At 40.2% G+C, this 270,903-nt stretch overlaps 4 protein-coding genes and 2 long non-coding RNA genes across 8 annotated transcripts; 3 read left to right on the forward strand and 3 right to left on the reverse strand.

Annotated features, from left to right (window-relative positions):
• Positions 1-6,521: 6,521 nt before the first annotated feature.
• On the reverse strand, positions 6,522-10,435 carry LOC121633695. Its single transcript, XR_006009105.1, has 4 exons — positions 10,400-10,435; positions 9,744-9,853; positions 6,733-6,903; positions 6,522-6,622 (listed from the first exon to the last, which is right to left on the reverse strand). It is a non-coding gene; the product is annotated as an uncharacterized LOC121633695 (long non-coding RNA).
• Positions 10,436-16,941: 6,506 nt separating this feature from the next.
• On the forward strand, positions 16,942-32,929 carry LOC121634194 (ankyrin repeat and EF-hand domain-containing protein 1-like; the record flags this gene model as incomplete). Its single annotated transcript, XM_041976707.1, is given in 9 exon segments — positions 16,942-16,952; positions 22,039-22,202; positions 27,605-27,804; positions 27,887-28,036; positions 28,267-28,390; positions 28,602-28,641; positions 28,643-29,407; positions 31,748-31,977; positions 32,772-32,929. Coding segments are annotated over 9 exon segments (1,842 nt in total), but the record flags the coding sequence as incomplete, so codon positions are not given.
• Positions 32,930-39,865: 6,936 nt separating this feature from the next.
• cnih3 (cornichon family AMPA receptor auxiliary protein 3) lies at positions 39,866-156,643 on the forward strand. 3 transcript variants are annotated; one of them, XM_041975882.1, is made up of 7 exons: positions 39,866-40,154; positions 64,676-64,744; positions 89,675-89,722; positions 130,493-130,605; positions 148,122-148,268; positions 148,887-148,942; positions 156,591-156,643. In XM_041975882.1, exons 1-6 carry the CDS (start codon positions 40,077-40,079, stop codon positions 148,912-148,914), a joined length of 483 nt encoding a protein of 160 aa, XP_041831816.1. In that variant the 5' UTR covers positions 39,866-40,076; the 3' UTR covers positions 148,915-148,942; positions 156,591-156,643. The 3 variants fall into 3 exon arrangements, with proteins under 3 accessions (XP_041831816.1, XP_041831817.1, XP_041831819.1); XM_041975883.1 differs by lacking the exon at positions 148,887-148,942; XM_041975885.1 differs by lacking the exon at positions 148,887-148,942 and having other exon boundaries at positions 148,125-148,268.
• A 12,620-nt stretch (positions 156,644-169,263) lies between these two features.
• Positions 169,264-171,499, reverse strand: LOC121633698. The gene is made up of 2 exons (XR_006009108.1): positions 171,422-171,499; positions 169,264-169,635 (listed from the first exon to the last, which is right to left on the reverse strand). It is a non-coding gene; the product is annotated as an uncharacterized LOC121633698 (long non-coding RNA).
• A 55,719-nt stretch (positions 171,500-227,218) lies between these two features.
• On the reverse strand, positions 227,219-234,281 carry si:dkey-1j5.4 (leucine-rich repeat-containing protein 15). Its single transcript, XM_041975871.1, has 6 exons — positions 234,133-234,281; positions 233,805-233,989; positions 233,462-233,718; positions 230,748-230,868; positions 228,081-228,216; positions 227,219-227,991 (listed from the first exon to the last, which is right to left on the reverse strand). The coding sequence occupies exons 1-6, from the start codon at positions 234,275-234,277 to the stop codon at positions 227,801-227,803; spliced, it is 1,035 nt and encodes a 344-aa protein (XP_041831805.1). The 5' UTR covers positions 234,278-234,281; the 3' UTR covers positions 227,219-227,800.
• Positions 234,282-257,381: 23,100 nt separating this feature from the next.
• Positions 257,382-268,120, forward strand: rpl7l1 (ribosomal protein L7-like 1). Its single transcript, XM_041975878.1, has 6 exons — positions 257,382-257,471; positions 257,936-258,044; positions 258,321-258,484; positions 261,537-261,674; positions 261,753-261,862; positions 267,419-268,120. Exons 1-6 carry the CDS (start codon positions 257,458-257,460, stop codon positions 267,625-267,627), a joined length of 744 nt encoding a protein of 247 aa, XP_041831812.1. The 5' UTR covers positions 257,382-257,457; the 3' UTR covers positions 267,628-268,120.
• Positions 268,121-270,903: the final 2,783 nt, after the last annotated feature.

Raw genomic sequence — 270,903 nt, forward strand, 5'->3', positions numbered from 1 at the left:
GTTCAAGAGGGGTGTAAACTTACATGGAAAAAGTGAGGATTTGGTTATTTTTAGAAAATCCCACCAAGCCACTAAAGAGGAACTGATATTAATGCTTTTAAAACACTTATGTGTTTTGATGGTTGAGCTGATGAATGACAGGTCAGAGATAACCAGATCCTCACACAATGCTTGCTCTACATCTAACCATGATTCATCCAGACTGCTAGGTTTAAGCCATTTGGAGATATACTGCAGCTTGTTAGCTAAGAAAACATGATTAAAGTTGAGTAGCTGCAATCCACCTCTGTCTTTAGTCTGTTGTAAAGTTTTTAGACTGATACGTGATGGCTTGTTTTTTCATAAAAATTTTGATATATGTGAGTCCAGTGATTTAAACCAACTGGAGGATGGTTTAGTGGGTATCATTAAAAACAGGTAGTTTACTTTAGATAGAACCATCATTTTAACTGTGGCAACCCTCCCCATGAGTGATATGGGTAAGCGCCTCCACCGTGAGAGATCATCCTCTATTGCTTTAAGAAGCTGGACATAATTTAGCTTTGTTAGTTCTGATAACCTGGAGGAAATGTTTATGCCTAGATATCTAATGTTTCCAGACTGTATTGTAGTATTGGGTGTGTTTTGTAGGTCACAGTTGATGGGCATAATAATAGTCTTAGACCAGTTAATAGAGTATTCAGATATTGATGAGAATGTGTTAATAAGTGTGATTGTCTGGGGAGAGATGTCGGTGGGTTCTGGAGGAAAAGTAATACATCATCAGCATAAAGACTTATCTTATGTTCTATATTTTTGGCATGGATTCCTTTAATCTCTTTATTTTGTCTTATGGCAGCAGCTACACACTAAAAAATGTTGGGTTAAAAACAACCCAAAATGGGTTATTTTTTAACCCAACACTGGTTAAATATTGGACAGAACACATGCTGGGTTATTTTGACCCAACAAGTTGGGTTGGTTCCCTAACCAACCAGTTGGGTTGTTCTATTAACCCAACCATAGGGTCAATTTGACTTTACTGCTGGGTTCTTTCTACCCAATCATTTGGGTTGCCAATTTCTAATCAATATAATTAAATATTATGGTCATTATATATTGATTAAATATATTGACACAAAAATTTCATTTTTTTTTTTTTTATTAAACTTTAGAGTCCACAAAATATTTTAAGCAACAAAATTTTCTATTAAAATAGAGAACAGTGAATACTTAACACAATAAATACAAACTTATTAACATTAAATATTTTAAAACGGATATTTTCTTATAAATATCTTAAATTGTAATACACATATATCTTATCATAACACTAAGTAATTTCTATCTAAAAACAGGGGAACAGGTACTTAATCTTTTCAGAACAAAAAAAGCTATACTATCTAAACACAATATCTCCAGAAAAAAAGGGGTGTTTTGTCCTAAGTGGAGGCCAGTGTTTGCAGCTGGCTCCTGAGAAAGCCTACTGCTGGCGAAACAGTTCCCTCCATTTCAAAAATCTCCATTTGGAGGAACTGCCATGTTGGCGTGCACTCTTTTGGGTAGTGCAAGTCCAGTACATAAAAACTTTTGAAACAGGTATCGACTGCTGCAAGAGCTGTTTCTGCCTCAATTGTCCTCCCCGAGATAACAGAGAACGCTTTGGGAATACTGCGTCCCGCTGTCCAGCAGGAGGACATAGGGGCAGGATCTTGTTTTTTGCCTGGTCCAAGTATTCAACCATGTGATTCCGACCTATGATGAGAAATGAAAGTAGGTAAATATCTCTACAGGGACAAAGCAACAAACAACTCAAGCTCTTTCAACCCATTCCTTCACAAACTTTGATGAAACCCCTTCCACTGAAGTTACATCACAAGTATTCTGGGGCATCTCCAGCTTTGTAAATCTATACACTGCATTTTTGTCTGTTCACAAACTAAAATATTTTTTTATTGGGGTTGTCAGTGATCAACAAACACAAGGTAACATGGAGAGAAAATGGTCTCATTTGAATTGTGTGTGTGTAATACATGAGTTGTAATCCGTGTAAATTAATTTGAGTATAACTTTGGGTAGTTGTGTGTGCAATACATGATTTGTAAACTGTGTAAACCATTTTGTGTGTAAATTTAAGTACTTGCAAATGCGTGTTCAAATGCATTCACAAATACTAACAAATTATACACACAAAATATATTTACACATTCACAAATTACAAAAATGCACACAGATTAATATTTTACACACAAATATTTTACCTTCCACCTCTCAAACCCAGTGGCTGTGTGTTCAAAAAGGCTCTTACGCATTTTCAAATCCTTAAATACGTGTGCATGAATCCCCTGATGCACATAAACAAACCTCTATTTACACACAAACTGGTTTAAATGCGCTTGAGTGGTAGTGAGACTCTTTTCACATGTCTGCAAGCTAGAAAGATTTCTGCGTAGATGGTGCGTTTAAGTGCTGTGGAAAGCTGGGTCATCTGGATTTTCTTCAGTTATTTCAAAGTGTGAAATATGCTTTCTGTAAAAGTTCAACCTTCATTTTATTTTGGTAAGTACATTTAATTCATATACATAATCGTGGCTGGCTTTCAACATGGATGAATAGATGGATGCTTAGATAAATACGATCCAGCTTGATCAGCTGCGTGTTTTAGCTAGCGGTCACAGCCTCAGCACCATAGTGGCCGCGCCGCAGATGTAAACAAAACTGAGCTGGAGGATTGATTAGTTAGTGAGTTTTTTAACCGTTTTAACTGTACTCAGCTGCCAATCTGCAGAGGAAAGGAAGGATGGGAGGATACTGTACAGGGACAAACTTATCAGAGAGGCCAGGGATCGGGATTCGGCTAAACTGCAGTCAGTCAGAAACACAGAGAGGTCGGACTGAGACTGCAGCTCGGACTCCACATGACTGCCTCCACCTCATGGCTGGACAGAACAAACTGTGTATGGAACCAGCGCTTTACACATGTGGAGAGTTCAGAAACTATAAATGTGTAAAGCTCATGGACACTTGATGAAGGCTGGATGCAGATCTGTCCACATGTCCACCGCGGGACGGGACAACACGTAGTCACTGCAAAGGTAAGCTCACCTGGCTGGAATCAGCTCAACATGATGGTGTTCAGGTTAGTTAGCTTGTTTAGCTTTACTTATTTTAACTGGGAGTATGAAGGAGTTGTGTTTTATATTATTGTGGAAAAAAACGATCTCATGTTTATATATAAAAGAAGCAAGAAAGAAGGGAAAACGATCTGATGATCCCACTCCTTTTAACATAATTACTCTAGCATCAAGCAGTTAGTACGTATTTGGTTTAAGTGACTGTTCATCTCCTCTAAACTCTGAAATAAACTTGACAGACTTGGCAGACATCCTGACATGAAGCGCGAATAAAACAAAATACAGGAAACTTGGGTGTAACGTGACAAGGGGCGGATAAGTTCAAGGGGTATCAATACTTTCACAAGGCACTTTGATAAGTGTGGATAACAGAGACTCATCCACACGACTTATTTAATAAGCAAAAATATGTTTGTCGTAGTGTCTTTAATAATGAAATCATCTGGCATGTGCAGTCTTCTGTGAGTTTAACTTTTAAGAATTGTGCTTTGTGAAATTAGGTAACATTTTCTAATGTTGCACTGAGACTCATTCCAAGGATGTAACATTTTCACCGGGCCTTTGCTATATAAAACTGAATGTTTCTCTTCAATTTTTTAAACAACGGTGGTTGTTTTTAAATGTATTTATGTTTTGATTTATGCTCAAAGGTGATTTACTTACAGGCTGCACATCCATGAATGCTCTCCTCGATTCTTCAATGCTGGCCCGGACCAGTCGTCTGCCTTTTTTGTACACTGGTGGAGGGAGCAATGTTGGCAGCAGTGCCAGGGCTGCGACCTCTATAGGAGAACAAAATACAATTAAAAATAAAGTCAAAATGCCTCCAAATTGGCAGCAATTGCCATTCATATCCATCTATAAATAAAATAAAATCCCATCAAGCTAACTTGCAACAATCATCTGAGCATCCCCCTCTCTTTTTCCTTTCTTCTGCAGTTTACACGGGCAACTTTCACACACACACACACACACACACACACACACACACACACCCACACACACAGTACAGTACAATGAATACAGCCAATGGGATCAGTTCAGCTGATTCCAATGGCTACTTCTTTGTACACATACATTAAAATTAAAAATGGAAGAAAATACAAAAGCAGAGAAATGAAAAAATAAATAACTACGTACAAGTTATTTAAATATGATAAAACAGGGAAGTGTCATCATGACAATCAACTGAAGGGAGTAAAAATTATGTCTACTTTTGATTCAGTATAGGTGGCACCTCACTCCGACGCACCCGTGAAACAAGGTATGCTGAAGTAATTTCTGTTCTTTAAGTATCATTAGGTTACAAGAAAATCATGGTATGAAATCTGATATTTGCACAACATATAAAATTACCCTGAGTTCTCCGTTCATCCACGTCGGTGAATTTCCCTTCGCGTTTGGCAAGATTTATTATTTTGTCGGCATAAAGAGGAACCCACTTCTCAAAGAACTTTGGGGCAGCCCTCACCATGAAGGATCGCAAAGTCTCTGCGCAATCTACAAGATGGTGACATTGAAAAACAAAGTCATTTAAACAATATGTCAGTATACCCACATTTCTTGTCCAAACAAAAAAGAAAATTTTTCCTGACCAAAAATGAAACAACTGTTAAAGAGGACAAAAAAATAGACTCATTTTGGCTGATTTAAAAAAAACAAGAACAATAACAACAAAAACTACAATGGCTGTGCTTTAAAATTTAAAAAAATGCTTAGTTAATGAAAGTAAAATTTAGGCAATGCCAAGCTATAGGCATTTTTGAATTCATAACTTTACTCTTGTGACAATACATTAGAAATTGTTCACAGGAATAAATTGAGACTAGCTCGTCTACTTCAGAGAAGTGGTAGCTGCTTCGTACATACTTTAAATGAATAAATGGCAGTTTGAATACAAACAAAAAAAAACACGTGAGGAGAGATGAAATGATATAAGGTGTTTACAAGATTTTATAAATACTGTTGAAAGCTTAGTGGCACAAGTGTCGCTCCCTCTGAGTTTTGACATACCATGCCTGGGGTCAGAAGTCTGGGGAACTGAGCCAGAACCTCATCGACAGTCTTTGAATGGTCGGCCCTTATCCAGGCTGCCCTGAAGCTGCAAGTATCTCTCATGTACTCATTCACCTGGGTGATTGGCTGGGGTGTTATTTTTAGCCACTCCGCACACTGCACCGCCCGCTCCTCCGGAATGGCGGGGGCTGTAAAACATAAAATTCACACTGTTAACATTTATGTTTAATTATACAATGCATCCCCGGTGATGTTAAGCATTTCCCCTAAATAGACTTAACTTGGGTGGCCTGCACAAGAAGATTTAAAACATGTCCAATAAGATGGTTTCACAGAAAATACAACTATCAGAATATTATCTCTAAAGCAGCTGAATCCTGCACAGACAGGACGATGCAGCACTACAAGCTGCATCATCAATGTGATGTCACAGACAATACCTTCACACTTCAACACACATCTTACGATGAAAAATCAGGCAAAGACATTGTATTACCTGGTATTACTGTTGTCCTTGGCACAGAGGGAGGCAGAGACATCTGTGGCCTGGGCCCGCCCGAGCTCCGCAGTCGCTTTCTTATGTTCCTGAGCCTCTCCTCCAGAAACCCAGTGGCTGGGTACTTAGAGCGCCCCTGGGTGTACCACGTATCCTTACAAGATAAAAATAAACATTTAAGTCCGTAAGCCTAAACATCTTCTTGACTCTGACATTTAATTTAAATTACAAAAATCTTAATCTTTTAGGATGCATTTGTTTAACGCCACACAAAATACTTACCAAAACCACTGGTACTTGCATCTTTTAAGGCAGGGGAAGGAATTGATCAAAGCTGAACTCATGGCAGTTTTTGTCACAGCTGATGGTCTGAAAATGGCAAACATATACAAATAATATAAGTTGTCACACTGTGAAAAACTAAAATTATTTGCTTTTTGTCACTTATAAATGTAGTGAAATTCCATTTACAGTGATAAGACACTAGCATTATCTAAAATGGTTAATGATTTATCATAATGAGCTTCACTTTTTATACTCAACTTTCTGAAAAAAATAATTTCATTGGTATAGTGGTTTACCATTTTCTCAAACTATACCTACAGCATTGCATTCACAAGATTCTCTTCCTCAATCACGATCAAATATTGCGATCTTTGGCCAGGGGCTGATTTCCTCTGTATGTACTTTATCTAAAAATCCTGCCATTTATTCTGAACAAGAGCAGGGACATATCAGGTACCCTTTTTAAAAGAGTCTATGGTATTATTTGGTCAGGAATCAAACATATGACGTCTCAAGGTCCAGGATAGAAACATAAAAACCCACAACAACTTTCATCAGATTTTACTCACGTTTTCTCCACACTTTTCAATAAGGTGGGACACCAAAATTCGACCATGGCACGCCTCTGTTTAATTGTTATCAACTGGTCCGTGTCCAGGCTTTGAACAATGGCCCTGCCCTCAACAACGTCTGAAAGGATAGTGCGGATATCCTGAAAGAATACGGACAAAGTAGGCAAATATACTAAATGCATCGCTATTGTCCAGCTTCAGTGCTAAAGAGGACACCAACACAAAGGTAATTTATTTAGAGATTACTTACAAATGTTGGAACTGTCTGAAGCACAATTGTGCTTGGAGGTGCAATCATCTCAGGGGTTGAATTTGCAGTCATCTCTGTGGGTGCAGGTGCAGTCATTTCTTGGAGGTCATTGGATGAAGGTGGCAATTGGGGTCCTGGGGGTGTGGCTTGTGAGCACACCATTTGCCCAACCTGTACAGGGCAATTCTTCGTGCTTTAAGCTGAACTTATTAGTTGATAAAGCTTGAACATTTTAACTTCTATGCAGCCTACCACATCCCTAATCAAATCTAGTAAAATGATTCTGCAGTAATAAGCAAATTGTGTGGTCCTGCAGGGTATCAAAATAAGTGGAAAAAAACTGGAAGATGGCCCAGAGTTAAATATTACTAGCATTAAAGCATCAGGGCAGATATGAAACACCCCCACTGACTCCACCCCCTAGAATACTCTGTAGCGAAGAGAAATGTATAAATAGTCAGGAATGTTCTTTGTATGGTTTTACAGCATGTAATGATGATGGTCAACCAGTTTGCTTGGATCAACAGCTGCCAAAGTTTGCGTCTGGATTCACAACTGTAGGCATGAAAATGTCTTTCAAACCCTTGTGTTTCCCAACTCTGTACAACAAACTTGATTGTTGGAGTGTTTGTCATCAGATCAAGAAGTATGATGGACTTAATGAGGCCAAACTGGGGTTCACCATCAGGGTCATAAGAGAGGAACAACGTCATCCTGGTCTGTATTTTGTGCCCTTGAAGGTGACCCAAGATGGAACAAGAATCTCACTGAAGGCAGGGAAATCTGAAAGATCTTTTTGGTATTCTTTATATCCATCAATGGTTGAAAGAAAGAAGCTTTGCCCTGGGCCAACCTCTGTATTCTGACTGAACACAGTGCCAGAGCGCAAGTTGTAACAAAGTTGCATCTGATGGCGAAAGCCATTGTCTTACAATATTGCGAAAATTGCATGTGATTGTGACTGACATTTTTAAAGAAGTTGTGTTTTGCTTCACACCGCATTGACCAAAACCTGCACCAAGGGTCCCTAGTTTTCTGATAGCTCTTGGATAATGAACCATGAAGTGGTGCTTGGGACGCAAGTGTAAAGTTGGAAAAAGTTCAAGGAAGAGGGAGTGATGCTCCTCAATGATCTTGGCCAAAAACAGTGTTCCAGCGACAGTAATAGAGGGAGAGAAAATGAACTCCATGCACAGCAGCAACAAGAGGAGAAGTTCCCATTCTTTGTTTCCCTCAGGGAATCAGGTCACTATCATGGTTGGGAGTAGCCTAATAAGGCACCACATTTGAGCTGCTGACTGTCGCATAGATGTTTCAGGGTTTCTCAAGTCATTTTTGGTAATGACAGAGGGCTTTGTTAGCCTTGTCACAAAAGCCGTAATCCGAAGCTTGTGATCCTGTAGTTTATCTGGTCAAGTGTGACATGTTTTTGCTCAATCAGAGAGCTCAAAACAAGTTTATCTCGTAAGGACAACTCCTTCTAAAATGTCGTGCATAATGTCTGGTGCCACATTGTCCAGTGATATGATAGAAAGAGAGGTTATTTAACTCACTGTTTCTCTTTCAACCCTGGTGTCTGAAATGCTTGCAAGTTGCAGATCTGCCTGATGGGTGTGAGCATTACGCAGTTGTGCTGGATCTTCCAATGTTTGCTGCGCCGAGACTCGTTTATGCACTTTGCACCACCGGCACATATGGTTAGCTGCGAAACTTTCAGAGTAACCAAGGATTGCATTTAAGCCCAAATGAGTCCCCAACTACTTGCAGAACAGAGAACTTCCACAACACCTTGAAATGTAGGGATCTGAAGAGGGAGGCCTTCTTTCTCTAGCAACTGCAGCTCTTCAACAATGGGGCGCAGAACAACATCAAGGCCATATGTTTTGGCATCATCTGACTTGTACACTGCAAGCAGGAAGTGTGACCTTAAAACTGGAGAGCAGATCTGGTGGTAGGCTCTTGATTTGAAGGTAAATAAACCCTAGCTTGGTGTGTTCCAGTCTTCGATCCAAGGGGGTTGACGTGTTCACAGTCATCATTGTAAAGAAGAAGTGGGATAGAAGTCTCTTTCAGGAAGAGCGGATGTGTTTTGCAGTACTCCCCATCAAAGACATCCTTAAGAACTCCACCATCTGTTCTTTGCTGCCAATCAATGATTTTCTGTAAGACGCCAGGCATTTGAAGGACCTTTTCAAAAGAAATTTAAGAGGAATACGTTGAAAAGAGTCGAGAACTGCGACTTGTTTGACAGTGCCAGTGGCAGAGTCCCCTCTGCTGGACATAAGAATCCCCCAGAAAAAGTTTCCTCTACAGGTTCAATGAACCCTCCAGATTTCACAAATATTGCTTTTGTTTATATTCAGTTTCCAAATCTCGGAAGGGCTCAGCACAGCTTTGGAACTCCACCATGAGTTGTTGTACCTCTAGTCTTTGATCATGTCCTAAACGACTGAAAATTGCCCATGGTCTTTGATTGTAAGCCCTCCCACAATGTCAGAAACTAAACTAGAGGTCTGTTCAACAAAGAAACCGAATGCCGGGACCAGGTTTGTGAAGGAACAGACTTCAATGAGCAGGAATGTGGCTACTTCGATTTGTAATATCCTCTGGCTCAATCTCATCCCACTCTTCAACTTCCTCTGCCGACTGGTCTTCAGCATTAATGAATTCTGGCTGGACAGGATCTTGAGCAAGTACAGGAGGCACATCCTCAACATTTTCATGCTGCTGTAAGTGTCTTCTAAATGATCGTATGTAGCTAAATGTTCTTCCACAGGCCATGTTCACAACACTGAAAGTAGTTTGCAGCATGACAACATGATGCACGGCACGTAAATGAATAAAAAGACTTCTCACATCCCCAGGAATTCGAGCTTTACATCTAAAGCAATTGAATCCCATGGTTTGTATATACTCTAAAAGAAAAGCGGTCGAAAGAGTAAAGTTTTGTGTGATCACTTTGTCTTGATTTAGGATGTGGTGACTATGTTCCTTTCAACTGCATAACTTACAAATTCATTATGTTTTTTAATGAACTTGAGCCTGTCGCCTATTCTGGGAATTAAGGTGGCGATGGTTGGAAGATCAAGGTAGCCAAAGCTCTCTTCATCAATTGCCTCTTCTGAAACACAGAAAAAAACAAAATCAACACACCATAATATTTTTAATGCTTCTGTGTTCCTTGCTATTCATGCCTTGCACCTGGTTCATTATCTAATATGGACCTGTTATGATATGGCCATGGCACCTGCAGGTGTTACAGACATTCTGTTTTATTGTACACATTTCACTGCAGTAGAAATATTGTAAAATGTTCAAATTTAAGGGACAAAATTGTTGTAAACATCCCAGATTTAGCTTCAAGGTATTTTTCCATCAGTAGTTATAATTTTGAAATTTAACCAACCATAAAAAACAGGACATTATGCACACAGAGGCAAAGAAAAAAATGAGGAGCTGACAACTTAATTTTCACTGAGGTTTGATAGCGTATCTATCGGGTACAACAATCAAAATATTTTCTTCCTTAAAATTAATATGGGAAAAAAGTGGTCCTTTAGCAGATAAGGCTCAGTAAATAATTATCCCCAATTTATTTATAATAGTAGTAGCTACCACGTTACTAATAATAAAATAATGGACATGGAAACAACTAACATTGACTTACCACTAAACCTGTCAATAAGATGTGGAAGCTGCCACTCAACTAAACTTGGACTTGACAAAGTCATCCATGAGAATCAAGCGCAAAACACACACAAAGAATTAAAATAAACAAACGTATCATAAATTACTCATTCAGTAACGTTAACCAAAAGGTATTTTCAATGTTGTAAAATGTTGAAACTACTTACTGAACTTAAGGTAGCTCCCTTGTTTCCCGTCTTTCATTACAGTCAACCTGATTAATCCAGGTGTGACTGGCCGTTGCCATTGCCGTTACTGACGATGGGCACACTTGGATTGATCAGTTCGTCCAGTAATTAAAGACGGAACACAAAGAGGCTGCTATGAGTTCAGGAAGTAGCAGAGCTGTGCATAAAACCAATTAAAGCAGAATCTCGCTTTTTTTTTAACCTGGGGGTCTGTTGTCAGCTGTCATTTCATAAATGTGAACGTGATGAGGTAAGGAATGTTCAAGATCGCTCCACTGTTTAGCTGGGCACGCAGCTAGCAGGCCAGCTTATGATAAGTATTGGGCAACTCATTCATTTCCCCTCTCTAGTACGTTGTCGGACACTCGTTGAGACCATCAGAGCACTTTCAGTGTGGAAAACAAGCATGTTTTTAGGGCGAACTGAGATGCAGAGCGAGTTTCCCAATACTTGAGCTAGGCTGCTCATCACGTTCACATGTATGAAAGGAAGGATGACAACAGGACCCCAGGTTAAAAAAAAAAAGAAATTATCATTTAACTTCTCTACGGTCTTTAACTTCGACTTGAGCAAATTAGAAAGTTTCCGTTTGCCTCTGGCAAACTCAAGCTAGCTAATGCGGCGCGTGCTAACCGTTAAAAAACGTTCTCACAAGCCATCGCTAACTACAAATGACCGAGAGCTAACAATCACTGCTACAGACGTTCATTATTACAAATATACACGGTTACTAAAATAAACTTTATACATATGATTAATATACATGAAACAATAGTGAAAATGTAACAAACCTCGGCCTGTGTAAAGTAGTGTCGCTCGGTAAGATATTCTCGGGCTTCTCCTTCCCTTCAACCCAGGACTCTGGCCAAACGGCTGCAACCGGTGGGGGTAACGGTACTGTTTGTCGCGCATGCGCGAACATCGACCCAACATGTTGGGTAGTCCCAAATGACCAACACAGTATAATGGGAAATTCAACCCAACAGCTAATAACTCAACTACCACACAACAATAACCCGGCAAGTTGGGTTCTTAGATTACCCAAACTTAATGAAAACAACCCAATTAAACTACCTAACAGGTCTCAACCCAGCTGTTGGGTTAAAAAAATAACCCAACAGTTTTTAGTGTGTAGGGGTTCAATAAAAGTAGCAAAGAGAGATGGAGAAAGTGGGCAGCCCTGTGTGACAACCCCAGAGCGGGCTGTATTTTGTCCGTCTCTGGGGACTTTACTTTTTGCTTCCCCGCTCTCTCTTGTTCTGCCTCCTCCTCCTTCTCTCCGCCTCTTGTCGTCCGTTTCTCAGGTGGCCAGTATGCTGCTCCGGTTTCTCCCGCGGTACCTGGCGGGGGCGTGGCCCGTTTGGGCTTAAAATACCAGGCCTTCTCCACCTGCGGGGCTCTGCTCGCGCCGGCCTGCTCACTTGCAGCACTCTGTGTCCTTTGTTTGTGCACTCATTAGTTCTTCCACTTTAGCTTTCCCACTCAACACCTCTCTACAACCAACACTTCCACGCACGACTGATGCTACAGATTGTACACATAGGTTACACTGTTAAGTTACTTTAGGCACCTTTTCTAAATAAATCTCTGTAATTGGCATCCCTCGTTGTTCCGCGTCTTGTTTGTCAAGTCTCTCACGAGCCGGGCTTGACAAAATGGGGGCTCGTCCATCGCTGCATGTTTTCTGTCACCCTGCCGCGTTGAGGTAAGTGCTGTTTTGACACGTTTGGCTGGGAGTTCCCTGGTAGGCTAAGGGCACTTTCCCTTTTGGGCTTGTGTCGGGTTTTGTTTGTTAGTGTTGCGGGAGCTGGTTTTGTGTTGGTTGTGTCAGCAACCTTCTCGGGGGCAGTCCGTGGGGTCGCGTGCGGCAGTCTGTTACAGGGTGCCGTGCGTCCCGCTGTTTTTCGTGCTTAATCATCCCGCCACAGAACTGCATGAAGACTAGGGTCCAGTTTGGTAGTTTGATTAGCAGTTAGAGGGAACTTTCCAGTGGTGGTGTGCGCTGGTGTTTGTCTCAGCGGTGCGTAGCTTGCTCGGGGTGTGATTGTTCGTTGGTGATGGATTTGGCTGCGTTTTATTTGGCGCCGTCGGCGGCGTTTTTGGATACCTGTACAAAGGATCGGTTGGTTGACATAGCCGGGCATTATGCTATTGATTTGCGGGATGGGATGCTTAGGGACGAGTTGAAGACGTTTATTTTGTTGTCCTTGTTTGAAACGGGGGTGCTGCCGAAAGAGCCGGGCGGGGCGGCGGCTGTGAAGCCGGCGCCGTCGGGGTTGTCGGTGACGCGCGGGAATGCGCTCACGTTTGAGCAGCAGGAGCGGTTGCTGCTGTTGCAGTTGGAGGTGGAGCGGACGAAGCTTAGAGTTTTGGATCGGAAGTCGAGGGCGTCCGCGGCGGATGTGCCTGGGTCTGCGCGCGCACGGGATGGCGCGGATATGGCTGCTAATCTTCGTCTGGTCCCTAAGTTTAATGACCGGGACCCTGATACGTTTTTCACTTTGTTTGAGCGGGTGTCTGAGGCCAGGCAGTGGCCTGACGCGGAGAAAGTTCTTTTGCTTCAGTGTGTGCTTACGGGGAAGGCGCAGGAGGCCTATTCTGCTGTGTGCGCGCAGGAACGTTTGTCCTATGAGATGGTGAAGAGTACTGTGTTGAAAGCGTATCAGCTGACGGCGGAGGCTTATCGGCAGAGGTTTCGGCAGTGGGTTAAAGCCGAGAAGCAGACGCATGTGGAGTTTGTTCGCGACTTGTCGTCTCATTTTCAGCGTTGGTGTTCAGCGGTGAAAGTCGACACCTTTGAGGGTCTTGGTGAGCTCATTATTTTGGAGCAGTTTAGGAATGCTTTACCTGGCCGTGTGGTTACGTACTTGAACGAGCGTGAACCCGACTTTGCGCTCAGAGCGGCTCAGTTGGCTGATGATTTTGTGCTGACGCACCGGGGCTGTGGGTCTGGGGTACATTCGGGGCCTGTCAGTAAACCTGATGACTTTGTTGATTTGCGTACGCCGCTTGTTAAACAGGGCTTCTCTCGAAAACACGTTCATGCTGTGCGTCCGGGGCGATCTGGTGGGGCGAGTGTGTGTCATTATTGTCGGGAGGAGGGCCACTGGAAAGACCGGTGTCCTCTGTTGCAGAGGGGCGGAGCGCCTTCCCCAGCTCCGGCTATGCTGTGCGCTACGGCGTGCGGGGGAAAGGCGGTGACGTCAGAGTCGAGTGACAGCTCAGGCTTTGAGCCTTTTATTGCGGACGCGCGGGTATCCCTGGTAGGCAGTGATGAGGGTGTGAACATTAAGGTGCTTCGGGATACGGGTGCTAAGCATTCGTTTATTGTTGACTCTGTGTTGCCATTCTCTGATGGCACGCTTACGGGCGATTCTGTTGTGATGCGTGGCATGGAGCTTGGTTTTGTCCCTGTGCCCCGGCATCGCGTGGTTTTGGACAGTGATTTGGTGAAAGGGGTGTTCTCTGTGGGCGTGCGGCCTGCTTTGCCTTTAGAGGGCGTGGCTATGATTTTGGGGAATGACATCTGTGGGAGCGCCGTGTGGGCGGACGGTCCTCCGCCGGCCCTGGTTGTATCAAAGCCTTTACCCTCTGATGTGGTGTGTGACAGCGAGGTTTTTCCAGTCTGTGTGGTGACGCGCGCACAGAGTAAGACGGGGTGTGATGCTGACGTGACCTTGGCTGATGTTAGATCTTCAGTTGAGCCTGTTGTATGGTCTAGTTTGCCTTTGTCCTTGTCCAGGGCTGAGTGGGTCGAGGCGCTAAGGGTGGACAATAGTTTGTCGGCAGTGTGGGATCAGGTTTTGCCATCTGATCAAATTGGGGATGTTGCGCAGGGTTACTTTGTGCAGGACGACCTGTTGGTGCGTAAATGGTCTCCATGTGACCATGTGGGGTTAGGTGAGCCTGTGTTTCAGCTAGTGGTCCCTTATGCGTTTAGGAATGATGTCGTGAAATCTGCGCATGATCATAGTGGTCATTTTGGGGTGCGTAAAACGTACTTGCATCTCCTAAAGCATTTTTTCTGGCCTCGTGTCAAGAAGGACGTGGCGGCGTACATTAAATCTTGTCACGTGTGTCAGCTGACTGGCAAGCCTAACCAAAAAATTAAACCTGCAACCGTTGCAGCCGAATTCCGGCAGTAAATGAGCCGTTCGAGTATCTTATCATTGACTGTGTGGGGCCGTTGCCTGTTTCGAAATCTGGTTGTAAATATTTATTGACAGTTATGTGCCAAAGCACACGTTATCCTGCCGCGTACCCTCTTCGTTCCATTACCACCAGAGCTGTTGTGAAGGCTCTTTCACAGTTCATTTCCATCTTTGGCATTCCAGTGATTGTACAGAGTGACCGCGGGTCGAATTTTTCTTCACATATGTTTGCTCAGGTTTTGAAAGCCCTTGGTGTTAAGCACAACCAGTCTACTGCATATCACGCGCAGAGCCAGGGAGCGCTAGAACGCTTCCACCAGTCTTTAAAATCCCTTTTACGTGCGTATTGTACAGAGCTGGAGAGGGACTGGGAGGAGGGGCTGCCGTGGCTTGTGTTGGCGGCTCGTGAGGCTGTGCAGGATAGTACGGGTTTCAGCCCGAACGAGCTCGTCTTTGGACACGCTGTGTGTGTTCCGTTGGTGGCTTTGAAATGTAGTCTGGTGTCCACCGAGGCTCCTAAGAATTTGATTGACTTCGTCAATGGTTTTCGTCATCGCTTGTATATGGCGGGGTGTATGGCGGAAGAGTTGGTCAGGTGGTCTCTGTTCCTGCAGGGCTGCGATTTGGACATCCGCAATTTCAAGGGGCGGGATAACATCCTGGCGGATGTCCTGTCGCGCGCTCCATTGTCGTCTCCAGGTTGAGGTTAAGGAATGGTGATAATCATTAAGGGTACTGTTTATATCTGCTGCTGTGGACTCTGGGTCTGTTGCTGCCCACTAGCTTGCTCTCTGTGTCTCAGCCTTTCTTAAATATGCTCCACGGCGCCTGGTTGCGGAGGGGCGAGTGGTACTGGGGGGTAGTTTGTTGGTGGTGGTGGCTGTGCCATGGGTCCTGTGCGGTATCGTTGTACCCTGGTGGTTTGTCTCATCCTAATTGGGTGTTTTGGTGATATCTGGGGTTGTTTTTGTGTCCTTGTCTGTGAACCTTTGTTTCACAGCTTAAGGGGGAGGGTGTGACAACCCCAGAGCGGGCTGTATTTTGTCCGTCTCTGGGGACTTTACTTTTTGCTTCCCGCTCTCTCTTGTTCTGCCTCCTCCTCCTTCTCTCCGCCTCTGTCGTCCGTTTCTCAGGTGGCCAGTATGCTGCTCCGGTTCTCCCGCGGTACCTGGCGGGGGCGTGGCCCGTTTGGGCTTAAATACCAGGCCTTCTCCACCTGCGGGGCTCTGCTCGCGCCGGCCTGCTCACTTGCAGCACTCTGTGTCCTTTGTTTGTGCACTCATTAGTTCTTCCACTTTAGCTTTCCCACTCAACACCTCTCTACAACCAACACTTCCACGCACGACTGATGCTACAGATTGTACACATAGGTTACACTGTTAAGTTACTTTAGGCACCTTTTCTAAATAAATCTCTGTAATTGGCATCCCTCGTTGTTCCGCGTCTTGTTTGTCAAGTCTCTCACGAGCCTGGCTTGACACCTGTCTGGTGCCTCTCTGCAAACAGAAGCTTGGAGAGGTTTGATCATTGGTCTTCACACATGCATTTCGGTTGTTATATAATATTTTTATCCAATCTATGAAAGATGACCTGGAGCTTTATTGCTGGGCATATGCTGGAGAGCTTCATGGAGTTCGCTGACTGAAAGAGGTGAAGCCAAGACCATTTTATTTTCATGTTTTAATTTTGGATGATTGATATTATGTTTTATAGAATTCTTTGAAAGTGTTATTTATCTTGTCAGGGTCGTGGCTGATGTTTCCTTCTGGATCTCTGACAGAGGAGATGGTTGTTTTCTCCTTGTTTGTTTTTAACTGATTAGCCAGGAACCTTCCAGATTTGTTGCCATGTTCAAAATTCTCCAAGCGAAGTCTTTGCACCAAGAATTGCATCTTTTTATCTATTATTTCATTAAGTTCAAGTTTAGCTTTCCTTATAGCATTTAGTGTGTGTTCTTCTGGGGAGACATGGTAAGCTCCTCTAAGGATTTAATTCTGAGTTCTAACTCTGAAATTCTCAAAGTTTCCTTCTTTTTCTTATGAGAAGAAAAGGAAATTATTTTCCCTCTCATTACTGCTTTTCCTGCTTCCCAAAGAACACTTGCTGAAGTTTCTGGCAAGTCGTTATTTTCTAGATATAAGGACCATTCTCTTTTGAAGTAGCTGATAAACTCAGGATCTTTAAGTAATGACGTATTAAATCTCCAGTTTCTAGTTGCTGGTTTATTGCTCTTACTTCTCAGAGTGAATGATACTGGTGCGTGATCACTAATGCTAATAGGATGGATTCTGATTTCTGACATGTCATTCATCAGCGAGCAGCTAGTTAAGAAATAATCTAATCTAGAATAGGAATGGTGGACTGAAGAGAAGAAGGTGTATTCTTTTAGTGTGGGATGGTGAGAGCGCCAAGCATCACAGAGACCAAAATCCTTCATGTCCTGTTTTACAGTTTCTGAGGATTTCCAGACTCGATGAGCTCCTATGGTACTATGTTTGTCCAGTATAATGTTAAAATCACCTCCTATAATTAGTGTGTTATCTGAGTGACCATAGAGACGAAGAGGGAGTGAAAGAAGGAGGATCATCTACATTTGGACCATATATATTTGCGATACATAACTTAACATTTTTAATAGATAATGTAATTATTATAAATCTGCCTTCTGGATCTATGATTGTATTATCTATGTCAAAATTTAACCTTCTATTAATAAGAGTTGCTGCTCCTCTCTGCTTAGAATTATAACAAGCTGAATACACGTGTGGAAACTGGGTTGTTGAGAGAAGATCTATTGTTGTGTTTGATAAATGAGTCTCTTGGAGTAATATTATATCTGCTTTCATTTCTTGCAAACGACTAAAAATTTTTAACTTCTTTTCCCTTGTGCCAGCTCCACGCACATTCGTGAGTTCGTTCATGAACCAACCACAGAAATGAGGCTATATGCATATTACTGAAGCGTGTGTGCGTGCATCCCACTGCTTCTCCACGTGCATGTGTATCTGCCAGCTGGTTTGACAGGGATGTATGTGCGCTTGTGCTGTTCTGTGTGTGTTCCTGTGAATCATGAAAAGTACTGATGTGTATATAATATAATGACAAGTGTTACCGTTAACCGTTAAAGGATCGGAGAGAAGAAGTGTAAAGAGTGAAAAGAGCGACAGTACCAAATGAAAAAAGTAATTTAAAAAACGCATCTGTGCTGAGAGCAGTGTAGTGGAGACGGGCAGTGGATTTACTGTTAACTAAATTATCTTTTATGGCAGTTTTATGGATATAACATGATCTAGTGAGAAAACAGGAAAATTAAAGCACATACCAAGTCAGTAGATCCACGGAGTGATGTTCAGGTCGCGGTACAGCTGTCCATTAATAAATAATTTATCCACCGCGATGACAGTGCGAGCGCCTTGCGTGATGGATTTCCTCCTGATGGGAAACAGGACTCTCCGTCGGTCCAGGATCTCTCTCAGATATTGGTCGTTTACTCCAAAGTTGGTTCCCTTCAGTTCGCGGCCCTGGTTCTTCACCTGCTCCTTCTGTTTGAAGCTGACGAACTTCGCTACAATGGGTCTTGGTCTGCTGGACCCGGGTTTCCTCCCGCCGAGCCGATGGACTCTGTGAAAGGAGATGTTTTTCACGTTTTCCTCCGGGAGCTTCAGGTGGGTTTTGATGGAGTTTTTCACTGTGGTCTCAGGGTCCTCCTCCGTCTGCTCTGGAATCCCTGCAAATACCGGGTTCTCTCTCATGCTCCGCGCCTGTAGATCGATCACCGTTTCCTTCATCTTCTTATTTTCCTCCGAGAGACGGGTCAAGCCCTCGGTGAGGGATTTTACCGACTCTCTGAGACCAGCATTTTCTACAGCCAGAGTTTCCACCTGCTTCTGGATGAATTCTAATGATTCACGTAGCGCCTGGAACTCCTTGTGGAGAATTTCTACCAGGCTCAAACACGCATCAAAACTACTGAGTTTTTCATCTATAGAGATCAGAACATCCGTTGAGTCGTTCCCCGTTGGTGAAATAGCTCCAGGTGAATCCTCATTTCGCTGTCTCTTGGACTTGGATGAGGTGGAGGGGTGGACGTGTTGTTTGGTTTCCCATGACGATTCTGTCGTAACAACGATCTATAAAATCTGTCAGGCTGCCAAATCCTCCTCGCTGTGCTCCAGAGTTTACCTTTTAAAGACACTATTTTCCTACTTTAAAGAATAGTTTGATTAGGCTGGCACAAAATACAATTGAATGAAAGCATAAATGTTTGGGCGCGCCTAGTTTGCATCTGCCATCTCCCCGGAAACTACGTCACCTACAGCATTAGCGTCACTTACCTGCCACCAGCGTCACCTACCTGTCACCAGCCTCTCCTCTCTCACCAGCCTCTCCTCTCTCTTACGCTAATTTTTCAATAACTGCTTAGACATTAAAAGAAATGATTGCCTGTAGGAGTGTGCCATTTTAATTTGATCACGATTCAGGGTGCTTCAATTAGATTATTAAACAATTATCAGAAAATTTAGTGCATCTTTGCTTTTTTTCCTCACTCCATGTGTTCTTCATACTTTTAAAACCAATTAATATCCATGAATTCAAGTAACCAAACATATCTTCACTCCCTTTTATTTATGTCAAATTATAAATAAATCCACTTCTTGTGTGTTTCGTTAGCGTTGCTTCTAGACCTCCAGCCTCCAGTCTGTCCCGCTCTGCTGAATGACTTTCTGACATGCTGACAGCAGACTGTCCACCTTATTTAGCTGAATGTATTTTATAACATGTAAGTTTTGTTTCACAATGACAGAAAATATTGTAGTGGTTGAGTTTCTTATTAATATCATCTCCCTTTTTCCTGAATACCCCCCCCAACCCGAGTGTGCACTCTTAGGAGAATTAAATAATGCGTCTTTATTCATTTCTGCAAACAGCTTTAATATCTAACATGTGGGGTGAAAGGTAATATAGCTAATCGATTTTGAACATTTACGAAGCATAATTGAATCGGCACGTGTTGCATCGCAGTTAATTGATTAAATAGTGAATCAGCCCACCCCTAGCGGCCTGGAGGTGAAAGTGATGCTGCTGTGGCTAAAAGAAGAAAAAAATAGAGAAGAAAATAGAAAACTTCCCATTTATTTGTGTATCATAAATCAGAGTTCCCACACTATCCATCCTGTAACTTAAACCTTACAGTATGATCCCCTCTAATTTATCTCGTACCTATTTGTTTATCTTAAGCTCCAGGGTTAATAAGACAGTTATAAAGATAACTTTTCTTTTTGTGATGCTAAAATGTCATTATTCATCGTCTTGGCAACAAAGTTTTAAACTTTTTTAAATGTTTAAGTATGTTAGAAAAGAGATTTTTACACAGATGTGACTGGGATGAGAGGAGAAACTTGTTAAAATACTCCCACTAACTAGTTTATATATTGTCTTCAAGGTGGGCGATTTGCAAAACAAGTTGACGGAGCATGAAGATGAGTCAAAGGTTCGATTCGGCAGTCTGGGCAAAGAGATCCAAATCATCAGGAGCAACTATGTAACCGAGGTGGGGGAGTGTCGACGGTCCAGCGACAGCCTGGAGCGAAGGCTTTCCAAGCTGGAGGGAGTCTGTGGCCGCTTTGACTCTTTCTCACACAGCCTGGAGAGGATCAAGGAGGGCCTGAACAGACACGTATCCGGCCTGTGGAGCTGCGTTAATGGACTCAATGTCACGGTGACGTCTCAAGGAGATCTCATTGACAATATCCAGAACGTCCAGCTGGAGACCGTCCACTCCAAGATACACATGCTGAACTCTTCAGTGCTGGACTTGGGCAGGCAGTTCCATGTTTTCAGAGAACATGATTTTATTGGTGAGTTATAGAGGATGGTGGGAGGTGGGAGGGGGCATGGGATTTAACTTTTGGACCAAGAATAAAAACACTCGCTTGAAGGCATGCTCTGGCTGAGGTTAAAATAGACCAAAGATAGAATTCACTTAAGAGCCTATAAAGTCTGCTAACAGTTTGAAGGATAAGTTTTTGTAAACATGAGCGTGAAAGGCGCATCTTGAGCCCCAGCAGGTTAAATGTCTTGGCTTTCTTGGCTTGCTGGACTTGTTTTTGGAATCTGCCTGAGAGATATTATCAGATGGTAAATAAGGTTTTTCAGTGGGGTGTTTCTTCACTGTGTTGTCTCACCAAACATTTTCCTTCAGGTCCACCAGGTTTACCAGGGCTCCGTGGAGAGAGAGGCGAGCGTGGACCCCAGGGTCCTGTTGGACCCCAAGGGAGGGTGGGACCTCCAGGTAGAGATGGCAGACAAGGAGCAGTTGGACCCCCAGGTACAAACAAACTGAGCTGAGGACAGTAGCATTTTACCGATTTGCATCTTTCTTTAAATCCTGCATAAATAAAATATGACAATGAAAACAATGTTACTGGATGATCAACTCTGCTTTTTATCTTTCATCTTACATGTCAGGTCTCAGAGGCAAACAGGGTATGTGTTGTTCTCACTACACAAGAGATGAAAGCCCTTATGAGTCTTTGATCCTTAATTCGCACTAACCCCATCTCCGTGTACCTGCTCTGTCATCAGGTCGTGCAGGTTCTGATGCCCACGTGCCACGCCTTTCTTTCTCCGCTGCACTAACTCGCCCCATGAGAGACTTGGGAACCATAATGTTCAACGAAGTCTTTGTAAATGAAAGAAATGCCTACAATCCCAAAACAGGTGGGTGTAACTGCACCTGAAGTCAGTCACTCTCTCAAATATTGTCACGTGCAGCGGGCGGAGGTGAGGACCCAAATGCAGGCAGTCAGGCAGGAGGCAGAATTGGTGCAGGTGACAGGTTTATTTTCCAGAACTTGAGACAAGGAACCACACACGACAGGGATAACTCCAGTGAACAAAAACTACACATGACCAAATAAGGATCTGACAATGAATGACTGAAAACCAGGAGTACTTATACACAGAGGGAGTAACAAGACACAGGTGAAGTGGATGACTAATCAGGCCAGGTGATCTAATGAGGCAGAACAGAAATCACAGGAAAACAAGAGGGAAAAAACCAAACATGACAAAACTGAAAGCTAAAGCATGAACATAACTGTAAACCAAGAACACCGAACTAAACATGACAAAAACCAAAATCCAAAGCATGATCAAAACACCCACCAAAACCCAGAAGCCGTGACACATTTAGGCTGTGTCAGCCTGTGTTTGGCCTGTGTCATATGTTCAGTCATGTCATCTTCCTTGTTAAGTGTCTTTCTATTCTGTCGCTTCACAGACATTGTCAGTGTTCTTCTCTCCCTCGGAGCAGTCCCCAATATACAAAACAAACAGGGCCAAACACCAGTTATGTTAGCTGCTGAGTTAGGCAATAACGCCATTGTGGCTCTGCTGGCCCAGAACAAAGCTAACATGAGGATCTTGGATGCTGAGGGTAAAGGTAGGCTGTCAAAGACGTCACTTACCACATCTGTAACAAATCTAGATGGTTGTGGTTTTAGTGGAGAAGTTTATATGAAGAATTCAGTTTCAGTTTCTTCACACACACTCCCATATTTACCTTTACATAGAAATTTAGCTATGAGTATGTGTGAATCAAATTTCCCTGAGTAGCTAACACAAGATTTTTGAGGGGAGTCTGAGTACATACATACAAAAAGACTGAAACAAATAAGTAATAATAATAAAAAAAAAAGATAAGCATGACATATTACAACCTCCTCATACAACATCGACATACCAACTTACAACATATATTAAACACAAAAACACAAAACTTTCTGATATCAGGTGAATCTAGGACCATAAGTATATATGAACTGATCAGTTTAGCCTTTAACATTTTTTTAAAGGTGGAGATGGATTTCAACACATATAAATTCTCATACTAGGGCTCCTACTACATACATTACTCAGATTAGTTCTTATGTGCCATCTTCTTTTACCACTAATAAAATATTTCTTCCTAGTGTCATGAGTGTGGCAATGTTGTTATGACAGTGAAACGGATTTGTGCCTCACGGATAAGATGTTTTTAGAGGGACTGCATGATGGGCCCTCCCATACTCTCTTTTCTACTGTTTCTTATAAATATTTTACACATAAAGCACACAATATTTTATTTATTTGCAGGCATTGTCAGTGTTGCTCTGTCAAGTGAAGTTGGCTATCAGAAATTGTGACCTACCCTACCTACATCACTCTTCTTATAGTCTGGACTCTTCTAACATAATATCCGATATTGTGGACAGCTGTGAGAGAATCTGGGGGCTTTATAACAGGAGCAGGACAAGCCCAAAAACCCACATGTTTCTGTCTTATTATCTTGTTATTGTTTACATTGCTGGTGTGGGGCTCTGTCGTTTGCACCTTCTCTCTTCAACCAGTGGAGGCCGTGACGCGGGTCACACCCACTGCGTACTGCGCAGGGCAAAGCAGGTAGAGGCGGTGGTACACAGATGTTAATCTGATGTCCAGCGGGCAACCAGACGGTCGCTGTATGAGGCCCAGAGCCACTGGGAGGCGCGTTGATTGGAGCTGGAGCACAGGGACACGATCTGTCTAAAGCTGGAGCTCTGGAAGACAGGCACAATTTATTAAATCCGGCGGGAGACCGGGAGGTTGCACAGACAGGAGCAGAGTCTCTGGCGGGGGACCGGGAGGTCGCACAGACAGGAGCAGAGTTTCTGGCAGGCAGCTGGGCGGCTGTACCGACGGGAGCTCTGGGAAGCTCAGCAACGTCCACCTCGTAGTGAGCTCAGGTGCCAGAGGCTGAAGAGAAGCCTTCTTCTCGGCAGGTCGATCAGACCACAGTGGAGGAGCGTCTCTCGCAGAGACCCCCTCGGGCCGGAATCCAAAGGACAGGGCTGGAGAGGCGGAGTCAGCGGCTGGAGAGGAAACAGGAACCGACAGACAGGGAGGAACCAGAGGCTGGACAGGAGTGTCCCTTTCGGAGACCCCCTCGGAAACTGGACCATTACCATTGACTTCTGCGGACACAGGAACCACCAGAGGCTGCGTGGACCTGGAAGCTGGCATCGAACACTGAAGCGCTGAGCAGTGTTACGACCCCACTCAGGGGTATGGAAGGGCGTAACAAAGAACACGGGACAGGTGGTAAATTATAATGAAAGCACATTTATTTACAATTCCCGTGAAAGTGATGGACAACCTGTAAAACAAAATAAAGATGAGTTGGGGTTAGCGGACCTGCAGAAAGAAACAAACCAAAACCTATACCAAACACTCACCGAGTCCACACAAAGACACGACCGCAACTCGGTGAGGAAACTATAACCAAACAAAGGCAGCAGGCCCATAAACTAAAGTGACCGTCGTCACAACACAATAAAACGCTAACCTAGCCCAGCACTAAAACAATCACCACAAAGTAAACTTAACACAACTAAACACTTAAAGCACCCATTGTGAAAAGGAGGTGGTCACGACACACACACACCCGGTGCACAACATGAGGGGGAGAGCAGCCGAAGCCATTCTGGCTTCTCCCCCTCCAGACCTGCCTCGGCTGCAGCCTTTTCAGCCTGAGCTTCCCCGTAGGCTGCAGCCTGACTGGTCCAGAGGGGTGCCAGTCACACAGGGGCGGGGACAAAGGCGCTGGCCTTAGCCACTCCGGGCAGTGCTCTGCCGCCCCTAATCAATATACAAACGGCCACAGCTGCCTGACAAGCAGGGGCCATAACACACCCCCCCTAAAGTGTCAAAATCCTCCCTCAAGGATCTTGGCACACTACAAAAACACAAAAAAAACCAAAACACAAACACAATTGGCAGTGTTGCTCCAAACCCAGCCCGTGCCCCAAAATGTTCTCCACAGAACAAGGTGGTACACCTAACCTTCTGGGACTATTCTACCATCCCCGACTAGGGACATCAATCCGGCAGGACTCATCCTGCTACTTACACTCGAATAATCCAGCCCACACAAAAGGATACCACCTAGCACAGCTGGTACACAAAACACAACACCACCACCACAAATGAGGGGAGACAAGACACCCAGTCTTGCCTCGTCCTCCGAAGGTGAGGGAAAACAGACTGCAGGCCAATCACACTTAAGTTTCAACAATCACTCACTGATTCCGAAACTCTCACACACACAACCTGACCAAATCAGTCCCTCACTCCAAACACGAGCGAACCCTTTCGGCCACCACAACCGAAAGGGGGCCAACGGCGAGTTCACCCCCGCCATGCTTCAAATGACAGGCTCACAATTCACCACGGAGCAGCAAAAGACATAAATAAAGGAGAGCGCCTGAACACGAGCAGCCTTCACACGAGCAGCCTTCACACGTCCGCACCGTCTACACCCCCACCAGGGTGTCAGAACCAGTGGCGGCGTCTCAGGGGAGGACTACAGGCACTCAACCTGCGTCACCCTCTCAACCTTTGAGAGGTACGTCCTCCGCCTCACGAAGGGTCGCCCCTAGGCCAGAGCGCCCTATACAGCTGCGGCCTAAAGTTCAGGTCACCATCACCTTTACACACACACACACGCTCCCACTGGAGTCATGGCCACAGCAGCTCCGAATGCCCGTCATCAGCATGGACTGAACTCACCCATCGGCACCACGCTCCACCGGAAGCTGCCAACCGGAAGCCCCTTCAAAATAACAGTGCCCAATCACGCACACAAGAAAAAAAAAACAAATGGCTAAATTCGCCACACCGCGCAAAACCCCAGGAGATCCTTCAAGATGACCAGAGAAGAAAATTTCCCGGACGAGCCCCCACTTGTTACGACCCGACTCAGGGGTATGGAAGGGCGTAACAAAGAACACGGCGTGGACAGGTGGTAAATTATAATGAAAGCACATTTATTTACAATTCCCGTGAAAGTGATGGACAACCTGTAAAACAAAATAAAGATGAGCTGGGGTTAGCGGACCTGCAGAAAGAAACAAACCAAAACCTATACCAAACACTCACCGAGTGCACACACAGACACAACCGCAACTCGGTGAGGAAACTATAACCAAACAAAAGCAGCAGGCCCATAAACTAAAGTGACCGTCGTCACAACACAATAAAACGCTAACCTAGCCCAGCTCTAACACAAACACAAAGTAAACTTAACTCAACTAAACACTTAAAGCACCCATTGTGAAAAGGAGGTGGTCGCGACACACACACACCCGGTGCACAACATGAGGGGGAGAGCAGCCGGAGCCATTCTGGCTTCTCCTCCTCCAGACCTGCCTCGGCTGCAGCCTTTTCAGCCTGAGCTTCCCCGTAGGCTGCAGCCTGGCTGGCCCAGAGGAGTGCCAGTCACACAGGGGCGGGGACAAAGGCGCTGGCCTTAGCCACTCCGGGCAGCGGTCTGCCGCCCCTAATCAATATACAAACGGCCACAGCTGTCTGACAAGCAGGGCCGTAACAAGCAGGACCGGGGCGCAGGCGTCGGAGGCAGAGCCGGAACAGACCATGGAGCAGGTGTCGGAGGCTGGACTTCCGCAGATCTGACAAGGCAAAACTGGAAATCATCGGGATTTATAGACAGAGGAAGTAATTAGGCACAGGTGACGTGAATGAGGAATCAAACCAGGTGGAGTAAAGAGCTAGGAACAGAAACCAGAGCACATGAGGGAAAACAGGACAACAGAACTGGACATGACAAAAACCCAGAAACCCAAACCATAATCAGATTCTAATAAATCAAGAAACACAAAAACCCAGGAACCATAATAGAATCCTAACAATTGTATGAATTAATTATTGAATTTGAAATTAGATTCAGCCATCTATATTTCTATTTAACTATTTATTGCTTCTTATGAAAATGCTGTACTGCTTTTCCAAAGATCCTCCTATTATCCCAGCTTGTACCTTTTACGAAATATAAATTTAACCTTTTAAGAAAACACACAGCTGCCAACATCAACTTTGAATAAAGAAAAAGAGCATTTTTGTCATCCTTTCATCAGCATTCATCAATAACATTTTTTGAATATTGCATTTAGAACAAACAAGTGTCAAACAATAACTCCAATTATGCTATCTCTGAATTGTATAACAACTTAGTAAAGTTTTTAAAAGTAAGCTAGTGAACAATCTGGTCAGCACTTAACAGTGTAGCACATCATTGGTATCATCAAAACAGGCTACTTCAGCAAATTATTTTTTAGGACCTGAACCCTGTCTGAGCAGTGGGTGCCCAGGTTCATGAACACCGCTTGCGGCTTTAATTAGCAGTTGTGGTTTTAACAGTGTAGCTACCCCTGTTAAAAGACAGGGATGGCTGTGGGATTGAATGGAGTCAGAGCTCCATCTAGTGGACAAGCGCTGCAAGGACATCATTCTGCGTGACTGACACAGCATTTATTGTTTTATGAGAAATTAAGAATAAATCATTGTTTAATCGGCAAAACAACAGCCGATATTGGCCATTTTGAAAAGGGCTAATATCGGCAAATTTAATTGCCGATAAGCTGTTAAATCGGTCCGGCCCTAGTGAGCATGAATCAAAGTTGTAGGCTTATTATGGATGAATGGACCTGTGTGGATGGATAAACAATAGAAGGAGAACAATAGATGGGAGGATGAAAGAGGATAGGAAAGGTGGGGTTGAGAGAATAAGATGAACAGAACTGATTGGGTGAAGCAAGTATAAGAAGCCTCACCAGGTGATCAGAGTTGAGTAGGAGGTGTGGCCTCACTCCCAGACCTAAGTTAACGTGTTAACTTCATTTGATTTTTTAACAAGCAGGAAACAAGAAAGGATTAATGATTGGGATGTTGTTTCAGTCTCACTTCATAAATACTCTCTCTCACTTTTCAGTTGAATTGTAAACTATTGTCTCTCCCTCAACTGTAACTCAGGTGTGCTCTTCTACTGCATCTACCCCACCGAGTGCCACACCAAGTGCCTGGAGATAGCACTGAAGAACCAGGCAGATGTCAACAACGTCTCGCTAAATGGGATTCACATCTTCCACCTGATGTGTGAAAAAGTCTCAGAGGTCCCCTTAATGTGTATCATGATGTTAGATACTGGTGCAGACCCCAATGCAACAAGTCAGGTAGAAAACATTAAATAATAGAAAACCTGAGGACTTCTAGGAAGAGTGTTGTTGACGTGAGGTATCTTCTTCTCTCCCTGAGGAAACTGGTGTGACACCGTTGATGATGACTGCCAAAGCAGGCTCTCTAGAGGTTGCTAGAGCCATTCTTAGGAAAGGGGGAAACGTGAACGCCTTGGACCATAAACGCCTTACAGCAGTACACTATGCAGCCATGGGCAGCTTCTTTAAGGTGATAGCTCTCACACACAGGTGTCCTTCAGCAGGATATCAGAAGATGAATCTAGATTATTTTTTAGATATAAAGTTATGACAGTTAATTGCATATTTTTGTAGGGTGTCATTTGAGTGTCAAGCTGGGATATTTTAACCATTTCATTTTTAAATGCATGCTCTAAATTTTATTACAGTGTTGTGATAAACACATTTTATTTTAGATTTTCTAACTTTTGTATCTTGCAGGTGATTCAGCTGCTGTCTGCATACTCAGCAGACATGAATGTGATGGACCGTGAATGCTGCACACCTTTACATCACGCTGCTGCTTCAGGCAATGCTAAGTGCTGCAAGTTCCTTGCACAGAGAGGTAATGTAAAAGGAACTGACAGCTTAATATCAATACTGTAATTTAAAGCATGTTTGGTAGATAAGAAAAAGGTAGGTCTGAATATTTCTCCTCAGGGGTTTAAGAATGACCGTAATTATATACCGCATGCTTTGATGCATGTTGAGCCAGAAGCCAGATTGCTCCACATGTAATTTTACCATGTGTTGAAATTTCTCTGCTCTGTGTTCAGGTTGTAACCCTAAAGGGAAAAATCAGGCAGGTTTGATGCCATCAGATTGCCAGGAGGTTCGGTCACAAAGCAGCAGCTCAGGAGTTGAAAAATGCAGAGAAGATAAGAAGGAAATCCACTGGTCCTGTCATGTCAATTTTCTGGGCCCTGACCCTCCACGACTGGTCCCACGAGTATGAGACTGAATTACGGCAAGCCTGTGTGGACAAACCAGACATCATTAATACGGAGACATACATTTCTGTGTTAGAGAAGCTAGATGTTCCGGTTGACCGAGACCAGCTCCAGAAAGTCATATCAGCTCATGATGAGAAAGGAGAAGGATGCATCAACATGGCTGACTTTATCCAAGGAGTGAAGTATGTTGACAAATCCTTTCTCCTCTCCTCATATGTGCCTAAAAAGAAAAATGAGGGAAAGGCAAAAGAAAGAGGCAAGGGAAAAGGTGAAATTGATTCTCCCCTCATTTATGTCATGCCACAAAAAGACATGCCCCGAAGACCGAATGGAGGCCCTCCCCTATACATGATTGAGAAGTACCAGAAGTTCTCAGGCATGTGTACCTTTGCTACCCATTGCCCACCATCACATCCCTTAATGGACGATTCAAGATGGTACATGGACCTGCCAGAAAAGGAGTACATCAATATCACTTACTGTGTGACGAATGAAGATTTTGCATCTTTGCAACTCGCTTTCAGCCAGGGGATACCTGTGGATATTTTTGATCCTTATTACACCACACCGCTGATGACGGCCTGCTCCGATGGCCTCTACGAGATGGCTAAGTATCTAATCCAGCAGGGGTGAGAAAACTCATGTTGTCTTTAGATTTCAGTCCAGGTTTATTTGTGTTTCCATTAAACAGCCAGTTCATATGATGGACCTGAAATGTCACAGCAATACAAAAGCCAGCTGCAATTAGTTGCAACAGGGATACAACAGCCACAACACACTTTCTTTTTTTCTGGAAGGGTTAGACACTTAATGGATGAGAGGTGAGAACTTTTTTGAAAAACTGAGAAGTGAGTAAAATTCTAATGGTAAATAATGTTTATTAATTCCAGTAATTGCTATTATAAATCTTGTTCATTGGGATGTGTAAATAAAGAGTTATTGCCCTTTACAGGTAGTAATTTCCATCGCCGCTCACTTCCTGTGGTGTAACTTTTGCTGTTGCCTACTCATGGAGGTATAAATAAAAAAAAAATAAATAAAAGGCCACAACTTCTGTTTGAGCTTTTGTGTTGTGTTGTGGCTAATTGTGGAGTGTTGTGTCTTTTGTATTGCAGTGACACTTCAGGGCCACCGTAAATTCATCTTTTCAGCTTATTCAAAAAGGAAGATGTAGCTTACAACTTGGACTGAATGAGGTTTATGAGATAAGCTAACAAACTGTAACTCAATTATAGGATGCACTGTTTCTTTTGAATCCCATGAACAGTCATTGATGGGAACAGCCATGGGAAAAAAACTCAACTTAAATGCATTTAATGACTTCTGCAGAACAAGCAATTACTAACTCTTCCTGACTGTAACATTTAGTTTAAGCTCAAAAGGAAGAATTTCAAATGTTCCTAAACTTTGGTCTGCAGTACGTCTCAAAAAAGTCAGGACACAGGTAACAAAAGGTTGGACAAGCAAGTGGTCTCAAGCTTGAGCAAGAGGGACAAGTTGCAATCAGTTATGTTGACTGGCAACAGGTGAGTAACATGATTTATTATAAAAACAGCACCTTAGAAGAAGAAGTGTCTCTCATAAGTGAAGATGAGGAGAAGTTCAGTAATCTCCGAAAGCCTTTGTGTATAAACTGGGCCATAACTTGTTCTTAGTCCTAATTTTATCAAGATAGTTGCATTCACAAATGAGAACTCTTATGCACAATTAAATGCTGGCATCTTTGAACAAAATTTGCTAAATTATTAACCTTTGGAAATTCACAAGGCATTTCAAAGTCATTACGTTCACACACTGAGGAAGATGAAGAAACAGAGAGGGGATGGTGCTGATTGGGTGTTTTGTCCACCAGTCATCAGAAGCCCGAGTTGGTTCAGCAATTTCATCAAACACTCATCTATTGGCACATATTTCCCACAACACCCCTTCTACTTCATGTTCACTGTTTTGTTTACACCCTACAAATTCAGTAACTGTTGAGTTCTCTGATGCGCGCCCTAGTGGAAATCTCCAGTGTAGTACACAAGCAAGAATATGAACAATTCTTGACTCGCGACAGAGTCGGTCGCTGATATGCAAAGACAAGGCTAAAAAGCAAGAATATTCTCAGCCTAAGACCACGTTCATGAATCTGATGTATACTTTTCATAAGTGGTTTCTTTTAATGTTCACACTAAGATAAAAACAAGAGAAAAATGTTTTTTTTTTCCCCTTGTACAATAATAAGAAAAATAATGTAACATCAGTGACATGGTCAAAACTGAAAACAGTAATTGGATAAAAAACAGGACTTCTGGCATTACATACCCAAACCAAGTGGTAGAGATGGTTTAGGCAAGTTTATTGCAATGAATTCTTGATGAATTTCATTATAGTCACTGAAAAATTTGCTCTTACAAACAGTAGAGCAGGTTGTTAAAGAGTTATGAACAACTTAAGGAATTTAAGAAAACGTTTATGAAGATATTGATGATTGAGGCCAAATATTCCTTAATGTGAAATAGCAACCATGCTACACTTGGTTAACATGGCACTCTCTGATAATGTTACCATTATCATGTTACGGTAAAACTATTATTTTTTTTAATTAATGCAACACTGTCAACATTTGGTAGTTTTTGTTAACAGAACACAGATCACTTGAGATTTCTTAATAACTTCATTCTGTCTTTATTGAGATTTTAAAAAGAATCTCTACTTTTTTGGAACTGAGGTTTTATGTTACCATTTACAGTTTGTTGCTTTCCAGGATCTATTTTCATTGCATGATTCAAGCAGGTACAAATTACAGTCCTTGTTGTCTATTTATGAAAATGTATACAATGCTCATCAAAAAAGCAAACTAGAAACACAAATAATATGTCTTAGGTGTTAAATTGATACTTTAATTGGACAAAGTTCTCTCTTGATCTTGTTAATTTATTTGTGCTGAAGCATCTCTAAACTAAGCATAAACCTGTTTCTGGCAGGGCTGATATAAATATGAAAGACCCTGCGAAACGCTGGACGCCCCTCCACTATGCAGTCTTCGGAGGTGATGCACGGCTTATTGAACTTCTGTTAGAGTCCGGGGCGTCTGTAGATGCCACGAACCGTGGCAATATAACGCCCCTCATGTTTGCCATCCGGCTGGGTAAACTTGAATGTGCGGAGGTCCTCATCAAGGCAGATGCCTGTGTTTATGCAGTAAGCAAGAGAGGTAAACTTCAAAATACTTGTTTTTCTACAAGAGACAGGTTGTCATGTGCATTACAGTAGTAATACACATTAATATGCATCTCATTAATCCACAATCTATCTTGTTTCCTGTCTGTCTTTACAATATATGGCTTTATTTGAGCCCTATGCCTATGTCTTTTATGCATACACATGATGACATGAGTATCTCTTCAACCACAAGGTATGTTTGAATACTTTCGGAGTCAGTAAAAGAATATGAGTTAAGATGCATAGTTATAAGTAAATGTGTTACTGGTGAAGATTTAATGTGCACAAATTGAAAAAGTTTCAGACCTGGCTGAAAAAAAGACTTTCAGGATGAATATAAACATGCTTTTGGAGTGATGCAACTGTAGCTCTAAACCTTCAGATTATAGGACAACATGCAAACATTTTCTCTGCAAAGGCCGACTCTGATAAAGCGAAGCAGAACAAATTAAAAGAGGTTTCCAGTTCAGACACTTCACCATGAAATGAAAGACCTCTCCATGAAATGCCCATTTTGGCATAATTTGGGAATCTCTGCTCTCAGTGTCCTCCAGACAGGGGACTTCAGGGTTTGGAACATTACAGCAAAATGTGAAATGCTAATTTAATGAATAATACATAAAAGCAAATAGTTATTGTATGAATTCATGCCAGTAATTCATTATAAAACAACAAACTGTTCACAAAGCCAATGGAGGCTGTATATGTAGAAAGCAGTCAGCCTTTCCTGATTAATAAACATAATTTCAGTTATTATTTATCTGATTGTAGTTTATTTCCTTTTAGGACAAAACTGCATGGATGTTGCACTAGAAGAAGGAGATGAACGTGTAATTAGATATGTCCAAGACAAGATGGATTCACTGCCGAAGCCAACGGCCACGCCAGACGAAACCGTGACCACAAAGCCAACGGCCACACCACAGCAACAAAAACGGATATAAATAAACAAGGACAGTGGAATCAATTGACAGCTGTGATGTGAAGTCAGGAGAAGCAGCATGATAAAAAATAAAAAAAAAATAAAAAAGATTCAAGTTGTTAATGTGACCATTGTGAGTTTTTCTTTCATTAACCGAAGGGTACCAACAATTTTGTCCACGACTGTACATTGGCACTGACAGATCTACTGATTATTCAAGATGGTCAAAGTAGTGATATGAGAAGTGTTTTCTTTTTTGTTACTTTTATCCCAGAATGAGAGGCGGGAGCGCAGCATTCCAGGTGGAACTTTCTTTTGGGAGTCTGTAGGGTGTGTCCCAATTCAGGGTCTGCACACTTCGAAGTGCGGATTCGTAGGCCACATACGTCATCGCGGTGCACGAAGTACTGTCCCAATTCACAGAATTTGAAGGACCCTCCGAATCCACCCTTCGAATCCGCACTTCATTTGGCCTCAAACGAAGGATGCTGGTGATGCATCCTTCACGGCCTCTTTTCTCCCACAATTCATTGCGCACAGGACGGTGGTGAATCAGTAACCTCAGAAGAGTCGTATTAAGTTTAAATCAAGTTTTATTTAAAAAAAAGTATGTTTTTTTAACTACACTTTAGTATAAACGTTACAAAATCAAATACATTTAAAGCATGTTTGTTAAATGGTGACATTAAAATTCGGTAATATTTGATATTCAATTACTTTTAAGGGGTTAATGAAGTGTGTACCGGCTGGAAAACAACAGAGCCTCAAACCGTGTTTTTCTTTCTTTTTTTTTTCTTTTTTTTTTTTTTTTACTGTCGGTGTTGCCGCTCCGTGTTCAGCGTCTACTGACGTTTCCTACGAGTAATTTCAGAGGTTTAAGTGATTAAACGTCCTGTGTTGTTGCTATGGGAAATTCTTCTAGACTAGGTAGGCTGTCCCATTTCACGAACGTTAAGCAGACTTCGAAGTGTGTAGACTACGGAGGACACTCTGTAGCCTACGTAGTCTGCGCACTTTGAAGTGTGCAGACCCTGAATTGGGACACAGCTTGTGTCAGACCTTTGAGACACAGCTAAGCTAAGCTTGAACGTTAGCCTGCCCCCAAGCAGGCTAGTTCTGGTGCATAAGTTACCATGGTTACTCAGTCAGCTGTCTTTCAAGTAAGCCACGTTGATGGAACGGAACTCTGGCTTAAGTGGGCCAGATTTATCAAGATAATCCAGACTTTTCCTTAATCCAGCTTCGTGGAAAACCCCCATGAACTGAAATATCCTAAACAACATCTAAATGCATCAGAGATGGTTTCTTGTTTGGCCATTAGATGGATGGATGGATGGATGGATGGATAGATAGATAGATAGATAGATAGATAGATAGATAGATAGATAGATAGATAGATAGATAGATAGATAGATAGAGAGATAGATAGATAGATAGATAGATAGATAGATAGATAGATAGATAGATACTTTATTGATCCCGAGGGAAATTCAAGCATCCAGTAGCATATACATACATCAAAGGTTAGTACTTCACATTAGGGGTTAGTACCTAAGCATACCTAGACTAATTTAAAATTAAATAGAGGCAACGGTAGATAAAGAAGATTATTATGGTCTATGTACATATATACTGTACAGGTGATCAAGTATGTACATATGTTGACGGTGGTAGCCAAACAAGGTGCATGAGTGAAAAAGTGCAGGATGTGCAAAAACTGCTGAGACAGTGTTTACAGAATGGGATAAGAGCAAATGTGCTTCCAAATGAGAAAAAGGCACATGTCCATGAAAACTATTCAGACTATGGTAGTGGTTGTGACCCCTGTGCCCTCAGCGAGATGTTGTACAGCCGGATGGCCCGGGGTACGAAAGAGTTGATTAACATAGTTGTATGAGTTTCCAGCTGAGACGGTTCAGTTTTAGGGAACTTGCCTTGACTCAGCTGTTGCTAAGGCTAACTCTTAGAGAGATGTGGTAGCCTAGACATTTTCTGTTAAAACATGCTGAATAACTCAAATCTCAAGCTTCTTATATCCCAGAAACTCAACTAGCAGGAATTTCTTATGGCATCGTGAAGTTGTAGATTTACAGTAAAAGGCAACATGATCAAACATAGCTAAAGAGCGCGTGTACATATGTACATAGCACATAGGTTTGGTTATTCATTTTAAATGAAAAACTTGTGAATTCATTCATTAATAATACAGATTGCAACATTTCCTCACTTTGGTTTCAATATAAGAAAAGTTATAAGTTATAAGAATTATTTTATGTTTACATCAAGTTGTACACAACGATGGGTTGGTGACTGCAGGGTGTACCCTGCCTTGCACCTGCTAAAATGCTGGGCAAGGTTATAATAGTTTTGGATGTTTTATTAGTTTTAGTTTTTATTTCATTTTGACTTTTTGTTTTCAAATTCAGTTAGTTTCAAATAGTTTTTAGAGCAAATTTTCTAGTTTTTATTAGTTTTTGTTTTTTAAAAGTGCTTAGTTTTAGTTGAGTTTTTATTAGTTTTAGTGTTAGTTTTAGTTTTTAGTTTGTTTTTTCTGAATTAGAGTATTTGTCAGGTGCAAAATTCAAAATAATCAGAATAAGCACTGTATGATAAAAACTCAAAAAGATACCATTTTTAAAAACTGTATCAGGAGGAAACATGAACAGCCATCGACAAATCAAATACAACAGCCCAGAAGACAGCAGCCTTAAGTAAAAAAATGTGTGCAATACTGCTTCTGAGATAGTGTGCTAGGTAAAAATCAATATAACCAACATACTGAAGACACATCAACACAACATGAATCCGTTCAAGAGACAGTTCACAGTCCTTGGCAGCCAGAAGTCTAAAGGAGCTCAATCTAACTAATCATGAACAACCTTAACAACCCAACAAACTCTGGACGAGAGGTTTAATTCATCCAAACCAGAGTCCAGACTAAACATGGAGAAGCAGCATTTAGCTGTTATGCTACAACCAAGTGGAACAAACTACCAGTGGAGATGAAACTTTCACCAGATGTAGACATTTTTAAATCCAGGTTAAAAACATTTCTTCTGTCATGCGCCTATGCATGAAATCTGCACGGTAACTTTTTAACTTATCTTGCTTTTAATCAGTTTAATGTAATTTATGATTTTGTTGTGATTCTTGCTGTGTGTTGCTGCCTTCTACTAATTCTTAATATCTGTAATGTCTTTGTTTTATGCTAAGCACTTTGAATTGTCCTGTACATGAAATGTGCTTCATAAACTGCCTTACCTTCTATGCTAAACATACATAACCTGCTGTCCAACATTGTAAACAAAAATTAATCTAAGCCTCTCAAATTCAGCTTTTCAAGATTTTCTGTGTGACTGTGTGTGTAGGTCTGTTTGTGTGTGTGTGAAATTGTGTGTGTGTGCAACTGACAGTGTGTCTGTGACTCACGTTCCCTCCCCATGCTGCTGGGTGAAGCTTATCTTTCCGGGGAGGGGGGCAGAGTGTCACGATCATGGGCTGTGTGGGGGTTATGTTCCTCTTTTTCTGGTTGTAGTTTTGGGTTGTGGTTCTAGTTTTTGTCATTTGTTCCTGTTTTGAGATCATGGTTTGGGTTTTTGGTTTTTGTTATTTTTTTCCTTGTGTGCTCTGTGGTTTCTGTTTCTGCCTCGTTAGAACACCTGGTCTGATTACTCATCCATTTCACCTGTTCCCCATTACTCCTTACGTGTATATATGTCCCTGGTTTTCAGTCATTCCTTGTCAGATCCTCATTTGGTCATGTATGGTTTTTGTTGTTTGGATTTTCCCTGTCTTGTGTGGTTCTTTGTCTTGAGCCTTGGAAAATAAACCTTCATCCGCACCGATTCTGCCTCCTGTTCTGACTGCCTGCACTTGGGTCCTCACCCCCACCGCAAACCGTGACAGTAGGATCTGACCAGAAATGGACCCAGCAGGCAGAAGAAACTGGCTCAGCACTGACCGAGCGGTCCCTCCCTACATTCCATCTGCATTACTGGAGAGATGGCTATGGGGAAGTGATCCTTGGATGGGTGATTCCCCTGACATGGACTGGTCTCATTCAGATGAGGCAGATGAAATGGTGAGCTGGCTTGAGCAGCGGACTTCTCAGAAGGAGGAATCACCTGAGAGATCCCCATTCTGGGGGTCCAGACTGGCGATCTGGACATTGCCAGGCAGACCCACACCACATGGGTTTTCCAGAAAGATTATTGCAGATTATTGCACTCTCCTCTCCTCCTGCCCCTCCCCTCAGTCCACTTTGGTCAACTTCTTCTTCCCTACTACCATTACATCCTCTCAAAAACCTTCACTTTACAATGTGTTTGAGTCCATTTTACAGCATTTTCTGATTAACAACCTCAGTCGCCTTCGAAATCCACATCTGTTATATTGTCCATGTAAATCCACATCTGTAGATGATGTAACAAGTCCTCAGCTGGCGTGGTCACATGACGTTTGTCATGCTGAAGCAATATATCGGAGCAATGCTTGTGACACTTCCATGTCTTATGGCCAACACAGACTCAAGCAGACATGATCGAGCTTAACATCTCAATATTTTTTTTTTTTTTTAGCTTTCTTTTTAATCTCTTCTTGAAGAGACCCCCTGTACAGGTGGCAGCATGAGATACATGCAGTACAGAAAGCCTTTCTAAATACTAGGAAGCAGCAATCCTAACATGTAGCATGTCAAAATGAAAGCAGAGACTCTGTTGGTTACACAGATGCCTGTCTCATCATCGTGGGAAAAAACTCTGGGAGCTAGAAGCCAGAATCATAAATCATGGCTTACTTTGTCTGTTTTGTGGTGAAATATTTTACAGGTATTCCAGCTCTAAAATCCTATTCTAATGTGTTCTCCTATGACTCTGCCTTTGTTTGAAATTAATCATGAAGATCCTGCTAGTTTCAATTGAGATGAAGGAGGTTTTATAGTGAAGTATTTACCCTTCCTATCATAGACTATCTTGGGCTTCAGTTTTTTCTGGATCCTCATGGTGTTTCTAAGGTGAACCTAGGGTCTATACCACTATTCTGACCATTGATAGTGGTGTCCATCATCAACATCAGCTGATGGCTTCCTGAGATATTTACCTGTGCAACACCTCTATTAAAACACAGAAAACTGCTCATGTTCACTATTTTTGGTACGTAGTAATCTCACTTCTCTGCTTTCTTTTGAGAGCAAGATTATACATAAAGCCCTTGTAGTTGTGAAGATATCCTTAATTTAGTTTGGGAATGTCACTTCAGACAAGAGGCAGAAAAAGTAGGCCTCATCAAGAAGAGGTTAAATGTGCAACAGCCATCCTGGAGGACCCCTTACATCCAGAATGTTTTAGTGCTTCAAGCTCTCCATAATATTCTCTACCTCTTCTAGTCATATAGTTCTTAAAACTTTCCATTATAATATTTCCATTTAGTACAACCCCGTAAAAGGACCTAGTTAAATTAGACTTTGGTCTGTAGAGGTGACAACTGTGTACACGCAGCACACACCACAGCTGTGACAATTTAAGAATATTCTCCTCAAACTTAAACTATAACCTAAATACAGTATAAACCAGGCTTTTAAAACAAGTCTTAACCCTCAAAAATTATTTTGTACTCATGTGCATAAAATGTTATTCTTCATATTGACAAGAAGTTGACACAAGTTAGCATCCACACACACACATATGTCATATACACACTGAAGTTGCTTCTGTTTTAAATAATTGCTCCCATTGTAATTAAATTTTGGTCTTCATTTTGGCCTCTACTTCATAACCGATGTGCTGGGGGATAATAGGTGGACAACTCAAAATTTCTAAAACTCTGGCTATGGCTTTTTGGTAGTTGAATTAAGAATGTCCTGAAGGAAAATAGGTTGGAAATGACTGAAGTATAGCTTAATGACGTGTGTAATATTTAAAAAGGCCACATGGTGGCGCCACCTTCACAGTGAGGCCACTGCCAATGCAATATTCTAAGTGGAGAGTTGGTTCATTTGAACGCATCCATGGAACAGACTTTACTGAGTTCAAAGATAATTCCCTGCAGGAGGAAAGCACATTAGAATTTTTTTTTAATCATCATTGATATTTCTTTATTTTTTCTTTGTGTTTTCATTTCCTCTGTTAAGCACCTTGATCTGCAAACTGCTTGAAAAAGTGTGGTAAGACTGATTGATGGAAAAATATTAATTTTATTTCATTTCCATTTACCTTTTTTTAAGGGGCACTTGGTTTATTTATAAAAAAGATAACCTTTGTCTTAAGAGTATTATCAAGATACAAAATCTTTTTTCTGTCATTTTTCTTTTATTTTTCTAATATGAAAAACAAAAAAAGTTTTTGTTTTTGAAATTAATTCAAAGCCGGTTGTTTAATTTATTTAATTATTTAGTCAGTTATTTTTTTTAGGTACCAACTTGTTTTATGACTTCGTTTTCCTGTAGCCTCCAGAGCAACCAGAGCTAACTCCGATGTGAAATAAGATTTATTCACCAAAAAGGCGCACAACTCCTTAATTGCAGGTTTTTACTGGAAACCTAACACACACGCGCGCGCGCGCTAGTCGCCGCGCGTGCACGCAGACGGGGTGCTGCTCTTGTAAATGCAGCTGTTCGCACCTCTCCCCGCACGCTCCGCTCCGCTCGCTGCCGCCCGCTTTGACCGTGACAGAAAACAGCTTTCACCAAGTGGCGGGGAGCTCCACACATGAAAGGATCTCCGCTCGGCTCCGGCAGGACTCCTTCAGCCGCCGCTGCAGAATGAAACACCTCCTCATTCAGCTCTCGCAGATGGTTTTTGCGCATGCAGAAAAACAGAAAGCAACCCGCTGCGTGTCTTTGATCACTACATGATCACCTTCCAAAGACTGTGGACATCACCAGCATTGCCAAATGTACTGATCTGAGACCAGCTCGGAATTCCGCGTCACATCTCTGCTGCTGGGGGTGCGGGGGGAGGGGGGCACGCGGAGCTAGTCATCTGGGGAAGCTTCAGCAACAAATTGTGGCAAACGGACCAAGTCATGGTGACAGAACGACCTCGGCTTTCCATGGCGACGTGAGAACTTTATTCCTCACTCCCCCCTTTCCCCCCACTCCTCTTTTTATTTTAGATGTTTTTCAGCGGGATCGTGCTTCCTTGGGAAATTATCCACCGTTTCCCTTTTCAATTATGTTCACTTTTGCTGCCTTCTGCTACATGCTGTCTCTGGTCCTCTGTGTATCTCTCATCTTCTTCGCAATATGGCACGTAAGTACCTTAGATTTAATGCATATTTTGAGTTTTGACTCTTTTTGGTCTTGGTTTTCTGACATTAAGCGAATGGTGTCATCTTCAGGGATGTGTGCTAACTAGGCGCGCAGGTGTGCGTAGGGTTGCCACACAACCAACAGCCCCATCCCTCAGTCACTTCAAATGCAAAATTTATGTTGCATTTAAATTAAAAACAGCTGAATTCTGTGTTTTTTTTTATTTAATTGCTCCTCCCTCTTTTTTGCCAGTTAAGCCATGCAGGTGCGCACCTAGGTGTCTGCTCTAACATCACACACTGATGCATTCAGCATTTTCATCGCTCCACAGTTTTTCTTCTGCTTGGTGACTTTACACTGACCCAGTTTGAAATGCGGAGATGCCTGCAACGCTGTGCAGCATCCTCCAGATCAATTACAAAGCCTTCCTTTCAGATCAATTTGGAAATCTTGCAGGGTGTTATCGCCCTCCCTCATCTTCCTGCACTGCTCCCTCTGCCTTTAATCAAGCCTCAGCTCGGATACACCAGTGCCAGTATGACTGACTGCATTATGATATTTGAATAATCTAATTATTTGCTCTCTGAGCAACATTTCCATCATGCAGAGACTTATGTAAAGACAGATTTGGGTCATGTCTTCCAGCCTTTTGCCTTGGGTCTGTTTTTTGCATGGAAGCAACACCAAACCTGATGCACATGTTAACTGATCTTATAGCAGTTACACCTACAGTCGGTCTGCATGTCTAACAGTGGCCAGTGTCTCTACTTACTAGGGGTGGGAATGCTTAGATTTGGTTTGATTATAATTTAGATGGTTGTGATGTTTTTACAAACGGATTATTGATACATCATGTTTGACTGTGTGACGACTACAGGTTCCGAGTGGAAATGTGTAACATGGTTTCTCATATTTGTTGTAATAAACAACAAAGAAGAAAGGTGGTTTAAGTTTTGTTTCCACCACATCAGAGCAAAACATGGAGCTGCATTAGATCCTAGCGGTTTTGGGTTGATCATATTTCTGCCAGAGCAACTTATCTTCCCATGTTTGTGTATGTTTTTCTTGTGTTTACCCACAATGCCCTTTGCATTGTAATCAACTTCCTGCATTTGGTTCACTTGAAGCAAACCTACATTTGTAGGAGGACCAAAGTCCACTTCTTTGATCCACATCAAAGTTTGTTTACACATTCACACCTCCCCAAATGAACCAAACTGTCATAACCCTTGGTCCTCCTGATTCGACCTGCCACTCTTTCAATCTCTCTTTATTTTTCTTCCTTTCTCTCTCTTGCTGTCTCCTGCTGGTTGGTGTGGATGTGGTTGCACATTTAAGGATACTGAGGAGTCATGCTACCACTTTCTAACTGCCAAGTCTTCTGATGGATTTAGGCTGGAGCGTTGCAGGACAACGCCATATCGTTGCACCACTTGTGATGCTTCTTGCAGGGGCGAAGCTAGAGGGGTGGCCAGGGTGGCACTAGTCACCTCTGAAAACTGATTGGACACCCCAGGTGCCACCTCAGGTGATTGGAAAGTCACTAAAGGAGGAGGACAGAAATGTCTTTCAAGACACAAATGGATCACCAGTATTACTACACTAGTTTAAAGTCTATTGTAGTTTCCTTTTTAGGCACCTTTTAGAAATATTGACATTTGGCTGCACATTTCAAGAAGAGATTTAGTCCCTGTGCAAGTACAACTACTAACATAATTAGTAGCCATTAGTATGGCTGATGTTAGCATGAAGCTACGTAACAGAGCTAATCTATTAGTGAATGTATTTAGGAACTAAACAGCAACTCAATCTAGATTTTTACATAGGAGCTGAAAATAAACTATAAAGGTTTTTAAGAGTACCTCAATAGCCACGTTACTAACCTAGTGCTACATGATCCAGCTTTATTTAAAGAGGTGGCTAGCAAGACTGCTAGTTGATTTTTAAGTAGCTACATTATGAAATTGTGGAGAAACTCAATCCAGCTCAAAACACCAGCTTTGAACACTTTTCAGTTGGACTTAATAGGAAAGTAATCCCAAACTTTAAGCAGTCAGTCAGATTTTTATGGGAAGATAGAAGGAAAAGAAAGAGAGACATTTCTGATTTTTTAAATGAGGAAGAACACAGATCAGGCCGAGGCAGACCTGTCCTAGTATCAGCAGCCAGACAGCTCCCAATGTGGACCTGGGGGGTATTCCACAAAGCTGGATTAAGGGAAAGCCTGGCTTATTTGAAGGACCGCTGGCTGAGTAACCATGGTAACTTATGCACCAGAACTAGCCTACTCGGGGGCAGGCTAACATTCAAGCTTAGCTTAGCTGTGTCTCAAAGGTCTGATACAGACTCCCAAAAGAAAGTTCCACCTGGTAGGATGCTGCGCTCCCGCCACTCATTCTTGTATAAAAGTAAAACAAAAAAAAAAAAGAAAACACTTATCATATCACTACTTTGACTGTCTTGAATAATCAATAGATCTGTCAGTGCTTATGTAACTAAAGAGACACAGCTATACAAGTACTGAACATGAAATTAAATGCAAAACAACAAGGTATTTATTAATACTAATTAATAACTTATTAAACCCCCTCCCCAGTTTCACAAACACCCGACCTCCATTGCCTCTGGCTGGCTAACAGTAAAACTGGGATCAGCTGATCCATACAGGCCGAGGGTATTTAAAGAGGTTGAAGGAACGGCCCAAGGAGCTCAGAGACAGAATTGTGGCAAAGCACAGATCTGGCCAAGGTTACAAAAGAATTCCTGCAGCACTCAATGTTCCTAAAAGCACAGTGGCCTCCATAATCCTTAAATGGAAGAAGTTTGGGATGACCAGAACTCTTCATAGACCTGGCCATCCAGCAATCATGGGAGAAGAGCCATGGTGAGAGAGGTAAAGAAGAACCAAAAGATCACTGCGGCTGAGCTCCAGAGATGCAGTGGGGAGGTGGGAGAATGCTCCACAAAGTCACTGCAGCCCTCCACCAGTCGGGGCTTTATGGCAGAGTGCCCCCACGGAAGCCTCTTCTCAGTGCAAGACATATGAAAGCCAGCATAGAGTTTGCCTAAAACACATGAAGGACTCTTAGACTATGAGAAAAAAGATTCTGTGGTCTGATGAGATCAAGAGTGAACTTTTTGGCATTAATTCTAATTAATTTTTATGTGTGGAGAAACCAGGCACTGCTCATCACCTGCCCAACACAATCCCAACAGTGAAACATGGTGGTGGCAGCATCATGCTATTGGGGTGTTTTTCCAGCTACAGGGACAGGCCGACTGGTTGCAATTGACGGAACGATGAATGCGGCCAAGTGCTGAGATATCCTGGAAGAAAACCTCCAGTGCTCAGGACCTCATGACTAGGCAGAAAGTTCACCTTCCAACAAGACAATGACCCTGAGCACACAGCTAAAATAACAAAGGAGTAGCTTTGGAACAACTCTGTGACCATCCTTGACTGGCCCAGCCAGAGTCCCGACCTAAACCCAATTGAGCATCTATGGAGAGATCTGAAAATGGCTGTTCACCAACGTTCACCATCCAACCTGACAGAACTGGAGAGGATCTGCAAGGAAGAATGGTAGAGGATCCCCAAATCCAGGTGTGAAGAACTTGTTGCATCATTCCCAAGAAGACTCATGGCTGTACTAGCTCAAAAGGGTGCTTTACTCAGTACTGAGCAAAGGGTCTGAATACTTATGGCCATGTGATATTTCCATTTTTCTTTTAGAATAAATTTGCAAAAATTTCTACTTTTCTTTTTTTTTGTCAAGATGGGGTGCTGAGTGTACGTTAATGAGAAATAAAATGAACTTTTTCGATTTTAGCAAATGGCTCCAATAAAACAAAGAGTAAAAAATTTAAAGGGGACTGAATACTTTCCGTACCCACGGTACCATGGTTACTCAGCGGGCATTGCAATAAGCCACGTTGATGGAACAGAACTCTCTCTTAAATGAGCCAGACTTATCAAGATAAGCCCGGCTTTCCTGTAATCCAGCTTAATGGAATACCCCCCAGGCTACATCTAAAAATAAATAAATAAAATACAATAAAAACGAGCAATTCAGCTATGCTTTCTCCACTCCCTTGAGAATAACTTTAAATTTCCCTAATGGGATCAAGGTGGAACTTTAGATCCGGCTAAAGCAGAGCAAGAGAATGCCCTTTTACCAAGCTCTGCACAATAATTTCTTATTATATGACCCCCCTGATAAAGTCTGGCCCACCCTCCAGCCCTCTCCATGTATAAAGTCTAGCTCCAGCAGTAATGATCTATTTTTACCAAATATACTATACAGAATTATAATACTTGATAATGTAAAATAAGCACCAAAACGCACCACATCCAGTGGTTAAATCTGCATAAATTCATAAGCGGTGGAGGGATCACAATGGAAACAGAAATCCACTTCATTTTGCATTCTGCTTGAGATGACAGAAACGCAGGGGTTGTCTCCTCCCCATGTTCTCCTTCATGGCAACACACACAGGCAGCATAATAAACTGGAGCTCCATACTAAGAGGAAGCATAATTAGGAAGAGGCTGTGTGGTGTGGGGAGCCACAGACCCAAGGCTGCACGTTACCATCAGCCACTTGCCACAATGCTTTCTCAGTTTTATCCGTTACTTTGAATCTCTCCATCAGTCATTTTTCGTTTATTTCAAGACGCAAATGGCTTTAAAGATGTGCATTGAAGGAAACAAAGGAAGCGGCTCCAGTTAGGCCTCTTGGCCAGCAGGTTGGTTTTTAGTGCATTACTAAAAAGAGCAAGTTAGATTAACCAAACTACCCAAGGTGAAACCAAGCTATAAATAAAATGGGATGGTGTAAATAAACACAGAGGTTAAGACAACAGCTACAGAAAAAGATAACAGAAATACGTAACCAGCTCTGTCAGGATGTAACATGACTGAGGTCAGAGATGACAAATGGCTTCACACAGAAGGTTCATACATCAGTCCTAATCAATCACTGACGATTAATCAACAGTTTGCTCCCTTCTAGTTGCAGGTGCTCTCATCCCACCTGACTCGTCTTCCTTCCCAACTTTTTTCACCTTTCATGTTCTCTAAAATCTGTGTAAAGATGTTCAAGGACAATGTTGGCTATCTTTAGAAGGTCTGCTATTACTGAAAATCACCTGCTCTTCCCATCCCTGAACACACCTCAGGCTGAGACGATGAAAAAAGCAGGCCCTCTAAAATCCCATAAAATCAGCATTTGGCAGGTGACAGTTTAGGTTGTGAGTCAACAGTGATCAGCATGTATGGTACACACAGTACACCACTTTAGACTAAACTATTTGTATTTACTGTTATTTTCTAAACATATGACAAATTTAGCAATAGTTATTTGCAGAGGAATAACACTATATAATTTGAAATCAGATAATTTATACATATTTCATACTGAAATATTAGAATATTAGATGAGAGGACATGTGGGGTTTAAATTGCTAGATATAGAAACGGCCACTGAATATTTCATTTGTAATTTCAGCCATTGTGAAAGAGAAATATAAGATCTGTTGTTTTTATACTTCATCTTCAGTTTCCTCCATCTGTTTTTGTTTTTGTTTTTTTTCCTGTGGCACTGAACCTAAATAAAACTTTTTTTATTTTATCCACCAATATTTGAACCCACAAGCTACAGTTTTTACAGCTTGTAGTTTCCTTTCAAGTCTATTTGGCTTTATTTATGGTTTCCTTGTGTTAGCTTCTTGCCTTTTGTCATGTTATTCATTTTAAAGTCTTTTTCACTTATTTCTTTTATAAGTACATATAATAACAAATTTATTTGTCATTTAACAAATAAATAAATGTAAGTATATATAATACTAATGAAAAAATTAAAAACAAAAATATAAATATGTTAAAATATTTTTGATAAATCAGTGATGATAAATAAAAAAACGTATATATTTTTTCATTTTTCATTTTTAACTCAATTATATTTTCCATTGGGAACTATTATATCTTTTTTTTATCAAGTCAAATCAAGTCACAAGTCACTTTGACTGCTGTCTGGTTTGTCTAGAACACCACACTGTAAAATCCAAGGAATTTAAAATCCTCCGTCCTTCTCCACTAGACAATTTCTTTGCTTTACTGAATTTGGAAAACATAAAGATGATCCTAAAAATTTGTTCAGATTACTAAATATGCTCCAAGCATGTAAAATAACTAAGAGTTTTTAATGTGTACAAAAATGGGTTGTCTGTACCACAGAGAACTTTTCAAAACTAATACTGCAGTTTATAGCTTTTTTCCCCCTAAATGTAAAAAAAAAAGAGAAAATAGTCGCCTCCAAAATAGCCAATTTCTATGCATCTAAAAAAGCTGTTTGAAACTAGAACAGCACAAACCATTACAAAAATGTGCACCATAAGAACACCAACCAGTTTAGGTGATAAGGATTAATAAATTTGTCTTACCATGACAACACATTTATCGATAACAACAACTCGCTGCTATTTACACTAAAAACTTAATGGATACAAATTATATTATAAAGAAATTTAATAAAGTCAACAACGGACTAATGGTGGCACTGGGTGCTGCCATCTTTACATTTAGAATCTCAGGATCTTCTGCAACTTACGTGTTTCCTGTTTATAAAGACAAGATCACTTCATCATTTCATCATTGGAAAACAAGTTTCATGGACAACTCTCCAGTTGTGTTTAAAGGTGGATGAAGGTGGAGGTGATGGGTGCAGCATCCTGGATTTTTATGTCATAGACATTGTAGTTTGCAGCTCTTATATTTGTCCCTTTATGAAGTTTTTGAAAGGTGTTGCAGCAACAGGTGTGCACACGGGGCTGGTATTGCTTTTATTGATTGTGCGTGCGGACGTTTTTTTGTGAGTCTTATGTCACATCCAGCAGACAGGAGATCAGACAGAGAGTAGGTCATGAAGAAACATTAAAAGTTTAGGATTGTTCACGAGTCTCAAGTCTGAAGTCACTGTAAATGTGACTTCATTGTGACTCGAGTCCGAGTGCCAGGCAAGAGACTAAAGTGGAAATGTGTAGTGATAAACAGAGCCCTACCAAAACGGATTTTTCGAGGCTGATTCCGATATTTGACATAATGACAATTGCTGAAGACAGAGTAATGTTCATTCTTTTAACTTTTCCACTTCCTCTCTGTTCACATTGCTCCTCATTAAATACATCTCAACACCACTGTTGCAAACTCCTCAGTAAGAAAAGTTGGCTATCCTAAAAGTTGCTAGAACTGGTTAAATGACATCATCTAATTTGCATAACCAGCCTGGTACATATCATTTTAATGGATGCTACTGTGGAAAGGAATGGCGTGGGAAAGGCAAAATTGATGAAAAGACAACCTAAAAATGTTTAGAACAGCAAAAATAACAAAATGAAATAAAAAATATTCTGTCAATATTTTCTTTTGTTTTTTGATTTAATTTTATTAAGAGTAGTTTGTTTTTTTTTTTAAAAAGGAGTCTGCAACATGTCACACTTTTAACGTCTTAAATGTATTCCTCCACACTACTATCTGACGGTTAGCCAGCGCGGGATCGTCCAGCAGCAGCTTTGTACGTTTCATTTTCAGCCTGGTCATGAAACAGAGGTGAACGTCGTCTGCTCTGATTGAAGCTGGAAGCTGCAGCTGGGAGCTGCTGCTGCTGTGTGAGGACCAGGCGTTCTGAGTGCTGAAAGGGCCTGCGTCACACCCACTCCTTGTTGAGAAGAATAAACTACTTTCATTCACGTCAGTCTCCAAAATTACCAGAAAAAGTTGCTACATTTATCGCTAGTCACATTTTTGAAAAAAAAGATGCTTTATGGATTCCGAAAACTCACTAAATGTAGCAACAAAGTTGCTCAGTTGGCAACACTGCTCAACATGCAGATGATGGTTAGCACAACTTTAGCTATGCAACGTAAATGAAAAGCATGACCGACGCAGCGCAGCAGGGGTCACTATCTTGACACATGGCAAGCAGAGTTGAACTGAAACTGGAGACTTGCTGAGTCATTCTTAATTTGACAACATGTACCCATTGTAAGCTCCGTTATGCCAACCCCTAGTGTTGCCTGGCTGTGGCTACTGCTGTAGATACTGACACTTACTGAATTAGAGCTCCATCTAGTGGACAAACAGCGCAGCAACATCATTCTGCACGACTCTGACACTTGACGTTTACCTTTATATGAGAAATTAAGAATATATCAGCGTTAAATCAGCAAAACACCAGCTGATTTTGATAGTTTTGAAAAGGGCTATAAGTGACCGATTTAATCAGCCAGCCAATCAATTGCTCGGGCTCTAGTGATAAATTACAGCTCTACATTTGGTGAAAAGTGGTGGGGGTGGAGGACTGATAATGTGGGCTTTTTCTGCAGCTGCAGGACCAGAACACCTTGCAGAACTCCACTGGATACCAAAGTATGTAGAATCAAATGTGAATCCATCAGTCTGATGAATAAATCTTGGCTAAAACTGGGTTGTACAACAGGACAATGATTTCAAACACAGCAGAAGATTTACAACATAATGGCGGAAAAGAAAATTAAAGTGTTAACATGATCCAGTAAAAGTCCAGACAGCATGACTGAAATGCTGTGGTACCTAAAGAGATCTCTGCATAAATAAATAAATAAATAAATACTGGTAAACCTCAATGAAGTGAAACAACATTTGTAACTAGGATTGAGACGTTACTTTGATAGATAGATTGAATCCCGGCCACATCAACGCAATGAGCAGCACAGAGGAATGTCAAAAGTAATATATTAATTTCTAAAAGAAAAAGGACAGTTAAAAATGTGAGTCGTTTAGAAACCTAAAAATGAAAAAAGCAGTCAAACGTAGTAGCTACTGTGCACGTCCCAGTCCAGCAGTTACTTCAAGAACTGCCTCATGATAGTCCAGATAGATAGATAGTCCAGTCCAATATGACGCTCCGGGCTTTCCTTGGCCCGTTGTCAACCGGGAGGTGCTCCTGCAGGACTCTTCGCGCCCAGGCCGGATACCAGGGCAGCGAGGGCAGCAGTGACCCTCTCACGCCGCCCGAGCATCTGTCCGTCCTCCGTCTGTGTCTTTTATTGCCTCCTGCTTGGTATCTGATGTTTTAGTTATCGGGAGTGGGACAGACAATCGGTGATTACAATCACAGATGCAATTAGGCTCAGGTGCTTCCATCTGCAGTGTGTGCCTTTGTTCAGGTAACCATTCAAGTCCAACAACACACAATAAAAACGCACAGCAATACAATGATATATGGGGTTACTAGATTATACTGAAAATACTCTAGGCCATGTTTTGCATCCTTTGACACATTGTGGAATAAAGTAAGACAATCTCCCTCTGATAATGCCATACTGAAGATAACTACTTACAGAACTTGCTGATAAAGGTGGATCTAGAAGCTACTGAATAAGGGGTTGTGCTTAGTTTTCTGCTTTTTGGCTCAGTTTTTCTTACATCACTAATTGTGATATTCACAGAGGATGGTTTAGGTGCTGATAAGGTTTGATGTTCACCCTGGGGTGTTGGTAAGAGCACAAATGGCTCAACAGCACAGTAATGCAACCATACGATTACAGAGGCAGGATTGGCTTAGGTGCCTGAATCTGTGTGGGTGTGGTCTATAAACAAAGAGAGACTAAACTAGAATCAAGGAACATTCATTCTAGCAATAACCACATTCCAATTATGGAATATCGCTAATTTTCCACTAATTTGTTCAACCTATACCAACTTATGAAAGGCTAACAGTTACTCATTATATAACGGGTCAGCTAGCATAACATCATGCACAAGCCTCGTGGTGAAGGGATGAACATTTAACATGTGCAAATGAACTAAATAACAATAGAAAGAATAGAAACATGCTGTTTAGGCGGAAATATAACTCTTGACTTATAGTTCTTCACAGACGCATACCTCACATTAGCTTGCAGTCCAACTTAAGGGTCTGTTTTCTGGGTGCTTAATGCTTCTCATTAGTTTCATTTTCCACATTTTTCGTCCATGTGCCCAATAGTGCAGTTGCACTCACTCGCCAACAGAGGGCACACATGCCTCATAAACAGCCTTTCCAACACTAATAACACTGTATGATATGTATAATTTTCATCTAACCTGCACTGACCTCAAAGCATTTCTCCTTTTAATCTAAATATCAGTATTTCTTTATTTAATTTTCTGAATTTGACACATTTGTCCGTTAGGAATAGTAAATGTATAATAGATGATTAGCACGCGCTAGCACCCAGCCTGCTGGACCAAATGATTCTTTGAGTGGTTCACATTGAATACTCACAGGAACTCTCATAAGTGATTACAAAACCATTTCAATTAACATGCAAGGTGAACTGCGACCATCCCCGAGCTCGACGGCTGAGTGCCTCGACAGTCCTACTCTGCTCCAGTGATTCTTCCTTCCAGTAAAAACTGTCCCTGATGTACTTTAAGTGTCATTAAATCTGCGAGGGAGTCAGGCGCTCCCTGGTGCACCCTGTAATGATGGAGAAAGTCCCATGATTCAGATATGATGCCGACCTTGGCTTTGCAGCGTTGCAGAGCCCAGGAAGACAAACCGGCATCATTTACCCTCCCGTTTGGGGTTTCTATATAGTGAGAGGCTGGGTACAATTTTGTGCATAGGTTACCACCACAAAAATGGCTCAGCCACAAGATGGCAAAGATGGCAGATTTGTCTATAGCTGCATAACTAAAGTGTGTGTGTGTGTGTGTGTGTGTGGGGGGGGGGGGGGGGGTGCTAAGGGTCATTAAGTGAATCTGGGAGCTGGTTACTTGGAGAGAAATCCTGAAAGCTTAAGGTTCTGCCTCCTATGTATATATTCATTGCATAAATAAATAGAGTTGCAATATGTGGTCTTAACTTTGCACTTGGAAGTGGGTGGTTAGCGGATATTAGTTGGTCATTGCTGGCCCATGTCCCTCTTCTAAGTTTAAAATCCCTGCTAGCGACAGAGAAACCTGTTTTCTCTTCAGCGTTTCCTTTCCACAATTCATCCATTTATTCACCTCAGCTGAAACACTGCACATCAGGATTTCACATTGTCCAGTATGGAAATGGAGGAAAACAGAGCATCACACATTACATGCTTGCTGTCGCCTTCTGGACGAGATCTGACTTTTCATCACACTGAGATTTTGACAAGTACAGGGCATTCACAGCTTTGACAGAGGTGTTGTGTGAATAATCGTTCACTGTTAAACGACAACGAATCCTGATCTGTTCATGACTTTGTGGTGTCCTTATGATGAAGAAACACATTTTTTGAGGGGTGTGTGATGCAGTGAGTGACTAAGGGTGTGGAACAGAGAAAAGAATCCTAATGCACCGACTGGAGGGAATACATATGTTATTTTCCATTAGCTTTACTTTGCCATAAAAAGACCCGGGTGAAATGCTTAATAGCTAAGAGGAACTAAGGTGTTAAGATTAAGATTGTCCAATGCAGCTTTCTTCGTTCTACTTTTTTATGCATATTTCTCTTTGGTGATTGGTTGAATGCTAGCATTCAGCTTAACATAATCTCCAAGAGCTACATGTTGTTAGTTTTGGAAGAGCTGCATTGGTTGATTACCTCAAATCCTTCATTCTGCAAAGGATGAGACAGGTACTTCTGTCGTACCATGAATGAATCCTCAGACATCTGACAGGTCTGACTCCAGAGAAAAGTACAAAGTCACAGAGAGAGAAATAAAACAAGGGTGAGTCAGAGTCTGACATGCAGAGTGATGGAGAGAGGGGAAAGGCCAAAAGAAGGCCACGTTTTTCACTGGTACTGATTGGACAAGAGACTTGCGTAGAATAAAAAATGATAGGCAGATAAAAGATGCATCATTATATATGTGATAAGTCATAGATGTAGATCAAAGTAAGAAACTTCTGATTATTCACAAAATGTGACAAGAAAAATTCCTGATATCAAAGATTTAATATTGATTTTCTTAGAGATGAGTGTGACTGCAGAATAACTGGAAAAATATTACAAGGAGATGAAGAAAAAAATTAGTTTTTGAAGAAGGAAATCAACATTTGGACTTTTTTCAGCTGGATTATTCATGTTTCAATAATAGCAGGGAATCATAATGAAGTTATTTTAACCAAGATTCCTGACTCCATCTGAAATCAATCACTTACTCAATATTTACCAATAATTTATATATATAAAAAAAAAAACAAGTGTTGTAATTGATGGCAAAATCAATCAAATCAAATAAAGATAAGTTGACTGTGTAAATGTTAGAAGTTACAGCAGTATGTGTTTGTTTCAAATCAAACAATTAAATTGATTAAATTGATTAAAGATAGGGAAATACCCCCATAAGTAACATTGTAACTCATTGGGCCTCTGGTAAATCTATTTGATCAACTACTGCCTGCTACTGGTGGTGTTTACTGTTAAAAGAACAGTGTGGCCCCTTTAAGAGCAGGAGAGAAGCGAGAGATGCACAGAGCAGGAGTCAGAGTGAGAAACTTCCTGCTTAGTAGTGAATGTTTTGCTACCATCGTTATGCAGTTAACACCACACAGCTCTTTTAGTTCCAGCAGAGTCCCGCGTCCGCTTCTCCACTGCTGGGTAAAGGGAAGGGAGTTAACCCTGAAGCTAGCTGCTGCTTCACCCAGGAGGATTCACCTGTCCTTCGGTTTTCTGGAAAAAAAAACCGCCTCATAAGCGCAGACAGACAAGATTCAATCCTTTATAAATGCAGCTTTAATTTATGTAAGACAGCAACGGTAAAACATGCTTTCTGACTTTTACAAACATGCAGCATAAATCGGGTCTTCTTCTGCCTCTGGTTCGGTGGATCTTGTTCATATTAAGATGAAACTTCCAGCTGTGGAATCTGTGAGATGTGAGCTTTCAGTAGAGGAGCCGTTTGTTCGTGTTCATGGGGAAACATCTGTGTTTACATGTGTGTTCGGACTTTGTGTACCTTTTAATTATTGTTGTCTTAACTGTGTTTGGTGGTGATAGAAATGGTTTTACTGAGCTGGTAGCTGAGATTCTGGACTTTCTGTGGATACCACACATGTTTATAGTTACATCTACAGACCTGACGCTACACCTGGAAACGAGATGTTAACCCTTAACTCCCGGTAGCGGAGGCTGCAGGTGCAGAGGTGAAGCTAAACAGTCAAACTAAGAATGAAAGTTTAGAGAAATCATATCCAGAAATCTGGATAATGAAGCAGTGAAGGTGCATGGATGGAAGTTATTGTGCATATTGTGAATATTTCTCTCTCCTCACCATGTTCTGTATTTCATGCAGAATTTATTAGTACAGCCATTGTGGCTTTTGACTCTGCTCCAGTGAACTATACAAATTAGAAAGCTAGTGCTCAAGGCACCATAGTAAGACATTAGGGAGAAGGAAAATCCATAGCATGATTGTAATCTCAACGAAGCAAGCAGTCAACATGGCTTTCTGGCACCAAGTACCAAAGGCTAATGGAGGTAGTTTTCAGTATATGGCTGGTTTGGCTCTCCATCGATTCATGTGTTAATTAACCCCTGCTGGCTCCTCATCCATCATTCTGACTCCATTGTTTCTATACTGCACAGTGACTACACTGGAGGATTATACCACTGAGCCTCATCTCCTGTCTTTTCCTTTTCTTTCTAGTCATATCTACCTCTCTCCTCCATGTTTTATCTTCCATGTTCCCAACTCCTCAATTTTGAGCTTTTTATAATTGATATTGAATTAAAAATTGTGCAGTTTTGGTTGCTTTTCATCCGAACTCATTAGCTGCGTGAAATGATGTTGGAACGGGCTAGTGGTAATTTCAGTGAATCCACTGAATAGGTTTTTATCATGCTCTGAATATCTAAAGACCAAGTTTAATTAAAATGATCAGGTTTCTCACCTCTAAACAGTAACTCAAGTATGGTAAAATAATAGGGCTGGGTATCGTAACTAATTTCCTGAATCAATTCAATTTGATTCACAACAGCTTATTTTGCTACTGATTCATTTACAGGTAATTCTGTAACACCACCTGTTTTTCTTGAATATCAAAGACATTCTCAGGTGACTATTTTTATAAAACTCTGAGTGCATTTACTTGACAATCACCTGGGAGTAATCAGATTACTGTATTCTGATCTGACACATCTACATGCATTTCTGAAATAACATAACAGTTCAGTGTTTCCTCAGATTCACAGCCAGAAATTATGTGATGAAAGGACAGAACAAAAAAGTAGGACTGTCAAAAATGACTCATTAATGGTGTTAATTAATTCAAGTAATTAACGGCATTAGGGCGGCAGTGGCTCAGGCGGTAGAGCAGGTCGTCCAATGACCAGAAGGTTGGCTGTTCGATTCCCACTCCTGCAGTCAACTGTCATTGTGTCCTTGGGCAAGACACTTAACCCTCATTGCCTCCAGTGTTGGCATCACTGGTGAATGAATGTGGATGAATGTTCGGTGATGGTTGGAGAGGCCGTAGGCACGGACTGGCAGCCACGTCTCTGTCAGCCTGCCCCAGGGCAGCTGTGGCTCCACTCATAGCTTACCATCACCGGGTATGAGTGAGGAGTGGATGAATAGTGGATTCACAATGTAAAGCACTTTAGGTGCCTTGAAAAGTGCTATATAAATCTAATCCATTATTATTAAAATTTTTAATGCAATTAACACACTCATTTCCTGGTGAGAGGGTTCCACACACACACAACATGTCTGCTCCAGAGGATCTTCCTCTCTTCTTCTGCTTCCTCCCTCTCCTCTCAGGTTGTCCCATGAATCATGACAGCTGTTGGTGATCAGCTGATCGGCTTTTCTCTTTTGTTGCGTTTGTTTATCGTCGAGCTAAGAAGAAGGAAAGCGGTTCATGATTCACACCGTCATATATTTACCTCAAAGTATTGTTTTTGGTAGGACTTTCTCTAACACAGTAGCTGGTGGTAGACAGGATTTATACTTCAGCTATGCAGGGGCAGGTCTAGAAAAGTTCTGATGGGGGGCCAGGAGCACTGACCAAGAAAAGGAGGACACAAATGAGATCTTTTTAGGTCTAGATTTGATTAAACATTTAGATTATTACAACTAAAGTGATCATCTAATGTGAAAAAGATAAACATGTAAAACAAGCAGCCAGTGATGTATTTTATCAGCAGGTCTTACTTTGGGTGATGCTGCTGTAGGACTTTTATCACTGCGTTTCTTCATCAACGTTGGCTGTTTAACTTCAGTCGTCACATCTGCTGGTTTTATGACAGAAATTATCACCATGGAGACGGCTGGTGAGATGATATATGAATTATGATGTAGAACATGGTAGAGATTATTTAGAAGTACATTACATGCTGCATTGGAACAAGAAGCTTCCATCTTCACCTGCCTGAAAGAATTTAGAAAACTGTCAAATTTTTGTCTGATTTTCAGCTGGTTGACGTGTTTTCTGACACACGCACTATGTCCTTTGACGGAAACCTGTGTGTGTGCGCACGTCTTATGTGTGTGTGCTCACTGCCGTGGACACAGAGAGCAGGTGCTGCTATGACATGCCTTCATGTAAATGAGATGAAAAGCATCTGACTGTTTGATATAAGCCCGAAATGTAAACCTGTTCTTGAGGAAATGTGACTTTAAATGATCATGTAGGATTTATTTCAAAGTACATATGTGCATGGTGACATCACTTCCTGTTGTGGAACATGGCAGTGCCCGTTAGCATTAGCTTCTAATATGAGTGCCCGCGGTCTTAGCGTTAGCTGCTAATGTGAGCAGCAATACAGTGTAAAATACTTTATAGGTGAATGTAATCCTCACTGGTTAATGAAAACATCTGAATGTGACGGCATCTCAGCAAGAGAAGCTTATTTTCGATGGAGGAAACACAGGAAACCAGTTGTGTTTATAAATGCTGAGAGTTTTCTGGCCCCTCTGGTCAGGTCCTGCAAAATTACATAAATTCCATGATTCCAAATAAATAAAATAAAACAATTTATTCAAATAAATACAGAAATAAAAAATTAGATTAACAAAAGGAGCCTTATAAATCGACATTGGATTTATTTATTGGAATCGATTTAAATCGAAAAATCTATTTTTTAAACCCAGCCCTATAAAATAAACATACAATATAAAGTATATAGGCAGAATGCAGAGATTCACCGATTTGAATCGGTGGTCCAAGAACGACATTTGCAATGCGGCTGCACCGGTAGCTTCAGTGTACCTCGGACACCGCTGTATTTTTCTTACTGTGTCTACATCAGTAAAACCCATGGTTCAATAGATTATTTCATAGTTTATCTCTTCATTTTTGAGGTGCCATGAACGCATCATCACTTTCTTTTGACATTTTGTTATTAAGACAGATGGGAGCCATGTGGCGTAGCTGCAGTTAGTAAATAGCAAACATGGAGGAAGGTAAGAACACAGGTGAAAAGGAGACATTAAGCATCTGTAAGTTTTCTAAATGGTTTGTAAAACATTGTAAATTACAGACAGAGATGCTATTAGTAAAAAGGCCTTACAAATGTGAATGTTATATTACCGCCGCCATGGCAGAGGTCATGTTTTGGTGGCGTTGGCTTGTCTGTCTGTCAGCAACATAACTCAAAAAGTTATGGACGGATTTTGGTTAAATTTTCAGGAAATGTCAGAAATGGAATAAGGAACAAACGCTTAGACGTTTGTGGTCCAGCTCACAGCCTGGATCCAGGAATTTTTTAAAAAGATGCTTTACCATGCAGAGATAAAGATCATTTTTACATTAGAGTTTCTAGCTTAAAGAAATAATGCTGACAATAAATCATCATCAAAAAAAGAAAAGAAAGGCAATGGTTTGGTGGAGGGCTGTGCTTCTAGTTTCCCCTTTAAATAAGAGGATAAATGTATTGTGTAAGCAGAGAATGAGAATGAGGTAAGAAACAAATGTAATGAAAGAAATGTTAGTTCATGAGGAATGATTCAATCCTCTGTCTTCACAGAGAGAGAGACAAAATAATTGTGATGTTATTTAGAAACCAGGCCTTGCAAATTCTTTGTATTGTGTTGAAAAGTTTTGAATCGCATCATGAATCTTATCGAACCGAATCACATTGTTTGAAGTCAACTAATTTATCAATGTCAAACCATTAATGAATCACATCGTCAAGCGGGGTGAATTATACCGTGTCGAATTGGCAGGGGGCTTCACCGTATCGTTACAGTATCCTATCGCTGGCAGCGTATCAAGCGCTCAAGGATGGGTACATAGTATATAGTGCTTTCAGGTCTAGAATGTGCTTTGTTTTCCCCAGGACAGTATTATATAGTATTATATATATATATATATATATATATAGTTTTGGGTTCAACACCCAAACGTTTCCTGCTTAAAAAAAAAGAGTAAAAAAAATCATGTAGTTTGCACAAACATCACTCCTCAGGTCGTCAGCACGGCATCCTCCTCCTCGCCCTCCCTCTCCTGTTGTGATTCATGACAGCTGTTGGTGATCAGCTGATTGGCTTTTCTGGCACTTGCACCATCTCTCTTGTTGCATTTGTTTGTCATTTAGCTAAGGAGGAAACTAGCAATTCATGGTTCACACTGGCACATATTTACCCAAAAGAATTGTTCTTGTTTTTTTTTCGTTTGTTTGTTTTTTAGTGCTAGCTGAAGTAAGCAACATTTATTAGTCTCATGTCAATCAGATCCACATCACTGTCACAGAAACAAGGGGGACGTCTTCACTAAATCATTGGTGCTGTGCAGATGTTGGAGAGACAGTTCTGATCATTTAGGGGTCATGAATGCAGTGAGACACAGTTCTGAGATACAAATCAGGGGAGCTTTCCTCGCTAATAAAGTAGTTGACAAATGGCAGAAAGGATTTGTTCTTCAGATATGCAGGGGCGGGTCTAGAAAAGTTTAGATGGGGGCCAGGCAGGGGCACTGAGCAGGAAAAGTTTGGCATAAATGAGAATTTAAGGCTGTACGGTGCTGTGGTGGTTGGCGCTGCTGGTGTGAGGCAGTGACTCCAACCACCACACCACCGTACAGCCCTCATTTTGTTTTCATATTACTGTAAATAAATTAAGCCTTAACAACTATATATCTTTTATGCTTTCATCCTGTGATGTTTAGAGACACAGCAGGAGGGTGTTTCTTTTTCATGGGTTCTTGACATTGGTTTGGACCATAAGATTGCTCCCAAAAAGCATTAATACTGATACTTCACCTAGAGGTAGTAATGTATTTAATAATTCTTAGTATTGTGCATGACTGTGTTTATGAGGGGTAGCCATTTTTATAAACAAAGCTGCTTTTAACTGGAAAAAGGTGCAGCAGATGCTGCATTTTCTTTTTGAAAGTTTACAGTGAAAGGTGTGTGATGTCTGCACACACTCCACAGAAGAAGAGCATGGTGGAAGCCAGAAGACCTCGGGATGATTTCTGTACTAGAGAAAGGCTTAACTACTGCATATGCAATGAATTGGGACCTGTACGGCAAGATCATCACTAACCTCAATAATAAGTGTGTTTTTATTGCTACACTGTGCCTCATGTTATCTTTTCCCTTTGCAAACAAAGAACATAACCTGCTTCAGAACAAATAGGGTGAGCAGAGAAAATTACCATATCAATGTGCTCCAGCACAAAGGGGACGATTGTTGTGAAATGTTAAACCTTGAGTTAACTCACTAATTCTGAATCTTTTTGTGCAATACAGACCTGGTAATATGAGCAAGCAGAAAATATTATACCAACATTAAAATTCAACTACTGCTGTGAAACAAGAGGCACAGTTAAATTTAGACATCGTTTGTGTAAAAGCACATTCACACACTTAAACACATAACCAGAAATACTACATTCAGAATACTCTGAATATTCTTGACAACATACTAAGTGCAAAATTTATGATGAAGCTACCATGACCTGATAAATCCTTTATATGCAGGAAATATTAGCATGATAAAGTTAGTCAAAAAAAAAAAAGTAAAAAGAAAAGCAAGTAAATTAGCGTTTGTTGGACTATTTTTTGTCGTAAAAATGCTTCTTGGTAATACATCTTTTAGTATTAGAAAGCCTGTGGATTTCCCTTTTAAATGATTTGATCATTCCTCTTTTTAAGCTGTCTATGGTCCCAAAAAGGAACTCGGCCTGGATAAAATCACTATTGCATTCGAAGGAAGGTCAAGCTTGAAACTGTACAACCCCAAAAACCTGGCAAATACAGCTACAAAGCATTTGTCTTGAGTGAAAGCAGCTCAGAGTGGCAGTGGTCAGTCCTCAAGGGACACACTGAGAATGGGGCTTATAATTTGGACACAGATCATCTTATTGTTCGTCAGCTGACGGTCGTTGTAAAGGGAAAGGACATGAGGAGTACATGGATAGCTGCTATACATCACCAGCTATAGACAATGAATTAGCAGCTATTGGAAATTGGATGTTCAAGACTGTGAACTGCAGCAGGAAAGGGATGCCAAAGGGTCGGAAACCAGCCCAGCTGCCTCTGAGATGACCCAGCGTTCATGCAAAACAATAAACTGCTGGCTTGTGCACGTTATGCCACAAAGTGTCTTACTATGCTGAGATCTAATTATGTCAACACATGTTCAGAAATATATTTATCCAGTGGAAAGTGTGTATGTTGACATAAAGAAACCAGTGTGCGTTGACATTTACAACACCTTTAGGGGTGGAGTAGATACAGCCGATCAGTAAACAAAAACAAACCTTTTTCCACACATATCAAGGAAATGGTACAAACACAATTTCATTGTGGTTCTTAGCATCAGTGTGGTCAATGCCCATATAATTTACAACGGGTGCAGTCCTGGTGCACATTTACTACTGAAGGCCTTCTCTCAGGATATAATAACTAGTTTGCTTGAGGGCCACTCTAAGAAGGAGGGCAGAAAAAGAGAAAGGTCTTCATTGTAAAGGGGAAATGTGCCACAGGGCTCACTAAACAACACTGGCTTCGTAGTGCTAATGATCCTCCAGATTGTGAAGCGTGTTCAGACTCCACCTGTCCAAAAGGTTGCTGTCAGACACAGTTGGGTGCTGGTGGAGTGAGTGTGGAGTTGGATTGTGTGCTGTGCCTTACAATACAAGATACCACACTCTCGGATACCACCATACCAAGCTACTAAACTACCGCAATTTACCTGTTAGTTTACACCCTACTAGTCTATAAAAAAACATTATTTAGTATTCATGTTGCAAGTTACGTTATCTAAAAGGGCTGCTGCGCCGTGATACCACTATGCAAATTAGATGAGTAAATTTACTCCCATCATACACTTTGGCTCATATTTAAGATTTTTCTCTCAAACAGTACTCCTTTATCTCTAACCACTTTCAAGCCACAGCCATTTAAATACTTGACTTATCAAAATATTTTTTTATATTTTATAAGTGTCTAAAGGGTAAACTTCTAATAAATCTTGTTTCTTCAGCCTTCAATCTTCCAAACCTATAAAAATCCCTAAACTGCAAAGATTTGGCAGGTTTTTCATGCAACCGAAATGCTCACCTCTCCTGTTCATGCATTTTCCCTATAAATGTTGCATAGAAGCATTGTTACAAGAAATAAATTATCCACTAAACTCTGATTTATTACCGATGGTTGTGCTAATTTTTTACAGATACTTTACATAGCAAGTTATTTCTAACTAACTAAATAACTAAATAAATAAATAAAATTATTGTAAATGTTTATTACAAAGACCATTAATGCTGAATCTACAAAAATCAACATGATTTATTTCTGCTTTTCTTTCCCCAAAATGTCTTTAATATACTTTCATCATACATCAGCTTTATTTCCACTGATGCCAGATTCAGCAATGGTACATAAACCTTACCCCACTTCTCTGATTATTTCTGATCTGCTTTCAGGAGGTTTTCTTACAGGACTTAGAAGGAAGATTAATTACTTTTTATTCTTTAATCATTGTGAGCCTTCCCAACATTGGAACTGATTTTAGATTACATGGATGTGACACTAATATTAAAAAAATACAATTTGTTGAAGTAATCATCAGCACATAGTAGAGGCAACAATTTTACCTTGGTGACAAGTCGAGCCATAGTTACAGACATGGATGAAAGCGAACGAGGCAACACTGCACACAAAGCACATTTAACTGAACTGCCTAAAGGTGCCGACTGGAAGAAACCTTCTCAGCAAGTGTACTGTAAGTGTAGAACATTTGACTCTGGCTAGCTCTGAGCAAAAAGAGGAGAGAGGAACGTTTGATGTTTACTAAGTTCATTTATACATAAAATCTACAGCTGCAGAGGAAGAAAAGCACACGCTTTCAGTCCATTCAGCCTTTCATATGGATTCGTTTACAAGGCATCTGAACAGTTTTTGACACTGACAGCCATTTTGAATTTTTCAACTTTGCATCATGCTTCACTGAATTCTGTAAGACAAGCAACTTGAATGAATTCACTCCAGCATCAGTGTAAAGATTAGTGTTTTGATTTCGCTTCACTTGACTCAAAATGTCAGAAATAGTTGCAAAATTTTGAAAATTAGCAAATTAATCCACAAATTTATATCAATATTTAAAGGGACGACAAATTAAGCATCATCTTTTTTTCTTTTTTTTTTTTGTAAGTTGGAAATACACACTGTTTATACAGGATTGGACATGCTAAGAAAGGAGCTGTGTGCCAGTTTGTTAATTGTTTCTGCCAACCTTGACTTCAAAGCTGTCTGTTAAATTTATCCTCATTAAAAACGCGCTGCATGTGGAAAAGCAGAACCCACAGATGTGTCACAGATCTGAGGTTTGGTCCTCTGTTATGAAGCTCATGGGCAACTCTTGCAACCCAAGACCACACGGCTGAGGTTTTGTTTTAGAGAATATATTGTGCAAATGTATTAAAAAAGATGTCTTCCTAGTTATATTCCTTAGCCTTGTTGCAAATTAAAGCAAAACATACAAAAAAAACCAAAAACAAACACTGTACTTGCTGATGTAAAGGTCTAAATTTGAAAATGCTACTTGACCGTGGACAGCTCATCCTTTTAAGAAGATGAAGCAGCTCTTTTTAAAAAGGAAGAACAAACTCTCACACAGGGATTTATACCAGTAATTCTTAACCATGTAGAAATATTAATATTATAATATAAAACAAAGCCCCCCAAAAGGGAAAAATTAAATTAATTAAGTACCAGTTTGTAAACAGAGGTCATGAGGCTGAGCCGAGAGCCCAGAATGTGGAGTGTTAGCTAACGCTGTCCAGCAACGCTATCATCATTAAAGCCTTTAACACTCAGACAGCATCTATAACCAAACATGCAACCCTTGTTGGAAAAGCAATAGAATTTTTACAAAAAATGTAAAGATAAAGAAGAAAACTATATTTATACAGAATAGAATTTAATATTTAAAAAGTCAAAGAAGATTAAAAATAAAGAAAAGCATCACTGTGCATGTCTGTAGAAGTAAAATACTGCAGGAGAAAAAAGTGTCTGTTTTTTTTTTTTTATTGTTTTTGTTTTTTTTATTTTTTTATTCAAGCATCAGAAGGTTAAAAAAATAAATCGAAAGTAAACAAACAAGCAAAAAAAAATTCATTGTTAAGTTTGTAAAGATTACCTTAAAATTAATCCTGGATATGAAAATATTTGTCCATAATAGCTGTTCGTGACCGAGGCTCAGCGCTGTCATTGCATTCGCTCATTACATTTAGTATATGGTGTCCAGCTCATGTGCTATAGATTAGAACATATAGGCCAGTTTATTTTACTGTTTTATGTGTCCCTGTGGGAATGTCTGTCCCTGTGCACAAATATATACCCTGTGTATTTGGAGTTATAAACACATCATACATGTGTGTGTGTGTGTGTGTGTGTGTGTGTGTGTGTGCGTGTGCGTGTCTGTCGTCCGCGAGGAGCAGCCTGGGGGAAGCTAACACTCTGTAACAGAGCAAGGCAATGAGCCAGGATCACTATTAGGATCCACTGGGAAATAACATGTAAAGAGTTGCCTTTCATTGTGGGGGCGAGCCCAGGGAAATAACTCTCAGTCAGTTCCCTGATGTCAGTTCCCTCCGCAAACACATTCACATACAAAACATGTCACTGTTTCCTTTTTTTCATGCTTATAACAAACAGTGCACGGATAACTTTATTGTACCACACAACCAGTAATCCAGTTTCACTTTATCTGTGTGCACATGTACACACACACACATGCATACACAAGCATGGTGAAATAATTGTGATGTGCTTGCATCTTACAGCTCTCCCATAGTGCACCCATATTGGAAATATAGAGTTATCTCCATTGCAGAAATACTGAGTTTCACACTTTTTCAGCAGTATCTCTGCTGTTTTCTCACACACACACAAGCAACCCCTCCTAAGGCACGGTTAGTCAAGCAATGACATCTGCTTTTACAGTATAATTGCCTCTGCTGCAGCACATGCAACTTCAGTGGATCTGTTGCTCAGTTTCTCATTACTTGACATTGCTATCACTAAGCTGTGAGCATAATGCAGCAGTGGGTGGGACGATGGATCTAACAAGACCAAAGCAAGAGGATCTTATTTCTAAGTCTGTTGCACATGCAGATGCTGTGCCTCATAGGCAGATATTATTCAACATTTTAATTGTAGCTTCTTTTTTTTTTAAAAAAAAAAAGAAGTTGAAAAGGTGACCCCCAAAATGTGCCTCTGAGTAAGGTTATTTAAAAATAAAAAAGCTCCAGTTACATGTAATATCCCTGCTAAAGGCAATAACCTGCCCTAACCTTCATAGCTAGACTGGTTTGTTTATCAAATGACCCTGGTATAAAGCATGCTGCAGTAAAATTATAAGAAAAAAATTCAACCCCTGTTGCACTTGATTCCACATGTGTGGTCTTCTGCTGCTGTAGCCCATCTGCTTCAAGGCTGGACGTGTTGTGTGTTCAGAGATGCTGTTCTGCAGACTTTGGTTGGAACCAGTGCTGATTGGACTTCCTGTTGTCTTTCTATCATCTCCAACCAGTCTGTCCATTCTCCTCTGACCTCTGACATCAACCAGAGCTGCTCACCGGATATTTTCTCTTCTTCAGAAACACTATTAATCCAAATTAGGAAATTCAGCTCTGCATTTAACCCATCTCTGGATGTACTAGAGAGCAGTGGGCTCCCATGTTTAGGTGCCTGGGGAACAGTTGTGGAAGGTTAAGGGCCTTGCTCAAGGGCCCACAGTGGTTCACTTTTGTTGGCACTCCGGGGACTCAGACCCAGGTTCTCCAGACCCAAGCCCACCTCTCTAACCAATAGACTACCACTTCCCCAATACTCCAACCCACCAACAACCATGCAATGTTCAAAGTCACTTAAATCCCCTTTCCTTCTTATTCTGATGACTAAATGTACTGCCACGTGATTGGCTGATTAGATATTTGTGTTACGAAACAACGGAACAGGTGGAGCTAATAAAGGGTTCTACCAAAGTATATGTATTTTCCGAGTGAGATATTTTCTTCATTTTGTCCCACCATCATGTTTAAGTCATCACTTTTTTCCTCCTCTCTTTAACAGATAACAGCTTTTGATGAGCTCCAGGCTGACTTCAAGGTGCCGATTGATCAGGGAAATCCACTCCATGCGGTAATATTTATTCTACTGTCTTTATGTGTTTCTTTTTATTTTATTTTATTTTGTGTTTCATTTTATTTTTTTATGTTGGTGAAATATTTATAAAAAAAACACCTACATTAGTTTATTAATTATTTAATTAATAAAACTTATTAGTTTTGTATGCATGTGAATCCTGCATATTTTGCTGTGATGGTAGCCTGTTGGAGTATTTCTGAACATTTTTCCAGTTTTCCCTTGAAGTGTTTTCCCTAGCAAGCGCTTTGATCCTGGTTTAGTGTATGTTGCTGGAATAATTTCTACATTTTTTTTTTACATTCTAAGGTGATGAATTAAAAAGTGTATGTAATAATAACCAAAATCCAAATGTGCATAAAAGGAAATGTAACAAAACTATGGCAGGAGCAAATGAGAGCAAGAAGTAGCAGCTTTACCTGCTTTGTCTGATGCATCTGACATACAGTAATTGGACTCAAATAGAGTATGGAAGAATAGAAGTATGGAGTACAGAACATTCAGTCAATACTGACAGTGTGTGCATGGCACTTGATTTCTTGGTGGATAGAATTTTATTTCAATTTGCTTCACAAAAAGCCAAATCTGGGTTGTTATTCATACCTTACAGAATACCTCAACTTCATCCCTGATAGGACTTAACCCTTTAATCACTGACCCCAGAAATAATGGGCAGAAAATTAATAAAACGTCTTGTCAGCCCTTAATCAAAATGTGACATAAATAATTCAACAAAAAGTAATTTCCATTAAAGTATTATTGATTTTGATATATGTCAGAATTAATGTAGTGCTTAAGGCATCCACCAGGGGGCAAGACAAGTATCAGACTGTGTACAAGAAAAAAAAATTTACCATCAAGTGATGCAATAGGTCTCAGAAACAGTAGGTATCAAATAAGATATACATGAGATTAAAGTGTGAAACTGTTTTAGTAAGTAAAGTTTATTTATTTATACAGTATAATACTTTTCACAGGTTAAAAGCCACAGACTGCTTTACAATAGTCAAATAAAATAAAGAAAGCAGTTAATTAAAGCAGTCACATATGAACAGAGGAGATAAGAGATTAGACAGAGAGGAGATTAGAACAAATATAAAATACAACATTAACCAAAAATAAATAAATAAAAACACAAGACCAAGTCTGTATCCATTCAAAAGCCTGCACAATTAAAAGGGTCTTCAGCTGCTTTTTAAAAGTTTCAACATAATCAAGGCAGCATTACCTGCTACTGCAGGGATTTAGGTGTAAGACCGAAAATTCAGTGTGCTATTCAAAGAGGAAAAAATAATCATTTCAGAACATTCAGTATAATTCACAAGTTAATACACTGGATTACACACGTTCCCAACACTCCTCGGCTCTCTGGTGAATAATTCAGATGTGCAGTGAATGTTGACTACAGACTGTGTTTCTTGCTGATCTGCATTATTACATTTATAGATGCAAATGTGTGACTAGATCTATATGTAAGGTTTAGGTTTGATATGGGATGAAGTTCCACTAATCAGGTCTCTTTGAGCCTTGGCCCAATAAACCCTGCTGCCAAGTACTTTCTTTTACCCCAATGTCATCTCGTAAAACGAGAAAAAAGATGCTGAGACGACGTGCTAATATGTTCTGCCTCATCACTCTTTAAAACTGCCACAGCAGTAATCAAGAGAAGTTGTGACAAAGAATGCACATTAGAGTTGCCCTGCTTGGGAAAGCTGCCCCTAGTAAAATTGTTTTAGGATGAATTCCAGCCTTCTAAATCCTTCTCCCTTGAGTTTTATGGGCTTTTACTAACACGGCTGGGTTTTAATAATGCATCACACAACTGCACAACACCAGCAGTTTGTCTGAAGGTGACTTTGACTTAAGAGCTCTGCACTGTAGAGCATCTCTGGAGTATTGACTTCTATATATCCTTGGGGATGAGGAGAGGCAAGGTGGGGAAAAAAAACTGTAAGAGAGGAAGCAAGACTAACCAGGCTGAACAAAAAGTTTAGGACTGAGGATGGTAGAGGATGAAATGGTTGTGAAAGGATTTCTTAAGGAGCAAATAAAAAAAATAACTTGAAATGTATTTTAATCTGTCTTATTATGGTGCTTTAGACTGGATTTTCCCACTCAGTACCAGTTTAATATTTTGCTATATTTGCATATCATTATGCAATAAAGAACGTATCAAAGAAGTCGAAGGGGAAAGGGGTAGAAAAGGTTCTGTCTAATTTTCTTTTCCCTTTACTCTTCTTCTCTTTCGCCAACATTTCTGAAAGCCCTTCTTTGCTCTTTTCCTCCCTGCTTCTGAGATAAAAGACATCTCTGCAATCCATTTTCACATTAATATGTAGCTCCGAACTGCATGATTTATTTTTCAAATGTATATTCATAAAATAACTTCCAGCAGCTTGTCTTGAAGATTTAATTTAGGTTCAACTTAAAGTTGTAGTTTTCTACTGAGATCTCTCGTGTCCTATAGAATCCCTGATATGGGATTCCAGCTGTTTAACAGTCCCCGTTCGTCTTTGTTGTATTTTGCCACACATGAGCAAAATGTAGAGAAAGAAAATTTATCTTCATGTTGATATTCACATTCAACTGGTAACTGGGATGTTCTCACTCCCAGTGTCCTCTCTGGGTCAGGAATGAGATCCTGCTCCAAGTAGATATCTTCAGGTATCTTGGAGTCTTGTAGATGGGTGTTGGATTGGATTGGGTGTTGGAAGATCAGCAGGCCAGTTGGTGCTGTTGGCCCTGCATTGGCCCGTTATGGTGAAAAAGGAGCTGAGCCAAAATAGGACATTTGTGTGGTCATGAGCTGTGGGCAGTCACCAAAAGAAACAAATACAAGCAGCTGAAACAAGTTTCCTCTGCAGAATGTCTGGGCTCAGAATAGAGCTGCTGCCGCACCACAAGAAGAGCAGCAAGAATATGAAGCCTACTGGACCCCTCCCTGGTGATGTGTTCTAGGTACGTCTCACTGGGAGGAGGCCTTGGGGAAGACTGAGGGCATGCTGAAGAGAGTACGTCTCATGACTGACCTGAGAACGCCTCAGGATCACCTCAGATTAGCTGGAAGAACAGGCCAGAGAAAGGGAAGTCTGGGCTTCTCTGCTTGAGCTGCTGCTCCTGCGATCTGACCTCAGATATGTAGTAATAGATAGATGGACAATTAGTCTGTTGTTTTTGTTACATAAATATTATAACTGCATGAATAATTATTTCAAATGATTTTCTTCCACATCTAAATATACTAGCGTGCACAGATAGGGCCTCAGTGGTGCTGAAGCACTTGCCTTTGCCGTCGGGGCTGAAAAAGAGCCGTTTTATCAGAATTATTTTTTATATACTGTATGTGGCCACTATGTTCACGCGATCACACACCCCTTACATACACATGCACACGCGCATATGCCTGTATCAGGCAAAGCGGGCGCCAGCGAGGCACATTGTAAGCATGTGCAGCTGGACTGTCCTTTGAAGTTACCTCCCACTGCTCCACCCACCAGTACTCAGGTAACGCTGAACTAATTCGAGGCACCTTTTGCTCCTAAACTCAGCCTCATATAAAACTGTTCATCCCTGTTGTAAAGTAGCCTATCTGTCTCATTACAGCCTGAACGGCTGAGTCTGAATTTGCCGCTCAATGAGCTTCACCAGCCATGATCAGCGGTAGCTTCACCAGCCATGATCAGCGGTAGCTTCACCAGCCATGAACAGCGGTAGCTTCACCAGCCATGATCAGCGGTAGCTTCACCAGCCATGATCAGCGGTAGCTTCACCAGCCATGAACAGCGGTAGCTTCACCAGCCATGATCAACGGTAGCTTCACCAGCCATGATCAGCGGTAGCTTCACCAGCCATGACCAGTGGTAGCTTCACCAGCCATGAACAGCGGTAGCCTCACCAGCCATGATCAACGGTAGCTTCACCAGCCATGAACAGCGGTAGCTTCACCAGCCAGGATCAGCAGTAGCTTCACCAGCCATGAACAGCGGTAGCTTTACCAGCCATGATCAGCGGTAGCTTCACCAGCCATGATCAACGGTAGCTTCACCAGCCATGATCAGCGGTAGCTTCACCAGCCATGAACAGCGGTAGCTTCACCAGCCAGGATCAGCAGTAGCTTCACCAGCCATGAACAGCGGTAGCTTTACCAGCCATGATCAGCGGTAGCTTCACCAGCCATGAACAGCGGTAGCTTCACCAGCCATGATCAACGGTAGCTTCACCAGCCATGACCAGTGGTAGCTTCACCAGCCATGAACAGCGGTAGCTTCACCAGCCATGATCAACGGTAGCTTTACCAGCCATGATCAGCGGTAGCTTCACCAGCTATGAACAGCGGTAGCTTCACCAGCCATGATCAGCGGTAGCTTCACCAGCCATGATCAGCGGTAGCTTCACCAGCCATGACCAGTGGTAGCTTCACCAGCTATGAACAGCGGTAGCTTCACCAGCCATGATCAGCAGTAGCTTCACCAGCCATGAACAGCGGTAGCTTCACCAGCCATGACCAGTGGTAGCTTCACCAGCCATGGTAGCTTCACCAGCCATGATCAGCGGTAGCCTCACCAGCCATGATCAGTGGTAGCCTCACCAGCCATGATCAGCGGCAGCTTCACCAGCCATGATCAGCGGTAGCTTCACCAGCCATGATCAGCGGTAGCTTCACCAGCCATGAACAGCGGTAGCTTCACCAGCCAGGATCAGCGGTAGCTTCACCAGCCATGAACAGCGGTAGCTTCACCAGCCATGACCAGTGGTAGCTTCACCAGCCGTGGTAGCTTCACCAGCCATGATCAGCGGTAGCCTCACCAGCCATGATCAGTGGTAGCCTCACCGGCCATGATCAGCGGCAGCTTCACCAGCCATGATCAGCGGTAGCTTCACCAGCCATGATCAGCGGTAGCTTCATCAGCCATGATCAGCGGTAGCTTCACCAGCCGGGGTAGCTTCACCAGCCATGATCAGCGGTAGCCTCACCAGCCATGATCAGCGGTAGCTTCACCAGCCATGATCAGCGGTAGCTTCACCAGCCATGATCAGCGGTAGCTTCACCAGCCATGAACAGCGGTAGCTTCACCAGCCATGATCAGCGGTAGCCTCACCAGCCATGATCAGCGGTAGCTTCACCAGCCATGATCAGTGTTAGCTTGCCAGATGTTTGGCTACGTGGTCACTACAAATGTGAATATGTTTGACTTTTTCTTCCGTGAAGTTTTCATGACTTTTCATAAACCACATTACACAGCGTTCTCCAGTTGTTCATCTCTTTTGTCGCAGATTGTAAGAATTTATAAAATCACTTTTTTCTTTATTCCAAGCAGCGTTATTCTAAGCAGTCTATAACACTGTTGGCCTCGGCTTTTATCACCTGTAGCCTAGAAAAGAGAGATGAAGAAAGCAGAAGTTAAAGGAGCTACACCAGCAGCTCAGGGAAGCAGCCCTCTGCTGCAGCAAGGAGGATGAGGAGGAAGGTGATGAAGGAGAAAGGTCACAGCCAAGACCAGAGTCATGTTAATTGTTCACGGCCTTTTAATAATCATTAATAAATAATAATTCCTTACTTTTCTAAAGCGCTTATAAACATAGACATGTTCATGAAGAATGACGAGGCAAACACTGTACTTACTAACTTGCCTGAGCTTTTCTTTAGAGAACAGAACCGCTGGTCTGCTTTTGTTAAATGTCTGTTGATTTCCTTTAGTAGTCTGGAAAAGGATTGTAATGAATATGTTAATAATAAAAAAATGTATGCTTTTGCTTTGCTAGTTGCTTATTTAAAACTCTCGTTGTTTTTTTTTTTGTATTGTTTAGCTTTTTTTCTTTTTTTTTACTATTTTTTTTAGCTTCTTTGCTGTTTTCTGTTGAGCAGTTTTGTTCAGTAAGGTGCTTTATAAACAAAGTTACAACTAGCAAGTACAGAATGTAATCAAATGTAGTTTAAGACACTTTTGCTTTCCAATCTATTTGCCTCATCATTCTTCATGAACATGACTATGCATATAATCCACTTTGAGCTCCTGTCTGTCGAATTTTGATGACTTTTGGGACATTTTCTTCTCTATTGGTGCGGCTCAGTGAATCCAAGGAGGCAGCCATCTTTCTTTTCTGTTTACCTGAAGCTGGTCTCTGATTGGTGTAGAGCGATCATGTGACAGCCGTACCACCACTTTCGAAGGAAATGTTACGCTGAACAGTAGCTAGTGCCGATTTACGGCGGTGATCACGGGACTTGTGCGGGATAATCAGCTCCGAATTTTCTGAGTTAAATTAAAGGCGTACCGGTCTTTTTTTTCGAGGAAGAATTGTGTTCTCCCCAGACTGTGGAGCAAGATGAAACGATAACAGGGTTGACCTTACGGCCTATATCTTGTATTTATTGTAGACTAATAATGAAATGTTGACCATCATAAATACCCAATTAGAATCTGCAGAACACAGCTAGTGGTGAGGCATTGAAGTCAGACTATGGCAGTTGCAGACTGGTGTTAGTCTTCGTGGTGTAATGCATGACTCTTGTCACTAAGCAGTCTTACTCAAAGATGCATCACTACTGTCCCACAGTAGACCATCTACCAGCATGGAAGATGAGGAAGATAGGGAGAGCAGTGTCAGATCAGTACCAGGTTCATGTACAGTAACACATTTCAATAAATTTTCAAGTACATAAAAGCCTGTAATGTTTTTGTTTTTTTTCACACTATAATTAAAGATAGGTTTAATCCCGCTATTCTCCTTCCCCCCTGGGTGTGTGGTGGTTGGGTGTTGTTTAAAAATGTTAAAAAAATAAATAAATAAACATAGGTGGCAGTTCCATGTGCTCTGCAAATTCCCTTTTTTTTAAAAAACTAAGCACCCGCCCCTGAAAATGTCTGTGCACGGCACTGTCTAAATAAAATGCTCTTTTACTATCACTAAGGAAGTCGGGTGGTCCAGCTTGTTCTGTGGGTACATGCAGTGTCACACTCTTTCCACACGCACTGATGCAGAAGGAGCTACAGCTGCAATGATGGTTGCAATACATGTGTCCAAACCTGTCAGCTCCGTTGCGCTTTGCCCTCCTCTCACTGCAGAAATGTGTCATCTGTGTGCCATGAACATGACTTTGACATCAGACTTTTTTTTTCCTGAAAAAGATCCGATAGCACTGACATTCTTTACTTTCTTTCATAAAAATTATTTTGTTTTTTTCTTTTGTTAGTTACTTTTGAGCTAAGTGAACCAAACAGCTGATTTTGATTGGCTTCAACCTCATCAACAAGAACCTTAATCTCCATTTCACTGAAATTCCATTCTTTGCTCTGTTGGCTATTATTATGGAGATAAACAAGATTTTTTTTTCATGGGTTTTAAAAATATGTACGTTAATACATATGGCTGATTAAGGTTGTTTCTGGAGGTAAATAACCATGAACTGGTGCAAGCAGTAGTGAAGGATGCCGCGTGTGACAAAATCAAATGTCAGTAACAGAAAAATTTTATGTAATTAAAACTTTTTTCTATTGGTGTTTAATCATTTTAATATAATAACGTTTTTATTCTTATAGAATGAGCCTTTTATATCTACTTGCCGTGGGTACATATACATGGTATCCGCCATATTTGTGGCACCATTTTTACTACAGGTTCTCTGAATGGACAAACAACTGTGTGTGAAGTTAAATTCCTTTGAACTTTAAAATCGCAGTACTGCATCGTAGAGCTGGACGATATGGCCAAAACTTTTATCATGATATATTTCTTTATTTTGGTCGATATAATATAATTCTACTATCAATATACACAATATAAAAGCCTCAGAAAAACTGCCAAAAACACCACAACAGATGCTGTAAAACTAAAAAATTTCCAAGTCTATCAAACTCCTCCAATATAACATTTCAGAAATAAAAACTGTACAATAAATTAATGTTCACCTTTTATTTGTATTTAGCAAGACTAAATTAGCCTTCAAACAAAGATATTTGAAATCACCATCAAAAGTCAAATAAAAAATTACCTTTCTCAGTATTAATATCTTTAACTTTAAACTACAACATAGGCTTATTATGTTATTCTTAAAGATTTTAACAACGCTGCTTCAACTAGGCTAAAAAATTAAAATACTAAGAATTGCTACAATAAACAGAAAAGAAGAGTGAGCAACAATTGATGCTTCATCTGAAAACGAACAGGACAAAGTCGCTAAGTTGGCGACACTGAGCCAAACCACTTCCGTTACTCTTTGCTCTCTTATCAACTATTTTGTCTGCGTTCTCTTTGCTTGTAGAAGCTTGTTCAGTCATGTTTGCATTACGGACATGAGCACTCGTTTTGTAGCTAAAACTAGCAGCTTTGGAGCTTAGCCTAGCCTAGCCTTCAAACCTCATGCTGAGCACAGCCAACTGCTCCTGTCTGTTGTGTACGTCATCACTTACATGCTGCCAATGTGTTGCATCTCTTTCTGTTCGGCTTGAATCACTGACTGCTGTTTAAGCCAGTCAGTGATTCTGCTGTCCTGACACTGATGGTGAAACGCTGTAATCATATACTGTATGTATATCGAAATATTGGAAATGTGTTCAAAACCCATATTACCGTTTTTGAATAAAAGTATATTGCGATATGTATTGATATAATTATTGTCCAGCCCTACTGCAACGTTTAGGATAAGTAATTCCTTAATACGACCATAGAAGAGGACAGTACACAAGACAGTACAGAAGAAGTAGTTACCTGAAGTAGGCCACTGGATCCTGGTGCCATGATGGTCTGCCATCTCGAAACTACAGATGCTGGCAAGGGACAAATAGGACCAATGCAGAATCCCTGCGAGCCAGCGTTCAGTGATTGACAGGCAGGAGAAGAAGATAAACGAGAAAGGCTTACCACCCTGGCAAGTTGGAAAATTTGTGAAAATGTTATTCACAAAAATCCAGGACCATGGATATGCAGCAGCAGTACAGGAACTTTTTCTCCATCACCAAGAAAGCAAACTTTATTGGCAATGGTGAAAATGGCTCTTGTGCTTTTTTTTGAAGAAAAAGAAAAGGACACTTAAAAGGCAGCGTGACCAGACGATAGAAAAAAAAGAGGATTAACGTCACGCCAGCATTCTCCTGGTGGAGGAACTCAAGAAGGAGAAAGATTTTGAAAGGGATGCTGAAGCTGCCAGTTTTCTCCTCGACAAGTAAGTCAACGGTACTGCCTAAAGCTAACTGTACGGTTCTGTCTGTGTGTTAAACCAAACACAGATTAAGCTAGCTACTTGCTGCTTTGCAGCTGAAGACAGCAGAGTCAACAAGTGACTGTTAACAGCTTTAAACAAACCTGAAGTTCAACATTCAGCTGGGTGAGCCCCAACCAACCTCACAACAACCCATATGTTAGGGGCCCTTTCACCAACTCAGCCCTGCCCAGATCATCAGTCATCTTCCTTTTTTTTTTTTTTTTTTTTTTTTTTTTTTAACTTGTCTTGTCCAGCATCGTTGCAAACAGAATGATTGTCTGGCTGCTGTCTGGTGCTGGGCAATTTTACTCTATCAAGCAGGGATTTATACTACATGTATAAAGTCCCTCTTGATGACATGAAAAACTTTATTAAATCAGACTCTTAATGCTGGACTCGACCGGAGGGGACAGAGAGAGAGAGAGATAGAAAAGAAAGTAGAGAGAAGAGGGAGGGGAGAGAGAGGGACAGAAAGGGTGTGGGGAGTGCGGGTGGGGACTTAAAACATTATACAGAAAACCATGTAATCCATACTACTTGCAACATATATAGCTAAGATCATCCTGGCCAGTAGGTCATTACACAACTAGTTGATAATAGTAACAATAATAATAATCACAATAATAGTAATAATAATAATAGTAGTAGTAATAATAATAAGAGTAAGAGTAATAATAATAATAAGAACAGAAATAATAAAAAAAAAAGAAAAAAAAATATAATAATAGATATAAGTGAAACTGCTGTATTCAAGAACACGTGCAGAGAAACCTGTGTGGATATGCTGGAGAACTCGGCCACATGGCGACGCAAAGACTGTGTGGAGACGTTCAGGAAGGAGTGACCATGCAGAGTGATCATGCAGATGCCACCTCACTTGAACAGAGGCCAGAGTCAGGCCAGCGGTCCCGAGACCCAGGCCACCAGCCCCCCCGTAGGCTACAGATCCCGACCGGTCCACAGAGACGACCACTCGCCCGCCCAGGAAGGCAGCAGCAGGAGACCCCAGCAGGAGCCGCCCCGCGGACACAGGGCACCGGCCCCGGCAGGCCGAGGCCAGCAGTCCCCGACCCCCCCGGGCACCGGCCGCCCGGGACAGACGGGGCAGAGGGCCCGGGCCCAGGAGCGCAGGGACACCCCCCACCCCCACAGGCCAAGGGCCAGCACGCCACCCAGGGGGACCCGGCCCGCCCAGACGGCCACTGCCAGAGGCCAGCCCCACACCCCAGCGCCCAGCCGCACACCCCGAGAACCAGTCCTGCCCCCCCCCCCAGACCAACACACACAAACACACACACTCTCCTTCCACTCCTCCATTCATCCTCCCACACATACACCATCCAACCCTTACATACTCTGTCCTCCCACACACACACACCATCCTTCCACCATCCATCCTTCCACACACACGCCATCCTTCCACCATCCATCCTCCCACACACTCACCATCCTTCCACCATACACTCTCCCACACCTACCCCATCCTCCCACACACACATCATCCCTCCACCACTCATCCTCCCACACATACACCATCCTCCACCTTCACACCTCCCACACACACACACACACACCATCCTTCCACTACCCATCCTCCCACACATACATCATTCTCCTACACATACACCGTCCTCCCTCTCCTACACCAAACATCCACCTTCACGTACCCCATCCTCCCACACACACACACACCACCCCTCCATCACCCACTCTCCCAAACATACACCACTCCCCCACACACACACCATCCTCCCTCCCATACACCATCCATCCTCCTGCACACACACCATTCTTCCACCATCCATCCTCCCACACACTCCCCCTCCCTGCACCATACATTCTCCCACACATACCCCATCCTCCCCCACATACATCATCCCTCCACCATTCATCCTCCCACACCCACACCACCCCCCCTCCCACACACCACACATCCACCTCCACACACCCCACCCTCCCACACACACACACCATCCCTCCACCACCCATCCCCCCACACACACACACCACTCTCCCCCCCCCCCCCCCCCCCCCACATACACACACACACACAAACAAACACCATCCCCCCACCACCATCCTCCCGCCACCCCACGCCGCGGGGGGACAGCCCCAACCAACCTCACAACAACCCATATGTTAGGGGCCCTTTCACCAACTCAGCCCTGCCCAGATCATCAGTCATCTTCCATTTGCTAGCAGATGATACCCATTAGCTGTCCTTCTCCTGCACAGGGAAGAGTGAACTAGCAATAACTGATTTGAATACCTTGACCTGATCACTCAACCGACACTAATTTGATGTTGATGTTTGGACAATGTAGAGGGAACTAAAGCCTGTTTTTCGCCAAAGGTATCAGGCTCAGGGAGTGGTTTTGTGGCAGTTTGGTTTAGTAAACCCTGATCTCTGATGCGTTTCCACAGCCATCAGTACCCATAGCTGATGGAGGCATATAAGTCAGTTACCGATAAGCTATGTAATAGTGTGATGTCATAGCAGCAAGATGCTTACCCTGATTTGTAATAAAGAATATTGGTGGACATCCAGCTGTTTGTCTTATTTCTTCTTGGCATGTGGCTTTAATATAAAAAAATATCCTAAGTATTTTTAAACATGGAAACTGTTCCTTCTTTGTTCTTAGTGCCGAGGTGCATGGGAAGTGACTATTCTTTGGACCAATCAACAGATTGTAGTGTGTCAATCTCCACCCTTTACAGTCAGAGCGGTAAGACTGGAACCCTGTTGAAAAAGTCCCAAAAAAGTAGGATGGGTCGGATTTTCTGGCAGCTTTCCCCATTGTTGCCCCTGGAAATAAAAGAAAAATGTCCATTGACCCAGATCTGCTGGTTGAAATAGTGTTTAATCTCGTCTTGCTGCTGTACCTACTGGTCGAGCAGCTGTATGCACAAGTTTATGTGTGTAAATAGTTACTCTGGTGATGTCAGTGTGTTTTATTTCTCATGTTTCTCAAACAATAATCTCTAATGCCACTGAATCAACACTCCAAGTAGATTTCGTCAAGTATTTGTTTTATTACAACTTCAAAATAGATATGCAGCAAATAACGAAAACGATAAACACTACAGAACACGTGATCCGTTTGCTCCACCCCAACATGTTGGGTATCTTATGAAACCAGAAAAAGTGACACTTTCAGATGATACCAAGCAGAGTCCTATCCTGGCCAACTACCTCACGTCAGTCTCAAAACACAAAGCCAACATTCACATTTCACAGCCAGGGCATCAGAAGCTGCCATGCAAGGCACTAACCATGACCAGGAGCAATCGGTTCAGGGACACCTCGACATGAGCTTGATAGGCCGAGGATCGAACCGGCAACCCTCAGGTTACAAGATGACCACTCTATCCACTGAGCCACGCTGCCCCATCCTACTTGTTCTGTGGGATCTCTAAGGCCAGTAAAAGACGGTCTATATTTCTTTTTACGGTGTTTATTGCCACTGGGTACCGTGGGCTACAGCGTCACACAGTTCACTGGAAGAAAACGTTCTACAATGTGGTTTCTTAGTCTTTGAACACTACTGGGGAGCAATGCTCCAGAAATGCACATAATAAAAGTCACTGTGCAACGTACTGTCATTACCTATTCATAGCAAAATCCTGTGAAAAGTTAGGCACAACTTTTTGTAGGATTAGCTATGAATATCCAGCAAGGGGGGTGTTGATGGTTTTATTCCTCATAGTCTTGAAAAATAAAGGCCATCATTCTCATATGCTCTTCCTAACAGAAACAAAAACATTTAAAATACTGCAACTCATCCAAATGATCTCTCGCTGTCTAATGCTTGCATCATGTCCCGCAGACTGCTTTTCTTTCTTTCTTTCTCTTGGACTTTCTATTTGTTGAAATCAGGCAACCTAATTAGCAGTTTGTCAACCAGCTCCCTCAGGGAGGAACCACACACTGGGCAGACACTTCACACACACACACACACACACACACACACTAACAGGTGCAGTCTCTTGTCCTTTTAGCTAATTCATCCCTGGTGCACATAATTTTACGGTAAAGTTTACACAGATGCTTGTTTCTGCATCCCCACGGGGAAACTCCATTAACACAAGACATTCCTTAGCTCCTTACACTAACTATAATCATCATAAAGTCTGTCTCTAATTTTATTCAAACCCAAAATATAAAAGTCCCCACCAAGATATAAAACCAGAAACACATGCACACATATTCAGATCTACAGAAGGAAGTCCTACTGTGGAGGAAATAATGAAGAGTAACACCATGGCTCATGGAGAGAAGCTGCCTTTACAGTTTCTAAAACACGGAGAGCTGCTTGGCTGGAAGAAACTTTGGTCTGTTTTTTGTTGTTTTCTTGAATGTTACAGTTTGAATGTATGCCTTACGCACACGACTCCCTCTCCTGAACTGCTAAGAAATTGTTGCTTTACCTTTAACTGAATCACCAAAGCATGCCCTCCTCTGCCATTTTTTAAATAATTTTCTTTTCAGTTCTGTTTCGTTTAATAGAGTTTCAAACTGTAAAGTAGTTTAAGCTCTATTAGTTTACTGGTCTTCAAAGCCTCTATTTGACTAAACCCCAGATATTTACATTTTTCATCCACAATTTTCTCCTTTGGTTTTTAAATATTATTCAGCTGATACACACACAAAGTCCCTTCCAAATATATCTGCTCCTCCTCTCATGCTTAGTGTTGCAGGTTCAGATCTCCTGCGCTCCAGCTTGGTTTCTTTCCCTCTCACTCAGACACATTCTCTGCTCTCAGAACTTCTGCTCTTGGATGTGTTTTCCTCTCTCTTGTGTTGCTGATTAAGCTGTCTGTCAAATGTCCTCCAGCCAAAAGAGTACTAGATAAATACTGATCCAGCAAATTGTCACAATGTTGTGAGAAAATAGTGACTCTACAACAACTTAAGTGATGTTTCTCACTTGATTTATGGTCTAATTTCACCAATATCCTGAGAGCAACATGATTTGTTCCATTACTTACAAGCATGTCTGAATGAAGATGTGAGATTGATGGAAAAGTGACCACTCTGCAACAGACTGAATGATATCACTTGAATGTTTAGATGAAGCCATTAACGTCATGTACAGTATGTCACATCTAAAAAGGTGTTAACACAAGTCCTAAAGGCATTTGAGTCAGACTGATGAAACTCATGACTGGCAATCACTGCTGTAAGCTTCACCTCTAACCTCTTACTTTTTTCCGTTTACTACGTATACACACTAAACCTCCTCATTGGCTTCTTGCTTTATTGCAGCGCCGTGCACAGGACTGTTATCTTAATGATGCTCCTGCCTACACCAGCTGCCTTCCTGACCATTACCGCCCTCTCCTGCAGCTTGTATGTTCTTTTCCTGCACACTCTCACTGGATACCATTACCGCCTGCTCTGTGATGTGGGTCCCAAGGGACTTGACCTCAATCCCGATGAAGCTCTCTAGTGTAAATCATCCAACAAACAAGCAGCTATTTAAAGCAACAAAGTTCAGCAGCAATAAAAAGGCACAGAACTATTAATATTTACTTCAGAAAGTCTACTGACCCTAGCATACCACTTGTATGATGCAAAAGTTAGTAAGCAGTCCAGGTTTTTTGATTTTTTAAACTGCAGGTAAGTGGTAGTAATCAACACCAAACATCAACGTAGAAAATCCTTTCTGAAAGCAGCTATTGATCCAGTCAATAATAAGCCAGCACCTGTGCTCTGGCTGCCCTGGATGGCTGGTGCCTGGCAACTTTTATCTTGTTCTCAGAGGCCTTAGAATGTTTGGGTTAAAATAAATTCATACATTTTTACATTGACTCAATCTAAAATAATCTCTGATGCTCTTTCTTTTTCTTTGCTCCTGAATTTTTGACACATTCACCACTTTCTGGTGCAAGCTAACACTAACTATTTCAACAGAGTGAGTGGAAGTGGAGACAGCCGAACACACGAGCAAGAAACCAAAGAGGAGAGACAATCATATTGATTAAATGGGTTATAAAGTGTGACTTACAGCAGCAAAGTTGGAGGTAGAGCACAACAAAAGTGGTGTAGGGACATTGGTGGGGACATGTTTCTACTCAACGCTATGCCCATGCTTTTGTTGTCAGCAAGAAGCAAATCTGTAAAAGTGAAACACTTTCACTTATGCTGATATTGTCATGAGTGAACATATTGTTCAACAAACCACAGAAAAACAGCTAGGTTTTCATTGTGGTGATTTCACACACTCCCACGGAGACACACAAACACAGATGTCCAATGATGGAAACACATTTCAGGTTTTCACTGCACTGCTAAGTTGAACGTGTTTCTGCTAATGTCATCTGTTCCTTTGTTGAACATTTTCACAGATTCAGAGAACTTGTTTTTTTCATACATGCATTTTAGTTTTAGGAAAAAGGATAATGATAAATGATCAAATGATAAAATCCTTAGATTCTGAAATCTGAACAGAGAAAAATCATTTTATTTTTCATTTAACTGTTTTGTTAATGTGAATTTTAACAGCTTTCCTCATGAATGTGATGTTTCTCAGCATTTCACCAAGGATACAATCAAGTTGATGAGCGTGTATGTTGCCTCTTCACACACTGTAAAGAGACCCCCTCCACCCCTGCCTTATCCCTTATCTCTCTCATTGCTTCTCGCTTGTCTCTCCAGCTTATATTCAAGTTCCACATGGGAAATTGATTTCATAGCACTAACCATTACGAACACCCTTCGCTACTTCATCTTTAGAGTTTCATTGTCTGAGAGATTTCAAGCAAATTTGCTCCTAAATTGGTTTGCGTTGACAGATGATCAGGGTACACATGGGCTAACAAGGCTTAGCCCTCCCTAGATTTTTCAATAACGTTGACAAAATAATTCATTTGCTGCTCATTTCAGCTAAATCTGTGCAGCCCACAGCTGGCGGATTTGGTTGTATGACGGACGATTTGACATGAGAGGACAATTTGTGTCAATGTGTGTGTGGAGCAAAACTTGTGGCATTGGCGGAAATCAGCGTGAACGAGGTGGATTATTTGCTTTCAAATCTGTTTTCTTTAGTGTCCCTAAAGCAGTGATCCTCAACCCTGGTCCTCAAGGCACACTATCCTGCAGGTCTTAGATGTCTCCCTGCTACAACACACCTGATTCAAATTCATGGCTCATTGGCAGACTTGTGCAGAGCTTGTATGAGATCCATTTCATTTGAATCAGGTGTGCTGCAACAGGGAGATATCTAAGTCATGCAGGATACTGTTCCTTGAGGACCAGGGAATCACTGCCCTAAAGGAAAGGTAAAGAAACTTCAAAGCATATTCAAATTACACAGAAATGACAAGCACCAAATCGCTGCTTTTGTGTAACTTGGTTTCAGAAAAAAGACTGGGTAACTACTAGCCTAGCTAAAAAGTTAAATTTCTGTTTCCCATGCTTATTTTTTGGAGGAGACACAGTTTGGACCCAGCAAGGATCTGAAACATTTATCTGACAGAATAAGAAAACGTGAATACAGCACAAGTCATATTGGAAACGGCGTAAAGCTGTCAATGCTGGGTAAAGTGAACATCGCCTGTCAACTTGATGAGGGCCACCGCATCGCTGTACAGAGTAGGGATGGGCCGATACCAATACTAGCATCGGAAATACTCACCAGTCCTATCAAAAGTAAGGGGATCGGTATCGGCGAGTATTTCTGCCTAAACACCATCCATTACCATGGAAACAGAATCCTAATTCTTTGTTTCCTGCCCAACACGACCACACACAGACAGGAAGTTACGCAGTCTTGCCTGACCGTTGTTTTGAGTTGGTAGGCGGGGAAGCAGCTGCACCTGAGTCACTGTTGTGCTAACATTTAGCATTAATGGTATGTTAGTAATTTGGCATCATTGCTCATTAGAAAATGCTGCTAGCAAAACAGCGACATGCCTGATATGCGGGGCTGAAGTTTCCAGAGGCGACATGAATGCTGCCACATTTACCACCAGCGACTTTATAAAGCATTTTGGTTGAAATCACGTGAAAGAACACGAGTTTGTTGCCTTGCACAATGAACTGCAGCAATAACAAACGTTGGCAAATGCTTTTAAAAAGCATGAGGAATTTGCAGAAGAAAGCCAGGAAGCCACCAATAACAGACGTCTTAGGATTTATTGTCCTGGATTAACAGCCCCTGTTCTTTGTGGAAAACGTTCCCCGTACGTCCAATTTCAGGATAGTTTTTAATAGAAATTCTTTGATCCGAGTTTATTTACCAGTTCTGTGGTCATCATGGAATTCATGTGTTAATAAAACATGAATTATATAAATAAATATTAAGGCTGTCAAAAATAACTCCTTAACAGCAGTAACTAATTTCTGTAATTAATTGTGTTAATTTTTTAACCGGAATTAACGCTCCCTCATCCCCCACACTTTTTCTGGTGAGAGGGTTCAACACTCACACGCTTTCATTTAAAGAAAAGAAAAAAATGTTTCCTGCAGTTCTGTACTAATATTTTATTATATTATACTAATAATAACCCTTTGTCAAGTAAAACGGACATTCATTATTGCAGATTGTGGACTGTAATAAATTTTGCAGGACATACGAGCTCAGATTACATAGGTCTAATGAATCTTCCACTTCGCTCAATTGAGGTGTGCTTTTGGATCATGTCCATCAGTTCTCCTTCTTAGATGGACAGTTAGCTGATCACATGTCAAACACAGAGGTTAAAAGTATACATCAACGACCAGCCAGAATGATTTGCTCGACTGCATGCTGTCTTTTTATGAATAGAATTTGGCCAATGAAATATCGAAAGCAGCATTTGTGGCTGTTTGAGCTGATGAGACAAAAGATGTGGCATGTGTCAGCGTGATTGTTCTCAGGTACATCACTGACTGTTTTGCTGCGGAGAAATTTCTTTGCTTTTCTCTATTAGTAGACAAAAATGCAGAGGGACATGCAACAGTTCTGAAAGATAAACTCCATTAAATGGAAAGTAGAATGATCACACAGGCTTATGATGGAGCTGCAGCATCAGACTAACAGGCCAGATTAGAAGAGACGTTTCCTTTGCGCAATGTTATGCCCATCAGCCAAACCTAATAATGCAACAGGCAAAGACAAAATGGAAAACTGTTCTGTGGTCTGATGGATGAAACTGTGAAATTCTTCCTGGAAAGCATGGACGGCGTGTCCTGCAGACTAAAGAGGAGAGGGAGCATCCAGCTTGTTATCAGTGGACAGGTGAAAAGCTGCATCTCTGATGGAATGGGGCTGCATTAGTACCTATGGCGTGGGCAGCTTCCACATCTGTGAAGCTCCATCAATGCTGAAAAGTACATGGAGGTTTTAGAGCAACATCTGCTCCCATCCAGACAACGTCTCTTTCAGGGAAGGCCTTGCAGATTTCAGCAAGACGATGCTGAACCACATCCTGCATCCATCACAGCAGCATGGCTTCACAGGAGAAGAGTCCGGCTGCTGAACTGGCCTGCGTGCAGTCCAGACCTTTCACCAGTACACAACATCTGGAGCTTCATGGAAGCAGAAATCCAGCAACCAAGGTCCAGGACTGTAGAGCAGCTAGAATCCTGCATCAGACCAGAATGGGACAACATTCCTCTCCTAAAACTCCAGGAACTGGTCTCCTCACTTCCCAGATGTTTACAGACATGTTAGAAGAAGAGATGCTACACCATGCTGAACATCACCCTGGAACTACTTTTTACACCATGCTGAACATCACCCTGGAACTACTTTTTACACCATGCTGAACATCACCCTGGAACTACTTTTTACACCGTACCGAGCATCACCCTGGAACTACTTTTTACACCGTGCTGAACATCACCCTGGAACTACTTTTTACACCATGCTGAACATCACCCTGGAACTACTTTTTACACCATGCTGAACATCACCCTGGAACTACTTTTTACACCGTACCGAGCATCACCCTGGAACTACTTTTTACACCGTGCTGAACATCACCCTGGAACTACTTTTTACACCGTGCCGAGCATCACCCTGGAACTACTTTTTACACCGTGCGGAACATCACCCTGGAACTACTTTTTACACCGTGCCGAACATCACCCAGGAACTACTTTTTACACCGTGCCGAACATCACCCTGGAACTACTTTTTACAACATGTTGAACATCATCCTGGAACTACTTTTTACACCGTGCGGAACATCACCCTGGAACTACTTTTTACACCGTGCGGAACATCACCCTGGAACTACTTTTTACAACGTGCGGAACATCACCCTGGAACTACTTTTTACACCGTGCCAAACATCACCCTGGAACTACTTTTTACACCGTGCCGAACATCACCCTGGAACTACTGTTTACACCGTGCCGAACATCACCCTGGAACTACTTTTTACAACATGTTGAACATCACCCTGGAACTACTGTTTACACCGTGCCGAACATCACCCTGGAACTACTTTTTACAACATGTTGAACATCACCCTGGAACTACTTTTTACACCGTACCGAGCATCACCCAGGAACTACTTTTTACACCGTGCGGAACATCACCCTGGAACTACTTTTTACACCGTGCGGAACATCACCCTGGAACTACTTTTTACACCGTGCTGCTCAGATTAAAAATGAGCTCATTTTCCATGAAGTGGTAAAATGTCTCAGTTACAACATCTGAATCTGGGAATAAAAAATGGGTTGATGAGATTGATAAATTATCTTTTTTGTTTACATTTTACACAAAGTTTTTACCTTAAATTGATTCTTAAGCTGTTCCTTCTCCTGATCCCATGCAGCTCTTTTATAAAGATCAGAAATAGAAGCCATGATTTAGATTAGTTTTGATTTGTGAACAACGCTGCAGAGACTATATTGTATTGCTGCTGTGGTGGAGAGGAGGCAGGGTGACACAGATGAGACCTGGAACTAGGACCAGGCATGTGACTGGTGGAAGCAAGGACTAAAGAAAGGATTATATGTTCAATTCAGAACAGAGCTATTTACCTACGACCCAAATTCAGTTCCTAGTTAATGCTGAGAACACATAACATTAAGTCTAAAATCCTCCACATAAACATAGAGGAGGAAAGAACAGAGACTTCGTATTGTATACTTTTACAGTCTCAGTCTCCTGCTGTTGTTGCAGCACTGTTGCCTCAGACTTGTTTGTAGGAACCTCTTGTTTTGTTGCTTAGAGCACAAGCATGAATTAATCATTGTCCACGAGAAAACTTTGTACCAGTATGTACTTTTGAAAAACATTAATCAAATATTTATGTTTACATCCTCATCAATAAATATTTTAGAAAATTATAACCAGCTGTGTTTGAAGAACATATCTACATTTGCCCTAAAAACACTAATGAGCCTAAACTTTTTTTAAGTTTATTTTGGCCACTTACAAGTTGGGTAAATAACATATTATCTCATTTTACTTAGACAAGAACTGAAACCTGGGATGCGTGTAGGGCGACTTCTACACTCCAGGTTTGCTGAGGTACCAGAAGGTTCCAGCCGTAACGCTGAGACTTACAGGAGCTGCAAAGAATAGAGAACCACCAGGATTTCAGTTCAGTCTGTTCTGAGACAGTTTTTGTTTTGTTTGTTTGTTTGATTTTTTTTTAAGTTTTTGTAATAACTAAGAAGTAAAATAACTTCCACTGGCATCAAGATGAAAGTCTTTTAAACTGAAGAGTAAAGGCCTGAGGGCTGAAAGAAAATCATATTTTATTGTTATTGCTTGTCATAAATGACTGAGTGCCAGTTTTCTACTGACAGAAAACTACTGACTTTCTCACTGCCAACACATACACATACACACACATAAACTTGTTTTTCTTATAACCTTTACCAATACGAGGTTTCTTCTGCTGCCAGTGGTTCATTTGTTCATGCAGGGATTGATGGACTGCAATTATGTTTAAAGAATATTCAACATTTAGTGATTGTGAGAACATTTTTATGTGAAAAATCTGGTTTGTGATGACATGTGGATGCATTATTCACATGTCATTGATAACTTGCATGTTTGTGCAGAAACTGTTAAAGCTGGACTGTCTGACAAAATTCCTTGCTTCTAAATTATGCAAGAAGTGATTTGCAGTAAGGCTGTGGACTCCAACTGAGCAAAAGAAATATGATCAACATATAAATGTTTAATGACAGACAAGCCCCTTTCAGACCAACATTCAAAAACACTAACCGTCACCCCAGGTTAAAATCAAGGATGGGAATGTAAAGGCGATTGAAGGAAAATCACAGACAGATTGAGTTACTTTAATTTTAGTAATGGTGCTTTCAGCTTGAATTTGTAGCCTGATAATAAAAATATTAGTCTGTAGTTTGTTCTGTTTGAACAACAGCACCAGTCAAACGTTTGGACACATTTTCCCAGTAGATTCAATGGGAAATTGTGTCCAAATGTTTGACTGGTACAGAATGGTTCAGTCTGGTTTGGGTGTGAATGCACAACCAAAATGCAGGTTCACTTCAATTGAACTAAATGCAGGAAGTGGACTACAACGCTAGGCATTGTGGGTAAACATAACTAAAACATCATGGGCAAATAAAATGATGGCTGGGAGAAATGGTCTGTGGTCAGACATGGAGTAAAAATGAGGTAAAGGTTCTAATAGAAATATGTTTGAATTAATATTGAACCGAATCTCTGTCCTACCAAATCTAATAGACAGGTGTGAAAATCATCTTAGCTTAACTCGCACAATACTGATCCTTGTCCACGATGACTTAGGTGTTTTCCAGTTTTCCATTGCAGAGCAAAGCTAACAACAGTCACGGCCAATTTCCACTGAGTCTGTGTACTTTGTACAGGCTGCGCTGTGGTTTTGTTCTGACCTCCGCAGCACATCAACTCACACCGGGAGCATGTCAGACCCAGAGCGTCTACACAGCGGTCCACATAGCTGGATCCACGAGATTACGAAATCACAGGAGAATTGGAGAATATTGTGATTCTCCACTTCCAGGACAAACGTCTCATCATCCGTGATGTAAAAAGAATAAACACAGACCCCCTGACCGATTAACGTTAATATACTTCAGCGAGCTCAAATCTGCCTGGGAGCTTTTATTTTGAAATTTTACACTTCTCCCGTGTCTGACTTCCTGTCTGGCCTTATCTGAACTGCTGAGCTTGATGTGCTCTGGAAGCGCGCTCTGTTAAAATACTCAATGCGTATGTTTTGTGGAGAGGTGCTTCTGGGATGCTTCTGACACACCGACTGTGAAACAAACCACTGACTAAAACAGCAAACACAAAACGCGGCACACACACACCCGGTGAAAACTGGCTCACAGCTGAGGCTACTCCACATGTTTCTGTGACTGCCCCCAAGTGGCAACAACTCACAGAAATGTGTCTGCAAAGCACAGATACAGAAGCAGTTGCAGATACATGTTGATACCCTAAGCAAGATCTTGAATGACAGGGTTAATCAAGTCAGAAAACCTAAAAATTTCAATTCAGTTCAGCTGTATTTGTGTAGCACCAATTCACAGCAAAGTTATCTCAAGGCACATTACAGAATAATCAGTTCAAAACAATTCATTATGATCCAATTAAAACAAATCTGCATTAGTCCAAATAAATGTGTTCATACAAACCCAGGTAAGGAAAACCAATGGACTGGATCAAACATTGACCTTGAATCAATCCTCCATCCTAAGCATGCACGGGGCAGTTAGCAACAGTGGAAAGGAAAAAGAAAAGACCTCCCTTTTAACAGGAAGGAAAAACTTCCAACAAAATCCAGTTCAAGGATGGTGGCCTTCTGCTGCGATTGGTTGGACGTGGAGAGGGCAGGACAGGGGGATCAACAAGTACCACAACTTTTAGCCAGGGATACCTGCTGAGAGAACATCCTAAAAATGTCCTGAATAATCTGTAGGACTTTCCTCTAGTTACCAAATGCTTGCAGAGTCTTGTTAAAACAAGTAATGCAGGACAGTGTTAAACATACCCACCTAATAGTGTTGCTGCAATCAAAAAAAAAATGGATATAAGTTAAAAGAACCAAACAAACAAAACATGTGGGATGTTGTCTTAGCATTATAAATAAAATGACATCACAGCATTTTCAAACATACACTACTGTCCTGGTATTTGAGACAGTTCGTCTAGCAAACATCAACAAATGTTATCAAGCGTTTCTTGTTTTTCCCGAGGATGTGGAGATGCTGGGCTTAGTTTCTTAAATAAACCCCTTTAGACCCACTTTAATGGCCCAAATGCAGCCCACATCTACAGTTTCGGTTTGGCACATATTTGGCCATGACTGACGGTGTTGGCGGTATGTGAGTGAGTCTGCCGAAACCCAGTCACGTCATTCCCTGATGTGGCACATCAGAAGTGCCAAAAGTAGCCTGGATTTGACCCAAATGTGTCTTGCAGTAAATAGCTGGTATATCCATGTCTGACTTTTTAAAATCAAAATATGTCCAGACAGCAGATGTGCATCCTTTTTTCTGTCATTTTGTTCAACTTCAATATCTGCTGAAGCTTGACTTTCTGAACTTTCTCCGTCCAACATCTCCAACACCACAGCTCCTCTGCTGCATGTTTAGTGGCGCTGCAGAGAAAAAGGTCCCTCCTCAGTTTCCCGCTGCACAAAAAGAGACAAATTCCTATCATAATAAAAACAAAAACATGTCTTTCCACATGAACCGGTAACACTATGTCTTCTATTCCCAATCAAATCTTGTCATAATCATAGTTTACATAATCTAACTATGCATTTAGTTTTTTGTCCACATTGTCTAATTCATTCAACTTTTCTATAACAGTGTTCCCAATTTAATTTTAATAATTTTATTTCTTACCCTTTTAGACCCTCAGCTCACTTTGAGCCTGCAGTATGTAATGTTGTGCATAGGCTTATGATTTCCTCTTTTTTTTAATAGTCTCTTATGTGTCCTACTAAGCCTTTGTTGTTTGCAGCACAGTTGGAGCCAAACATTCTGTGCATAGACATTAACACAATGATGTTCAGATCAATATATGATTTATAAGCAGACAGAGTTTCACATGGCCCCATGAGGAAAACGTAGCTCCACCAGTGGAGTTTAGGTTGCGTCATCTATAGGAATTATTTAAAATTTTATGATGTTAAAAGCTCTTGTGAATAGTGCTTGTTAGTGTGAGCAATGTGGCAAATGCTGATTTAAGCATTTTACATCTTAACATAAAAAACCAAAGAACATTCAAATATTTAAATGCTGTAACTTCTATAAACACAGCAGCTGGCGCTACTGCAGCTAAATGCTTCTCAGTGTGCTCATAAACCTAAAACTGGAAAAACAGTGGCAACTAGATGCTCTTTCTAAATATCTGCAATGCCTTTGTTTTATGTAAAGCACTTTGAATTGTCCTGTACCTGAAATGTGCTATACAAATAAACTGCCTTGCCTTGCCTTTCATCCACATTCCCAACTCCAATTCAACACAGAGATTTGGCAAACAAATCTAACAATGCTGATGGTTTGTTACACACTGAACATTGACAGAGGCATTTGCTGCAGACATGCTGACTGTCGGCTTGGTGTGGAAGGTCCGTGCACAGTATTTGACTGCTTCTGTGGTATATTTTCCAAGCATGTTTGCAGCAGATTTGTTTTTCACCCATATGTAGACTCATAAAAGGTTCATCAGCATATTGCTGCATAAACAACTACACAATCAAATATTCTGTGAAGGCAATAAAGTTTTAAAGTTCACTGTTTGTTCTTCTTACAGAGGGAGAGACTGCGAAACATTGAGCGGATCTGCAATCTGCTGAGGAAGGTAAGCAGCGAGGGACATATTTCATGTTGTGCTTCAGCAGAAAGCCTGATGAAAGCTCCAGTGATAAATTACATATATGCATATTAAATATATTAATATTTATATATAAAAAAAGAATTACATAAATGCAGAATAGCATGAGTTTCAGGGCTCATGCATGTGTTACACATAAAACCCAAATGGCATACATTAATATCCTCTAGCAGCAGTTAGTGAGTGTTTGCAGAGCGGTATATGCCTGCAGGTTGAGCTTGCACAGCTCAGTTTTTGAACCAAGTCTTGACTAGCTCAGTGATTCCTCTTTTGTCATCTTGCCACATGTTGGGCTGACATCAAAGCGGAGACAGACACTCTGCAGAGCCCTGTTGTTTGTTTCTGTGTGGGTTTGCCTCAGGACTCAGTATGAGGATGTGGAAAATGCCTCCTCCCAGCCTCAGTGTGACATCTGTTCCTCCCTCCACCTATCTGAAATTCACACATCTTGTGTGAATCTGTGCATTCACGTGTGTTTGTGTGTATGTCTTCACTATACAGAATGTTCATTGGTTGAACAGCTGATGTTGGTTATCAGTGTTGTCAACTGGAACCCTCAAGCCCTCCACTGGTCCTTTAGGAGTGCATTTTCTCTACGCTGCATTTGTAGAGACAACCATACTCACATGCACACCATAATGTACACTGTCCTTGTAGCTATGACCTACTGAGAGTATTGGAGGTGGCTAATACAGCTTTAATGCTGATACAGTAGACACCTCCTACAACTGATATCATAGAAGAAAAATAATAAATACCATGTTTAAAAAAGCTACTTATAATATAAAAAGAAAGAAAATGAGTGCATCATAAATTACATTTTTTGTTTTATTTTATTTTAGATTATTAGGTTGAATAATTCTATTTAATCTTAATTTTAATTTAATGTTTTTCATTAAAATTAAAATTTAAAATAAATATATTTAATGTACTTATTTTGATTTATTTAGATTTTATTTCATTTTATTTTATTTTTTATTCTTTTACATTGCCTTAGTTTCAGAAGTACTTCCTCGTCAAGAACTCCCCACTGTTTTGTGTTTTTCAGCTCAGTGGGCTGCACTAAGTGCTGTAGTGTTACAGTTAAACCCCAGACTGTGCCTGTTTGCCACATTTTATACCTCTGTGGTTTTGTAGCGCCTTTGTTGCTATGACAGCTTAGTTGAGTTTAGTTTAAATTTTAACATTGGCTGTTTAATCTTTAATTTTACAATTAGAATAAATCCCTGAATTATCAAAACTCTGGTGAAGTCTGTTGCTGTTCAAGGATTGTTCAATAAAGACTTCATGGTGCCGTTACATAGAAAAGTCTTTACTTACATATTACAAACAGTGTTTAATTGCAAATCAAGCATAGTGATTTTTTTTTTTCCATTTTTCAAAATACCTGGGCTTATTAAGTCCTGACCTCACTCAGCCATTCCCTCTCCTTACTGGTTTCACAGATAATTTCTTTTTAATTCTCTTTGTTTATTTGACTGTTTCCAGCCGCTAAGGCCTGACGCTTCCTTCCAAATTTGGGACCAAAATGATTGACAATGTGATCCCTAAAGTGATCCCTCCTCTAAACAAAATGGTGTTAGTCTTTTAGACAACTCTGAACATCCATCCATCCATTTTCTCTACCTTCTTAATCCAGTTCAGTGTCATTGCAGGGGAGGAGCCTGTCCAAGCTGCCATTGGCTAGAAGTGGGTTAAGATGATAATATACTTGACGGACCCACCGGTGGGTCCAACAGGTGTAAACACAAGTTCATGTGTGTAAAAAAGTTACTTTAGTGATGTAAGGATATTTTATTTATAATGTGTCTCAAAGAAGAATACCTAATGCCACTAAATGAACTCTCCAAGTGCATTTAGTTAACAAAGAATTTGTTTAATAACAACTTTAAAATACGTATGCCACAAACAACAGCGCCACCATTACGAGTAACACCCGAAACAAAATGCAATCCGTTCACTCCACCCCAACATATTGGGTATCAATGAAACTAGAAAAGCTGCACTTTCATATGGTACCAAGCATAAAAAGATATTCACCAAGCACCTCACGTCAGTCTCAAAACAAACACAAAGCTAACCTTCGCATGTCACAGCAGCCTTATCAGATAGCATGTTTATCACCACATACAGCACCTAATCCCAAAGCTATTCTCACAAACAGCGACATATTTTATTTCCTTACCTTTTTGTGGTCATTTTCAGTCTATCCACATTGTTCTTCAACCAAAACTCACAGCGTAGTAATCCATAATCGTGAAACTGTGTCATGCGCTAACATGCCATATGCTCCCATTCACAGCCATTTTGTTGTCTTGTTGTGGGTCTTGGGAGTGTAAATAAAGTTTGGTCAAATTCTACATCTCACGAGCTTTCCAACGATATCTTACACTTGAGCGACACTTTATCTGTCAGGTATAAATGGTTGCGTGTAAACAATGGAGCATCATTGCCAATTTGCTGCAGTTACGCACATGGGCGCACCGGAAAGAGCGAATATCGAACAGCGTTCATTTCTTTGCTGCATTTTGACTTTTTATCCATTTAGAACAAAGGACAAAAGCCATAAACATGTCAAAGAAATGACAAAAAACCAAATACATGGTGTTAGAAGCTCTGGAGGAAATACAGACACAGCATAATTTGGCGCAGTTTGGGTATCCAAGTGACCAAATGGAAAGTCCGCCTGGTACTATCCACACTAAAACCTGCATAAAAGATATGAGCTTTGTTCTATTCTCATGAAACTTTGTACAGTTGTAGTCAAGGAGTTTCTGAATGCATGCAGTGGTATCTTTATGCACAGAATGATTTCTATCATGATGTTTTCATCTGTGTAAAATAAAAAACAATTAGGCGAGGATCATTTTTTTTATTTTTACCTATGGTTTATCACAATTTGCACAGGCATATGAACATTCACAATGTTTGTGACACTGGCTTTGTATGCCATAGGGTCTTACCTATCCATTGAGACCAAGGTTATGTATGTATATATATATATATATATATATATATATATATATATATATATATATATATATATATATATATATATATATATATATATATATATATATATATATATATATATATATATATATATATATATATATATATATATATATATATATATATATATATAAAAAAAAATTGTCCCCTCGCCCTCCATGGGCGGTCTCTCATCCATCCAAGCTCAGGTCCTCTACCAGAGGCCTGGGAGCTTGAGATTTCTGCGCAGTATCTTGGCTGTTCCTAGGACTGCACTCTTCTGGACCGAGATGTCTGAGGTTTGTCCTGGGATCTGCTGTAGCCACTCTTTCAGTTTGGGGGTTACGGCCCCGAGTGCTCCGATGACCACGGGCACCACTGTTGCCTTCACTTTCCAGGCCTTCGCAAGTTCTTCTTTCAGGCCTTGGTATTTCTACAGTTTCTCGTGTTCCTTTTTCCTGATGTTGCAATCGCTTGGTATTGCGATGTCAACCACAACGGCTTTCCTCTGCTGTTTGTCCATCACCACAATGTCCGGCTGGTTTGCCATTACCATTTTGTCGGTCTGGATCTGGAAGTCCCACAGGATCTTAGCTCGGTTATTCTCTACCACCTTCGGAGGTGTTTCCCGCTTTGACCTCAGGGCTTCCAGTCTGTACTCCACACAGATGTTCCTGTACACTATACCAAACACTTGGTTATGACGCTCCTTGTAAGCTTTCCCAGCCAGCATCTTACACCCTGCAATTATGTGATGGATTGTCTCAGGGGCCTCTTTGCACAGTCTACACCTGGGGTCTTGTCTTGTATGGTAGGTCTGGGCCTCTATTGCTCTGGTACTCAAGGCCTGCTCCTGTGCAGCTATGATCAGTGCCTCTGTGCTGTCTTTCAGTCCAGCCCTTTCTTGGTAGGATTTCTCGATATCAGCCACTTTAGATATCTGTTGGTGGTACATCCCATGGAGGGACTTTTCCTCCCATGATGGTTCCTCCATCACCACATGATCTGTTTTCCACTGCTTGAGACATTCACCGAGCACTTCGTCCGTTGAGGCCATCTTCCTGATGTATTCAAGGATGTTGGATGTTTCATCCTGGATAGTGTTCTGACACTCACTAGTCCTCTGCCTCCTCCTTAGTGTATAGTCTCAGGGTGCTGGATTTGGGGTGGAAACCCTCCATGCATGGTCAGGAGCTTTCATGTTTTCACATCTGTGGTCTAAATCTCCTTCTTTGGCCAGCCTATTATTTCCGCAGGGTATCTGATGACTGGCAGGGCATAGCTGTTAATTGCCCTGACCTTGTTCTTGCCATTGAGCTGGCTCTATAGGACTTGTCTTACTCGTTGGAGGTATTTGGCTGTGGCTGCTTTTCTTGTGGCCTGTTCGAGGTTGCCATTTGCTTGTGGGATTCCAAGGTACTTGTAGCTGTTCTCAGTGTCTGCTATTCTACCGTCTAGGAGTGTGATCCCTTTTGTTTGGATTACCTTACCTCTCTTTGTCACCATCCGCCCACACTTCTCAAGTCTGAATGACATTGTGATGTCATTGCTGTAAATCCTGGTTGTGTGGATCAGTCAATGTCTCACTCTCTCTTGGCATACAGCTTGATGTAGAGGAGGTGACTGATGGTGGACCCATTCTTGAGTTGGTATCCATAGCCAGTCTTGGTGATTATTTGGCTGAGGGGGTTCAGACCTATGCAGAACAGCACAGGGGACAGGGCATCTCCTTGGTATATGCCACATTTGATAGAAACTTGTGCAATTTGCTTGCAGTTGGCCTCAAAGGTGGTCTTCCACTGCCACATTGAGTTTGCAATGACGGCTCGTAGAGTCCTGTTGATGTTATACATCTCCAAGCATTCCATGATCCATGCGTATGGCATTGAGTCAATGTTACGTTGGACCAGACAGGTGACGGTTTCTGGACCCACAGTGCAGACACTGAATAGCCAGGGGGCAGAGGATGATTAAGTAAAAGGATTTTAATGCAGACGTGAAATGAGCAGGAATCCGTGTTCCAAATCCAAGGACCAGAGTGGTAAACTGCAGACTGGACGGCTGGGCGAGCAGGCAGAGTCAGACGTGAGGTTGGTTGGAGCCAGAGACAAGGAAGTTGATAGGAACGGGGGAAAGCAGTCCAGGAGGCTGGCAGGAAGACGGGACAGGCAGGATCCAAGACACCAGGAGTCTAGACACAGGAATGAAGTTATTAAACACGAAACTGGTTTCAACAGAGAAACTAGAAAGGCCACGACATACCAGATGGGTAACTGGAGGATCTGGCGAGGAGTGGAGAAAAGCCCGGTGTTTAAATACTGTGGTGGTGATGAGAGGATGAGGTTCTGGTGTGATGATCTGCCCAGGTGAGATGATTGCTGCTGCTGCTGAACTCTCCAGGTAGGAAACAAACATGACGCACAAGACAGACAGAGGGAGCCAGATGCACACACTAGGATAATCTGGGAACACATATACACAGGGGAGACAGACAGGGACCCTAACAGTCATAGGCTTTCTTGTAATCAATCCAGGCAGTGCACAGATTGGTATTCCTGGTTCTGCAATCCAGAGCGATTGTTCTATCTACCAGCAGCTGGTGTTTTGCTCCTCTGGTATTTTTACCAATGCCCTTCTGTGCTGTGCTCATGTATTGATCCATGTGCCCACTTATCTTAGCCACTATGATGCCTGACACGAGCTTCCATGTGGTGGGGAGACAGGTTATTGGCCGATAGTTGGATGGAACTGTTCCCTTCAGGGGATCCTTGTGGATCAGGATTGTCCGGCCTTCAGTTACCCATTCAGGGTAGGTCCTATCTTTTAGCAGCTGGGTCATTTGTGCTGCCAGGCGCTCATGGAGTGCAGTTAGCTTCTTCAGCCAGTAGGTGTGAATCATGTCAGGCCCTGGTGCCGTCCAGTTTTTCATACCTGAGAGTCTTTGTTGAATGTCTGCCACTGTGATGATTACTGGTTCTTGTTCAGGGAGGTTGTTGTGGTCTGCTCTTAGATCCATCAGCCACTGTGCACTGCTGTTGTCCAACCTCCTCTTCCATGGTTAATATGTATCTTTATGGTTGCTCTCTGGTTGATAGCCAAGCACCTCAAGGATCAGCTCATTGGTTTCATGGGATGGTCATTGTAGGAATCGTACTCAAGGCTGCATTCTCATCTTCCAGGTGACTTTCCTATGGTGCTTCATTCAGCCTCTGTAATTGGCGTCGGGGTTGCCTGATTTTCATTTTTGCCATCTTATCTCTTAGGTCAGTCACTGCCTCGCTCATATATATATATATATATATATATATATATATATATATATATATATATATATATATATATATATATTTATATTACTACTGAAAAGAAAGGGGCAAAAATGTATACCTTATTACACCAAATGAGTCATCCTTAATTCTAACGCGTCCTGTTTCACACACATGATTAAGTTCACATAATTTGCAAGGTGTATGCGCTCTATTGTGACCAATATTTTTACTGTTGCATACAGCCCCTTTCAGCGTGGATGCCCAACCTAATGATGCAGGAGGATCTGCTGCATTGTGGGGGCGTTTTTCCATCCCTTTTTCCACTGCTCATCTAAGCCATTCAGCTTCCTCCAACTGGCACAGTCACAGCACAGTGGCTCTGACTGATTTGGTTAAAAGCTTTGGCTATGTTTCTTCATGTTGGCACACCTATCTGAGAGTTTTGACTGCAGACATACATGCAAGGCATGTGCCATCTTTTTTGTTAGTGGAGTGTGTTGTGTTCTGAGAGGTTTTGGATGGCTGGACTCCCATGCAGATGACAATAGCTTGTGAGGATATACTATGTTTTTTTTTTTTTTGTTTGTTTTTTACTCTCCTTTCTGCATGTGTGTATGTGTTCATTAGCTGTGCAGCCTTGTGGCTTGAGGCAACAGAGCTACTTCGTTGTCACAGCAACCGAGCAAACCTGAGCATCCTCATTAGCTCTTTTCCCTTCTTTATTTTTGGGTCTGTCTTGGCCCTCTTCCTTGCTTTTCTGTTTTTAAACTCCATGCCTCTTTTTTTATTACATCGCTTCTTCCCCTCCATGCCTCTCAACATGTTCTAAATAATTCCCTTTCTGTCTTAAAAGCTCAACTTTGACTGTTTTGTCTGGTCGGGAGATGATTATCAAATCTTTTAGAATAATATACCTACCCATATATAGAGCAGTCCTAATAAATTGTCACAGAAAGGAGCTTTAAGGATTAAGAATGTGAAAATGCTCGATGTGACAGCATGGTCATTTTTTGTTTTCAATGGTTGCCTTAATCCTATGTTCTAAACTGCAAATGGAAGCGGTTTCCTGAAGTGGCTCTGTGCTTACAGAATCATATAAGGTTTTACATTATTAGGCTTGATGGTGTCTGAGTAGTGTACAAAGCCTTCTTCCTTTTACCATTGCATTATCACAAGGATTTATTTTTACTTCACTACTGTACATAAGATAATCCACATCGGAAAGGATGTTCTCCATCTTGTTTTGATCCCAGTTATGTCTTTTCTGCACAAAAGATGTGCAAAAGATGCAATGTGGAATAGTTGCCAGAAAAAACCATGTGAGCATTCACATTTAGTTTAAACCCACTAATTAAACTGACATACATGTTTCTTGGATAGTTGGAGGAACCTGACATGAAAACCATGACAGAAAACCACAGTGGTATAGAGAGAACATGCAAACTCTGCACATAGTGCTTTCAGTCAGACACTGTCCTGGTTCTGCCTCCAGATCCATGGAGTCACAGAACCTCAATGCTTCCTGGTGAACCGGCCTGCCTTCACACCAGTTTAACCAGAACCAAAATGGCCAGACTTTACTCTGTCACAGTAAACATAAACATCATAGAGATTTGGTTTCTCAAAAATAAACCATATATTCAGATGATGAGTGAAATTTGTAGAATGTTGTCAATATGAGCTTACATAAATCACCTACCAACATTTAAATAGGTTTCCAGGCAACATAACAGCACAGCAACCTTCAGGTTTTACTCTAAATCTGTGGAAGACCCGCCAAGGGAGGCAGCACCTGTTACAATTATTTAGATATAACTTATACAGCCGTCTGGCATTCAGGTTAATCCAGCCTTTACCAACTGATGACAGCATAAACCAGCTCTTTGCTGGGCAAAAGCAAAGAACTGTTTATTGTTATTGTAACCAAGAAGTCCAGCTAAACCACCATGTTTAAAAATTCCTAAGCCTGCATAGAGTTTGATCTGCTTACATTGACTAAAAAATAAAATAACCATCTTTAATATAGGTGCAAAATTGAAGTAGCAGAATACAATATCTCAGTGTTCCTCTCATTGTTCTGCTGCTTGATGTTTTATATTTCCAGGTTTGCAGATGAATTTTGAAACACAGTTTGCAGTATTCACTAATATTGTCTGGTGTTTTAATGCTGTCAGCTAAGGTTTATTATCCTCCTTTAAATGGGTTTCATGCTTGTTACTGGCTTGCTGTTCTGATTTGTTTGTGAAAACTCTGTAATGACAACAACAGTGAAGGACTGCTGCTTTTGCATGACTGTCCACAGCAACAAAGGAATCTGTTTTTAGCTTTTTAATATTTTAACAGCGGTTACCTTTTTGTAGTCCATTTGAACGCAGCAGAGACTGTGCAGGGTGTTTTCACCTATTCAAGTTGGTTACATGCATGATAAAAAGTAAAAGAAAAGAGAGAGAAATTATTACATGAAGTGTTGGAGGTTTTTTTTTTTTTTTACCTGTACTTATGTCCAACAATCAGTTGCAAGCTAGCTGGTTTTATCCATGACAGAGTCGATTGTGAAAGAGCCAATAATTACAGTGCCTTTTCTTTTCTTTTTCTTTTTTTTTTCTAAGCAGTGTTTTAAATAAATGCCAGAAGCTACTGGCCATCAGAGTCAATCAGTGTGTGGAGTAATAAAGGACTGATTGTTCTTTTGGCTGCTGCCTATGGGGTCCTGTCTGTCTCAGTGAGGCTCTCCGGGGTGCTACACATGAGGAACAGAACATAGAGGAACTAATTGCACTTAAAAAAAAAATCTAAACTTGAAGCTTCATTAGCTGAACAGCTGCATTCTCTGCTTCAAGTTCACTTTCTTTTTAAGATGTAGTTTTGAGAAATTTTATTGTTTAAAGACAATGTGATACTTAACTTCCCTTGAAGTGTTTGCCTTCCCTGTGGGTCTCGTGCTACTCTGACAAGAGCAACATTATAAGCACAGCTGACAAAATGTCATGCCTTTTATCTTCCATCTCTCTTAATGCTGTTCCTTTCAAAAAGACAAACAATTGTCACATAATTGCCAAAGAGCACCACAGCCTTTAAACACAAATGCCTCCTCAGAAACAACAAATTTTAGTCTGAATGCTGTGACTGTTTCTGAGGTGTTTTTAAACTCACTAAGTCAATTAATTCAATTTGCTCACCAAATAAGCTAAAAAATAACAATGACAATAACATATGATATAAAGGTATATGTGCACAGTATGCAAACACATATAAAGGAAAGGAAAATCCTACATTACACCAAATATGTCTGCTGATTAAAAATTGCACTGTCTATGTGACTGTGTAGGATTTCTTTTTTTGTGAGCCCTTCATGCAGAAAGCGTGTAAGTTGCCCATCAGTCACAATAATAAGCTTATATGCAAGCCACATTGCTGCCTTGATCCCACTTACTGTTACCAGGCAAGAGAACCTGAGAGGTGGAGAGAGGGGTGGAGAAGGGATGGGGAGGAGGCAACAGATAAGAAGAGAGGGTGGTGGTGAAGAGTAGAGGCATCAAAAGAGAGAATCAAGAGCAGCACAAGAAGATGGCTAGGAAGGAAGAAAAGATGGGGGAAGGGGGAAACTCCTCTTTCTAAAGAAAATAGCAGTGACTGTTGTGAGACATGGATATTAATAGTTTGCTGCATGATTTGCTCAGGAAACTGCTCAAATTTCAATGTTTCTGTTTTTACCCTGTTATACAGCAATAAGATAAGAGATAAGATGCAATGCATACCACTTTTACATTATATATATACATATATATACTTCAGTACCTTATATTATATATTATTGATCACCTAGCTCTTCTTTTTATTTATTTATTTTTTTATTCTTTTTATTGTCCTTCATATTATACTGTATGGTTGTATGTTGGATGTTGTGCTGCTCATACTAATTGCCCCTGGGGGGATTAATAAAGTTGTCTTAGTCTAAGTAAGTCTAAGTTTCTAACAATGTAAACCAAAACTTCTTTTGTTAGCCTTTGAAACTGTGGAATTATTGACTAAACTATTTGCTAGTACTGTATAACCGGAAGAGTAAAACTTTCATCTTTCTCTGTTTATTGTGTGTTAAAAACTAATTAGCTAGCTAAAACTAGTTAGCTCAGTTTTACTATTTTTTTTAACAAAGAATAAAATAAGCCCTTAATGATTCAAAATTTTGGCATCCTCGAAGGTTCAACATTGGCCTTTAGTAGCTGAAAGTTATCGGTTATCGGTTTAAAAAAATGGTCATTTCCGACTAAGAAATTGTTGACATTACAAGCGATGGCACCTGGGGGCACCGGCCTAGTAGGATTTAAGGGTTAACCAGCACAGCCTACCTGAGTATTGTTGCTGACCATGTCCATCCCTTTATGGCCACAGTGGAGCATCTTCTGATGCTACTTCCAGCAGGATAATGCACCATGTCACAAAGCTCAGATCATCTCCACCTGCTTTCTAGAACATGATAATGAGTTCACTGGACTCCACAGCAGACATGGGTACTCGAGTCTGGGACTCAGACTTGAGTGACACTTAAATCACTTTTCCAGTGACTTCAGACTCGGCTTGAACTTGCAAGGTGAAGCTTCTCAACATTTTTCTTTTTTCTTTTTTCTTTTTTTTTTCATGACCTCTCACTACCTGATCTGCTGTCTGGTGGATGTAAATAAATCTCCAGACCAAACACTGACGCAATGTCACACAAACAAAGGCTGGTTCCCAAGCACAATCAATACAAACAATAGCAGCCTCAGTGAGTACATAAGTACCTGCAGCAACTTTTGTTGTAACTTTTGGATATTAAAAACTTAATAAAAGGGCTTTAACAAAAAGGAACAACAAACTGCAACATCTGTGGTATAAAAATCCAGGACACTGGGTCCACCACATTCGCCTTTATTCACCTTTAAAAAGACACCTGGAGAGCTTAGTTATTCTCTAAAGCCTGTTTTTGTCCCTATTTAGCCTCTTCCCGACCTCAGAAGCAAACGACCGATCATCGTGAGATTTCCCCGTCCAATCATCATTTGGTCTGTGGTGTGTTAAGAACCAATTTATCCCGATAATCCTCTCCGAAACGGGTCGTAGTCGACAACTGGGAATATTGAACATGTTCAATATTTCAGAGTGGATTTCTGAGGAACGCCAACGACTCGTGCATTCTGACTGCGTGGATGGTGACGTGGTGCAGAATGTAGCCAATCAGAGAGTGAGTTGGCTGGTAACAAGGAAGTAAATAAAGTCCGTGTTCACGCCGTCTCCAGTCTGTTATTTTTTCATTTCTGGCTTTTTCTGTTTACAATAGTCCCAAGACCACCATCATTCCATCGTCCTATATATCCTCTTCCATGCTGGGTGTTGTGTTTTCTGGTTGTTACTATGTTTCTTCTTCTTTTTTGCCAGTTGTTGCTATGCTTCTTCTTCTACATTTTGACGTTTGTCCGGCTTATTATTATTATAATTATTATTATTATTATTTAATTTTAAAAAGTATAAAAAAAAAAATCACAAAGTTGTTTCAGGCTATTTTCTCTTCTTTCATTATTAGGATTTTTCTGAGGCAGATCACCATGTGAGGGAAACATCTAAAACCTGCAGGCCCAAGAGATCCAGCGTTGTTCATCCCTGCTCTAGTGTCTGGCATCTCGCCCATCCTTTCTATTTAGATTTAAAAATGCTATAAAGTGCAGTGTTAGTTTAGAAAGGTTTTCTTTGGGTCCAGATAGATTTTGGTTCACATTAAACCAAACTATCTTGGTCATGTTACGATCATATTTATTGCTCTAAATAAATTTTAAATGTTACAGAGGAGAGGGACAGAGCATTTATCAGTTTAAGCTAAAGATCATTTCTGCTATAAAATGCTAATAGATAAAGGATGAGTGTTTAATTCCTTGGATATTATATTGTAGTGTTCTAAGCAGAGCAGGCGGCAGGCGTTGCAGGGAAAATGACTCATTACAACTAAAAGTCACTTGCGAAATGTGAACGTCTCTGCCCCACAGTCATATGTATGCTGAAATGCTCAAACTCTAAGTGCACTAGATGTATTAGTAGTTTTAAGAGCTTTGATCTCGTACAATTTCAGAGTAAGACATTTATATAATTTCAAAAGTCAAATTTTGATCTGAGTAACTGTTATTTATCTTTCTTTACGTGTCTTATGAACATCAACTGGGCTGACATTTGATCAAAGTGTGTGGATGATCTCTTTTAAGATAATCATTTTCTTACATGTGATGGTATTACCCTTAAAAAATGCTGCTGTGGTTGGTTTGTTCAGGTTGTTTTCCTGCACAGCGTCTTCTGTAACTGTACAGTGACTTGTTTCTAACACGATGACAGATGAAAATCCCCGTCTTGTTGTCACTGCAGTATGTTTGTCTCTAGTGTACGGAGTATTTCACTGAAAATGAGCTGCCTCTGATAGCTTAAACTGTTTATTGACCATATAAAAGACACGGTGAATTAGAGGACAACCATGTTCACACATGAATTAAAATGTTTTTCAAGATGAATGTGCACCTGGTTCCTTCCATGTGAACGTAATATAGGAAAGCATACTCATGCAGAGTTGACTGGCGCAGTTGAAAGCAGCTTGCATGCTATTGCATTACATAAAATGTGTCAAGCAGCAAAAACTGTGATGTATTGCCTCCATCAAACCATCTGTCCATCCAGATGCTCCTTTTGGAACTTTACAATCCATGCATGCCTGCTGTAGAGACATTTTCCCCCAAACATGTTGCAGACTACTGTTATACAAGCAGTGACACTAGCTGCAGTGTTCTTGAATCATGATGTTCCCTCTTGCTGGTCAGGATTACCTGTTAGAAGTTGGCTCACTAACAATTCAAGCCCAAGGCAAAACAACGCTTACCGAATTCAAATTCATTCATAAATAATCAGGACAACTGCATATGCAAAACGTAGCAGGCATGACACTGTTTACATCTACTGGACAAAAATATATGATCAATAAATTTTGCATCTGCAGAATTTGTAGGAGAAAGCTTTCCATCACGTCTCCAAATGATATAATATACTCAATTTTGTAGAGGCTAAATTAGATCTAATAATGTAACCATTAACACACATAAAAGACATATTTCACAGTGAGGTAAATGACAAAACTATGGTGCAAAGATGTCCCTAACATCACTTTAGGAGAAGAAACCAGAACTGAAGTAAATACTTCCACTTGACAACACTGTCCAGACAATGTGTGGCCATTTAATGGTCCAAGATCTGGGGTCAAAGCAAGTAAGTAAGTAAAGCCTTCGTGATATAATATCACGAAATGCTTCACAAGAGTCAACAATGCAAAAAAAGAAAGAAATTAAAATGAAGTCCAGCTAATTCAAACCTAGCCCAAATTGTTTAAATATTCAGTAGTTTGGCAGAATTAAATGCTGTCGTGACTGCGTTTTAATTCTAAAATCATTTAACACAGGTGGTTGTGTAAAAGCCCTGATAAGGGGGAGAACTGATCAATAACACACGGACACCAGCTTTCCTTGGCTCCTGCATGTATTAACTGCAGTAAGTATGTTACATACGTTGCATACAGCTTTGGGCACAGATATACAATATGATGTACAGCTATACTGCCAACATTTGCATACCTTTAACAAAATGATCAAAATATTATACAGTAAACAACAAAATGAACATACTGTAACTTAGCTCGTTTCCAGAATTATTAGGTCTCTAACCCATATGTCACAACAGAATTAACAGTGCTCTTAATTTAACAGTACAGGAATTAAACACAATACACAATGGATACATACATTACAACACAGGTACACAGCTAATTCCATAGATCTTACTACTACTGCAACTCAATTGCAGTTCAGCACGTGGTTAATTGCTGCCACAGAACTTACTTCATCACGTCAAAACATGCAGTCACATCAAGCTACAAGAGTAACCCTTGATAAGTTTAACATTCATTCAACCCACTTGCAAACATAGCTTGTTATTATGAGGGTACTCATATCTGATAAGGGGGAGAATTGGTCAATAACACAGGACACCAGCTTTCCCTGGCTCCTGCATACTGTACTTGTAAATGGTAAAAAATGGTAAAAAAAAAAATGTCGAATATGAGCTAGAGTTTATGATGCCAGTAAAATTGCTCATCTCATTTTGTATTGTGGCAGCCATATTTGATGGCATTACCTACACTATAAGCTGTGACTGTATACACACACTCCTGAACAAAATCTTAAGGCAGAGAAAAAAAGCTGTCAAATGATTAAAAATTTCAATCAGATTAATCACAGTTTAGAAATTAGTCATGATCAATCAATCAATCAATGTCTAATATTTGCCCGTTTTTACTGTATTGTATCAACAGAATGAGCCAATGCTACAAATATTTAATGTTAACTGACCTTCCCTTGAGTAAACGTCAGATCTCCAAGGATCAGTAAATGCAACATGTAATGTACTTCTATATGTTGTTCTAAATCATCTCTACCATGTTCTAGATTATAATTCATATATCATCTCATCAACCGTCTCCATGGTGATAATTTCTGTCATTAAACGACCACATGATTTTTGACAGCCCTAGTAGTTGCATTTTGCACTAGTGGGTCGCAACCAGGTTGCAAGTAGAATGCTAAAAAATGCTAAAAAATAAAAAAAACGGAAAAATGAAAAGAAAAGAAACAGGAAGAAATGACAAAACGTAGAAAGTAGATGATGTACTGAAAACAGCATTTAAACTCAAACAAGCTCTTCGTCAGTCTTGATCAAAAGTTTAAGACCATACCCTTAAAAAGTCCAAATCTATGCAAATATCAGACTTTCTTGACATTTTCTTTTTTGCATTTACGCTGTCTTGACCTCATGATGGCAAAAGCAAACAGGTTATTGTCTTTGAATGTGGTAGGATTGTTGAGTTGCACAAGCAAGACCTCTCGCAACACGCCATCACTGCTTAGGCTGGACGCAGTACAGTCATTTTAAATTCCCTAAAAGATCCTGGGGGTTATGGGACAAAAAAGTCAAGTGGTAAACCCAAAGAAATTTCACCTGCACTGAGTCGGAGAGTTCAACGGGCTATCCATGAAGACATAGGCCGAACCGCCACCCAAATTAAGGCCCTTAATGATGCTGACTGCAGCCCAATAACCATAAGACAGCATCTGTGAGAGAAGGGTTTTAAGAAAAATCAAATATCTTCAAAGGCCATGTCTCTTCCCATGCTGCAAACTTGCCTGTTTGGCCTTTGCAAGGGACAATCAAACATGGGACACGGAAAGGTGAAGTAAAGTTTTACTCTCTGATGAGAAAATAATTAACCTGGATGGTCTTGATGGTTATTGGCGTGACAAGAAGATTCCAAGGCAGATGTTTTCTACATGGCACTGTGAAGGAGGCTCCGTCATGGTCTGGGGTGCTTTTTCCTTCTATGGAAAAATGGAGTTTCAGGTTGTTCAGGGCGTCAAACTGCCACTGGCTATGTGGAGATGTTGCAGCAGCATCCCTCTAGAATGAGGTCCTTCATACTGGCTGCAGGACAAAGGAGCAGTGTTTAACGCCCGTCTCACTAAGGACCTCTTCCACGAGAGTAATGTCTCTCTTCTAGACCATCTTCCATCTGATTTAAATCCCATTGAGAATGTTTGGGGATGGATGGCAAGGGAAGTTTACAAGAACGGACAAGCAACATTCCTACCACCCTTCCAGAAACACTAATATCAAGCAAGCCTAAATTCATTTTTATCAACAACAATGATGGAGATACTCACTACTGAGTCATTACTTTTTTTTAACACTTTTAGCTCTGCTTTGTGTTGGGCTTTGTTTTGGGCTATGGTCTTAAACATTTGATCAGCTGATGAACAGTCGGTTTGAGTTTAAATGCAGTTTTAAAACAATACTCTACACTTTACATTGTGTATGTTGCTCCAGTTTCATTCTTTTTCTTCTGTAAACAACCTGTTTACAATCCACTGTTGGAAAATGGAAATACTTCTTTTTTATAGGGCAGCTACTCAACCAGTTGAGCTAAACGACGCCCCGTGTACAGAGGCTACAGCTCTGTCTCGGCCTCGGACTTGTCGGACCCTTTGTTGCATGTCATTTCCCACTCTCTCTGACCCCCTTTCCTGTCAAGCTATTGTTAAATAAAGGTCACTAGGTCCAAAAAGTACTTATGGAAGTACTACATGGAATTTAGGGCCGTTTCTATGAACGATTAATAAATGAGGATAGTAAAAAAAAAAAAGAATATGTAATAAATACTGAGTAAAAAACAGACTACATCTTCCAGTTTCAGCCAATGTGAGTTGGTAATTCAGAGAATTGACAGGGCGGTGATGGATTTGAAGAAAGTGCTTGTGGTTCTGAAGTTGTTTTTGAAGGGTCAGTACAAAGCTTCTCTTCATGTCCTTCCCCCTCCAATCCACCTCCTGTTTCCCTTCTGACTCATTGTCAGTGACTGTGTCCATCATGCAGGTCGTATCAATCTCCACATCACACACACTCATTCTCTTTCATCAACCCTCTTGTGTTCATTTTAAGCCTGAAAGCCAGCAGCTGAAAACATGGGTAACCTAGTCCCTGTGAAGGAAGGTCACATTTAAATTATAACGTGATCAACCATGCAAAAAACTGGATCCCAGCAAATTATCATAATTGAAGAATAAGACTTGCAGTGTGAACGTGGCCTAAGTTAATGCTGTCCTTCCATTTCTAAGCAAGTTGCATAACCAGCAGTAAATCTGATAATGAATGATGCTATTTTTTTATACCTTTAAACCCAATTAAGAACTTTAAACCTTGATGTTCTGTCTTTCCTAATCACCTCCCTTCTATAAGAATCTTATTTGTACTGACATGTTCATATACTGTTTTATCTATTCATATATTTTTTTGTTTGTTATTAGACACATCATGAGTGAAATTAATGCTCCTTTCTACCCTGGAAATTTGTTGCTAAAAACGTCCTTGTTATAAATTTACTATATTGTTTTGGGCTTTTGGATAACATGCCAGAATATTTGACAGTGTGGATGAGAGGTTTCTTATAGCAGACACGTTTGTGCCTAATCTGGACTTCTTTTGGCCCCTGTATCTAAGTTACAGAACCGGCATTTGTTGTGTGGGCCAGATGTTGTCCAGATGTCAGTTGCTGGTCTGGCAAGTTCCTTGTGGGCCACATATGGTGGTCATCTGGCTGAGCTGGCAGCCACCCTCACATGGAGTCAGCATCTAAAGTTAAAGCCTTCATTAATCCCAAGAGAGAAATTACAATGTTGTAGTTTTATAAACAACATTGTAATTTTTCTTTTGGGATTAATGAAGTATTTCTCATTTAATTTCCTTTTCATTTTAAATAAAACTGCAGATGTTGGCAATAATGGGGTCAAATTGGGTTGGTGCATGAGACGGTGTGTTCCAACATGGCTTACACACACACAAGCATGTTTTTTTTTGTTTGTTTGTTTGTTCACTTTTTTTCTTCAGAGTTGCATTACTTTTGACTCCCCAGTTTAGGCAACAAGCAGTAGTATTAAATATTTACATTATAATTCTTTTAGTGGAACAGTGTCATTGTAATTAACTCAGGTGGATACACAATACTTACAGACAGATTTCATTCTTATCAGCCAAGCCGACTGTATCTAGAATGACTGTATCTAGAATGACTGTTCAGTGTGGACACCAGAGGGATTTTTTACTTTTTTCATTTGCACTTTGTCAAATGGCAATGATCAGAAATCCTCTGACGAATCCTCCAAGGTGACAAATTGAATTGGGCCTCTTTTTGTCAGCCAACCAATTGTTCATATAAATACGACACTGGGATCTGTTAGTCCAATAGAAAGACATAGAAGGCCAATGAATGTCCAATCAGCTTGAACTCTGGTGCTTACCACTGCTTCCCTACAGAAAAAAAACCTTTAGATATAAAAACAGTGCAAGTTTGTACAGACGATACAATATACTTTATTGTTCCTATAGGAGAATTTGACTTGGGCTCGATGCTGTGCCCTTTAATGCCTTCATATTACAACAACAGGGCGGTATCACACATATAATGACAAGAAGTAACTCTTCTTAAAGTAAATTGTTTAATATTATACAGCTTTTACACACATTGTCCCACTATTGCACATACGCTATACACATGTCATACACACCCCAAAATACATAAACAAATTCAAATAAAAACATTAAAAATAAATTGAAATCATAAAACACTATGAGTCTATTAAATATTCTCTTTGGCCTCAGGCAGTAATACTTTAAAGTCTGACTGAACTGAGCACAAATGAGTTTTTATAAAGGTTTAGTTTACAGCGATGGACTCTGTATCATCTGCCAGTTAGGAACAGCAGGAACAACATGCAGATCCACAGACTGCTGGAAAATGGGACACCAGGCTGGAGAGAGTAATCTGCACATTTAGAAGAAGAGCTGAAATGTCATCTCAGCCGGGAGATATTTTAAAACTGGTGTGTTTAAAAGTCACCTTAATTCTGTTTGGCTCAATTACAATTCTAAAACTGGGCTCTGTGGAAACATTTTCCAGTGTGTGCCTACAATCTTTATAAAAGTTGCGTCTATCAAACCTGAGGGAAAATCCATCACTAGTTTGTTAGCTTCATCCAGATCATTTTCACCAACAATGAACATCTTAGCTGATTTCATATTAGAAATATTGGTTAAAGTAAGCCCTAAGGCTCATGCGACTGTGTGATCAAAGCATACAGACAAAAGAAAATCTGTCCTAAACCCAAAGCGTTCCCAGGCCAGAAGGGATATAAAATCCTTCCAGTGGGTCTTGGGTCACCAAGAAAAACCTCCAAGGAGGGGCAACCAGGAAGCATCCTAATCAGATGCCCAGTTCACTTCAGCTAACTTTTTTTAATATGGAGGAGCAGCGACTCTACTGCACGGTCCCTCTGGATGTATGAGGAGCTCATCCTCTGAAGGAAGCTCATTTCAGACACTTGAATCCCCAATCACATTCTCTTTTCACTTCTCAAATCTCATGACCACAGGTGAGGACTGGGGCTTTGAAAGACAAGTAAACCTTTAAGCTCACAACAACAAATCATTACTGCTAACGAAGCCTCAGTCCACTGGTCCATGTCTTGCTCCATCCTGCTATCATGCACAAACAAGATCCTGGGATACTTGAACCCCTAGATGGACTGAATCTCATCTGGACTGCTTCACAATTAGCTGCAAACTGCCCCAGTCCATGCTGAAGATCTTGGTCCGAGGAAGCTAACAGAACCACATAATCTGCAAAAAAAAAGGATGCAACCCTGTGTTTCCCAAACCAGACTCCCTTCTCTCCTTGACTACACCTTAGGATTGTGTCACTGAACAGGAAAAACAAAAAAGGATAGCCTTGATAGACATAACTTGTCTTGCTCAGGCATGATTGACCATAACAGGAAATACCTATTCCAACCAGCCCCCTCGACACACTGCTGTCACCCATTAGAGGTTGTGTCTGTAGTGCTTTAAGAAATTCTGACCATGGCAAAGGTAACATCCATACCTTTTAACACAGAGGCTTAATTTGTGCAATACATTGTACAGTTATAGTTATTTATTTTCTGACTCACTATGTGGGCTATGTAACAAAAGCATGTACTTCCTCTCATACATTCGACCTCGCAGGGCTGGCATCTACAACATAAAAAGAAGGTATGTATGTGTTTGTGTACCCATGCATGTGTATGAACACTAAAACAGAAAACACTTTAATCTCCAGCTTTATAGCAGCTTGGAGAAAAAAAGAGACTACCACGAAGGAAGAGAGCCATATTATCATTATATGGCTCAAGCATGATTTATTGTTAATGTGCACTCATAATGATAATTATTAAATACATTGACACAGGAGATAATGGTGGAACCAAATTGCAGTATTTCAGCTTAGGGCAAAGATGTTCATTCACGGAGGCTTAGCTATATTACTGCTGTACCAGTGCTCCATTCCCAAAGCAATTGCTTGGAAAAAATTAAATAGTATTTTCCTCAGTCATTTGAAATCACAAGTAAGGGCACAGTTCAAATATCTGAGCCATTTGTCACAACGATGCTCTGGGCACAACTTAATTACTGTAATTTGTACATCCCAGTAGAATTTTTAGTAGTGGCCATTTTCAGCGGCAGATCCTGATAATCATTACTTTTTAGCCAAACAGCAAAAACTACAGGCTCACAGTTCTAGTTGAGTTATTCAAGAGGCTTTTGCAATCAGGAGCCAGTGAAAACGTGTTATTACCATGATGCACTTGCTCTCCAATTTCACTGTGCACACTAATTTGTCAAAGTTCTATGTTTGGTTCATGAAATTAACCTGTCTATGCCCAATGCATTAGAAAGGCAAAGGTTCAGTGAGACAGTGGCATCCTCTGGAAACCATGAATGTCCAATGGTAGTTCATTTTGTTGTAGGTTTGCTGCTGTTTACAGCAGTGATGCAGCACGACATGGGCAGTGTTGCAAAGTCCGCTTGTTGTGCTTGTTTTTCTGTGAAGGTGTGTATGAAATCGGGTTGAGGGTTCCTCAGCTCTCTTTGTCCCTCCTGTTTCTCTCACAGCTGTCCACTTATCCTTGGATGCGGAACGGAAACATGAACAGGAACTAGTGTCCACTGCCCCGTTACCTTGGTTACTTCAGGCACGCCCCTACCCACACACATGCGCAAAACTTCGCTTAACAGAGAAACAGTGACAATGCCCTTGAATAACTAAGGAAATATGTAAATAAAAACATATAGAATAAAGAGAAGGAGAAAGATGCATTGAAGTACATTGAAAACTCAACATGCAACATAGATTTAATTTTTGAGCAGCTGTTATATTACTTTTTTTCTCTAATAATCTGCTGGCCTGACTTAAATAAATTTGTGTTGAAAAACATTACTTTGTGTTTGAGATTGTTATATATATTGCACATTACTGTAATTAAGTTATAAGGATATAAATGAGGGAATTTTTAAATGTTCTTTTACAAAAGTAAATTAAAAATTACTTTTAACAGTAACACATTACTTTTTGGTGTAAGTAATCAACAAAGTAACTAAGTTACACATTTCCTTAGCCAAGGAAGCTTGGCTATGGATATGAAAGAAAGCTTTGTGGATATTTTTTATTGTTTATTGCTGAATTAAGAACTAATGCTGGACCTGACAGAGGGGAAGACAAGAAGGAGAGTGAAGAAAAAAGGTGATATATGTAAAAAGACAGAAAACAACTATTACAATCAAAACCAAAACAGAGAAAGCAGACAACTTGCTGCAACACCTGTAAGGAAACTTAACAGAAAACATCCTATGGCTACTGTAAGCAAAAGACAAAGCAGAGAATCATCAGTAGTACCTATAAAAAGACAAACTGAGAAAAAGCTGAACAACACCAGGGAGTTAAATTGGGCTGGAGCTGTCTGGAGCCAAGCCCAAGCCCTGGCACATAAAGCCAAACACAAAAGCTGGTGCTGCAGCATGAGCAATAAAGTTTTTCATAATTTCATCCATCCATCCATCCATCCATCCATCCATTTTCTACTGCTTATCTAGGGCCGGGTCGCAGAGGGACAGCTGCCTAAGCAGGGAGGCCCAGCCACATTTGCCAGCTTTTCCAGGGGGATCCTCTCTCTCACACAGATAATGTAAAATTTGGATTATTAACTTTGTTGGATTGGTAAAAACTTTGTTGTTTATGCATAAAAATGTACATGTTAATTGCACAGATTGTTCTCTCTGCATTAAGTTGTTCATTTTAACATTTAAAAGAGAAGAAACTCTTCCCTCACCCAACCTCCCATCTTCCCTGGGTAGGCTAGGTGGCTGTTCATCTCAAGCTCAGGTCCTCTACTAGAGTCCCGGGAGCTTAAGGGTCCTACACAGTATCTTAGCCCCCTGGGAACAGGAAGTCCCACCATTTCAACCCTTTAATATCTGTAAAACCAATTCAAACTCATTAATATCATCCTCCATGAACTCATGGATGAAATTATGACAGATTTCTTGCAGCATCATGATCAATGTGATGGTTATATCATTTGCCATGAAACAGGAAGTGGCTCTAACCCTGCTGTTAGTTGACCAATGGAGGTGATATTTTCCTGTTTTCATTAGAGTTCCACCCTGAACATGGTTCTACGTGAAAAACGACTAAAGCGCCACCCAGTGGCCACGTGGAATTTTCTTCTTGATAAAATCATTCTCCGGTTTGTGAGAATTCGACACAGTTTATAAGAAACAAGGTCATGAATGCTTCAGATGTCATCACTGGTCAGACTGAGGTGCAAGTTGATCCTCTCATGAGGAAAATCACCCCTTAATGCAGAAAACCTCTGAAAGAATGGGCATACGGCTGAGGCGAGAGTGGCCGTGCTGTAGGAGGGAGGTTGCCGGCTGATGGGGCAGTGCAATAGGCTGGAGCGCCGCCATAGGTGCGAGGGCCTTCATCGCTGCTTCCAGCTTTAATTCTCTTTTGTATCTCCCCAGTCATGCAGCCAATGCTTGGAATCGTTGATGGTGTAAGATGTTGGAATACTGAGTTCCAGACATGCATGTAAGGTTAACTGGTCACACTAAATTCTCCCTAGGAGTGAGTGTGAGTGGTTGTTTTTCTCTCTGTGCGATGGACTAGCGACCTGTCTAGGTGTAACCTGCCTCTCACCTGCTAATTGCTGGGATATGCTCCAACTTCCCTACAACCCTTTATTGGACAAAGCGGTACAGAAAATGAATTAATAAAAAAATTAAGATAAATAGCATAATATATAGCACGATGCCAGCCACAATATGATATTCTATGAATTTAGTGGGTAACTGTTATATTAGTTAATATTACAAATTCTACCAAAACATAATTTCAGTTTGATTCAACTTAGATGACAATCACTGATATGAGACAATTCTCACTTCTGGATATCAACATTTTCCTCATTAATATGTTCAATTTGGATGCTGTATTGATCATTGAATCCATGTAGCTTGATGTATTGTTACACCCCTTTGGCACATTTTTATCTGTGTACAGTCTCTATGAGTATCCCTTTTTTCTTAAGCTAAAGACAATTAGCATATGTTGCCATCTCAGAACTCCACTGTATGTTTCAGGCTTTGAGAACACGTTGAGCCTTTGAGCAGCTGTCTTCACGAGTTCATGTGGAAGAAGAATTTCATCAACTCAGTTGGAGAAAGGAGACTGTTCCAATTTCATGCCTATCATTGTTGCCCTTAGGGTGAAAGGGCATCTGCAGAGAACAGCTGAATACTGTAGTGAGCTTAGTTTATTTTAGCTGAATAAGAGCACCCTTTGATGTTCCAGCTTATAGAAAAGTGGTCTCTCAGCAGCTCTGCAATCAGTGCAGGCAGTTCTCTCAAATAGGTCTGTTGCGGTGCCCTTTCTTATATCTTCAAAATAACAGGCTGAAGTAAAATTTAGATTAATTTGAACTGGAATGTTACTCTCTCTCAATACTACAATATAAAGGGATAGCTTGGATAAAACTGGACGGTTAAAGGCTGTGCATACTGTTCAGGTTATCATTCTCTCGTATCATTGAGCATTATTCTCTACCCATGAACTTCAGCAATTCTTCCATCCTTCAGCTATCCTCATATTTCTCCTAGGATTCTTTAAGATAAAAGGACATAAATGTTACTTTCTATTAGATAGCTTGCATCAGTACATTTTCTATACCGGCTTTATTCTATTTGGGGTCACTCACACTCACAGTGGGGGTCAAAATAAAATCAATTAACACACATTTTTGGACAGTTGGAGGAAGTCATGCATGTACAGAGAGAACCACATAAAAAGTCCCCCAGCCTTCTTACTGAGGAAACTAAATGCCACACTACTGAGCAGCCTGTCACATGTCTGAAGAAAGTCTATTACACCAGCAATTGCTTTGATCATTGAAATGATCTGACTTTTATATAAAATATGGCAGAAGTACCAGTGAGAGAATTTTAAGCTTACATTAAAATCTGACAAGACTAAAATGAAGAAAAACTGTTGTTAAACTCTTATAAACTTTAAACTTATCTGTACTGTCTTGCCTTAACAGAACCGTAAGTAGAAGAACACTGTACACATGTACACAATGTTGAAGTAGTTACCTGTTGTGCAGTCATCACTGCACCTGAGGCCACTCAATTCACTCACAGATGAAAACATGTTCATGTCAGGAAGAATTTTGTACATTCATCCGTCCATTCACAATTAAGTATTTCATAATTACTTAATTTGTCACTTAATTAGCAGGATTATTAATGGTAAAGATCCCTCAATATCATCACTTTCCATAAAAGATTATGTCTGAATCACATCAGCAGATCAGCACAACTTCTACACGGAACTAAAACATAGTTAGACAACGTCTACATGTTTTTGTTTGTATTGCTTTGTTTTTGCTGTGCGAATTTCAGAAGAGGTGTATTTTAGTTGGACAGTATGATAGAGGAAGGGCTTTTTTCTTCCATACAAATTGATTAAGTCATCCTTGTCAGATTTATTGGGTAATGAAAAAAAGGACCAAGATGTGGAGGACGGCTCATGAGCCTGTAAAACAGCCATAAAAAAAAGTTCCAGAGAAAAGAGGAAATACATTGAATATGTTTTAACACTCGAAGGATAACCACCAGATTCTTATGCTACATAAAGTAAAATGCACAGTAGTTTGGTTAAATGACGTCAGTATTTAATTAATGTGACATTGAAATGAAATGTTATTGTGTGATTTGCAGTTTTCTTTACGTGTGACTGTGACTGGACAAATTTCTTAGCCCAATACACAACAGTGTGTTGTTAGTATGAACCTTTCTGGTCTGGCAGGTTAGCTTGGAGTGACTAAGGTTTTACATAACTGATGCTATTGAGTAAAGGTTTGGTGCAATTGCCATTTGTGAGTTTAATTTAATCTTTATTTAACCAGGAAATCTGGTCATAGTTAGGTTGCTGCAGTTAAAGAAACTTTACCTTTGCCTGCTTTAAAACAGCATAGTTAAACATAATTGTCTGTTTCTGCTGAATCTATACAAGGAGAAACAAAAGCTTTAATTAATAATCAGCTAAGAACATCAGTTTATTGCTAAGAACATTAGTTTCATTTTAAACTTGCTTAGCTTCTTACTGAAATGCATCATGGTAAGGAATAATTTAGTTCCCACCTAACCTAAGCTCTTTCATTAAACCACGTGGCCCTTTGTTTCATGGCATCTCAGACTAATATAAATCATTTAAAAGTCTTTAAATATGGAGATTTATTTCTTTTGCTAAGCTATATTTCAGTTGTTCATTCTAAAGGGGTTTTAAACCATAATTGGCGACTGTGTCCTTTTTATTTATTTTTTTATTTTTGATCTTGTGTAGAGGAGGAAAAGCTGCAGCAGCTAAAAAGAACATCTAGAGCCTCATCCAGGGAGAGAAAGTGGAGCTAAACAAATTAGGTGGGGCAAACTGCGGTGCATGTGATGAAGCTGAATGTGGCAGACTGGAGGAGAGGACCATATGTTTCCTGCTTGGCAAGGACGCCGCTCTGCATCTGTGGTTTTCATCTGCAGTTGGCTTGCTGCATGTCTGCCAGGATTTAGTTCAATGTGAACATTTTTATTCTACAAATGTTCTTTTAATGTGATCTTTCATAATCTTTAAGTGTCTCTCATTCATTTTTGAGAAATTTTGTTGTAGCAGCAGAACCATGACATGTATATTACAACTTAAACCCACCTGCATTAATATTTGTGTAGCCAAAACAATGTTTCCCCTTTGGAGTGTGGACAAAGGACCTCTAGGGTGTCCTGTGGTATCTGGCAATTAGCTGATACCAGCTGATCCTTTGGGTCCTGGGGGTTACTGAGCAGTTTTTGAAGCATGGGACACTACTGCTGTCAGGGAATGCTGTTGTGCATTGTCACTATGTTTAGGTGAGTGGTACCTGTCAAATTGTCTTCAACATGAAGGCTGAGACCCAGCCTTCCACAGCAGAGCAGGGTAGCAAGATGACTGTTGCTTATACATTTAAGGGGGATTATTATTGTAGCAAATCAGTGTATTTTCAGACACAAATTAGATAATGTTGGATACAGCTTAAATTATACAGAAACTGCTCTACCAAAAGGGATTTATTAAAAACGAGAGATACACACAGACACACACACACAGGGATTTGGGAGGTGTGCACGTCATGTGGGGTGTAGCGGGGGGGCCACCCAAGTGGCTTCCTTAGCTGCACCCTGTGGCGACTCGCCTCTCGGTTTAAATTACACTTAGAAATCAAAACACCAACACAACACACAAACAACTTCTGGGGGGCGTGTCTTGTGGTGCATGGAGGGCGGGACTACTAACATGACCTTGCTCCCAGCATGATATGGTCACTGCCCCCCAGTTTTACTTGCAAAAAACACACTCAGTCATGAGCGGGGAGGAGGAGGAGAACAATGGGGACACCTCACAGCCCTCTTCCCTGGGGCGCCACCGGGGGCGGGCAGGGGAGGTGGTTGCCCTGGGGGCCAGAAACTGGGCGGCTGCACTGATGAGCGGCTGCTGATCTTGGGGGATGCCCAGTCGGCTGCATCTGGGTGGAAGGTGATGGGGGGTGGCTGGGGATGGCAGTGGGTGCCGGATCTGGGGCTCGCCATTCTCTGGTCTGCCAGGGATGTCTCCTACAGCAGATGGTGGGAGGAAGGGGGGCTGGGGAGTGAGAGTGGGAGGGGTGTATGCTGTGTGAGTGTTTATATTCTGTGGGTGGGGGTGAGGAGGCATGTGTGTGTTAGGATGAGTGGGAGTGTGCAAGGATATAGGTGTGCGCATGTGTTTCTGTGTGTGTTTTGGGGGGGGGGGGGGGGGTTCGCTTCCCTCTGGACTTACATCCCCGGACCCCTATTATTTCCCGCTCTCTCTCTGTCTCACACACACACACACACACACACATATACACACACACACACACATGTAGGGAGTTGGGAGGCGTGCACGCCATGCAGGGTGGAGCGGAGGGGGCCATTCAGTGGTCTCCTTGGATGCACCCTGTGGCGAATCACCTCTCAGTTTTAATTGCACTTAGACACCAAAACACAAGAAACACAATACACAAACAACACCTGGGGGGCATGTCATGCGGTGCATGTCGGGCGGGGCCACTTAGGTGGCCTGGCTCCCGGCTCATTGTGGTCACTGCCCCTCATTTTTAATTGCAAACAACACGCACTACATAAACAGTCAGGAGCGGGGAGGGAGAGAGTATTGGGGACCTCTCATACCCCTGTTTCCCCTGGGTGTGGCCGGGGGCGGGCAGGGGGAGGTGGTTGCCCCAGGGGTAGGGTCCCGGGGTGACTGCGCTGGTGGGCAGCTGGCTCTGAGGGTGCTGGGGCAGGGGGGTGCTTGGGGCTCGCTGTCGTCTGGTCCGCCTGGGGTGTCCCCCATGGGGCATGGTGGGTGGGTTATGTTTGATGTGACTGTGTGATGGTGAGTGTTTGTGGGTACGGTACAGGGGAGGGTGTGAGTGTGGGGTTATGTGGGGTGCAGATTGGAGTAGATGGAGGGTGGAGGGAGGGGGTCGATGGCACCCTGGTTCCCGGGGTGTGCGGCTGGAACATTGGGGTGTGTGCTGGCCTACGCCGGGTGGTTGTTTGGGGGGGGCCTGGTCCTCCTAGGTATGGTGCGGGCCCTCTGCCTTTGGGGGGTGGGGCGGCCGCCTCTGGGCTCCTGGGGCCCTGGGCCTTTCGCTTGGGCTGCCCTGGGTGGCCGGTCCCTGGCGGGGCCGGCCGCTGCCGATCTTGGCCCACTGGGACTTGTGCCCCAAGACCGTGGGGGGCTCTTGCTGGGGCTCTCCTCTGCCACCCTTCGGGTGGGGCTGGAGTCGTCTTCATGGTGGGGTAGCTTGGGTTAGTTCTCCTGGGGCTGCTGCTGAGGGCCCGGGTCTCTCCGTAGAGGCGTGTTCGCTTTTACACGATCTCACCCACCACTCTTCATCACTAATCACTCCTTATTCCTCATGCTCTGCATGCTGACACAGTCACTGAGTTGTCCAGTGGGTTTATATACTAAGAGATCTTTTTTTTTTTTTTTTCCTGTAAGTTAGTATCTGGTTGCTGTTATGCTACTTTCATGATATGTCTTTTTGATTTGGTTATTATTTAAAAACTCTTAATGACTAGCAGCTCTGTTTTTTTTTTTTTTTTTTTGTAAAAGTTGTAGGAAATTTTCTGGTGTGTTCATGTACAGGTGTAACAGTTTGTTGTCTGGTGATGGTGTGGATTGAAAGGTCGTTTCCTTCTGTCTGTGATGTTTTTGTCTGCTTGCCCTTACAACTACTCACAGTTCTACAAATACATGCTTAAGTGCTTTTTTCCTTTTGTTTTAAAGCAGTTTCATCTGGATTTTGATTGGATTCAAGTATTATTTCCCTCTAACGTTGTTTTAAAAATGGGAACACATTCAAACACGAACACAGGAGTTCGAACAGTTAGGTGCACACAAGCAGATCACAGCAAGAGGTTTGCTGTTGGAGATACACTCTCACATAATGTGAAGTAGAAGTTGTGGAAGGAAAACAGTCTGGAGCAAGGCTATTAAAAAAAAATTAGTTCAGCGCAATTTGATCCCAAGTGGACTGGACCCGTAATAACCTACAAATAAGAAAAGTTCCCAAGTATATTTTTACATATACATATATGTATATATATATATATATATATATATATATATATATATATATATATATGTATATATATATATATATATATAAAGAGAGAGAGAGAGAGAGAGAGAGAGAGAGAGAGCGAGAGAGAGAGAGAGAAAATTAAAGTATACAAATATATACTTTCATTTTCTTTTTTTCTAAACTTCTGGAAGCTTTGAAAGTATTGTTTTGGTTGTGGGCAGCTAATGCAAGTTTTAAAATAAAAGGATAGGTTGTCTCTTTGAAATGTTATCAGTTTTGTGTAACTTATGTGAACGATCACATGACCATGTTTCATTACTTCCTGTCTACACCTCTGATATGCCTCAACCGTGGAGGAGGAAGTTAGGAGAATACTTTAATTATAATTGAAACATGTTGCACACATACTCTATAAAGGGTCTTCTACTGATATACAATAAGAATTATATGATTGTGTGCATCTTTTGATCATAATGAGAGTAAGCATTGCAACATTTGTTGCCAAAGGTTCCACAGTGTCAAAGGTTTTGGCTGTTTATTTAATAAAAGTTGTGTTTTTTTGTTTTTGTTTTTTTTCTGTCTTTCTTTCTTTCTTTCTTTCTTTTCTTACCCCCAACAAAATTCAAAACTGTCAGAGGGTTTGGATCTCTTAAATCTGAAAGACCACAAAAGGGAGATATTTCTTTTTTGTAAAGAGGAAGGACACAGATCAGGCCAAGGCAGACCCAGCCCCAATATTTGCATCCTGACAACTCCCAGTGTGGAGCGAGCCACACCAGCATCCAGTCTACCACCACCAGACAGTAAACCAGAACTGTTTGATTCCCTATTGCCACATCCAGCTCCACATACTGCTTCCTAAAAAACAACCAACTCACCTTTCTATGAACTTTTTTTAACTTGTTGTTATTAATGTAAAGATGTTTAATTTCTTAAGTTTCTCTAATGTGACCACAGTTATCACAGCAGTGTATGAGGTGTGTGTTAGAAAGAGGAACACAACAGGTTGTATCAGCTGGCCATCAATCCTTGTCCTGGCTCTGCTGGACGTTTACCTGAGAAGTTTTTAAAAAGGAGTTTTTCCTCTCCACTGTCGCCCCAGTTGAATGGCCATCGTATAATGGATTTATCTTATGACACTAGTTTCTGTTCATGTAATAGAATTTTGAGCCAATAGCTTGGACATGACATATATAAATTTAAAAATGTATCCTCTTCTATCTCTCCTCTGTTCTGCTTTCCTACCTTTTAGCTGTTTTCAACCCATGTATTTGAAAGTTTGCAACCAGTCAACCAAATCAAAGTCTAAGTGTGGAGTCGGTGAAAAAATTTCTCTGAACTTCTGCTTTTACTCCTGCTGCTGCTCTGAGTGCTGCACAGTCAGGTGGATGACAGCCCAGGTGTCACCATGACTGGGGTGAGATGCGGGGTGGTGCGCTTGCTCAGCTGTCTGGTGTCATCTCTTTTATCCTCGGTTTCTGTCTCTCATTAGCTATGAGTGTTGCTTGGTGACCTGGCATCCTTACCCTGCATCCCTCTGAGCGAGACGAGCTGATAAGTCACATTTGAAAGCTCTCCTGCTTCCTTTCAGCTGTGAGTGAACACAGTCATGGTGGGTGGCCTTGCTAATTGGACCTGAAGAGGTTTAGGACAAGTTGCAGCAGAACTGTCAGGTTCCACTTGGGCTCTGAAAGGAGTGTGGGTAGGAGTTCTCATTTACTGTGTTAGATGGTGATTTTTCAGCTTGAGGTCTGGAAGCTGTTTGCCTCAGCACAGGGGTAATGAGAGGGGAAAAAAGGAGAATGAACAAGCACACTTTTCTCCAGAGAGAGGGATGTTGTATAAAAATATAGGTTGGATGGAAACCTCGGCCCTCAACTTCTTCCAATTCTTTCTTTTTGGCCCGCTGTGTATTTGAGGTTGACACCCCTGCTTTAAAGCCTGAGCCAAAACATAATGGCCAGAAAATTCTAATCTTAATGCACAAAAAAATAAATAAAAAAAATGTTAATAATTTGCATTTATATGATTTATTATCATGTGATGTGTAAACATTATTGCTGGCTTTTGACACATGCTGATAATAATTGTGATGGATCATCTTCTCTGCAGCCTGGGAGATGACATCCATATTTTTTATGGATAATTTTCAAAGTGCACTCTCAAAAGACAGTAAATTGATCTAAACTAATATTACTGTGTATGGCTGCTTCTGGGGGTACCTTAGGTCTAAATGTTTTGAGGTTTGTTTTCCTTGCATGCAAGAGTCTCAACTTGCATTAATAGATGGAGCAGAGAACTTTGTTTTCTAACTATATTCTCTTTTCTATGATGGTGAACACAGGCAGTGATTTCAGCTTCTGTTATGATAGTGTGTGCAATCCATCCGTCCATCCATCTATTTTCTATACCCGCTGATTTCACTGCAGGATGGCGGGGGTAGACCTGGAGCATCCTAGCAGGGTACACCCTGGACAGGTCACCAGTCTGCTGTAGGACCAACACAGAGGATGTTCCCTAAAGGATTCAAATCAGTCAGCTTCATTTGTATAGTGCTGATTCACGATTAAACAATCTCAAATTAATTCCTGTTTAATCCAGTTAGAATTTAATTCAGTCCAGTTCACAACAGTCCAATCAATCAAACTGATTTACATTAGTCCAATACTTAAAAAGTAAACTAGCAGATAGGATTTAATCTTCTCTGTGATTCAATCCCTCATCCTGAGTATGCATGTGTGAGAGTGCAGATAAAAAACCTCCTTCCTTCCTTTCCTTCCGGTTTTTAACAGAGAAGCATTTTCAGGAACATTCTCAGTATTGTTTTATAATAATAAAAGCATTAATAATAATAATAATAATAATAATAATAATAATAATAATAATAATAATAATAATAAAAGATTATATTTCTAAAGCATTTTTCAAAGCACTTCACATTGAATACATTATTCATTCACACACTAGTGGTGAGGAGCTATACATGTAGTCACAGTGTAGAAATATGGCAGCCAATCCAAATCAACAGCATCTCCGACCTCCACCGAGCTCTCACAGGCAAGGTGAAATGTCTTGACCAATGAAACGGCAGACTGACTGGGATGAAGCGGAATTTCAACTGCCAACCCTCTAGTTATCAGATAACCTGCTCAGTCACTGCTGCCCCAAACAGTTTCTTTTTTTGTTTGTTTTTTGTTGTCTTTTGTTTTGTTTTGTTTTTTTGTCTCTTTTCTCATTTTACGATCTGTTTGCCATGGGTAACATTACTAGCGACATGAAGGACCCAAAAACTGAGCTCCTGTGATCATTGGGATAGGCAAACCCCTCAGCCACGATAAGGTGTAATGAAGAAATAATAAAAAGACTGAAATACTGCTGTATTTCTAGTATTTCAGTACTACTGTCGTTAAACTATAAGAAATTAAAAGATTAAGTTACAAGAAAAGGAATTAAAAAGGTAAAAGAACTTAAAAGACTAAAAACCATTAAAAGACTAAGTAACTAAAAGAAAATAATACAAGTTTTTATTTAAAATATTTACAGACAAAGAGAGGCTACACAATCCTCATGCTATGCCAAACGGCAAGTAATAAAAATACGTTTAGAGGTTCAGAGGTTTTCAGAGAGGGTTTCATGGTTTGGGTGCCAGTACTGAAAATGCTCAGGCACCTCAGGTTTTAAGTCTGGATTTCGGAATTAGGAATATAAACCCCAGAAAGCTTTGAATGCAAGATGTTAACTCTGCTACAGTATAAGGTAGGTCCTGGACATCCTAACTCACTGGTTTCTTGTATTGTTTTTCTTCATAAATGAGTTTGTTACACTGATGTTTCTTATGGCTGAATACATGATCTAACCAAAGCATCACACACGGGTTTATACATATGTGTTTGCATTTAGTATCTTCACCACTGGAGGTGTTCGGGCGCAGGGCATCATGAATATTTGTTGGGAAATTTCTAGATGAATGAAATGTGTGGATCAGATGGTTGTAAAGTGGCCCTCAGGCCCCCATCCAGCATAACAGATCTCCAGTCGAAGCCATGCACAGTCCCAGATGGGTCCCTAAAAAACACACACACTGCTCCAGAGGATTTGCTGGATGCCAAGCTGCTGTAGAAGAGTTTCTTAAGGAAACTTCACCTATATGATCCAGCACGAACAATCAAACACATCTTTTGCAAAATACCTTGATCTTTAACAAAAGCTCTGTTTTTGTATTGTTTATTAGTCATTTATTTTCTACATTTTTGTTTTTTCATATCTCAACGGGGGAGCCGTTGGAAAAGAATTTAATATTTAGTAATATTGGACCAAGACTTACTCTGTTTATTTGTGATGACAAATAGTAAGGCTGGCAATTGTTCTGTGTAATTTCATTGTTTAATTAGACACAGATACAAAACAAACAACAAATTGTAGCACAGCTGTTCACACAAATATGCTGAATGTTCAGCAGACCTCGACTAAATAGTATGTGATCGGACTGTTAGATCCGGAGGGTACTTCTTTCTGCACAAATGCAAATAGTTAAATAAAAGTTTAAATCAGTCAGTGTTATGTGTTTCCTTTGGTAAGTCAACCATGTTAGAAAGCCACATGGGTCCACTAACAGATTTAAAAGCAGGACAGCCAGCAGCAAAACTGGTTGAAAGTCCCTCCCTTTCCTCTATGTCAGCAATATGGCGTCCGTTTAGTGCGTGTAGTGTCCATCGTTTTGCACTAGATTTTTGGCCGAGTTTAGGGCAGCATCCAGGTACTTTCAGTGCACTGAGTTTTTACTGAAATTTCTGTGTCAGCGCACTAAGCACTTAAATGTAGTGTTCGAAGTATAGAAGTGCGCGGATTGGGACACACCCACAAATTCAATCAGGCCACCAGGCTGGAAAGCCTGAGGGCCATATCAGCCATGCATAAAGATTAGGTTTCAGAACGATGCACAGAAACTTTTATGTGGTGCTTGTCAATGATGTGGACATAAAAAAACAAGCTGGAAAATAAATATGCTTTAAAGAAATTAAAGTTCCTGAAAGAGTAGAAATCATCTGAAATCAAATAAAGTCAGTAAAAAAAAGAAAAATTAGGAAACTAGAATATATATATAGATGCAGATTATTTTTGGTTTTTCAGTTCACAAGGATAGTTTTCTTTGCAATGCATAAGATGGTGAGGATCATGTGTGCAGGGTTAATTAATATGTTAGTTTCACCCAAGTCAGCTAGTAGGCTCAGTGTGGGGTTTGCAGGAATATGACATTTAAACCATGTTGACATGTCTTCACATACCTGAAGCCACTGGGGAGGTTCGCGCATCCTGAAGATCCTAGCAGTTATGTTGTTGGGGGCTTTATGGTCACTCGTGGCAAACAGGTCTCTAAGGGAGGGTCCAGACCAAGCACAGTTCAAAGACTCATATGATGCATAGAAACATTGAAACCAAGTTTCCCTTGCCTGCAGAGCCAGGTTACTGAGGCCCCCCTCTGGAGCCAGCATTGGGAGTGGTGGGCGACTGGTGCCTGGCCTTTGCCCATATATATATATATATATATATATATATATATATACATGTATATATATTTCTCTTAGTTTAGTTTAGTGGTAGCTATAATTTTTAATAATCCTGCAGTTTAATTGTATTTACTCAAGATGTGTTTTTTGTTTTGTTTTGTTCATTATTAGTAGGCTTGTAGCTGCCCGAATAATGCATCTGGAACTTTGCCTTTTTATGGCAGCATATACAGTAAATTTCAAGGCCAGGCGATCCAGAATGTCAACATAATGCTTCGCCTTGTACTTTATTAAATATACATGAGTAGTGAAGTGGCTTTCTTTGTGAATTACATTAAGTACAGCTGTGAAAAGCTGCTCTCATTTCAGTGAACATTTGGGTTATTCGGGATTGTTCATATGAATTTGCAAGGCAAGCAACTTCAGCCATGCAATGTACTGACTAAAAGAGCAATAAAGACTTCACTAACTATGTGCTAACTAGTCTGGCTGTCTCTATACATGAGTTTAAGGATGTTTAACCCCTTGAGAGTAAACCAACACGTGTTGTGCCGAACATATAGATAATTTTTAGTTTTTGTAGCTGTCTGTTTATGAGATGAATTAAAACGAAACCCATCAAAATGAACTTAAACTTGTAGAATTTGATCTTACAGAAGAGAAAAACATCTTAAGTCTTGATGCGAATTTGGAGAGTTTTCTTTAAAATGACAAAACACAGCATTAGACTTAGTGTCTTTATTGTAGTAACAGTGATGCATACTTAAATACAACACGTTCATTTACACACATAAATATATCACACACACCATTCAGCATATATCATACAACTATGTATAAATATTAACCTGTGGAGGGTGATACTTTAACTACAACCAACCAACAACGAGCTACCTGCAGAATCAGGTACAACACTACTACACTACATTACAATTGTGCCTCATTTTAACCCGCTCGGTTCTCAGTGTGAACAATTATGTTGGCCAGTGTGCATCAACAAGAAACTTTTATCACAGTGATCTAAGAACTTTTCGTGTTGCTGCTTGAGTTTTAACAACTAACTGATCTAAACTTGGTCCAAATAGTAAGGAAATTAGTGTTTGGTATTTTTTGGTTGTAACAACACTTATTAGTAACAAATCTTATATTGTTGGAAAGCCTGTTTATTTCCCTTTTAAATAGTGCCACATTTGTATGGAAGATGTATTTGTGGGATAAACAGCAGAGTTAAGTATGTGGGTTGTGCCCATAAAAAAACTTGCAAACTTGCCAAGACAACCTACTAATCAATACTGTTACGTCCCCTTTAGTCTTGGGGTAAAAGGGCAGGAACACATGAGTCGAACAATGAGATATAAGTGCAAAATAACGAATCACAATTTATTTGACTACAATATTCATTTTACAAAATAACAAAAGGAACAGGTTCACAAGACTAAATAAAAATAAATATCCAAAAGCAGACTAACACAAACTCTCTTAAACAAAAATCACAACCAAAAACAAGAAATATAGCCAAGAATGTCCCTGAAAGGATTAACGCTCACAATGGCAGATACTATAAGAAAACAAACTTAAACTTAACTCAGGAATCACCCAGTTAGGGATATAAATATGTCTCAAACAATCAAACAAACTTACTTCTTATACCAAATGTAACAAATCCACACACAGGGGAAACTCTCAAAGCATACAGATCGAAATCACTCCCAGAACGACAAACTGTGTCTCACCGTCCACAGCTGCGACGAATGATAGTGATGATTGTGGTTTATAGGAGCCCTCTCCTCCTGAGTGGACAGCAACTCAGGAACCGGAGCGCGTGTTGGCCAAATTCCAACGGGGGAAGGGGGGTCACAGTAGATCACTCACAGCCAAGAGTCATGAAGCACTGGCTGCAGTCTTTATAACACATACTTCCACAGGCTGGGAAGCCTACGCCCTGAACACTCCCCCCTCAAAACATGGCCTCTCAGACATGGTCAGTACATATTTCAAACCTGCAAACATCACACCCAATGGAAAGGTTAAAATACACATACATTTCTTTTAAATTTTCTTTTCTGTAACCAAACCCTGGAAAGGACATCACCAAACAAATTTTCAGCTCCCTTTTTGTGTCTAATTTCATCCCAATATTCCTGAACGATTATCGCCCATCACATCAATCTGTGATTACAATTATACATGCGGGACAGAAATGTAAGCGGGTTATGATCCATAAACACTAGAACTGGCACAGGGAAAGATACCAAATACACCTCAAAACGCTGTAGTGTCAACACCAATGACAACATTTCCTTCTCAGTGGTGCAGTAATGAAGTTGGTGCCGGTTAAACTTCTTGGAGTAGTAGCAGACGGGGTGATCAATTCCATCCTTTCCAGTCCGCAGGGGCACGCCGCCTGCTCCCACAGCACTGGCATCTACCTCCAGTTTGAATGGACGTGCCATTCAGGTGCACTTAACACAGGGGCATGCAGCAATAAAGATTTTACGCTGTAAAATGCATGCTGGCATTCCAGAGTCCAGCGAAAATAATGGTTTGGACTCATTAGAGATGTCAAAGGATCCACTACTGTCGCATAGTTCCTGCAAAACGATCAGTAATAGCCAGTAATACCCAGAAAACAGCGTAAAGCTTTTCAGGTATCTGGCACAGGGAAAGTAGCCATAGCAGCAATTTTAGCTTCAATTAGGCGCACAGTCCCTTGTCCCGCCTGTCTTCCCAAATATGTGACTGTAGCTTTCCCGAAGTCACATTTTGCTTAGTTCAATGTTAGTGATGCAATCACAGCAGAAAACGCTGTAAGAAAGTGCCTCGAAGTCGCTGGAGCATCGAGCCTTCCAGTGATCATGGCAGTGATAGAGTCCTACCACCAGTGTGTAAGGCCATCTATAAAACTAAACTGTCAATAATCTGGAATGAGCATTTTGCCATTTTGAAATCATGGTTATTTATCTGAATGCCAATGATGATGCTTAAGGTGTTTTCCTGCACTGGTAAGCATTAAAATGATAAAGTTGCATCTGGAAAGGTCTGATTCATGAAGCCACACTGGGAGCTGGTTCCACAGAGAGGGGTCTTAAAGTTCAGTTTGCCATTTGTTAACATTCAGTGAATTCTAGACTCCATATACGGCTAGGGTTGTAGGTTTCTTGTAGAGGTCCGTATGTAGTGTCTAATTATTAGCATTGTGTAGGCAGTATAATCATATTTAGATGTACTAAGCAAATTTAGGCATAAGGGTCTGTTTCTGTAAGTATCATATGGATCCAGCAAACTCAACGACCTTCAGAGTAGACAGTATCACATGAACTGGTAAACTAAATAACATCACAGGAAATACCATCACATGTTTCTATATACAAGTCTCATGACTGGTTCCAGATGTCAGCTTAGGTATGTTCTTTGTCTGTGACTCTATATAAAGCTATTGGTACGCAAGGTCAGGGGGATTCTCTACAATTGACCCAGAGACCTCACAGATTGATCTGTTTAAGATGTCACCTTGTGTAATAAATCTTTTTTATTATTTATCAAGTTGGCGTCCGGAGCTCTTTCTTACCTCCAACTATTTTTGTACATCACTTGCTTCAAGTAGTTCACATCAAAATGGCATCACAAACCAGAAAGAGCGTCACCACAGTCTAATAACTGAAGATTCTGCCTCCCATTCTACTTTTAGAACCTTTTGGAACCACAAGTAAAGCTGTAGTCTGAAAGGAAAGTCCTCTCTTGGGAAAATCTAGAACTATGAGATCTTTAAGATCCAAAACAAATATACATGGTTATACTAAAAAGAAAACGATTTTAACAATGATAATCCTTCCTTATTAGTATCACATGATGGATAGTAGTATAAATGTACCTTAATGGGTATGTACGTTTCAAAATGCTATACTGTGCCACAATTAAGATACTCACATTCCTCCATGAAGTGGAAACATGTTGATTGATCAATCCATCGATCAAAGCTGAAGTTAAAGATAAAATAAAATAAGATAAGATAAGATAAGATAAGATAAGATCATTTTTTATTTGTCCCACAGTGGGGAAATTTCGGTGTTACAGCAGCAAAGGTGCAAAACCAGTGTAAAAAACAGCATTAGAGATATGAACAAAAAACTGTACAGAACAAAAACTATATAAAAAAGTCTATATAAAAAATCTGTATAGAAATCTGTGTAGAAAACATACAAAATGGATTTACATTATTTACAAGTAATGATATTGCACGTCTATGTACGTTATTAGTTACCGTTGTGGCTGTGTGGCTTCTGGCAGCAGTGCAGATTGTAGAGTCTGACAGCAGCAGGAAGGAAGGACCCGCGGTGTCACTGAAACCTGTCACTGAAGGAGCTGCTCAGTGTTGTTAAAAAGTCCTGCATGGAGTAGGACATTTCCTCCATCAGAGGTGAAAACTTAGCCATTATTTTCCTCTCCATCACCACCTCCACTGGAAGGGGGGGGGGGCACTCCAAAAGACCTGAGTCTCCTTAAGAGATGCAGCCTATTCTGTCCTTTCTTGTACAGGGTGTTAGTGTTGTCTGTCCAGTCCAGTTTGTTGTTCAGGTGAACACCCAGGTACTTGTAAGATGTCACCTTCTCGATGTCCATTCCCTGGATGTTCACCGGTGCCAGAGGAGAGTGTTTACACCTGTGGAGATCCACCACCAGGTCTTTGGTTTTCCCTGCGTTGATCTGGAGGCGGTTCTGCTGGCACCAGCACACAAAATCCTGGATCAGTTCCTGTACGCTTTCTTCTCCGTCTGCTATAAGGCCGACGACTGCAGAGTCATCTGAGGACTTTTGTAGGTGGAAGTTTGTTGAATTGAGTGTGAAGTCGGCAGTGTAGATGGTGAAGAGGAAGGGAGCCAGAACTGTTCCCTGTGGGGCCCCCGTGCTGCAGACAACCCTGTCAGACTCACAGTCTCGTGTCCTCACGTACTGTGGTTGGTTGGTTGGTTAGGTAGTCCACGGTCAATGTTGTGAGACGGAGACTGTATGGTGTTGAAAGCACTGGAGAAATCAAAACAGGATTCTCACAGTGCTCCCAGCCATTTCCAGGTGTGAGAGGGATCTCTGTAGTAGGTAGATGACAGCGTCATCCACCCTAACACCAGGCAGATAGGCAAACTGTAGCGGGTCCATTGATGGGCTACTAGAAGCCAGAGACAGGCAAGAACCAGCCTCTCCAAGGTCTTCATTAGATGAGGTGTCAGTGTGACTGCCCTGTAGCTGTTGGGGTTCTTTGGGTTTGTGGTCTTTGGAACCAGTACCATGCAGGATGTTTTCCACAGCTGTGGAACTCTCCCCAGTTTCAGACTCTGAACATGTGACATACTATCTCACACATCTGCACAGGTCTTGAGAAGCCTTGAGCTGATTTCATCCGGACCTGCAGTCTTTCTTGTCTCGATCTTCCTGAGCTCTTCCTCGCCAGGTTGGTTGGGGCAGGGGGGCTGGGTGCAGGGGGTTGTAGGAGAAGGGGTGAAGCGCTGGACAGGAAGTGTAGTAAGATGTGCAGGGCGGCTGTGGACTGAGGTTTTTGGTATGGGGGGGGGGGGGGTATACAGGCAGGGCAAACGATGCAGCAGGAAGGCCTGGACAGGGGGAGGGGCAGATGGCTGATCAAATCTATTGAAGAATAGATTGAGGTCGTTAGCTCATTGTTGATCCCCCATAGGCGGGAGTTTGGTCCCTTGTGGCCAGAGATGGTTTTAAGCCACCTCGAGACTCCACTGACATTGTTCTGCTGCAGCGGCTTCTCCATCTTTGTTCTGTAGTTATTCTTTCCCTCCCTGATCTTCCTCCTCAGTTCCCTCTGCACAATCTTCAGCTCCTCTTTATTTCCTGACCTAAAGGCCCTCTTTTTGTCCTTCAGCAGAGCCTTTGTGTCAGGAGTAATCAAGGGTTTATTGTTGGAAAAACAGCGTACAGTCCTGTTAGGAACAGCATTTTCCACACAGAAGTTAATGTAGTCTGTTATGCAGTGTGTAAGATTGTCAATGTCCTCCCCCTGAGCAACACAATTGAATCAAAACAGTCCTTCAAGGCCTCCTCAGCCTCGTTTGACCATCCTTTCACTGTGTGAGGGACAGCTGGCTGCCTGTGTACAAGATTATAATCTTTATTTAACCAGGAAATGATCCATTGAGATTAAAAATCTCTTTTACAAGGATGTCCTGGCTGTCCAAGAGGTTTGGGCCGGAGGTGCACCAACCTGAAATTAACAGTCAATTTTTCTTAACTGATCCAACAATCTGCCATTTGTTTCTGTCCCTGTAGTTGGTGCTGCCAGAGTATTCCATCCATGGGCTGTTTTGCATCATGTTCCTGTGTGCCCAAGAGTGGCTGACTGTGGGACTCAACATCCCTTTGCTCTTCTACAACACATGGAGGTAACTATTGAGTCTTAATAATTTTGTGTCTAAAGTACGTGCATGTGTGTGAGTGTCAACAGTTAGGGTTTAAGATTAAGATAAGATGAGGGAAGAGTTAAGCAACATGATAATTTTGTAGATATTAAGTGGAAACGTCTTGTTCCAACCTGATAGAAGGCTGATGCTCAGTTCTTTAGCTGTGGTCAGGTTTTTGTTGTTGGAATCTGACGAGCAAGAGACCTAGATTGAGACACTGGATCATTTTCTGTGAAGATCTTCTAGTGATTTTCCCACTTTCTTTTTTACATTAAGTTCACTTTAAGGACAGCCTTGCTTACAATAATTTATTTTCATGCAAGACACTGAATCCCACTTTTTCTGCATGCCATTGTGTGAATGTGTTGCTTGTAAGATAGTATAATCTTAAGCTGGAGTTATACTTCAACAGCGTTTGCGTACTGTAGGCCTGACATATGTAGCTGACGCTGCTTTTGCACTCAAGCATAGGGTTATGGTGTCATGTTGCAGTTTCTCTTTCAGTTACTGCAAAAATTTTGTGAGAAGATTCAGAAATCCAGAAAAATGTAATCACAAACTGACCAATCACAAGTGAGTACTTTCGTGTAAGCATGCTGCATAGCACATGTTTGAGTTCCTCCAAAGAGCCAACGCAGAGTGAAAGCAGACCGACGAACAGCCCTTCAAACAGCTAAAAGCATGGCGCTGACGGCGCTGACGCCACATGTTGATTGAATGCTGATTGGCTGAAAGTTAACTCAAGCAGGAAAAGCCTGATTCCAACCGACAAACACAATAAAGTATCAGTATTCATGAGCACTAAAAAGTACCACTTGTGATCATGTTCTCTGGAAGTGATCCATTCTCAATTTTATGATGTGTACTTTCGCCACAAAATGAGTTCTTTCAAAGCAAAAACCAACAACAGAAAAGACTAAATCAGGAAGCAACAAAAGTTCAAAGGCAGCTCTATCTCAGGAGGAAGAGCTGTTGGCTACCAACTGGAACGTTGGCTGATCGACTCCTCGTTTCCCAGATTAGCTGAAGTGCTGCATGGGTTTTTGTATTAATGACCTAAGAGACTTCTAAACTTTTTTATTATAGTTAGTCTTTTTTGGGCTGTTGCAGTTTATGATTAATTATATCTAGCTTATATCTACAACACACAGCTAATAATTTTTACTTCCCAATCCAAACTTTAAAGCTAAAGATTGCACAAACCAGTGACTTCTTTCATTTAACACACACTGGATGTGTAACCAAAGGCTGATTTCTGCTTGCCAAATATGAGATTTAGAGGTTTCTTTGGGGTTAGTCCCTGTCTACTGCAGTAAATACTCACTACATCATCACAATGTGCTACCGGTGCCAGTATTGAGCCTTTATGGCTAGTAAACTTGATGAATTAGGGCCATGCCTTTGACATCTTTTATAACAGCATCACAAAAGATAAAGAAATGTAAACCTCTTGCACTGTGAACATCTTTCATGTTAATATATCAGCCCTCCTTTAAATCACTGTTAGTTCCCAATGTCAGAAACCGTCCTTTGCTGTCTTTGCTTTTACCAACTTGTTCACAAAACTGCCTATCCTCCCCTTTGGCTGCTTATATCTCTCCTACATTAAATCCCATGGCAGAGCATGTAAATGTCTAACCTGAAACATAAAACACATGGCTCTGATTTATCATCTTGGCTCTTGACAACAACGGCAGAGCTGTAGAGGAAAAATATTAAGATATTCTGCTATCTATAAATTTAAAAGGATTACTAGTCTTTAATGGGAATTCTCCATCCATCCATCCATCCATCCATCCATCCATCCATCCATCCATCCATCCATCCATCCTTCCATGCATCCCTCCATCCATCCATCCATCCATCCATTCCTCCATCCATCCATCCTTCCATCATCCATCCATCCATCCATCCATGCATCCCTCCATCCATCCATCCATCCATCCATCGATCCATCCTTCCATCCATCCATCCATCCATCCTTCCATGCATCCCTCCATCCATCCATCTATCCATCCATCCATCCATCCATCCTTCCATCATCCATCCATCCATCCATCCATCCTTCCATCCATCCATCCATCCATCCATCCATCCATCCATCCTTCCATCATCCATCCATCCATCCATCCATCCATCCATCCATCCTTCCATCATCCATCCATCCATCCATCCATCCATCCATCCTTCCATCATCCATCCATCCATCCATCATCCATCCATCCATCCTTCCATCATCCATCCATCCATCCATCCATCCATCCATCCATCCATCCTTCCATCATCCATCCATCCATCCATCCATCCATCCTTCCATCATCCATCCATCCATCCATCATCCATCCATCCATCCTTCCATCATCCATCCATCCTTCCATCCATCCATCCATCCATCCATCCAGGCTGGAGCCTATCCCATCAATTAGCAGGTGAGAGGCAGGTTACACCCTGGACAGGTCACCAGTCCATCGTAGTAATGGGAATTCTGTACTGGAATACATCTATATGTTTGCAGTATGTAGACTGTACATATCCCTGCAGCCAGAAAATCTTTTTAGTTTTGATTTGGGTTTTTCTTTTTTTTTTTTTGTTATGTACCAAGTAACTTGGTCATAATCAAGAGATAATATGAGATATGAGATAATATCTGGACATTTTTAAGACACATGTGTATTCATTCCTTTCTTAAAGGCCTGAGTCACACTGGAAATATAGTGTCCCCAGAGAGACAAACTTAAAGTTTTTTTGCTTTGGAAGATTTTGAAATATATACTGTATACAATAATATATTAATTGGATTAACTGACAAGAAGCTAAAAAACAGTGCATGCAAATTCTTTTTGCTAATGGCTATGACGTTACTATTTCGGTAACCTCACAGTTGATATTCATTAGTCTTAGAGGCAAAATACAAACAATTTTGCGGCTTACGAACACATTCAGAAATTTGACAGTTCTTAAGGACAATAAAGAACAAATTGACAAAGATACTGGTAAATGAGGCCCAACAGAAAATGCTACACTTATTGTACTTACTGATTTACAAGTGACAAGGTCATGAGAGGTGAACAACAGTAGCAGACCAAGAAACAGGAGACTTAAGTTTGAAGCCACTTGATGGATTTTAATCATTCACTCTTATCTTTCAGTTTGGCTCATGACATGGTTACTTTTAATCGGCAACTGCATCGGGTTGTGGTGAAGCAAACTTAGGCTGGTGCAAAAATCTTTGTTTAAAGTAAGAAACCAAAACTTCTCGTATGGGTTTAGATAAACCAATTTATCATGATTACATGCCTCATTCAGGCTACTTTCATACACCACGGGGGGACTAAAGATTGCTGCATCTGAAGCTGTTGATGTGATTAGGCTTATGACTGATCTAGTTTTTCACATATATTTTGTTTTTCTAATGCATATGCACCAATGGCATCTCTAAAATCACATAGCCTCTGATGACATTGATTCAATTTACCTCATATCCATGAGTACTGAGTCAAATTAAGCTACAGTGTGTGTGTGGTCATGGTAACCCAGGAAACAGAAGTCTTCCACTGGTCTTTCTTTATCTGTTGTTGTGTCTCCCTGCTGGTCAGCAGGTTAGATGTGGACTCCTTCAGACCTTCAGCCTGATAAGGTCATATACTCAGAAGGATGAGACCTAGAGGAAAGGTGAGGAAAGAGGAGGGAAGGAAAACATCTTACTGTCTCATTAACTGCAAGTTGCACCAGATGCCCATTGGCTAAAGACGCAGTAGCTGAGTGATGACAGGAAAAAGAAAGTTGGAGAATGGAAGACAGATAGCAGATGGTGCAATATGCTGGACGGAACAGAAGGACGCAGGAGAGCAAGAGAGAAAGCTGTGGATTGATGGGTAAGAGATGTAATTCTGCCAAGATGTTTCAAAGGAGAAGGATGATAGCTGGCTGGTGTGTGTACATGTGTGGATTCATACTTATCTTCACTGTTTCCATGTGATACTCAGCAACATTTGCAGAGGCTTCTGGAAAGGCATTTAAAGACACATTACGTAACTCTCTGACCTTAAAGTCCACATCTGGGACTCATTTGATGGCACAGTGACATCTAATGTGCATTTCTGGAGCCACCGCTGCCCAGTAGTGTCCCAAGGCTAAAAAAAACCACACTACACAACTTTTTCATCTGGGAAAACCGCATGACGTTGCAGCCAAGTTTCATTTTATGCACCACGTCACACGCTAGCAAATGGATAAAAACACACCGGCCGTTTTGAATGTGAACCGTGGAAAGAAACAGATGAAGATTATAGGAGGAAGAGAGGAAAAAATAAGAGCTAAAGAGACCGAGCAAATGAAAAGGCAAAAGGCAAGATAAGACTGTCATTTACTGGCTGAAGAGAGCTCACAGCACAGGTTGCAAGATGGATGCTGAATCAGCTGCCGATAGGAGGCATGTCACTGAGAAGATTACAAAAGTTTTGTAGTGTGACTTTAAAAGACAAGATTAACAGCTTTTTAAATTTTTTTTATTGTCATTATAGCAGCTGATATGCACATTTGTGAACCTGTGTTTATTAACGTTATGTCAGTACAAATAGCTTACCTCATTTTGAATTAAATGATTCCTTCCGGTTATGGTGGCAGTGTAAATGGCAGCAAGTTTTCCGACTACTTCATGGTCACTGTTGTTACTCACTGGATGTAGCTGTTAAGGCTGCACTCCCAGCTTCTTAACCATCATCTGAAATACTGGAACTATACATCACTGGCAAATGTCACCCAAAAAGGCTGAAGCTAGAAGCACTAATAAAGAACATAAGGAGGTTATTGAAGCCAACGATCGCAAGGCCAGTACTGCAGCATCGCAACCTGACAGCATTACGGAAATCTATCCCCCTGCTTGGTTTCTGAGCTAGATGGAAAAAAAAAAGTTACCAAAGTGATTCAGAAAGCATTTACCTCTTGTCTTAACCAAATAGATGTGTTTATTGGAAAATTGGGAAAGGGGCAACAATTAAACATCGAAGAAATAACTGAGCTGGAGCAGAACTGTATGGAGCTAGAGAAGTCAATCACCAACCTTCACCAGGAATATGACAGCACAACCAGGCTATGCCTCAACTCAGGATGCAACTAGATCACCAAAAGAACCGCCAAGAAGAAAAAACCTGAGGATTGTAGGATTTCCAGAGGGCGTTAAAGGTGACAATGCTACAGCTTTCCTTAAAAATGTTTGCAGAAGATATTAGATCTTTCAAATACACCAGAGATAGAGAGAGCACGTTGCACGCTTCGGAAGAAGTCTCAGGAGAGTGGGTTACCAAGAACTGTCGTTATAAAACTTCTTTGAGATAAGGACGCTATCTGCTAAAATGATGTGTAGGTCAGATTAATGCGACCTGGCCATTCAGACTAAAGTCGTATGGCAAAAGATCAGATACATATCATATTTAGGACCACATATCCAAGTGGCCTGGGTTGCATTTGAAAAAATCAGATCTGTGTCATTCAGACTGTTATGAAAGAGCAGATACAGGTCGCATCGGGGCAAAATAATTGGACTGTGTGCAGGTTTAGAACCAAAATGCCCTGCTGTTAAAACACAGTGCTGCATTACTGTACCATCAACAGTGGGAGCAAGCAGATATGTCATTATCTGTGCACGTCTTTAATCATCATAGCACCCCCCATAGCCTTGTAGTATGTACTACAGCAGTTTCATGGAGCTGTTGAAGCCTTTGTCATAGCTTTCGCCTCCGTTTTCACACCTGAACCGGCTTCAGTGTAGTGTGGATATAGCTTGAATCTTTTTGTGGTGGTTTTAATGTTTCTGTACTTTCCTGATGGAAGTGGTACAAACAGTGCATTATGCAGCTGGGTGGGGTTGGATGTTATGCGTCTGACCCTCTTCTGGACTCGGGCTGTGTAGATGGATTTCAGGGGCCTCATTTATTAAACTGTGCGTAGCAAAGCAAACTATGGTGTCTGCTGTGCAAAAAGGAAATGTTTTTGTGGATTAGGAAATCCACAAAAACTTTCAAATTTATAAAAGTATGCGCATGTAGGTCCCACACCTGTTTCCGTTCATAAATCAGGATCAACTCTAAAGGTGGCGCAGATTTGGGAACGCCTTGCCACCCCCTTGTGGTATAGGTGGATGCCTATAATATATATTGATCATATCATTTCCATGAGGGAGAAAAGGAGGGGAAAAAAACGAAAAAGTGTAATTTTTCGTAATGTGAGACAGAGATCCATTTTATAAAACAAATATTTACAGATACATCTGAGATTGGTAGCAGTATATTAGTGTTAAATAATATTTCTTTCTAGTTGCTGGGTGCTCCAGCTGGGTGGACGGTGCTCCAGCTGGGTGGACGGTGCTCCAGCTGGGTGGACGGTGCAGAGGGACACGGTCACCTCCAGATATACTCAGAGTTGCGACATCTGTTGACTTCATTGTTAGAGTTCCTAACAAAGCCGCGCTGCTAGACTCTACTACGGAACAGACAGCAGCGATCGGATTACTGAAGGTGGAAACTAAATAAACACATACACGTTTGTCACTGAATGCATTATTATGTTAATGTTGATTTAAGTGATGATCAAGTCATGTTTGACAATAGATTAAATAAGTGTAACCAGCACAATAATTTCATACATTTTTGGAGGGAAATATTCATATCAACCAACAATCTAGCATTTATTAAAAATCAGACATGATGGTTCTCATTAGCTTCTATATTTCTTACTGTTAACCGTCCTTACAATTCACTTTTGTAAGGTTAAATGATTATGTTGTTACGGCTTACTTTCATCTAATTATTAAAGCCAGTGGTGTGGTAGTAATGTCCCAGCAGTATGGACTTAAAGTCAAAGACACAACGCAGACAACACCGAAGACCCCCTTCAGACAGGATTCTGTCTCTCAGCTGCATTTCAGTGTATTTAAAAGTCCAAATCTACACTAAGCTGGATGCTTTATTTAAAACTTGATCATGTTTAGTTTATGTTCTTCCCTTATTGTCTTGTTTTTAATTTTAAATTATGCTTCATATATTCTTATGTTTTAAATGTCTTTGTAAAGCCCTTTGAATCATCATGTTGTTGAATTGTGCTGTACAAATAAAGTTGCTTTGAATGTAAAAGGAAAAGTCTCACTGAGTAACTACTTGGTTTAACTAAAAACTCACCTGACCTACTGGTGGGACTGGCACAGACAGGACAAGAAAACAAGTGAAACCTTTCAAAAAACAAACTTTTTAATGACATAAGACAACAGGGCAAGACAATAAAGTAAATAAATCAGTTTCAGTTTGCATAATGAAATAATAAAAAATAAAACTTGGGGAAGGAAAAATAAACTGATAGATGTCTGTGTTCCTGCCTGCTGCTCCTGAACAAATATATTTTTAAAATGACTGTAATGGCTAAATTAGCTACAGAACATAAATGTAGAACAGCTGAACTTAGTAAAGAGGGAAAATAAAGAGTGATAATCAGTAATAGAGATGCACAGGGAATTGGTGAAATATATGTTAATTAGGAATAAATTTAGGTGATTATTACTCAGTTATTGGTGGAACATGGAAAGCAAAAGGGGACAAGGCAGTTTTAAATAATATTTAAACAGTTTAAATAAAATTTAATGGAGAAAAGTCAGTAGACTCTGGATAATTACCTAACAGGGCAACCACTCTGTGATTTTCTATTATATGTAATGGTTATATATAACATTTTACAGAGAATAAAACATTAAATCATGGTGAACTTTGCAGCATTTGGATGCTCCAACTGGTCTGAGAGGCTTCCCCATGTATGGATCCCTGAGGGACCATGAACGGAGGAAGAGGTGGCTTGTAACGGTCGGCAGGAAGGATTTTAAAATAGCTGCACGAATAAGCAACAATAAGAAACTGTGTAAGGTACGTTATGTCTACAGAGAGAACAATACCTTTTTATTCATTTCTAATACGTTTCCACTAACCTAAATAATATTGAACATCAAATTCTATGAATCTATGAATAACAATGGTCTTGTCTTATAAATTATATAAGACCGTGACCACACTTATTCGAACTAAACAAAAAAGCTGGGAGGCCATGGGGTAAAATAATTATATCTATAACATACAAAGGCAAAATACATTTAAACAAAATCAAACAAAACATTGAACAGACATAATTAGTTTAATGCAGGACGTCCGACAGAATGTACATGTATTTCCGTGACTTATAAGAATGATATTGCATCGACTTTCCTCTGAAAACGAATGAAATGCATTGGCGATGACCGCAGTCTGATCTGGTGTTTGGAACTATTGAACACCCACAGTAACCCGGAAGTGTGTACACAGGAGTCAATGAGAGTGTCGCGACTCTGAGTATATTGAGGGCTCTGATCACCACTATTAACAAGGTGGACAAGGAGTTGTGGGAAATAAAGACCGTCTGGACAGAAATTAGGACAGCAATAAAAAGCATTGTGTAAGAATAAATAAATAAAAGGAAATCCTCCTCTTGTGTGTTTCGTTAGCGTAGCATCACTTCTAGACCTCCAGCCTCCAGTCTGGTCCTGCTCTGCTGGAAGGAAGGACCAAAGCTACTTTCCACACTGACGGCTACATGCTGGCAGCAGACTGGCACCTTATTTAGCTGGATGGACTTTATAACATGGAAGTTTTGTTTCACAATGACAGAACATGTTTTAGTGGTTGAGCTTCTTATTAATATCATCTTCCTTTTTCTTGAAAATCCTGTTGTTTTGTTTTTGTCCCCCACCCCCTTTAAATATATAACATGTGGTGTGAAAGGTAATAGTGGATTGTGCACAAATGTCTCACATTTTACAGCATTTTCTTGATTTTTTCTGCACCGTTGGTGTCGCCGTTTCCCGTTTTTCTAGATTATGTGCGTATGTCTCTGTCAGAGTTGCGTAGAGGTAGAAACATTTTCCTGTCAAATTTGGTTTTTATAAATCCCACAAGTTGACTATATTTGGTGTACGCTGGTTTTTGTTCCTACGCCAGCTTGATAAATGAGGCCCCATATTTGCTAGATGGTGGACCACAATCCCCTAAGCTGTCCTCATTCCCCGGGCTAAGTTCCTCTTGTCCTGTGCTGTGCAGCAGCAATACCACACCATTACATTGAGACACAGGATGCTGTCAGTGGTGGCTCTGTAAGAGTTCACCAGCAGCTGAGAGTCCCGTCCTGAGAAAGTTGTTGAGCCTTCTTCACCAGGTGAGAAGTGTTCACAGTCCGAGAGAGGTCAGAGGAAATGTGGATGCCCAGGAACTTAATGCTGATGGGGTTATATAAATCAGGAGCCAGTTTCTGAACCATATCAATCTACTTACACTAACAGAGTATAATAAGAAATCACTTATTTTAATCACTTAGAATTTTTTAAAAGATTATCCAATAAAATCATTAATCCTATGTTCAGTTATGCATTTAAAACAGGTAGACTCCCTGAATCTAGGTATTGATTGATGTCAGGTCCTAGATCTTAGACTATGTAGCTCATACCAACCCATTTCATTACTACCTTGTGATTACAAAATCTTCTCCAAAGTACTTGCACTTCAGCTTGAACATAATTCTTCGAGATATAAAAAACATGGACCAAACAGGATTTATACAAAATAGATCTTCATTAGACAATGTAAGATGACTTATTAACATAATCTATAGTTCCACATCTATTCAAGACAGGGTCAGCTGTAGCTCATGAAGAAGAACAGTCGTCTTCCATCTGGAATCGATTGATACATATCAAAAGTGTCCTTGGGTAAGACACTTGGACTATGTCCACACGACACCGAAGCCAGTTCAGGTAAGAAAACAGTGTGAAAACTGTGGCAACAACTAGAGAAAGGCTTTGGCATCTGCACAAAACTGTTGTAGTACATACTACAAGACTGTGGGGGGCGTTATAATCATTAAAGAGTAACTCTCCAGAGCTAGAACAAGACATAGTGCATGCACAGATAATGACACATCTGCTTGCTACCGCTGTTGATGGTACAGTAGTGCAGTACTGTGTTGTAAAAGCAGTGCATTTTGGTGCCAAAACAAGCCAGGACTGTGTGGAACAGCACCACAACACAGCTGGTCACAGACGCCACTATTGTTGTTGTGTTTGGCACCTGTTTGTCACATTGTCGTCATATCCTCTAGTGGTGCGGTTATGCTGTCCATACAGTACCACAGACAGTGGAGGTTTCAAACCAATCCACCTTGGTACCTGGTTTCAGACATGATCGGTTTCATGGAGGTTAATCTTTGGCTTGGTGGGGATGAAAGGGTGGATTGCTAAAATACTTTTGTGGTTTCACTGCAGTTCGACATCATGGGGACAGCCCCTCAATCCCACATTGCATATCAGGGTATGAGTGTCTCTGAATGGGTGAATGTGACAGGTAGGGGAAAGCGCATTGTGTGGTCAAGCTGGCTGGAAAAGCACAAGTCCATTTACCAAGATCCAGATGTTGCAGTTTCACTAGGCATAGAAAAAGCATGCCACAGTCTGTCTCTTTATGCTGATGACTTGCTTGTATACTTATCAAACCCTGAAAAATCTATACCTGCTCTGATGAAGATATTAACAGAGTATGCTAACGTCTCAGGTTAGAAGATAAATCCAGATTTACTTTTAGACTGTCTCCTAATAATAGGTTCCAGTGGAACCCTCATAATATTAGTTACTTAGGCCTTACAATTCCAAAACAAGCCAGAATATATATAAGCTCTTTATTACTTACTCTTATTAAAGTAAATAAAACAAGATCTTAAAAAATGGAGCACTTTACCTTTGTATGTAAATAGATAGATTAATTGCATAAAAATGAATATACTACCAAAATACCTTTATCTTTATTCAGATGTTGGCAGCCTCTATCCCTAAAGAGTTTTTCAAACAACTAGATTCTTGCTTTGTGCGATTTATATGGAGAAATAAACCACATAGAAAAAATTATCAACCGTGCAAAATTCCCCTGAGAAAGGGGGATTTAAAGCTCCTAACTTTCGTTATTTTTATTGTACATCACAGGTCAGAGCTGTATAGTCGTAGCAAATGGTACAATCCAACTCACGAGCATGGATGCAGACTGAACAATATCACTTAAAGAAAATTCAATTAGATGCAATACCATATATAAGATCCTTAAAATCACTCTGACCTGTAACCTCAAATCCTATTATTATTCATATCTATAAAACTTGGCCTGCGATGGGCTGGCAACCTATCCAGGGTGTACCCTGCCTCTCGCCTGTAAATTCCTGGGACAGGCTCCAGCTTCCCTGTGACCCTTAATTGGACTAAGCAGTACAGAAAATGTATAGATGTATAAAACTTGATAAGAAATATGCAAGAAAACAGTTTCAAATAGACCATAAGGTATTAAGACTTTTGGAAACTTGTTTAAGAAAGGAACTTTGCAAACCTTTGGGGAGCTCATCTCTCAGTACAGATTGCCAAGTACTCATTTTTTAAAATATCTTCAGGTGAGGCATTACTTCATTTCTGAGCAAGGAAGTCACCTATAATCACCTTTGGATGAACGTTTGCTTAACAAGCAGAAAGTTTGACAGTAAAAAGCCTACATATATTCAGGAATATCACAAATAATAGGAAATGTAGAAATAAAAGCAAAATATAGATAGGAAGAAAACCTTGGGGAGAAATTTAATAAAGGAAACTGAGAAATATTATGTAGACTGGGTTAGTGTTTCTCTTATAATACTAGACATGGAATAAAAACAATACAATCTTATTCAAAAGACATATTACACTTACGAAATAAAATAATCAAGACTGTCAATTTTGTCTGAGAAGTAAAACTGAAATAGGAAAACTGTTACATATGTTCTGCTTATGTCCACTGTTATAAATACTAATGATCATTGTTTCAGGAATGTTGACCCCAACATTACCAAAGATCGCCCTTTTGGTGATACATCCACAATAAACAAAGATAAATGCAAACTTAAATTTATTAGAATAGCTTTGGGTACAGCTAATAAATGTATAAAAGTGGAAGGATGTACAACCACCTACATAGCTTAAATGGATTCAAAAGGTACAATCATGTTTCCCAAATGACAAAATAATGTACAATCCAGAGGGTAACTTGGGAGAATTTGAAAAGATTTGGAGACAGTTTATAATTTTTCATGAGATAACATCATTCTTAGATAAGTGATGTCCCTGTACTAATTTATATACACATCTGTTTTGCTAGAATATGAGAATGTATGTGCATTATTTCTCTTACTTCTTACTATTTTTTTCTTCTTACTTTTTTTTTTAATGTGCATAATGAAAGTCAGTGTGCCATCAAAATGAGTCAAAAACCCGTATTTTTAAGGCCAAAAAGATAAGTAGGGTTACTCTAAGACTCCACAAATACCTCTTCCATAGAATTGCCTTCAGATGTTAATATTTAAGAATAGTGTTGTACTAAAGGGTGTTAAAAAAACAATTCAACATTCAGTATCCAACAATCACAAACAGCAATATTGCTGTTGCTCCTGGTTATAAATTCAGTTGCAATTCTATTAACCATTCACAATATTAAAAATACTTACCCAACGTACTGTTGTGGTCCTGCATGTAGTCCATAAACCTGCTTTAAAGTCCTAGATGTTTGTTCCTTGGACCAATATTGAGCTTTATGCCAATAATATACTCTTTTTTTTACTTGAATCTAAGTAAGGTTGGAGACCCCTGATATGTTTGTTTGAAGCGCCTTTTGTGCTCGTCCTAAGAAATTAGGACACATTACAGGTTGCAAAATGCAAGCAACCACTAGAGGGACAGTGTCGCTTCCAATTTGACCGGTTGTAAGTTCACAGAGTTGGCAGCAGTAAAAATTGTGAAAGGTTTCAAAGAGAACACGTAGCATGTTTGTTTTAAGGGCAATAAATACCATCTAATCCACTGTTGCTGCCGTTTTCTTCTTCCTTGGTATAAAAATGAACCAAATACAATCTTCCTCTATTGTTGTCACGTTTATAGTGTTGTTAACCCAAATTCAGCAACTCTATCCGGTCTGAGTTCTCTAATGCGTCCACTAGTGAAGTCCTCTGGTAACAGCCTGGCAAAAAACTGTGTAAACAATTGCACTTACAACGGAGCCGGTGAAATAAGCAAATGCAAGAATAAACAGCTGTCCCGGTGCGGTGGAGGTGAGGACCCAAATGTAGGCAGATGAGCTGGGAGGCGGACTGATGCAGGAACAAGGCTTTAATAAACTAAAAAACTAGACTTACAAAACAAAAAATCCAACCACCATAGAGATGGTAAGAAGTTAGCCAGCTTTGTGAAAATCCAGAGCTGAAGCTGCGATTACTTTGTTAAGTCACTAATCCCGCTTCACAACTCTTACCCCCAATTTACACTGAGTGCGTGTGCGCCACATTACAGTTGCGCCGCGGTTTCGTTTCAACTTGCAAGTCCCACTCCCTTCCTCTTTGCTGAGCTCTAAAGTTAATTTCTACATATAAGGCTGTTACAGCCAGTGTCGCTCAGGCATGTTGGATTCTTGCTAATTGCATTTTGAAGCCTCGGGGGCTTAATAGACTGGCAGCATCACTGTTAGGGCACAGTGACAGCTTCAGAAAATATATAAAAGTTTATTATTGACTCATCAAGTTTTTTTGTAAATGTTTTTTTAAGATCAGACTTATCCACAGAAGGAAATTGGTACATCCCTGGGCATGGTCTGTGCAGCTGATGTGGCATATTTTACAGTATGGAAATAATATGCAAATATAGGGCGAAACTGTAATTATGCACCATATATTGGGTTGATAGATAGATAGTAGTTTACATAGACAGATTAGTAGTTACATCAATTAGTCTAATCTCAAATTAGGGGCCTAAACGTTGGTGATGGGACGTACTGTGCCGATGTTTTACAGCATGTAGGGAGAGATCCAGGAAGTGTTTAGTGAGGTGTATAAAGTTCAAGAAATCTCCTCACAATTCATGAGGTGGACTTGTGGTTACTGTGGTTGTTTTCGGTGCTTCTGATAATGGAGGCTTCAAAGAAATTAGTTACACAGGCACTTTTACTTTCCCTTTTTTGTGATCACTGCTACAGTTTGAAAACATAACCTTCCCCCTTTTATCATTATGTAATTTTCTTTTTTTTATGTTTCTTTTTGGTGCGCGTACACCTATCGAACAATACCAATTATCATATCAGCCAAGAAACCCTTACAAGACTATTTACAAGAGACAATGTGTAATTAAGCTAGTTTATTTCTTGTTCTTGGCAGTCATTATTACCAAAGACAAACTGTGTTGAGTTAGCTCTGAGAGGGATGAGGGTACATGGGCACATTAACATAAAAAATGAACCCTTTATCTCGGCATCATTTACTGAATAGAATCCCTGATGGGCGACAAGCTAACTTCTGAATGAAAGGAGAGCAAAAAGGAGCCAAAACCACTAAAACCTCAAAAGGTTTCATAGCAGTTGCTGTAATCTTGACTCTAAAACCATAAATCCAGGATTCAAATGAATGGTTCATTGTGCAAAACTTGACAAAAAGCTGTTGGATCCTCTTAATTTGAATCAGGTGTGATGGAGCAGGAACAACTAAAATCTGCAGGACAGTGGCCTTGGAAGACCAGAGTTTGAAGTTTCATTTAGGTGAAATGACCTTTAAATGAGACCTTTAAACTTCAGATTGTGGTTTGTTGTCACACTTTTAATGTTGAAGAATGTTGTTAGAAGATCTGCATTTCCACAACAGATGTAAGAAACGAGTCCTGTATGAGTAACATGATTTTATTTCCTTTTTTAATCCAGAGAAGCTTAATTTATGTGTGTTTATGTGTGTTTGTGAAAGCATTTCTTCACATTTAGCATCTCTATGTTGCATGGCTGTTCTTTGGGAAACTTGTCTAACAAATGTGTTGACTGTAGTTTTGCAATGACTTTGTAATATAAGTAGATTGTAGTAGATTGTTAATTATGAGCTTACTTCTTTTACTTCTTCATCTGTCATTTGAAAATGTCCTTTGTTGAAATACATGTTGCTTACACTGAGCAACACATCAGTGAAAATGCAAATATATACATTGTAATTATTTAATGATACATTACCATACAACCATTTTTCAGTTGGGAATGCCTAATGTACATGAACTAACATATAAACATGCATCAATCATCCCATAACCTACAAAGTGTGAGTTATGACTGAGCAGATCATCCATAATTGTGGCAGCTTCCTGACTTGGACTTCATGCCTTGAAATGCTGGAAAGAAAAAACAATTAAAGACTGAAAAATAACCAATGGCCAGCTATCTTAATGCAGCTGGTCTATTGCACACACACACACACACACACACACACACACACACACACACACACATATATATATATATATATATATAAGATGTCATTCTGTTTCAATCCTTAAAACTTTCTTTCTAAGCAACAGGCAGCAGCACCAATTCCTTTTCCATTTCTCATTTGCTGTGTGGCCTAATTTCTGTGTCACAATTCTAACACCTGTGCTGAAATGTTTTAGTGGACTATAAAAGCTCCTTAGAGCATCACAACAGTCCCCAAACCCAGCTCTGCCAATAATTACTGTAGGGTTTGTGTTTTGGTAGCAATCATTGAACTCCTGCTACAAGCACAGCTGTTAGACTCGCATATTCTGAGCCCCATTGAGTCAAAATTGTAACAGTTTTGCTCATCCAACTGGATTCAGAAATATGGACTTAGTCCCAGCTCTAAGAACTGCATAACAGTCCTGGGAAAATAATATTTGAACATTTATTCAAATATTGATGAAACTTGTGTTTATCTTGTTGGGATTTGAAAGTCCTGAACCACAAGATGCGTTATGTTAAAGCCATTTGGATATTTCATCAGTTGACCTTTGGCTAACGCTTGCCTCCTTTTTTAAATCTACACTAATTTAGTTTCTATGAGTAACAACTAAAATACTTTTAAAACTATATGGCAAGTGTAATATTTTACAACCCCAATTCCAAATAAGTTGGGATTCTGTGTAAAATCTAAAAGAAAAGAAAAAACACAAGAAAAAAGAATGCTATGATTTGTAAATCTCATCAGCCATTATTTTATTTAAAGTAAAACAAACAACTGATCAGATGTTGAAACTGAGACATTTATCATTTCATGGAAAATTTGAGCTGATTATGAATCTGATGGCAGCAACACGTCTGTAAAAAGTAGTTCCAGGGTGATGTTCGGCACGGTGTAAAAAGTAGTTCCAGGGTGATGTTCGGCACGGTGTAAAAAGTAGTTCCAGGGTGATGTTCGGCACGGTGTAAAAAGTAGTTCCAGGGTGATGTTCGGCACGGTGTAAAAAGTAGTTCCCGGGTGATGTTCGGCACGGTGTAAAAAGTAGTTCCAGGGTGATGTTCAGTATGGCGTAAAAAGTAGTTCCAGGGTGATGTTCGGCACGGTGTAAAAAGTAGTTCCAGGGTGATCGTGTAGCATCTCCTTTTCTTTTAACATATGTCTGTGAACATCTGGGGAGGGAGGAGACCAGTTGCTGGAATTTTAGGTGATGAACGTTGGCCCATTCTTCCACAGCCATGCTGCTGTGATGGATGCAGGATGTGGTTCAGCATCGTCTTGCTGAAATCTGCAAGGCCTTCCCTGAAAGAGACGTTGTCTGGATGGGAGCAGATGTTGCTCTAAAACCTCCATGTACTTTTCAGCATTGATGGGGCTTCACAGATGTGGAAGCTGCCCACGCCATAGGCACTAATGCAGCCCCATCCCATCAGAGATGCAGCTTTTCACCTGTCAGATTTTATGTTGAGGAACATATTTCTGAAATCGTTTCACATGTTTGGACCCAGTTTGTCTCAGACTGATGAACCTGTTTTCCCCGTTCCAACTTTTTACAGATATTTCCTACCATCATATTTAAAATAAGCTAGTATTTTCTTTACACGATAAAAATGTCTCAGTTTCAACATCTGATATGTTGTTTATGTTATATTGTGAAAAATATGAGCTGATGAGTTTCCTACATGCATCCTGTTTTTACTTACCATTTACACAACGTCCCAACTTTTCGGAACATAGGTTGTATTTTAAAGCTGACAAACAGGAATTTTGGCACGTCAAATGTCAGCTGCCAGTGGCAGTTTTATGTCACTAGCTAGCTAATTAGCATTAGAATAAAATGATTATAAAGACATTCCCTTTCCCCTTTAAGCTAATTAGAAAAAAATTTCTAAGGCTGTAATCCTAACTTAATTGTTTTAAAAATTAAAGCTTGACAGGGCATTAATGTGTAAACCACTATTGTTTAGGAGGCAGCTTTATCTAAAGGTCGGTTTCTACAAACTTCCATGTCTTCTGCATGATGGTATCTCACCAAATTCATCATGCCATTTTTTCCATACTACCTCCCCTTTTCTTCCAATCAACTTCTCTACCTACCCCCCTCCCACTGTGGTCTGGAATGGGTCAACTACCCGGGGTGTGGTCTTTGCCCTTTGTGGTAGGTACTTCCATTCCCCAACGGACACTAAGGAGCTTCTCTATGACCCTGCATCTGTGATGAATGGTGACACGCTCAAGTTCTGCTTGAAGGAGGCCTGGTGCAAGCTGTCCTTCTTCGTCCTCTCCTTCTTCTACTATCTCTACTGGTGAGCAAAGGGCAGGTGGTTTTGGGGCATTACTGAATTAGAAACCTCGAAAATCTGTTCACAGCACACACAGCAGAGGTAAGATATTAACAATGAACTGAGACTATATTTGCTTTAAGTAGGTTTTGAATATTTATGGTTTGATGAGTCACATAAACCCTGTTGAGAAACTGGTTTCATTTCCTGGCTCTGAAGCAAAAGTGTGTGCAAATCACTGAATAAAGTAACCATTTCTCTGGCAGTCACATGCTAATTCTTCATTCTAATGTATGGCAGGTTTTTTCAGGGTTGTGGTATTTGCTTGTAGCCCCTTTACAGCTAATGCATGTGATGTTAAGAGAATATGATTCTTTACTTCTTTGACAAGCACCACCATCATGCTAAGTTGGGAAGCAGATAGATGACATAACTTCATACTTGTTAGAGTGTTTATTGTTCTGAAGATATAACAAGTTTGCTGTTTCGATGAATGCATTTTACATAATCTGAAAAGGAAATGATGTCCGGATGTGTCCCATGTTTCCTGATGTCCACCTGTTATAATGATGAGCTTGTTTTTTCAGTACATGTTATTAATCACTCCGGATTCTTGTTCCATGTGTCATGTGGGTCCTGCAGTGTGTGGAACCTGGAAATATCCCTCTAATAGGTGTTATCAATGGGAACTCTTAAAGGTACAAACCTAACTTTTTTTTCCTTTGCTATGTTTTTCTGTGGTAATAAATGTAGGAGGAATCTCATTATTCAGAGGGAAAATATGATCATATAATCAATTAATGATTTCGTCTGGAATTTCAAAAACTTTTTAATGTTAGGGCATCTTGAGAAACTGATGTGAGTAATTTAATATTTCTGAATCTAAGATGTTAGTATTAAAACACTTCATGACAACATAAAAAGGATTGCAACTTCAACAGCAACACGAGTTGCTCTTGTAGGCATGCGATATTGCTGTGATTGAACATTGATTTAACTCCTATTCTTTGTGAGAAGTGCGTTCTTTGTGCCATATTTAGGGCCTTTATTCAAAACAAATAAAAAAAATCCAATCAAAAGGTAAAGCAGATTTAAATCTATGTTTTATGTTGGACATCACAAACAAATTTGATGTTAAATAAACTAAATTAATATAAACAGATAAGGTAGAGTAAATTAGATAAATTAGAAACACTGTGCTAACAGATGCTGGGTCCAAACAACGTCCTCATAGACAGAAATAAACTCCAATAAAACCCAAGAAGAAAAAAAATCATCACAACTGCTCACTGTAAATATTTTATATTTCGTCACCTTACCGATATGGACCAAGTTATCTATGTTTTTATGGTGGCTATATCCTGACTAACCATGGATTCAACAAAAAATGCATCAGCACAGCATGAACACTGCAGCGAAGGAACAAGAGACTCAGTCAAGCTGTCACAGCAGCTTCTCTGTGTGTCCATAAATCCCCATTTTCTCACAAAAAAGACTGTCAAAGTACCGGGTGAATCACAGGTCAGGTCTAGGCAGTGACCAGGGACCTTATTTATAAAACTGTGTGTAGCGAAGCAAACTCCAGGTGGCGTCTGCTGCACAAAAAGCGAATGCTGCGGACTACTACTTTCAGATTTCTAAAAGCCTGCACACGCACGTCCTGTTTCCATTAATAAAATAGAATCAACTCTAAAGCAGGCGCACGTGAGGGAACTCACTGGATCACATGAATAGGACAACTGCCTTATTTTACGATGGAATTCTGACTAATTATGACTAGATCCCTAATGTGCCGTACATTTCTTTTAATCATATATCTCTGGTTGTTCGTTGTCTATCAACACAATTTAAAAGCTGGTAGTTTAAAGTCCACACTGTCAACAGAAGCTGAAATGGAGACGCTGCGTCTTGCAGCTAAACCACATTTGTAATTTGGACGCGCTGTCACATCTGTCGACCCAAGAGGGTAAATGTGTGAAGAGAATACAGCTGTTAGAAAGCAGCTGTTTTATTAAAGTGGTACTGCCTTTGTGTTCATATAGTAGTACTTTTTAAATGTATAAGTATGCAATACAATACTTTTCAATTATTGAAGTTTGTCTGTAACAGCGCGATTAATTTTTTATTAATGGCAGAAAATGTGATTAATCACAATTAAAGATTTTAATCATTGTCCAGCACTAATAATAATAAATCACATTTAATCCATGTAGCAAGTTTGTATTAAACTTTCTGAATAGAAAATGATTTTCATCCATGAAAAATGTTCATTACAGCAATATGTCACAGTTACAGCAGCAGCATCAAGAGTGCATGTTCATTTTTTATATTTGTTTTTTCATAAAGATTGATCTTCAATTACATGGTAAAATTAAAATATGCCAGAATATTCTTCTACCTTTAGAATATAGTATGGGTGGTTCAAATCTTAGTTTAATGTTGATGTTATCATGTTGTATTAGAAATAAAAATAAAAAGTCTTTGAAATATAACTCCACTATAAATATCCAGTAAAGTTTAGGTCTGCCTGCAGCATTTGCTGAGTTTTAAATGGGTTGAAATATTACACGTCACTTCACGTGCTGAGTTTTCTGAATCTGTGACACAGAGAGGAAACCTAAACCTGTCTGAGGCAAAGAAGCTTTTTAATATGGAAAATGTCTCAAAATATTAGTGAGTTAGTATTAATGAAGACGACTGAGTCCTCCCTCCTGGCATGGTATAATGGAGAAATGAGATATGGAGAAAAGAGCTGAAAAACAAATAAATATATAGTTTATTTAGGTAAATGGTATCTTATCCATTTCCATTCTCCATTTAGGTGATAAGTGTTAATGTAAACTTAGCAACAAAAGAAAGTAAACTAGTATTGGATGGATTATTTCTTTGTTGTAAGAAAGCCTCTTGGCATGAATCTTATACCATTGGAAAGTCTGTTTATTTCCCTTTTAAAAGGAACCACATTTGTAAGGAAAATGTATTTGTGGGACGAGCAGCAGAGTTGAGTATGTGGGTCGCATTCATGAAAAACTTGAAAAATCTTCTTCAGCTCCTCTTATTTGGCATTATTGTTGTCATATTGGCAATTTAACAAAAGCCAGAACATCCTGGTACCTCCTCCTCATGCTGGTCAAACACTGCTGTGGGACCGCCTCCCATTCTTCAACCAGTATTTGCCACTCTGGTATCAACCGCAGCCCAAGATGATCCCACATGTGTCCAATGGGGTGAGGTAGAAGATGGTATAAGATTTATTCCCAAGAAGCTTTGGTACAACAAAGATATGATCCAACAAGCACTGTTTGTGCTATAATGTGCTTAAAGTTACTGTATGAAAACACACTGACTTGTCTTTTTATCTTAGTTAATAGCTAATTATTTAAGTTTAAAAAAGTCAAAGTTTATCAAGATTATGTTTTGCGCACGAGGTGTCATTTGCTATAAATTGTGCTCTTAGCTCGACCTTAAATCATCTTGTTTCTCCATCTCACCCCATCCTGTTTTGCTATGGCTCATATTGGACTGGTGTGCTGTTCTAAAGACTACTGGCAGCAGCAGCAACAACAGTAAGGTATTTTCAGTACGAGGTGATGGTGCATTCACTTTCAATTCCATCATATTCAAGAGAATACGCACTTACAGTTCCATTTTTGTCTGTTTTTGCAATTTCAGTGTATTCTTAACAGGCTGTGAATTTTACAGTAACTTCTCTCAGCTGTTTGTTTCTGTATGGGTAATATGTGCTGACTAATGATGAACAAAATCCTTCCAAGTTTTATGGTATAAAAAAATTTTGTTTAGCCATTATTTGCTTACTTAAGAGAAAACTTAACCTTGGCCACTTTATTGGGTAGCTGTGATTAGCTAATTAAAGAGCAGCAACTTAATATGTGTAGTCATGCAAATTCAACTTCAGCATGCTTAAGATGACTTGCTGAAGTTCAAACTGAGCTTCAGAATGAGGAAGAAAGGAGATTTAAATGACTTTGAACGTGGTATGTTGTTGGTCTGAGTATTTACCATCTCCAGGGTTTCCAGAGAATGGTCTGAAGAAGAGAAAGTATCCAGCGAGCAGCAGTGGTCTGGACCAGAATATCTAGTTGATGTCAGAGTTCAGAGGAGAATGGGCAGACTGGTTGGAGATGATAGAAAGACAATAGAAAGTCCAATAAACCAAAGTCTGCAGAACAGCGTCTCTGAACACAGAACACGTCCAGCCTTGAAGCAGGTTGTCAGCAGGAGTTTTGCTACATTCTGGACAATTTGTTTGATTCGTTTTGTTCAATTTGGGGATAATTGCACTTTACTTCAGAATCACCACAGAATTAAATTTCACAAAATCATGTCAATAGCAAAATAAATAAATAATAAATAAATTCACAAATAATAAATAAATAAATAAATAGACTTGTTTAATTATGATTTAAATTTCTGCAAAAATCACACCTTCAAGTTCATGAAAGCTTTTTTTTCTTTCTTTTTTTAGATTTATATACATCCTGATGGTACAATAAGTATTAAACATAAACGAATGTGGTTGAATTGGAAGTGAAGCAACCTGAAAAAGAAACTCTGGGGCTTGTGTCTGTCTTTTCAAATGTTTTTTCCTGCATTTGTGACCCAAAAATCCTTCAAACCATCACAAAATCTTACTGGTAACGATGCTATGAGCACATAATGAAATTGTGCATGCTCTCACAGACGCAGCTGAACACAGCTTCATTGCAAGACTTCCCTCTACACCTAAGTGAATATTTCATGGCTGCTTATTTGGTGCAAATGATTCATGACAGTAACTCTGTAATTTATGATTATTGTCTATCTGGCCACAACAGGATAGAAGCACTCAGAAGGCATGTCTTTATTTAGATAAATTAAAGTTAATGAATTAATAAAACATAAAAAATGTGTAACAACAAAGTACAGCCATGATTAAAAAAAAGTTGGGACACTTTGTAACTATCCAACGCTGTAAATAAAAACAAAATGCTAATATATTCCATTTAATCACGGAGTTCATTTTGAATCTGATGGCAGCGACACATCCGTAAAAAGTTGGAAACAAGGGTATCAAAAGGAATTATTCTCTTGTGGAATCATTGCCTGGGCTCAAGAATACTTCCAGAAACCACTGTCTGTGAACACAGTTTACCCTGAAATCCATAAATACAGGTGAATGATGGTATGTTCACTGGGCCAAAGGGCCGTTAAAATGGTCTGAGGCTAAGTGAATGATGTGTCCTGCAGACTAAAGAGGAGAGGGAGCATCCAGCTTGTTATCAGTGGATAGTTGAAAAGCTGCATGTTTGATTGTATGGGTTTGCATTATGCCTCGTTTCCACTGAGCAGTTTGGTTGCAATGGAAATGCTCATCTAAAATGGCTGGACCATGTAAAACCTCCAAACCGTTCCGCCCGAACCGAATCACTCAGTGGAAAGAGGCTTTAGTGCCTATGCCGTGGGCAGCTTCCACATCTGTGAAGCTCCATCAATGTACATGGAAGTTTTAGAGCAACATCTGCTCCCATCCAGACAACGTCTCTTTCAGGGAAGACCTTGCAGATTTCAGCAAGACGATGCTGAACCACATCCTGCATCCATCACAGCAGCATGGCTTCACAGGAGAAGAGTCTGGCTGCTGAACTGGCCTGCCTGCAGTCCTTTCACCAGTACACAACATCTGGAGCATCATGGAAGCAGAAATCCAGCAACCAAGGTCCAGGACTGTAGAGCAGCTAGAATCCTGCATCAGACCAGAATGGAACAACATTCCTCTCCTCTCCATTGTGCCTATGGCGTGGGCGGCTTCCACATCTGTGAAGCTCCATCAATGTACATGGAAGTTTTAGAGCAACATCTGCTCCCATTCAGACAACGTCTCTTTCAGGGAAGGCCTTGCACTGGCGGGTGCTGAACTGGTGGAAGAATGGGCCAATGTTCATTACCTAAAATTCCAGCAACTGGTATCCTCACTTCCCAGATGTTTATAGACATATGATAAATGAAGAGGAGATACTACACAATGCTAAACATCACCCTGGAACTACTTTTTACATTGTGATAAACTTCACTCTGGAACTACTTTTTACAGACGTGTTGCTGCCATCAAATTCACACTGAGCTCATATTTCCCATGAAATAGTAAAATGTCTCAGTTTCAACATCTGATATTTTAGTTATGGTGTTTTGGGGAAAAAATATGTGTTGCTAAGAAATTGTAGTTGATAATTGGTTTCTGTTTTACATTTTACACAGCGTCCCAACTTTTTTGGAAAATGGGGTTGTAAACTATGAGAAGAACTTTCTGGCTGGTGTGAACATGCCTGCTCAGCTTCTGTTCTGCCTCGGCCCCCGGTGAACTCTGTGCTGTCTCCCTCCTCAGCTGCACTTCCTCTTTACACCGGACGATACCGATGCCCTGCCTGACAGAGTGCCACCACCGACCCACCAACCTCTCACCCTCCTTCTCTCCTCCTGTTGTCGTGTCACAGGGATGCTGTGTGGAATGTACTGCACTTCAGTAACAATTACTTTCCCTCCTTGCAAGAAAAATACAGGGTTTTTTGCTTGGTTCCAAGCATGTTGTAAAATTTAACTACATGTGTGCTGTGAAGTTTAATCCTTTTTTTTTACTTCCTATCTTCCCAGAGCATGAAAATATGGTCTTTCCACTTGCTGGCTCATGCAAATATGAGGTTAACTTGGCATCATTAACTGCAGCAGCTGTTTAAAGCTAATGGGACACAAAATAAGTGTTCTCTGTCACTCCAGAAGAGAGCCTGTTGTAAATAGTTTTTCATGACATTGTTTTTAGACTGTATAAAGAAAATGAGTGTGTTGCACTCAGGATAGAACTAATGGGACTAACTTAGTTGAACAAATAGCAACTGCAATGAGAATTAACCCTGCCTGCTGCACAAAAAGTTGCGCCACAGTCTCATCAGGATTGCAATAATTGGATGACAACTCAGTAGCATCAACTGTTCCTGTTTGATGGGTGGCATCTTAATAGCATGTTTTAACCATTTATTATTTGTTCTGCTGATCATTAATCTTAATTTAAAAATTTTAAAGTTGAGCAATAATTTCTGGAAACACATGAAAAGGCCCTCAAACCCAAATAAAACTGTTTGCTAATGTTAGCTAACACCATTCTGAGTCAGTTGTTCTACTTCTCTCAGAGTTATAAAGCCTTGTCTGTGAAAATTTCTCTTTACCAAAGCATCTCGTGTAACAACTCGTGCTTTTGCATTTATTAGGTTTAGCTAATGTCTAATTATGCTTTGAAAGTATAGATGATGCCATTTTAGGAGCAACATGCCAACCTGATAATGATGATGCTAGTTTAATGGGAGGAGGTAGAATCCCTGAGGGGTAAACCAGACAGTTCGGCTGTGATTTTCTGTCTCTCTACATCACATTTTCTACCCTTCCCTCTGTATGTCCCATAGATATTCATAACTAAACAGGGTGAACTCGCATTTTTACCAGTAGAGATTAGTCAAGGTGACAAGAGCTGGCAGAAATGCTCAGAGTCCTCAGTGACTGTGGGAGAGGTGCTGATCTGTTCTTGTGACAGCTCAACCAGGCAAGTGTCAAATCCCCAAACTGTGACATGCGCAGTTGTTGTTTTACGCAGTCCTTCAATATCTGTTGTTTTTCCAGGTAAGCACAACAAATCTTTTCTGGACCTAAGTGACCAAGTAGTATTACATATCCATTGCACTGGATCATGTGTTGACCCAGAGAGAAAAAACTTTGTTAAATCACTCTGTCACTTTGCTGCAAATGTGTGTTTGACAGCTTGTTTTGCACATGCTCATTGCATTACATGATGCTCATCAGCTTTCACTTTTTGTTTTGCAAATTTTCTGCAGACCTTTAAGAAATAGTTTAACAAAAAACACACAAACTTGCCAGGAAGAATTGTTGTTTTAGTCTTTTTTTAATTATAAGCTCATGATAAAAAACCTAAAAAATGTAAAAGCTCACATTTAATAGAATAAATGTAACATAGAGGATTTCTACAAACAGTAGCTATTCTAAAGCTGAGCATGTTTTTGGTTTTCAACTATTTTACTATCAGTTTGTATCAGATTTTCTGTTCTAAAAAACAATTAAACCTTGTGATGTAATGACATGCACAAGCAGAATATTAGTCTGTGTAATGCAAAAACAGAAAGAGAACCATCAGTGGGATCAATGAACACCCACTTGAATTCTTAAATGCTTTCGCTAAATGATTTACCTGAGACAATTCGTGTTCTGAAACTTTCACCTTCTCATTGCTTTCTACTCCGAGAAGTTTAAACTCACTACTTTTCTCTTTTGTTTCTTGTGTTTCAGTATGATCTACTCCTTGGTTACCTCATAACAACGGCTTTATCAGCAACCAGGGAGAAAAAAGAGACGCCTTCGGATACATTTGATGCAACAAACTGCAAGCTTAGTTGAGAATATTAAATTTGACGATGAGCGTTAAACCATATCTTTTTGCTGTGAAGCCAAACGATGAACTCAGCTGGGGTTGAAGCTTTTCCTGTGCTTCACCCTACAAAGAATAAAAAGGACTAATTTTATCCTCAACTGTATATAAAAACTAAAGACTAAATCTACTGTTTACAGTTTGCTCATAATGGGACCCGAGTTACTCACTGCCTGGCCAACATTTGAACACTCAAACACATACATAAACACAAAAAAAGACACACAAACATGCATTCACACCTTCCTCTGGGGTGCTGCTGTACTTGCTATATACACAGCAGCAGTAGCGGTAGCCTGGAGGATGAAGAGCACAGTAGCGTTTGCACAGTTTGTCTCAGGCACAGCACAGTGAAGCACTGTCCAGCCCAGCTCACGTCTCCCCCGTGCCTCACCAACTGTAGCTTCACTGGTGAGTCGGCAGCAAGGTGGACGAGCGGGCAGAGGAATCATATTGTACAGAGAAGAGAAATAAGATCTGGGGCAAAGCACCCAGAGCAAAGAGTTCTCCATATTTTTCCTGAAAACACAGAACCAGTCCAAGGACTGCAAGAAATTTCTTTCTGACATTATGTGAATGGCTTTTTGTGACGTGTGCATTTTGGTGTATTCTTAAATCAAAAGGCATTTCTTATGGATTCCCAGCAAAAGGAATTCTATACAGCAAATGCCTTCTCAGTGTCGTCCTAGTGTTGTTCTGTTGTGAAAAACTTTTTGAAAAAACTCTAAACTAAAAACTGAAATCTGTCAAAAGCTTTTGTAGTAGAGGAACACTTGTTTTTGCACAAATACTATCCATGCTCTTGCACAATGTTCGCAATATTTGGCTAAATATTAGAAATTATTTATGATAGTCCAGCCACACTGGTGACGGTCTTCCAACATGTAAAGAAATACCCAGCCCTGTTTGAAGATAGGGAAACAATGTGAATATTTTCTAGCTCTCTTTCAACTATGGACCAAAATGTTGTCTTTTCACCATTTAAACTAATTGATTCATATCTATTTATGAGATATCAACGTCTCACGTCCATGCTTTATCTTAAAGATTATTTTCCAATGGAACCATGCCAGGAAGGAGTTAATAATGCAAAAAATGAGAGTTTCCTGCCTTTCTTCCCTGAGTTAAATAAAAGCCTCTGTAGCAAGTGAAGGACAAGAACATGCCGTCATAATTCCCACAGATAAATTTTCAGATAATCATCATTGCAGTTGGATGAACTCCAACACTTTAGCAGGACAGGTAGCTGAACCTGCAGTCATCATTTGTAGCACAATTTTCTAAACACCAGGCCTCTCTGCCAACATTCACCACCATTGTTACTCGACTAGTGTCACTTTGTAAGCTCCAGCTCACAGACTAGTAAGGAATGCCCCATTGTTGTTTTCTTTTATTCAAACATGAGCATTTTCTATCTTAATTGTGTGTGTATGTGACCAATCAAGTTGAATTTAGATATTGTTTATGAAATAAAGTATTTTAAAATCAAAGTTCTTATCAGACTTTTTTTTATCAGACATTGCATTTTTCATTCAAAACCAGATGTAGCACAAAGTGCAGTAAAAAGTGCAAATGTCAGCTAATAGAAACAATAAAAACAACAAATCCCACCCTGTTCCATCCCAACTCTAATGTAATAAAAAGCTTATATTCTAAAAACATTCAGATATGAGGGTTGCTACTCTGAGAAACCTGTGAGTGAAAGGACAGATCTGGACCTAAGATGACTCCAAAGTTTTTCACTGTAGTGCTGAAAGCCAAAATGATGCCATCTAGTTTTAACATATTCAATGTTCATGCAGGAGGAATGCCTAGACAAGGTTAAACAGAGGTAAAGAAACTTATAATTAAAGGACTAAAGAAGTCCTGGTTAGTGAAACCAGATGTAGCACAAAGTGCAGTAAAAAAAAAAAAAACGCAACTAAACTTTGGCAGATTTTTCTTTTTAGGCCCGAGCACCGAAGGCGGTGCGAAGGCCTATTGTAATGCAAGCGTTTATTATTATTATTCTCCCGCCAAAAGAGTTGCATTTTTGGGGGTCTCAACATACCCCAAAACTCACCAGATTTTGCCTACCCCCCTATTGTAATGTGAAAAATTTCATATTTTGGGGTGCTCGGGACTGTTCAGGCAAAACTGAACCAGAGCGCCACCTATTTGTGATGCCCCTCCACTGCAAGTTATCAATCTTCATGAAACTTTGTACACATGTTCCACATGGTGGGGGGAACAAAAAATGAAATTATAGTATAGGTCTTAATAAAACAGGAAGTCAGCCATTTTGGGTCAAAGTCGCCATTTTGGCGTTTTACTGACCTCGCATTTGAACGAACTCCTCCTAGAGATATTATCGTATTGACACCAAAATGGCTCAGGATGTTCAGAAGGCATGTGTGATCAAAAGTTATCGAAAACTTTCTCAAAGGAGTAAGGGCGTAGAGGGGGCGTGGCCTCAAAGTGTGATGTCCCGCCATCAAAGACGAAATTGAAATAACTCCCACATAAAACAACATTTCTGAACTAAAATGGCCACGTATGATACTAGTCCCATGCTCAAGACAACCACCTGCTCATTATTGGATTATGAATAGGCCACGCCCCCTGGCGACAGGAAGTCATGTTTTTTACTCAACAACACACTACTCAGACATTTTGAACATAACCAGGGTCAAACTGGGTCAGACACCTGAAAACAAGTTGGTGATGATAACTGGTGAAAACTGTTGCTCTTCACTGCAAGGCGAGACCGTGGCGCCATGGCGAACTTCGATAAGACGCCAGGACATCATAAATAAGTATAACTCCCTCATTTTTCACCCAATCACCATCAAACTCACAGGGTTTAGTCATGGTCCGATCCCGAACACACCCATATCACCACTTCCGGGCTAGCCTCAAGCCCCGCCCACTTTCAACAGGAAGTGCTTTTTTGCAGTTGTCGTGGTCCTTCTCCTCAGGCATTAACCTCAGACACTTGAAAGTGCTTCACAACAGGTCAAACCCTTTCATGATATCACAATAAAAATCTCAAGTTCCTTCGCCAAACGTAACCATGGCGAATATTGGTCCGACGCCATCAAATAGGAAGTACTTGTAACTCACCCGTTTTAACATCGATCTCCACCAAACTCGGTAGGAAGGATCGTAGTCACATGTGGAACAGAGCTAAATTGACATATGCTGGAATACTTGCAATATGGCTCTATAGCGCCCCCTAGAATATTTCAATCAACCAGCCCCGCCCACTATGTGGACTGACATGCATGAAATTCACCACATTGATTTACCATTGATTTACCATTCCAGTATGTACAAAATTGTCCATTGGACCTCTAGGCTAAATTCAACAGGAAGACGGCCATTTTGAAAAAAGTGTCATTTTCAGGGTCATTTTTGCCTGTTTCTTGCCATTGCATTTGAATGAACTCCTCCTACAGATTTTATCGTATTTACCTCAAAATCACTCTGAAGCTTCCAGAGGCATGTGTGGTCAAAAGTTATCAAAAACTTTCTCAAAGGAGAAAGTGCATGGTGGAGGCGTGGCCTCAAACTTTGATATCTCGCCATGGCAGACGAAACTGATATAACTTACATATAAAACAACCTATCTTAACCAAAATGGCCACGTATGATGACATTTCCATGCTGACCACATCTACATGTCCAGATGTTGTCAACGGCATGGCCCCGCCCCCTGGAAAAAGGAAGTACTACATTTTTTACCTTTGAAAACTTTATCAACCTACTCAAACTCATCAATATCATCCTTGATGAACTCATGATTCACAATAAAACAAACTACTTACACCTTCATGACTAAAATGGATGCCTGGGAGGTTTCAGTCCCTCGCCATCAAACAGGAAGTGGCTATAACTCTGGACTCGGTTGACCCAATGAGGTGACACTTGGCAGTTGTCATTAAAGTCCCAACCTCAGCATGTTAGTACATGATCAAACACTACAGTGCCACCTACTGGCCATGTTGATATCTGCAGATCTTAAAACCACGCTTTTGTTTGGATTTGTTTCACACTATTGGTCAGAACAAGGTCATGACCACTTCTGATGTCATTATTAGGCCCATTGATGTATGAGATGATGGTCAGAGAGAAACAATGACAACTCGAGGCAGAAACATGGGGATGACTGAGCGTAAGGCTGCCAGCCAGAGCGAGCTTGCTTGGGGAGGGAGGTTGCCGGCTGACGGGGCGGTGCAATAGGCCGGAGCGGCGCCAGAGGTGCGAGGGCCTTCATCGCTGCTTGCAGCTTTAATTTTTTTTTTTTCTTCTTCTTTTTTTGAGGCACCCTCTAATGATGGCTAACTCGGCATCATTCTTGCAACCTGTCTCTTTTATCAGAGACAGAATGCAAGACAGACAGTGAAATTCTGTACCTTTCTTTCTTTCTTTCTTTCTTTCTTTCTTTCTTTCTTTCTTTCTTTCTTTCTTTCTTTCTTTCTTTCTTTCTTTCTTTTTTCTTTCGTCCTTCCTTTTCTTTCCCTTCCTTCTTCCAGTAACTCCTCTCGGGTTTCTCTGATAAATAAATCAGTGTGTACTTTCAAATCCAATGTGCTGATATCCAGTTGTTGGCATATGATGCTGCTTTGTCTGATTGCTCCACCTGCTCAAGGCCTTTGTTTGGCAAGTAATCAAACATCTAATTTTGGATCTTTTAATTCTCCAAATAACATATCAAGACAGATTTTTTGTGGACATGGATACTTAGTGACTTGTTCTATCTTCTGGCAAAAAGAGTTTTACAATGAGAGCAGTCCAATTAAGAGAAGCAAGTGGAATGCTTGTAATGCACTACTGCTTTTATTGCTGTTAAGTGGAGATATACAGCTCAACCCGGGTCCAATAAAGAATTCAACCCTTGATCAAATGATAAAATGGGACATTTTAGAAACAATCAAAATGGAATCATTGCTTTCCATCAGCCCTGCCACTATTGGGCCAGCTTGCAAATGGCTGGTTCCAGGATCTGGTGGTGGCAGCTTTGCTACAACCAGGCCAGTTACTATCAACTCTGCTGCCATCAAGCCAAGCTCCAGTTGTAACAGTCTAGCTGCCATCAACCCAGACCCAGGCTGTAGCAGCCCAGCTATCACCAATCCAGGACAAGTCTGTAGCAATTCAGCTACCACCAGCTCTAGAAGCCCTGTCTAGGCTTTGGAAGTAGCAGTTTAGCTACTACTAGGCCAGACCAAGGCCCAAGCTGTGGCAGGCCAGCTATAAGTACCACCAACCTAGATTGGTTAATCAGGCTTTTAAAAAGTTGGAAATACAAAGTATTTCAAACTCTCAATCATTCTTGACTAGTTTGGGACTCAAGAGCTAAACCAAAGGGTATATTAGGTGGGCACTTGAATATAGTCTAAAACCTAAAAGTGCTGAAATTCAACATCTTCTAAGTGACTCAAACTTAGACTTTATGTGTTTGTCTGAAACATGGCTTAATGAAAACTGCAAATCTAAATATACCAGGTTTTAGAATTTACAGGAAAGATATAGCTGTTACTAGGGGAAGAGGGGTAATGATTTATGTTAATTTATGTTATTGTTTTTTTTTTTTTTTTACTGATGTTATAGTATGTGTTTCTTTAGGGTTTGTTTCTGATTATGTACAATTTTAGTAATTGTGTACATGTGTGTATGTATGTATGTATGTATGTATGTATGTATATATATATATATATATATATATATATATATATATATATATATATATATGTTCTTTCTTTTTTACCATTTTAGTAATTCTGTGCATGTGTGTGTTCATAATGTGTTTTTATAATGTTTTATTAGTTACCAAGTAGCCTTGTAAGATCTGGCTGGGGACTACGGGTGAAAATTAGCCTTTTGGCTAACTCTGGCATATTTACACTGATTTTTATCTTTGTTTCTTAATATGTGCTTTCCCTGTTAAATAAATGAAAAAATAAAAATGAAATGAAAGTGAAAGTGAAAATGCTGTTCCAGCATCCCCGAAAAAAAGAATTTAAGGATGCTGCTGAGCAACAGTGGCTACAGGGGTGTGCATGATAAATGCAAAACAAGTCATGAATTACAGAGTTCTACTTTAAGCCTCATTTATGCTCACCTTACTTACATAAACAGGTACATACGTTTCAAATGCTGAAAAACATTACTCCCCACATACTCCCACATGAGCTTTATGTTAGCATGGTTGTTAAACAATACATCCACTAGAGGGCAGAGCAAAGTTCAGAGTTCACATCCAAACTGTGACATCATAAAATACACTGCCGCCTTTTCTTCTTTGTTCTTTTACTGGTCATATGTGAGCTATACTGTGCAACATTGCCTTTGTGGTTTGTGGTGGCACTGTTTTTATTTGCACTATCTGGGTACACATCCACAAGCTCCCTGAAAATAGACTGAAATGCACAGGACACAGAACACAGACTAAAGGATCCATCTGTTTAATGTGGCATTAATTAGGTTTAATACTCCAAAAAGTAAAAAAAAAGCTCGCATGCATATACTGTTCATTCTCAACACGAACATGGTCAATGAACCTAGAAAAAAGACTGTTCCTCTGTGTGAGTCCACAAACAGACTGAATGAATCTAAAAGACTGATTGCATTAATATACAAGTTATAATCACCAATCGTTCAAACCTTCTCCCAGTTAATAGTAATAATAATAAATGCTAAAGTATCAGCAAAATCAGTCAATGCGTTGTTCTTGCCTGAATAAGGTCAGGAAATCAAAACATAGTGAAACACTTATAGTAAACCACCTCAACAATGTCAAAGTTAGAAAGAGAAGAAACAACCCAAGTTCATTAAATTACAGGAGAATTTGTGCCGACCCCAGCAGCACTCCTCCCATTCATGATTCACAAATTCACCCCTCCTATTAACGAATGACAGAGCAAACTACAGGGAACACTACATAAAAATGCTGCATGATGTCAGAAACATGCTGCTTTTGGTATAAAAACAGTTTTAGTAATACCTGTCCACTATTCCAAAGGGAATTGCTGAGTTCTGTATTTATGCAACAGTGCAATTAAATGTCCTGGCAACAGGTCACTGGATCTGATCTGTCTCAGGTGTAAAAACGTTTAACCTCTTCTTGATGGAAATCCTGTGGACAGGGGGCAGTATGAAATATGTGCATTAGGCCTACAGATCTTTGCACACCCTATCCTTCCCTGCTACATGTTCGGATTGCACCAGTCCGATTGAATACCAAAATGACGGGACATGACAGCTAAAAATCTCTACCAAGTCTTGGCATTTAGAGCCTCCGCTCAGAAAGGCCGCCCCCAGCCAAGGCTCCATCTTGCTGTGAGGCTGCGGTGCTAACAACCACACCACTGTGCAGCCCCAATCATTCTTAATTAATTAAAAAGTGCAAATACCAGACCATTTTCCCCATAAGGCTACCAATCATAGCAGCATTAATTTTTAGCCAACTACAAATAATGCAAATAATTGGTTGTGTTACATTACAGGGTATGAAATGAAGCACCAGGAATGGTGGAGCTGCAGTGGTGCTGGGTTGCTATATTCTGGTTTTAATGTGAGTGTTAGGAAAAAACTTTCAATAAAATTAAGATTATACATACGCCAGTGTGATTGTGTAATTTTGAACATTTATTTTTGGGTATCTGGAAGCAGAAAACAAATAGGCTTTGTCAAGAAGAAGCTAAAATAGGAGGATTAATCTCCTGCAGCACTTTTATAAGTGTGCTCCAATGGCAACATTGTGTTGCCTCATGTAGAAAAAATGCACCTCATATTACATCTGCAAATGATATTTATTTAAGCTGATTGTCGTATAGGATTGAGAATAGTTGTCATATAGCTTTCTTGCAATAGTGATAGAGCACAAATGTGTGCACAGGTTAACAAAAGTCTGTCTATGGCATATGGACCTTGACAGATGGGAGACAGCCTGTCACTTGTCATCCCCTTTTCTCAACCTTGCAGCTTCTCAGCATAGTCATACTTCTAATTTTTTTCTTTCCCACTTTCTCACCTGCATCCAGCTCTGCTTTTAAATCTGTAAATGTCATTGAGCACTTCTCCTCCAGCTCTGGCACACTGTGTTCAGCTGTTTTGAACCTGAAGTTTCTCTGTAAGACTCTAGTTTCCCAGCTTTTCACATCATAGGAGCTAATTTTAATCATACGCTGTATGAGACTGGAGCTCACTGATGTATATGGCAACTTTTTATAGGATAAGACCCAACAGAAATAGGCTGTTAGTCACATTTAGTACAAACACCTTGCAGTCCAAACACTGAATACAGAGTGTGTATATAGGAAGCATGAAAGTTTTACTCACTCTCAAGTTAAAGGTTTTCAACAGTTATACAAAGGTCTCAGATTCTGCACCTTCACTTTTTTTGCGTTAAAGAAAACAGATCCAGTATATCCAAATATAACAAAAAATAATTTCTCAATTCAGTTATCTTTATAGCCCCAATCTACAACAAAAGTCAATAAAAAACACTCAACATATGTTCAAAATGTTCACACACCAGCTTCCCAATGACCATTACCAGGATAAAGTGGTTGGGAAAAAATGGATGGCTGGATTGAAAACAATAAATAATGTGTGACTGGCCAGAATGAAAACTCCAGTTCATAATAATTATTACTGAAAATCAACCAAAGAAATCGGGCCTTAAAAACCAAGGAATCAGTTAAATAATTCCATGTCTTCTTGCAACACCTTGCAGGTCAGATCTATGCAGATGCCTGTGCTACTTGCCTTTGCAAGTAAAAACCTGAGAGAACAAGAAAAACTTCTTTATAATGGTTTTGAATGCATCCAAGCTGCCCTGGTCCTGCTTCAGTTAACAATGACATAAATCCTTTATAACTCTCCTGAATACCACAGTGAATGAATGAATGACCAACTGATTTTTTTTTTACATGGAACGCCATAACCAGGTAGCCAGCATACTGTACAGAAACATCTGTGCAGAATATGGACTGGAGACCTCTAGGTCACAATAGAAAACACCTCCCAAGGTGGTGGAGAATGAGAGGGGTAAGATCCCGTGGGACTTCCAGAAACAGACCAATAAAATGGTGGTGGCCAGCCAACGGGACATTGTGATCATGGATAAGCAGCAAAGGAAAGTCGTAGTGATCGATGTAGCCATCTTTACCAATGGAAATATCGGGAAAAAGGAACACGAGAAACTAGAAAAATACCAAGGACGAGCTAGAGAAAGCCTGAAAGGTGAAGGCAACAGTGGTACCAGTGGTCATTGGAGCACTGGGGGCTGTGTCCCACACAGTGGAGAAGTGGCTCCAACAGAGTCATGGAGAAACATCAGACATCTCCATCCAGGAAAGTGCAGTCCTAGGAACAGCTAGGATACTGCATAGGACCCTCAAGTTCCCAGGACTCTGGTAGAGGACCTGAGCTGGAGATGAACAGCCATCCACCCTACCCAGAGGACATGGGAGAGTGGGTGTTCTTTTTCGATACAGTAAGGGAACAGGTGCAAAACACAGAACTGCTTAACTTTGGTGTAAACAAGAGCATGTTTATTAAAATTTTAAATTAGATAGAATAAAAGATTCCTAAATTTAAAAAAGGCATAAATGTTGATATAGAGGGGGCGGGGCTGCAGGGAGAATGAATCTGGAACATAGCACAGCTCGACACAAGACCGGCAGACTGCTTTCATCTTATCCATTTGTCTTTCTCCATTTACATACTTGTACCATTACACCCCTAATATTTAGTACATAATTCATTATGTGAAAGTAATAATCAACCCAAATTCCAAAAATATTAGGCTGCTGTGTAAAAGGTCCAGAACTGTAGAGCAGCTAGAATCCTGCATCAGACCAGAATGGCACAACATTCCTCCCCTAAAACTCCAGAAACTGGTCTCCTCACTTCCCAGACGTTTACAGACAGTTGTTAGAAGAAAACATGCTACACAATGCTAAACATCACCCTGTTCTTGGTAGATATGTTACAGCAAACAAATTCAAAATTAGCCAATATTTTCCATGAAATGGTAAAATAACTTTTTTAATATCTGCTATGTTATTTTATATGTTATTTTTATTATATTGGGAATACAATTTGGGTTGATGAGATTTGTAAATCACTGCATTCTGTTCTTTTTTACGTGTAACTGTAAGTTTAACAGTTATTTGTTTTTGTTATACCAGCATGTCAATTTGCACATTTCTGACTCAACCATCACATAGAGCTCGTCCATTGTTCTACGACTGGACAAAAACCACACTGCTCCTCCCCTGTAGTTCAAGCACACCATCTGGCCCCTCTGCTTGAAGAGGAAGACCACCACCCCAGTCTGCCAGTCCAGGGGAACTGTCCTCAATGTCCACGCGATGCTGCAGACAGTCCTACAGCATTCAGAGCCTTAAGGAAATCTCATCCACCCTCAGGGCCCTTCCACTAAGGGGCTTTTAAACCACCTCAGCGACCTCAGCCCCAGAGACAGCAGAGTCCACGCCAGGGTCCCCCGGCTCTGCTTCATTGTCAAAAGACATGTCAGTGGGCTTGAGGAAGTCTTCAAAGTATTCCCTTCACCTACCCACGTGGAGGTCACCAGCCCCTCATCCCCATTGTACACAGTATTAATGGAGCACTGCTTCACTCTTCTGAGCCACCAGATGGTGGATCATAATCTCCTCAAAGCCTTCCAGAAGTCATTCTCCATGGCCTCTCCAAACTCGAGTTTTTGCATCAGTGACCACTGAAGCCACATTCCTCTGAGCTTGCCAATGCCCATCAGCTACCTCCAGAGTCCCACAGGTCAAAAAGGTCCTTCTTCAGCTTGACCGCATCCCTCACTGCTGGTGTCCGCCAACAAGTTCAGGGACTTCCGCTGTGACAGGCACTGACGACCAGCTGTGGCTGTAAGGTTGCCTCAACAATAGAAGGAAGGAGTGCTCTCCAACGTCAGATCCAATGACTCCAGAAAGTGCGGGTGCTCTGAACTGTTGCTTCATGCACAAGCACAAACAACAGCCAGGACCCATCCCCCCACCCGAAGGCGAAGGGAGGCTACCCTCTTGTCCACTGGGGTGAACCCCAACGTACAGGTGCCAAGGCAGGCATACTCATTACCTCAGGGGTAATGAGTATGTTGGGCCCCACGAGTAGCAGTGTCTTATGTAAACAAACAGGAGAAAACAGGTTTAAAAAGATTTGAAGTTTACTAACTGGCAGTGGCAAACAGGAAGAGTAAAGAAGAGAACAAAACAGTGGTATGTAGTGCAGATAATTCAGAAGCTAATTTAGCTCAGAGCAGCTCCGTCTGTCCTCCTGGTGACTACCTGGGTGTCACCAGGCTGAAAATAAAACAGATAACTTAGAAAATATAAAATTAAAGCTGTGTAGTTCAGCTTAAATGTAAAACTAAGAATGTAAAATTACAGAATTAAGAGGCAAGAAATCTGATATGTAGTCTACTACTAAAGTGTGTGGATGAAAGTTATTGTGTGCAAGTGATGTTTATTTTATTTTATATACCTGATTTTCCATGTCCAGTAGGCTTTATGCTTCTGAAAACTACTTATGTGGTTCTGTTTGGAAACTGTGCGTTCATGCATGTGAATATTTACGTCTAGTTAGCTAACCTGTTTTAATATTGTGTTTATTTGGCCTGATATTTCTGTTGTTAGGTTACAACATACAAAGGCGTGGCTCAGCAGTCCCAAACATAGCTATTTACTTATTTATCCTTACATAGTATTTTCTTATTTCCTTATTGTGCTACCGTATAACCTCAGGTATTTGCTTGCTGATTATGTTTATTTGTAATTCTTGTGGTGTTTGTTGTAAAGTGTACAGCAAACTGCTGAAAATCAATATATCAGTTTCAGAAATCACACATACATGCAGTTACCTTCATGTTTAATACAACAGGAACTACATTAAATCATATCGCCCCTGTTGAATTAAATGAAAATAGTAAATAATGAAGTAGAAGTCAGTAGAAGAAGTAGTAGCTGTCAAAGAACATTTGAAAGTTGTAACTGAAGATTTTGATGCAAAAAGATAAAATTATTAATGTTATTGTCATTGTTGTTAGTAAACAATGTCAGAATAAAACAGCAATGAACGCTGGATGGAGGGGTACTCTGAGGAATTTTGCTTGGAGTCCCCAGAGACCCAAGAATCGCTTCTAATGATGACGAGTGTTTTATCAGTTTAACAAGTTGTTTCCTGCCATTCAAAGAACTTTTCACCCACTGTGAAACTGCTCCCTCTTAATCTAATAATTTTCCAGTTTATTAAATAATAATGTCATTGTAATGACTTGTGTGGGGTCACAGTCAGTTGTGTTGAATACACCTTTCTCGTGAATTATTTCTCTAATTCCCCAAATTGGATTTACATTCATGACTGAAACATGGCGAATGAGTCCAAACTACTTCCTGATTGTACATTCCTGTTTCCACCAGCAAAGACAGAGGGTTTCCCTCTTTATTCAGCTGCTGTATAATTCAAGAGGAGGCAAAGAGGACTAATGTGGAAGAATAATTCACCATAGGATGAAGGTTTAAAATTAAATGCGTTTTATACCTACATAATAACAAATAAGCTTAAAATAAAGCCCGGGCATAAGAGTGATGCTGAGATTCATCACAAGAAAATGTACCTCTGCATATTTCTCACATATTACACACTGGCTGACTCAAGTATCTGGAGCGTTAACCTATTTAGTTTCGTTCACTGAATTGTGTGAAAAGTCTGTGTACACACAAACATGGCATATTTACTACCAGACAGACCCTTCTCTTTTTTCTGACTCTTTACAGTCGTTTTCTCCTTGTTTGTCCCCTTGTCTCTCTGGCTCTGATAAATAGATGCATCGACCAGCCCTGATCTCCGACTGGCTCAGTCGCTGGCATGAAAACCTTTCATCTGTTCATGCAGGATAAGGACAGTGTATTTAATGAAAATGTTTGCGAACTACACACACAGAAGCATGCATCAAAGCTTGCTGAAAACTGTACGAGACAAAGACACTGATGAATGCAGCAACAGAACAGAACAAGGGATTTCTTAGAACTTCAAATTTGTTTTCAGGTAACCTGTTTTGATAGAGTTAAGGATGTGTGTGTACATGTATATTTATTAGTGCTGGGCAACGATTAACATTTTTAATCGCGATTAATCGCATGGTTATGCACAAAATGTCTTTTTCCTTTAAAAGAAGGCCTACAGCTATATAAAAAAAAATGCAGTCAATTTTGGTTTACAAACACGACATCAGGGGTCTCTAACCTGCAACTCTGAAGCTGCAAGTGTCTCTCTGGACCTTCCACAATGCCTCTAAATACGTGGCTAAAATATTTTTTTTTAATCTATCTTTCTTGTCATTAGGTTGGAAACCAGGGACTTTTTTTTTCTTTTACAGCATTTTCCACAAATATCTTCATCCCTTAGAAGAAAGTCTGTCTATCCTCTTTTTATAAAGGTTTTATGTGTTTCCTTTATTTTAAAACCTTAAAAATTGAAATTAAAAATGTTGTTCTTCAAAAATTACAAATATCCTATGGTGGCTCTTTATTAAAAATATATATTAAGCTGACTTTTAGAAAGGTCTCGGAACATTTGCGTCTCTAAAGGAGTTTTATTTAGCTGGCTGAGGGACAAATGGCTCCTTGGATTGGAAAGGCTGCAGACCCCTGCACTAAACACATAAACAGATTTAGCAGCAGTTTTCTCTTTAAACACCAACAGATAAAATATTTCTTAATATATATTTATAAAATCAAATACAGTGTGTGCAGAATTATTAGGCAAATGAGTATTTTGATCATGCACCTTCAGTATTTCATTATCCAGATTTCTGGCCTATAAATTCTCTAAACTTTCATTTTTTGCTTGACTGCACCTGCAGCCTCCGCTACTGGGAGTTAAGGGTTAACATCTGGTTTTACAGGTGTAGGGTCAGGTCTGTAGATGTAACTATAAACATGTGTGGTATCCACAGAAAGTCCAGAATCTCAGCTACCAGCTCAGTAAAACCATTTCTATCACCAACAAACACAGTTAAGACAACAAATTATTTAAAGAGCAGCTGCACAAAGTCCGAAAAATATGTAAACACAGATGCTGTCTCCCCGTGTCCACCCCACGGCATGAACACGAACAAACAACTCCTCTACTGAAAGCTCACATCTCACAGATTCCACAGCTGGAAGTTTCATCTCAGTATGACCAAGATTCACCGAACCAGAGGCAGAAGAAGACCCGATTTTTGCTGCACGCTTGTAAAAGTCAGAAAACATGTCTTACCTTTGCTGTGTTGCAAATATTAAAACCGTATTTATTAAAAAAATAATAATACATAAAAAGTTTCCCGTCCAAAAATCACGATGTGCTGTCCATCTGCATGTATTTTGACAAAGAGAAACGTCGGTTCTTCTTCTTCTTTCTTAAGTTCCAGACAGAAAATGTGTCTTCATTTTAATAAACCCGCTCTCTTCTCATTACATCAGACACACCGCTGCAGCAGGGAAGGGAGACACAAACGCCATGTTTCTGTCATCAAAGCCAGCGGCCAGAAAAATAAAAAATAAAAAAAACTAACACGCGATTAAAAAAATTAACGGCGTTAATTAAGCGTTGCATTAATTAAGCGTTGAGTTAACGCGCGATTAACGCGTTAACGTGTCCAGCACTAATATTTATAATGACTTACTTTAGCTAAGCAGTAGGTTACAGGGCTAGACAGGGACAAACAATCGCCCTGGGCATTTTGAGCCGAGACTGGCCCACCAGAGGGGTATTGCACGAAACCAAGATAAGGGATTAAGCCGGGATATGTTGGTTATCCTGGCTGAATTTATCCCTAAGTCGGTTGCATGAAAGTAGCTCAAACTAAACCCGGACAAGTTACTGTGGTGATTTATCCGCTGCAGTTAGCCTGCTCCAGACCAGGCTAACTGCCGGAAGATTAATCCTAGCGAGTCACCTGCATGTCCAACGTCAATTCTGTGCGGAATTATTGTGTTTTACAGCATGTCCATGGTCTTCCTAAGTATGGCGCGTCATTTTAATCATCTAGTATTAAAATATTACATATACAGTCACTGTACATTTAATCCAAATCTGTTCGTAATCCAACAGCCTTTTTATATGGATTCGAGTTGTAGTATTATTACTCAGGCCAGGTGTTATATTGCTATGCTAATGAAGACTGCTCGTCAAATTGCTGTCAGAGGTTTTATAAATATGTGTTTTATTGCATTAATTGAGATTACAAAACACAGCGGATGAGGTTACAAAGGTGTATTCAAAGAAATCCGTGACGAGGGCAAAGTAGAATATATAGGTCCAACTAGCGAGAGGACTCGGATTAAGATTTCACAGAACATACCAAGCCTGTGATTTCGAGACACTGTACTAACCGGATCATCTTCTGGTGGCTCCAAAAGTGTAATTGTGTTCCCAGACACTGCAAGGTTATCCAAAGTCAGACACTATATTATATTTGATTGTGTTCCATGTGCAGTAGAATTGCAGTACTTTGTGTACCTTGTATGAAGCGGACAGTTTCTGTGGCTGGGACAGAGTCAGTTATTGGCCCTCCCTGGATCCCCTCCATCACTGGCCTCCCTTTATTTAAATGGAGTGCCAGTTCCTCTGCTGGAGTCACATCCTGGCTTGGTGGGCCGCCCCCTGTGCCAGTTCTATAGGCCTTTTTTTAACTGCTACAATCATACAGACATTGAACATGTCAGCAGACACCTCATCTATTCACCTCATTTGTTCACGGTTATCTACTTTGGAGTCACTTACCAGCCTGCAAAATGTTCTTATATTTAATTTTTTCTTGCTGCCAGGTCCTTTTATGGCCAGACAGGTTTGTCCTTTATGAAAGACAGAAAGATAAAATAGATAAAAACGTTACATGAGGAAAATAGATTAAATGACACATTGTGGATAATTGTTTGCTCTACATTTCCTGAGTAACATGCACCTGCTTGTCACTCTTAAAGTATACAACAGTTAGTGGATTTGAAAAGTAACTCCTTTAATTGTAGCCTAATTATGACAGTTCCAGTGGAGCACTGTTTATTAATTGTACAGTTTTTGACTACTTACGCATTGAGCCGGTCGGCTATTGTCTGCCAGGCTCTCTCGCGTTCTTTACTTATGGCATTGGTATTGCCTTTTTTCCTTATAATATCCTTAACTTCGTCAGAGAACTCCGTCAGGAGCTGTTGTTCAGCGGCCGTGACGTAGGACGTGTGACTTTTATCCATTTCCCCATCGGTGATTCTGTGAGCGATCGCGAGGTCTGCTTCAGTATGCCGTGCACACGCACTTATCCCAACTATCTTCACCTGGCTTAACCTAGCCGCACCTTCTCATCCTGGCTCAGCAAACGTGCAACCAATTAAGCCAGGATAGGCCGCGCAAGCTAGGTCAAGCTGGGCTTGCTTAATTATCCTGGATTTCTTTATTCTGGTTTCGTGCAATACCCCTCAGGTGTTGATGGAAAGACGAAGCCTATGAATGAAAACAAACTTTTTTGTGACAGCGCTTGTACACTGTCTTGTTGGGGTATACGTATTTGTCTACTAAACACCATCCTAATGGTCCTGTTATGCTGTACAGTACTTAGTGGAAACCAAAAGGCTGCTTGGTATAGTTAACCTGAACAATGTGCAACATATGATGGCATCCTGAAATTATGACAAAGAGGAACAGAGGCGAGAAATGGTTATTGATGATATTAAAATGAATAAATGACAGATTTAGTGATATTTTCAGGGACTATTCACTCACCATATCAATAACCAGCACAGAAAATTTCTTCAAACATGGAAATCTTTAAAAAGTGAAAGGAGACAGAGAAAGAAAGGTGAGAAAGAATAACACTTGATGGACTTACTTATATCTTTATATCCTTACTATGTTGGGATCCTGAAAAATAGGAAAAAGGAACAGAGATGAGATGAATACTAAAATGTATAAATGACAGACTGGGACTGAGTGATGGTTTCACAGACATCAATAAAAAGTCACCTTAGCAACACTTATTTGGACCGCACAGGATTTTGCGCCATTCCGTTTTTAGATGCCCGTCATTCTGGATCAGATTATGTGGAAGTGTTGTGAAAGAGTGGTATGCAGATATGGATCAATGCCATATTTTACAACATGCTGGAACTTGCAGGAGTAAATGTCCATATCAAGAAATGCACTAAGCCTCATGAAAAATTAAATTGCTCTGGGAGTTGTGTTATATATACATAATTTTCACATTTATTCCATCTAGAGTCTTATGCATTGCGACCTATTAAGATGCACTAATTCTAATTTATTTTAATATAAGCATTTTCTGACACTTTACTTGTTTGCACTCATGTTAGATGCAAAACTTTTTCTTTGGACTATACCTTGTGAAAGGACAATGAAATTTAACCAATTCTTATCTGATAAATTATAATGAGTGTATTGATCATTTTATTTGACCTCATCAGGCTACAAAATGCTTTCTCAACAGCTCACTCTTCTCAGCTGCCTGGTCACTGACCATGTTAGCTAACTAACTAATTAATATTAAACTAATATAAAATTACTGAAGTACTAAGATCACTATCGCTGATATAGCATCATAGAGACCGCCCAGCAGTTAGCTAACCCTGTCATGCTAGTTAGCTAAATTGTGAAATGGCCTACTTGAAACTATTGACTGTGTTAAGAGTTAGCAAGCACAACAAAAATAAACTACACCCAAACTTGATTCATATCTGACCCAGGTAGACTACAGTTCATCACTTCTTACCTGAAGTTCAGTTTCCCTCCACTTGCACCAGCAGCCACCGCGGTTCTCTCCTCCTCCTGCCTTTTCTTCCCCTCATCCATCTACTGGCCACCTCCTCCATCATCACAGCCATGGCCCAAGAGGGAGGGGGCATCGGACCTCGGCTGTAATAAGCCCAGTGAACAATCAATCATAGGTTTCATGACTAATACCAATATGAATACCAGAATTAGTAAAAAAAAAAAAAAAAAAAGCCAGGCCCAAAATCACCATCGGCCCACAGGGTAAGTGCTTAATATCTTTTCCTCCTTTCAAATAAATAAATCAACTGCAAATTACCATATTTTTAATCGTGGTAGTTTCATATTTATTGCCAGGGACTGTAGCTTTATTGAGTGATTTATAGCACAGTCATGTTTGACAAAACTATTGGTATGGTTGTTTTTTGTTTTGTATTTCAGCATATGATGAGTGAGGACATGCAACTTCAGTCATCTTTCTTACAGGGCAACAGACTAAATAATTCAGTGCTAACCAGTTAGAGCTGATGGATAAAAGAAAGAGCTGATCTCTGATGAACTGCACTACCTCATTTGTTTTGTTTTTTTGGTTGTATTGATTTTCATTGGAATTGAAAATCAATACAACAGAATGGACATATTTATCAGTAAAGATATTTTAGTTGGAGTCATTTCGCAAACAGTCACTGATGTTCATCAGGTGTGGAACACCTTAGTGACTTAAAGGTGCAATGTGTAACAAGATGAGAGTTCAATGACAGGACTGTTTTTTTTGGTATTTAATCACTTGCAGATGAAAACATGTAATGTCTGGAAGGATTACTGACGACCACTGTACATTCACAGCTGTGCTTGGCATTTGAAGTAATTTTTATGCCCACCGTTACCACTAGATGGCAGTAGATCTTACACAGTGTACCTTTAACATTTGTAAAACACTGATATATTCCAGTGGCTACACTGAACAAAGAATGTATTTTCTTCTTTACCATGCTGTTTGTGAACACTACAGCTCTTTAAAGTGTTTGTTTTCTGTAAATGTTTCTTTTTTGTTTGTTTGTTTTTTTTTGTTTGTTTGTTTTTTTTTTGTTGTTGTTTTTTGTTGTTGTTGTTTCTGCTTTACCCTCAATTCAAACTGACATAAATGAATTTATTCTGCCAACAGAACCAGGTGGATGCTTGGGAGGTCATCATCAGCTGAGAGATACATAATGAGTAAATTATGTGGACATCTTAAACTGACCACCCAAATGGGACTGACAGTGTGCAAACTCAGCTGACACGAGATGACACTGAGCAAAGCATCACCTCCATTCCTCTACTTTAGCTTACCCCAACCAGAGCATGCTGCCCAAAGGGAAACAGACATTTAACTTGCTGGTATTTTGCAAAAGAAAAATAATCAGCTTGTAAAAAAAAAACAAAAAAACACCAGTGGTTAAACATATGCATATCTGAGCATATACTACTGTTAGAGGTTAATCTTTAACATTTAAAAATGTTATGGAATTTAATGAAAAAAGTGAGTCCAACAGAAGTTAATTGTGTGCTTGAAGTGTGTGTTGGGTTGTTGAATAGCACTGAAAACTTCCAACTGTCCCACACACTTTCCTGAAAGCTGAAGGGTAAATCCATAATTTCATTAAATTCATTATTTGCAATTTTCTGAAGCCTATTATTAAATATCCACACACACGCTGTGATTGTGTGGGTGTGGAGAGATTAGGAGGTAACAAAGCACTGCATTTCTCTTCCTACCATGTTCTTCTCTCGTTACTCTTCCAGTGAATTATTTAATGCAATAATACTGTATTTCCTGATCGAGTCTCTGAACAAATATGTTTTTAAATGACTTGCTGATAACCACGTCATTACAACTCGAACAGATGCCATGGTCTAAAGGTTTTTCTTCTTGTGGCATCCTTGGTGCAAATTAACTGTTGCTTTTCTCTGTTACTGAAGGTGTTGAAGAGTGAAGGACATGTTCCATAAAGGTAAAAAGTGATGACCATACAGAACATATTCTTTAAAAAACATTGCACACATGGATTAATAATGCATCCATTACATGCCCATGCAGGGGAACCATTAGCACAGCTGACCCAAAAGTAATGTGTTGCACTGCATGTGTTACCAGAGCTGCCATCAGTGTGCATACTTGGAAACAACATGAAGCCTCATGCATCTGGAAACATCTTTGTGAACTGCTGTGAAGCAGTCTGTCCATCAAATACTTCATCATTATAAATAAACTAGACAATACATTACTAAATATGTATAATTGTGCCGCTGTTGTTGGTTTGAACTTCCATGCTGCACACAGGTAGTGACTAAGTGAACAATGTCTGATGGCTCTCACTGAAGTTTTGAGGTTTGAGTTGATATAGAAGATGTATTCGGATGCCTCCAGTATATATATATATATATATATATATATGCCCTTTGAGACTACGGACGGTTCACGCCTCCGCGTAGTCCATTAATTAATGATAATGGACTACGCTTAGTCCATTAATTAATGGACTACGCGGAGGCGTGAACCGTCCGTCGTCTCAAAGGGCATTATTCGGCTTATACCATGGTCACTTACGAAAGAAAAAAATATTAAATAAATTATTAATGCATTAATGTTGTTTTTTACTGTTATTCACAAGAAGTGGTTGAGTGGACTATTTTGTTGTGACGCGTTGCCAAGGTAACCGGCTCTGACACAGAACCTGCAGCTCGGTCGGTCAGCTGTTGTATTAGACCTGATCAGTGGAGGGAAGGGAGATGACTGTTTAACGTTATGTTACATGACACAAACATTTCAGAAGGCGGGTGCAGCTCTTATAGCTTGTGTGTGTCCAGAGGATGATGCAACATTTTGTTTCAAACAGTCAAAGTCCACAGATTGTTCCCTAAATCGTTTTTTTTTTTTTTTTTTTTTTGTAAGAAATATTATCCACCATTCACTCTTATCATTAAATGTGTATCAAGCAAGTAAGTCTATCCTAAATCATTTTTATAATGTTATCCACCATTCACTCTGTATTAAGTATGGTAATCAAGAGAGAAAGACAGGAGACAACCTTTTTAAAATTAAATACAACATTGCCGTTGATTGTGACATTTTATAAAGATACTGGCATGTCCATAGCGGCATTTGAAGGACGGAGATTTAACGTTTGTGGACCCTGACCACTGCTGGTTGGGACGTTGCAGGAGGACAAAATGTTGCTCCATTCTCGTTTTTCCTGGACTGACGGAGCCCAATAAGCCTGCAAGCTGCTTTCACGGCGATGCGCCGTCACAGACAGACATGATCTGGTGTGTCTCCAGCTCGGCATCTACGTTTCTGTTGCCGCGGTTACAACTAGCTTTTAGTCAGCACAATAATTTACAACAATAAGGCTATTTGACCAGAATGTCTTTCATAGGTGTCCATGATTTAAAAGCCTGAAATAAACCATTTTTGTTAGTTTATAAAGCTGGGGCTTTATAAAAGGGGCTGCACAGAGTTGTGGTGGTTAGCACCGCAGCCTCACAGCAAGAGGGTCGCCGGTTCAAGCCTTGGCTGGGGGGAGGTTTAATCCTGGGGGCGGTGGCCTTTCTGTGTGGAGTTTGCATGTTCTCCCCGTGTATGCGTGGGTTCTCTCTGGGTTCTCCGGCTTCCTCCCACCGTCCAAAGACATGCATGTTAGGTTAATTGGTTATTCTAAATTCTCCCTAGGAGTGAGTGTGTGTGTGAATAGTTTGTCCATATCTGTGTTGGCCCTGCGACAGACTGGTGACCTGTCCAGGTGTACCTGCCTCTCACCTGCTAAAATGCTGGGATAGACTCCAGCTTACCCGCGACCCGAAATGGACTAAGCGGTTAAGATAATGAATGAATGAATGAATGTTAGTTTATAAAGCTGGGGCTCAGATTGTCCTGTTGTAATGTGATATGGGTGTTCAGAACATTGTCACCGTCCAGGCCTGAGACGAGATCAGAGAAAGAGGTGGGTTTTGATCTTTAGTCTTTTCACCTAGAAAAGATACTAATTAGTTCACATGATGTTCGTTATTCCAATAAAAGATTTGTGTGCAGGAGGTTTCTTCAGTCACTCCTAAATGTTGAACCATAAGTCAGCCGCTGTTGAAACGTACTGTCCCTGAGGAGACTTGAGCATTAAAGGTCCCAATTTGAGCCTTAAATTCTGAGCACAGCTTCAGAGTTCTCTGTTCTCTGGCTGGAAGTTAATCCTGCAGGAAAAAATCAAGCTGAAAGCATAAGTCAATAAAATTTCAGAGCGTGGTTTTCTTAGATGTGTGTGTCAGTATCTGGTTCCTTTCTGTCCCAGAATACACTACGACATTTACAGTTGCATTTATGTTTTATGTGTGAGCTAGAGAAAGAAAAATAAATGCTTCCCCTGTGAGATCTGTTCATCTTTCTCTCGTTTTTTCCCACAATGAAAAGGATTATTTTCCTGTTTCAGTCAGTTGATGCTTGATAAAGATTTTTTTTTAGTCCAGAGGCCCTGGATTTTCTTTCTGTGTTTTGCACACGGAGCACCTTCACTTCATCATCCAACACAAAGATGTTTTTTGCTGCGTCCTCACAGCAGAAACCTTCTGAGATGAAGTCAAGTTACCTTTTATGTTAGGTTTTTGGTTTTTTTGGCCCCATAATACTCTGTTTGAATCAGCTGCAGTTGCAGCTTGATCAGCTGTTCACTGGCACAAGTGGATGCAGAAGACTGTGGACTCAGAGGTTAAAACAGATTTAAACAGACAGACAACAACACAGCCGAGTCCAGTGTCAACTCACAGCAAAGCTTCCCATCAAGGGAAACATCAAGGTTTAGAGGGGCATGTTTTTAAATGTTGCCCCTCCCTTACACACAAACATTCTACTACCTCTAACTACCTCTGTTTTTATATTTCAGTCTATATTAACAGCAGAATTGTTTTTGTTTAATCTCATAGACACATAATTCTCCCTCTGTTTTTCCCTCATTTCTGCCCTTTCAATTTCTCCTTCCCAGCCATCCCATTCAGCCAAGCCATCTCATCGCTTTCATTCAGTAGAAGGGAACCTGTTACAATGACTCCTCAGAGAGCTGGAGATCAATTTCCCTGCCCTCTAAACTGAATGATATCACTGTGTTGAGGTAATGCATCACAGATAGCAACCTTTGTTCAGCCAACCAACCAAATGACTTACTGGGATCCATCACTTCACACAGCTCTCTGCAATCTTTTTCTTCCTGGCACATATAATTAAACAAGTCCTTGTTGCTTTGGTAGCCTTTCTCTTTAATAATGAGATAGTTTTTTTTTTTTTTTTTTTTGTTCTAAGGAGGTAAAATAACTCACAAGACCTAATAATAATCTGGGGGGGGGGGGTGAATGATTAATTCGTGGCCTTTCCTCAACAGCTACAGATAAGCTGCTCAACAGGCAAAAGCATAAGGAGAAGGTTGTTATTGTCGGCTCCCTGTTGTGCATAGAATGTTTTAAAGTCTATTAGCGCAGTGATAAAACTGTCTCACATTTCTGTTAACAGCAGTTAAGCCAAAAGTTAAATATACAGCTGCTTTTAAGTGGATAGCCTGTTTTATGTGGGGCCTTCTAGACATGCAAGTTGGTTTGTATTAGTCTCTAATCACCATTAACATTAATTTCATGTTTTTAAAGTTAGATAATTGTTATCTGATTCTTGTGTTTCTTTAAGGTGCAATCTCTTCAAACTGGAGAGGCAGTGTGCCAGAAGAGGAGCAGACTGAAGCCAAACATCAGTGAAAAGATACTTTACAAAATAAAAGTCTTGTACTCTCATTTGTCTCAAATTTTATTTTAATACAGCTGTACAAATACAGTAACAATCGCTATCCTAGTTACATAAGCACCACTTTCCTCCTACTTTCCCCATTTAAAAACACTATGTTTGACACTTCAACACTGATTTAAACACTGACAGATGAAAACAGTAACACAGGGTTGATAACATGTGTACAGTCAGGGATAACTACAGTTGTGAAGGGACTGATCACTACAATGGAAAAAGACAAGGAAGGCACCTTAAAGACACACATGACAAAGACAAATACCAGGAGGAACCCCTTCACCCCATTTTCTTGATCCTTAGCATCGACTATTCAGAAATACATTTTAAATGCTCAAATCTCAGTTGATTGTTACAATAGTACATATGCCATAAATAAAACTTAGGCTACAGTAAGTATAAGTCCTAACAAGTAATCAACTACAGTCTAATTCATCGGTACCCAATCAGAATCCAATTCAGTCTAGTTTATTCCAATAGTCCAAATTCATGGTGTAACAGACGAAAGCACAAATGCAAGACTGTAAAGAAGGTGGTCATAGGAAATACTGTAGTATTAACAAAAGTACTACATAGGCAAGATATTCCAAAAACTACCACTAACAAGAACCCAACCAAAGTGTTGTTTGACACTTTTTTTTCAGAGCAGATACAACCTTGGAAGTAATGTTTAAATGAGAGATGTGCTTATATACAATAACAAAAATCTACAGTTAGCTACGGCAAGTGTTAGCATGGATTACGATGAGGTGTACTCCAGTGATTCTTAACCTACACTTGGGCTTTGAGCACCACTTAGAGGGCTGCAAAATGCTTTCAGATTTGCACCTGTGGGGTGTGAGGAGAGCTGAACCATATAAGTTATCAACTGAAGACACAATATATGTTTCTGTAATTCATGAGAAGCCCAGTTGCAATATAGTTTCCCTTCACTTGGAGGCAGTAATGTGTCAGTCAGTTTAACCAACTCCAATGAGCAGAAAAAGATGTTAAGCTAGCTGCTAGACGTTGTTGAAAGTTATGGAAAATGAATATTATACTTTATAGTATAAGTATTATGTGTTTAAAGTTAAAGTGTTATATACATTGAATTTATTATTATTATAACTGAAGAGCAGTCGGTTTTTCCACACCCCAGCAGCCAGCCATGCTGAATGGAGAAGCCTGGCACCTTACCAACAGCACACCAAGACAAAAGACTTAGCCATGCCAAGCCACAGCCACCACAGGTGATGGAAGGAAGACAGCCCGGCTGGCCAAATACATGGAACACACACGCTTTAGAAGACGCATGACACCACCCACTAATCCAGGTGCTTGGCAAGACTGGCACAGGGCCATGTAGTGACCAGAGGAGAGAGACAACTTCCGGCCACAAGTACTTGCAGTAATGGGTCTCCGAGCCATGCCTACTGAAAAGCAAAAAAAAAAAAAAAAAGCAAGGAATTTGACTGAAAAAACAGGAAGCTGACAAAATGCTTTCCTTTTGTTTTTACTTTGTCATGATTATGTTGGGCTGCAAATAGAAATTCAACCATGACTCTGATTGTGTAATGTAGGTTGGGTGGACCAACACAAAAAGATCTGGGTGAAAAGTAGATTTTTTATTAAATATCCAGGAAGCATGATTATGATAAGCAGATCTGTTAGCTGTAACTGGATTGGCACAGATGGAGTCAAATCCTGGTCGCCTGCTTGCCAGGTAATTACATTTCCTTATGACCAATAAGGCTGGTGTATTTGATTGTCCTTCCAGAACGTGGTTTCAGACGAATCCAAACACAGATCCAGAACAGGGCTGAGACGTAAGACAGTGGTCAGAAACAGGCAGGGTCGGAAGCAGGGAATCAGTGTGGGAACAAATGCTGGAAAGTCAGCCATGGAAGCAAAGACAATCTGGCAGAGAATGAGTGAAACATGCCTGTCTTTATACTCGCTGAGCAGGAGATGGAGAGCAGATGATGTCAGCAGGTGAGGGGAGTGGCAGGGCTGGAAAGCAGGAGGAGCAGAGCAAAGTGGGACAGATTGCTATTATCGTTTCATTGGGTAAATTGTTTTTGGATGGTACACCCACTGTTTTGTTCATCCCATCTTCTGAAGAGCCACTCTAACCTTTCTTTTATCTGCCTAAGGTCAGAAAGGCTTTGACATCTCTGTGGAGACTGCCTATTGATCGCTCTGGATCTAAACAGTGGGTTAAGTCCTACTTATCTGGCTAATTGTGGTATTTTTGTGTTAACAAAATGTGAGATATATGAAGTGAAGAAGGGAACTCAGAATTGTGTGATTTTAGATAAACCAGGTGCTTTTCAGGCAGATTGTTCCATTAACTTGTCTGAGTCGCTGAGCAAAAAGCCTCATTAGATTAGTTCATTAGCCTCTCACTGTGCTTGACGCTAGCAAATAATTAGAGTGGAGCTCAGTTGCATCCAAACTAATTTAAGCATAGCTAGACAATGTACGTATCTTTGTAGGAGCATCAAACACATAAACATCATACATAGGCCCACATTTGAGGTCACTCAGAATATTTAGATTTTCTCATTTTCATCTGTTTATCATGGTTTCAGTATGATTTAAATGGCATTTTATGAAACTATTACATAACAGTTGATCTGTTGTTTTGGGGTCATGGACAAGAGAAGGGGAGGATGAGGAAAAGGAGGTGGTAATATAAATAACTTACTCAGGAGAACTCTGCTTACCTCCAATCAAAACCACTACAATTTAAATTTAAACATTTTTAACATCTTATATTTGTTATCACTTATCATTTTCTTTTGCTTTCAGATGGTGCTTGGTTACGCTTTGTCTCCCCACACTGCTTAAAACTATAAACAACACATCTTAGATCTTAAAAAAATCCTGCTGAAAATCGTTATTTATTACATAGTGTTGAGAACAAAATAACATGAGAACAATAAATAAATATCAAAATCATTAACACATGGAGGTCTGGATTCAGAATCCTACTCAAAATAAAAGTGGATAGATCAGATTACAGGCTGACACAACTTTGGTGGAAATTCACATTGAGGTTCAGCAGTATGTGTGACCGCCATGTGCCCGTATAGACTCCCTACAACATCTGGGCCTGCTTCTGATGAGATGACAGATGTTCTACTGAGTGATCGCCTCCCAGATCTGGGTCAGAGCATCAGTCAATCCCTCGACAGTCTGTGGTGCAACGTGGTGGTTGGAACGAAACATGATGTCCCAGAGGTGCTGGACTGGATTCAGGTCTGGTGACTGGGTAGGCACTGCTGACACACTCCAGCCACATGAGGCTGAGCATTGTCATGTATCAGAAGGAATGCAGGTCCGACTGAAGCAGATTATGGTCTGACAATGGTTCTGAGGATCTCATCTCGGTACCTCTTATCTAGCACATGGAGGTCTGTGTGGCCCTCCAAGGATATGCCTCCCCAGACCATCAATGACCCACTGCCACACTAGTCATGGAGGACTTAGAAACTTAGAAAGGGACATCAACATTGGCCTTGCTCAAGGACTATTCTTTGTCTGGTCTTGTTCGCTAGTGGTTCCAATCTCACATTAGGTGTTAGTTATTATTTGAATCCATACAGTATCAGTTTCCCCTTACTGACCTTACAGGACATGACCTCTTTTGAATGATAAAGGTTGTTTTCCTGCAGCCAGTATCTGTTCCCTCTGACCACTGCTCTCATGTTACTTATTCCTGTTCCACCAGCATTTCCGTGGTGTAGAATATCAAGGTATTGGCTTTTGAATGAGTCTTTAACCTATGGAAAAATGAAAATAAATCAAATCAGTAGACCAGTCTAAAATAACTGTTTTCAAACTCTATTTCTCAGTATTTACAATATCAATTTTTTTTTAATTGGATAATGGGTTCGACACACGTGAGGCGACCAACGACAGGCGAAACTCATCGCAACCTTCGTGAAACCGAACACACGGGATGTGACAAACGACAGCAGCAGTGTCGCGCATCGCGCTCTCCAATCGCTTTTCTCCAAGAAATGTGATCGGTTATGATATTGTAGGGAATTTTGACCTTTCAAAACAGTCTGTCACATGGAAGGCGTGAAGGATGAAGAGTCTGAGGATTTTGCTAGAATTGACGGAAATCTTGCTGTTGACTCTAAACAAAAGAAAAAGACAAACCTGGGTTCATCCGATTTTGCAAAAGAGGAAACAGCATGGTGAATATCATCTGATAGCCCACCTCAAAGCAGGCCCTGAATTTATCTGGGTCAACTTTTGCCTGAGCCCTGAACTTTTTTCCCCAACTACTCACTATGGTAACCCCCAAAATAAAGAAGATTCACACAAACATGAGGGAACCCATCAGTCCTGAAGAAAGGCTTGCAATCTGTCTGAGGTAAGTAACTTAAACAGTTCATTATCATCATCATCATCATCATCATCATCATCGGGCGTTAGCAGTTATATTTTAGCTCTAGCACAGCAAATTATGTTTTGCTGTGCTAGAGCTAAAATATAACTGCTAGATCGTTTTGTGAATAATCAACACATGACAAATGTAATTGTTTCACTGAACTTTACATATTGCACTTGAACCAGGGAGGCACCATTTATAAAATGTAAACAATGCAGAATGTATGCATTTTTTTTCAAAAATAAATTTATGAAATAAACAAATTTTCCTTTGTCTGCACAATAAAACAATTACAGGGTGTAAACTTAATGTGCAAAAATGTGCAATATTACTGCACAATATTTAGATGAACTTTGAAAACAACAATGGATCACTATCATCAAGATAATCAATATTCTCCAAACTCCAATTTTTGGAGCACTCATTATTTCCATCTTGGCCTCAGATTTTCAGGCTCCCACATGCCGTCTGAGAATGGGCAAAAGGCTTTGTAAGAAGAGCTCATCTTCATCCTCAGCAGTATGTTGGATTTGGGTTTGAATATCATCCACCCTGCTAAGGATGGACTCCTCCAAGGTCTGGTCAGGCCTTCTCCATTTCCCCGGGTTGGTCTTCTGAGTAGATCTTTGTGGCATTTGCTGAGTTGACAGGTCAAGGCTGCTGGAATCACTAGTGGTATCAATGGTTGTAGTGTGCAGTAAATCAGCAGTCCCACCATCTTCATCCTCTGTCACAAGCACCAGGGTCAATGCAACCTCCTCCTCCTCCTGTGGGTCATCTGCAGTCAAGTTGCCCCTGGTATCACGCTTCTTTATACAGGGTTCTAGGAAGGTCATGACGTGGAAGTATTTCCATATCCTCTGATCACCAGCTGCTGAGCCACTTTAATTTTTGAGTGCTTTGTGGGTCCTCATGAAAGTATCTGAGGTTTTTCCAGCACTTTTCCCTCTTCACCTGCGAAAACAAAGTCCAAAGAAGTCAATACCATACTTGCATAAAAATATATAAACATTAAAAAAACAAACATTTAGATTTAAGTCAGTATACATTTGTTACTATGTTACTGTTCACTGTACCATCATTTTATTTATTTTTTTATGCATTTCCTTGCAACAGGAGATTCCTTTGCCACTATTGGGTTCAACTACCGTGTGGGAAGCTCAACAACTGGAAAGATTGTGGAACAAGTGTCACAGGCCATTTGGGATGTGCTGCAACCTGAGTACATGCCACAGCCACAGCATATGACTGGAAAGCCCTTGCAGAGGGTTTTAAAACAAGGTGGAATTTCCCCAAACTGCATTGGTGCACTAGATGGGAAACATGTGCTGCAAGCTCCTCCGTCCTCTGGCTCCAAGTAATTTTAACTACAAAGGCTGCCAATCTATTAGCTGTAGTTGATGCTCACCTACATGTTCAGGGTCATTGATGTGGGAGGATATGGGAGGAACAGTGATGGGGGCATTCTGTCAGTCTGCCTTAGGGAAACATTTGAGGGCAGGCACACTGGGCATACCTGAAGAGCAGAATCTGCCTCACAGCGTCCAGCCAACCTATACGTCTAAAAACAAAAGCTTCAATGAGTTACATAATAAAACCATACAAAACTCTGGGTTAGATATCCTACCCATGGATGAAGCCTCCCCTGCCTGAAGAAGGAAGGGAAACGCAGCCAGACATTCGACTCCTAGATGCAGGGAAAATGCAGCCCGGCCCGACGCCCAGGCACTGCAGCAGCTCAGAGGGGAAAGGAGAGTCCACCTAACGAGGCACAGCTAATACAGGCTGCCCAAACCACAGCTGACAAACTGCCACACTGCTGACAAAGTTAAGCAGCTGTCACCCAAAGACACAAAAAACATTGCCGAACACAGGTCACAGTATTGACACTTATGGTGGATCCACAATAAAGATCTCCTGGCAAGACCAGCCACGTCCACCACCAACCAACTCCCAGAAGGTAAGAAATGACACACTAAGGAGCAGACACCAAGCCAGCTACAAAGCTGCCTGATCTGCAATCACTCAGATGGGTTGCACCTGTTGGGTGCAATTTGGAGGGAAAGGGTGAAAGTCTTTCCCACCACACACTCAAGCAGAGAGGCGGCTTCAATCAGAAAAAAATACTGTGATAACTTCAACTCACCAGCTGGTCAGGTGCCATGGCAACATCATATAGTATAGATGGGCAGACACATTGTTTGTGTGTGTGTGTGTGTGTGTGTGTGTGTGTGTGTGTGTGTGTGTGTGTGTGTGTGTGTGTGTGTGTGTGTGTGTGTGTGTGTTTGTTTGTTTGTTTGTTTGTTTTTTTCTCTGGTATGGATAATATCTTGAGGACTTTTTATTGCTATATTATATGGGAATTGACTGAAATTTTGTTCAGAAAAGCGACGCCACATTATCTCTTCAAAGAGTCTTTATTATATGTTCACATAAGTTTAATAAGTCTCATCACTGATTCATGCTTTTATCACATCAAGATTAGATTACTGCAATGCTCTTCTTTCTGGTCTTCCGAAGAAGTACCTGAACCAGCTGCAGCTTGTACAGAACGCAGCTGCACGTCTGTTGGTAAAGACCAGAAAGAGGGCCCACATTACACCAATTTTAAAGTCTCTGCACTGGCTCCCCGTCAGCTTCAGAATTGATTTTAAGATTCTTTTATTGGTTTTTAAGTCTCTTAATGGTCTTAGCCCACCTTATTTATCTGATTTGCTTTTATCTTATGAGCCCACGAGACCCCTCAGGTCCTCTGGTACTGGCCTTTTAACTGTTCCCAGAGTAAAAACAAAAACCCACGGCGAGTCCTCCTTTTATTTCTACAGCCCTCGTATGTGGAACAGCCTGCCTGAGGATGTGAGGGGAGCACCTAGTGTGGATATCTTTAAAAACAGACTCAAGACCCACCTTTTTAGTTTAGCATTTTAATCATTACTTTTATTATTACTATTGTATTTATTCATCTCTTTATTCTTAACACACAGGCTGTATTCAGCTTCTATTTATTTATCATTTATGTATTTGTTTTATCATTCTGATTCTCTTATTTTATGGGTCTTAGCAATATTACTATTACTTTTACACCCAGGGTTGGTTTTTAGATTGTTTTAGATTTGGTTTTACAGTGTTTTATCTCAGTGTTTCCCCACACCACTAGACCCCAGAATTTATGACATCGTTTCCTTGGTCCTTTTAACTTGCTTTTATCCTCTGTGATGTGTTTGTGTTTGATGGGAAGGGGTGGGGGGTGGGCTTGCTGCTATTGGGTTGGGGTTCTGGGGGATTTTACTCTCTGTAAAGCACCTTGAGTTGCTATTTCTATGTATGAAAGGTGCTATATAAATAAAGTTTGATTTGATTTGATTTGATTAGCTATCGTTGTATAATGTACCTAACCAATGGAATACCTGTACATGGTTTATTTCATGTTTACCTTTTACGTAATATTAATTAAATAAACAAATTTGTATGTTATACTTGTATACATGTTATTTAACTGAAAAATGATCACATTTATTATAAAAGTTAATATTGATCATTACATACAGTAAGGTATGCATAAACTTAACAAAGTTTAGAATGCTAATATAAAGTAGCTTACAAAAACGCAAGTTAAGAAACTTACCAGACAAGTGTACCCTGGTGCCAACAAGTTCCCATGCAGCTGCCTTTTTATTCACATCTCTGTAGTTATTAAGTAACGTATCATAAAGTATCGGAAAATCAGACACAGCTGATATGATCTGTTCCTCCATGTTGCAACAGGTTGCAGACGGCACTGTCTAGCCTGCTGGCTGTAGTGCCAGGCGACAGCAACAAAAATAGAACATTTTTCTATTTTCTTGTGTCGCGTTGCAAGCCCCGTGTGCATGTTTACGTGAACGAGAGCAACATTTCAAATGCACGAATGTCGCCTGTTGCTTGGCTGGAGGAGGGCAGCGATTTTCACCTCAGTAGCAGGTTCCATAGGAAATCAATGGAGGAGGAGTGATGTCACCTCCCGTGTTCCCGCCCATAAGTTTTACATGGGCTGTGAAAAAGCCAAGGATGAGCAAATAAAGTATATACTTTGTGACATTTTTGTTAGAAAATGGATGTTAATTCAACCTAACAGTCTTAATGTGCTTCCTCCTCTAGGTTGTTGTTCCTTCTAGGTTTAACTCACTCCATATGGCCAACAGTAATCTTTCACATGAAGCAATTGTTTTAATTATATTTTTTCCTCAAACTGCCTCAGTTCTTGGTGTCATAGCTTCGACAAGGTGGTGGAAACCTTCCTCAGAGGTTTTGTTCCATATTGACATGACAGCATCACACAGTTGCTACACATCCATGATGAGACTCCCGCTCCACCACATCCCAAAGATGCCTTTATACCAGCTGTATATATGTACTATTGTTTGTTTGTTTTTTGTTTGTTTGTTTATATATATATATATATATATATATATATATATATATATATGTGTATATATAGGGAAAAGCCAAATTGCTTGTTGATCTTAGATAGGTATTAAAGAAATCTCATAATTCAAATTTATAAATTTTAAGAGAAAACTAAGATAGATAGATAGATAGATAGATAGATAGATAGATAGATAGATAGATAGATAGATAGATAGATAGATAGATAGATAGATAGATAGAAGTACTTTATTCATCCCAAGCTGGGACATTTAGGTGTTGCAGCGGTACAGTCATTTAGTAGTTGTGCTTCTAAAGGTAGCAATAAAAAACAGTATAAAAAATTTCAATATCTACAAAAGACTTATACAAGGAGGTATTTAGCTATACACAGTAAGAAGTGAGAATAGCCAGCAAATAATATAGTCCAGTGCAATGATTAGTAGTGTGGTGTGTGAAATTGAGCTTGTCTGTGCAAAATTAACCAGTTACACACAAAATTACGCAGTTACATACTTTGACAGTTGTTTTCAGTGACACAAAAAACTGGTCAAGGAAAAAGAAAGACGAAAATATTAAAAGAAACACAGCAAGCCACACTCAGCTGCCAGAGGAAATGACGGATTCATTTTATACTTACAATACAAAATACAAAATAATCTAAAAGAAATAAACATTAAAAAAAAAAAAAAAACATCACCAAAACACCTGCAGTAATTAAATTTCACTCACAGGAAGGAGTGTATCAGTGATGATTTTTTTCTGATGATAAACTTTAATCAATTTCCTGTACCTTCTTAATCCAATTAAGAATGGCTATGCAGTGTGTATATATATATATATATATATATACACAGACACACAGCCCATCCAGATTTGCATTAATTTCTTACCAAGCTCTTGTATTAATGATGGGAGAGTCCGACCGTTGCTCAAATTCTTCTCCATTACATCCCATGAATCCTGGCAGTGTCATCTTGGAATATGGCCATGGCATCAGGGAAGATGGAATAACCTCCTCATTTAGGATATTCAGGTAGTCAGCTGACCTCATTCTTTGGCCACATAATGTTGCTGAACATAGACCTGAACAACTGCAGCAACCCCAGATCATAGACTGCCCCCACAGGCTTGTAGAGTAGGAACTATAGGCATGATGGCTGCATCACTTCATCTCCTTCTCTTCTGACCCTGATGCTCCATCCTTATGGAACAGGGTAAATCTGGACACATCAGCCTACATGACTTTCTTCCATTGCTTCCAAGTGTTCAAGTCAGGGCTACTGAATTCGGTCCTACGAGGGCCGGAATCCAGCAGGTTTTCAATGTATTCCTGCTTTAACACACCAAAATCAAATTAAATGGATATAACAGCCTATCACAGTGATGGCTGTAGCTTCGGAGGAAGGGCAGTCATCCAGCAACCTTAGAGTTGGTGGCTTGATTCCAGGCTTTCCCTGACTATATGCTGAAGTATGCTTGGGCAAGTCACTGATGAATGTGTGAGAAAGGAAAAAAAGCAAAGACCATAGTAGTGCTGTGTGTGTGTGAATGAGACATGTAGTTAAAGCACTTTGAGTGGTCAACATGACCAGAAGAGCTGGGTAGTGTACAAGAAGTTTAACATATTTGGCTTTTTGTATGATGTCAGAATGAACCTAAAATCCACTAAAACCTTTAAAGGTGAACTTAATTCTATTAACTTTTCTTTAAATCTTTTTAGTGAACATGTACAATTATTCAGTGTTTAAGTATTAAGGTAATTGCACAACATGCTGCTCTCTAACGAGATGAATCAGTGTCTGAACCATTAATTGGCCACTAAAAGTTCTCGTCTAACGACAACTTCTATCTTAACAGTCCTCTTCGTCACCCTGTTCACATTTAAACATCATCAGACCAAGACCACGCTGAACATGACAAGTAACTGAGACATAGATATTTTATGTTTTGGTTTATCGATCACTGTTAGAATTTAGTCTCATATTGTTTGGGACAAATGAATTACCATTGAATGATTCTACTTACATTCATGATATAATATCAGTGTTGCATTAACTTTTTACATTTTCCATAATATTCAAAGAGACTGTGTCTGTGATCACTTTCCAACGGGTCTCCTTCTGGCACTCCCCAACTTATTTTCCTCAAAGACCCTCTTAACGCAACCATCAAAAAGGTGTGACCCTCCCATGCATCACTGGCGACTTAATCAACACCAATGATGCTTTCTGCCTGAATCCTGTACAATTCTTTGAAAAAACCAAAGTAACTATAAACTACTCCACTACTGTAGCTCCAGCAGCTTACTGATCCCACTAAACCACACAGTACATGGACCAAACTGACTGAATGCAGAAGATATGGATAAGTAGCTTTTTATTATTTATTTTTGACAATAAATATATGTTTTAGAATATTGTATAGTATGTTTTGATGGCTCCTGTTTATTAACTTAGGCCCCAGCTTAAAAAAAATAAGCATGTTTTGTGGGATGCTGCTGTCTTGTTAGTGTCATATAGAGCAGCCTTTCTCAAGTTTGGTTCAATGTGTATCTAAATTCCAGCTGACGGCTCACTTGACAAAGTATGAGTTAGAGCTTTCAGACAGACACAGTTCTACGTTCTAGTCTCAGAACCTTGGCACTTTTTAGTGAACCAGATTTTGTTCACACGCATTTAATAAAAACCAACATGAGAGGTCTTTTGGAAATTGGGTCCTGAAATAAAGTGATGGTGAAATCGAGGAACTGAAATAAATTGGTTGCTTCACCACTTTTGGTAGAAACAGCCTTTAAACTGATTTAGCAATGTGTCTTTACATGTTCCGAATCTGAAACTGAACCACTTCCTGATAACTGATGAAAACAGTACCTTTTTTAGAACGAGCTCTTCCTTACTAGCTTTCATGTTTAGTTTTGTTTGATATGTGTGTGTGTGTGTGTGTGTGTGTGTGTGTGTGTGTGTGTGTGTGTGTGTGTGTGTGTGTGTGTGTGTGTTTGTGTGTCGTGTGTGTAATGTAGAAGTCATCAACATGCAACCCACATTTATAGGAACCAAATATAGTGGTGGAAACAGTTTTTGGACACTCTGTATGCATTTGTAAAATTTTGCATTAAGAACCATTCTCTTCACGAGGGTCTTTCTGTACAGTTATAGCCAAAATACTAAACAAATCCTTAAAAAGCCATTAAAAGCTTAACATTTTTAATTTGAACATATTTCATGGTGATATTTGAGATTGTGTAAATTTTTAAGGGTGTCCAAAAAGGATTGTGTTTTTGTAAGGATTTATGCTTGGAAACAAGCAAATGGATTTCAGGCATTTAATTGTAGCTCAGAAGGTAGAGACACAATTATTGCAATCCCCGTATTTGCCATTTCGCCCCAGGGTGTTTCTACATGTAATGTCATGTGTTTAGTAATAGAGGATTTGGGTTTATGTATAACACAGTCATTAAACAGACATCCATGTAAGCTCTTTTGATGAACTCATTAGAACAATGTATGTCAAGGCTTTTCACTGACATCAGCACCCAGAAACAACATCTTAACAACTACATCATGGCTCCTCATGTACAACATAACATGTTGAAACTGTAGCATTTCACCATTTCAAAAAAAAAAAAAAAAAAGCTCATTTAGAATCTGATGGCAGCAACACGTCTGTAAAAAGTAGTTCCAGGGTAATGTTCAGCACGGTGTAAAAAGTAGTTCCAGGGTGATGTTCGGCACGGTGTAAAAAGTAGTTCCAGGGTGATGTTCAACACGGTGTAAAAAGTAGTTCCAGGGTGATGTTCAACACGGTGTAAAAAGTAGTTCCAGGGTGACGTTCGGCACGGTGTAAAAAGTAGTTCCAGGGTGATGTTCGGCACGGTGTAAAAAGTAGTTCCAGGGTGACGTTCGGCACGGTGTAAAAAGTAGTTCCAGGGTGATGTTCAACACGGTGTAAAAAGTAGTTCCAGGGTGACGTTCAACACGGTGTAAAAAGTAGTTCCAGGGTGACATTCAGCACGGTGTAAAAAGTAGTTCCAGGGTGATGTTCGGCACGGTGTAAAAAGTAGTTCCAGGATGACGTTCAGTACGGTGGAAAAAGTAGTTCCAAGGTGATGTTCAACACGGTGTAAAAAGTAGTTCCAGGGTGACGTTCAGCACGGTGTAAAAAGTAGTCCCAGGGTGATGTTCGACACGGTGTAAAAAGTAGTTCCAGGGTGACGTTCGGCACGGTGTAAAAAGTAGTTCCAGGGTGATGTTCAACACGGTGTAAAAAGTAGTTCCAGGGTGACGTTCAACACGGTGTAAAAAGTAGTTCCAGGGTGACATTCAGCACGGTGTAAAAAGTAGTTCCAGGGTGATGTTCGGCACGGTGTAAAAAGTAGTTCCAGGGTGACGTTCAGTACGGTGGAAAAAGTAGTTCCAAGGTGATGTTCAACACGGTGTAAAAAGTAGTTCCAGGGTGACGTTCAGCACGGTGTAAAAAGTAGTCCCAGGGTGATGTTCGACACGGTGTAAAAAGTAGTTCCAGGGTGATGTTCGGCATGGTGTAAAAAGTAGTTCCAGGGTGATGTTCGGCATGGTGTAAAAAGTAGTTCCAGGGTGATGTTCAACACGGTGTAAAAAGTAGTTCCAGGGTGATGTTCAACACGGTGTAAAAAGTAGTTCCAGGGTGACGTTCAGCACGGTGTAAAAAGTAGTTCCAGGGTGATGTTCAACACGGTGTAAAAAGTAGTTCCAGGGTGATGTTCGGCATGGTGTAAAAAGTAGTTCCAGGGTGACGTTCAGCACGGTGTAAAAAGTAGTTCCAGGGTGACGTTCAGCACGGTCTAAAAAGTAGTTCCAGGGTGATGTTCGGCAGGGTGTAAAAAGTAGTTCCAGGGTGATGTTCAACACAGTGTAAAAAGTAGTTCCAGGGTGATGTTCGGCATGGTGTGAAAAGTAGTTCCAGGGTGATGTTCAACACAGTGTAAAAAGTAGTTCCAGGGTGATGTTCAGCACGGTGTAAAAAGTAGTTCCAGGGTGATGTTCAGCATGGTGTAAAAAGTAGTTCCAGGGTGATGTTCAGCATGGTGTAAAAAGTAGTTCCAGGGTGATGTTCAGTATGGCGTAAAAAGTAGTTCCAGGGTGATGTACAGCACGGTGTAAAAAGTAGTTCCAGGGTGATGTTCAGCACGGTGTAAAAAGTAGTTCCAGGGTGATGTTCAGCACGGTGTAAAAAGTAGTTCCAGGGTGATGTTCAGCATGGTGTAAAAAGTAGTTCCAGGGTGATGTTCAGCATGGTGTAAAAAGTAGTTCCAGGGTGATGTTCAGTATGGCGTAAAAAGTAGTTCCAGGGTGATGTTCAGCATGGTGTAAAAAGTAGTTCCAGGGTGATGTTCAGTATGGCGTAAAAAGTAGTTCCAGGGTGGTGTTCAGCATGGTATAGCATCTTCTTCTTCTAACATGTCTGGAAACGTCTGGGTAGTGAGGAGACCAGTTGCTGGAGTTTTAGGAGAGGAATGTTGTTCCATTCTGGTCTGATGCAGGATTCTAGCTGCTCTACAGTCCTGGACCTTGGTTGCTGGATTTCTGCTTCCATGAAGCTCCAGATGTTGTGTACTGGTGAAAGGTCTGGACTGCAGGCAGGCCAGTTCAGCAGCCGGACTCTTCTCCTGTGAAGCCATGTTGCTGTGATGGATGCAGGATGTGGTTCAGCATCGTCTTGCTGAAATCTGCAAGGCCTTCCCTGAAAGAGACGTTGTCTGGATGGGAGCAGATGTTGCTCTAAAACCTCCATGTACTTTTCAGCATTGATGGAGCTTCACAGATGTGGAAGCTGCCCACGCCATAGGCACTAATGCAGCCCCATCCCATCAGAGATGAAGGCCCTCCATGCTTTCCAGAAAAAAATTTCACATTTTCTTCCATCTGACCATAAAAGTTTTCCACTTTGCCTCAGGCCATTTTAAATGAGCTGTTTTAAATTTGAAACAGAATTTTAGACAGAACAGAATGTTTTGGTCATACACCGTAGACCTGTTTTTTTTTTGTTTGTTTTTTTAGTAAGCTTTGTTGAGTATAGCCAATGGTGAAAGCAGTAACAAAGTGTGGGACTGTTTTGTGTACAGCTGATGTAACAGGCATGCACAGTAAAGATCATTTCTACCCGACATTCAGAATATGTGTGTTAACAATGAGCTTAACCAACCCGTCTCGGTATGAAATTTTGATCTAAATAGGCATGATCCGGACAAAATCTTCTGATATTCTCGTATTTTGTACATGAAGTGTTTTTTTAAATTGTTGTGTTTTTTAGTTTATTTTAAATTAGTGGCTAACAAAAAGTAATAACAGGAAAAAACTGAATAATTAACGTAACATTTAATTAACGGCATAAATTTTTTAATCGCGCATTAAGTTTATTTTATTTGCTTGCCGCTGGCTTTGATGACAGAAACATGGCGTCCATGTCTCTCTTCCCTGCTGCAGCGGTGCGTCTGATGTAATCAGGACAGAGTGGCTTTATTAAAATGAAGAGACGTTTTCTGCCTGGAACTTAAGAAAGAAGAAAAAGAACCGGCTTTAATTTATGCAAGACAGCAAAGGTAAGACATGTTTTCTAACCTTTACAAACGTAAAGTATAAATATCTTTTTTATAATTTTATACTATGTTTTTCTGCCTCTGGTTTGGTGAATCCTGGTCATAGCGAGATTAAACTTCCAGCTGTGGAATCTGTGAGATGTGAGCTTTCAGTAGAGGAGCCGTTTGTTCATTTTCATGGGGAAACATCTGTGTTTACATGTGTGTTCGGACTTTGTGTACCTTTTAATTATTGTTGTCTTAACTGTGTTTGGTGGTGATAGAAATGGTTTTACTGAGCTGGTAGCTGAGATTCTGGACTTTCTGTGGATACCACACATGTTTATAGTTACATCTACAGACCTGACGCTACACCCGGAACGAGATGTTAACCCTTAACTCCCGGTAGCGGAGGCTGCAGGTGCAGAGGTGAAGCTAAACAGTCAACCTAAGAATGAAAGTTTAGAGAAATTATATCTAGAAATCTGGATAATGAAGCAGTGAAGGTGCATGGATGGAAGTTATTGTGCATATTGTGAATATTTGTCTCTCCTCACCATCTAGAAGCTGTGAGATTCTCATCCTGCTTTCTGTCTGTTCACCTGATGCTGATATTCATCACATATTGTTCCTTCTGTGTTTAGAAGGAAGCAGCTTCACAGCTTTAAATTCCTCCTGCTGACTTTTTACCTTTTAGTTAGTAAATCCTGAACATTTCTTCCTTCTTTCTCATAAATATTTGGTTTTATATATGAAGAAATATTTTATCTGAAAATTGCTGCTAAACCTGTTTATGTGTTTAGTGCAGGGGTCTGCAGCCTTTCCAATCCAAAGAGCCATTTGTCCCTCAGCCAGCTAAATAAAACTCCTTTAGAGCTGCAAATGTTATGAAACTTTTCAAAAAGGCAACTTAATATATATATTTTTATTGAAGAGCCGCCATAGGATATTTGTTATTTTTAAAGAACCACATTTTTTAGGTTTTAAAGTGAAAAACGAAACCTTTTATGAAACGAGGTTAAACAGACTTTCTTCTAAGGGATGTAGATATTTGTGTAAAAAAAATATTTTAGCCACATATTTAGAGGCATTGTAGAAGTTCCAGAGAGACACTTGCAGCTCCGGAGTGGCAGGTTGGAGATCCCTGATGTCGTGTTTGTAAACCAAAATTTACTGCATTTTCTTTATAAAGCCGTAGGCCTTCTATTAAAGGAAAGAGACATTTTGCGCGTAACGATGCGATTGAAAGAAAATAGCAGATCTATAAGTTCAACATATAGCAACACATTGTGAGCTTGTTGTTTGGTTATTTTCATCAATAATAACAAAATTAAAAGGAATGTTTTTAGACTTAGAAGGTTTCCAACCAACAGCAAATACTTTCTGATCTACTTAGGGTGATGCTTTACACAGAAAAAGTTCTAGCTGTGGAATCAATTACTCCAAAAAAGCAAACAGCAACAATCTCCTCACCTAAGTAACTGTGGCTTTATTTCTGAGAATTTTCTGAAGTTTAAAACTCCACCCTGAACACACACATTTCCAAAATATGAGCAAAGGATGAGGAACACATGCTCAACTTGACCTGGTCTGCCAGTGAAATTATGATGGATTATAGTTAAAATATGTCCATATATCGTTTCATTGCTTCCATCAAATCCCATTGTCGACGCTGCCGCCATGATTCATCTATGAAAGAATAAACTGCTTGTCTGTGTGCTGAACGTCTGGTGGTGGGTGTGGCCAAGGAGGAGCAGCATTGCTGATTGACAGATTGCGTTCACAACAGGCAGAAATATCGTGTATTTTTAATGTTGGACAATCAGCCCTTGAACATTTTTGTCTCGTTAACAAAATCTCACAACATCTTGTTATGTTTTCGTCATCAGAGAGCCATTTTTAGCTCGTCACCGTCTCGTTATCTTCATGAAAAAAAGGTTTGTCAACAAAATAAATTCGTCCTCATCATCATTGACCATGATCCATTTGTTCCATCCATTGGTTCAATCCAGGTAGGTCTGCCTTTGGCCAGTTTCTTGTAATGGCCTTCTTAGATAGAATTTTAAAGAGATATGTGTCTCCTTTATCTATTACTCCTTCCGGCAACTGTCCTAGAAATTTAAACCAGGGATTTGGGGATGTTATTTCCCAAGGTTTCTTCCATAAGTCTAAGTACCCCTCCTAAATGACCGTATGTCTGTACATGACCAAAATATGTTGATTTTTGGTGTAATGAAGAAGCATATAAAATTTCTCCAGAAAGAGACATTTTGCATGTAACAGTGCGATTAATCGTGATTAATCACATGTCATGCGATTAATCGTGATTAAAAATTTTAATAGTTGGCCAGCACTAATTTTATTGTTTATTAGACTCTAGAGTTACTGTAACTAATAGCTATTTTATTGAATTAGCATTCCAGTTTAAATTACAGCTCTTCCTGATTTCTTTATTTTGCTTATAATTAAAGGTTAATGTCTGGGTTTTTGATAAATTCAGTTTGTAGCCAACATCAATCCTTATTCTTTCATAATTTTTTAGTAATTTGGCATTTTCTTTGGGTCTTGGAGGAAGGCAATGAAATTGTCAGCAAACAGTCCTATATTGTGTTCTTCTCTTGCTATGATAATTCCATTCATCTCAACATCTTGTCTAATCATTTAGGCAAGTGGCTGATAAAAAAAACTGAGAAGAGGGCAGAGCTAGCATAATTAACCTTGGCAGGTCCCTCTATACAGATGGAAAGCCTCAGTCAGGTGTCCATTAATTTTTCTTCTGCCTACAAGATCAGTATAAGCCTTTATGCAACTGATGAATCTATCATTGAATCCCATCCTCTCTCACACTTTATACAAGAAAGCCCAAGTGACCCTGTCAAATGCTTTTTACAAAATCCAAACTGATCAGGGAGCACTTAAAATATGTTTATAAATATGCTCTATAATATGGAGCGTGTGCCTAATGTTGTCCTGTGTTTGTCCTTTATTAAATCCTGTTTGGTCTTCATGTATAAGATCGGGCATAAAAGAACATGTCGCATTTTATTTAAATCTGAATACTTCTCTCCATGTAAACCTCGCAAGTGATCTCTGGAAGTGTTCCTGAGCCCATGCAGGGATTTTCAGTGGAGAATCAAGTCTGGTTTTAATGCAGTGCTGCCCGAGGACCTGAAGATAACAAGCAATTAGTTTTGACCTTCAGCCTTGTCCCATATGTACAGAGATTTCTCCTGTTTCTCTGAATTTGTTGATATTAAACAATGTACATGGTGGGATCTTCTAAGGTTTCACACTTTTATGTTGACATAAAAAAACATTTTCCTGCAATTTTTAGACCCAGTTTGTCTCAGATATGTGAAACTTTGTCCATCTTTACATCTGAGAGACTCTGCCTCTCTGAAATGCTCCTTTTATACCCAGTCATGTTACTGAACTGTTGTCAGTTCATCTAATTAGTTGTCAAATGCTCCTCCAATTGTTTTTGATTTGTACTATTACTTTTCCAGCCTTTTTTGCCCCTTTCTAACTTTTACAGATGAATTTATCAAATGTCTCAGTCTCAACATCTGAAATGTTATGTTTCTATTGGGAAAAAATATTAAATATAACTTAATAATTTAATTTTACTTAGAAACATGTAGTACAGTCAAAGAGAAAAAGAAAACAACATCCTTGTATACTTTGGACTCAAGTGCAACCAAGGTATAACAGGATCATTTGAAATGCCTATCATCCATACATTATGTGGAACACAGAGTGCCTATGCCCGTATTGCCCGCATATCTTCAGTCTTTGCACAAAACCACTAATTAATATGATGTTGATACCTTTAGATACAGCCATATGGAATAATCTTCGAGTAGCTCAGTTCCATACATTATCCAGAGATTACTAGTGTTGGACATTTGCACATTAGTGTATCAGTCATAACAAGAGGTGAACACTGAAACCTCAGGATCATTCAAATGACCTGTGGCTATATTCTGTAAGAGCAGCTCAAAGCACATAGCAGCACTGAAACATATTATTCTAATCCAATCAAAGTGTAATGTCAGGATGAATTGTGCTGAATATTTTCTGGGCAGAGCCCCAGTATTGGTCAAGGCTTGTTCATGATTGCCTTGAGGTTGGAAATAAACTTTCTTAATGTCCAGATGATTCGGTGTGTGTTATTTCTTTTTGGTATTTATGCATGGTTTATGTTTGCATGAAGGAGAAATTGTATGAACATCATTTCCTGACCTTGCTTCTGAGGTGATTGCTGTTATTCTATTCAATATAATTTAAATAATAAATTGAGTTTAAAATAATTTTGCATTAACTTGCAGTGTGTTAATCTTATCCCAAAGCCACTCAGTACATCTTAGTTTTTGTAGGCAGGGATCTGTGGATTTGATCCCTGACTACAGACCTCTGATCTGCAGGACCAAACCCACCACCAAAAGCATTCAGGTTTGGACTGAGGAGGCTTCCTCTGCCTTACAGGACCGCTTTGAGCACACAGACTGGGGAGTGTTCAAAAAGGACGCTGATCTAGAGGAATGCTATGCTGTCCTATCTTCACTTCAGCACTGATGCTGTTCTATCCACATAGACAATCATGGTTTTCCTTAATCAGAAGCCATAGGTGGCCAGCACAGCTCAGTTCCTGCTAAAAGCCCGGGATGCAGCCTACAGAGCAGGAGACTAACTGGCTTATAGCAGAGCCTTCAAAGAACTGTTAAAGGGAATCCAGCTGGCAGAACTCTGGCACAAGCAGCACATTGAGGAGCACTTCAATGACAACAAAACACGTCACATGTGGAAAGGCATCAAGACCATCACAGAGACCAGGAGGTCAGCCATGGCCCCACTCTGCCTGAGACCTTGAACAGCTTCTTCAGCATCAGCCTCTTACCCTGCAGCTGCACCCCGTGACCTCCGCCCAGAGGAGGATCAGCATCAACAAGGCTGCGGGTCCAGGTAAGCTGTCAGGTCAGACCAAGTGGCAACCTCCGGCGGTAAAATGTGAAACCTATGCGGAAGTGCACATTATTGCAGTTCCCCCTCATCCGCTAGGGACTGGCTCCAAAACAGAGCAAATCCCCATAGACTCCCATTTAAAAAAAACACTTCACAGCAGAAATAAACATGTTTAAAGCCTGGTACAAAAATCCATTTTAGGATTAATAGGTCAAGTTTACCTTCATGAAAACTGTCTTTCTAACTCAGGATGTTATTTAATCTTGAAATTTGGCATAATTAGGGGCGTGTCCTTTTGATTGACAGGTATCCAATATCAATTCAGTTCAGTTCAGCTCTTCAGAAACCTACAGGTGACGTCACGGAGGCTCCGTCCATCTTTTATACACAGTCTATGACTTGGACACTAAAATCGTGTTCAGACCAACTGGCAGAAGTTTTTCTGGACATCTTCTTGCTAAGGTAGAACCATGTCGCATGGCTTAGCAAGGTAGAGTGGTTGTCTTGTAACCCGAGGGTTGCCAGTTCGATCCTCGGTCCTTGAGCAAGACACCAAACCCCTAATTGCTCCTAATAGGTCATGGTTAGCACCTTGCATGGCAGCTTCTGCCATCATTGTGTGTGAATGGGTGAATGTGATGTATAATGTAAAGCGCTTTGGGTATCATTCCAGGTACAGTAACGCGCTGTATAAATACGGACCATTTACCATTTACCATTCTATGACTCTGTGGTGGCATCAGCCATCCTGTACAGTGAGGTCTGCTGAAGCAGCAGCATCACAGAGGGAGAGGAAGAAGCTGGACAAAGTAATCAGGAAGTCCAGCTTTGTCCTGTGCTGTTCTCTTGACTCTGTGCGGTAGGTAGATGACAACAGGGTCCTGGCCAAACTGCCCTCCATGCTGGACCATGAGTCCCACCCCCTGCACGACGCCCTGTCTGCTCTAGAGAGCAGCTTCAGGGACAGACTGATCTATCCTTGCTGTGCGAAGAAGAGATACCACAGGCCTTTCCTGCCTGCAGTTGTCAGACAATAAACACATGGAAACTGTCTTTACATGTTTAGATATGTTTATATACAAATTTATATACTGTACATACTCACCCTGTCAGACCAGATACTGTACATATTGTTACTTATTGTGTGTGAGTGTATTCTTTTTTATATCACCTGCATGCTTCTGCTTACTGCACCTGTACTGTTGCAACAAAGCAATTTCCCCACGGAGGGACTAATAAAGCTTTTCTTATTCTTCTTCTTATTATTGTTATTCTTAATGGCAAAGGCTAGTATCAATACCAGTCAATACCTGCGTGATGTGATCAATATTTTTCTTGCAGAGAACTTTGGGGACAAAAGCCAAATGATGTGAATAACAACCAACCAATAATAGGTTTTGCTTTTGTTTAGTGCTCATTCATGGGGACTCTGTGGAGAGGGTTTCAGATGTTTGCTTCTTGGGTGGGCATATTAAAACCGACCTGACCTGGAGCACAAACAAAGCCAGTGTGAAGGGACAGCAGAGACTGTACTTCCTGAGGGTCCTCAGGAGCAACAACCTGCCACATTCAGCTGGTGGCCTTTTGTTGCTGCTCCATAGAGAACATTCTCACTTACTGTTTGTGTGTTTGGTTTGCCAACCGCACAAGAGCAGACAGGAAGGCTCCAGAGTGTCATCAATACAGCCCAGAAAGTCACTGGTTCCCTTCACGAACTGTACAGCTCTCACTGCCTCGGGACGTCACAAAATATAACCAGAAACTCCTCCCACCCTGTACATCACCTATTTGAATTTCAGGCATCAGGCAGACATTACAGAGCACTGAAAACAAAAACAGACTCAGGAACAGTTTCTATGTAAGTGCCATTTATGTACTAAACTCAGGAAGCGTAAATAATTCTAGTGTTTAATGGGTTTTACTGAATGGTTTTAAGAATGTGATGTTTAGCAGAATTTTTTATTTATTTTTATTTTATTTTATTTATATATTTCTGCTTGTTAAGGATTGCACTTTCAAATTTGTTGTTGTCTTGCAACGACAAATGTCTTTGTTGTCAATAAAGACATTCTGGTTACAGATCTACAACAGAATAAATATAATAAACATAATAAAAAAGCATCAAGGTACACATATCTGTAAATAAAATGAACAGAGGCAACCTTGTAAAATGGAGGGGGACAAAAATGTTCATTTGGTCGGGTTTTAGGACCTTGTATTGATTTTAATGACTACAGCAGGTGTCAAATGATGAGAAGAAGAGTATGATGTCGTTCCCAGTCCATCACAGTGCCAAATGTTCCTTTGCATAACGTAAGAATCTAACCTAAAGAAGCCTGATAATACCAAATCCCAGGTCTGAAGAACTTGTGGTCTGGTGGTTATGTATTCAGAGGTTAGAAAACAATGCTATAATCACATAGTTGCTGTAACCGGATTTTTAAAAAATGGCCATGTTTAGAGTCGCACTCAGGACTCATCAGGGAATGCCATTCCCTGGCCAATCAGCAGCCTGCAGTCTGCATTCATTGGAACCCCAGCAGAGTAGGTGCAGAGAAAGTATCTACACACCCCAGGAAAACTCTTGTGGAAAACCGAGTGGAGTCAGGCCAAGTAGATACTAGCAGAACATGGTAATGTTTAGAGTCGGCTAAATAGGCACTAATATCTCTTTCATCGCACTAGATCATTTTCTTTAGGCAGCCTCCTGGCTTTTTATGGCTTATTATTACAAAACATTGTGGGACCCCAGAGGTGAATGTGTTTTCAGAGCAGTTAACGCTTTGTTAACTCTCCAGTGATCGCTGCCCCCAATTTGCTGCTCTATTTAAATTTGAGGTTGATGCTATCAGGTGCTGGAGCAGACCTAAATCAGGACACTAGAGAAACTGGCCACCTTGTCTGCTGTTTTTTTTTTTATTAAATTCACAGTCACAGAAAACTACAGCACTAGTGAAGAAGAAGCTTTGGCCCTGTTATGTGGGCATTGCAGTGTACTGGATGTTAGTTCCTCTTTGCAGATTGCTGGTGCTTAGTTGTTTCCTCGCTGTGCATATAACACAGTGGTTCTCAAAACTTTTTCCCCCTATATTATATAGTACATGGCAATTCTCCTGATCTTGTTTATTGCTATGACTCAAAATTCCAATTCCAATCGGCATCCCAAGAATGGGAATTTATTTTCCAGACTGCTGCTGACCCTGAACCACCGTTAAATGTGTTGCTCAAATTAAATAACTGGAAACTGTCAGAGAGATCTTAGCTGTGTGGTGAGCACTTCGCCATGAGTTTATCCTAACTTTTATTTTGTTGACTTTCTATTTATGGTGGGCTGCTCTAATTTTGAATATATTTATAAAAAGTAAAGACAATGTGTTACTAAAATGCAGCAAAATGCAGCGGTTTAACGCTGTTGTCTTCTCCTAGGTAAAAGAAAACCCGTTGTCCCCATCCTATGTCCCGTCCATCTTCGTGTTTGTCTGCACTCCTGAGAAAAGAAGTCAAAATGATGTTCTGGAAAAAGTTTGAAAGACAGCAAGCAAAAGAAATATTAAAGTTTTTAAAAAGGGTCTTGTTCATTCATATAATTCTTGAACAGATATTCTTGTTAATGCAACAAGAAATATACAAACATTGTTCATGTGTAACCATTAGGACAATCAAATAATAATTTTACAACGTTATCTGCATCTGCTGTTTTCTTACTCAGCTTTGACATGAAGACTTTGTTTGGGGAACTTTCCACAGCTGAAAGTCTGATTTCCATCCTGCCATGACATATTTATTCGCCTCTAATCTGACATGTATGCTTTTAATTCTGCCTCTCAGTTTAACTCTGAGTCGTTTTTCTTTTCAGTCAAGGTAAAGGAAGTTGGGCAGCAATATTTACATCAGTTGAATTTTTGAAATTTTTTTTGATCAGGAATTTGGAAAATCATGCAGATTTTGAGCACCAACAAGTGCATTTTTTTTCCAAAATATTGCTGTCTGACCACATAAGTGCTGAACTGGTTTGGGAAGTGTTAAGGCTGCTAGCTCCATCCCTGATGAGAAACAGTTAATAGTCATTATTCAGTCCCAGCTAGCTTTTTGCTGCCCAACGTGGTGGTGTAAATGTGGCTGCACCGTGGCCTCCGCTGTTTTAGTCTGCTTTACATCAGAGCCACATTTTCGCAGCTCTCCACTAAACTCAAGGTAGACAGGAAATCAGACACGGGAGCAGTGTAAAAACTTGTAGTACTTTTCAAAATAAAAGCCCTCATGCAGATTTACGCTGCTGAACCATGTAAACATTACGTGTTTAACCGGTCAAGGGTCTCAGTGTTTTGTTTTGGGGGTTGTTTTTGTTGTTTTCCATCATTGATGAAGAGACGTTTATCCTGGAAGTGGAGAATCACAAGATTTTCTCCGTCTCCTGTGATTTCGTGATTTTGTGGCTCCAGCTAGGCGGACTGCACTCGTGGGCACTCCACACCTAACACACTCCCGGTGTGAACTGATGCGTCACGGAGGTCGGAACAAAACTGCGGCGCAGCTGTAACATGGCACACACACACACACAGTAGAAATGAGGGGTGAGAATGGTCCATATGCCTCCATAAAGTGGTGCTTCACATGGCTCACCAGGGTCATGGAAAACAGTGCCAGCAAGCACAAGACAACAACCAGAAGAGGGATGAGGAGCCCAGATCCTTGCACTTCAGACAACGCTCTGGGTTTTCAAACAGACAGTACCAGCGACTTGGACACATAAAAGAAGAAACATTTTTGCCAATGCTGTTGTATGTTCTCTAATAAGAGGTTTATATGGTGGTGCTCTTTTCTAAAATTTATGCTTGCTGTTGGCCATTTGCAATGAAGTTTTTTTTTGTTTGTTTGTCTTTCATTTAAATGTTTGGAGTAAAATGCTTTTCTCTGTTTTAGCTATGTTAAGACCTTAGTCTTAAATACTTCTCTTAAAAAACACATGAAGGCCCCTGCATCATATCCAAAAACAGACTGTACGGTATCCTTGTAATCGTAAATAGCAGTACAAGCAGGAGTAATATCTAGAATTATCCTGACAACTGTTGCCTATGTTCAGACATCAAATATGTCTGCAGGCCATATGTTCAGTATCCTGACCTCAGATATGACTGGTATACTGGTCCCATGGATGGAGTTGATATGCTCAGGTCATGAAATCAGAAACTGTGAAATTAGGGAAGGATCCACCCTGGGTATCACCATGTATGAGGCATATCTGACGATATCAAGACAAAGATATTGCTAAATTCTGAGGGGTTTCAGCAGTGTCAGGAAATATTTTGCGATGTATGTATCAAAGCTTGCTTTGATGATATATGTAGTGATCTCTGAAAACTGAAAACAAAGTAATTGTACATTCAAGTTGCCTCCTAATTCTGCCTGATGGTATATAATGATATTACAAGTCAAAATAAAATAAACTTAAAGTAAAATAAACTTATTTTTATTTATTATTATTACTCTTCTTATCTTATAGTGTTGTGTGCACTGTGGAGCACCCCACACACTAATCGATTCTTCAGTAGAGTGTCACGTTCTGTCAATCATGGGCCCCTAGAATCCTTCCCCTTTACCCGCCTTTTCGGTGCCGCAGTCTGTGGAGTGAAATGACCACTAAGTTTTGGGTCCCACGATCACAAGCCACAACTCAGGCCTGCAACTTTAGTTTTTTTCCAATTTTGTATAAAGGGTGCCGGCTTTATTTTGGTAAACTTAAATTAGTTGAGCAATGCACTAAGACTGTAAAACAAAAGACAGTTACTGTGTTAAATCTTTTATTTTGTGAGATAACACTGGTATTTGAATTGTGCACAGAGAAATAATTTATTGTATCCTTTTTTACCATCTTTTCTGTTTAATTAAAGTAGGAACTTACTATTTTTAAAACAAGGTTCCTGTTGCGTTTTTGAGTGAAAGGTGCTATTAATTCAGTTATTTTCTGTCATCCCAGTTTTTAGTCCAAAGGTGCATTAGTGACTGAAACACTTAATCAATATATATAAATATAAAGAAAATCACCTATATACGAGAGTATAGCAGAAACAAACATAGGGCCCATCCTCTTAAGAGCAGGATAGGAAGGGTTCACAGATGCTGCAAGGAAGCCTGCTGCTGTCATTTCAGATTGGTATACTTTAAATTACACCATAATCTTGTTACTGAAACCAGTGTTAACTAACAGCTACCTTTTATCATTTATAGGAATGACAGAAGAAGATAATACATGGTAGAACACTTAATCAAAGATGAGAAGGGGACGTCCAGCGAGGAAACCCTGTCAAAGCATTCCCTCCGATGCATAAGACACCCACAGCCAGCAGGTGTGACACACTTTGTTTTGATCTACAGGCGCAGGGCTGCGTGCACAACAGCAAACCTTGCAGTAAAAAGATTTAGCTTTTTGCCTCTTTAAGGTCCTTTGAATTTGCCATTTTACAGACTTGAAATATATATGCCGAAGGCCTTTCTCCTGACAGCAGTACAACACTGCATGTGACTGACAACTTGACGGCCTCACAAATATAACCATAAAATATCACAGTCACCCTGTAAAGGCTTGCTGTAGTCCAGGTAACATGACTCTGTTAACACAGACCAAGACAAAAAAAAACAAAACCAAACAAAAATAAAACACATTTTGTAGAAAAATTAATGAATCAAATAATGATGTATTACTTAGGATACAATTTTAAATTGAGTTTAATTGAGTCTAGAGTTGAGTCTCCAGGACCACACCTAAATTTATATGTTTTGTGGTACCATTAGTAATGCAACAAAAACAACAGAATAAAAAGAACCAATGAAATATTTTAATTTTCTAAATAAACAATTTCATTTGCACGGAAATGTAAATAATAATGTGGTATAAAATTAATTAATGTCAAAAAAGCTTACTGTGAACTTTCAAGGTGAAATTGTCATATCACAGGCTGTTTACTGACTGACTGTTTCTAAAAAGGGTTATCTCATGAAGCGTTTCCTGTTGTGCTTCATATTAGTGGCACATATTTTTTTCTGTAGTAAGTAATGCTTCTTTGCAGAAGGCTGAAATTACAAACTTGACCTCCTCTGGTACAGCTAATCTCATCTGAACAGACCTTTATATAACCCTTGGTATTTTACAGTCATTCTTTGCTCAGGGATGAAGTGTAAATGTCAGACTAACCAGAAGGTGAAGCAATTCTTTTTGCACATTGCCTGAGACATAAAATATAGGCTGTGAAATAGATGCTGATTGCTGATGTGTTAGTGAGAGCACAGTGTAAACTGACAGCATCAGACCACCAGTTCATGCATCTGCCCAACAATGAGAGCGAAGGTGATACTTCAGTTGGAATTCAAAGGTACAGTATCTCACAGAAGTGAGTACACTCTTCACATTTTTGCTAATATTTTATTACATCTTTTCATGGGACAACACTATAGAAATTAAACTTCGACATACAGAATGTCAATGTTTAGTTTTTATAGTTTGGAAATATTTTCAAAAATGCGAGGGATGTACTCACCTCTGAGATACCGTATGTAGAATTAATACTTTATAGTCTGCTAAAGATGATTTGATTGAAAAGACTATGTTAACATAAGATTATTAAACATAAGAATATGTTTTAAACCTTTATATACCCAGGGAGTACCCTTACTGGGATTATTGTTTTTTATACCATGGTCTGGGTGAATACTCGAGTCTGATTGGCTGTAAGGTGTCCCTTAAAAAGTGATAATGGACACCTATGAAAGACATTCTGGTCAAATAGCCTTATTGTTGTAAATTATTGTGCTGACTAAAAGCTAGTTGGTAAGCGCGGCAACAGAAACGTAGATGCCGAGCTGGAGACACACCAGATCATGTCTGTGACGCTGCATCACTGTGAAAACAGCTTGCAGGCTTATTGGGCTCCGTCAGTCCAGGAAAAACGAGAATGGAGCAACATTTTGTCCTCCTGCAACGTCCCAACCAGCAGTGGTCAAAGTCCACAAACGTTAAATCTCCGTCCTTCAAATGCCGCTATGGACATGCCAGTATCTTTATGAAGTGGCACGATCAACAGCAATGTTGTATTTAATTTTTAAAAAGTCGTCTCCTGTCTTTCTCTCTTGGTTACCTTACTTACATACTTGATACAGAGTGAATGGTAGATAATATTATAAAAATGATTTAGGTTAGACTTACTTGCTTGATACACATTTAATGATAAGAGTGAATGGTGGATAATATTTCTTGCAATAAAAACGATTTAGGGAACAATCTGTGGACTTTGACTGTTTGAAACAAAATGTTGCATCATCATCCTCTGGACACACACAAGCTATAAGAGCTGCACCCGCCTTCTGAAATGGCACTTTGTGTAACGTAACATAACGTTAAGCAATCATCTCTCTTCCCTCCACTGAACAGGTCTAATACAACAGCTGTGGAAGAACGAGCTGCACGTTCTGTGTTAGAGCCGGTTACCTTGGTAACGCGTCGCAAAGAAATAGTCCACTCAGCCGCTTCTTGTGAATAACTTAGGATTTTAACGGTGGAAAAGAACATTAATGTAATAATAATTGATTTAATATTTATTTCTTTCGTAAGTGACCATGGTATAAGCAGAATAATGCCCTACGAGGTGGCCATTATCATAAATTAATGGACTTCGAGGAAGCTACCGTCACACCTTCATTAATTCATGATAATGTACACCTTGTTGGGCATATTCCTCTTATATTTTGTTGTTTTAAATCATTTGGAATGACAATAGATAATTAGATACTGTCCACACTGTGGCTCCTAGCCTGCTTCCTTGCCTGCTTCAAAGCAGTCGCAATAGTTCCTGTCCTAAACTGTCAACTGTCACATGCCTGCATGATTAGAAGTTTGGTACAAACAGTAAGGATTTTTTTGTTTGGTTGATTATTGCTTTGTTCTAACAATGCCTCTTGGCAACAAGTCTTATAAATCTTCTCTGCCACACAGATGATTCTGCTGTTGCCTCTTGTTTGGTGTTGTTTATTGGATTGATTGATTGTTTGATTTAAGTTTATAGAAACTGGATAAATTGAGATTCAACAATTTCTTTATTTAAAAACACACTATGGAACTATGGCACATCACAGAGATTTTCTCAGTTATTCACCCCCTATCATCAGCTAATTCAGCAACCATCTTTTAGTCTACCTGTACTGTGAGACATCCCCAGCCAGTAAAAAACTATTTATCTTTACTCTTGTCTTATCTCTTACTCTCTCCCTTTTTCTCTTTCTGCTCTTTTCCTTCTCCGATAATGTCCTCATTGCTGAATCAGCCATGGTGCACGTTCAAAATAGCCGGTGTGTTTATATCTGCTTGCTAGCGAAACTCACCTGCAAGAAAAAGTTGTGAGGTTTGTCAGCCATGGGATGCTGCTGGGCAGAAATGAACATATCAGAAGTCACTGCACCATCAAAGTTCAGAATGTGGAGTTTTAAGGTCGGAAAGTTTTGTAGTGTCTTTTACAAACAGGAGCCTCTGTAGCATGTGGAAGAACCATACACAGCCACAACTCCTCCTCATGCTGGTCACCAGCTTGGTCTTACTGTGATGTGGAATGGCATCCCATTCTTCAGCCAGCATCTTTCACCAATCAGCCTGTGTGGTTATGTTGGTTTCTCTGGTACCAGCAGTAGCCCAAGCTGATCCCACAAGTGTTGAGTGGGGTTAAGATCAGCACTGCAGGCAGGTCTTTCATCCCCTGGAGGCAGTTTCTGATACACCCCTGCTCTGTGGGTGCCGGCATTGTCATCTTGGAGGATACTTTGGTCCCAGACTGGAGATTTGAAATCACTGGTTTCAGAATCTCATCTGCAAATCTCTGCATTGAGATTTCCTCCAATTTTGCATTAATTCCCACATCAGCAGATAACTCTAAGCTCTGAAAAAGCTGGACCTGGGAATTAGAGGGTTCTGCTATACTTGCTGTTCCTAGGACTGCACTCTTCTGGACCGAGATGTCTGAGGTTTGTCCTGGGATCTGCTGTAGCCACTCTTCCAGTTTGGGGGTTACGGCCCCGAGTGCTACGATGACCACGGGCACCACTGTTGCCTTCACTTTCCAGGCCTTCTCAAGTTCTTCTTTCAGGCCTTGGTATTTCTACAGTTTCTCATGTTCCTTTTTCCTGATGTTGCAATCGCTTGGTATTGCGATGTCAACCACAACGGCTTTCCTCTGCTGTTTGTCCATCACCACAATGTCCGGCTGGTTTGCCATTACCATTTTGTCTGGATCTGGAAGTCCCACAGGATCTTAGCTCGGTTATTCTCTACCACCTTCGGAGGTGATTCCCACCTTGACCTCGGGGCTTCCAGTCTGTAATCCACACAGATGTTCCTGTACACTATACCAAACATTTGGTTATGACGCTTCTTGTAGGCTTTCCCTGCCAGCATCTTACACCCTGCAGTTATGTGCTGGATTGTCTCAGGGGCCTCTTTGCACAGTCTACACCTGGGGTCTTGTCTTGTATGGTAGGTCTGGGCCTCTATTGCTCTGGTGCTCAAGGCCTGCTCCTGTGCAGCTATGATCAGTGCCTCTGTGCTGTCTTTCAGTCCAGCCCTTTCTAGCCATTGTTAGGATTTCTCGATATCAGCCTCTTCAGTTATGTGTCGGTGGTACATCCCATGGAGGGGCTTTTCCTCCCATGATGGTTCCTCCATCACCACTTGATCTGTTTTCCACTGCTTGAGACATTCACCGAGCACTTCGTCTGTTGAGGCCATCTTCCTGATGTATTCAAGGATGTTAGATGTTTCATCCTGGATAGTGGTTCTGACACTCACTAGTCCTCTGCCTCCTTCCTTGCGCTTAGTATACAGTCTCAGGGTGCTGGATTTGGGGTGGAACCCTCCAAGCATGGTCATATATATATATATATATATATATATATATATATATATATGTATATATATATATATATATTATAAAAAGTAACTGGGCAGTTATGTACTTTGCATGGTTTGTAATCATCTCTGAGATAAAGCTCATAGCCTTTAATGTGATATTCAGAGCAGAAATACACCAGCTCTCATAAAAGTATTAAACCATTGTAAGAACCATTGTTACAACCAGTGTAAGAACAAGTGTTATTCAGTCAGGCATTTTTCTATACATTTACAGAGAAGCAGTTAAGTGAGTGCTGACATATAGAAATTGTCCATCTGTCCATGTATACATTTCACTTTCTCAGTTTTATTTGGGTTAATTCTGTTTAGAATAATAGTCATGGAGAGGTTTGCAATAAATTTTTTTCTTTTACTCTTATATTATTGATATTTTTCAAATGAACGTGAATTATCCAGTAAATGAATAGTTTACAAACAAATGTAATACATCCAGAATAAAAATGTGTAAATCCTGTTCTTTACCTCGCCTAGATTTCTGTCCATTTCAGGTTTTTAAGTGGGCATCTGCTGCCATAAAGCAGGCAAATAGCTGAAAAATGAGCAGAAAAGAGGTTTCAAGTTGCTGCAGTGTATGCATTAAGTCTGCCTGCTGTCTGCCATTCATTGACAGGATTGCTATAATATACAGTAAAATATAAGGCTTGCAACTGAATAAGCTGTAAGTAAAACAAATTTGACAAGGCAGTTTTCAGGTAAACACACGTAGGCTACGCATCATTCACAGAAAAAGCCAATTTGCTGACACTCTGATTCATAGTGCACTAAGCGGAATATAAGAGCTGACAGGATTATTTCAGAAACCAAATGGGACACCTGGGTTCCATATTGTGTTGCGCTAACTAATCGCTGCTGTCAGAGGTTTCAGGCTGCTGCCCAAACAGGCTGGGACAAGAAAAGCTGCTCATGTAGCTGAACAATGAAAAGATGCAGCTGTTGCTAAGTAATGTACTGTAAGAATATACCCTATGCTGGAAGAAAAAAGTGAAATGTGTTTATTGATGAGCTCACCAGCGAACAGAGGTGAGTAAGAACCAGCCTCTTCAGGGTCTACTTAAGACTCATTTATGCTTCCTTTATGTGTATACGTATGTTCATTTCAAACGTCACTGGGCCTGATTTACTAAAGGTTTGTATGTGTAAAACATGTGCACACTTGATAGCACATGTTGCAGTTGATTTCCTAACTGGGCACACTGGTAATTGCGTCTGTTAAATGGACAAAATAATGTGGCCAATCAATTTAACTAATTTGCCCTTCCTGCATATGCAATAAATGTGTCTCTGTCAAAAAGCACAATATATTGGGAGCAGATGCAAATAGATCAACATAGCACATGTGATTTAAGAAACATAAAATTAATTGGGGTGGTTGTTATTTGCATCTATACTTAGCAAGTTTGAAAGGCAGGTGCAAACTGGCACAACTTTACACACAAAAGGCTGCAGTTATTGTTGCAAGGAGAAGGCAAAGACACCACGAAAGACAACAGAGAGTGCATCTCTGCCGCTCTTGTAAATATTTTTGGAATGCTAGAGGCAAAGTTTGTTGAAACATATGGCTGTGTTCTTGTGTTGAATGCTATGTTATGCAGGATAGGCTGTTGCTGCTGGCATTCAGAGCACTGACCACTGCCTGCACCCTATCTTCCATCCCTCTCTTAAGGGCATTAATGACCATCGTCATCCCAGATACAGCGCCCCCATTAGCGCAGACAGCCTATAGCCCGTGCATAATAAAAGCTGTCACAGGAGGCATGTTAATTTGAGCAATATATCTTGAGCTAAAAGTTTTAATTCTTTAATTCTAATAAAAACTATTGTTTTGTCACATGTGTGATACCCAGTATTCCAGTCATCTGCTCCTCCCAGTCAGTGAGCTGCACCAGTAGGTAAATATTGGTCAGAGGCATCTCCTGTGTCTTATTTGCCAAGTTTTTATCATAAGCTATTTGTTTTGGAACTTTGTCACATATCTTGTCACCTCCTCTTAACCTCATTTGGTGTTTTTGTGGTTTTGCCAGCTGCATTTAATGTTTAGCAAATAATCTCCCAGGTTGAAGTAATTCTACAAACGTTTAGATTTCTTTGCTTCAGCAATGTCTTAAGTTGCCTTGTCCACTAATATCTGTATCTCCATAGACTACCTTTATCTCCTTCTGGTCGAATTTCATTCTGCGTTTGCTACCATCCTGCTCTGCTTCTAAACACACACACACTGAATCCTCATTTGAATACTGCTGTTTGTGCCTGTTAACAATTACAACAACATTCTTAGTTGATCACCTGCAAACCAGAAAAGACAACATGTGCAATCTATTTGAATGCGAAGGCAATTTTGCACTCTTTATCAAGAATCTTAGTAAATCAGGCCCATTGTCTTTATACTCCTTTTTGTTGGCCTGTTTGTTAGGAAGCAAACATGCCATATATATATATATATATATATATATATATATATATATATATATATATATATATATATATATATATATACTGGCCCACCATTCACTTGGTCAGAAGAAACTTAGCCCCAGGCCAAATGCACCATCTATAACCTCTGATAGTAGTAAATGTTTTTCTATTTATTTTAGCCATTATTATGCGTTTCACAGACTGCATGTGAGCGGTTTTCCTCGCTCCTTCCTGATGTGTTTGAAGCTGCGTACATTGAACAGTTGGGTATTAGCCTGACATGCATACTGCTACACATCAACAGTAAATCAACATGACAGCATCATGGATTAGTAAAAAGGAACTTCTTTTCCTGTTCAAATGCCAGCTGGGGTACAATTGGTAAATACTCGGGCAAATTTTCAACTAAAAAGGGTGTCATGGCATCAATGTGTCAGATAAAAACTGTTGCCGTGTATTGATGTCTGACTGGAGTATCATGCTGAGGTTTTTAATATTTATGTATTGGAACCACGTGGCATTTGTTTAAAGCTAATCTAAAGGTCTTCCTCTAACACCGGAGATGCATACTGGGAGCAAAATGGAGCTCCTGCTGGGCTACAGACAGCACACACTCACAGAGACATATACACACTTCATAATCCCTGTGGAAGTGAGGTGAAAGTGGCTAAATGGGTGTCATGTGAAGCTATTTATTTATTTATTTGTTTATTTATTTGAACAGTACAAAAAAGAGCTAGTAATATATATTAGGAAAGAAATGTTTTTGTATATAAAACCAAAAACCTTTTACTGTCATAATATGCTTATGTAGTCATCTGTCTTCGGCTGTGTGTGTATGACATTAAGGGAAAATGACCTCAGGTGAGTTTTATCTGCTTCCACTAGATAAAACAAAAAACAGCTAATATGATCAAATGCATCCGACTATTTCTAAACTAAAGGACGTAAACACGGCCATGGACAGACAGACGGACGGACAGACAGACAGACGGACGGACAGACAGACAGACAGACGGACGGACGGACGGACGGACGGACGGATGGATGGATGGACGGATGGATGGATGGATAGATACATGTTCGATGGTGGGAGGTCTGTGTCTTGGCTTTTTGTTTTTAAACACATACACAATACTGTTGGCAAAAGAAATGTTTTTTATAACCATATACAGAGCTTGCTTACGCAGTAGAAATTAATGTAAACACCCTCTTTCAGGTCAGATTTTTCTGGGAACCTTTGACGATGAGGCTCTCTGGTGACTGGAAGGAGAGATCTGTGCTTTACTCTATAATGATGTCCCACTGGCGTCATTACAGCAAGTGGAACAAAAATCTCTGCCATATCTTTTATATCTCAGCTTATTAGCTCCAATACCTTCTCTTTTGTCCTGTCTCTGATTACTGTGACTATCTATATCCTTCATGTGAGAAATATATCCAACTCTTACCCATGCACCACCTTATTCTCCTTCATCTTCATGCCTTTCTCATACACATAAGGATTATCTATTGCTTTCATTTTTCAGTACCTGACCACCTGTGTAGAAAGCAAGATATTTTTCTATTTATTTTATTAATCTTAATTTTAATATATTAATATTTATATATATTTATTTATTTCTATTTTTCCCTGCTTAAAAATCATGAGACCACTCAACTCTCTCTCTGGTAAACATCTGTGTAGTTTTAATGAAAATTGTTTGTCCATTTAAAACAATGTCTCATTTGATTTTTTTTTCAGGTCTCAGGGAAAAAGACAATGATTTAACTTAACAAAAGCTGTCCATGTCTCAAATACGCCCAAAACAGTTTGTCCTGCACCTTGCAGTCTAACATTGAGTCCGTTCAGGTGTCTCGTAATGTCAGCGAGAAACATAAGTTTAATGAACCACTTCTCGTCCTCCGGTTCTGGATACTTTAGGCCCTTTTCAGCCAGAAAGGCCTTGATAGCATCAAAGCAGCTGATAAATTGCTCCAGAACTTTTCCGCAGCTCAGCCCTCTTACTGCTGAGTGGAGAGGGAGATCTGTGTATGTGCTATCCAGCTCCTCCAAAAGGGACTGAAACTGCCAGTCTGTCAGTGCGAATTGCTTCACTATGAAGTTAATGTCTTTGCCACCGTGGCCGTGAAGTTTGATGATGGGGTGGCCGACTTTTTTTTAAATCAGTTTGACAACTCCCTTTTGTCTCCCAACCATGGTGGGGGCACCGTCTGTGGTCACTGCAAACATTTCCCTGATGTTAATCCCCAAAATGTTCAATTAATGCCTTGGCTATGTTTTTACCCTTCGTTGTGTCAGGCATTGGCTTCAAGCAGCAAAGTTCCTCTCTGACAAAAGAATCACAGTTCCTTGCCATGACTGCGAAACACAGGAAGTCATTCATGTCCAAGTTTTTATCAAGTGCAATGCTAAATACCGTAGCATCTTTTAATCCAGCCGATTGCTGAACACGTCTAGCTAACATGGGAATGTTCTTTATTCGTGACTTGATTGTATATTAGTTTTCAAAAGGAGCATCTGAGCAATGGAGAAAAGTCTCCTTAATAAATTCACCATCTGTAAACGGAGTCCTATGCTTTGCAATGCAATGTGCAGTGCGATAGCTTGCTTCTGTACCATGATATTTAACAGTGTTAAAAACTTTGAGGGAGCAAGCTTGTTTATCACACCTGGACCCAGCACGTTTAATTGACTCTGCTTTGTCTACTTGGTTTTTGAAAGTCTTTTCGGGCTTTGTCTCAAAATCCCGCTTAACACTTGACATTCGGCCCACAACATTCTCACAGCATAAAGTGCGCACAGCACAGTCTTTCAGAAATACAAGACGACACTCTTCATCCCTGGTGTAGAATAAAAGGACTGGGAGGATGATGTAAGTTTAAGTTTAGTAGGCAAGTACATACTGTATACAACAAGACAGTGTACATAACTGTCACAAGAAAGTTTGATTTTATTCATAGGCTTATCTTCTTTTAATCAATACCTGGTTGGCCAGTCTCGGCACAGAATGCCTGGACCAATTTTTATGTCCCTGTCCAGCCCTGATTGAATACTTTGTTACGCAGGATGGGCTGGTGCTGCTCTGCTCTGGGTCTGCTGGGTCTCTGGGTCTGGGCCACAGCCTGTACTCCATTTTCCATTCCTCGCTTAAGGGGATTAATGACCATTGTGTGCGCTGCAATGTGTCCCCACACTTCATGCTTAATAAAAGATGCCACAGGAGGCATCTTTATTTGATCAATATGTCTTGTGCTAAATTTTCATTTGTCAATAAAAACTGTTCTTTTGTCACATACCTTGCTCTGCAATCAACGTCATACCCAGTATTTTATCCATCTGCTCCTCGCAGTAAGTGAGCTGCACCAGTAGATAAATATTGGTCATCAATATCAGAGGCATCAATTATTAGAGGTTATACTTTCAGGAAGGCGCTTCGCTGCAATGGCGGCATGCCATTACATAACTAAGGCATCGAGCGCTGTCCGACTGCAACAGGATTACAGTTTACAAACCATATCGGCACCCTAACTGTGCTACCCCGCACCTGTCGGCTGGGACTCCGAAAAGGGGGGTTAAAGGGGAAGGATTCTACGGCCCTCAATGCAATTGTAATGCTAACAAAATTATCTAATACTCAATGACAAACTTACAATCACGCAAACATTTTAGTTACAATGCATTGGTACCACTAAGTTTCTTTGCTTTGGAAACATTTATAAACTCCGACCCCCCTCTATAGTTCCCTTAAATGGTTCAGTCCACCTGCTCCATCAGCTGCTCCATCAGCTGCAAGCGCAGCTCAACAGACAGACACCGAGTGGTTGCTTATATGGCACGATGCCTCAAAAATCAGGATGTTTAAAAAGAAAAGAAAAAGCTGAGACTGGAGAGAGAACAGAGGGGTGGACAGTACGTCACCCAGTTCTTTCAGAGGCGAGGTGGTCGGTTAGTTCGTCTGATGGAACATCAGCTTGTTGTCTCTTCTAAACTTTGTTCATATAATCTAGCTCACTTTGCTCCATATTAGCTCATATTTCTGAAGAAAACTCTGGATTTTATTAATTTTACTGTTGTTTCAGTCAAATAGCAGCCGAAGCAGATGCCTGCCAGACCCCCCCTCCCCGCCCCACCTGAACATGTCCAGGTGGGCCCTGAGGAAGGAGGTGAGCAGCGTGAATTAATTGTGTCAAATTAATTGATTATTGTGGAGAAAGAAAAAAAAAATTATATAATAGAAAAATTGTTCTGAAATAATAATAATGTTTTTTTATTTATTTTAGACCGATTTGAATGTTTGAGAAAATCCTCAGCTATCTGTAATGTAGGTGAGGTCAGTAGTTTGGGACTCATCCTCCTGCTTTGCAGCAGGAACATTTCTAGTGCAGCAGACTGGGTGACTGCTTTCAATCCAACCAGAGAAATACTTACATTTTCTAGATATCAGAAGATTAACTAGCAACAACCATATAGCATCATATGTTTCCCCACTAATATAAAGCTTCACCTGTGAGTCTACAGATGTGGAGATAAATTAGACTTCATGTGTTGCTACATGAGGGAGACAATGACGTGGAGGATTGGTAGTCAGATCAGTTTACCTTCACATTGTTGGTGAAATCACTGAAAACACCTTTAAATAAAACAAATAGTGGGAGGCCACCAGAAATAATGATTGTGATGCTATTACACATGACATTACATCATTGGAGATACTATATAATAGAACAGCTGATAGAATAGAAAGCTGGACTTCAGGACTTGATAAGCGATTTTCCAGGGAGAAAGCTCCACGTTGGGCTCTTGGTGAAAAAGGCTGAGCAAGGACAGTGGTTGTGAATGAGATTGCAAGAGCTTGACTCAGCAATAGTGAACCTTTACCTCTCCTTGATATCTTATTACACAAAGTTCTACCTTTTAAAATGTGATTATTTAACTTTAAAGACGCTCCCAGCTGTTGCTTGGCTGTAAATCTCCACAGTGGTTTGCTTGTGACCGTTTTACATTCAGCTCATATAATACAATAAACCATGTGAGGTCCTGCTAGTTTCTGTTTCTGAGCCTACCTAATTTATTTTACCATTAGCTTCTGATTTAATGATGATAACGCTCACAATACAATAAATCATAAAAAACGAGCGGCCATTTTGTTTTTGATGTTTTAGCTGAGGTTTGAATAGTTTCTCCACAGATTATAAATGCATTTCATTTTCATGGAAGAGGTTATTTTGTATTTAAGTTTTGTATTTTGAGTACTTGATCATGAGATAATTAATTGTTTAAGTATTTAAAAAAAGAGAGATGGGTTTTGGAAGTATCCGTCCTGCAGCAAGTAATTAAATGTAAATGAGCTTCAGACAAACAAGAACACACAGGTACCTGTTTGACTGAAAAAGATGGTGCCTTGTGGATAAAAAATTAATTTGGGGAGAGGAAAAAATTAAAGCAAAAGATAGATATAATAATAATAATAATGTGTTTTTTTCACAGAGTAGATTGGATTATTTGTTGTTCTTAATTGCTTTGTAAGACCAAAAAACTTTTTTTTCTTACTTTTATTTATTTAAAATGGGACCATGCACATTAATTGACATGAGGTTCCAAATTTAAATATTCCAAATATGGGTCCTCAGGCAAATTTTCATCTGTAGCCCCATGTAGAGATACTTAGTTTATAATAACCTATAACCAGTTACACATCCTCTGCCCTGTTTTCCACGCATGTCCTCCTTCCCCCACACACATGTACCTCTATTAATGAACTGCCTAAATTCACAATATAATTTCTAACACCAGTCTTTATTTATATAGCACCATTTAGATGTTTCATAACATCACTGCTCATTGAAAAGATTAAGAAGGGCAGTGCAGCTTATTGTCTTTCCTGCCAGTCCTTCTTTACCACCACAGATAAGCGTGCAGCTTGAATCCATCACGCTTGTGCCTACGTCTTCCACCAGGAATCTTGGTGTCATGGTAGACAACCAGCTGACCTTTAAGGACCACGTTGCCTCGGTTGCTCGATCTTGCCGATTTGCTCTCTACAACATCAGGAGGATCAGACCCTACCTGACTAAACACACGGCCCAGCTCCTGGTCCAGGCTCTGGTCATTTCTCGCATTGACTACTGCAACTCCTTACTGGCTGGCCTGCCTGCATGCTCAGTTAAACCTCTGCAGATGATCCAGAACGCAGCAGCACGTCTGGTCTTCAACCAGCCCAAAAGAGCTCATGTCACTCCGCTGCTAATCGCTCTCCACTGGCTTCCAGTTGCAGTGCATCAAATTCAAACCTCTGCTTCTGGCTTACAAAAAAGTAACCCAAACGGCTCCGGTCTACCTCCACTCCTTAATCCAGAGCTACACCCCCTCTCCACAGTTACGCTCTGCCAGTGAAAGACGCCTAGTGCTCCCACCACAAGGTGGCGCCACATCAGTAGCTAGACTCTTCTCCTCTGTGGTGGAACCATCTACCAAACTCCGTCCGATCTGCAGAGTCCTTATCCACTTTTAAAAGCAAGCTAAAGACTCAGTTGTTTAAGGAGCATTTCCACACTTAGCTTAACTCTTCTACTCAGAATGAGTTAGAAAGATTTGTCCAGCTCTTTGGTTCAACCAAGTACTGAAGAAGCTGCTAAACTTATGCCCAAGATGATGTTGTTTGATGAAATCTTGATGTTTGTGTTTAAATAAAATGACTTACAAAAGACTATTAAAAAAAAATTATACGCACTGCCCCCAGCACTACATGACAGCACCTGGTCCAACTGGACTCAAAGCAGTCTGACTACAACTTAATGATGACGTCCATCTTGTTTGAATTCTTGCTTGTGTTGTTCTTACTCTTAAATGTAAGTCGCTTTGGATAAAAGCGTCTGCTAAATGACTGTAGAATAGAATAGAATAGAATAGAATACAAATTATCCTGCACAGCATGGATTCCAAGGCTAAAAACTGGGTTAGCAGAAAACCTGACACCTCAAATGAAGTTATTAAGGGGCAGAAGATATCAAGATGTATGCATACTCAGTCTACAGGAGGTGCTTTCTCCCATAGGACTACAAAATGGAGAGCTTTAAAGAAATGGTCAGCAATAGTGAGGATTAAATTGTTCTTAGTCAGAGGACTAGCAATCCCATAAAGGTCTTAGGTTGAAGAGAATATTCTCATTCTTATCAGCCCAAACAAGACTATATTTCCCTTAAACACCCCGAACAGAACAGAAATACCCAAAAGAACCAAAATGTGGGAAATCAATCATTGAACTCCAGTTATGACAGCACATATGAGGTAAATCATCCTTACACACCAACTCGAAAATCAGGTTTCAGGACTTCTGGGGATTAAGGCTGTAAGACTTGCAGGTAGCTATATGGGGCAGTAGCATGAACAAAAAAAAACAGTTTTTAGGCAGGCCTATTAATACACAAACTAAATTATACCCCACAAAAACACATCAGGAAACAGTACAAATGACCATCCAGGTACGTCAAAATAAAAGCAATAACAAAATTAACTAAACATTCCCAAATGTGAACAGTTTTAATAGTTACAATTTAAAATAATCTAAGTTCATTTTGTCCATCACCTGCTACGTCAGTATTTCCTACACACAAAAGCTATATAAGAAATCAGTGCCCACAACCAGTGTGCCCACACTGCAATATCGAAATAAATATGATTACAAAGGAGTACCTGAATGCAACATAACTACAAGAAACCACTCTGTGATGTTAAAAGATTATTTTGCTGATGTTAGCAAACAACAGTGATCTTACAAAGTATGTTTGCTGTCTACTCTCCCTCTGAGTCTACCATGGAAAACTTTTTTTCCAGTATGATAATTACTTCAGTGCTGTTTTAGAAAACCTTGTCAAGATGAAGGCTGGAAACTGCTGACACAGGCTGTTATGGTTAATAGTCAGTCCTGAGACCAAAAACCTCCTGCCTCATTATCATTTTTTTCTAGCTGACAGTCTTGACTTCAACAGCTTACAGCAGTCAGGTACTCAGTGGCTCGTGTGGCCGAGGTTGTAAATATTACAGGTAATAATGATTCAATGTCCAATCAGAAACCTGTTGTTTTATCTAGCTAACAAGATTCCCCTGATATCAAAACTGGCCACAGGCTCTTTTATTATATTGACCACAGTAGCTGAGAAGAGACAAACCAAACACCAGAAGAAAGCATGAAAGTTGCTAACATGGGTAAATCTATGTTTGGTTGCGCTTGGAGCAGTTCTTGGGTTGTTGTAAGAGGATCCTGTTCAAGTTCATCAGAATCTCCTTGTGGGTGCACTCGTTTTAATTTTACAGAGTGTACTCCAGAAGATAGCTAGTTCTCCAGCTACTCCCACCCAACACTACTTATTATAACACATTTAATACCTTTACTCTCTAACTCTTCAGGCTGATACACTACAGCTCTGTAAATGAGCCAAAATAAGACTATTGGCCATCCAGGCGCTCTGAAAAAGTCCAGAATAGAAGTCACTTTATTTAGGACTTTTTTCAACAATCACTTCAACACACTTTTTAAGATACAGTCCAATTTAATTCCATTATAGTCCACTTAGATCAGATTCATTATAATACACATTAGTCGAATTCATTACAGATAACTCTCTTTTAACCTGTTGGTAGCAGACGTGAACATGATAAATGAAAATGTATTTCACTCAGTCCCCATCCTACACATGCTGCTGTAACAGTGGAGGGTTGGGGGGGTTCCTGGTTTCTGGTTGTTAAATGTGGTCAAACAGGTCGTGATTGTTTGCTGTCGATCCGCTGGCCAACTGATGCTGGTGCAAGCTTACCCTTGTGGAGGGAGGGATATATCTACCACTTTAGGAACTTTTCTGGTGATCTGCCCTGCCCCCAATTTTTTAATGGCACGACCCCAGTCCGCTCCAGTCATGTCATTTTCCTGTCAGAAGAAGAAGCAGAAGTTGCAGAAGCAGAAGTTGCAAGATGGTGCCAGTGTGTGAGGCCTGCCATCCCCCACTGTCATCTTTGTTTGTGTTGCTTCTGTTACTGTCGTCTCAGATATCAAAGCTCTACTGATGTACGACTGCCAAACTTTATTGGATCGTCAATCATCAGCTGGAAAACTAACGCAGTTTGGCCAAGCTGGACAGCAGCTGTGGCTACACATGTAGCTTACCATCATCAGGTATGAGGGAGGAATGAATAATGGGTACAATGTAAAGCGCTTTGGGACAACAAACTGGCTTGAACACTGAACACTGACCTCCTCTATAAGAAAGGTCAGCTGTGGCCCCATAATAACATCGTTTCCTCACAGCAGCATCAAGCCAGGTATTTATTTATATATTACTTTTAATATTTTATACCTGCTTTTAGCTTGGAGACAGAAGTTAAAGAGTCGGGGGGGGGGGGGTATTTTTTGATGTGTAAAGGCTTATTTTGGTTTTAATATCCATGAACTGAATTGTGCTTTTTTATTTTTTTTTATTTTTTTTATTTTATCTGCGTGTGTGAGCTTTGATTGAAACTTTGTTGTGACTTAGGTTTTTAAGATGCAAAAACTGTTGCATTTTTATTATGTGAAGCACTTTGTGCTGCAATCCTGCATGAAAAGTGCTATATAAATAAAGTTTGATTTGATTTGATTTGATTTGGCTTTATTTTTCTGTTCAAAGTTACTGAACATGTTTTACCAGTCTGTAGCTGTCTGTGTGCTTCTGTATGCTGTTGTGTGCTGGGGATACAGTACCAGTAAGCGGAACATCCACTAGCTGAACAAAATCATCCAGAAGGCAGGCTCTGTGGTGAGGCTGAAGCTGTTTCCTGTAGAAAAGGCCGCTGTCCATCTCACACTGCACCCGACCCCTATGGCCCCTCTGCAGATGGTGAGCCAACTGCAGTCACCACAAACTACAAATACTACAAAACACATATAATGTGTAATATGTTTACTAAGAGATGAGTTTAATAACAGAATGTACGCATGTGTATGATTGATAGGTCTCTGCTTTTTTATGTTGCTTTTTTTGCTTTTATTTGTACATTTTATACTAAATTTATATGACGTATCTGACTGGATGGCACTTTTAAATCTTGTTGTACTTGTTAGAATGACAGTAAAGATACTCTTTTCTATTCTTCTGGTGACGTCTTGTGTTTCTTTGCTAAATCAGCCATGGTGCACGTTCAAAACAACCAGAGTGTTGATATCTGCTTACTAGCAGTTTGTATAAAGTGAAACGTGACTTAAACATCACCTTTTATACAGAGTTATATACAACGTTGTGGTTTCTCTGCCTTGGGACACTGCTGGGCAGCGATGGTTCCAGAAATGTGCAAAATAAATACCACTGTGCCATTAAACGAGTCAGGAACAAAGAAAGTTGGGTAGTGTCTCTTTATAAGATCTGCAGAAAAGCAGTAGAAGTGAATAAAATCTTCTGAGGTCAAACAGTGCACTTTTAGCATTCTTTATAAAATAACATATGGTTTCAGTTACCTTCAGGATGGGAAATAACAACATGGAACAGGGCATTGCAGTTAAAGCAAGGGTGCCTCACAGCAGAATAAATCCTTACTCATAAAATATTAATTCAGTGTTTTGTAATTCAGGTCATTAAAACTAAGCCCTAAGGAAAGTAGTTTCCAGAGCATTAATGCAGATGTTAAGCAAACATGAAAGAAACTATTTATGAACAAAAACACAGGGAAGGTCATATATGGAGGCACAGAGTCAAATATTCAAAAAATAACCAATTATGTCTCTCATGAGCATGTTGTCTTCATTTACCACGTTATGTTGAAGCAATTGCAAAATACTACCGTCAAATCTGGTGACATTAGTTGCGTCTATTTTTCAGATAATTGAAATTATCAATAATAATAAAGATTTTTTTTCATCTCTACAACATAATAACAGCATTCAGGTCATTGACAATCGAGCTTAGACGTAAAACTTGCCTTAAAAATTAAGCTTATTTTGAAGTTAAAAAATTTATATTAATAAGATTTTAAGTTCAAAACTACAAATACTGAGAACACGGCTTATAGATGCAGGTTTATTTTATACCTTTATCCACTAGGACAACCATGTAACAGCCTTTGACTTCAAGTGGAATGTGTCTTCTCTGTGGTTTTAGCCAAAGGTATGCAGTGTGTGATCTGAATGCAAACACAGACAACAGTGGGTGACTGTAGCAGTGCCAGAACCACACAGGACTGTGTTAAACCACACTGTGCTGAAATGTCTGACCAGGAGTTTGCTGCTGTATACCTGTTTCCTCACACTCTCAGATATTTCAGTGCGATACGTCTCACACTTGCTTGTAAAATCTGCTGGTGGACAGGTTGACATGCATGAAATGACACTACAAACTTTGTAAGATGCGTCAAAGGGGCTGGGGTCCTATTTCTATTAAAAATGTGTTTCTGTTTTATTTCCTTTACTTGCTGCATTTTAATTTCTTCAGTACAGTGTGCACTGCAGTGTTTCATCCGGCTCCTCCTCCCTCCTTCCCTGCATTGACAGTCTCTAACTGAATATTGTAAATGATGATAGGCAAGGCAATGTAATTTTATTTGTATAGCACATTTCATGAACAAGACAATTCAAAGTGCTTAAACATTAAAACATTACAGCAAGGTGCGGAAAAAAATACAAGTGTATTAAAAAAAACAAAGATTAAAAAGGATCAAGTTGATTGCATACAAACAGAAAGAAAAAAAAGCTCAGATAAAGAAATAAAGTTAAGATTTCAGCGTAAAAGAACAAGATGCAGATCTGGACTCTAAATAAAAACTAGTTCCATGCAGCAGAGAACAGGTGGGTCTTTAACCTGGATTTAAATAAACTGAGCGTTTCAGCTGATCCGAGGCTTTCTGGGAGTTTGTTCCAGACATGTGGAGCATAGAAGCTGAATGCAGCTTCTCCATGTCTGGTTCTGACTCTGGAACTGATAAGAAACTGGATCCAGATGACCTGAGGGTTCTGGTAGGTTCATACTGGGTCAAGAGGTCTCTGATGTATTTTGGTCCTAAACCATTCAGATCTTTATAGACCAGCAGCAGAACTTTAAAGTCTATCCTCTGACGGACCGGCAGCCAGTGTAAAGACCTCAGAGCTGGACTGATGTGGTCCACTTTCTTGGTCTTAGTGAGGACTGGAGCAGCAGAGTTCTGGATCAGCTGCAGGTGTCTGACTGATGTTTTAGGTAGAACCTGTAAAAACACTGTTACGATAATCAAGCCGACTAAAGATGGAAGCTGGACTAGTTTTTCCAGGTCCTGCTGAGACATCAGATCTTTTACCCTTGACATGTTCTTAAGCTGATAGTAGGCTGATTTTGTTATTCCCTTAATGTGTTTGTCAAAGTTTAAGTTTGAGTCCATCAATACACCCAGATTTTTGGCCTGGTTGGTGGTTTTTAGGTGTATAGACTGAAGCTCTGTGGTGACCTTTAATCGTTCCTCTTTGGCTCCAAAGACCATCACCTCAGTTTTGTTTTTGTTTAAATGGAGAAAGTTTAGACACATCCAGTCATTAATCTCCTGAATGCATTTACCAAGGCCTGTACGGTCTTGGTCTCCTGGTGACATTGTAATATATATCTGCATGTTATCTGCGTAGCTATGGTAACTAATGTTGTTCTTTATGACCTGTGCCAATGGGAGCATGTAGATGTTAAACATATGAGGCCCCAGGATGGAACCTTGGGGAACTCCACGTGTAATTCTTGTCTGCTCAGACGTAAAGTTACCTATTGACATTAAGTGCTTCCTGTTCTCTAAATAAGATTTAAACCAGTGTAATACAGGTTGTCATTGTGAGTGAGAATTTATTCTCAATTCACTTATCTGGTTAAATAAAGGTTTACAGTAATGAAAATTATTTTACAACAACCATTTCTAAAACAATTGGGTCTCTGTGTAAATTGTAAATCAAAACTTAATGCAATGATTTGGATATCTCATAAACCTATATTTTATTCCCAGTGGAACATAAACAACAACATAACAATAAACAACTATCTATCTATCTATCTATCTATCTATCTATCTATCTATCTATCTATCTATCTATCTATCTATCTATCTATCTATCTATCTGTCTGTCTGTCTGTCTGTCTGTCTGTCTGTCTGTCTGTCTGTCTGTCTGTCTGTCTGTCTGTCTGTCTGTCTGTCTAGAAAAGTCAAAGGAATGGATTTTGGGTTTTTGGGTTTATCAGATTTGCAAATGACAGCATTGTTTTTATTTTCATTATAAGCACCATCCCAACTCACGCTGTGTCTTTAGAGTCAGTTAAGAAGCACACTTACAGAGGTCTTCTTTCCATCAGTTAGGATGTATTTTTGTGATGAATGTGGTGCCATTTGAGAGGGAAATAAACAGGCTTTCTCACAATGTCAGATTTATTACAAAGAAGCATTGTTACAAAACAGTAATCCAAACACAGACTTTTTCTGCTAATCTTTTTTTCCAGTTACAGTGAGTGAATGAGTGTTAAATGCATGAAGGAATTATTTTCTCCACTCAAAATGACAAAAACTTTATGCAGTGCATTGAACATTCTTGTTATTAAGGTGAATGGGAGCATTTTCCTAAATCATGTGGACAGTGGAAAGCCTAAAACCAGAAGATGTGAAAATAAGCACAGAAATTTGATTCCAAGGAAGCTTTTAGAATTCACACTAGATAGAAGTGACTGCCACAAACACTGATGTAACCTACTGAAAAAAGAAAATGGTTTAATATAATGATTATTATCTGAATCTCTATGAGTCGGAGCCAATGTTTTGGTCTTTATTCAGATTTCTTTGTATTAGGCACCACAGTGCAGCATCCCAGCTTGGAGGCTGATGAGACTTTTGCTTTTAAGGTCTGAAGGGCTGACACATTTTAGTGCATTCTGGGGAGACAAGGTGGCCTTGGTTTCTCCTATCCACCTTATCAAGGAGATAATATTACAGTCGCAGTGCCATGGATTATCATGGAGGTACAGCTTCTTCAGCTCTGAGAGAAACAAGAATAAAAAGTCAGTAAATCTGAGTCCTGCATTTGCCTTCACAGTAAAACGGCAGACACATGACTCAGCATCTTACCAGGCATATGACTAAACATGTTTCCATCCACTGTCTTTAGGTGATTTCCACTGAGTGCCAGCTGAGAAAGTTTGGGCATGTTGCTGAACACATCAGATGGCAGGTGATCCAGCTCGTTATTCCTCAGGTAGAGCTCCTGGTTGAAAAGGTAACAAATACATTTTTTCTAGTTTTTATCAATTATTACGGTATTTGTGCACATAAGACCTTTTAAAATTATAAAATTATGAAAACTAGTTCATTTATCCCAGAGAAAAATTTTAATGTTCTCCTTTTATTATATAAAAACAATAATAATTATTTGGAATAATTTTGTGCTTTGATCCAGAAGGCAGTGGCTGCTGGCAGGAATGATCTCCAGTACCTTTCTGTCTTGCATTGGACTTGAGGAAGCCACTGATTGAACACACTCTATTGTTTTTTCAATATTTTGAGTCAGGGATGTAAGGAATCATCAACTATTTTTAGCAGCTATATCCCCAGAATGATCTCCAGTACAGAACCAGCCTTGATCAGCTTGTTCGGTCTCTTTAAGTCTCTGACTGATGCTACAAAGCTGACTACACTTTTCACAACAGACTTATAGAAGACATGTAATATTTTGGTGCAGACATTGAAGGATCTCAGCTTTCTTAAGAAGTAGAGTCCCCTCTGCCTTTTCTCCTAGATGCCTCTGTGTTACATTTCAAGTCAACTCTGTTTTCCAGCTGAACTCTGAGGTACTTGTATTCCTCCACCACCTCCACCTCTTCTCCCAGGATGTAAACAGTGTTGTTTACTTTGGTTCCTCCTGAAGTCAACAACCATCTCGTTTGTTTTGTTAGTAATAAAGATGAGGTGACTGTTTCTGACTGACCAGTTCTCTGTACTCAGCTTCTTCTCCATCACTGATACTCCCCACAACTGCAGAGTAATCAGAGTATTTCTGCAGATGACTGGACTCAGAGTTGTATTGGAAGTCTGAGGTGTCAGTGTGAAGAGAAATGGTGAGAGTACAGTCCCTTGTGGTGCTCAGTGCTGCTGACCACCATCTCAGACACACAACCTTTCAGTCTCTCAAACTAGTCTGTTTGTTTGGTCGTCATAAATCCAGGTGGACGTGGAGGTCTCCACCTGGAATTTAAGGAGCTTCTTACATAACAGAGCAACTGAATTGTATTAAAAGCAATTGAAAAATCATAGAACATGATCCTCAAAGTGCTGCCTGATTGGTCCAGATGGGAGGCGGCTCTCTGAACCTGGTAGATGATGGCGTCTTCGACCCCATTACGAGAAGCTAACTGTAATGGGTCCTGAAGGGGATCACGTCCTTATTGAGGTGAGCCAATAAAAGTCTCTGCGGGACTTTCATGATGTGAGATGTTAGGACAACTGGTCTATAGTCTTGTTTCAGATGTTTGGGATATTTTAGGAACTGGAACAAGGCAGAGTGTTTTCCACAGCACAGGAACGCTTTTCTGACTCAGGCTGGTTGAAAAGGTGCTGAAGAATCCAACATAGTTGTTCTGAGCAGGTTTTCAGAACCCTGGAACTGACACCATCTGGACCTGGAGCCTAGTTCCGGTTTAGTTTCTCCAGTTGATTCTTCACCTGACTGCAGGAGACAGACAGGCTAGAGGTGGAGGAAGATGAAATTGAGGGAGACGAGTCTGTTAATGTCCATGACTGAGCTGCAGGGTGTCAGCATGGAGGTGTGACAGGAAAGCTGTGGACTCCTGGAGGGTGGGTGGTCTGTTGGGCTGGAGGCAGAGGGTGAACAGAACCAGACCATCCAGACCTCCATCAGTCTGGTCCCCCTTTAACTTGAAACTGGTGATCTTTTTATTCCTGACCACACAGCCCTCAGGTTGTTCTGCTGGAGCTGCTTTTCTCACTCTTTCCTGTAGTCCTCCTTGCGCTTCTTCATCTTTGTTTAGGGTTGTTTTTGTGTTGTCTTCAATAACTCCCTGTCTCCATCCCTAAAGGCTTTCTTTTGGATGTTTAGCAGCTTTTTCAGGCTACTTGTGATCCAGGGTTATTGGGAAAGCATCTTACTGTTCTTGTTGGTACCATGCTGTCCACACAGAAGTTGATATGATCTGTGAGACACTCAGTCATGGCACTGATGTCCTCTCCATGTGGTTCACAGAGGACATTCCAGTCTGTGGCCTCAAAGCCCCCCTCTCAGAGCATGTTCAGCTTCACTAGATCAGGTTTTAATAGTGGCCTGGATGATATCTTTTTTTTCCAAATTTCTGAAGAATAATTTTGTACTTCTCCATGGTGTAGTATGCTGCTCTGCAGGGTTTCGCCATGTCTACAATTGGTCAGAGTCTGCAAACTCTGCCTCTTTCATGTGAGCGTGCACTGATCAAGATGAGAAAACCCTGGGTTCATTTACTTAGTTAATAACCAGCTTTGTTTGAAATGAGTTCTACTGGAAATAAATATGGGTTTATTGCAAATCATTGAATTCTGTTTCTTTATATTTTACACTGAGTCCCATTATTTTTGGAATGGGGGTTGCAAAGAAAAAGAAAAAATATTGGCCCAGTGTGTAAATGAGTCAATGTGGCTAATATTGTAAAAAGACTTTGTATGGTCCACAAGACTAGTGCTGCTAAATACAATCCATTTATCATTCACACAACTCCCAGTCTGTATGTAAACCATAACAAATTATATTACCTGCAAGTTGCTCAGGCCATCCAAAGCTGACTGACTCAGAGCAGACAGAAGATTATTGTCGAGAACCAGCATTTCCAGAGATCGCAGAGGCCTAAACGCTCCAGCAGGGACAGTTTTCAGACTGGGTGTAAGAAGAAAGTCAGTCACACAATGACACTGATATTCACATACAGACATCAAGAAAAAGAAGTCTAGTTTTGACACCACATTCATTTTTCCCTGCTTTCAGGCATTGATTCCCTCAGTTTATAGATATCACCAATTCCAACTACGGCTTCTTTCTTGTTTCTCCCCCTGAATGTAAAATTCTAAATAAGTCTAAACATTTTTTTATTATTATTTTCATTCTAGGACAAAATTTTAGAATTTAGTGTTGGAACATACATACACTCACATGTCCCCAAATTTCCCTGAGGCTCTCCGAAGGGATTAATAAAGTATTTCTATTCTATTGTATTCTATGAACACATAGGCTGGAACGTGGTGTTCATCATCTTGTCCAAGAACAATTTGACAAATAAAAATATAACTGCATGAATCTACACACAACATTTCTGTTAATAATCTCCATATTGACATGATAGCATCACACAGTTGCTGCAGATCCATCCAAAGAATCTCCCGTTCCACTTTCATTCACCCTAAAACACACCAAGAAAGATTAGTCACTGGAATATGAAAGCTTAATGTTAGCATATACAGTATGTTAGCAACAGGCTCAGTACTACCGCAGTGTAAACATTAGCTTGTTGTTAGTTTTGTACTAAAATAATGTTAACTCCAGTGAAATGGTGCATTATCCTGCTGGAAGTTGGGAACCTGAATGTTAATTAAAGAAATAAGAAAACTATTTATAGCGATGTATTTAATATGATGTGAGTGCATAAAGGAACTTTAAAACTTTCAATTCTATGAGTAGAACGTCTTTCACAATTTCCTTTTTTTTTTTTTACCAACACAACCTCCTGATATTGTACCCTTCTGATAAAAGCAAAAACTTTAGTGTTTGAATTAAACAGGGGCTTCTGGGGGAGCCTTATTTTCAGGGACGCACCAGCCCAGCAACATGGCCAAAAACAGGGTTACTGTAAAAAACATTCTGCTACTACTGTATGTAGCTAATAGACTCAGAAACATCTTATAATAAATTTCTCAAAACAAAAAGCAACAGAGCAGATACACATGTTTAACAATTATGCCTTGTCACATACAGGCCTTCATTAAAAATGTATTTGAATAAAACAGCTGAACAATAATTAACTAACCTAAATAAATAAATGTTTATTTAAGCTGTTTAATGGTCCTCATACTCCTGACATTTTATTTTTATCTGAGTATTGCAGCAAAAATCTGAAACAGAATAAGGTTTGGAATGTTCTTTCATGAACCACAAAAATCAAGCAGATCTGGTCGCTGCCCAGGTGACACACAGAAACAATCCAGCTGTCCACAGCACAGAAACAACAGCTCCTGTACTAAGTCAGTATCCTTGAAACGGAGCTCCCACATAATTCAAACTATGTATGAATTGTGTAGTAATTTTTAAGATAAATCCACTTTTCAACCCTTCAAAAGGAACACACAGGCCTTAAAGTCCACTTATGTGCCCTCCTGGGTACCTACTTCCAGACTATTCTCCTACTGCACACCTTTTTCTGACTACAAGAGCAAGACAAAAAGTTTAATGACATTGTTTGCAAATAAAAATGAATGAATTCATGTGGTAAGCAGCTTCGTCCTCTGGATCAAGATCGATACGTAAAACTTGCAGGACACCCTGGTTTTGGCACCTGAGGATATTTCAGATGATGGAGTTGCAGTGGTAATAAAGGAAGCGTGGTTCAGTCTCTAGCTTTCCCATTTTAACATGTCAAAATATCCTTGGGCAAAAGACTGAACCCCACTTTGCCAATGATTCGTTCATCAGTCTGTGTGATGGAGATCAAGCACTGCATAGGCTTTTAATCCTGCTAGTGGTTGTGTGAATAGTTGAATGTGGCTTGTATTGTGTTGAATTTAAGTGGTTAACTAAACTAGATAAGTGTTGCATGCGGAGTTATCAGCTCAGTTACAAACTCAACAACCAGACAAATTCTGAATAAATTCTGGAAATTTTAACCATTTCTTCCTCTTTCATACACTTCCAACTTTCCACCAGTTTGTAACAGTTCTGAACAATTAATCGTTTTTAAATCAAAATCTCAATTTAAGAAGAGCGCAATTAATTTACATATAACACGGCACATTTTCCAGGTTTCAAACCTGTGATAACGTGTTGACATTAATAAAACCTACAAAGAATATTGTATCCACTTTAAGCCATAATACGACTCAGAAATTGACGGTAGTTTGTTCAGCTGTGATCGACAGCTGAATTATATGATTTGCACAAGTCTTTCTATCTTCACCTCTCTGGGAGAGTTTAAAAACATCAGTTTTACGGGTGGTTGAAGTTTCATGTTGTTCGATATTTGTTCTCTGCTGGTTAGAGTGTGCACACCTGCATGTGCATGCATGTGTCTGTGTGTGGCGCTGGGGTGAAACTTGCTGTGTGCAGTACAGAAATCATGTAGGAACAGATGAGGCACTGTGGTGTAAATAAGATAAATAACACCAGACTGTTAGCTTTATAGTTTTACTAGTCCTGACTTCCTTTGTGCCAGTTTGTGAGACTAACTGAAAACCACATTTGTGTGTGTATATGTTAATGTGACCTGTTATTGTCCAAGTTGAGGAACAAGAGCTGCCTGAGTCCAGTGAAGGCCTTAGAAGAAATCCTTTGTATGCGATTTATTGAGAGGTCCAAAACTTTAAGGGCAATCAAAGGTTTGAACACATTAGATGGGAGCATTGTCATTGCATTTAGAGGTAGGTCCAGCTCTGAGAGGTTCCTCATGCCAATAAACATCTCAGGTTTGAGTATGCCAATCTGGTTCTGGCCCAGCATGAGGAAGCGAAGGTTCAGGAGGTCCTATAGACATGAAAACAAAAGCTTTTTAGCTAAAATATTGTACCATAAGGACACACATATTGTGCATTACTTTCTAAACTTTTTACCTGAAATCCCCTTGGTGGAAGGAGGGTGATGTGGTTGCCATAAAGATTGAGAAGCATTAGTTGTTTTGCACCAGAAAAAGTCTGTGGATGGATGGACTTGATAGCATTTCGTTCCAGGTTGAGGCTCTCCATCTTGGGATATGAGCTCAGAATATTGGCCTTCAGGTTTGTGATCCCGTTCTCACCTTTAGGCATTAATGGAAAAAGTTATGTATTGATGCAATTGTATCTGCCAAACATATGTTTACTTTAAAGTCAGCTAAATTTAAATAAAAGCTACACAATGAAGCATTTGAAGAGGTTAACTTTTAAAACGTAAGGTGCTCACCTAGTTTGAGGATCCAGGCATCAGATGGAATATTAGAGGGAAAGGCATGAAGCCCCTTCTTATGGCAGTTGACCTCTGATTTTTCCAGATTGGACTTTCTAGAGCACTTGCAGACATCAGGACAGCCCACCATAGCCTGCACCATGCATGACATTATCAGCATCAACCTTGGCAAGAGATTCATCTTCCCTGCAGAATGAAAAGAACTAACTTTGAAAACTTGAACTTTATTATAAACACACATTTTATTTCTGTATTTGAACTCCCAAAAATAAAAAGTTAAAATGGACACTTAAAAAGTGTATTGTAAAAATATTTTTCTGAATTAACAATTAACATGGTGGAAAGTACGGACCAAGGTTTCCCTTGCCCGGACGTGGGTCACCGGGGCCCCCTCTGGAGCCAGGCCTGGAGGTGGGGTATGGAGGCAAGCACCTGGTGGCCGGGCCTTTGCCCATGGGGCCCGGTCGGACTCAGCCCAAAAGGGTGACATGGGCCTCTCCTCCCGTGGGCTCACCACCTGCAGGAGGGGCCATAGGGGTCGGGTGCAATGTGAGCTGGGCGGCTGCCAGAGGCGGGGACCCTGGCGGTCTGATCCTCGGCTGCAAAAGCTAGCTCTAGGAACGGCTTCAAGGAGATTCTGGTCCACCATCCGGCGGCTCAGAAGGGGAAAGCAGTGCTCTGTCAACACTGTGTACCATGGGGATGGGGGGCCGCTGGCCTCGACTCGGAACGTTGTGAGGCGGTGGAAGGAGTACTTCGAAGACCTTCTCAATCCCACCAACATGTCTTCCGATGAGGAAGCAGAGTCTGGGGTAGCTGGTGCTGGCTCTCCTATCTCTGGGGCTGAGGTCGCTGAGGTGGTTAAAAAGCTCCTTGGTGGATGAGGTCCGCCCAGAGTTCCTTAAGGCTCTGGATGCTGTAGGGCTGTCTTGGCTGACACGCCTCTGCATCATCGCATAGACATTGGGGACAGTTCCCCTGGACTGGCAGACTGGGGTGGTGGTCCCCCTCTTCAAAAAGGGGGACTGGAGGGTGTGCTCCAACTACAGGGGGATCACACTCCTCAGCCTCCCTGGTAAGATCTATTCAGGGGTGCTTGAGAGGAGGGTCCGTCGGATAGTCGAACCTCGGTGTGAGGGGGAGCAGTGCGGTTTTCGTCCCTGTCACGAAACAGTGGACCAGCTCTACACCCTCTTCAGGGTCTTTGAGGGGGCATGGGAGTTTGCCCAACCAATCTACATGTGTTTTGTGGACTTGGAGAAGGCATTAGACCATGTCCCCCGGGGACTCCTGTGGGGGTTACTCCTGGAGTATTGAGTGCCGGACTCGCTTGTACGAGCTGTCCGGTCCCTGTACGACCGGTGTCAGAGCTTGGTCCGCATTGCCGACAGTAAATCAAAATCGTTTCCAGTGCGGGTTGGACTCCGCCAAGGCTGCCATTTGTCACCGATTCTGTTCATAACTTTTATGGACAGAATTTCTAGGCGCAGCCGAGGTGTTGAGGGGATCCGGTTCGGTGGCCTCAGGATTGGGTCTCTGCTCTTTGCGGATGATGTGGTTTTGTTGGCTTCGTTGGGCCGTGATCTTCAGCTCTCACTGGAGTGATTCGCAGCTGAGTGTTAAACCGCTGGGATGGGAATCAGCACCTCCAAGTCCGAGACCATGGTCCTCAGCCGGAAAAGGGTGGAGTGCTCTCTCTGGGTTTGCAATAGGGTCCTGCCCCAAGTGGAGGAGTTCACATATCTCGGGGTCTTGTTCACGAGTGAAGGAAGGATGGAGCGGGACATCGACAGGCGGATGATGACAGTCTGCAGTGATGCAGACTCTGCATCGGTCTGTTGTGGTGAAGAAGGAGCTGAGCCAAAAGGCAAACTCTCGATTTACTGGTCGATCTACGTTCCTACCCTCACCTATGGTCATGAGCTGTGGGTAGTGACCGAAAGAACAAGATCGCGAGTAGAAGCGGCCGAAATGAGTTTTCTCTGCAGGGTGGCCGGGCTCTCCCTTAGAGATAGGGTGAGAATCTAGGTGATCTGGGAGGGGCTCAGAGTAGAGCCGCTGCTCCTCCACATCGAGAGGAGCCAGATGAGGTGGCTCGGGCATCTGGTTAGGATGCCTCCTGGATGCCTCCCTGGTGAGGTGTTCCGGGCACGTCCCACCAGAAAGAGGCCCATATCTGGTGCTAATATACAAGATAAAGGTGCATTATGTTATGTCTGTCCCTTTCAACTGTCTTCTCCTCTGAAGTATATTCGCATATCTGGTTTGGCTGATTTACACAATCCACTCAATAAAAAGGCTCAGCTGGGGTGAAGACTTTGGAGTTGACAGACACACACTCTTGAGTGATTATCTGACTCTGGTCTCTCCCCATCATGATGTGCTGAAAACTTATCCTGAGTTCTTGTGTCTTATTTTATGTTATGAAAACCCTGACATGAATTTAAAATAGAAGAATAAAATGATCCTTTCAATCACATAAATGAAACAACCCAGTGGTCTATGGTTAGGTTCCATTCAAAATGATCTGATGAAAAAAAAAATAAATAATAAACTAGACAAAAAACCCACACACATAGAGACATATTAACACATTAACAATTATGTTACTTATGAGCAAAACTTTCAGTGTACCACTGTTAATTTAGTTAAATTAAAATGACTTTATTCTGCCTTTTTTTGTTGTTCCAGAATGAGAAATGTTGTGCAGACACCATGACAAAGCTCCTCCACTGACTTGACATTACCTTGATTTCCAAGGTCCCAACAAGTAATTTTTAACATTTATGTAAATAACTGCTGAGTATTGAAATAACCTTGTCGTTATTTCACTTATTTCTGTGTGATCAGGTTGCAGGAATAATATGATTGACAATAAATAAATAAATCACTTAAAAAAAATAATGACAACATCACAATTTCCTCTTGGGGATTAATAAAGTATTTTCATTTAATTTCATTGGAGGTGGCATTTAAGTTAATATAGATGGGGTAAAGAATCGAATGATTTAATATTTTGTCACATTTCTGTTTAACATGTGTGATTTTAGTTTAGATTTATGTATTTACAAGCTTGGACCCATTTCCTTCAGAACTGCCTTAATTGTTGGTCTCATAGATTGAACCTTCCTCAGATGTTTTGCTAGCTGATGTCTACATAGATAGATAGATAGATAGATAGATAGATAGATAGATAGATAGATAGATAGATAGATAGATAGATAGATAGATAGATAGATAGATAGATAGATAGATAGATAGATAGATAGATAGATAGATAGATAGATAGATCACCGACAAAGTATCATCCACCATCAACCTATTTATTATCTAGAAAGTAATGCATGTTTTGTCAGTTTTTTAATGAATAATTTATAGTTATAATGAATTATTATTAATATCATTATAATTATATAAACAATTTGGCCATTAAGGTCATCAAAGGGCACAAAATGCAATTAGTATAAAAAACATGAGAAAGAGACAATGGATTTTCACAATGTGTCTGAAAAGCATTAATTGTAAAAAATCATACATGACGTGACATAGCTGAAATTATCATCAATTTAAAAGTAAAAAGAACAAGAACAAGAAGAAAAAGAAAAAGAACATTAAAAGCATATGAGTTGAGAACAACTGTGTGCCACTTACCTGTGGTTCCGGCCTCTAAGCAACCCTCAAATTCTGTGTGTCCCCTTTGTTGTCACCTCTCAATGCAGCTGCCCTGAAAGTACCAGCTATTAGTTGGAAGGAATTAACCCAGGTGTCTGTAGCTTTGATACTAAAGGTTTTAAAATAATAATCCAAACATTACAGAAAGAACTGCAGCATTCTTGGCTTTCCCAGCATTCTGAATGAGAAAGAATGCAGAATATAGTTGTGTCCTCCAGCCAAATACAGAGGCAGCCACAAAGCAGATGCCAGTGTGATGGTGTGGGAACACATCCTCAGCAGACAGTAGGGTGTGAAACTCTGGAACCACAAGTTCTGCAATGTCACAAAGCCCAGAGAAATGTGGCATCCACAGAATATGGCAGGGATCCATGTTACACCATCAGAGATCCTTGAGAAATGTGTGTGCGTGCGTGCGTGCGTGCGTGCGTGCGTGCGTGCGTGTGTGTGTATGTGTATGTGTGTGTGGATGCCAACTTGTGTTGACTTCTTGTAAATATGAAGAATAACATTTCATGCGCATGAGTACAAAATAATTTTTGAGGGTTAAGACTTGTTTTAAACTAGGTCCTTTTTACGGGGTTGTACTAAATGGAAGTATTATGATGGAAAGTTCTATGAACTATATGACTAGAAGAGGTAGAGAATATTATGGAGTGTTTGAAGTACTAAAACAAGATCGTCTATGATAGGAAGGGTAAATACGTCACTATAAAACCTCTTTCATCTCAACTGAAACTTCATTTTAAATGAAGGCAGGGTCATAGGAGAACACATCAGCATACCGGTCTAGACCGGTCTAGAATCTAGTCCTCCGAGCCAGAAATCTTGTGTGATTAAACATGATCTAACAAAAACAAAGAAGAAGAAACATAGCAACAACCGGAAAAACAAAGAAGAAGAGCCATGGTAACAACCAGAAAACACCCAGCATGGCAGAGGACATACACGAGGTAATGATGGAGGTCTTGTGACTATTATTAACAGAAAAATCTGGAACTGAAAAAAAAACAGACTGGAGACAGCATGAACACAGACTTTATGTCCTTCCTTGTTCCCCAGTCAGCTCGCTCTCTGATTGGTTACGTTCTGTTCCACGTCACCATCCACGGAGGAATTGTCGGCTTTCCTCACACACAAAGACTTTTGGTCGTAAACACTGAACATATTTATTGCTTGCATTTGTCGGCCACAACCCGTTTCGGAGCCGGTTGTTGGGATGAATTCATTCTTAACACACCTCAGACCACAGGATCATTTTATAGGATAATCCTATAAGATAAGATAGATTAGATAATCAGGTGTTTGCAGTCTGAAGGGGCAAAATCGAAACGTAAACAGGCCGATAAACTTTATTTGTGTACCTTGCTTAAGGACGTCCTCTATGTTGCGCTGGTAAAAGTTGATGAGTGGTCTCTGGGTAAGCTGGTTCTGTTTCAGGGTCCTGAGGAAGCTCAGTTTCTGCTGGGCTCCCTAGATGATAGAGGTGGTGTTTGTTGCCTCTCTGAAACGCTTCTTTTAGACCTTTTTATGTTACTGACTTGTTGCAAATTAAGCTTGTCAAATGCTCATCCAGCTACTTTTGATTTGTACCTTTTACTTTTCCAGCCTTTTGTTATGATCCAAACTTTTACAGATGTGCTGCTGCCATCAGATTCACAATGAGTTCATATTTTTAATGAAATGGTAAAATGTGTTAGTTGCAACATCTGATATGTTGTTTATGTTCTACTGGGGATAAAATATAAGTTGATGAGTTTTGGAAATCATTACTTTTTACGTAAGATCATGAGTTTTTTGGAATAGGGGTTGTACATTTTTCAGTGTTTCAGATTTTACACATTGCTGATGGAATAAGAAGTGCCATCTTTCACTATGACTATTAAAAAATCATTTTACAGGCATGTAGAAGCAGATCAGGACAATCATTTTCTACAAGAGACCATGGGGAACTGCATAGCCTGTTACTGTTATAAAGCAATATCAAATGTGTCTTTTTATCCACTTTTCAAGAGATCACTTTAGATTTGCATTGCATGATGACAGAAACCAAACTAAAAAAAAAAAGTGGTGGAAATCAGGAGGCAAAAGAGCAAGGCAGGGACATGGTAGGAGGAGAAAGAAAAGATCAAAGTGAAAAGATAGAGACACCAGGAAGAAAGAATGATGGGCTAAGAATGTGAGTCTAAATGGGGTGATGGGAGAGAATGTAGGCCAAGACTAAGCTGTGCAGCATAACGAGGCATGTATTGGAGGAGTGAGATGGGAGATGGATAGCCTTGCTGACTGGACTGATTCTATTGTCAAAGGGATAAAAAGATGAAATATCCTTTTCAAACCTGGCCAGCACATACACATACGTGCACAGTAGGCTTGTCTCATCTGGAAGAGTGTCATTAGCCAGATTTCACTGAGGAAGGGAAAGAGACAGAGCAGATTTAAGTCATCCGAGTCACTGACTCAGCTATGAGTGCATGGAAATCCATATGCACAGAAGTTTCACTTGCATGCTTCATTTCCGACTGATTCATACCACTAAAACAGCTGATTGAAACAAGAAAATAATCAATTTCATTGTGGGGAAAAAAAGTGAAAGCTCAACAGGTGTCAAAGGGGAAGCATTTATTTTTCTTTCTCTAACTACATCCATCCATCCATTTTCTATGCTGCTTGTTCCAAGTAAGGGCAGAAGCTGGAGTTTATCCTAGCAGTTACTAGACGAGAAACAGGGTGCACCCTGGATAGGTTTCTAGACTGTCACAGCTTTCTCTAACTCACATAGATTTATTTATTTATTATTGGTTTAATTATCTGTATGAGAATTGCAGATTACTAATAGAAAATTCTTTCTGCTCCTTTTCATTCAGATGTTTGAAATTTATGTTGTATTGATTGTTTTCCTTAGTAAAGAATAAAATAAATGCTTTAAATAAACATATAATTAAAAATTAATGCAATGAAACTGTGCAACATTAGAAAGTATCAGCACCACATAACACGGGTTGATCCTGTAAACAGGATCCCCTACAACACCTTCACAAAAGAAATAGTACACAAACACACTAGATCCCGAACACCATTCAGTGAAATACACGAAACAGGGTCAAACCACATGACACACACTCCCATAACACACCACAACAAATCAAGACCTTACATTACCTTGGCAACCCAGAAAGACATTGTAACCCAACATAACACACAACACAAAACACATGGAGCGCACACCATAACACAACAACAGCAACCCAAGCTCTGGATCAGAACCTCCAGATCCAGAACCAATCCATGAACCATCTTGAATGCAGCACATGCATCCACACATAGCGTCAGAGGGCCCTGGCTTCCATACTGTGTGTGAATCAAGTTGAAAGTGCCACCCCTCATCCTGATCGGTTTAGTTTCTCTACACGAGCCTCCTATCTTCTTTAAAATGAAGCCTCTTGACAAATAAAAACAAATTCAAATACCCTAAACAATAGTGCAAAGGTCAAATGAAATAAGTTTCATTAGAGCAACATCATAATAAAATAACTGTGTTCAAAATTACCCCTCTCTTCATCAAACTGGCATTCAGGAAAACAAATGCACAAACCTTTCCAGGGGAGTATTCCGTGAAGCTGGATTAAGGAAAAGCTGAAGTTATTTATATAACTATACTTATGCACCAGAACCAGCCTGCTCAGGGGCAGGCTAACGTTCAAGCTTAGCTTAGCTGTGTCTCAAAGGTCTGATACAGACTCCCTAAAGAAAGCTCCACCTGGTAGAACGCTGCGCTCCCGCCACTCATTCTGGTATAAAAGTAAAAAAAAAAAAAAAAAAAAACACTTGTTATCATATCACTACTTTGTCTTGAATAATAAATAAATCTGTCAACGCCAATGTAACTAAAGAAACATAACTACACACGTACTGAACATGAAATTAAATTAAAAAGAACATGGTATTCATTAAAAATAATTAATACCTTATTAAACCACCTCCCCAGTTTCACGAACCCCCGACCCCCACTGCTGAGCTCCGTCCTTACAGGCCGAGGGTGTTTAAAGAGAGAGATAGAGAAAGAAACTGATCTAAAGAGATGGACGGAGTAATATATAGCTAGATAGAGACAGGGTTCCTTTTTGTTTACCATGGCTTGGCCTTTTATTAATGACCCTGCAGAGGGGGCACGCTTCATTCAAAGCTCATTCAGACCACCAGACCCACGGTCTAAGCACACGTCATAACCATCGGCATAACCGACCTTACACAGACGAGTATAAATCCAGCTTTACACAAATACTGGGGAGAGAAAAATAGTGTGTTTGAAAGAAGAGATTTTCAGTTTATTTATCTCAGAAAAATACATCACCAAGAATATACTTTTGATTACCAAGCCATATTATTTTTACCTGGAGAAAATCAGAGAGGCCCTACAATTCCAGCAAAATCACAAGGTTGAATTTTTAATCCTGTTTGAATCTGTCTGGGTCTGAATAATTCCCCAAAGGCTTTGCTACAATGGAATCAAAGCAATGTGTTTGTATTCTATAACTGATGCTTGTGTATATAAATGCAAACAAGGTTACCTGAAAACATCTAAAGAACATTGAGCACAAGCTGATGACAGGTGGTTTATGTTCTGCTTGTAACAGAGTCCTCATTTCACTCTGTTTTACAATTCTTCATGTAACAAATTACGTTGCAAGTAAGACATTAATTTTATTGTACAACACCAATTTTTAGAAGTTAGGACATGTAAATAAAAACAAAACAGAATGATTAGCAAATCTCATTAATCCATATTTTAATAGAACAAAACAACATGTCAGATGTTAAAAGTGAGATATTTTACCATTTCTTTTAAAATATGAGCTCATTTTGAATCTGATGGCAGTGAAACATCTGTTAAAGGTTGGAACAGAGGAAACAAAAGGCTGGAAAAGAACCTCTCAGATGTAAAGATGGGCAGATGGTCACCAGCCTTTGATTATTTTATTAGGAATAAAATATAGGTTCATTAGATTTGTATATCAATTTGTGAAAAGTACCGTTGTTTTGCACTTTCACATGCATTAAAAACGGAGTTTTGTGCAAGTAAAACATGTGTAAAAAGTGCTGTTTTGTTGTATTACAATTATCCCAGCCCCCTTTTTTGCACAGCCACTAAAACTTAAAAACGTGACCATCCAATCAGTAAAGAACTAGAGCAGATAACTGCAGTTCACTGATCTTTGCTGGATTGTCTGCATTGTTCCAATAAGCCTGTTATCTGCTTGTGTGCTTATGTGGCAAGTGGTACACTTTGGTTTTGAAAAATAGAATAATTTTAAATAAAAAATATAAATAAAAGTGACAATGCCACCTGGGGACTTTCATATCTTGCCTGAAAGGCACGTAGGTTCAAATTATGCACCTGGACAGGCGGATTCACAAGTTTAAACCCATGTTTTAATAATAAAGAACACACAGGGGTTTAAATTAAAAATAAAAACTGATAAATCAACATACAACCAAGGTGCAATGGCTGGGTTCGCACAGGGATTAAAAAACATGGATAGAAAACAAGGGGGTTAATACATGTAACAAAACCAACAACATAAAACCTACACAGTGATGCCCCACACACACACTCTCAATTTCTGGTCAGAGCAAAGCTTAAAAAGAACTTTGAAGCATCAGATGAAGACTCAGTGGTAATCAAAGAGATGAAACAAGTTTCAGAAATGACTTGGAGGAGCACTACACCAGCCTAGATGATCTCTTCACACTGCAGCAGCTCTGGACCCCAGCCTCAAGTCTCTGCCCTTCCTGACGGACCATAATGCCGAGTGGATCTTCACAAGCATAACGGCAGAAGCTACATCCCTGCATAACAAGGTAAATCCCCCAAAATGCATATTACAGTGCATTCTATTAGTCTGCTGTCGTCTTGCTGCTGTCATTAGATTTATTCTGACTGCTGTTACTCTGATTTTGTACACTACACACTGTCTTTTATATTATTTCTAGGCATTAGCAACAGGGGATCCCGTCCAGAGAGGCGCACTGCAGACAAATCCATGTCAGGCTGAACCTGCCCTTAGAAAGCTGGACATCAGCATTGATGCAGCCACGACCCAAGATGAGCCAGAAGGTTTGTGTATTTTTATAACTTGTAATGAAGAAAGAGTTGACATTGGCTTAAACTCATGCTGCAACATATTATCACACTACAACACATAAAATATAATCAGAGAATCGGCACACAAAGAAACAGTTTAATAATGACGGTGATAATACAACTTTTGTAAAAAAATGCAATTTATTCTGAACATCAGATGGTGATACAGGAAAGTCAGGTCCTAAAAAAGCACCCTGAAGCATAGCGAGCAAAGCTATTAATATAAGGCCGTTGTTTTGTATTTCAGATGATGGCACTCCTGTCAAAAAGAAGGAAATGTCAGCGCTGGACCAGCTGTTGGGAAAAGCCTTTGAGTTGAGGATGGTAGAGACAAGGCCAGTAAAGTCAACAGGTACAGAGAGCGTGATCTGTTGCCCTTGGAAAAAACACTGCAGTGGTGGAAAGAGCAGCAGAACTTGCCTTCTGTCATCTCTCTCTCTAAAAGACACCGCTGCATCCCGGCCACCACTGTGGCATCTGAACGGATGTTCAGTACTGCGGGAGATATTGTTTCCAAAAAACGTAGTCTACTCAAACATGAGCCAGAGGATCAGTTGATTTTCCATAAGAAACATCTGCCCTCTAAAACAACAGTGGACAGTGATGAAGAATAAGAAACCGTCTGGGAAAGTGCACAGGTATACTGTAAATGAACTACTTTACTGTGTGTGAAGTAAAACTTGTCAGTCAAACATATAAGAGCATGTGAGGATATAAATGTAGGGCAGTACTTTGGATCAGATTACCTTTCCCAGGTCAAAAAGCAGCACTTTGATTTCTTTTAAACATATTTATTTTCTTTAATGTTTTACATAAAGCTGACTGTAAATACAATGACATGTCATTTTGTTTTGGGTTTTTTTGTTTTGTTTGTTTGTTTTTTTGTTTTTTGGGTTGTTGTTTGTTGTTGTTGTTGTTGTTTTGCCAGTTTTATAAAACCACAATGCTTGGGGATATGTGGCCTTTTACATATTTGAAAAGAAAGTATTGTAATGTCACGTTCATAGAATTAACTTCTTTATTTTATAAAATATCTACAAAGATATTAACGGTACAATCGTTTTTACACTGTATTAAATTGATTTGTATCGAATCGTAACCTGTGTATCTACATGCATATGAAATCATTTATCACAGAGATATTAATAAAGTATATACAACTATGTTTACTATAGTTTATTGTACTTAAAAAGAACAGCATAAACAGGAAAATGTGTGTTACTATAACTTAACCAAAGAAAATGAGAGTAAATAAATATTAAATACAAATGTAATAGAATAAAAACTATATACCACAGTAAGTGGTGTTCTTTGTACAAGCATACACAGTGTGCATTATGGAGGAAGGGTTATGGAAATGTACAATTAGGAACTATCTGCCTATATCTATGGACATACATACACACACATCTACACATAAACATAGACATACATATATTGTATATTTGTACACATATATTTATACAACAATCTTTGTGAAATGTAAATAGTTTATGTGTTTACACAAATTTAATGTCATATATAATATATATACAGTATATATTACAAACTTATAAAGTTAACTATAAAATTACCTATAGTACATAGTACCTGAAGAAGAACAACATAAAAACATACAGCACAATGTTGTGGTCAGACTGCTGTGAGTCCAGGTGGACCAGGTGCTGTCATGTAGTGCTAGAGGCAGTGCATTTTTTATTTTTTTTTTTTTTTTGTAGTTTTTGTAAGTCATTTTCTTTAAATACAAACATTACGATTTCATCACACAATATTGTCTTGTGCATAAGTGTACACAGCTTATTCAGTACTTGGTTGAGCCAAAGAGCTGGACAAATATTTCTAATTTATGATTTGTGAGCATGCACTCTTAGGAGTATTAATATTGAATGTGCCTCTTTATTCATTATTTGCAAATAGCTTTACATGTGGTGTGAAAGGTAATATTTGATTGTGCACAAATGTCTCACATTACACATCATTTCCTTGATCTTATTCTGTGCCGTTGGTGTTGCAGTTTCCCAAATCTCCAGATTTTGTGCGAACACCTGGGTCAAAGTTGTCGTGTCAGTAGGAACATTCCCCCGCCAAGTTTGGTTTTTATAAATCCCAAAAGCTTTATAAATGACACCCTCTGGACTGGAGAGAGTGCTCATTCACACTAAATTTAACTTGTTTCACTCCAACATATTCTTTTCTTTTCTCAGGGGGGACAATTGTTGTGCATTAAGATTTTACCTTTACCTCCGTAAACTAGAGCCAAACTATTAGTCTTCATGAAAAAAAATATGTTGGCTCTTCAGTGATTGATAAATTCAATGAGTTTTCAACAGGAAAAACGTGATCAAGTTCCTTCAAACAATGAGAGATAAATGCTTCACCATAAATAAAGAAGGGAGCTGCATATAATTCTACAACGCAATTCATTTACAGTTTATGATTTAAGACATCCATAAAGTGCAAGATCAACCGGTAATAAAGAGTATATGAACACAAATATATTAAATTCCTCAAGACTGCACAAAACATATGTATTTGCAGAAAACATGTCTGGTTATCTGTACGGATCAGCTAATCAGAAGTTTAAATGACTTTAAGAAAAATTAAAGGGCACTTATTCAACAACGAACTATAAATAACTAAGAGATTAACGGCAAAAGGACAGATAATAGATAAATAATTTCTTTTTTTTTTATTACTTTATTTTTAAAACTTTTTCAATTTTATACAACAAAACGGAAGAAGAAAAACTCTTGGGGAATCCTGGTATAGTCATACCATTGTTGACATTTTGTGTTGTTCAGTCTTTTGCCGCTGTTGTGAAAACTGTCCATTTTTCCCATTTGTCTTGACATCGCTCTTCCTGAGTCCGTAATCTGTGCGTCAAAATCTCCATCTCAAAAGTTCTGTGCAGAATTTGCATCCAATCTTTTCTTGTAGGTGGGTCGGGGGTACACCATTTTTTGGTAATGGCCTTTTTGCATGCTGCCAATAATATTTTCAACAGGTAAATATCATCTCTTAATACAATGTTACCAGTAATGTGTCCTAAATACATAACTACACATGTTTGGGGAATAACGTAACCTAATATCTTGACAATAACAGTATGAACATCATTCCAAAATGATACAATTTTAGGACACAACCAAAACAGATGTGAATGATTTACATTGACATCTCCACATTGTCGCCAACATGGCCGTACCCTGGACCTGTACTTGCTTGAAATTTCAGGTGTAATAAAAAATCGTATTACATTTTTCCAGCAGTGTTCTCTCCACACACGAGAGGCGGCTGTGGACTGTTGAGTTTTCCAAATATTCACCCATTCCTCATCTGAAAGAGTAACACCAAGTTCTGTCTCCCATTTTAATTTTACACCCAATGTATGAAGTTCTCTCTTTTCCATAAGTTGTTTGTAAAGTGAGGATATGATCCTATATTTTTATTATTATATAGATAAATAATTTCAACCTTTACATTTTACTATCTGTGATTGTTTAAGAGGAAACTTTTTACTGTAACAGAAGCATAATTATACAATCTCAGATATGGTTTGTTACATCAAACTAAATAGAAAGATGATGTTGAAAAATATTTATATTGTCAGGTTTTTTATATGATTATTTATAAAAAATAATACTCAGTCTAGTAAATAATGTTGATTTGGTTGAGCCTGATTTAAATGCAGTTGAAATGCAAAAGGCATGAAACAGCCAGATTTACACCAAAATAGTTTTTGAAGCTTTTTTTCTGTCATGTTAAACTTTGTTTTGAGAATGTAGAAAGTAAATAACATCATTTCTTTGAATTACTACATATAAAATCTGTTAAATGACCCAGAACAAACATGTTCTCATAAAAACATATCAATTAAAAGATTATCATGAAAAAATAATATCCACAGTGAGAGAAACAACCCTGTGCACAAACCAAAGACATTCAGAGCCTCAACGGAAATATGCTGCAGGGCTGCTCAAACATCTGTGCTTCCAGCAGTGTGGCCCTCACAAGGTGATCCGTGTGTTAATTAACTAAGCGTGTTCATTCAATTATGCGTTAAAAATGGAGGTCAGATAGTGGAGTTGTACCAGGCTGCATTATGCACAAACAATTTCCAATTACTTTTCCTTCAAGGTTATAAAAACACGTGTGTGGTAATACATGTATGATGGTTACGGCTGGCTCAAGCACGGAACAATTGGATGAGATTGATAATGTCTTGATAACAGCTGTGTTTATTAAAAATGTAAAAAACAAGAAAAACAAAGAGAAAACAAAGACGGACCTTCAGTCTTGTTACTACATTACACTGTAATCCATTCCCATGATGCTAAACTGGTTACATCATCACACAATACTTCGACGTATGTTGATGAAGGATGAAAATCCTAAACAGAATCAGCAGAAAAGCTCAGGACAGGCATTTGGTGGATTATCTCTTTGTTGTAACAACGCTTCTTGGCAATAAATATTTTACAGTTGAAAAATCTGTTTGATTCTTTTGCATTCATCCATTTTCTGAACCGCTTGGTCCAACGGGAGGAAGCTGGAGTTCCCGTCGAGAACCCACTCGTACATGGGAAGAAAACACAAACTCCACACAGAAAGGCCGCTGATCCACTGCTCCTCCCAGCTGAGGCTCGAACCAGCGAGCTTCCTGCTGTGAGGCCGCGGTGCTAACCACCACACAAAGATGTAGCCCAGGTACAAGCCAAGCAATGTAAAAGGAAATGATGTTACTGATGAGCTTAGAGTGGAAACTAAAACAGTTACATATACAGGCACATGGATGCAGTCACACAAGATTAAACAGATTTCTAAATATAATACTATAAAAGAATTAGATATAAACTTATTTCTAATCAATGAATGCAAGTATTACACTGAGCAACAATTTAATGATGAGCTATTGTAGGAAGGAGCATTATCAATCTTACATTTTAACAGCAGGTGTCTGAAATGCAATTTATATCGAATAAAAGATTATTTAATGCAGAGCAAAAGAAGATTTAATGTAATTGCAGGAACTGAATGTGGCTAAAAAATGGAGAAATGGATGAAGTATAGATAGAAGGGTAAGAGATGTATTATTTAAATAGGAAAAATAAAAAAGTTGGAGGGGTTGCTCTGTTGACAGCTGTTCTATACAATATTATGAAAGTTATAACAATGGAAATCATTATTAAAAAAACCAAAAACATTATAATCAGTTGTGTTTCTAGAGCGCTGGGCTCCAGTGTTCAGTCACCTACTGATAAAATCACTGAGTTCTTTACATCGATCTGGGAAATCGATTTTATGTATAGCTTGGGTTTGTTTCCTTTGATAACCAAACCACACAAACAACTAATAATAATTCATTCACTCATTTTCTGTACCTCAGATCATGAAAGAAGCGACATCTGTAAGTTCTCCCCAAACCTCAACGCAGTCACTTAAAAACCAGTAAGCAGTGGAAAACGTGGAGCAGTCTCAGTCCACGTTTGTCTTTACACAACACTGAAAAGTTTAAAGTTTGTTTTGTGTTCACATGTTCACTGTGAGATTTCCAGCTTGGTTTATCACTTAGAGAAACTTGTTTAAAGTCAAAATTGCCATTTAAAATGCTGAAATTAGCAAATCATAAAGGAAAGTGATTCATTCTTACGTTGGCTCTGGACCACATGATCTCTTAAGTACTGAGACACTCCTGTGTTTCTGTTTTTCATCATAAATTGACCAACATTTTTAGTAAATATCTTTGTATTACCGTAAGCATGGTGGCAGAATCAGGTGCATTTCAGACATGCGCTCCATGTTTAAGATCGTTAATCCTGTTTTTAATTGAAGTTAGATTTCTTTTCATCAGCGAGTTTATAGTTTGCAGAAACAAAACCATTACTCTTTGATTTCTCTGCATTAAATACCTGTTGCAGTTTCTCTCTACTTTGCGCTTTGCTTTGTATTTTGTACTTTAACTTACATTTTCGTATTCCTCTCATGAGGGCATTCTGGGTGTTTTCTAATCCTTTCTAACTAGAATTTAATTCCTTTTTCTGAGAATGAATCTCAGTCTCTTTTCTCCTTCAATTCAGTCAGTTCTTTTATTTCATTTATTAGCAGTTTCACTGTTGGAGAAAGATCCTCCCTCTTTAATCTATTGGTTTCCTGTTTCACGCGACCTACGTGGTCTTCCAAATCAGATTTTTTGCTATTTTTTTCTTATGAGAATACTCAAAGAATTGTTCTTTTTCCAGCTCGATCTCTGTTTGGAGGTTTGACAGTCAGTTGACCTTCTTGTTTTAGTCATTTATTAATCTAATGATGATCAAAACATAATACAGGTGATTCATCATAATCAAAATGGCACAAAAACACATTCTAACATGAATCGTTTTTGACCCACTTATGGAAGAGTGTAGGATCTCGTCACTCGTGCATTACAAGGGTTAATCTCTTCATACTTTTATTTTAATTACCTGCCAGACCCTTGTCTTAGAACAAAATAGATTTCTTGAGTATCTTAAACTGATCAGCCTGATATTTAGAGTATTTGTGTGCATGTCTGCAGTTTGGACTACAAACAGCCTTTTCTGATAATATTCCTAAGCTGTATTTTTTAACCCTGAATTACTACAAAACAGTACCACATTTTTTCAAATAAAATATTTTACTTCTACAGACATGCACATTCATGTTTTCCTGTTTTTTAATCTTATTTTAACTTTTACTCAGTGTGTTGATTTTTTTATTTGCTCCATGAAGATATTTATAAAATAATATCCTGTAATATTAATATAATATAAATTTTCTATAAAAACACCTGGATCATTTTCTTGTTTATCACTGAGGCAAACTTGGTAATTACAATGTATGTATGTATATTATATCAAATGTAGTTATTCTTTATACGTGGCAGAGTATTGGTGACTCACTAATGTCTAATGACGTTGCTAATGTACGATCCACACCCATGCATACATCTAAAAACAGCCTCTAAATGTGTGTCCTCTGTAGTGGACACTGTGCATCAAAGGGTTAATCAAATAGCGACCGTAATAATGAAGAGACAAGCCAGCCTAAGCATAAATTCTTCAAGCACCAGCTCAAGCTGACAAATTAAATCAACTATTGCCTATTTAAACGAGGAATTGGATTGTTCCCTGCAGGTTGTGGCATTTCCCAACACCACAGCGCTCTGTTTCCTCCCAGGTTAAATATGGGAACAATGAGTCTGCAGGGGATCATAATCACACACCATGTCACCATGGCAACTGAAACTGCTGTCTTCAACATGGCTCGTCAGCATCACCATCTGGGTAATGTTGGCTACTGCAGTGGTTGCCAACCTATTTTCACTGTGGACCCCCCACACACCCTGTGTTTATTGCTTTATGCTTTCTTTAGCTGCTTCTCACCATAAATTATGTGTTTTAGTTAAGCTTATGTTAAGGTAACTACCAACATATACCCTTACTTTTTTCCAAAATAAGGATGAATCATCTGCACTGTAGTCTTTCTCAGACGTGTGTCATTAATGAAACAGTGCAAAGCTCCCAAACACTGGTTCCATGTCAATTAAACACCCAAATGATTAAAAAATGCAGGAAATGCATCCCAACTCGTCTCTGTGTGGGCACGGCCTTCATTTAAATCACACTGGCTGTGAGCAGTCAAAGCCTTGGAGACCCCCTGTGCTTGTTGGAAGATCCCCTTGGGGGTGCAGGGACCCCAGGTTGGGAACCAGAGATTCTGTTGCATCAGAGTACAGAGACTTTCAGGCTTTAAGGGGTAAAAAAGGAGATTCTGGGAGCATCTTGGAAGGTCTTCATAGGAATAAGATTCCACATTATTTTATTTAATGTGTGTTTTGTTTACAGAACCTTAATGAATAAAAATGATTTTGCAGTCATGATGGTGTGCTAATGTTTGGACAAATATCATCTACACTCTTCAGTCCTGGAAAGTGGTGGACGAATCAGGTCTCATGAAGCATCAAAACTTTTTTTTTATTTATAAATTTTTCTTGTACTACAACAGTTTTACTGCTTCAGGGCTTCACTGTGAGGTCGAACAGGGACACCTGGTGGCAGACATGAATTACAGCAGCTGTTTTATAATCTAGCCGAAGCACGAGGACAAAGATCCCCACATGTGCAGTAAAACTCATTTAAAGCATCAGGTTGGTAACAGACTTGAACTTGTGAATAAACTTTATGGCTTCTGTCTTTTTTGGATAACTATAAAAGTTAATATTAGACAAAAATATTAAACCGTGTGGTCATGGATCCACAAAGCTTTGTTGTCATCATATTTGAAATTTGTTCTGCACAATAGCCCAATAGCCAAACCTACTTCATGATGCTGGACAGAAAAATAAAAATTTCTTCCATCCAGACAGGCTGTAAAGAACTTGCAGATACAGAGATGTGAGGAGGAGGCTGTAAGCCTGACTGCTGATCTCCATCAATATAGACCTGCCATTATGTGGATGACTGTGAAGCTGTTCACAGTACTTTCAGTTATGCTGCCTTTCCATGAAGCTCATAGAGCTGGTAACATCACTGCTGCAACGGGCTTTCTTATGGAGGAATGAGGCACTAAAAGCAAAGTAACTTTGACAGATGCAGGTGCCAACATGGTTGCGTCTGTCAGATGTTTAAAATATAAGACATCCACTCTGCTTTGTAGATTCACTTAGTTTCATGGTGACGTCTCTAGAGGAGCTCTCAAAGACCTAGAAAGCGAGCGTCATTATATGATCAGCTGATCTGATCGATTAGATCATTTCTGATCAGGTGCTGACAGACACCCTGAGCTCTGCCATGAAATGGGATCTGTGTTGCAAAGTTATGTTACTACTATTCTGGTGAATATCCAGGTGGTTTTATATTCCTGACCATCACTGTGCTGCTTTACACCATCCGTGCTGGATGTGTCTTTTCTCCAGACCAAAACACATTTATTTCTCTTGAACAATTCAAAATCAGATGAAAGGACAGAGAGGCAATGATGCTGGGAATGTGTGTGAAAGCAACATTAAATAAAGTCTCATTCATCTCTACAAAACCAACCGAGGTAACCCAACGGGCTTTACAGGGTGAAAATACAACATCCAGGTGGAAGTTCTGGTGGTTTCTGTCTTCCAGATGCAGATCTGTCTCGTCTGTGTGCAGCAACACTTTAAAAATCATTTTTCATAAACTGTTTTTATAATAATATAAATAATAATAATAATGATATAAATAATAATAATAATAATAATAATAATAATAATAATAATATCTGCCTTTTAAATAAAGTGACAGAGATCTCCCTTTGATCCTGAATCATTAACTGCATCTCTGCAGTGTTTATTTTTTTCTTTGAAAGTTTAACATTTTGACACAATATTGTTTCCAGAAGACAGTTAAAAATTGATCTCTTCAGGGTTACGGGGAGCTCAGGAGAGCTCGGCTACCCTGAAAGGCAAAGGAGCTCCCCTAAAAACATTCAGCTGATACTTTAAAGTCCCATTTATGCTCAGTGCAGAGGACAGATAAAATGGACGGACAGTTTCGTCCGTCTTCTGCATCAGTTACATATAATTTGGTCCATTTTCAGGGAGTTTAGCTATTTGTCGATTGATTTGACAAAATATAAAATGTATATTATTTTAAAAAAACAGCAATATGTAAACATAACTGCTGGTATAGTGATTCTACCGTCTGCTCTATGCACCACACTCTACAGCTGGTGTGGAACCAAGCATGTAGTTCGCAGTGCACGGTAAAGAGGAGGTGGAGGAACAAAACAAGGTCGCATTCAGGGTCAGGAGAAAAAGGAGAAAAGGAGTAAGAAGGAAAAAAGGCAAGATATAGGTGTAGCCAGAGCCCTCGCGACACTCTCGGGAGGTTTGTCCCAATTCAGGGTCTGCACACTTCGCAGCTCGGTTGCTGATTCGCCACCATTTTGTGTGCAATGAATTGTGGGAGAAAGAGGCCACAAAGGATGGAGCTGCCTTCGTTTGAGGCCAAACAAAGTGCGGATTGGAAGACTGGATTCAGAGGGTCCTTCAAATTGTGTGAATTGGGACAGTACTTTGTGCACCGCGATGACGTATGTGGCCGACGAATCGGTACTTTGAAATGTGCAGAATACGTTTTATATATCTATATCTGTCTATATTTATATATTTATGGATGGTCTGTATGTTAACGTCCTGCTGGGGATGGCGACCAAGGTCTGGTCCTTTCATTGGTTTACTTTAACACATCTTTCTGTTGATTGCCTGATTACCTAAACATATACATTCAGTTTTTATTAAACTGTTATTTAATTGACTAACGGAATTTGGCACATTTGTCAAAATTAGGCACTCTACCCGCAGGGGTTGGTTAAAAATTATTAAAGCACGTGCCACTATTTAGCAGGTCTAGGGATGGTGAAACCGAGGCCTCGTGAATCATCACGTCAACTTTGACCCAAATGCATGAAAATGGCTTCGTGTTCTGAATCATTTGAGCAGGTCAGAGAGCTCCATCTGCTGGCTGTGTGTGTGTGATGCATCAGAAAGAAAACATGACTTCCACTCAGCACATCGGTCATCCCTGTCTCATCTATTAATTGTTGAATAAAGGATACTTTTTCTACCATGAGTGAATATTTATTTTCTGGTGTTCATATAAATGATAAAGAGGGGTTATTAGGTAAGTTTAGTTAAGGTAACAGAATTGTGGTGTAACTTAAGTAAACTAATCTGTAATGACAGTAGTTTACTCACAGTGGGAGTGTATGAGGAAAGGGTGCTTGTGCAACGGGGATAGTGATGGTGTTAGTGATTTTATACAGTTGTAGTAATTTTTTTTATTGTTTTATGTGTCTTATTATTTATAATAGATATTGCACATGGGTCTTATCGTCTATCTCATGAGGGTTTTTTTGTTTTGTTTTTTTGTTTTTTTGCACAGCTAATCACCACAACTTTGTGATGTGTCATAGATTTTTATTTAAAAACGTATTTTCTCAGTAATGCTACACTTCAGTCTGCTCTTCTTTTGGCACACTACCTCTCCAGCTTTGGAAAGGTTGCACCTGAAAGAAACACAAGAACAAAATTGTAATTAACCAACTTTAAATCATTAAAATTCTCTGCTGATGGTCAGAAACCAGCTCGGCCGTCTAAGGTCCTGCAGGTTGTAGTTTTCCTCTGCAGCTGCAGACAGAGACGTTTCCTCTTATGTTCCTGGATGAAGTTTATGATTAATTTTAAAATTTGCTTTTTGCAAGGCTATATAAAAAAGATCTATATATATAACAAAAAACGGAAATAAAGCCTACCTGTGATGTTGAAGGCACCGCCCGCTCTGTCCTTCATACTCCGAGCTCTCTCATCAGTTACCCTGGCAACGGTGTCTCGCGCAGTCGTTTGTGTCCCAAAATTTCCAAAAGCTAAATGTGATCAAATATAAGCTAATGCTGATGTGATGCTTTCCCTAAATTTGTTGTCAAAATGTAATGTCGCACAATTGCTAGCAGAATCTCCTCCACTCAGAAACCCGCGATCTCCTCAGCGGTCCCTTCAAAGGTCCCGCGAGCTGCTAAAAACGCGCTGATGACGTAACGAGGCCTCGGTTTGTCTATCACGTGACTTTTGGCACGCAGATCAATGCCATGGATGTTAATGTTGATTTAAGTGGCGATCAAGTCATGTTTGACAACAGATTAAATAAGTGTAACCAGCACAATAATTTCATACATTTTTGGAGGGAAATATTCATATCAACCAACAATCTAGCATTTATTAAAAATCAGACATGATGGTTCTCATTAGCTTCTATATTTCTTACTGTTAACCGTCCTAACAATTCACTTTTGTAAGGTTAAATGATTATGTTGTTACGGCTTACTTTCATCTAATTATTAAAGCCAGTGGTGTGGTAGTAATGTCCCAGCAGTATGGACTTAAAGTCAAAGACACAACGCAGACAACACCGAAGACCCCCTTCAGACAGGATTCTGTCTCTCAGCTGCATTTCAGTGTATTTAAAAGTCCAAATCTACACTAAGCTGGATGTTTTATTTAAAACTTGATCATGTTTAGTTTATGTTCTTCCCTTATTGTCTTGTTTTTATTTTAAATTATGCTTCATATATTCTTATGTTTTAAATGTCTTTGTAAAGCCCTTTGAATCATCATGTTGTTGAATTGTGCTGTACAAATAAAGTTGCTTTGAATGTAAAAGGAAAAGTCTCACTGAGTAACTACTTGGTTTAACTAAAAACTCACCTGACCTACTGGTGGGACTGGCACAGACAGGACAAGAAAACAAGTGAAACCTTTCAAAAAACAAACTTTTTAATGACATAAGACAACAGGGCAAGACAATAAAGTAAATAAATCAGTTTCAGTTTGCATAATGAAATAATAAAAAATAAAACTTGGGGAAGGAAAAATAAAGTGATGGATGTCTGTGTTCCTGCCTGCTGCTCCTGAACAAATATATTTTTAAAATGACTGTAATGGCTAAATTAGCTACAGAACATAAATGTAGAACAGCTTAACTTAGTAAAGAGGGAAAATAAAGAGTGATAATCAGTAATAGAGATGCACAGGTGAAATATATGTTAATTAGGAATAAATTTAGGTGATTATTACTCAGTTATTGGTGGAACATGGAAAGCAAAAGGGGACAAGGCAGTTTTAAATAATATTTAAACAGTTTAAATAAAATTTAATGGAGAAAAGTCAGTAGACTCTGGATAATTACCTAACAGGGCAACCACTCTGTGATTTTCTATTATATGTAATGGTTATATATAACATTTTACAGAGAATAAAACAGTAAATCATGGTGAACTTTGCAGTATTTGGATGCTCCAACCGGTCTGAGAGGCTTCCCAATGTATGGATCCCTGAGGGACCATGAACGGAGGAAGAGGTGGCTTGTAACGGTCGGCAGGAAGGATTTAATATAGCTGCACGAATAAGCAACAATAAGAAACTGTGTACGTTATGTCTACAGAGAGAACAATACCTTTTTATTCATTTCTAATACGTTTCCACTAACCTAAATAATACTGAACATCAAATTCTATGAATCTATGAATAACAATGCGCTTGATCGGTACACTGAAATAAATAATATAAGACCGTGACCCCACTTATTCGAACTAAACAAAAAAGCTGGGAGGCCATGTGGTAAAATAATTATATCTATAACATACAAAGGCAAAATACATTTAAACAAAATCTTATCACATTGAACAGACATAATTATTTTAATGCAGGACGTCCGACAGAATGTACATGCATTTCCGTGACTTATAAGAATGATATTGCATCGACTCTCCTCTGAAAACGAATGAAATGCATTGGCGATGACCGCAGTCTGATCTGGTGTTTGGAACTGTTGAAGGTCTACAGTAACCCGGAAGTGCGTACACAGGAGTCAATGAGAGTGTCGCGACTGTATATTGAGGGCTCTGGGTTGAGCATAACATCCCCAGTGGCGTCATAACAGTGCGACAGCCAAAACTTCATCATGGCCGAAGCTGAGTATGTATCATTTTTTAAAATATAAATTTTTATCTAACCCCATCCTGTACTTCTTTATATGTTGTTGGGTTGCTTTCAGGGTATATAACAAATAAAAGCGTTACCAAGTCTGTTTAACTTCATATTTATAGGGTTGATGGCAAAAAGCAGCCACACTGAGCTTAACTTTTCATGTATTTTACGGAAAGAAAGCTCCGGCTTGATATAACAAATACTAGCATCGTTCAATTGCTAAACGTCGTCTGTGTAGTGGTGCATCGTCATTTTAGCGCTCCTGTATTTATGTCGTGGTTTCACAAATAAAGTTTTCTTAATTAAACTGATGCTCTGGGGTCGACCCTCTGGAAAAGCATAACATGTCCCCACCAATGTTGTAAATATGTGGAGAGTAAGGAGTAGGACGATCCTGAGAATAATTTTAAGATTATTTTCTTGCTGATCTTTGTGTGTCCTCCTGGTATCAGGTCAAACAAGGTTATCAAATTAGTTCCTGAGTATCTGTTGAAAAAGAGGAAAACATACCAGGCCATCAAAGCTACACAAGCCAAGCTTGCTTTACTCGAGAAGAGAAAGGTAAGTGATGATGGTGTTCTCACTGTGTGTTACGTTAAATTGTGAGTTAAAAGGACAATGCCATAAGCCCACTTCATCACCTGCCTCATCCATATCCCATTCCATACATAGACAAATTCCACATAGCGTCAAGTTGTTTTTTTTTTTTTTTTTTTTTGTTTGTTTTGCTCTTCTTGTCATTTGTTGTTGCTGTGGTGTATAAATGGCCGCATTGCGAGGTCAATAAAAGTCTTATCTTAGCAAAACAGTCACATGTGTATTTCTGAATTATTGCAGATATCAAGAGGCAAACCGTTAAGATTTAAGCGCTTGGAGGACTTTTTGAAAGACAGCCACAAGAAACACCGTGATGAGACCCGTATTCGTAGAGGTGAACACAGGCCACCCGCCCCTCTGCCTCCTGCTCAGAACAAGCTGGCTTTCGCTGTTCGGATCAGAGAGTAAGTACTGTGTTTCAGACATCGGTCTTCTCAAGAATCAACAGAATATGTATATTTAGACAGAACTGCAAGGACATCCGCGTGTTGGAAGCTCTCGTAACTACCTTACTTATGAGCATGATCATTGTAAGCTTTGCCTCATATCAGCTGAAATTCACTTTTTTACGGAGGGGGTCCGATCCCTTTCTTACACGCTTCACATTTAATATTCCCCTCAAAGAGGATTTATACTCTGGGGGAACTATTACTTGTAAGCTTGACTACAGGTCTTATGTTGACCTACTCATACCTTAAATAAATGTTTAAGTCTAATTTCCCCTTTTTCTCTTTAAATAATCATCTAAGGTGGTTCTTGTCTTCTCTCCATGCTCTCTTTCCCTGTTTTGTCCTTTCTGCTTCACCTCTTTCCACTTAATAACTGGCTAAATGAAGAAAATGTCAGTGTGGAAAGGTGTTTATTATGTGTGATATTCTTACCTCAGATTACTAGAAGTGTTCACGCAAACAGTCTTTGCGGACTTGGAAATAAAATCAACTATATACATTTGTCATTTGTTAGCTCTTTACATCAGTGTAATAAGTTTTTTGGTGGCTCATTCGCCCATACTCCATTAGGTCCTCTGTTCTCTGGCTCCTCTGCTTCATGTCCTTCCACTTGATAAGAGCTCTGTTAAATTAAACTGCTCTTGAGTAGGACCAAGCTCTTAAATTAGCATCAGATTAATGAGGTTTATCGTTGTCAGTGAATTTCTGAATCTTGTTTAAATCCCGTTTTCCACGTTCACATGACACACTTGCAACTTTTACGACCAAAGCTGTTTTATTCAGCTCCTCTGTTTCAGTGAACACACCACTATGTTCACTAAAGACAGCTTCTGGAAACTGTTGAAAGGGAAATGAGGCACACAAGTCAGTGGAAACCATCATTTGCTTCAGCATCACAAACTCTGACCGTGCATTACTTGAGAATTATGTCCGTAGGTTGTCAAGCTTCTCTGCACCATAGTGAGAAAAGTTCTCAGACTATTTTGCCACAAGGGCTTTTTTTTTTGGCCATGACAGAAGATCCAGCGTGTCAGGGAAATCTTCTCAGTTCCTTTTACCAATGATCCAACATGCCTCCCTTCATGTCATCAGAGGCTGGTTTTTGAGTTTGACAGTCAAAAACTTTGTGTGCTTTGAACTAAGACTCCTACTAATGACTATTCTGATGATCGATTAGTCACCAACTATTAAAACGACCAATCGGATTATGTATCTCATGATTATTAAATGGCTCTTATTTCACTTTCAGCTTTGAAATCTTGCATGTGGTTTAGGACTGGGCAATACATCGAGATTTTCAAATATATCGAGACTTTATCAGACGCAATATAGAATGAGGGAATATCGTTTATATCGAGATAGCTTGTGTTGAGTTAAAAGCATCTTTGCTTTTGCATTTTGCACAGCTGTATTTTTGTTATGGTCATTGAAAAGTATTTTAAATTTATTTTAGGAGCATTTAATTTAATATAAAGGTACTTTAATTTCAGTCAGCTGTTTTAATGCACATGTGCTGCTGATCCTTAATAAAAGTATATTTGGCACTAAAGGCTGTAAATTAGAACTGTGTTTTTGGTTACTTGACAAAAAAAAATATATCGAGATAAATATCGTATATCGTGATTCAGGTAAAAAATATGGAGATAAGATTTGGTTCATATCGCCCAGCCCTAATGTGGTTACGTGAGTCCGACGTGCCTCGTCTTTAAATGTTCGAGCATTGCAGACGTACTTCATGGTACGCAAGGTCCACTTTACAAATCTCACATGTATTTATTTTATTTTGTAAATTTAATGTGAAGTTATTTCAGACTTTTGGCGTCCTCTGCCGCCGTTTTACTCCCTGGTCGGGCGCCATATTTTTCCCCTGGCAGACTTTATTGTGCATGTGCAACTCTCAGCAGAGATCCGAAAACAAGACGATGTCTCACTTAGTAGTTTTTTTTTTTTTTTTTTTTTTTTTTTTTTTGCCGACAATAGTCGACGAGTAAATTCATTGTGGACTATTTTCATTGTCGACTAATCGTTGCAGCCCAACTTTAAACATGCTGTCATAAAGAGAGCCGTGGGATTTACGACTGGGTGTCTTCACTAATTTCCTGAATTGATTCGATTCACAACAGCCTATTTCGACTTAGTTTCAATTAAATTTGATTTGATATCGATTCATTTACAGCTAAGTGTGTAACACCACCTATTTTTCTTGAAAACGTTTTTAAGAAAGGAGGCGGTGGAGTCATGTCTGGGGCCAGAATGGGGAGAGAGCTGGTCGGCCCTCTTAGGATCCCTGAAGGTGTGGACGTTTGTGGAGTTTATGAGTAACACAGAAAGCAGACACATTTAGCCCTAATCCAGCCTACTTTTGGCACTTGTGGCTCAGTTGCTGCACTGGCCAGCGTTGTGTGGGCCACATCTGGTTGTCATGTGGCTGATGTACTTGTTTGCATAAATTTCAAAGAAGGAAATCTGAACACGGGATTAAACCAGGTTAACCAGGTTAAGATTGAGCTGTAGCACAAATCTATAAGATGGAAATATGATCACTTCTTAAAGTATAACTTTCCATAAATGTAAAAAAGCCACTTCGGACGAGAGGGACCCGTTTAAGCTGATGTTACTGTCTCCAGCTAGTTTTAAGTCAGTGCTGATGTTGGAAAGCGCAGTGTGGTGTAAAGTAAAGCGTAATGTGATATGTCAGGGCTCCAGATGAACTTTTTTGAATTGGCTTGTTTTTAATTTGGGTACATCAGCAAAAGAAACTGAGGCACATGGCAATAAAACTTAACGGTAGCGGCTGCCGACTCAGCCGAAGTCTATTTGGTGAATAATAATTATGCGGTTTGGAGCAAAATGATGCATATTAATTGTTTACGGAGGAAAAATATCCAGTATGTTTTGAAATGTGTGAAAAGGAAAATGAACAAATCATCATGATGATCATCGTAAGTTTAAAAACTCTGCTGATACGAGAAATTAATCTTTTTTTTTTTTCCTCCTTTCCTGTTAGGATTAAAGGCGTCAGCCCCAAAGTGATGAAGGTGGTCCAGATGATGAGGCTGAGGAAGATCTTCAGTGGGGCCTTTGTCAAAGTTAATAAAACCTCTGTTGCTATGATGAAGATAGTCGAGCCCTATGTGGCTTGGGGGTGAGTCCTTCTGACTGGTGCAGTGTAAAAGTCAATGATTTTTTCAGTTTGGTAACAAAAACTTGATCTTTCTGACAGATTTCCCAATTTGAAGTCGGTCCGTGAGCTCATACTGAAGAGAGGTCAGACACGGGTCGGCAGGAGGAGAGTTCCTCTAACAGACAACACCTTCATAGAGCAGCACATGGGTATGTCCCTTCCACCAGAAGACAATCATGTCAGTCTCATTAATAAAAACCTGAAGGGCAACCAGTGGTAAATAAAGACGGGAAAGAACTGGTGCTGCAGTACAAATCTGCTTTATATAAACACACTGATGCAGGCCTCTGTTCACTATGCTTGAAGAACTAAAGAGGAACATTCACACGGGCACAGTTTGGTCCAGTTTAAACAAATCCTGGTCCGCTTCCATGGATTGTCTGCTCTGTTTGGAATAGTGTGAACATACATTCAGACTGGTGTGGACCAAAGAAGCGAGCTCTGGTCTGAACCCTGGTAAGGTGCACTGACAGCGGGAATGCAACCGGACCATCCAGTGGACAGGAAGACAGGAAGAGACGTGTGACGTGACGCATGTCCTGGCCTCTCACTGCTCATACTGGACAGCTTCTGGTGTAAATCACACCAGGTTTGAACACCAAAGTAAAAATAGAAACTCCAAGACTAAATAAATTTGTTGTTGCTCCGTAGTTTACTAGCAGCAGTAAAGGAGGCGGCTTCGGTCCGGGCCAATCAGCGAGCCGGATTTTCTTCTCCTTTCTTCTTGGTCAGCTGTTGTAACTGCATGATGTTGAGGTAGTTTGGTGTGTTTGAGTGCTGTGTGAAAGCAAACTAAACCGAACCCACGACTGTTCCGCTGTGAGTGCGCCCTGAAGGCTGAAAATATTCTGGTACCAGTCCTGATCTTCGGTTTGTGTGGAGTTTTTAGGTTTGAGGAGACATCTTTAAAATCTTTTTTGAGGACTAGATTGTAGTAAATGTCTGATTATTACAGCTTAAGCGGTCATCAGATGTTAAACAGCTGGAGACGGAGGCCCTGCCACCTGAACCTCCAGCCACTGTGTTTACCATGTAGACCATGTAGAAGTGTGACTTAATGCCGCAGTCATGGTCGTGTTATTCTGTAAATAAGTGATGGTTAAACTTGCCTGTCGGACGCGTTGCAGTTCCAGCGTTTGTCATACTAGATAAAGTCAAACTGGTGCATTGATCAGTGATGGATGTTCCTCCATCTGACATCAGCTTGCACCCGTTGCTGGCTTGACAGCTACTGGACACTGATTATTTGACCCAGTTACCTTTTATTGCTGTTTTCACTATGTTTAGCCAAACCATGCAGTAATGCTGTATCTGATGATGCAGCATTATAGAAAATGAGCTTGATCTCAAGTCAGACCCCAAACAGCCTGAATCTGCGTAGGAAATGTCTGCAGCACAGATAATTAACACTCTAGCACAGGGTACAGATGTATTTTCACTTTCTCAATGAAAGTTTTTGGATATTAAAAGCATGACATGTGTGAGGACCATATTTTAGTCACATGGAGTGTTACTGTTACCATCTTTTAATATTGTGCTCTGCCACAGAACAGGTCAGCGGTTAAAAAATTATTTTTAAAATAATCTCTTGCACATTTTAAAATAGTCATTTTTGCTTGTAAGCGATTTAGAAAAAAAATTTAATCTAGAAATTGTGGTGTGTTTAACAGGATGTAGGAAAAGGTAGAATGTGTTCTGTGCGATCATATTGTGCTGAAACTTCAGATCATTTGTAGCGGTGTCCAACGAGGAACACCTTAAAATGTTTTTTACCATCACCGCTGCTCGTGTTACCAGCAGCAGACCCTGCTGTCACCAAGGTCGGCACTCAGAGCCAAGCATCACTCATACTCAGGCCCAGGCTGGACCACAGGAGAAGCAGGACCATTCCTGGTGGCCTGGACCCAAAAGTGGCCTGACTGGCCTGCTTGTAGAAAAGAAAAAACATAAATAAAAAATCATGGTGCATCACATCGATGCCCGTGTGCTCGTCAGATGTCACTAATATTGACTGTTGGTAATAATTCTTTTAAATGATCAACACAAGGGAAGCATGCGAAGGCGGAACAGCTGAGATGCAGAGAAACCTGTTGGTGAAACGGACTCAGAATAAAAAGATTTAAGAGGGAGGACAGATGAGATAAAGATGTTTTCAAATCACCAGCTGCAGCGACATCACGTGAGTTCAGTGTTTAATAGATGAGTGATGGAGAGACGGCCGGTGTGAACTGTTATCTGAACATAACATGATGAACTCTAGCTGAATTTCTCCATGACCCTCTTCATGCAGCTGCTATAATAACCCTGGTGTTGTTAAAAGGTAATTCTATCGTTAATGTTTCTGTGGTTTGTTGCTGTACTCTTACATCTCTCACCAGCCCAAACATAAAAGCTTGTGGTTATTCCAACCTTGGACGTACAGGAAGTCCTGTATGGGATTCCCTAGTATTAGATAAAATACTAGTTAATTTTATTTGCTGTGTTAAAGTGACAGATGGATATTTCTGAGGCTGCTCAGCTAAACTAGTCTGTAAACATAGGCTACTGTCCACCTCTGTCCACATCTGTCCTGGTCCAGCTCAGAAACAGCTGTAAACTGGGCTAATGAGGAACATTTTATTAGTCCGGGTTAAAGCTGATGAGGAGACTTCGTGTTTATCTGGTTGTAGATGATGTGATTGCAGCGTTTTATGCTTGTTGGCTTATTTTACTGGATGAAATATGTGGAGGGTTCTGCTGGACCAAACACACCTCCACAGGTGGGCTGCTGCATGAGAAAGTTTGGGAACCCCTCTTCAGGTTGGACCCCCTCTTATCTGTTTAAGCTGAGTCGACTTTTTCATTTTTTATTGTTAGTAGAATCATATCAGGTGTCATCACTGAATAAGCTGCATGCACTTACACACAAGATGATATTGTGTGATGAAATCGCGATCTTGTAATTAAATAAATTATTAGAGAGGCAAAAAATGGGGAAAAAAACACTGCCTCTAGCACTACATGACAGCACCCGGTCCACCTGGACTCCAGCAGGCTGACTACCATTTAATGATGACGTCCATCTTGTTTGAATTCTTGCTTGTGTTGTTCTTACTCTCAAATGTAAGTCGCTTTGGATGAAAGCGTCTGCTAAATGACTGTAGAATAGAATAGAATAGAATAGAACAGGTGAAGTTGCTGTTCATCACTTCTTGTTTTGACTGTTAGAGAATATTGATGTGAACATATTTATGATAAACTGACATCTGAGTTTTTTGCTGATAAAATGTAACAGCTAGTGCTGCGCGGTATACCGGTTTGCACCGAAAACCGGTTTTTATTTTTGTTATAATATGAATTTTTCATATACCGGCAACACCTGTTTAAATAGCCTAAATATGTCTGGAACGCAGCGCGGTGGTACATTGTTTCACAGGGGACGTATTTCATTGCTGCGCAGCTAAACACACATGGAACGGAGAGCAAGTAGTTGTGACGTTGTTGAGCGTGATGAAAATGAACAGGGGAGCCTCTGAACCAGAAGTTGAAGATGAGGACCCAGAAGAACTTTTGCCGAAAAAAGGAGCTGTGTCTGTTGTCTGGAGGTACTTCGGGTTAAAAGGTCGGACGTGAACCAGACAACAATTTACTGCAAGTGCTGTCAAGCTAAAGTTGTCGCTGGAGGTGAAAAAAAAAAACGTCAAATACCGTGAAACCGACATGATTTTTAAAAATACCGTGATATAGAAATTTGGTCATACCGCCCAGCACTAGTAACAGTATCATGAGATGAATAATGGAGTCCTTCCCTGACTGTTTTATTGAGTCTTTTGATGAGAGGAGGAGAGAGAAAAGCTCTGGACTGGTGGCTGATAGTGTATATATAGAACAATGAGCTTTGGTTATTAATGAGCCTGTGTGTGTGTGTGTGCATGCATGTGTGTACTTGCTTGTAATAAGTATATTGTGTGTGCAGTATATGAATTAGGGCAGCCTGGGTGAGGGTACGACTCCCAGCCTGGCGTTTTGTCCCAGTCTGGTCCTGCTAATACTTTTCAAATGACAAAACTATGCTTATTTGCTTTTTGTTTATAATTTTAAAAAACAAGTCTTCTGGAAACTGGTTTGGAATATTTGTGATGTGTGATCAAGTCAAAACAACGTCACACTTAGACCTTCATGTAAGTGGGATAAGGAGTGTGTTGGGTGAGGGATGGGCCATCGTGCATGGTCAGTGCTGCACATCCACCCCTCCCCCCAAAAAAGGTGCTGCTCGATGTTATGTTGGTAGTAAGAAATATTGTTGAGGTAGTAAATTGAACTACTGCCTGTATTAACCCTGTTTCTTGATAACTTTATTCTGTTTATGACAATCTAAAAAAAATAGCTTTATTTATTTATTTATTTGCTATTGGGTTCTAGACCATGTCCAACCAGGTCCCGCTTTAAGATTTTTGCGTACAGCAGACCCACTACCCCCACTAGAAGGTCGGGTTTATTCAGTGTGATCTGGTTCTCTCTCCTCAGGAACAGGTTCATACTTTATTCTTAAATGACATCAGACTGTTGCATTTTATTTTATTTTTTTTTGTTGTATTTGTTGACGACATGTCGTAGCTGCTCTGCGTTTGTGGTGAAGTTCAACCCTGATGCCACACACACTTCCATCATGAGAGAGTCTGAAAACACATCAACTAGCTGGTAATCAGAAAACGCATTTTTTTTAAAACCCTCCCAAGAAGGTGGAGATGGAAACACTCTCCCTCCCTTGGGGGACGGGTGGAGTATTTCTCCTGCTCTGGTGTTCACTGAGATTACTGTAATAGTCACATCTGACGCATCTCAAAGCGTTTCTGAAATAACATAACAATACAGTGTTTCCCCAGATTCTCAGCCACAAACGCTGTGATGGGAAACAAAACGGAAAAAACCCCTCAGGACAGAAAAAAGTGAAACTCTTTAAAAGTCCTGATGAAACGTTTCATTCTCTGAGTCGCTCTAAATATTCTTTAAGTTCAGATCTCAGATAACGTGTTGATGTTAAAACCTGCAAAGAATACTGGATCCATTTAAAACCGTAATACGACTCGGATTCCTGCTGCCTAGAACATGCGTTGCCGTGACAACCCTGATGCTGTCGGCGTAACAACGGAGCAGGCGAAATCCTCAATCTGCAGCAAGAAGCTTCCATCTCCACCTGCCTGAAATAATTTAGAAAACTCATATTTTTGTCTGGTTTTCAGCTGGTTGACATGTTTTCCAACGAGTGTAAACTGTCCTCTGTGTGTGTGTGTGTGTGTGTGTGTGTGTGTGTGTGTGTGTGTGTGTGTGTGTGTGTGTGTGTGTGTGTGTGTGTGTGTGTGTGTGTGTGTGTGTGTGTGTGTGCTAAGATCTCGCCAAGTCTCAGTAAGTCTCGCGAGAGTAGGGTCACTTTACCGGAAAAGAGGACATATAAAAAAAATCGATCTCCAAGTTTTATGAATCTGTTGGATTTATTAAATTTGAATCAATTCAAATTGCTAGATGTTTTATTTTTTTAACCCAGCCCTTCATGTGATGTTTCAGTGAAGTCGTATTTGCACTGTAACAGCTGCAGAGTTCCTAAATACAATGTGTTTTTGTTTAAAGTCAAAATCCTTTAGACAAAATAAATTCCAGGTTCTGTGGGTCATGTTGGTAGGCGCTCCTCCTCCGTCGTCCCTCACCTTCCTTCTCTTGTCTTTCAGGTAAACATGGCATCATCTGTTTGGAAGACCTGATCCACGAAATCTACTCGGTTGGTAAGAGCTTCCGGCCGGCCAACAACTTCTTGCTGCCGTTCAAGCTGTCGGTGCCTCGTCATGCTGCCAGGGATAAAGCTGGGCTCCTGAAGGACCTGGGAAGCCCAGGCTTCCGCGGCTCTGACATCAATGCCATCATCAGACAACTGAACTGAGTAACAGCTGCAAGATGGACCCTCAGCTACGTTTGTTTTGGAGCAAAGACCGGAGATGACAACATGTCTGATTTATTTTTTCTTTTGGTGAAGAAACTCAGTGGATCTCATGTTTTATTAGTAACACATACAACTCGCTGGGAGATGACACAAAGACCAAAAATAGTCTTTTTTTTTTTTTTTTTTGCCCATGTTTTAGTTTTGCAGCTCATATTTACGTAGTGCTCTTCGTCACAGATTGAAGCTCTCTGTTGAGGCTTTAACCACCTCCCCTCTGACGGTGACAGTATTTTTCTATTTGAGTTGCATACGGCAGCGTTCCTCTGGTTATCAGAGGAGTTGAGTACATAAGCAGACATTTTTAGAGGGGGCATCCTCCATTCAGGAGTTGGCATCACTAAACAAATATTTACTGTGTTCACCAGTTTTCTGTGTTTAAAGGTATAAAGTCTAAAATTCTGCTCAGCAGTGGTTAATAAATTTGATTGATCCATGTTTTAAAATCATTTTAAAAGGAGAACCTTTTATAGTTTTTATTCACAAGTTCAGTTTGAGATATTCTGAATGCAAACAGGTTAATTACTGGTTCCTAGCAAGAAACGGGCCTGTTCCCAAAAGCAGGTTTACTCCAAACTCCGAGTGTGAATAGAAACTCTGAGTTTTCGGTTCCGGTTCAGCTGCATTGAGTTGGTTTAATCAACTCTGAGTATATTTACCCAGAGTCAGGACTCTCAACAAAAGCCATCATCATTGGAGCTCTTATACCTGGAGTTACCACGGCAACCACTAACAAAAAGTGTGGCAGTTATTTCACCCGTCTGGAGCGAGAACTTCTTATTCAAGCGTAGGACGAATACAAAGAGGAATTTAGCTTCGTTTCCACCGACGTGTCGGGCGGTTAGGGTGTGGATGTGGGTTGTAAACTGTAATCTCGTTGCGTTTCCAGCCGTAACCTTACCCAAGAGGTAGCGTGTCAGCCGGATAGATGGATGCATCGGCTACGTCATAGCGTGATGGATGCCAACGCAGCGTCTTCCTTAAAGTATAAACAAAACACTATTCAATGGAGGAGAATGGCGGTCATCCAACGTGTTCTTTCTTTTAAACTGGGTTTAATTAACAAAAAGAAAATCTGTTGCTCTAAACAAGGAGCCGTTTAGACTGGTACTCCCAAAGGAAGGGTCCCAAAAATGTAGGATGGGTTGGATATTGAGGTACCCTTCCCAGTTTTTGCATGTGGAAATGCAAAACAAATTCAGCCGGCACCTGTTGGTGGGATTTTGAGGAAAAAAATGGGAACATTGCTGTTGAGGAGAGATGCATCATGGGAGAAAAATGCTGCCTGAGTTCATGTTAGAGTCTGCTGGTCCCCTGACTTCTTATTTAACTTAATTAAAACTGCAGCATGTGGGTTAAAATATTGGTGGAAATAATCAAATCTGAGCTTTATTGAGGTCCAGTTTTACTGAACACGCATGGAGGAAACTGAAGATGTATAAAAATTTCTTTCAGAAAGCAGATTGTGTTGGACCATAACTGGACATGTTTAATTTCTGTTTCACACAGCCTGATATACAAAGTACATCTAGTCATTTAAACCGCCAACTAATGCTGCTCTAACACAAGTTCTCTCACCTAATATCCCGATTAATATATATATATATATATATTTAATATACACATATTCAGATTTGGCCACATATACTTTAAAATATATTGAAGCAGACTTCCTCACATGAGGAAGAGGATGGTGAGGAGGCCCCACCTGCTGGGATCCAGAGAGCCAGACAGAGGTCCACTAGTTTCACAGTTTAGTTTTACTAATGGTAGACCTCGTCACATGGGATTATCTTATGGAGTTGTGATTTCAGACATGTGAGGACTTCCCTCATGACTCGACACACTTGTTGTTCTAAACTGTTGTCAGCGTTATAAAAACTAAAACTACCATTTCCAGAAGAAAAGCTCAGTGCAGAAGCCTGCGGTAACGTCATTTCGTGTCTGTGGTGAGAATCCCACTGCAGAATGGTACCGTTTGATGAGGTCTTTATCAGGAATAACATGTCTGAGTTTGAAAAACCCCTCCCTGGGTGAATTGTGGATTAAATCAGCTTCTAGATCTCCTGTCTTTATGGTGAACCTGCCAGCAAGTAGGTTTACCTGGAACAGAAAACCCAAAGGCTCCCTCCACCCAGGGTTAACCCGCTTTCTGGGACGAGTCCCCGATGTCAGATCCTAACAGGAATCATCTACTAAAGCAGCCAGAAGAAACCACCTGACAGACGAAGCTTGGAACTGCTGATTGTGTGGAGTAGTGTGTGAGGTAGAACCACAACAGCACAAGGGAGCATTTAACACGCTGGAGGCACCATGGACAGGTCACCAGTCCATCACAGACACAAACAGCAATCACACTATCTTCTAGGGAGAATTTAGAGCGGCCAGTTAACCTGACATGCATGTCTTTGGACGGTGGGAGGGAGGCAGCCGGAGAACCCGCGCTTACACACAGAAAGACCGCCTCCCCCAACCCGAGGCTCGAACCAGTGACCTCTTTGCTGCGAGGCTGCGGTTCCTAACCACCACACCACCGTGCAGCCCACTTCACTTCAATTAATCCTTATTTATACGCTGTCAACAGGTGTCTCAAGGCACTTTTACAAAGTCCAATTCATTGTGATCTAATTACAATTTATTGTGTTCACACCAGCCACTTAAAAATGTCCTAGCTGAGGAAAGCTAGATCAGTGCACCCTCCTGCAGTCCACCACAGAAGCAGTGTGAGGTTGCTCCTCGGTATTTTATGATGATGTGGTTATAGTTTCAGAGATGTTCATCTGGGATTCAGTCTTCGCTAAATGTATTTCTTAGACCTAGTATAGCACAACATGTGCAGTATTAGTCAACCCCCAGTAGCAGAGAATCATTTAGCATTTATAACCTCTAACAAATGTTTTCTTTAAGTGCTGACAAGCTTCCAACTTCATCACAGCACCTTCATGATGCATTTCAAACAAAGGCAGAGCCACACAGGAGAACACAGCAGAGTTTTTAGAGCTGGAATCAAACTTTTCACCACAAAACGGCAAAAGTACGACATGATTTCTGATTCTGGCTGCTAGCTCCAGAGTTTCAGACATCTTTGTAATCAGCAGAGCCTCTGCTCTCATACGGCACCTTGTTTGCATGGTTTGCTTAAAGTGGAGAAATTTACAAAAGCTCTGAAGTGGACAGGGCTGTTCTCGTTTTACATTTCCACACAACTGCTTGGTGTTT

Source organism: Melanotaenia boesemani, chromosome 22, assembly GCF_017639745.1.
Source record: "Melanotaenia boesemani isolate fMelBoe1 chromosome 22, fMelBoe1.pri, whole genome shotgun sequence".
In the NCBI taxonomy this organism is placed as follows: domain Eukaryota; kingdom Metazoa; phylum Chordata; class Actinopteri; order Atheriniformes; family Melanotaeniidae; genus Melanotaenia; species Melanotaenia boesemani.

Coding starts and splice junctions, on each gene's coding strand:
- cnih3 (XM_041975882.1), top strand. CDS start 40,077: ATGTTCACTTTTGCTGCCTTCTGCTACATGCTGTCTCTGGTCCTCTGT. Junction 89,723..130,492: donor TCTGCAATCTGCTGAGGAAG/GTAAGCAGCGAG, acceptor CTGTCCCTGTAG/TTGGTGCTGCCAGAGTATTC. Junction 130,606..148,121: donor CTCTTCTACAACACATGGAG/GTAACTATTGAG, acceptor TGCCCTTTGTGG/TAGGTACTTCCATTCCCCAA.
- si:dkey-1j5.4 (XM_041975871.1), bottom strand. CDS start 234,277: ATGGTGCAGGCTATGGTGGGCTGTCCTGATGTCTGCAAGTGCTCTAGA. Junction 230,869..233,461: donor CTCAACTTGGACAATAACAG/GTCACATTAACA, acceptor TCTTACACCCAG/TCTGAAAACTGTCCCTGCTG. Junction 227,992..228,080: donor CATGTTTAGTCATATGCCTG/GTAAGATGCTGA, acceptor TGTTTCTCTCAG/AGCTGAAGAAGCTGTACCTC.
- rpl7l1 (XM_041975878.1), top strand. Junction 261,675..261,752: donor GAGCCCTATGTGGCTTGGGG/GTGAGTCCTTCT, acceptor TCTTTCTGACAG/ATTTCCCAATTTGAAGTCGG. Junction 261,863..267,418: donor CTTCATAGAGCAGCACATGG/GTATGTCCCTTC, acceptor CTTGTCTTTCAG/GTAAACATGGCATCATCTGT.